Genomic DNA, 288,358 nt, shown 5'->3' with positions numbered 1-288,358 from the left:
TCACAGACAGGCCAATAAACCAGCAAATAAATGAGAACGTTAAAAGACTTTCAATGAATGTTTGATAAAAAATGAAATATAATTATCTCACAGACACAAAAAAGAGCTAAGCTTCTGCATTAAAGTGAGTTATTTGTTGTCAAACAAGTGATGCAAACACAGCGTTGTTTGTCAAACGTGGGATTGACAATCAATCAACTATGTTTACATCACTTGTGAAGAAGAGACAATGGGACGATGTCATCAGACCATTTCACAAGATAAGATGGTCTTTTCAAGAAAAACTGGTCTCATGTCTAGACTCTAACCACATTCTCACAGCTACCTGCCAACAAATACCAGCTACACCTGCCAACAAATCCACATAAGAATCATGAATGAACGAGTTCCACTTATGATTCTGTCTACCTTACTTCTTTTTTTTCACATCTGGCTTTTTTTTTTTGCACCGATAAGGACCTGGCTGGGAGCCATTGTGGGCTCTAAATTAACCGTCACTCCCATTGGCTAAGCTGAAGTCCAGACTCCACATTCACATTTTCACATGATTCAAAGCATTATTACAAGGCCAACGGTACTGTTATCACTGAGGCATTTCTTTGAAATCCTCCCAAGTAGTTTATTCTCATCTAGGGCATGATTGCTTATTAGTATTATGCGGAAGGTTAAAGCAAAGTCCTTTATTTCACAGCAACAGTTATGTAAGGGTCTTGAAGTATCATTCAATGATAACAAATAGCCACCCTTGGGCATGAAAAAGAACTAGTTTATTACTGTTATTTAGAACCAGCCTCATTTGGAACATTGAACAGGTTCTGTGTGTGTACATAGATGTGTGCGTGTGTGCGTGCATGGTGGGTTTGTGTAAACAGAATATACTATTCCCTTCAGTTTTCTTGTTCATCCACTCACTGCTATTGTATGCTATTGACTCACCTGCCAGTGAGGAGCCCCCACCGGGAGCACGTAGAGCCTCCGTTCTTCTCCTCCCGCCCAACACTACCCGCTGACAGGTGCCTCCCCAGCCCGTAGGATTAAGACAACTATCAAACCTCCCTGCCCTCCCCCAAACACGGGCCAATTGTGCTCGTATAAACGCTTGACAAAGCCGGATGCACCGCAGTGGATTCGAACCCCCAGACTATGTGGTGGTGGGCAGCTACGACATTAAATCTCATTGTGCAGTTGTTTTTTCCAAGTTCAAGTCATGTTATGCCCCTGCATTCGCCCCCCAACCAAACCCTCCACTTGCGTATTATTTGTTGCTGACCCAAGTATTCACATACGTTTCGCAAGGTTTTAATGACGTGTGCCGATATATCGTCCCGCGATATATCGCGATACGTTTTAGTGACGATATGTATCGTTTTGGGGGAAAAGAATATCGTAAAAATATATATATAAAATATATATATATATATATATTTTTTACAATAATAATAATCAGGCATGCAAACAGCCCCGAGGTGAAAAGGGTGACAACATGTTGTTTTTTTTCGGGTCTGGTGTCACACTATTGCCCTATTTGGATTCAAAACGGCTATTGTAGCTGAAAAGCCAAAAGTTTGCATGTCTGAATAATGTAAAAACAGAATTATTTGTTTGCATTTGCTTTTTCCCCCCCCCATATATTTTCATAATAAAAAAAGTGCGTATTGTATCATATCGAAATCGTATCGAAGTTGTGAGCCCAATATCGTATCGTATCGTTTCGTAAAATGTGTGTATCGGCACAGCCCTGAAGTAAATGTAAACATAATGCTAAATCAAAAAATAAAGCCATTAAAGGAAAATTCTCTTTGTTTACGAATGATAACTGTGAACAGACAATGACATACATTAATGGAGGTGGAGGTATGGTCCTTTAACCACTTCATTCCTACCAGCGTGATCTAATATGAGAGTGACGACACTAGCGTTGACTCCCATCGTAAGAATGGATGCTGACCTCAATGAGGAAGTTCCAATGTTTGGAACTATAGCCCATAGCGGCCCGCTTTGCGAATAGATCAAAGCACCTCGTAACTCTCTCTCTCTATGGGTCTGATTCCTACACATGGTTACCTGGAGTCCCCCAGGGCTCTATACTAGGCCCCCTCGTGTTTTCACTCAGCATTAAAAATCTTTGCAGAAAGTCTGCAAGCTTGTAGATCTTACAGATCAGCTGTTTTCGCCATATGTTGGCCCCACTGAATAGGGACGCTACGGTTCTGAAGACAAAGACTCATTATGTGGCTTCTGAGAGCAGACCTCAGGCACAGTAAAAATGCAGAGCAAAAGAGCAGTTTCTCTATTTGTTCTGTCAAATTCAGAGGGCCTTTGCCAAGTGTTAAAGCATACAGTATTTGTTTACACATACATGTGTGCCTTGAGGCCCTCACACGGCGTCTGAACACTGTCGAATGGGGCTCTATGCAGTATGCACAATGCCTTTAGTTTAAATGAAGTCATAACAAGTCCGTTCACCATATTGTATGCCTGATGTCATGTTATACGTGATGTCTTCGAGGAAACAATGCCAGTGTATTGTACTCAATGCCTTTAAATTAAGTCATAAGAAGTCTGTTCACCATATTGTATGCCTGATGTCATGTTATACGTGATGTCTTCGAGGAAACAATGCCAGTGTATTGTACTCAATCAATGACAAACTACTCCACACAGAATTCCATTCAATGGCTGAAAACAGCTCTAAAGAAACCTGCCTTTTTCAATATGTCAATGTCAACTCTTGCTGCTGCTAAATTAAATTCTTCCATCTCCTAAAATCTGGTTTTCAACAGTCACCTAAAAGTGCCTTAAACTGTGTAAAACTCAATCAGCACGGCAAAGGAACAGATCAAATGTCAATTGTGGAATAATAATAATAATAATAATAATAATAATAATAATAATAATAATAGTATGTTTAAAATGTTTGCCAACGTGATTAAAATACTTTACTACTTTATTTTTAGGGTATATATTAGAATGTACCTCTGCTTTGGGAAATGAAAAAAAAAAAACATTAATTTTGTTATAATAAAGTGTGGTTGGTTGTCACATGTATAATCCCAAGGCACACTTGGACTTTTGGGGACCACTGGCCCAGTTCATATCCACAATCGCTGGATCAATTAAAAACAACAAAACTGGAGGTAAACAGGTCTGCATTAGGGGTTGTAGAGCAGCCAGAGCTGTAGACTTGAGACTTATGGGCCATTCACAACAAGCACTCCAACTATATAACTATATAACGATAACAATAACAATAACAATAACTACATCGTTCACCATTGCCTTTCTTATAGTTATAGGACTCTGCTATCCACCTGAATTACTTAGAATAGAAAACGTTATCTTCATAGCTACAGTTACAGTGCTCGGTGTGAACGTCCCTATTTAGACAGATCGAAGTTGTGAAAACCAGGACTTGAGACTCGACTTGGACTTGAACCGAAAGACTTATAAAAACAACTCTGGACAGTGCTACATCACTGATGGCACAGTGACAGGCTGAGCATGTGTCTACAAAGTCACGTGACCTGACAGATGACAGAGATGTCAAGCATGACACTGAGCAGACCCCCGCCATGATAAAGAGAGGTGCCACGGCAAACTTCAGACGTGCAGGTTAAGGAAGGATAATATTACTTAGTGCACCACCACCGCACACATTATGGCTGTGGCCGCTGTCATTAACTGTAGGGGAAAAACACTGGAGAGACCAAGTCTGGCCCTGGCCAGCTGTCACATAGCCTCCTACGCCAGTCCTCTGTGTTTTGTCCCGGTGTAATAACAAGCCATGCATACAGTAGGCCCTTAATGTGATTTATCATTGATATTAATAAGACATGGTGGCTCTCAAACATGCATGGGAGCAGCAGCACCCCAGGGCAGGGCAGCATCCTAAAGAACCGGTGGACATTTATGTGTTTAGTCGGTGACATGACATCAATTTTATGCATAGCGTTTTAATGATGAACAAACAGTAATGACCCTTGCACATCACTTTTAAAAGGTTAATTGTACAACAGTTTTTAGGATTTCTGTTCATTTTCATTCATTTGGTGTATGGTTATGATTCAACTGCTCTTTCAAGGGGAAAACCCATTGGTACCTGTAGAAGACTTTAAAGGTAGGGTGATATTATTTGAGAAATTAGAAGATTTTTTGTAAAAAAAAAAAAACATTGTTAAAAGGTTAAAGCACTATATTGTGATAGTAATCATTGCTATAGAGTGTTTGTCTTTAATAAACAGAAAATACATTTTCAGGTAGGTGACAAAATGTCAGCCAATCAGGAGAGAGTACCCATTTATCACCTTCATTTTTATAGTGTTCCAATCCCAATTGTGTCTGCTCATTTCTTTGTGTCATCACTTCCAATTTTACTTGTTTAATCTATATCCAGACTAAGTTCTCTATCCTGATTGGATCAAATTGGATTGCATGCATTTTCTGTTTAATAAAGAGCTGGAGAGACATGGAGACTCCTGTTACTGCACAGACAGTCTCTATAGCAATGACGAGTAACCAGAATATAGAGCTATTTAACACTTATTTTAACCAAAGACAATCACTTACCCAATCTTTAATGTTATAATATTTGTTTTCATTTTGTTGTTAAATTTAAGTTTTTAAAGTTATTTTTATAGGTCTAAATAAAACAGTTTTGTGTTGACCAAAGTGGCATAGAAAATAACACGTTTGAGCAAACACACATGTATGCACAAATATGTTTTTCAAGACTACTTCTAAAGACATTTAGACAATTTAGTGTCATTTGTTTTGGAGGTAATTCAACTTAGGGAACAATCGCACTTTCCTTATACAAATAAGCCTATACTTGACCTGTGAGAAATGTCTTCAGAAGTTCAGATATAGCAACCTAATGTTCCCTATACAGAATCGGTGACTTAATTCAATGTAGGCTACATAGGCCTATATATATGAAGATTAATTATAGCAAGGCACTTCCATAGCAGTTTCAATTTCATTTGTCAATCAAAACAAAAATACACATGTTAACACAATTTGAAATGATTTCAAACCTCATAAAAGTGTCATGCTCAACAAATAGGCCTACAGGTTATGACCTGACCAGTTCACAATGCACACCGTATTTTGAGATAAATTGTCTACTATTATCTTTACGTTTATCCTATAATGTGGGACTTATGCATGTTATCTCATTTCAAGAAATACGACATTTTATTTATTTCATGCATTCATGTGTGGACAGCCTCCAAGAAACTATATATAGGCAATCAAACTTCATAATAGTCAGACTCTTGGCGAGTAGAAACAATGCAATCCCTAGAATAAATAATAAATCAAGTGAAGGCTATAATCATCACACTCCAAGAAACTATATAGCTATACTGCTATAGGCAATCAAACTTCATAATAATCAGACTCTTGGCGAGTACAGGAAGGCTGATAACATCCCTGGAATACATAATAAATCAAGTGAATTAAATTGGGCTATCATCATCACAATATAATAAATAACGTATCCGCGTCTATAATGCCAGATATTCTTACCGTAAAAGGCATTCCTGGTGATCTGACCTCCCATGGTTTGATGCAAGGTGAATAGACAGGGAACTGCACTGTCTGCGTCTCTACATAATATCGGCTCGGTCACGTTTTGGCTCTTTGCGCTCATAGAGGTCCCGACACCTTCTTCTCAGTAGCGGCAGGTTGTGTGTGTGTATGTGTAGGCTACTGTACGTGTGTCTGTGTGTGTGTATACAAGCTCACTCATCGACACAGGGCTGCCTGCCTGGATCCAGCTCTTCTCCACACACACGCTGCAAGATCACATTGAAATTAGCATAAGAGGCGGGGCTTCACCGGACAATTATTAAAGCTGATTTCCAAGAATTTTCTCTTACCTGCGAGAGTCACAGCTTTTTTTAGACAGGCGCGTCGAGAGTCGAGACTCTGACTCGGGCTATGTTTTCTTTTAATTCAGAACGTAAACTTTTTTGTTTTTCCAGGCAACTCAATTTCAAACTCTAAAAGGTCTCAGTTCTTAAACTTTATCTCGAAATTAAAGATTTTTTTTTTGTTTCAAATCTGACTTTCCCACAGTGTATAGGCTATTTGACTGCTTGTTTGAAGATGAATGCTGATCCATTTTGACAGTCTGTGGAGCCCCCACTGATCACCAGAGACACCGCGGGGCTTAGAATGATAAGAGAATTGGAAGACTAGAGAACAAGAATAGTAATGTTAGCGGTAAAACTAGAAAAAGTGCTCCTCGGAACACAGGTCTGCCAGCCAGGTCAGGTAGGCCTACGTTATTGTGGGCCAGCAATGTTCAGAATTCGCCAATCAGGATGGAATATGAAAAATCTGATGGATCTGTCTTGATCACTTTACTATAGAGATAATGCGTACCGATTTGCGTGATGTTTGGACAACATTTGTGTGAGTAATATAACAAAATATACAAAGCAAAAATCGGACTCATGGTGGCGCTATAATAGGGCAATGTTAAAAGAGTGGCATTTGTTCCACAACGTAGTGCAAATTTGCATGCAAAGTTTCAACGCAATCGGATGCCTCATTCATGATTTGCAGCATTTTGTTCAAAACGGACCAATCCTGCAAACTTTGGATGCCAATCTTAGCCAATCAGGATGGAATATGAAAAATCGGACAGATCCGTGTTGATCATATGACTATAGAGATACCGTGTACCGATTTGTGTGATGTATGGATAAAATATGTAGGAAGAATATTAAAAAAAAATGTTTTGCAAAAATTGGCCTCCTGGTGGCGCTGTAACAAGCTGATCTGAAACATTTGAGGCAGAGGTTCTGCTCTGGCACCCAGGGAGTGTGTGTGCACAGTTTCGCTGCCATTGGACCAATGGTGCCGGAGATTAGCTGCTCGCAGACACACAGACGGACAGACGGACGGATGGACAGGGTGCGAAACAGTCTCTCCCACGCCTTCGGCCTAGCGGAGATAATAATAGACTACAACTTATTGTAGGATAATAAGTTAACAGTTTAGGCTTCAATGACGTTTACTCTTTCCACAATAGTTAGGCTACAAAGTCAAAGAACAAAATCATCTCATCTTCCAATTGGCGGGTCTATGTCTAAACCATAGGCCGTTTTTCAGGCCAAGGACCCCTTATCTGAGAGAGAGATGAAGCAGGGACCCCCACTACATACTGTAGGCCTATTGTATAAAATGTTGTTGTAGATTAAACATTTTCATGAATTTCATAGATAGATTCATAGACTTGTTTGACAGCACTATCATCTGTGTTGTGGAAATGTATGTTTTTTTGTTGACAGCAATATCGTCTGTGGTGGATTCATGTTAATGTGTATTTTCAGACATTTCACCACTTAAAGCTTCAATAGTCAATACTAAGTAAACTTGACCGTTGGCTCTGTACTACACCAAACCTCTGAAAATAGCGATCTACAAGCTCACGAGGCCTCGCAGCACGAGCCGTTGTGTGCTTGTAGATCTGCTATTTTCGGCTAATGTTCCCCTTAGAATAGGGATGCTATAGGGCTCAATTTGTTAATGTAAGAACAAATATTTGGTGGCCCCCCTGTAGTAACTCTGAGGACCCCCTAGGGGTCCCGGCCCCCTGTTGAAGACCCCTATGTCTAAACATTTGATCAAATGAGAAGCAACTTGTTATGGCTGCTCTAGTGTCTGGTTCCAGAGGAGCCAACTTGGCATCACTGCTAGCCTCTGATCCCCATGTGGGCATCTCTCTCAGAATCTGCCTCATCACCTCAGTGTTTACACAACGCTCATTGGCAGCCAGTGCTATGAGATATTGTTCTGACTTGGCAGCATATGCAGTATTCTCATGCTGTGTATATAAATTAACGCTGGTAAACTTGTCTAGACTGACCAAAAAATCTGAAAGCAATCCCCAGAGAGGGAAAAGTCGCTAAGAGCAAACGACATGCATAAGAAATCCAGATGGTTAATTAAAGAAATGGCCAAACCGGCATTTCGGCTCAGCAAACTGGAAATGGTTAAGAAGAAAATAATATAAACGTGAATAGACCACTTTGAAAGTTACTTGCAAGGACCCCTGTGGCTTATACATTCTTAGGTTTGTCATGCCACCTGATCCCATGGCCTGTCAAATCTGATCAGCTAATGAAAGTGATGTGCAATGTGTGATAAAAGAAGATGGCTTGTGTTACAAAATGGTCTCAAAACAACTATCACATTGTATTGAACTTGACTGCTCAAAATTGATTACGAGACAGACTCAATGATCACATTGCTGTTTCATTCAACCTATATTTGTCTAAAATATGCAATTGTCATGCCATTGTGCACTACCATTTTGTGGGGGACGTGATAGCACACATTCTGCACATTACTCACAGCTTGTCCAGAAAACAATGCAGTGCAATGAAAGGTATGCAAAATTTACAAATCTCTCAATTTAAGCATTAAATGAAAATCCCACCATAAATCATAGCATGATTAATTGTCAAAGCTATTCCGAACCTTTAACAGTGATAGAATAGCTATAAGTCACAAACAGTAGGCCTACATATTACTGAATTTGTTATATTTTTGTTTGCCAACTATATAGCTAGATGTTTCCTCTCTCCTGCATGGGTTGGATATTTACTGTACCATGTAGGCCTGACAGAAGTGACTGACACATCCTCCCACGGTAGATTATTTGTAGACGGATGCCTGGCAGGCAGCAGCTGTGTGGTGGTGTATCTGCTAGCGCGGGGCCTCCTGCGGACATCTCGACAGCCTTGTTTGAGTCTGCTGTGTGCACATTTTTGCTCCTCTGGAGGATCTGTGTCGAGCAAAAACACCATTCAACTGAGATTTGGACCCTCGCCCCACGGCCATGTGCAAAACATTACAAAGCAATACACAAGAGCATCATATGATCCTAGACCGGGGCTGGTGGCGGGAGGGGGCAGTGAAATATCAGCCCAGTCTACCAGGCAAATTAGGAGGTGATAAATGACTGTAGGGAAATCAGTGCGACACACAACCTGGTAGTAATACCACTAAGATAATAGTGCCAACAGAGACCGTCTCAAGCTCTAATAAGAATGCAGTACCAGGGGAAAGTTTCCTGATCATGGGATGTTCCTCAGGCACAGCGCAGATCTGAGATTGTACACTTGACAAATCGTTCACACCAATGCCTGTGATTAATCTGTGGTCCTATTATTGTATTCTCCCCACAGAATTTCACTTCATTTCACAGAACAAGTGGGTTTCTGCAGAATTTGTATCACATGGATCCAATTTGTTCTCCGTCTTTGATTCCCAGTTGTCCGAGTGCCTCTGATATTTTGGCGCTATGGATTATGTGTATAACCCAAGGACCCATAATAGCTTTATTAGCTCAGTTTAGACTTTATCTTGCCTGGCATTCAGTGGTGTGGACTCGTCCAGAGAATGTGGGGACTGGAGGATCATTGCTGGAATGATGATATGCTTAATGAACTGAGAGACTATAGTGACTCACTGGGATGCACATGTCTCTCCACATCCCATCCCAACTGTGGCTATATTGAAGAGGAGTGGTTGGCTTGACTGTTTTGCAGAGGACCTAAAACTGCTGCTGCATGGGAACTCATTTTTAACAATAGTTTATTTATCTATGAGTGTATCGCTTCATAACCAAGATAATGGCAGCCTGAAAGGGCAGTAGGTTTCCTGCTTTATGCTCGCTGACCAGGCTGGAGAGATGAACTGCACATAGCAAACATGGCTTAATTCTGCCTTCTGGCCCAGGAGAAATGCACTCCATGAAGGGTATCTGGGAACCAGGACTACAGGATATACAGTACTGTATGTAGGTTGCAGTGTCAAATTGAAAGTGACTGCATTTGATAGTCAACTCTTGTTTCAGTGATGTTGGTTACTAGGCACTGTAAGTCTGTGTAAAGGTCAGTGCAGAGATGAATGCAAAACGGAAGAGTAGAACACTTTACAGGAAAGGCAGAAACTACCTTTCAGGCCAGTAGCCATAGCATTTCTAAAAACATAATATTTTTTTAAATGTATGTATAACAACTACAGCTCCTAAAATACACGGTGCAGTTCATTTCAAACAATCACCTATTGGTGTTCATAGTATTCAGTGAATCACAATTACTCTTATCATTTACCAAGAGTACATCTGTTATCTATAATATACTATAGTAATGTTATTGGCCTTATGGCATTTTGCTATTATGTCACAGCTGGGTCCCCCCACCCCAAGTATGACATAAGCAGCAGCCATGTGAATTTGAACAATTGATCTACTGTATGGCTCTGCCATGTCCAGCCATGTGAGATGCTTGCTTCTGACTGGCTGTCAGCACCTCAGAGACCACTAGATTATTTACAGCAGGTCTGCTGTACATTCTAACTTGTTACCAGTCTGGCCATTCTGTCCCCTCCTCAAAATACAAACACTTGTTTGGCTGTTATTTGATACCGTTGTGGCACTTAAACTTAACTGAACTACAGTATGAGTGTTGAAACCTGTGGTTGACAACATATGTTTATATGGTGGTTATATACACTTTGAGACTTTAGTATTTATATCCATTCCAGAACAAAACCTCTATGTTGTCATATTCATGGGGCCGATTCTTAGATATTATTATGAATCTCACATATCACACTTAATGGTAGTTTGTGGAAGTGGAATTTTAGGTGCACAGTGCACACACAGTAGAGGTGATTTCCTGTTCTTGATGCACGCTTATGAAATAAATAAATAAAGTTAAATGCATCTCTGGACAGGAGATTTCAGGGGCACGTCTGCTGGTCTAGGAAATGGATGTGTTGAGATCATGTAGTAGTGAGTATAATGTGTTTATGGCCTTGCAAAATCTCCCAAGGAACACCAGGGACACAAGAAAACCCTTTTAATGCTTTGCTAAGTTTGTTCTTGGAAGAGTCCAGTGCTTAGGCTGGCCCATACCCATAGTCATGAAAACTCATGAAAAAGTCATTGAAACACACACACAGTCAATAATACAGTAATTATATACAGTATTATAATTTACTACAAACAGCATTGCAATGTAAATTCCCAAAGGCAATACATAAAGATAATGCCAGGACAGAGTTGTATAATTTGTTATGATGCATAATAGGGTAAGCATACATGCATAAAGCTGGGGTAAGATTATCTAAATAAGGTATTGTTTCAAGGAAACATTGTGAATGTACATAATCTACTGTAGGCTATCTCATGCTTACACCACTGGATGTACGACAGCAAAGCAGTTTAATACAGTACAAATATGGCATCCATTCCACAGATGTTCCAATCTGCTCTAATGTCGGATTTATCAATATCAACATATCCATGACACGTTGTGAGCTTGTAGATCAGCCATTCTCGGCATGACGCCGTCGTGTGACAAAGTATTAATCAGGCTTAAGAATGTTGCAGTGAAACCCACCAGATGGATTTAACACATCGCGCATCTTCTATCAAACAGCAGCCACATCCTCTCAGCTCCACAGGAAGTGAATGAACATGAATGGACTGAACGCCAGAAAACTGTCCTCTCTAATAAGCCCAACAAAAGGCATGTTTCTATTTCTACTAAAACCTTGGCCAAACTCACCACATGTGGCAGCTGCATTATCTTAGGGGCTAACATTAGCCAGTGTGTTCGTTTTTTGTGGTCATTTTTATAACGGTGCATTTTGTCTTTGCGCTGCAAATTTGAGGGTGATGGAATGTCATTTTCCGCAAGGGTTGACATCCAGACACAAAGAGACACTTCCGTGAAAAGGATATTTTTTTCTTTTGGTGCATTTTTCGACTCAGCATGGAATCCCTTATACACATGAACCCCACTGTGTAGAAGGAACAGGAATATGTGGGAGAGTAGCGCTCCTGTTTACAATCTTTCTGTTCTTGTTAGCGCTGTGTTATAAACTGTTTAAAGCAAGGGGAATATAGACCCTGTAAAGTATTGCTGAACTAGAGACTAACTGCAAACCCGTCAGAATGTTAACTGAAGCTCAGAGTAAACGAACCATGAAGGACGAGTGTTTACAATGAAATATGACATTTACAGTCAATAAATATTTAAGGTGGTCCTGGCAGCCCTTAGGCTAATGCATAATTAAAGCACTCTATGTAAACGTATAATGTTATAGCATGGATAAAGCACATAAAACAAACCTAAGTGACCATTTTGTTCAATAGAGGTAGCAAATGAATTACTGAGTCCTCCTTAATAATACTAAGTTATGCATTATTTCAATAGTCCATGTGATGTTAGAAATTATCTAGAGCTTATTGTGCATCTAAAAGTGCCTATACATCATTGCAGTATGATGGCATCCTACTGGCTCTCATTGTTTTGTTTAATTGAAGATATATTTTATCTGACTGACTTTTAAAATCAGGTCTGAGCAAAACTGCTAAACACCAATTCACTTGTTCAATTCAATTCAAATGCTCAAGTTTGGAGTTTAGGTGCTCTGGATTGGGTTTTGTTAAGGCCTGGTATGGAGCATGAAAGCAGCATTGTTGACCCCGATGGCTAAACTTCTTGTTCCCAATTTCAACATAATGTTTCTCTCATGTAGAATATTTAGACTTGGGTTTCATATAATGTGCTGCCCACATAATGAACTGTACCACCGTAGGCCATAGACACATCAATATTTTAATGATTGGCTGACCATGCTGTTCCGACTCTGATAAAGCTAAAAGTATTATACATTTTCAAGTTCAGTTCGCAAAACAACCACTCATCTATATGCAGTCTGCATCTGAATATGTTCAGAAATAAGGTGTAGATGGAGAAAGATGCACCCTGACTCTACACTTTGATGTACAAAAGGAACGGAACACCCAAAATGGACAAAGTGGTAGGGTCCTTACACTGTGTTCACAGAGACTTTTATGCAGTTTTTGACATCTCATCTATCTGATAAAAAGAATAGTTTATGAATCAATTAATCAATTAGGACATACACATAGTATTTGATAGGTACAGGTAGATACAGTACATTATTAAATTGCCAGTGACTAACTTCTATGAGGACCTTTGGATTCAATTCAAACCTTTTTAAAATGCCAGAAATAACAAAGCTTATCAAGTTGTACAGAAGTCAAGTCATCATCGGTGAGGTGTAAACAAGACTACGAGTCTAAAAACTCGCCAGCAGCCCCTAGCGTCTGTGCTGCTCCTTACATCGAAATGGAAAATGGGGGGTCATGCTATAGGATCACCAAAATCAATAGGTTTCATCCTGCTGTCTGCCTAATCGATTTTTTTGTGAAAAGTCAATGTTTTGGCCTGAGTGTGGCACTAGAGGATAGGTTGGATGATGGGGTTACTAAAATAGTTAGGGTTCATCTTCCAGGAAGCGTGAATGCACTCATGGCAACCTGCCGTTTGGATTTTGAGATAACTTGTGTGTCAGTGGAAAGGTTGGCCTATGGGTGGAGCGAGAGTAAAGGCCATTGGGTCACTAAAATCTGTAGGGACCATCCTTGCTGATCAGATGTATGGCACTTTTCCAAGTTTCATGCAATCTGCCCATACAGTAAGCACACTTGAGGTAGTATAAGGAACATTATGTAATATCCACATAACCGTAAGTCATAACAATGCCACTTTTGAGCACTCTCATTTGGTCCCGTACTAAGCCTATAAAGGATAAACAGGATGTACATTGAGTACAAAATCATTCTCCTCTATAATATGTATGGTTTGAAACAAATGGAAGGAGTTTGGATATTCTGCACGTCAAAAACATAATTAGACAGTATTGCTACTCATTCTGTTATACATCGATACAACAAGTACTCTGTGTAAACACACCGGGTAAATAACTGCTTTTTTGTAAGTGCAGTCATTACTATCTTCTTTTACAGGCAGATTTTATGCATGCTAGTCTAGTCCTCAGGTGACATGCACAGAGGACGCAATTACGACATTGCAATCTTTCCATTCCTACATAAATCACGAGCTGGGAAGACATAGCAAGGAGAGAGAGAGGCTTGAAACGACTAGAGCAAGTAATGCAACCTGTCATGCTCTGACATCACAGGAAAAAGAGGTGGCCAATAAAATAAAATACACTTTCTAAAACTTTTTGGAGACTCTTACTGGAGCTGATCCGTTGACAATACATTGGAAGCTGGCTTGAGGGACTTGTTTGTTTGTCCTGGTTGAGGATATACACTAAAAGGGTTTAGTTTAGAGTTGTGGGCCAGAAAACAAAATAAGTCAATGCAGTAAAATCACTCCCTAGTCCCTAGTAACTGTGAAATTGCTGTGGAAAATTGTTCTTCCTTTCTCCCAAGTGTTTGCGGATGAGAGTGCATGTCTGATGTTAATTTCCTTGCCTTTGGCAACTCATGTTTGTGTTCACGAAACATTGAGGAATGCATATGATATAGTCGATTTGCATTTATAATTGGTTCACACATGGTTGCAAAGCAAATAATAATCTTTTCCTGTGTATGGAACTCTTTATACTTTTAATTACTTTTTTTAGCTACACAAAACCCTCACTGGACAGCTGAATAGCCAGTCCTGCATTTATAAATGAATTAAGGAAGAGAAACAACTATCAATTGTAACCTCATTTAGAATTTGTGAAGTCGAATAGTTTTTTTCCCTACCATTTGAGCACGGCACTGGCCATACAACTCATAAAGCATTTATCATCGAGTTGTTTTACTATTTGTTTTGGAACCCACAATTACTAATTTATCATTAGTTAGAATTTCAGTCTTGCTTTATTCCCCTACACTTATAATTTGCTAACTGCCCTGGGCATTGTGATTAATTATCTCAAAGCAAAGAGATAATTGCTTCTAATGAAAAAGCCATAACTTTAATTGTCTGAAACATATTAATGTTTTCTCTTTTGCTTTGACCATGAAACAATATTGAACGCATCCGTATTCGATTGCATTCGGTAGGCTATGCTTATAGAAAGATGACAATGGAAATAATAGCAATGCAAATATTTTCTTTATTAAACAACTTAAACATATATTTTTCTAAAACAAACCTCTTCAGCGAAAATAGGCTACAAACTCACAACGCGTCACGTTGCGAGGCGTCATGAGCTTGTAGATCAGTATTTTCACCTGATGTTTGTCCCAGAATTAGGGACGCTAGGATTCAAGTGGTTGAGATGACGGATGTACTTTATATATAAGTATTCCTTATGCATTGAATATTTCAGACTGTTGTTAATTATGTTTGACGTTTCTCGATGGTCAGGATGAGACAAAGCTCTTATTTTCAAAGTCAGCGTATAATAAGATGAAGCATACGTTTCACTCAATGGTATTGATTTCTCTGTGTCCGTAAGAGATGCTTTGTCATTGAAGGTGCCCCGCAATGAAATTACCCTGGCAACAAGGTGAAGGCCATGCTATGGTGCCTTGACAGCTGCACACTGCAAAATACAAATGAGTTTACATTGCTTAAATAACTCTTTGCTTCCTTCTCCTTTCACAACCCCCCCATGTTCCTGTTCTCTCTCTCTCTCTCTGTGATATCTTCCTCATGCACGCATACACGCACTCACGCACGCACGCGCACGCGCACGCGCACGCGCACGCGCACACGCACACGCACACGCACACGCACACGCACACGCACACTCACTTACATCCCCCAGTCTCTACTCTTTGGCTCACTCTGTCTCACCTTCTAACATCCTCAACCAACTACTAGAACTACCAAGGAGCCTTTTTCTGAAGCAGCTGGCGCACATATTATGCTCTTAAATGGCTTCACTTTGTTCCTTCTAATTCTACGATATAAGTCTCCTGTTTGTTTTAGTCTAATTTTCCACTGTTATGATTATTATGGTATAACGTCTATGTGCATGCCAGCGTTCAGACTGTCGAGTCCAGATTTCCACTCCGGTTCCTCCTGTTGCTCCAGCGCTCTCCAAACAGATGTTCCATCAAACCTCTCCATGCTTGGCTGGGCAATGGACGTCCAGAGTTATTTGCTGTCACTCCACAGTCCTCCGGTGCAAAGAAGTTCAACATATTAACTGTCATTCACCAAAGCCGTGGGCGCTCTCATGAGTATAAACGCATGGTTGTATGTCGTCGCTGCGTTGGGTGGAAACCTTGTATGTGCAAAACTGTTACTTTTAAGGGAATGTAAAAAAGAACCTGCGTTCCAATGGATCCAATGTTGTTATTATTTAGTCACAAGGTCTTGATAATACTTTTCATTGGTTCAATATTTAGTCTATAAAGCCCACAGACAGATGGCAGATCTACAAGCTCACGATGCGTTGTGACCTTGTAGATCAGCTATGAGCTACTTTTGTGTGACACTGTAGTACGACGAAGTAGGGCATTAATTTACCCCCTAAAGAACCATAAAGTTGAAATATGGAGATACGTGTTTGTGTGTGTGTGTGTGTGTGTGTGTGTGTGTGTGTGTGTGTGTGTGTGTGTGTGTGTGTGTGTGTGTGTGTGTGTGTGCGCGCGCCCTTACACACGTGGATGTGCGTGCACCTGCAACTGCATGTTTACTTGCATGTCCCATGACGCAACTCTCTTTTGGGAAGTGTGCTGCACATTCTCTGAGGTCCAGGCTGTCAGTGAATGTAAGATGCTTATTCACACTTGGTCGCAGTCCACAACGACAGCCTTACATAACGTTAACCACATTATCCATGCATTCCCTCAACCTTGTTTTCACCTCCTCTAGGTTCTGCAATACAAGCGTGATGCTTGCTATCATCAACAAGCATCACAGCGGAAAACATTGTGGTTTTACCTTGACCCCTAGCATCCCTATTCTGGGGGGGAACATTCACCCAAAATAGCATGCTCACAACACGTCACAACGCGACATGTTTTGAGCTTGCAGATCGGCTATTTTCTCGGTGAAGACATGTTGGTGTGTAGGCTGGGGGACAGACCAAGTACATTGCCAACTCAGGTCAAGTTTACGGAGTATAAAGGGTATAAGTGGATAACGATGGATGGTGATCCGTTGGTCTATCTGGACACCACGTCTGTCCCAAACAAGAGATCTTGAACACTATACTGACTGGAAACACATGGAATTTATTGTGCACCTTCATGCTCCCTGAAGGATGGTGACTCCACAGCCGTTTCTCTAACACTACCCTCAAGCTAAAATGTCAACTTTTCAGACAAGATATCTGATATTGTAATAGATTGCAGCATCATCCTTACTGATTTTGGTGACCTTTCCTTTTTAGCCTCCAGGGGCTTTAAACAAGGCTTTTAAATGTACTATTCTTGGAAAACTCAGGGGGGTAGAGAGAGGGGATGACATGGGACCCAGGACAGTTAACTCATTGCCTATATTCTGTGTGTGTGTGTGTGTGTGTGTGTGTGTGTGTGTGTGTGTGCGTGCGTGCGTGCGTGCGTGCGTGCGTGCGTGCGTGCGTGCGTGCGTGCGTGCGTGCGTGCGTGCGTGCGTGCGTGCGTGCGTGCGTGCGTGCGAACACATGTGCATGCGTGTGTGTATACGTACAGTGTGTATGTATATATAGGCCTAAATACATAGTACTGTATATACATACTGAAAATGAATTGAATGACTGACAACAGGAAGTGATGCCCATAATTCACACAAGGCCTCATGGGACACTGGAAACTCGTGGATATATACTGTATATATTCTGTACTGTATATAGACAGACAAACAGACAAACAGACAGATACTGTACATAGAATACATCTATGACATATAATTTAATTTGATTTAATTCTCTTTTTTCTTCTACATTTCTTTTGAAATGTGTCTATAAGGAAGGACAAGATCCATGCATCTTTCAAAGATAGTTCTTAGACGGCACAGAAATGAGACATGGTCAGCCTGACTTTACTGATGAGGCTCACCTTTGATGTTACAGGCTGTCTTATGTGTCGACATGTTGGCCCTGACATGACCTGCTCACGGGGGTTGGACAAATGTTAATCATCTGCTTTCCTGGCAAGGTTGTGATCCCCTGGGTTGGAGGTTGTGTGGGGCGAGCGTATACCGTATACTATCCTCATTTCACCTGCTGAGTGTTGTCCAAGACACATCAACACTCCTCTTTCTCTGAAGCTGTTGGTCTGTGCAATTCTGTCTGAGAAAGGAGACAGTGACAGCGGCAGAATGACATTTATTATTTGGATTTCATTTGTGTTCATGGTTACTGTATAAGTACTTGAAAAGTTTTGGGGAAAGTTCCACTCTATACAAATGCCGGATTTTGAAAGGGCAAAATTAATCTGTGCAATTTTGACTGGGATCCAATTTTGCCACTCATAAATGCACAGAAAACCCTGCAAAACACATCAGATTATGAATGTGCATGGCATTTTGAAGTGTGGGAATTGGAAGAATATGCAAATTGGGAATTGCCAATGCAAAGGAAGGAGGCATTTCTCAGTGCCTCCCATGACTTTGTCCATATTCACTACAGACGTTAGCACATCTGTCTTCACTCACGCTGCAAAACTGACATCATCTCCCTACACACACACACACACACACACACACACACACACACACACACACACACACACACACACACACACACACACACACACACACACACACACACACACCGCACGCACGCACGCACACACGCACGCACACACACACACACACACACACACACAAGCGCGTGTCACACACGCACACGCACACGCACACGCACACGCACACGCACACGCACACGCACACGCACACGCACACGCACACGCACACGCACACGCACACGCACACGCACACGCACACGCACACGCACACGCATACACACAAACACACACACACATACAGAGAACACATAGTGCCTCCTCTAGACAGTTCACTTTTTCGGGAGGGGGGGGGGGCGGGTAAATAAATCAAAATCAACAACAGACATCTGTTTGAAGCGTCTGACAGAAACCAGGACGCAGCCCTGAAGCTGCCACACTGTCTAATGAAGGTCAATGGAAAATAGAAATTAAAACACAAGTAAAATCCTAACTCTGAGAGTGCACAAATCAAATGTTACATTTTGTGCACTCTCAGAGTTGCAGATGGATAAATTAACACTGAGGATTTTTTTTTTTTACTGTGCAGTCGTTCGTTGTTCTTTCAGGCACTCACACATCACACAAATAGCCGTGAGACGTAATCACCAAGGATACAGTTGAGGAGAGCGTTGAAGGAAGGTGCCATACTTGGTTGTCAAGGAAACTAGAATGAATCAGTCTGATGGCCTTGGGTGGAATGTTCACTGTGAAGAACCTCTGACCAAATCCACACAAGAAAGTCCTCAGTGTTCATTTAACCACTTGAACCCCAGAATCCATATTCTGTGGGGGGGGGGGCATTAGCCAAAAACAGCAAATCTTTCTTTTCTTTCTTTTTCCTTTGTTTAGTGAGGGAAGCCCATTGAGAGCAAGCTCTCTTTTTCAAGGACGCCCTGATAACAGCATATAAAACACATACATAATGAAGAACAATAACAAACATTTGAATCACATTTCAACGTCACAGATGCAATAAATATAGTGTTACATGAAACAGGCGCAGTCACTATGTAGTCACAGTGTGTCCTCAAGAAGCACCCTAAATGTCTCTATTGAGACCAACCAGTTTCAGAGAGTCCTGAAGTTTGTTCCATTTGTTGTGTGGAGCATAATAAATGAAAGCAGTCTTTCCTTGTTCACTGCTCTTACGTGGACTGGTATTATCTAATGTGTGTTTGTGAACGTGTTGAATGTTCAGTAACCTTTGGTTCTAAAAGCGAGGATAGGTACAAAGGAAGCTTACCACACAAGGCCTTATAAATAAATAAAACACAATGCTGCTCTCTACAAACTGCGAGAGATGACCGAGCCACTTTATCATCTAAAATACAGTGATGGGTGTGATTATCATCGGCAGTAATAAAACGTAGGGCACTAGTGGTAGACTGCTTCAAGAGGCTTCAGTGTGGAGAGTGAAGCATGCATGTATACATCACATCACCATAGTCAAAAACAGACATTATTACAGATTGAACAATAGTCTTTCTACTGGCAAAAGAAAAACAGGACCTGTTTCTGTGTAGAGGACACCAATCTGTCCTCTGAATTTTTTGTTTAGGTTAAATCTACTAGTCTGCTGTTTCCACAAGGCTATTTTTGGCAAAGAGAATTGTTGTAGACATAAAAAACAACTCAGGTCCAGTTTACTAAGTTTAGAACAGGGGTCTTCAACAGGGGGTCCGGGGCCCCTAGGGGGTCCTCTACGAGGAGAGGGTCCACCAAATCTTTGTGTGCTAGGATTTTTTTTTTTTACATTAACCACTTGAACCCCTACATCTCTTTTCTGAGGTTTCGTGTAGAGGGGAAAAAGAGTGGACCAAGTACAAAGCCAAAGTTTACTAAGAATTGAGTAAATGGTTAAATGTCTGAAAATACTCATTGGCATGAATCCAATGATGATAGTGCTGTTGCCTGTCGAACAAGTCTATGAATCTATCTATGAAATCTATGAAGAATTTTCATCTGCAACACAATTTTATACAATATGTAGTGGGGGGGCACACGCACGCACGCACGCACGCACGCACGCACGCACGCCGGCACTCACACACACACACACACACACACACACACACACACACACACACACACACACACACACACACACACACACACACACACACACACACACACACACACACACAGTGGACGTAGTGTCGCCAAAGATCAAAGAAGATCAAAGTCGCTGTCCTTCAATACTTCAGTCCCACAACAACGCTTTCTTTTCCTGCTCTGTTTCCAGAGTAAGAGCTGTCAAGTCTGGAGTTGGAACAAAGAAATAATGTCCACTGAATAATGGAAAACCTGCAACACAGTCTCTCTGACAGAGAAAAGAGAACATGACAGAATAGTGTTAACGGAGTCAAATCAAATGACATGGCATTACAATGCCATGATTCTTTAGTTTAATTAAATTTGAATTTTTAATCCATGCGTCATAGCCTACTTATTTACAATAACCTGTAAATAATTCCCTAGGATTTGTGCTGCTGCAGATTAAATATGGATTTCATTATGCCATTGCCTTTCACTTTAATAATTACTAAAAGTTTGCTTCTCTCCGCCGAGGGCAGTCAAATAACTCTAGGCTGTGTTGCACCTGCCAATACTCTTGACGGTTTTCCCCAATCAAAATTACAACAATCTAATAGCAATTAGTTTCTGTCTTTTGAGAAATTCATGCGAATTGATGCAGCAAATAACAGCCTTTTCAACTAATCCCAAGCATTGAAGTGTGGACTTATAACTATCATAATCATATGATATCAGTATTCATAACTATAAGGGCCCCATGGGTAATATGATGGGAAAGGAATTGATCTGACTTGAATATATATAGGCCTAATCTTGTGTTTAGTATTTGACCATGAGTCAATGCAAACATCTCACTGCTATACTCTGAGGAACACATGAGCTTCTTGAATTTGATTGAGTCGAGTCCCATACGTACAGCAGCAAAACATTATGAGAGTTATACTGTAGGCCAGTGCTTCATCCGTTCTCAACATGTGGGTGATTTTTTTTTTGGGGGGGGGGTCCCCAGATGACAGTGAAGTGACAATTTAAGGACTTTTAAGACCTTTTGAATACCTCAAAAAGAAAGATAAGAAAAATACCATTATTGCATCAAAAGTAACTGGTAAAACATTGGCCAAATGGTCAAATAATATAAGAAAGATGCAAATATTGTGAAAATAGCCGATCTACAAGCTCACAAGGCCTTGTTGTGAGCTTGTAGATCGGCTATTTTCACAATATTTATCTGTGGTTATCTGAGTCAAACTAAATGTAATGCCTCAACTCCTACAATTCTAAATGCTTGTCAGAGTGGGGGGTCCCCAGTTCAAATATGTTTATTTTGGGGTTTCCCCAGATCATTATTTTGGGGGGTCCCCAGTTCAAATAGGATTATTTTGGGGGGTCGTGGCCTGTAAAGATTGAGAACCACTGCTGTAGGCTATAATTATAATCACTTTGTGGTTTGCTTCCAATGATCTAGCCCCCCCTAGTGTGAAATTGAATTATGAAGATCCACATCGATCTCTTCAAAGGGCTTTCTCTTTCAACTTTCATGTTTCAGCACAAATATTCAAACATTACTCTAACTTTACTATGACAGCTGTACTTTGCTGGCATTGAAGCATCATGTTTCCCCAGTGGGAGTAGTCATAGAGACAGATGGTACATTTCTAATGATCAGTGTGGAAAGTAACTGTGTACATTTACTCAAGTACTACTGTACTTAAGTAAATGTTTTTAGGTATTATTATACTTTACTTGAGTATTTCCGATTTCCAATACTTTTACTTGTACTCCACTACATCTCAGAGACAAATTTTGTACTTTTACTACAATTATTTGAAAACTTAACTTTGTAGATTTGGATTATTATTACAAAACATACATAAACCACTTCAGCCCTATACATTTCGGCCATTTGAAAATAGCCGATCTACAAGCTCACAACGCTTCATGCATTGTGAGCTTATAGATCCGCTATTTTCAACAGATGTTTATACATTTGAAAACTTGAAATGGGACATTCTGCATAATGAGTACTTTAACTTTTGGTACTTTAAGTCCATTTTGATGCCAATACGTTTGTACTTTCATCAAGTATTTTGAATTCCGGACTTTCATCTTCTATATTATTTCTATTTTGCAATATTGATACTTACTTAAGTAAAACATGTGAGCACTTTTTCCACCACTGCTAATCATTGAGCATTGCTGTTGTATTGAACATGTCTCCATTTGCCTTTCAGAGCAACCTGTTTCACCCATAGGTTTCACCACTGACAAAGTAGTGAACAATTTTGGACCACTAGGGGGCACTGTGAAACAACACAGCCATTCACATGGGAGTCCTAGGCCTATGGGGGACAGCAACGCTTGGTGCAGTTAATCTGAATTAATTTCAAAACAAATAGGTCTTTTGGATAAGTTTTCCCTCTCATGCTGCTGTAACCTTCTATTCCCATCGTACTCACTTGCCTTGCTGACACACACTCTCTCACACACACACACACACACACACACACACACACACACACACACACACACACACACACACACACACACACACACACACACACACACACACAGAGAGAGAGAGAGAGAGAGAGAGAGAGAGAGAGAGAGAATATAGGCAATGAGTTAACTGTACTGGGTTCTAATCCGGCTCCTGACCTGTGTTCCATGTCATCCCCTCTCTCTACCCCCCTGAGTTTTCCTAGAATAGTACATTTAAAAGCCTTGTTTAAAGCCCCTGGAGGCTGTGCTGCTCCTTACACTGACCGGAACAGTAGCTCTAAAGGAAAGGTCACCAAAAACAGCAAGGATGATGCTGCAATCTGCCTATTACAATATATATAATATATAATATATATATTATAATGCTTATACATGTACTGTATATGTATGTATGTACATACATACATGTATACATACAGTACTACATACACACACATATATAAATACATATTAATGGTATGTACCGCACACACACACACACACACGCACGCACGCACGCACGCACGCACGCACGCACGCACGCACGCACGCACGCACGCACGCACGCACGCACACACACACACACACACACACACACACACACACACACACACACACACACACACACACACACACGCACACATGTACATATTTATTTATTTATTTACTTGTTTATTATTTTATTTATTACGAACCAATGGTTATGTTGTCTGGGATATGCTAATCTTCCATCCATGCACCGACAACTCCCTGGGTGCAGATCACTTATTAAAAGCATATTTGGGAGGGTTTATGCAAATTCTGATAAATCAAAGCAAGCTTCCCTCAGCTGGTTCCCCCTTTGCACACAATGTGGATTTCAGATTCCAGACAGATATTTTTCCTGATATTGTGCAACTTATACTGCACTCACATCTGACCTAATGTCATGTTCGTCTTTTATTAACGGCAAACCTGAATATTTTTTCTTCTTTTTCGGTGTTGTTTCAGACAAACAGTCTGCTTGTCTGCAAAATGTGAAGTTTCATTTCCCTCTTGTGTGGATTGACAGATTTGTTAGAGGGAAAAGATGGATAATATCCGCTGTGGCCAAAGGCTGCGGTGAAGTAGTCTGACACAGACACTGATTAAGCCTCTTGAGATCCTGAAGGGATTGCGGGTCTTAGCTGAGATATATAGGAGAAAAAAAAGAGAAAAAAAAGGGAAACACAAAGAAAGAACTGAACAGGCAATAGAACAAGATTGCAAATTGGATGAGATGAGATGCAAGTGCCCCGTGGGTGTGCTGGTTTGTGTGGTGGGTGATCAGGTCTGTTCGAGTGTCAGTTATGTTTCCCTAACCTCTCACCATTAGATATATGGGCCAGAGGTGGTAAAGCTGGTCTTGGATCATCCAGGGGAAAACAGCCACTAATGATCTGCTAGATTGTTTTGGGGAGGCTGCTCCACTCTGTGCCTTGGATGGTGTCTTGAAAAAGGAGTGCTTTGACTATGGGAGCCACCTTCGTAAACAGTTAATAGTAGACTCTGTGCATTCTTATGCAGGACTTAATTAGACCTCTTGACACATAGCCCTATGTTTATATCATTGTTATGCAAACATGTCTGACTTCTTAAATCACCCTTGCCCTCTAGCTCACCTCTTGCTGTGCCAATTTAGAGCACAAAGGTGAGTGCCCTGTGTTCCATATTTATATTTTGACAGCAAATGAAGTGAAAAGAGCAGAGGTCATTACCGCTATGCCAGAAAAAAAACAAAACATGCAGACTCTGCAGTCTTGTGTTTTGTGCTAAATATCATGCTGTCTACTTGAATTTTACTGAAACCAGAAGAAAATGTTTGCGTCAAAACAACAGCGAATACATACTGAGGGCAAAATAATTCCCAATGGTATTGATTTAACAACAGGTCATTCCTATCTGCCAACTATATTGATGAAATGGGCTTTCAAACAAAGTTCTCTGTGCCAGTAACATACAGCTACGCATGCATATTGAATGTCTGCTTAGATAGACTTGACATGGGAGCTCGTTAAATATATTTCTCTCCTCCCTTTTTTATTATGTATGAACCTCTATGTTGAACATAACTTGAGGCACTGCATCTGCGGGTTGCTATTGTAATAAAATAAAAAAATAGTTTGTGTAATTGGGAATTGGGACTTGATGGTTGTGGTGAGTCACCGTGACCTTGTATAACTACACCATATCACCATATAACAGTAAAACATGCTCCCTGTGGTACTAACACTAAAAAGGGAGCCTTAAAATAGATTGCAATGAATATACAATGGATTTGACAGTGGGATCTAATGTGTTCCACTATATCAAGATTTCAAACTGAAATCTATATCCATCTCTTTAGATGTATTCTGGTCGAGCAGCTTTATACTGCAAGCTATATACTGCAGGCTACTTTGTTGCACTAGTGACATGCCTTCAAGCAAGAGCAGTTTTTGTCTAGACATATTCATTTCGACAGTTGCGTCCCCCCATTTCTGTGTGGCTTGGTTCACTATAAGGTCTGGACTTTAAGGGAATCACTTGAGCTCATTTCAGCATTTAACCCGAGCTAAAACCCCATCAATGCAATAGCGGCAGCTGCGGATGAGACCTTAATCCAAACAGACGCTGAGAATGAATTCATGAAGGCTGACAGGCTTCCAGCAGCATCCATCCCATTGCAAACCAAGAGTGGCTTAAGCTCCCTAATGTGAATGCAGAAAGGTTTTCCAATTGGAAATGTCTAATTGCACTGTTAATCAATTACAGGGAATGACAAGTTCATTTTTACGGCTACTCAGTGTGCCTGCTATGTTGATTTCCTGTAACCTGTATTCATACCGGATCACTTGAGCTTTGTCGAAGTATATGGAAGTGCCCTTCAAGAAAGTGAGGTATATAGTATAGTTAAATGAATGATTTCATTGCAATTATCCGTTTGCATAAATAAGCCTTGTGACATCTAGGCTCAAAGGTAGGGCAGACAACAGCCAAGGTTCTTTGCTCAAAGTTCTAAATTTCCAAGTACCAACATACTGCTTTCCATGCCTTAGTTGTAACCATAGTCAGCCACAGGGAAATAAGAAGTCAGCAACTTGTCAAGAAAATGTTTTGTGTGTGTGTGTGTGTGTGTGTGTGTGTGTGTGTGTGTGTGTGTGTGTGTGTGTGTGTGTGTGTGTGTGTGTGTGTGTGTGTGTGTGTGTGTGTGTGTGTGTGTGTGTGTGTGTGTGTGTGTGTGTGTGTGTGTGTGTGTGTGTGTGTGTGTGTGTGATACTACAAGGCAATTAACATCCTATAACGTTCTGTAGAATGTATAAAAATGCTGAGCAGGTCCAGTTGACCTTGATTTTGGATCAAGACAAGAAAGAAAGTGACAGTGACTATAAAACAGGGTTCATTATTAGGGCACAGATGGCAGGAGCTTCAATCACAAAGATAGCTGAAATGGCTTGTTTCAATAAGAACAGTGACTAAAGTGACACCTACATTTCGATCTATGGGAAACCCATCAGTAAATAGGGTCAAGAATTGTGTCGGAAAGCATACATTCATGACAAAAGCTTTGTGTGTGTGTGTGTGTGTGTGCGTGCGTGCATGTGTGTGTGTGTGTGTGTGTGTGTGTGTGTGTGTGTGTGTGTGTGTGTGTCTGTGTGTGTGTGTGTGTGTGTGTGTGTGTGTGTGCGTGCGTGCGTGCGTGCGTGCGTGCGTGCGTGCGTGCGTGCGTGCGTGCGTGCGTGCGTGCGTGCGTGCGTGCGTGCGTGCGTGCGTGCGTGCGTGCGTGTGTGTGTGTGTGTGTGCGTGTGTGTGTGTGCACGTGCGAGTGTGCACGTGCGAGTGCAGGTGTGTCACACCTAGTTCTGAGTCTGAATAGTTTGATTCAGGCTATGTGTCACTACTTTAATCAGCCATCACCCACCAGTCCTACTCAACGAATACAGGCCTATATCATTGTACAAATGGATGAAACATTAAAAGTAAAAACCTGAATAAATGAGTGGAGAAACATTATGAATGCAGATGGTTCCATGATACTGAACTGCATGATACTACTAGAAAATAACATCATTATCACGCTCTGTTGCATGTATAAGAATGCTGATCAGGTCCAGTTGTCCATGAATTTGGATCAAGAAAAAAAAAGTGACAGTGACTATGAAATAGGGTTCATTATTGGTGCACAGATGGCAGGAGCTTCAATCACAAAGACAGCTGAAATGGCGAGTTTCATTAGGAAGTGTGACTAAAGTGACATCTGCATTTCAATCTATAGGAAAGCCATCAGTAAGTATATAGATTAAAGAATTGTGTTAGAAAGCGTACATTCTGTGACTGCGATTATTGCGATAAAAACACAAGAGCTGAGCAACACTTCCTCAGGTGACTGAGAAGGTCAATGCGGGATGTGATCAGACTGTGTCAGCAACAACAGTCCGTCGACAACTAGATTTGCACAGTGCATAAACTCCTCATTACAAAGACGAATGCACATTTTAGAGTTCAGTGGTGCAAAAACCATGAGCAATGGTCTACAGAAATGTGGGGGGAAAATTATAAGGTCAGAGGATTCATCCTTCACCATATTCTCAACAATGGGCAAGAGCATGTGTAGTGTACACCAAGAGAACGGTACAGGCATGACCCCTGAGGATGGGGTCTGGTGGCTCTGTTAAGCTATGGGGGGCATTCTCCTGGCATGGTTTTCCAATTTTCCCCTTAGACGGCTTTGAGGGAAGGGTCACTGCGAATCAATACAAAGTTATTCTGAGTGATCATCTTTATGATGAAACATTTCTATCCTGATGGGAGTGATCTTTTACAGGATGACAATGCCCCCGTCCAAAGGGCCACTGAGAGGGGTCACTGAATAGTTTGACGAGTATGAAAATGATGTGAATCATATGCTATGGCCTATGCAGTCACCAGATCTCAACCCAATTGAACACTTATTGGAGAATTTGTACTTACAGTAAGCTTTTCACTCACGCCAGCAGTAACAACAAACAACATACAGTAGTGGCCCGGCAGTCATTCATTTCCAACTGGGCTACGCTGAGCAACATAGCGGTGAGCTGCCTGGCAACAAAATGGGGACCGCTAAGACATCCCATTATTCCAACCATTAGGTTAGCGTGAGGTTATGGTTAGGGTTAGTTATAATGGGGCCAGCCGGACCAATATGGGCTGGCGGAATAATGACATTTAAAAATTGCAGAGACCAAAAAAGGTTAAGAAAAGTTTGAATGCATACATGTATACAGAGAGTCAAGCGATGGCTAATTAGAAGGCAATGTCTTCCTCAACTTTTGCTGTGAAACGTTTTCTTAATCTTTAGTTCCTGAATTAGCATTTTAGCTCCCATTGCCAACATGGAGGAATAACTGAGTGCAGCTGTTGCTGGCTTTCCTGTCCTTTATGATTCATCCCTGTCCAGGGACGTTAATCTAAAAATTATGCATGGAAGCAGATCTCCGAGATTGTCAGGATAATTGGTTGCTAAGCAGTAGTCAATGATGCTAGCTAAAGTTCCTGATCAACAGTATAATTATGTGAATGATTAAATATTCAAGAATTGTTGTTACATCTCATATAGGCAGTCTGGCAGACAGGCACATGAGAGTAAACCTTTTTGGTTTCGTCTCCTTAGCATTGTAGCAACCGTTATTATGATTTAAAGAATAACAAAAGAAAGTAGTGAGATACAGTACAAATAACTAAATATATACAGTAATCATAGCACAGTCTGCCTTTAAAGTGCTGTGTACATGGGTTCTACTTCTAAAAAGTATAAGTATAATACAATATGTATACGGTATGTTTACATGACTGTATCATATTATATAAATTGTCAGGTGTATTTGTGTGATGTGTTTAAATTATAGCCTTTAGTGTCTATTGTTTATAAGCCTAGTTGTCTGGTGGAAGTAGTTGTTTTGGAGCCGGCTGTTTTGGTATTTCCAGCTGCCAAATGGCAGGCCATTCGAAGCCATTTGGATACCTGTAACATCCCCTCATTTGTGTTAGCACCATTGCTTTGTAGCACTTCATTTGTAAATACACCCAACAAAACCAAACTGAACTGAGCTTCAAGGACGGCGCTACCGAGTGATGACGCCCTTACAGAGAGATGACCAGGCTGTCCAGACGGCAGACGCTACATGAATTATGAGCTGATCCACATTGGATTATGTGTAGAAGGGAGATCACACTCACATGCTAATAGTTATTTATACATACACAAAATGTTATTCAGAACAAAATGTTTATTTTGTCATATAAGCACACAACAGAACATGGGTGACAAATTAAAAGAATAAACATGACATGACATAAAGTGACTTAGTAAGGTGTTGGGCCACTATACAAGCTTCCAGAACAGCTTCACTGCACCTTGCCATAGATTGTATGTCTCTGGAATTCTAGTGGAAGGGATGGAACATCATTCTAACTAAGTATTTTCCCTTATTTGGTGTTTTGATGATGGATCGCTGTCTAACATATTGGACGGAAGGTGTTAAGTTCGGTTGAGATCTGGTGAAAGCCATAGCAGCATATGATTCACACACTCTGGGGATGTGGGGGCATTGCCATCCTGGAAGAGACCACTCCAAACAGGATAGAAATGTTTCGTCATAGGATAAAGGTAAATCACCCAGAAGAAGTATTGATTTGTGCTGACCCTTCCCTCTAAGGGGATAAGTGGATGCCTCTGACAGCATAACGGATTTCAACTGAAGGGGTCATGCATTCAGGCCGGTACTGGACCATTCTCTTGTTGTACGCTGCACTTTCCCACATGTGGAGAATATGGTGAAGGTTGACTAATATGACCATATCCCTTTTTTTTGCACCACTGAACTCTTAAATCTAAATGTGTCTTTGTAATGAGGGGTTTATGCACTGTAACCCAACTATAACGGCCTGATCATGCCCTGCATTGACATTCTCAGTCAGCTGAGGATGAGTTGCTGTTCTGTTTTTCCTTACATAAAGCACTAATGAATGGGCATCACGGTCGTTGAATGTGTGCATTGAACCACAATTTCCAACCCTAAGCTCTGATGTCTTTTCCATAGATCGAAATCCAAATCTCACTTTTTAGTCACTGTTTCAAATGAAATCTAGCCAGATGAGCTGTCTGTGTGACTGAGGCTCATGCCATCTGTGCCTCAATAATAAACCCTCTTTCATAGTCACTTAGATCCTTTCCTCTTGCTATCTTGTTCCAAAATTTAGGTAATGCCATGCAGCATGAAAAGGAGGTTTTCCCTTTACTTTGTCACCTGTCTGTATACAGTATATACTTTACATATGTGGCATAGGGCCCTTGTAATGCAATAGCCTACAATAACTGCAGTCTTGCATGTTGAATGTTTGTTTGCGCTCCTGTTGATATAGTAGTTACCTCGAATCAGCCCAGCATTAATAGTGAACGCAGTTCAATAATGTCTTAGTCTGGATGAAAGCAGCCCCCCATAAAAACCATCAGAGGGCAATCGATGTGCTTCCATCCCCTGGACGGAAATTGCACTCATGCGGCTCAGAGTCTATGAAGGTCCCCCATTGAAAGCCAAATCATTAATATGAAACTTGGAGAGAGGGGGGGGGGGTGGATCAAAATGTCATTGTGCTCTACAATCTGTGTGCAAAAAAAAGGAGTGTTGCATTTTTGTCCCTTTCTTTAATGTAACCAGAATAGTCTACCATAGGCTCGTTTCCTGAAACATGACGGAACTATAGCTTGGATCTGTGAAGCCGCAATATTTGTTGTGCACTGCAAACATGGATTACATTTTCAAAGAACTTATAACATATTTCATGAGTTGAATGTGCACGCACACGTTTGATTTGATTTATATAGCACACAACTTTTAAAACAATACAAAAACAGTACACAAAAACTAGAAAAAGTGCTCCTCGGAGCACAGGTCTCCGCCAGGTCAGGTAGGTTATTGTGGGCCAACAATGTTCGGAATTCGCCAATCAGGATGGAATATGAAAAATCGGACAGAACCATCTTGATCACTTGACTATAGAGATAATGGGTACCGATTTGCATGATGATTGGACAACATTTGTAGGAGTAAAAAAAAAAAAAAGTGTTGAAAAAATCGGCCTCCTGGTGGCGCTATAATAGGGCAATGTTAAAGGGTGGCATTTATTCTTCAACATAGTGCGAATGTGCGTGCAAAGTGTCACCTCAATCGGACGCTGCGTTCATGATTTGTGGCATTTTGTTCAAAACAGGCCACTTCTGCAAACTTTAGATGTCAATGTTAGCCAATCAGGATGAAATATGAAAAATCAAACAGTTCCTTCTTGATCACATGACTATAGAGATCATGTGTACCGATTTGTGTGAGATTTGGATAAAATCTGAAGGCTTAATATCCAAAAAAGTGTTTTACATGAGTGGGCCTCCTGGTGGCGCTATAAAAGGCAAATGTGAAAAATGCAGGGCAGACATTTTTCCTTGGCCTCTAGGGAGTGTGCGTGCAAAGTTTCATGCAGATCGGTGCAGTTATAGTTAAAAACACAAATCAGCCTTTTATAGCGCCACCATGAGGCTGATTTGAAATATGTCAAGTGCCATTTGTTCCTCGGCGTAGTGGGAATGTGTTTGTGAAATTTCACGGAAATCGCAAGCTGCGTTCATGATTTGAGGCATTTTGTTCAAAACGGACCAATCCTGCAAATTTTGGAAGCCAACCTTAGCCAATGAGGATGGAATATGGGAAATCGGACAGATCCGTGTTGATCACATGACTATAGAGATACTGTGTACCGATTTGCATGACGTTTGGTTAAAAACTGTAGGAGTAATGGGACAAAATGGGTTTTGCACAAATCGGCCTCCTGGTGGCGCTATGACAGGCCCATGTGAAAAATGTGGGGCAGAGGTTCTGAATTGGCATCCAGGGAGTGGGTGTGCACAGTTTGGCAGCGACCGGGCCAACGGTGCCTGAGATTAGCTGGTAACACACAGACAGGACACACGGACGGACGGACACACGGACACACGGACGGACGGACGGACAGGGGCGAAAACATACTCTCTCGCCATGCCTTTCGGCCTGGCGGAGACAATAAGAGGGAGGAGTGGCAGGAGGAGGCAGGAAGCCCAAAGGGCTTATACGAGGCCTCTACCTATGTATAACACAATAATAATAAGACATGATTTGCAAACAACAATTAGCCAACAAAGTTGGCACGCATGATTATATAGAATTACATTTGACATGATTGCATCAAAAATAAAACAAATTGCCAACATAGTTGAAATACATGATTATACCTGATTATCAATGACATGATTACTGATGATAATAATTAGCCAACGTAGTTGACTAATTATTATTAGTCAACTATGTCTAGGGAGACCTCTGCAACTTTGTAAGCCTCACCCCAATCTGGGAACCCATCGGCAAAAAAAAGTGGGAAAGGTTTTGTCTGATTTTTTGGTGCCAAAATAATGTATATGTACATTATCAAATATCATGAATGCATACGATCATTTGACCACCTGGCACCTGGCATTCATGTAAAATCATGATAAACTAGAAAAAGTGCTCCTCGGAGCACAGGTCTCCGCCGGGTCAGGTAGGTTATTGTGGCCTCCTGGTGGCGCTATAATAGGCCAATGTTTAAAGGGTGGCATTTGTTCCTCAACATAGTGTGAATGTGCGTGCAAAGTTTGCAATCGGACGGTGCGTTCATGATTTGCGGAATTTTGTTCAAAACAAGCCACTACTGCAAACTTTAGATGTCAATCTTAGCCAATGAGGATGGAATATGAAAAATCAAACACATCCGTCTTACTATGGAGATCATGTGTACCGATTTGCGTGAAATTTGGATAAAATCGGAAGGAGTAATATAAAGAAATGTGTTTTACATAAGTCGGCCTCCTGGTGGCGCTATAAAAGGCAGATGGGAAAAATGCAGGGCAAAGGTTTTTCCTTGACCTCTAGGGAGTGCGCATACAAAGTTTTACACAGATCGGTGCAGTTATATGTAAAAACATGAATCGGCCTGTTATAGCGCCACCATGAGGCTGATTTGAAAATTTTCAAGTGGCATTTCTTCCTCGGCATAGTGGAAATATGCGTGCAAAATTTCACCAAAATTGCATGCGATGTTCATGATTTGAGGAATTTTGTTGAAAATGGAGCACTCCTGCAAACTTTGGAAGCCATTTTTAGCCAATCAGGATGGAATATGAAAAATCTGAAAGACAAGTTTTGTTTAATGACTATAGAGATACTGTATACCGATTTGCGAGATTTTTGGACAAAATCTGTAGGAGTACTGTCAAAAAATATGTTTTGCACAAATCGGCCTCCTGGTGGCGCTATAAAAGGCCCATGTGAAAAATTTGGGGCAGAAGTTCGGAATTGGCATCCAGGGAGTGTGTGTGCACAGTTTCGCTGCGATCAAGCCAACGGTGGCGGAGATTAGCTGGTGACAGACGGACGGACACACGGACGGACACACGGACACACGGACGGACGGACGGACGGACGGACGGACGGAGGGTAAAACATACTCTCTCGCCATGCCTTTCGGCCTGGCGGAGACAACTATATACCTGCAAACCCTCTCTTCCTTCCTCCTCTCTCTGCATATACAATGCTTATCAAAATGCTATAGATTTAAATCACTGAAACTCACTCAGTGCATGGGTTTCTGTCTAGAGGATACTGTTTCAAAAGCAGAGCAATCAATGCGGTTGTAGTTCACACAAAAGGTAGTAGAAGGTGCTCTTTGAAGGGGCTGACTGGAACTAACAAATAACAAAGGTCCAAGGCAACTGTTCTTGTACAAAACAGATAAAAAAGAATTTCCCTCCAGGGATCAATGAAGGTTTATCTATATTATCTTATTGACTGATTGATGTTTCAGCTACAGACTGGCCTTCTTCAGGGCATGAGTTGTCAAAGTCAACAAAATAAGAAGGCTCTAGAGAACAAGGGTGGGCAAGAAAACTATCAAATAACTGAAAAGCTCCGTCACTCATCACAGGTGAGGATCACCAGGCCAATTAGTGATATAAAAAACTTGATCAGTCCATAAATAACAGTACAGGGGACAAACCAATTCAGGGAACTTCCACAGCAAGAAAACCAAACAAAATCAGTTAAATCAATATTATAAAACTGTCACAATGAGGTTTGGGAAGTGTAGGACTTAAATGCAGGCATACGCCTGCATAATGAATATGCAAGAGGTTTTATTCTCAAAAACCCACACTGGGAAGTCAGGAGTAACACAAGGAACTTCAGAATCACAAACAGAAGATACAAACTTGATGAACACAAGGGGACTGACAACTCACAAAGGAACTGAACACACAGGGGCATACAAATAGACATGGACTAACTAGACACAGGTAAACTCAACTGACAATCAACACTAGTAACTAAGAAACCAGGAACACAAGAAAACACAGCAGGGATACAGAACAAGACACGGATCGTGACAAAAACTAAATAAGAAATGTCAAAATAACAATCATACAAAGAAAAATTAAAGCACATCCTCCGTCTCTTGGTGCTGAGCCAAACTGTAAGAAGAGAATCATGAAAACAAAGCGCGGGTTCGCAACTTTTTCAAGTACCAACATTTGTTGCAAATAAAAAACTTTCAAAAGTGAGTTGCGAGCCCCCGCTTTGTTTTCAAAATAACAATCATATACATGTGATGTAAAAACACAGAAGGGCATAGATCAACAAATAATAATAGCAAGTTACTGAGGGATTTGTAATTATTTTGTACAAAATAGTACTGTAAGTAGCCTTGGACTTCAGTTTTCTCTGATTTGACACTGTGTTTAAAAGACTTTTATTTGCATTCCATTTATTGCCAAATTATGTCTTTCTTGAAAGGCTATTTTAAAACCTTATATTGTTATAAAAATTATTCAAATTTGAAAAGACAACTTTGTCTGACTCAAGTGCTGAAGGAAAATGCATGTGAGTAAAATAATGAAATGCAGACATGATCTAATTGGCATAATTACACATAATGACAGTTGATGTAATTATACTGTTGTACTTTTTCATCATTATGTGTCATGATTGACATATCCCATTATCTAAACTATAGTTAATGTTTAATCTGTGGTACACAAAATCCCTACACATACTGTATCTAATTGTTAGAATATTTTAACAGTTATACTGATCCAATTACATCTCTTATTATCCTTTCTAAAATGTCATATTTGCATTATGCTATCATCATTCTGCACAGCAAATTGGGAATGAATGTGTCACAATAGTGACATCCACCAATTCAATTCAAGTTGTATTCTGCCCACTCAATTTTATTTGAGAAGAACTTCAAAAAGGATAGTTGGGCTTTGTTGTGTATTTAGGTATGACTTCATTGAGTATGTAATTTTGTTCCTATTTTTAAATTAATTGGCTGAGACAACAATATGGACAGCTACATTGCACATGCTGTATGCATACACATACAAGTCTCTCTCTTTCTCTCTCTCTCTCTCTCTCTCTGTCTCTCTGTCTCTCTCTCTCTCTCTCTCTCTCTCTCTCTCTCTCTCTCTCTCTCTCTCTCTCTCTCTCTCTCTCTCTCTCTCTCTCTCTCCAGTGGCGCGGGAAGGGGGGGCTATGGGGGCTGCAGCCCCCCTGGTGATGGGAGCAGCCCCCCTGGTGATGGGAAGAAAAAAAAAAAAAAGAAAAAAAAAGTTTTATTTTATTTTATTTTTTATAATATATATATATTTTATGGATCATAGCAGTCTGTTACGGTCATGGATGAACTTCAACCTGGTGTTTACACTGTCTTTCTGCCTTTTTGTGTGGGGAAAAACACAGAAAACCCCCAAAAAATCGCAAAAAAATCGCGGGCGCGAGGAGCCCCCCCCGACGCACAGCCCCCCTAGGTATTAAGGACTTCCCGCGCGCCTGTCTCTCTCTCTCTCTCTCTCTATCTCTCTCTCTCACACACACTCTCTCTCTCTTCACTCACACAAATGCAATAGTTGTTGAGATGAATCAGTGTTGACATGTTCTCCTCTCTAGAACTGAGTGAATGGAAATTCTGTAGTGTCGGTGCAGGGTACAGGTGACACCCTGCCTCGGTCACTAGGCGGGAGATGACCGTGGACGCCACTGCAAGGCACATAGGAACAGACAGGAGGTCTGACGGGGCTGCATCAAACAGCAGGATCTTTAAAGGCTCAGACACCAGACACAAATTGACTGGGGTGCAGTGGGAGAGTGCTCTTCCCCGGTCAGATAACTTTCACAGTTCATAGAGAGGAGGGTGGGATGGGGGGCATCTCTGGAACGACGCCAGGGTCATTAAATCCGGGCTTCTTTTGTATTCTGCAGTCACATCTGTTCGAGATCGGTTGCCGCGGTCCTGACAACATGGGAGCTGGAAACACCTTCAAACCTCCAACCACACACACACACACACACACACACACACACACACACACACACACACACACACACACACACACACACACACACACACACACACACACACACACACACACACACACACACACACACACACACACACACACACACACACACAATCCCAATTCCCTCCAATGTTGGGTGAGATGGAAGAAGATGCTATTAAAAGACCCTTGGATGATATCGTTATGCTCCCGGCTGCTGACTGAACAGCAGTATCTATTAGCATCCCTGAGTGGTCCACCTTCCTGTAGTGGTAGATTTGCTGGCACACAGAGGGATGCATTTCACATGAAATGGCGTGCAGCTACTGTATATCCTCCAACCACAACATAACCAAACTACTATGATGAACTAGACAGTTTTCCATGCACGATTATCATCGCAAATGCTAATGTTTCATAATCAGCCACCTTCAATGGTGGCAGCTTGATGCAGTGTCATTGAACACACACCTCTAAATACTTCAAAATAGCGTTGTTTACATATGTACCCACAAATTGCCAATCTTGTCGCTTGAAATGGAAATTGGAGGCACTCGCAGCCTGGAATCTTAAACACGCATTAGCGAGACGCAGATCTGGCGGCCACTCCAGTGCCACAAAGTGTTCCTAATGCCTTGAGAGACAGTAAATAAAGAGCCTAATGTGTTCTACTGCACACAGTTGAATAGGACTTGTCAAGAGAACATAATCTCCACTTCCGATGATGCTGTGTGTATGTGGTAATGCCATGGCTTGTTTGTTTTGTGTTCAAGGGACTGCTTTGAAAGGGAAATTATAGCGATATTTTCTTGTCAGATGTAATGACTTCCCATTAGGCCATCTCAAAAGTCTACTGCGGAGCAGTATTGTGCATCCAGATGAGCTGGACTGAAATTGGCTTCAGATGCTCAAAGTAATGGCATTACAGTAATGCTGTTCATGATCAAAGAATAATGTAAGAGGATGCAAGATGCTTTAGTTTCAGCATTATGCAGAAACAGTGACTTAAACATGCAGAAACATTTGTATGAACTGCGGAACTTAATGATGTACTGAGTTATCTTATCTTTCTTGGAAAATAAATCAATTAAATTAACATGGGTGGATGGATGGATGGCTTTTATTTTTGTCATTGAACAATAATGGACAACAACAATTTTAATGCTGAATTAATTAGACGTAGGGCCACTACAATGATTGTTGTATGAGAGTGTTGCACAATAGTAGCGAAAATCTACTAGCTTACAACGCGTAGCTATGTCATGCATTGTGAGCTTGTTGATTTGCTATTTTCACTGCTTTTGAGAAGTCTTGAAATATTTTGAAATGTTTAGAAAATCTTCGCCTTTGATATGCCCAAAATGGGAATGCCAGGTTGAAAGTGGTTAAAAGTAGGGCAAGTGATATTTTTTGGTTTAATTTATTTTTTTTGTTAAAAGGTTAAACATTATTCTGATAGCAATCATTGCTATATAGTGTTTGATCAGTAACAGGGGGTCTCCCTGTCAGTTGTGTAGTGCTACTTTTAGAAGTGGGGGAGCGCCACAATAACGCACATGCACGCCAACCTGCACACATGCACTCGCGGGCATGCACACGCGGGCACGCGGGCACGCAAGCACACACTATAAAAACATGCAGATGTAATATGAAAACATTGTGACAGCTTACCTTGACCAATATGAAAACATTACATTGCATACATTATGAATAGCATTAAAATGTAAATTACATATGAATGACAAAAATATACATGTGAGCCTATACATGGCAACAAGTGCATGGCAAAGTGTGTATTTTTTCTCCCAGCAAAAGCCTACATTTGCATAGGAAGTGAATAGTTTCTAGTAGTTACAACTACACCTTATATAATTGATCTGAGTTTGAAGCTTGCTCCAGTCTAATTTCCCACTGTACAATCACCATGCAGTACTCAAGATGAACGTCGGATCAGTTTTCTAGTCATAATAGACTTTACAATACAGCAGGATATTATTGCATGTCTTCCATACACAGTCATATGAACACTCAATGCATTTTCGTAGAGTGATTATCTCGGCAGCATTCTAATTGTTAGAGTGTGATCCCTTACCCAACTCACCTGTCAATTTGTGTGTGCCACAGCCATTAGCCAACAATGCTTTTTGCTGCTGCTATGAATGTCATCCCATCACACTAAGAATGTTGTCCGGGTGAATATCATGGAAAAGTGGAGATATTTGACCAAATACACATTTTCTGCGAGAACTTTTAGTTAAAACAGCTGACCCAAAGTCGCACAATCAATTATGGATGAATAGCCTATCCTGCACAAGGAGCACTGAAAACCCTTGATGAAAATGTGTGGCGGTGGCTGTGTATGTAGCTAATAAATGCAGTGTATGGAATTAAGCTGCAACTCTACTGACAAACAGTAAAACAGAATGTACAGTAGCTTGTTTATTCTGCTGGTTTTAGTTTACAGGCTACTAAAACTGCAGAATGAATTAACTGCTGAATGGGGTTTGACCATGCAGAGCAAATTTCATTTACTTTCACTAGGCTATCAGACCGCTGACAAGATCGTCAGATGAGGGGATTCCTCTTACAACTGTGTAAAGCATTACCCTTACTTTGGGCTGTTCATTTTGCTGTCAACAAGACTTTTTTCATTACTAAAATACAGGCACAGAGTGTTGTTGTGCACAGAGCCTGACCCATCTCCAGGAGACCGTAGTTTAGATCCTGTAGTCCGAAGGGACAGTCAGCTGAGTGTGTTCATTATGCCTGAGTTTTATTGGTTGTTGTTGGTTGTCAGGGCGATATCACGACCAATCGATTCAGGCTCTGCCTGACCACGACTTTGGGCTTGATTCTTAAGTGTAGTTGCTTATTTTGGCTTGCTTCCTAATGTATTTTAAACCACTGGTTCCCACATTTCCTTCATGTCAAGGACCCCCAGATTAATATGTATTTGTTCATGGACCCCTATCTGAAAATATTTTGTGCCAGGGACCCCCATACAAGATTTTTGTTGTTAAAATGTTTCAAAAATATTTTTAAAATCTCACTTTTGCCCCCAATATTTTTCGAAAATAGTACAAGCTCACAACATGTGACATGTCGCAATGTGACGCGTTGTTAGCTTGTAGATCTGCTATTTTCAAATGTATGCTGATGTAAAGAGGTAAAACTTTTTGGGGGCTTGTTTTCATAGAACTGGCCGCTTGTTTCTCTTGCAAAATCTGGCAACACACTGATTACCTACATTACACCTGTAGCCTATAGGCAAGGTATATCTTCCCTATAGGGAGGAAGTGGACAGATATTGAATGAAGCAGCAGAAAAGGGCAATGGCGCCGCCCGGAGAAGGGCCAAGAACAGTGGTGTCCCCAGGATTTACATTTAGGGCAGGCGAGAATCCCATTTTTTGTTGTTTAACCCTGTCTTCTACCCTGAGCCAGCCTAGGCTGGCAAAATGGGTGGGTGAAAGGTGGGTCATGGGCCCAAGACCGAGGAGTAGCCGAATCAGTTTGTTTTGGGAGGTTTGAAGCTTAGTCTTCAGTGACACTGAGGTGTTTGAGTACCAAGAGGTGCAAGCATAGTCAAAAAGGGGCTGAATCAGGGCCCCTGATAGGGTTCTGAGTGCCTGAGGGTTGACAAAAGAGGAAACTCTGCCCATAAATCTGGTTCTCTGGTTTACTCTTTTGACTACCTTTGTGGCCATGCTTTCACCTGTCAGGTATTTGTCAAGAATACAACCCAAATAGGTAATCTCTTCTTTGCTAGAGATAACTGTGTCATCGACTTTGACCTTGAAATCATTTACATTCATCTGTCTGAGGGAATGTGTGGTCCCAAAGAGAATGGATTCAGTTTTCCCAAGGTGTAGTGACAGTTTGTTATCGGTAAGCCAAGTACGGATTTTGGAGAGTTCGGAGCTGAGAGCTTCCTCAACTTGCAATTTGTCCTCTCCCGAGATCAGGAGTGCTGAGTCATCAGCAAACAGGAACAATTTGCAGTTACAGGCAGCATTCATGTCGTTAATGTATAGAAGAAACAGTAACGGCCCTAGAATGCTGCCTGAGGAACACCGCAGCTCACCGGGAGGGATGAGGACATGGTTCCGTTGATGTCAACCAATTGTTCTCTCCCCTCCAAGTAAGATCTCATCCAGTTTAGAGATGTGCTATCAAAGCCAATCGCCCTCAGCTTGTCAAGTAGAATTGAATGGTTTACAGTGTCGAACGCCTTTTGGAGGTCCAGCATGACCATGCCGCAGTACTTGCCCGAATCCACCTCACGTTTGATGTAGTCGGTCAGATACAGTAGGCATGTGTCAGTGGAGTGGGAGGTTCTGAAGCGCGATTGGAATTCAAACAACAATTTACGCTCGCTAAGATAATTGTTGATTTGTTCTTGAATTAATCGCTCTACAACCTTTGAGATGGAGCAAAGGATGGAAACAGGCCTGTAGTTGCCAGGTTCAAGTTTGCTTCCTTTTTTATGCAGAGGGATTACTCTTGCCAATTTGAATTCTTGAGGGACGTGACACTGGCTGATGGATAGGTTTGTAATGTGCGCTACTATGGGGGCAATAGAGACAGCTGCGTCTCTGAGGAATCTGGTGGGGATATTGTCAAGGCCTGTGGCCTTGTTTGGCTGGAGGGTGAAAAGCTTTTTTTGCACCTCTTCAACATTTACCGGTTTGAATGAGAAGGAGTCTTTCTTTGCCCCTAGATTGTCATAGTAAGCTTGGATGTGGTCAGAGCCGTACAGACCTGCATGCTGAGGAAGTTTGCTTACCAATTGGGTTGCAACGGTGGTAAAAAAGCTGTTAAAACAGTTTGCTACCACTTGCTGGTCGGTAATGAGTATGCCACTTGAGTTCAAATTTTGTCTGCTCATTTCTTTGTGTCATCACTTCCAGTGTGTGAGTTCTTTCTCCTGATTGGATAAAATTGGTATCCTGACCTGAAAATGCATTTTCTATTCACCTGTTTCCTAGGCTGTGTGTTTTCCACTTCCTGTCGATTTGATCCAATGAAATCCAATGAAACTGGTCAGATGACCAATGATATCCAATGAAATCGACAGTAAGTGGAAAACACAGCCTAGGAAACAGTGAATAGAGCTGGAGAGACAGGGAGACCCCTGTTACTGAACAAACACTATTCACCTGTTTCCTACATTACATTACATTACAGTCATTTAGCAGACGCTTTTATCCAAAGCGACTTACAATAAGTGCATTCAACATAGGTAGGGAACAAAAACTACTAATCACCAGAAGTCTTAAGTGCATTTTCTGCAAAAACAAGCAACCAAGAGTATTCCTAGCGCTAAGGTAAAAGTGCAATATATCAGCTACCTATTTCCTTAAACAGATGAGACAAAATAGCTAAATCAAATGAGCAGGAGCTAAAACAAATAATTGTATCGACTACACAAGATCCAATAAAACAACACAACAATAAAACAAGCGTTCGTACAACTAGTTAACAACAAGTAGGCCAGGCAAAGAGGAAGGGTAGTGTTTCCTGCTGTGTGTTTTCCACTTCCTGTCGGATTTCATTGGATATCATTAGTCATCTGACCAGTTTCATTGGATTTCATTGGATCAAATCGACAGGAAGTGGAAAACACATAGGAAGTGGAAAGCCTAGGAAACAGGTGAATAGGGCATAGCAGTGGCAGCCATTTTGTGGTGCCACAAAAGCCCATTAATTTTTCCTATAGAGATTTCAAATTATTATACCATATTTAATAAACACCCTTTTTTTTGTTGCTGTTTTGATATTTTTTTTAAAGAACATTTCATTTTGAGAATTAAATGTTATATGGCCATGATTCACCAGAAGCCTGGATGGCTTGGTTCCAGGCTTGAAATAAAATAATTAATATAAATATTTTCGGGCTTTCGATCTGTGGCACCACAAAATGGCCACCACTGCTATGCTATGCTATGCCCTATAGCCCTTGCCCTATGTAGACTATGGGAATATAGACTAGGCTATTTAACACTTTTAACAAAGGAAAATCACTACCCTACCTTTGAGTCTGACTGTTTTTTTTTTTTTTATATATAACCATTTCATTTAACCAGTGAAAAGTACTAAGTGCTTGTGACTAAATAATCCATTGATTGGATCCATTTCTTGAAAAGTAACAGTTTTAGAAATACAAGGTTGGTTTCCACCGGACAGTGACAATTCTCTTCCAGAAGAAGCCACTCAAGTTTGGTGGCTTCAGTGTGTCTACTTTGGATCAAAGCAAGGAAATCAATTAAATTAATTGGTGAGGTAATTATGAAATATGTATGAGAAACATTTTGCATCAAATGTGATGAAAGTCTGTCATTGTCTGCTGGTTCGCGCCTTGACATTTTAATTGGTGATTTGCAGCTCTTATTCTGCACCAAAAATGCGCTCACAGAAGGGAAAGTTTCTAGGACATGTTATGAAGAATGTTCGTCTAGCCGGAGTCACACACACACACACACACACACGCACACACACTCACACACGGATGCACACACACGGACGCACACACAGAAGCACACACACGCACGCACGCACACACACGCACACACACACACACACACACACACACACACACACACACACACACACACACACACACACACACACACACACACACACACACACACACACACACACACACACACACACACACACACACATGCACACGAATGCATGCACAGGCCCACATATACACACTTGCGCGCACACACAGACACAAACACAATGGACTCATTGAAATAGAGTAGCATGACTGAGGCCTGCGTGGGCACAGTGACAGGGTTGATTAAACATTAAGGAAGAGATATAATGCCATTTTACCATTGTGAGTTATTCCACCTCTTTTGCACTATCATTTCATCTTTGCCCTTGAACTCAAAACACATCGCCGAGTGACAAGATAGAAAGAATGATGATAATGAATTATGCATATCTGAGGAAGTTTAATTCATCTTTATCCAACTTGGAGAAGTTGGTAGCGTTTGAGGACCCCTGAGTGGTATTTGTCATGGCGCTGACAGGCAACGCAGCAGTTGGTTCTTAAAAAATGGAGCCGAGCGCGCTGCAAAATGCTGAGCGTTAATCTCACTCTGGGAGTGCATAACATGGACCTGCAAGGTCCATTTGTACACTCTGCAGAGGTAAATTAACACTCAGGACTTTGCAGTGTGCTTTAGTCGACTGGAACGGCTACACACGGCATCTGTGACCATGATCCTGGTCTTGGGCGGCCATGAGACGACGCACGAAAGCAAGAAATGATTTGTCCCCCCCTCCCCACTCTGAGTTGATGTGGTGTGGATCTCCCATGAGGGAAGGCGATATTCGCTCTGAGCTCTCCCTGGAAGAATCTGTAATGCTGCTCTGTGGGAACAGTGCTATTTGCCTCATCTGACGAAAGAAAGGAAGGAAGGAAGAAAGAAAGAAAGAAAGAAAGAATGAATGAATGAATGAAAGAAAGAATAAATAAGTAATGAAATAAATAAATAACCTGGGTATATATTACAGCTTTGACACCATGTCAAACACCATGATAGGAATAGCAAGCATTATGCAACCTCTGAATTTAGCTTCACTCTTAGGGGCATCTCCAATCCGTTGTACTAAAAAGGCAGAGTGATAACATAGATGAAATGTCGCCAGAGATATTACATCCATGAAGAAGCTTATACTGCGCCTCCTTTACAGTATTGATGTCGTGTCTTGCTGATTGCTGTTATATATCTCACGCTGCTCTGATTCACCGCTCACGCCATATTTGGTAAATAAGGTCATATTCGCCTTATTCTACCCATATCAATAATGTATGAAGCGCAAGCTTCAAATCCATTTGAACAATCGTAAAAATTGTCACCTAACACGCTGATATATTCATAGCTTTATTCTCACCTACAGACTTAGCACTTTCATTTTGGCCATGATATTGCTGTCTAGATATGTGTAATTTTCTCCCTAGGCCCTCGAATTTTCGGGCGATCTTATCATCAGCTGGGGGCCGGGGCCCTTTGATGTTATGAACCCTGAGTGTGGTATGAAATGTTTCATATTCCCTACAGAGGCGTCATGGGTGGTTCTTTCATATGTCTGTTATAGAAGATTCACAGACCTCTGCTTAGCTTATTAGATGCATGTGAGATGTAACCTAAATTCATGTGCTGACCATAAACAAAGTGTTTTCGGTGGTGCTGGATTCTAAGCCACATCCACTGCTCATCACTCAGTAATTATGCATAACCTTCTGCGTCCATTGCCTAGGCCTGCTCACAGAACTCCCCAACTGCACATCATTAGTACGCTAACTTTCTGAGATAGGAAATTACCATTCTGTTGCAGTAGGTTTAGCTTTGGAACAATAGATTGGTTTATGCTTGGCTCATTTTCTCATGAAAGTCCTAGAAGTTTTACATTAGTATTCCATATCCGTTTGAACGAGTTTGATCTAATGGTCAGTGCTGGGAAAGAGAATCTCCTTCTTTGTAAAACCAAATGTCATCTGGTCTATGACAAACATAGAGCTTCATCCTTCAAACCATAATATGCTGACCACTTTCAGAGGGAGAGGACGTTTTACTACCGCAATTATTCCAGTACCTGGGCCAATGTTCAAAATTCCAAGTTTCCATAACCATTAGGGCAAATGCTCTGTGGGTCTTTGATGTCTAGAATACTATCCAAGCCATAAAGTTGGGGATCATTTAATAGCGAAGCGAATAGTTTGCCCCTTCCCAACCTTGGGAGTGATTATTCACATAAGCATAAAACTGCAGTGCATGACAATGCTGCGCGCACAGCTATTTTAATTTAGTGGTGCAAAGGGAGCTCCTATTGAACCAGGCCGTGTTTGATGAAGGTGCTATCACCCTCAATGAGAGGAATAATTATCACAACAACACATTCATAAGCCCTCTATTAGATTAAGGCCCGTTTTAATAGACTCCCAGCAAGAGTGGGAGTGGTAGCTTAATGTAATTGGTTACAAGACGACACGCCGAGGGAAGCAGTGAGAAAAATGAACCAGATTTATAGGCATAGAGCTTCACTTTCTCTCTTTTTTCCGTCTCCCACTGAAGCTTTGCTTGACCATTCTAATCTCCTATGTCTTGTGATCTCACAAGTATGTCATATAAATGGCTTGCGCATTCTGTTGACGTTTCCCATCCATAAAACATGGGGTATACAAGTTATGCTTATGAATGCATTAAAACAGCGAGAGAGAGAGAGAGACGAGAGAGAGAGAGAGAGAGAGAGAGAGAGAGAGAGAGAGAGAGAGAGAGAGAGAGAGAGAGAGAGAGAGAGAGAGAGAAAGAGAGAGAGAGAGAGAGAGAGAGAGAGAGAGAGAGAGAGAGAGATAGAGAGAGATAGAGAAGTAGACAGACAGACAGACAGACAGACAGACAGACAGACAGACAGACAGACAGACAGACAGACAGATTGAGAGAGAGAGAAAGCAGGAGAGGGATTGATACACACACAGAGAGAGAGAGAGAGAGAGAGAGAGAGAGAGAGAGAGAGAGAGAGAGAGAGAGAGAGAGAGAGAGAGAGAGAGAGAGAGAGATGGCTTGCCAGTGCTGTGAGGCATATACTCAGTACAAAGTAGTGGTAGAAAATATCTAAGGCAAGAAGAGAGAGATATGAAACTCAATGTGTGACTCTGTTATTCTGATGGCTCAGCAGTGGGGGGTTGAGAGCTCCAAAAACTCTTTAAAAGAGACCAATTTGGCAGCAGCCGTACAATATAAAAAATGTGGTGCCTGACTGGCATGAGAGGAGGTGTGTGGGCAAAGCTCAGCGCATCATCAAGGACTGCACTTTAATCCCATGTACAACAAGCTGATATTTATCATTCTGGCACTTTGAATAATGTCCATAATATCATGTAGTATACAGTATCTGCTGCTATGCACACGCTTATGTCTAACCTCAGGTACTTACTGCACCGGATGATACAGTACTACATGTAGATATGTAAATAAATTGTTGTTTTTTATTGATCTCTCTCTCTTCCCCTTGCTCCCCCTACCCCCCCTCTTCTTCTTCCCTTTCTCTCTTTTATAGAAATAACAAAAAGGATGGAGCTTGCACAAAGGAAGTTTAATTGCACCCACTTTTACCACACTTGTAAACCTGTGATGTGTCTGTGTGTGTGTGTGAGCGTGCATGCGTGCGTGCGTGCGTGCGTGTGTGCGTGCGTGCGTGCGTATGTACAAAAAACTGCATACATACTATTATGAAGGCCACTTCCAAACAACCCCAAATTGAAATTGCCTGTTGAGGGCCTCTGTAGAGCACACCTCCAAAACCCATAGGAGGTGTCACAGATCCAAAACGTTGCATCATAAAATGTATTCCCCCAGCGTCCTCACATGCTGAAACCCACGACTACAGCCCTGGCTAGGCAACACAGCCTGGCAGAGATATGCGCTTGGCAAAGCACCCTTTTCTATAATGGTATAAATTCACTCCTAGAACCTCTTTCCCATTTTGTTGACTTTTTATTAAGCCATATATTAAACCTTTAACTTCCTTTATTATGTCTCTTTTCTTCATTATCAGATTTGCTTAATGACACTATTCTGGCCTGTTTTGATATAGAGAGTTTATATACCAATATTCCACATTAAGCTGGAATTAACTAGCCTGGCTCCAGACCATAGACCCCGCCCACTCACTGAGTAGACTGCCTCAAGCTTCAGTCTGATAATCAGGCTAGGAATTATTAACTGCTCTGTCATTTTCTGATCATGAACCTAATGTGACTGTATTTTTGGGGAGATCCTACAGAGTTATGTTTCCCCTCATTGGATCACTACAATGTGGGTATCACTCCGTGGCGGAGGGATACATTTGAGGTTAACTGATTCACTACCACACGCACCTGTGCGTGTGTGGGGGTGGGGCCTCCCCTATATAGGCCCTCCACCCCCACTCACCCTTGCTTTTTCTTTTTTTTGGCAGAACATTCAGGTTCAAGGTAGGTAAATGAGCAGAGAAGGTACGTAACCTCTATTTAGCTCAATTATTTCCTATCCAAGTGTTCTCAGTGGCTATAGCCTGGAGCTGCAACCAGTGTAGCCCTCCTCACGAGTACTCTTGGTTTTTATACCATTTATTTTGTGTACCATTTATGCTGGTTACTAAATGTTTGTAGCTTTTTTTTGTGCTTTCTCTTTTCTTTTTTTGCAGGAATCGTAGTTGGGATTCTGTTTTATATTTCGAGGTTTGTACGTATTTTCAGTCAGTGTTACCATAACCTGGTGCTGACTGCTATTCGCCCTTAACTGACAGCTATCTCCATAACCTGGAAGCCTTGTCAGTCTTTTGTTTGCTGACTACTGTTTAAAGTGTGTACTGTCTCCAGCTACAAGAGTGTACAGCTTGTTGCCGTTGGTGTGACACAGGTGTAAGACCCTGTGTCATTGGGTCTCTCCCCTGGTAATCCCCTTACCGGGTGCAGTGCATAAGGAGAGGTGACCGTGCCACAGCGTGCCAGGGTCCACTACAGGATGTCAGCCCGTTGTGTCCAGTGCAGAGGGGACATTCCCCCTTGGGATGCGCATGCATCCTGCATGCTCTGCCTGGGGCTGGCCCATGCAGAGGAGACGGTGAGGCGCCCTAATGGCTGCCTGTTCTGCTTAGTTTTTTCTGAGCGTTTCTAATTCAGTGATGCTCCTCTTTGCCTGGTCTGCAGAGCTTGCTACCTCAGGTCACAGGGGAGGGAGGACCTCTCAGTCAGGAGGTGGAGATGGTTTCTGGCCTAATCTGCCAGATCCAGAGAGACATGGGAAAGCCTTGGCCCAGATCGCGACTGCTAGGCGCCACCTTTGGCTGGCACAGACCTCTATGCAGAGCACGTTTGCGGACCTTCCCCTGACCCTGGTGTTACCTTTGGGCCTGGGGTCGATGACATCTTGACAGACAGACAGGGCTAGGAAGGATTGGGAGACCCTGAAACATTTCATGCCTCCGCCTTGGGTTCATGCCCCTCCTTTCAGGGCAGGCCGACAGGACCGAGGTGGCCCTTCACCGTCCAGGAGGACAGTAGTCTCACATAGCCAGACTCTCAACAGCTCCACCGACTCTCCGCCTGAGGAGAGTCTGGTGACATTCTACCGGTATTTGGGCTAGAAGTGGGTGGTAACAAGTCGACCCTAACCCATAAACACAACCGCTACAATCGCTAGAAAGGGAGAATCTCCATATACCAGTTCCCCTGATCCCTGCAGTGCTGGACAGTGTGAATCTGGCAGGGCACAGGTTGATACTAATTTCCCCGTTTTTGGCGAGGTGTCCATGGTCTTCTGTCGTCTCTCCTCGCAGGGACTCCATGGTAGTTGCCCAACCTGAGGAACCAACCTGCTCTCGCAGGACCCTGTGGCACCCCATACCACAGCAGCTCAACCTATGGGCTTGGCCCAAACAGACGCTTTCCAATGCCTACCGCCACCGACGTCGGTGCGGTGGAGAACCCCTTTAAGTGATTTGTTCGGTTAAAACTAAACGTTTTTTGGTAGAAGATTAAAGCACTGTATTCTGATAGTAATCATTGCTATAGAGTGTTTAATTGTTCATTAACTGGGGTCTCCTTGTAGTAGTGTCAGCCTACTGTAGTGAATAAACAAGAAATACATTTTCAGGTGGGTGGCAAAATTTAAGCTAATCAGGAGAGAGTACCCATTTATCAACTTTTTCTAAAGATGCGTCTCAGCCTGAACGCTCCAACCTGCTCTAACCACCCAAGTCACATATCAAACTGTCAAAAATGTCACTTTCAGCACGACCCAAGCGCCACTGATGTCATTACAGAGCGCGATAATTGATTTTGATTCCACGAGGGCGCAAGGGGTAATCGTAATGAAAACAATACAATAGTGCAGCACCAGGTTTACAAAAGAAATGGCGAGCAGCATTCAGTGGACATACAGAAAAAGTCAATGCCTCCTAGCACTTTGGGGGGATGCCTCAGTACAAGGGAAACTTGTAGGAATGTACAGGAACAAGGCAATATATGAAGACATATCTCACGGCATGGCAGAAAATGGGTTCATAAGGTCCTATCTGCAGTGTCAGAGGAAAATAAATCATTTGAAGAACATAAAGAGTTAAAAGTCATGACGTCATGACGCCTACGTCGTTACCACGGTAACCAAAGCAGATATGTTGAAGCAGGGCGGCTTTGGGTTGACGTTGTTTAAATCAGTCTGAACACACAGATCTGTGAGAGCTCCGATCTGATCACTTGTAGTGTGACTGTGAACAGTCGGGCCTAAAGATCGGATTTGAGAAATACATCGGATTTGACTGGATTTGGCTGCCAGTCTAAACGGGGCCTGAGTGTCATCACTTCCCATTTCACTCACACAGCAATCAGCAGTCACTGACTAGTCCCAGCACTCAGCAATCACTAACTAGTTAGCAATCAGCAATCACTGACCAGTCACACCTTAGCGTCAGCCTGCTGTAGTGAAGTGAATGGCATGGCTTACACACAGGAGCTGCTGCAGATCTGTACGGACACAATTTCTTTCATTCTGAATTTACCAACTTTGATGCATTATTGTATGCTCAGTTAAAGGAGAATACCGGACAAATTAAGTGTTGTCTTTGATGTCTCGTTACTCACCGACCGACGTGAAAAGTGGCGTTCTTTTTTTCCATAGATTCCCGTGTCGTCATTTTTTAAACCCCCTCCGTTGTCAGAATGGGAGCGCGTGGGTCAGGGAGATTCGTCTATTATAACCGAGGCAAAGTAGTTTTTCTCTCTACTCCTAGTCATTGTGGAGTCACATGATAGTCAAACGTGCGTTGAAATTTTCTGCGAGGCCACCGTCAATGGCGAACGAGTTAACACTGGATGCTTGTTTCCAGAATCTGGCAACACGAGTTGCCAGGTTCTGGAAAGAAACAAGCATTGTGTTGCTGTCTTTTTAGATTTTCACCTCCTTGCTGATTGCTGGTGTTGTCAATTCATAACACTGATCAGATTGCTGAATTGGTGTGTGAAACATGATTATTATTATTTAAAACTAACATTTTAAACAAAGTAAACATTTCAAAGTGTAATGTTAAGTGGTTTTGTTGTTAAGCTGTTTTGATGGATTGATTGAATGCTTTAACAGTTTACAAAAAGTACAGATGTACAGTTATACAATAATGCTAAAAGGATAACACAAAAAGCCCTGAGGACTTGTTTCCATTGGTTGTCATTTTACATGTACATATTCATATTGGCCTTTGTTATGCCCGTTGGGCACCGGCCTACTCGGGGGGTGCTGTGTCATTGTTCCAACGGCGCATTATTCCATGTGGTCCGACTTGCCCCATTACTATCCCTAACCCTAACCCTAACCGCACTCACGCGGAAGCCACGTAGTCGGAGTAATGAGATGTCGGACTTATAGATGGGTTTCCTGTTTGTAAACATGAGAGGATGATGCGCGCGCAGTGGAGGGTTGAGCAGTAGAGGGCGCTATTACCCGCAGCAGCTCTAGTCAAATGTACATTCATAAAAGAAATGGTCTTCTTTAATGAAAGTAGATTAAATGATGCAGTTTGTAATATCTTCTTTACTCAATAAAAATGAATTGTCGGAAGTTGGATCTGTTTGTATATAATAGCAGCATTATGCCTATTATGCCTAAAATAGCAGCATTATGCCTATCTAAATCCCGAAAATAACAACAGAGTGAATGGCGCTTCCGGTTCGTTCTACCACCCGCATGCGCAGATTGCGCACTCTGCTCTGTGATGACGTCGCGTGGAAACCCATCTATGGGCAGTCCCAATGCAAGTTGTTAATGCCTGCCCCACACAGTTATGCAATACCTGTTGTACCCGTAGTCAGAGTACCCGTGTGTCCCCTTTATGCCCATAAATGGAGATCTCTGTATCTTTCTGTCTGTGTCCCTTTTACGCCAGATGGAGAGTTTCTTAAGTGTTGTTGTCATAGCAAGATTTATAGACAGTCAAATGTGTATTTATTCTACTTATATTCAACCTTGTAGAACATAGTCTAAACGCAAATCTCACACACCACAGTGCTAGTTTGACTTGACTGCAGCTGTCTATCCAACAGCTGGCTCCCCCCATGGATTGGACTCCTACACTAAGTCAGCAGAATCCGTCCTTATACATACATGGACGTCTTTAACTTAACCAGTCAGCATAATCTTTCTTGTGGAGTTTTTTTTTAATCTTTAGGACTATATATCACCATTTAGGTTAGGATAAAATCTGTGTATAAGAGGCTTCTGCCTGACGGGCTGTAAGCCAGGCAAGGAGGTCTGAGGGCTATGCTACTGTAAATGCTGTTTCTCTGCTCGAATATTTTTCAATAAATTGTCAACACTTCACCCTGACTGGATGTCAATATTTTCCATAATATTGTCATCATCACACCTAACTTCTGAGTGCAGTAGCTAGTCCAGAGTTATATTCTTATATCCAGTAAGCATATGCTACATGTCACTTCACACTCATGTTCTAAAGGTCTTGTACCGAAAGCTTAACAATTAAACCATTTTATAACAATTTGATATATTTGTGATTTCCTTCTTCTTTTGCACCCATCATAGATTATGACAAAAAACATGTGATACCCCCACCTGCTACGTACCCACCTACAGTAGTCATTTCAAGAGCTGAAGAACTACATATCTAGTTAATACAGGTCAGGAAATGTCCCCATAAGACGTCATGTTTTCCTTTGTCAATTTATCTAGAGCAATACAAGTCCCTGAACCATTGTATGATATCTGGGTTCTTCCAAAAGAGATGTGTTTAGCGTAGTGAAGACAACATGTAATCATGACAACATGTAATCATTCTCTCCTTGTTCTTATTAATGTTTAGCCCCTCAGGGAACAGACCAAGGATGCACAGCTGTGGACATACAGTACTGGTAGTTTATCAGACATTTCTGATAGTAGATCATACATAATTTCAAACGTTAATGATTCTCTGGCAATCCGTCTTGCTGCTCACTTATGTCTGAGGTGATCCTTGTCCTGTGAGTGATACCTGTGGTCAGATGGTTAAAACATCAACCACAGATGTCTCACTCATGTTTGTGGTTTGTGTTTTACGGATTACTTCAAGGAGTAAAAGAGGTCACTCTCTCTGGTAGTGGTGCCTTACAACAGGGGGCCTGCTGGCTTGTTTCTTTTTTTTTGTTGCATTCATATATATGCAATGCACAAATGCTAGATGAATATTTCAGCTTTGTTACCCAGAGCATGATAGTATCAGCGGAACAAGAGCGTCATCTATTTTAGAGCGAGAGAGAGAGAATGAGAGGGAGAGATACAATTATGCCATGTCTCACAGCAAACACAAAATCATTTTTAATTGGCCTGTTTTGAGTATTTTTTTAATTTGTAGCTAATAATGGTGTCTCATAGAAGCTCCTGTCTGTACATATTGCCACATCAAGGCTTGGAAAAACTGTTTTTTATTGTATTTTTTAAGATTAGGAACTGGAAGCTGTAATCTACCTGTTGCATGTTTTCCCCAGTGACTTAAATTCATCATCGTATTGCACTAGATGAAGCAACAGAAAAACAAAGAACAACAAAAGATGTGCACTGCCTCCTCACATTCTTTTAAAGCATTGAAAACAGGGTTGTCTTGAGTTCTTCTATTTGGTATTGTCAGATTTGTCCAAAGGCGTTACCTTAAATTGAAAGAGCTGTCAATAGTGACATGAAAAAGTAGGTGATGATGCTAGATCATAGAGGAACACTATCTGGTTGAAAGTGGCTAGAACATTCAGAGGTCATGTTATACGATTTCAAGTCTGGTGCCAATAGCAGAATTGAGCAATTATACCTGTCACAAGTTATTCAAAATGGGATTACTTTCCCCTCTCTCAACATCACAAAGCCAATCTAGACTGCTGAATGACAGCCTTTAAAATGCTCTGGAAAGAGGGAGAAGAAACAAACGATGGTAACTGAAACTGGAATAGAAGTGTCACAGTAGGAAGACGGATTCCTCTGCTCTCAGTGGAGAGCTGTCATAACAGTCCTCAGCAGCTGTTCTGGGAGCAGCTAGAAGTCGCTGGAAATGTGTCACATAATACACCTCGTTCTCCTCCACACAGGCCCAGGCAGGAGCCCTGGATAACTGTGTCACATTTCCATCTCATTGTGGTGTATGACACCCAGCAGTGAGGCAGAGCAGCTCAGAGGAGCCGGGGCACAGGAGGATCCTTTAATACAGTCTCGGAGGAGAGGCTTAAGCCTCTGACTTACCAGGGAAGGAGAGCACAGCGTGGACCGGAATGTGCCATTGCAAGCCATGCCGTTGCCCTTTCCCGTCATTTATAGTACCTCCCATCAAACTACATTTGCTTACATTTGTTGTGAGGGAATTACTGCTGTAGTGGCAATGAACAGCAAATATGCACAGCCAAAACCACCCCTTTTCTAAAAACTATTGCATTAACGGTATAGGTAGTCAAGATGTCAGGACATTAAAAGTTGTGTCATCTGAGATAAACTCAGCCTCCGGCTTTTACAGGAGACCATTTAAGCTTTAAAAATAATGAGTGCCTACCACACACCGCAGCCATGTTAATTTCAGGTATTAAAAATGCTACACTATAAATTATTAGCTCAGACAGCATCACAAAGGAAATGTCAGTACTCAGGTGAAGTGCTAAATTTAAAATATTCCTTCATTTATTAATGGTTCTTCTTATCTTAGCATTTGAGATATGTTTTAGATGCCACATGGCTATGCTCAATGCATGCATTTTTTAAATAGGTCTCTAAATCGAGTTGCCTTTGATGCTCAAGGCTGACAAGGTGTTGGCAAATGGCATTGTGCCACGTTCATTCAAATGCATCCTACAACAGCAATAAATCAGCTATACACGTCAACTACACTGTTCAGAGTATTTCTGTTCCGATACCTGCAAATACAGTTCCTCGCAACAGTGGAAACCGAGAATTGAGTGTTAGTGTCTACGCTACGGTTGACTTCCCCTTCTGCACAAACATTTCTATTCAAAAGATTACCTTCATTCTCTTCATTGTTGGGAAATCAATTTTTACACAATGGGACCAATACAGACACGCATTGCACACACAGGGCCACAAGCAATGTGCGGAGATGGTCGAGTGATTTTCTGCCAGGGAGCATTTACAGTTCGGTGCCTTGCTCAAGGGATGCCAAGGAGGTGAACTGGCACCTCAGTCTCCAGCTGCCAGTCCAAACTCCATACTGTGGTCCGTACTGGACTTGATCTGGCCACCCCCCGGTCCCTACGGACTGAGCTACTGCCACCCCACATGCTGCCACTATAGATTTATATATCCATTTGTGGCATCTCTCACCTCTCCATCTGTCACTCTACAGGTTAGCTCTCCTGACTCTTACCATTCTTGAACTAATGATCAACTGCCAGGTTATGCAATGTGCTGTGATTTTCTGGTAGAAGCGAATTACTTCTGTAATTTTTTTTCTGTATTCTATTATGAGATTTGATGTATACCTGCATGAGAGTTTAGTGTTTCACACAAAGAATACAACTCTGGAGGGGCGTAAATGCTGTAGAATGCAACAGGATCACCTAAGACCATTTTGTTGAATACGAATGCTATGAATGACAGCTGATGTCATACTGTAGGTGATACTGTCAATTCCTATGACAGTGTTGCCTCGTAACCACTGTGTTAGGTATACTCCTATATTGGCCTTAAGGCTGGAGCTACTCGTGGCTGCCCTCTGCTCTTAATCATGGATTAGATGCAGAAGATAAATTCCAGGTCTAAACAAATTACTTGCAAAAGAAACAAAAACAAAACAATATTGCTTTTGAAAATGTTTTAAACAGACTGGGTGGTCCCTGCAAATTCTTTGAGACACACATTCGAGTATTTGACCAATAAGCACCTTGCTTGTACCTTAAGGGAAGGAATCGCATGACGTTGATTCCCTTCCCCTACTCATACTAGGACACAGTGCAGGATTAACGGAAGGGCTTTAGGTGCTGAAGCGCAGGGCACTAACCTTGGGGGGGGCAACAAACGCCGGGGAGAAAGTGAAAGAAGACTGAACTATCGCCGAAAAGCGCTGAAATTTAGAAGCGCCGGCTGCTGAAGGAGCGCTAAAACGGTGAAACGCGCCGGTGAAGCGTAAATTTTCCGCGCCGCACCGGTCAAAGTGGTCCCGGGGGGCACCGAAACGGGTCGTAGCACCGGGCACCACGAAGGGTTAATCCGGCCCTGCTAGGACATGACGTATGTGTAGGCAGAAGAATTCCCCCATGCTGTCCCTGTCACTGCAAACCCCTATGTTTTGGTCTTGGGGAGAGACTAGACAACCAATAGAATGTGGATAACAGGATGTTGGCCGTTAGGTCCGCCCTCAGCCCTCCACTTCCGGTCCACGTGTCTTTTTTTACATTCCTAACATTCCTAATCCTAACTATACAATACACGTTGTAACAGGAGCTCCCGACAGATTCAGCTGCGGAGCTCTGAATCTGTATTGAGAGATTACCTCCGAATAAGCACATGAAGTCGCCACCTGACCGTGAGGAGTTTCACCTGTGGGTGAAGTTTTGGGGCCCTTGAGGCCTTTTGGGGCCTTTTGTATATATATTTTTTGTTATTGCGAACGCGGAAGGAGGCGCGGCGAAGTGGAGCTTACTATGTAACCATGCTCGGGTTGTGAGTGTGTGTGTGTGTGTGTGTGTGTGTGTGTGTGTGTGTCTGTGTCTGCCGCGCTCTCATTGGCTCGCGCCCCCATGTGACTCGAAACTCCATGCTGAAATGCCAGCAGCTGCACTGCCTGTATACAGCGTGTGTTCACGCTCTCATTGGCTCGCGCCCCCATGTGACTCGAAACTCTGTGCTGAAATGCCAGCAGCTGCACTGCCTGTATACAGCCGGCAGAGTGCGGCACAGTGCACTACTACAGTGTGGTTGAAATATGGCAGCCACAGTCAATCTGCGTTCGCCTCCAGCGTTCGCGCGTCTTACTTGTTCTTATAACTTCACACCAGAAATGTATACATTAGCCTACATGTCTTATGCTAGTGGGAGCAAGATGTTCCACAATGACGTGGCCCAGTTGTTAAGTAACTGACTAGAATGCCCAATGCTAATATCGTTGCCTCGTCAATATTAAGTGAAAATGGTGTTTCCCTGATGTTCTCTATTGTCTAAGTCTTCATTGTGAATGTGAATACCAGTCCATGATTCAGTTTGTAATAGTGAACAGGACATTGAGAGGACGCATATAGACTGAACACCTTTCGTTTAGCTTAGTTTTACTGTATTTAACTTCATCCTCTTACAGTATGCTATACATACCACTGTATTTCCTTCTTTTTCTTCATCCTCTTTCTTTCTCTTGCTTTTCTCACACCCATGAGGATAATTCCGCTGCTTTGTCATGTCATGGATTTGCATTGTCTTCATCCGTTGCAATCGTTACAGTTGGAAGGGAATCAATCATCACCATGTCACCACATCTCTTTTTAACACACACACGGACCAGGGGGGGCCCATAGGGAGATTTCCTCCTGAGATGTCATTGTAAAGGGTTGTTGTGGTCACTGTGCGTTTGCCACACTTTGATACATTGCTGTGGGGTAAAGTTTGTTGGCCTTCGGGGGGCCCCTAGTGGCGGGGGCCCCAGGCAACGGCCTGGTTCCAGGTTCACCTGCTGGGAATGAGTAGCCTATTCGTTGGAATGCCCAGCCAACCTGAAAGCACTGTGGAGGAATCAAACTACAATATTCATGATGGTGGGCACCACCCAGATGCCGGCAGGGGCTTGTGTTCTTTGTCATTTGCAATACCAACTCCTACAGCTTGAGTGGGGCGTCTGTTCAGTCAGGTAGAAGAACTGGGAGGCATAATGTGTTCCTCGATATGCATTACACTCTCCTGGTGTAACTCCTCATATCACTGTCAGGTGAAAAGAAGCAGCTGGTGACTCCATGTGTGTCGGAGGAGACATGTGGCTGTTTGCACCCTCTCCAGGACAACAAGTGGGGATTAGCAGCAACAGAGACCAAGTTCAAGTTCATTGTTCAAGGGGATTTGGCATAACTACTAATTATGCAATTCTTCTGCCTATCTTAAGAAAAACAATATCACACGTGTACATTGTGACGATAACTGAAATAAAATTAAATACAATTAAATTATGGCCTTTAAGCACATGTCAGCCACACTTCATATCATATCTATATCCACAAGATCCCCATTACAGGTCCCAGACTGCTGGGTAGATTTTTACATATATTTATATACACACACACACACACACACACACACACACACACACACACACACACACACACACACACACACACACACACACACACACACACACACACACACACACACACACACACACACACACACACACACACACACACACACACACAAATAAAAATAGGATCAAAATGTTTATCTGCAATAAACAGTGAGAGCTGAAATGTGCACACCAGTAATCTTTCTTCCTCACAAACATGCACTCACGCACGGACGCACACGCAAAATAAAAATAGGATGGAAATGTTGATCTGCATTAAACAGTGGGAGCTAACAACAGTGTGTGGACTCTATTTTTATTTTTATGCTGATCTTCTGTTTGTCTGCACCTGATCATCAAAGCGGATGTGCATGCTCTACGTTCTTTACTGTGTGTGTGTGTGTGTGTGTGTGTGTGTGTGTGTGTGTGTGTGTGTGTGTGTGTGTGTGTGTGTGTGTGTGTGTGTGTGTGTGTGTGTGTGTGTGTGTGTGTGTGTGTGTGTGTGTGTGTGTGTGTGTGTGTGTGTGTGTGTGTGTGTGAGACACACGCACACATTACAGTATGTATTCTCATTTCATAGCACTGCATATGTGTTCCTTGCATTTTTTTTATGCAATGTACTTGGTAACCTGCTAACGGCAGCATGAAAGCATATTAAAGGAAATGTGTTATTATATATGGGCTTATGGGCATTTATGTAGTCCTAATGACTTTTCATTCACCTCATTTTGTGGAGAGAAGGTGTATGTGACCATAGTATATATTCATGCTGTAGACATTGTGTATATAACATAGTTGCTGTGACAGATTGAAACCTAAGTCATTTTTTCACATCACACTGTGCCAGGAGCTCTAGATTTTTGATTAAGTGCTGCAATCAAACTTGAGCCTGCTCTCTCTGAACCATTTCCCCTAAAGTGACTCAGTTTTCAAGCTGTCTTTCACTTCAAAGAGACATGACCGGTAGGGAATGAGGGGAGATTGTTTGAGAGACAATGGGAGTGGGAGAAAAAAAAACATGGGGTGTGAGGTAGCATAGCAATTGCTTGGTCTTAGGCCCAAAAACTGGGGGATAAGGTGAACACATAACCTTTGGCCTAGTTCGAAAGCTTTCATTTAAGAAAAAAGCTCAGAAAAGTTGCAGACGGCTTAAATAATATTGATTTTTTCTTCTTAGTGTGGACAGCCTTAAGGAAGGCTCCTGACAATTTTAGTTAGTTACTCGTAACCATGCAGTAAATGAGGAACAAAACCCATAACAGGGAAGACATTCCCCCCCAAGCTATTCTCTTGTCACCATAAAATATGACACAATAGTAAACTGATATAACCATTACTTGTTTATGATGTTGAGGGTAGGGAGGTGGGAGCTGGTGGGCTTTTTTATTAATTCTCTCCTTATCATTCCAAACACGTACTGGTGCTTTTTATAATTTGCCCTGCTCTACTGTTATAAATCAGTCCCCACGTCACACACCACCAATGCAAACAATGAAAGAGGCCATTGGTGATTTCGGTTAAGCAACATGGTGTTGGTTGATCCATGCCTCATGATGTGTACAGACAAATTATATATGAATGGCACAAATCAAAAAAACGAGCAATTCCCTAAATATAATTTATGATAGTTCAATCAATTGTTGGGAAGATAAGCAACTTCCCATAAAGCAGAGAGCCAGACTGAATATGATCATCATTTGATGCCATCCACGACATCGTGCTGTTCTGGACAAACCAGACCATGCTTGTGGACAGAATTAGTTTTCATATACGAGGAATCTGCCTCGATGAGTTTGGTGCATTCTGGTGCCATTAGAAATTATGGACAGTTTCCAAATTGTGTCCCTCATCCACACCCACTCCGGCACAACCACTACTCACCCACCCACCCCTTAGCTGTAATACCAACATGGGCAATTTCAAATAAGCTCTTGGCCATGCATTAGGCCTGTAGTGAGGGACACAGATGGAGTCTCTAACAACCATTTACAAATCCAGTGTTATAGACCCATCTGTTTTGAATACATATACTCTATCTGATTATAAAGCACAAAAGGTCAATTCGGTTCATTTCAAAACACAGAGAACATGTGTTATATACCTCCTTTTACCTTTAAAACAAAACAAGAGTGGTTGTAGAACATTAAAATCAAACATTGACTGAAGAAATGACTGCAAGGCATTAAATAAGATCACTTATGAGTGAACAAATAAATGTACTCTTCATTTATCACATTCAATCTTGAGAGCTGCGAAACTGAAATACTGTATAGGGTATATTATGGCTGTCAAATTAATGATTGATGATGATGCTGTTGTATTGTAACATCTTTGCACCTCTATCCTATTACTTGTGATGTGCTGCTGACTAGTGTTTAGGTCCAAATGTCGCCTGACTTTTCTTGCAACAAAGTCTCTGATAATGTCCTTGGAGTCCAGTCTTTGGACTAGTTTTCTCGCAATGGAGGGGATGGCGAGTCCAGTGAGTCTTTCCTGGCTCATGGTGAAGTGCATCTAGTTTTTAATGAGTTTCATTTTGCTGAATGTGCGCTCACCTCCAGCCAGTAGTCTTCTCTCTCTCTCTTTCTCAGTGGACCTGCTCTGTGTGGGATACTTGTAGCCTGGTAAACCCTCCCTCCGGAAATCTCAATTCCATTTGATTCCAAATGGAATTGAGATTTCCGGAGGGAGGGTTTACCAGGCTAGGATACTTGTGTCTTGCTCAGTTTCTGATGCTGAGAATGATATCATGGAGGACAGTCTGAACATTTTCTTGCTGACTTTAGGTCTAACAATTTGCTAATTGCAAGCATTAGTAATACCAGCAGGTTGCAATATAAAATAATAATACCCGCAGGTTGCAATATAAAAGGGCAGTGAAGCAGTGTTTTGCCTTTTTTTAATAATTAAAACAGCAACAATATACGTTGGCAGATATATAAGCTCACAGCGTGTCACTTTGTGCCGCGCTGCGAGCTTGTACATCTGCTATATTTTGAACATTTTTGAAAAATCTTTGAATAATTTTGAATTACAAAAAAGTGTGAGAACTACTGATTTAGAAGGATTTTGTAGAATTGGCCTCAGGTCTTAATGGGTTAAAGAGTGAACGTGTCAATGTTACATAAAGATTAACCACTTAACCCAATATATCTAGCTGAATGGGGTCCTCCAGGGCTCTATACTGCTGTACAGTAGTTGAATGTTCAGCCCAAAATAGGGACACTAGCATTCATGTTGTTAATCTAGTTAAAATGTAATTTGCTTGGCTCCCTAGCTCCTCACCTTTGCGACATTAGGTTTCACCTGGTGTTTCTTCACACTTTTTCTGGACAGTCATTTGGCCACTGCCTCTATGCTCCTTTGATTTTCTTGCCTGTATGACCCTGTCTTTTCTTTTTTTGAGCCCCTGATTTTTGGCGAGGCATTTTGGCTGCTGTTCACTTTACATTGGCAGAACATTACGTGTTCTGACTGGCCTGTAGACTGAAAAAAGAAACTAGAAAGGTGTTCTCAGTGGAGCACACGTCCTGGACTGTAGAGTATAGAGAGTATACCCCTATAATTATTCTTACATTGTCTGACACATATTACAATGTCTGACACCGAGTCAATGGGTTCCCATCCAGGTCACTTTAGGGGTGATGTGTCGCACCTGCTGTGATGATGTGGGGGTGGCACACAGCGGGGGTGACAGACATTACATCATTATCAAGGAAGGTTTTGAAAGGAAGAGTCGTGCAGTCCGCCCTCTAGATAGTCGTGCAGTCCGCCCTCTAGGTTTACCACTCATGGGTGGCAAACCTCGCACCGGAAGTTTGATGAAATACATTGCAGTGGATGGAGCCGGCTGGACCAGCTCATGAACAAACGTCGATTGCGACCTTTGTTGTATAATCGGTTCAGGAATATAAAAGAAGACATATCACAGGTTGTTTTCTAATCACTTACTTTTCGATGTGCAAAGCACATCATTTTATTGAGGCATCTAAACAGGTATCGTTTCTGTCTCTGAGGTATCGCGAGAGTTGGCTGCCAGACAGGAAATGGTGGACAGTCTCGCGATACTTTGGCCGTTCAGAAACACACTTTGTACTCTTTAGATACCTCTATAAAATTATACAGTGTACACATCGAAAAGCTACAGTGTACACATCGAAAAGCAACACAGCAGAAAACTAGACAAAGTGCTCCTCGGAGCACAGGTCTCCGCCAGGTCAGGTAGGCTATTGTGGCCTCCTGGTGGCGCTATAATAGGTCAATGTGAAAAGGGTGCCATTTGTTCTTAGGCCTTGCACGACAATTGGACCCTGACTGCATTCATGATTTGAGGCATTTTGTTAAAAACATTTGTTTTACTAAATTAGACCTGCTGGTGGCGCTATAACAGGCCAATGTTAAAAGGGTGGCATTTGTTCCTCAACATAGTGTGAATGTGCGTGCAAAGTTTGACCGCTATCGGACAGTGCGTTCATGATTTGCGGAATTTTGTAAGCCAAAAATGCAAACTTTAGATGTCAATCTTAGCCAATCAAGATAGAATATGAAAAATCAAACACATCCGTCTTGATCACATGACTATAGAGATCATGTGACCGATTTGCGTGAAATTTGGACAAAATCTGTAGGAGTGCTGTCAAAAAATATGTTTTGCACAAATCGGCCTCCTGGTGGCGCTATAAAAGGGCCATGAGAAATATTTGGGGCAGAGGTTCTGAATTGGCATCCAGGGAGTGTTTGTGCACAGTTTTGCTGCGATCAAGCCAACGGTGCCGGAGATTAGCTGGTCACAGACGGACGGACGGACACACACACGGACACACGGACGGACGGACGAACGGACAGGGTAAAAAACATACTCTCTCGCCATGCCTTTCGGCCTGGCGGAGACAACAATGTGTGATATGTCTTCTTTTATTTTCCTGAGACGATTATTTTATATAGGTCTCAATCGTTCAGAAATGGTGTTTGTTCATAAGCTGTCATAGACTCCAATGTTATTTCACCAACTTCCGGTGTGAGTCTGCCACCCAGTGCGACAAATCTGCCAGCTGGAATTGCAGGATAGAGAAAATGACGTCGGCGACTCTTCCTTTTAAAACAAATTCCTTGATCATTATTAGGAAGTAATCCGGTGTGCATTTTCACATGACCTGAGGAAGATCCACAACGGATCGAAAAGTTGTCAGCTAATAAAGAAGTACCTTTTACCTGCTTTGGTGTGTGGGCTCTACCTTTTTGAACTGAAGCCTCTTTAGCCTAGCACCCACCAGTCGATGTGCGTTACCTAAGTTCCCTTACAAAATGTCTAACACATTAACATGACACATTAACATCTCTCTCTATCCCCCCCTACATGCTACCATCCACCCGCCAAACTTTGTTGGGCCGGTGGATGGTAGCATGTAGGGGTTAGGAGGTGATAACTACAAAATGACGTAAATCTGGGTGGTCTGGTCTCATAACTTTAGGTGGTCACCTAGTCACCTGGTCAGTGTTTGTTCGGCCATCAAGACAGTGTGATTGGCTGGGTGGTTGTGATAAAAAAAAAATTCTTCCATATTCAGACCAAGGTGTTAGTAGACCAGAGCTCAATCAGAGAGAGAGGGAAACCTGAACGCGATGATCGACGCGTCGCAAAGCGATCTGTTGCATTTGCCAGACAGTGTAGGAGGTGCAGAGTTGTAATCAACAAATCTAGAGAACACTCAAACAGATCGCCAATAGTGGATGACATAGATAATCTGGGGAGGAAACAAGATGCAGTTAATACTGTACATCTGGCACTTGTCCTACTGTATGTGGAGTATTTCTCAGTGTTTAGCCCAGTTCGTAATAAGCCCAATTCATATTTGCCAAATAAATTATGCAGACGGACGTACAAAAACTGACTGCTGCGCCGACCTTGCCGGATGTGGGTGTGCTTTGGGTCCGCTACATGTCCACGCGGACGCAAAACGGACCCTGAGCAGATGCCTGCCAAGGAGATCACAGCAGTAATTTCTTTGCGTCGATGCGTCTGTATGGCTTGTCCTTGGCAAACATTATCTATAAGATTGGGTTGTATCTACTCTGAGTATGCTTCACATACAGTACACTGTGAAAACTATGAAAGGCGAAAGTCCATCGCTCCCAAGTTTTAAACACTACGTAAGCACCTAACAAAATGGTTCAATGATGTTTGGCGATGAACCACCTGGCAGTATGTGTAATAATCTAAATGAGTTGACTAATCAGTCAGTATTTTATAAAGGAGAAACCGATATGGATATTAGTCCCCCAAGATACCTGGTACACACCAGGTAGGCAAAGACTATGCACGTCTTTTTTCGTCTCTGGATATTGTCAGTATGCCCATCAGTTGCATGCATGCATGTCTCAGGTCAAACAGGGCCCTGAGAGTATAAAAGCGCTGCAAGGGGGTCGCTTCTTCTATGGTCAATGGCTATGTGGCATAGCGTTAATCCTGTAGATCATGTGGTAACTGGCGGCCACGTCAAGTACATTTTCACAATGCAGATTCCAGAGTTCCATTCCAGTTAGCCACCGGCTAACAAGGTACAAAAAACACTATCACTGGATTATGTTCTAAATAAAACACTCAGGCCCAGATTGATGTACTTCAAAGCCGCAGCACAAATTGCCCCACACCTTTGAACTTTTTCAGTGTGTTCAGTAATGCTGAAAATTGATTAATTAAACAACAGAATACCAAGACATTTTGGACTGATGCAATGCAAGTCCAACTAAGAGAAATTCGATTTAAGTGACTATTGTTCATAAAATAAATGAATCTTTGTCCTGTCAGCACAAGGATTTGCTGCATTGTATTTCAGACAGCTTGAAAATTCATTTTTTTTCTGTTTCTGGAAATACCTGTTTAGGTGTTGAATGTCATCGTTGGATGTATCTTTTTGAGCGCTAAAACAGTGCATTCACCTGGGACAGGCATGACCGTGTGGGCTGTGATATTTAAGATGTGGCTCTATCTATCTATCTAGATGACAGATAGTGTAGGCTAGAGTTGCAAGGAGCTGGACTATTGCCGGTGTTGTGTGGGAGCTTCAAGGTCGTCTTTGATGTCTTAAGAGTAAATATTGTGTAACTGCATAGGGCTATATTTTGGCACAGGGCAGGCACTTTGATGTGAGGTGCGCAGCGGACGGGCGAAATTGACAATTTCCCAAGGTGCAGTAGTGTGTTTTTCCTTGAGTTTGATATTTTGGGGGCCTCACCATGCACCGATATGGGAGGAGAGGTGCAGTAGGGGGTGTCACTGCAATTTTGGAGAGGATCACAATTTGCGCCGTCAAGCGCCCACCTGCTTAGACAAAATCAACTGGTAGCTATATAGCATGGCGCGTGGTCGTCTGTGCTATTTTCATCATTTTAGTTGCCAGAGACACACCGAGATAGACATATCCAAACTCACACAAACCCACTTTAGCAAAGATAAGATATATAAAATATGATATAAGATATATATAAGATAGAATTGTATTATCCCAGTGGAAAAACTTGCTTGGGCACACAGTGCATTAGTGCATTACACAAAAACAATGACATGACATCTTTACACCATTACAGTACATTATGACAGACATGCCATCACATGGTGATTTTCGTTCAGAGCACTAATTGTTAAGGGGATGAATTTGGGGTTTTTGAATTTATTTAGTCTGCATCTGGGTACCCTATACCGCCTGCCAGATGGAAGGTGTTGATATTCATTATACAGTATGTGTGAGGGGCCTGGTATGATTTTCTGGGTCTGTCTGATCATGGACTATTCAAAAATGTTTTGTAGGGAGGGCTGTTGTCTTACTCATATTACCTAAAGACTGTGTGGTCCATCTAGGAGATCTTTTTTACTCACAACTGGACCAGAGGATTGCTGAACTACGCTATGCAAGCCAAATCTTATTATACTCTTAATTACTGTACGGTATAAGAGCATCCTCAATTTCTGTTCAACTAACACTCTGATGGCACTATTAAGATGATCGATGGGGCGTTCTGGGCACAGAACGCAGAGTGCAATTGCGTTGGGGGTGCTTCTCTGCCAATTTGGCTAGTTAGATGGTGCTTATCTGGGCGCTAAGGTGGCGCACGGCGCAAAGAGGTTGTATTTAGATTCTGAATTAGTCATGGGTGTGTTTTAGGCATTATATTAAATAAACCAATCACAGTGTCGGCTCCCATTACCTTTTTAAGGTGCACTTGAACCATGGCGCATTGGCATTTAAATGATGGTGTGAGGGGACACAAACAATCTGCTGAGGAAAAGTGGGTGTGCAACCATCAAGCAGCACTTATAATGTGATATCGCCTAATGATTTCAGGAGACAGGGAAACTGGCATGCAATGTCTCCTGATTTAAATTAATGTCCAAGACACATCTGTGATATCTTGACATATCAACTTAATAATCAGCTCATTCTTTCTTTAAATAAAGAACATTGCTAATGCTTTTTATTTAAACCATCTATTTAAAGCATGATGACAGAGACACTGTCGTCCTGTGCGTCTTGCCCCGGAGCTCTAAAATGGATATTGAGGGCTGTCCATTGCGCAGAGACAGATAAAGAATGGCAGGAGGCTATGGATTCATAACATTCTTATGTGAGGAGAGGTACACTGTATTTGAAAATATTCATCAGCTGAAATAAACAGGTTATTGAAATAAACTGCATGGAAAAAAAATAGTTTATATGCCGTTTCAGCGCAAAAAAAAACAATTTACGTTTTGTATCATATATGGCAAATTGGCTGATGACTTCAATGGACAAGACTTGCACTATTAATGGATAATATGCCCCAGTTCATTCATTTGTTGTTCAACCTCTAATGCTGAGCCTCCAGAAATGTCACCTGAATTGTTGAAAGTGAGTGTTGTGTTGAAACCGGATGGACTTTGATTGCAATCAGTGTGCGAGCATTGTGAACCCACCTAGGCTCATCTTAATCTCAATAATGCGCTCTCTAAATAGTAAGGAAATATCTGCATCGTATAACATCACATAAAGTTTGTCAATGTTTTATCATAAAACAAACATAACAGTAAAACACATTCTTCAGCTTTCCACTTTCTCTCGTGTACCTCCAAGTACCCCTTAACGCTGCTCTAGAGGCTTACACATGTTCTGCATGAGTGGTCCAGCTCAGGTTGCAATACATTTGAATTTGTAAATACTTGTATGTGTCATGGATCACCACTTGTATGTGGTCTCCAAAGCCAGTCAAACATAATTTTTTCCCCTTTTTCTTGGTTTTGACATTCAAAATCAGGAAATAGTTGTCACACCACTGCACAAAATGCTGAATGTCACAGATTGGCTACTTCCTTTATTCAGCCTTTCTAGATATTACCACCTGTTTATGCTAGTAGAGGAGCCTCTGAATTAGTCAAAATATATACAATTTTCTTCTTGGTATTGCATGACATAATCACAGGATATTCAAGTTGTTTTGATTATGCTACTGTAGGTACAGTAATGCATAAGGTCTGGGACCTGACATGCATGTGTATCATCTCTTCGAAGAGTACAGTAGAGCTTTGTACATATTTGGTGGGGCTTTATTATGCAATCTTACTTTGCACAGTGTGTTGTTTACATGCTATGTTTACCAACATGCTGAGCATGTTTGCACTGTAGTATTTAATGTTGGATCTACTTATCCACATAAACCTTATCATTCTGGACGTGTCATAACAGGCAAACATTCAGCTATTTTCAGCAAAGAGATTTGGTGTAGACTGGGAAAAAAGGACTCTTGGGGGTCCCCAGTCAAATTTGTATATAGGGTTAAAGTGGTTAATGTCTAGTGTGTACAGTATCCCTTTGTCATTCCATTGTATGCATTCAGATGATCCTATTAGGACCAGGAGAGCAGTCTGTGGCCTGTGGGTTTTCTTTGCCTGGGGAACAGCTTGGTTCTCAGAACATCACCCTTAGTGGCAATATAATCAATATCGATGGGAGCATGATCCTGTATGCAGACTCTATTTTCCGGTTTTAACATGTTCTTCCGTTCAGCACTTGGCATTTTATTGTTTGGATCTGTGTGCTTTTGGACACTTTTGGGCACTATTTCCTTTATTCATCAGGCCAAGGATGGCTGAACCGTCTGCAAATTGGACAATGCAGTTTTTATGTGCACTGCTCGGTGCTCACACATTCATTTGTATACAGGGAGAATAGGACAGCTTGCCTTAGAGAACCTTGGGGAGCGCCTGTATACTGATGTTCTGTGTGCCTGAGGAGATCTTGTTGATTGCACTTGTAATTGTACTTGTGTCAAAAATGAATGATACCATCTAATGATGTAGAAGTTGACTGATATCTCTTTTATCTTGCTGATCAAAAGGTATGGCTGTAGGGGTGCCCGGTGGCTCAGCCAGTTAGTGCACAGACCATAGAGTATTCTCCTTGTGAGTGTGAGGACCGGGGTTTGAATACGACTCCAATCTTGTCTGGCATGTATGTCTCTTCTCTCTCTCTCTCTCTCTGCACTTGGTTTCCTGTCTCTCTACACTGGCCATCTGTTCAAGCATAGACAAAATCAATAAAGGCGTAGGAATATGCACAATATACAGGATATTATACTTGTCTGTTTCACTTTGACATGAATTCTCACTTTGAAATGAATTCAAATAAAAAATCTCTGCCAGGAGATTCATGTTTTCATTTCATTTCATTTTTTTTTTCAGGGGTGACATTTTCGTAGGGAAGGGATTGACAGATGTCCTGTATTAGCTGATCTTAAGAGTGGCTGATCTAAAGTGTGAGGGAAGCGGTATAGCGGTGGATCATGTCCTGAAGGTATTGCCTTGCCGTTGATTGCCTTGTATAGTCCATCACCAGTGTTTTGTATTGGATGCAGGTAGCAACTGGAAGCGAGTGAAAGGAACGCAGAAGGGTGGACATGTGAAAAATTGTGGAGAAAATCCAACTGCCAGAACGTACACGGACCCGTGTGGCATTCTGGATCAGTTGAAGTGCTTTAAGTGAGTATGCTGGCAGTCCAGTAAGGAGGGAGTTGCATTAGACGAGCCTGGAGATCACTGAGGCTTGGATAATGAGCTGGACAGACTCGTTGGTGAGCAAGCGTGTGATCCTCCAGCTGTTGTTAAAGTTTTCAGTTTTGCCGACTGTTATAGAGGTTAATGGCTGTCCCGACTCCTGACCATAAACTCACGCAGTGCTAAATTGACAATCTAAACGTATGCTTCAATGTTAAAACCGCGGAGCATGTGAGCTGATGTTGGTGAAAATCTGGAGTCATTTATCAAAAGTGAATGTCTTACTGCATTCAGAAATAAATGGAGATGGTCTTGGTATAGTAAAAACAGTGAAAAGTGAGAACTGAGAAGATAGATAAATAGACTCTGTAGTAACACTGTACAATACTGTACGGACAATTGTTCATTATTTATTGTGGGTTTTTAATTTTTGGTGATGTTTTACTCTCTCACTCTGTATCTGTACCTTAACTGCTGTGCCCCCTCTGGCGACTGAATTGTCCCCATGGGATCAAGACAGAACCCAATCAATCTCACCCTGCATACAGCTCTCCTGGTGTGACAACCACTTAAATGGAAGCACATGAATCTATAGTCAGTTGTGTGTGCAATCATAAAGTGCGTATATTATGTTTGTAGCAATCTGGGAACCCAGGTCCAACTGAAAATGAAAAACAGCGACCTCTGCTGTTTGTTCTATGTCTGTTGGCTCTGGGCGGAAGAAAACGTAACACCAGTGCGCAAGGAAACCGGGGTTTAGGTCTGCCTTCAGCTTTCACTTCCGGTGGGTGCCACTATGTTTTCATTCCCACTAACAATATTTCTACACGGAACACTAACACCACTTCTCCCAGAGAACATGGATCGTTTTGGTTATAAGCCCACTTGTTTCTATGATGAAAGAGTAAGTTAAAATGTGACTATCTTTCCGTGGTTTTGTCTGCTCCGCGGACGCTATTGTTAAATTAGTTTGGGTTTGTTTCGAGGGGGAAAGATCGACGGACATGTGAATCCCGCCCACTACATTTGATTGGGTAAAGCGCGGCCTGCTTCCTGATCTGAATGCGCACACGTTATGACGAACCTCCCCGACAGATTCCAACGCAGTGCAGAATCTGTTCTTGAGAGATTATGTTTGTAGTGGAACATGACCTGACTTTACTATCACTCAACCACTCGTTAATAACGAGGACAAGAATGCACCTTTAAGATGATATCATCAAATGTAAAGAAGAGAGGAACCTTCAAATTAAAACAGAAGAAAGGTCAAATGTTCTCCCTTACTAATATGTTTGAATGTTGGCTGTCAAAAAACAATGGGGTCTATAAACTAGCACTCTTGTACATGTTCTGTTCTCACTTGCAACTTGCACACACATCGCAGATTGGGACTTGGCCTGACAATAATGTTCAGACCTGAGATCTTTGTACAGTAGTTGTTGCTTTAATCCCTGTGTACAGTGCAAACCTACAGGATTGAGAGATCGCTGCAATGATTGCCTTGAAGGACAGCTGAATGTCCAGCACCACTGCCAGGTTCTTGGCAGCTGGAACAGGAGCCACTAGGGTATTGTCAATGGAAACGGAAAGATATTGTAAAGAAAGAGAGAAGCTGAGTCTTGTCTGCACTGAGCTTGAGGTGGTGAGAAGGCATCCTCTGTGAGATGTCAGTCATGCAGCGATGCGCTCTTCAACCTGTGTGGCAGAGGGAGGAAAGGAGAACAACAGTTGAGTCATAATTCAATGAGCTTTACAGGCCCTGTAAAGTACAGACCCTTGGGGACCCCGGTCAAGAGGGTGCAGTGCGGGATGAAAGCAAACCTTTGAGTGCCATCCCAGTGATCCCCAGGTCAGAAAGGGAGTCCGGTAGAAGCTGATGATTGAGTGTGTGTGTGTGTGTGTGTGTGTGCGTGTGTGTGCGTGTGTGTGCGTGTGTGTGTGTGTGTGTGTGTGTGTGTGTGTGTGTGTGTGTGTGTGTGTGTGTGTGTGTGTGTGTGTGTGTGTGTGTGTGTGTCTGTGTGTGTGTGTGTCAACGTGCGTGCGTGCGTGCGTGTCAACATGCGTGTGCGTACGCGTGTGCGTGCGTGTGTGTGTGTGTGTGTGTGTGTGTGTGTGCACTTGTGCACGCTGCCTCCCACTCCTCACACACACACACACACACACACACACACACACACACACACACACACACACACACACATACACACATACACATACAGTACACATACACATACACATACACATACACATACACATACACATACACATACACATACACATACACATACACACACACACACACACACACACACACACAGAGAGAGTTATTTGGGACTTTTTAAAACCATGCTGTTACTTTTTGGGACAGGTATTTATTATTTTGTTACTGTGGTTTGACTTTAGTTATTTATTTTGAGTTAACTTGCAGTTTGTTCTGCAAAATGTGCCCAAGTCTAAATTGAGCGTACCCATGCAAACACAGGTGCATAAGCAATCACACACATGCACACATGCATGTGCATAAACCCTCACACACAGACATGCACGTACGCACATGCGCACACCCGCACACACACACACACACACACACACACACACACACACACACACACACACACACATATATAGATAACATGCTGTGCAGTACAAACACTCAACACCTGCTTTTTGTTATGTGGAGCACACGTTGTTTGTGTGTGTGTCTTTTGTTGCAAAATTGGTTTTGGAGCAGTGAGAGCAGAGAGCACAGCTTATTGTTTAATAAACAATTGCACAGTATTTCTTTTTGCCTGCCTATCTGTTTGACTGACAGATTTATTCATCACTGAGTGAGATAGCATTGACTTGGAATGAAGTTTGTTCAATGTTGAAAAAATCTAATAAAAAATGTAAACCTTCAAACTACTTTTGCCATGTTACTGTAGCTTAGTTTGCTACATTTCTCTGAGGGGTAGCTTTGTTGTAGTGAGTCTCTAGGACCCTATCTCCTATGTTCTGGGGGTGGGTATGGATGGCTTGGGTATGGGGGGTGTTGGTTGGGGGGAATAGCGGTGGCAATCTGCCCATTACATTTTGAAATATCCTGTGTGCAAGTGCAAATTTTGGCGAAATTTGGTGGTCACCAAAATCATTAGGGTGTCACGGTCCTTGGACTTAGTGTTTATTAGTTTTGGACTTTTACTTATGTATTCCTGTTCTGTTTGGTCTTCTAGTTCTGTGTAGTTTGTTGCCTGTTTTCATTAGCTATTCTGTACCTCTCTTGTCTAACCAGTCCTGTGATTTGCCAGTGTTTCCACCTGTGTCCTCTTCATTGTCAGTTGTGTTCACCTGTGTCTAGTTAGTCCCAGGCTAGTTATTGCCCTTGAGTTTTCTGTTGCGTGCTCGGTTGTAAATGTATGTCAGTGTTTATTCCTAGCTCCTAGTGTTGGAATTTCCTATTATTATATCTTTGCTTCTAGTTCTGTATTCCTAGTCTCCTTGTGTATTCCTGTGTCTGTTTGTTCCTGGTTCTGTTCTTTGGTTAATAAATCCCTTGTATTCGATCTGCTCTGCCTGTGCCTGGTTGTTCTGCACCTGAGTTCTACACCTCCCTGTCTCGAACAGTAACAGTGGGTTCATCCTGTATGGCAGTTGTTCTCAAACTTTTCAGGCCGTGACCCCCCAAGATAATCATAGTTGAACTGGGGACACCCCCTGATGGCCACTGCTCTATGGCGCACTGAAAGTTCACAGCAAATTCCAAGGCAATGCAAACAGTAGTTTGGGAGTAAAGTGGTAGATGGACAGATCATGGACCGACTGTCCAAAATAGCAGGCCAAAAACTATATAGAGTGCAAAGGTAACTAGAAAAGTGCACTCCTCGGAGCACAGGTCTCTGCCAGGCCTGCTCGCTTACCCAGGGGAAGCTGCGTGGGGGTACAACAGACGGTGAACCTGTTCACATTTGTGGCATCCCCTGTGGGCAGAAGTGAAAGCGTTTTTGGAGGTGCGCTCTACAGAGGCCCTTGGGTTCAGGATTTATGAAATTATTTGCTAAACAGGCCCCTCCCACAAACTTGAGAAGCCAATCATAGCCAATTGGAATGGAATCTGAAAAATCTGACAGGTATATCACATTACTCCAGAGATCATGTGTATTGTGAATTGATGTGTGTGAGTTTTGGACAAAATGTGTAGTAGTAGTTGCAAAATGGGTGTTTTGAAGGAGGTCATGGGCAGTTGCCTCATAGTTGATTGGCCAAAAGGTGAAGCGCCCTGTTATAGTACCACTATGAGGCAGATTTTAAGAATGTGGGGTGGAGGTTCTTCCTTGGCCTACTAGGAATGAGCGTGCAAAGTTTCATTGAATCTAAACTTGCCCTTTACCAGTGTGGGGTGATTTGGTCTGTTATTTACAGTAGCTGCTGGTGTGGTGACCTCTCGTAGTCTCTTGCAGACTAGCCTGAGGCTACGAGCTCAATCCATGGTCTTGAAGGGCGGACCCAAACACAGCCGCCTGGATTTGTGCGTGGCTTCCGATTGCTTCACCAATCTATGTCCCCGCCTCCCCTCCCCTCCCCCCCTCGGCCTGTGCAGGGAGCACGCTGACGTCACCTAATTTAGAGCGACGCCCCTCTGCACTCTGATTGGTTAGGAGATAACAAGGTCCAAGACCATCGTTCCTGCATCGCTCCCCCAGGCTTTTTTTCTTTTGTAACAAAAAAAAAAGCCTGGGTTTCCGAGGCTACTTGCAGACTGACAAGGAGCCGTTGGCAGAGAATTGTTGTTCCAGCCTCTTAGAGAACTGTTGTTTGGCCTGGTTTAGTCATAGAATCATTTTTCACGAGTTTTATTTTTAGATGAACCTCATCTTACAGCCACTCATGTACTTCAAGTGGAACATATATCTTAGGTTAGCCTACAGTTGCCCTTTCCATTTTTTGGGACAGACTCTTGTTTATAGTTTCCTGCAATTGAGGACAGTAAGAGATATTCAGCAACTCATGAACCCTTGCGTACTTTTTCTGCGCCAATTCCCCGAAAATAGCAGATCTACAAGCTTGCAATGTGTCGCATTTGTTACGAGCTCGTAGATCAGCTATTTTCGATTTAGAGATTTGGTGTAGAGGGAACTAGTGGACCTAGTATAGAGCCCTGGGGGACTCTGGTCAACTAAGAATAAAGGGTTTAAGTGGTTTAAAGGTTCTATGACATTCATTTTCACTTTTTTTTTTTCCAATGTTTTATTTGGGGTTTTATGACCTCAATTACACCCAAAAAACCTGAACTTAGAACATTCAGTGGATTTTCTGTGGTCTGGGGTTTTCTGAATAATTAGGCTGAAAAGTAATCTGAGCTTGGCCCTTCGACAGTGAGGTCACTGTCGAATAATCCCGCCCACTCTCCTCCTCGCCCCTCCCCTCCCCTATCCTTTCCTTTGGGGGGGGCGGAGCAGAGGCGATGATTGACAGGCAAAATCCCTCACCAGCGACACCCGCAGGCAAAGATTTATTTTTTCATTGCAGTTGAAAAGGCTTTAGAAATGTGAGAGAAAAACACCTGCCATGGATCACTGGAATGGAATTTTCACTTAAAACTTTTTGTACACTTTTGAAGGACCAGGACAAAGACTTTGAATGTGGTGTAAAAGTGAATGTCATTAAACCTTTAAGACACAGCTCTGGTAGATAGTGTCTTCTAAGCGGGTTAAACGGTTTCCCTTTAACAGCAGATGGTATTTGATCTCCAATAGCAGTAAACAAAATGTGTTCATTAGAGATGAGTAGGTCTGCTTTATAATTCTATCATTACATCCCCAAGTCACAATAAATTCCTTATGTGGGGTGGCACAAGGTTCTGAATGGGTATGGGTAAATGTGTATGTATTTCCTCTGGGGATACTGATACTGATTCATAATAACGATGTGCATCTGCATAACAGCTGCAGGAAATCAAGTAAATTGTATTGATATTTTTGACAGGTTTGCCCATCTGGTAACCAGGCATTTTCCACTCATTTAGGTTCAGGGAAGTCTACAGAGTAGAGATCAAGGACATTAAAGTGAAAATGGCGAGTCAGAGTCTCACAAATAAAAAGAACAGTGTTGTCTGTGTGCGGGCTAGTTCATCACACTGCAAAACTGCTTCTCTCAACCTCATTTTAAAGCAGTTTTATTTTTATGTAGACTATGAAGAAGGTTTTAAAAAATCCATAATTGTTTTTCCACCTGCAATAAAAGAACCCCCTCCTACTTTTAAACAGTGTGACTATGGTAGCAACAGGGAGGAGTGCACCTTTCTGTTCATCTGCTGCGCGAGAATAGGAGCTGTCTGGGTGATGGCCATTATGGTTCCAACTACTGCCTGAGCATTCGCTCCGCCGGGATCACTGAAGTGTTGGAACTAACAAGCTCGGGATGCAGACGGTGGATGCACAAATGGGATTTTTGTCCTGAAAGCGTCTGGGTATGCTCCCCTGTCTTCAGCGAGGCGGGACAGACCGAGGAGAGGCAGTTGGGACTGAATTGTCTAAGTTATGCGCCGGCAGAATTGAGACGATTAGATCTGATAATCTGGCTAATGATCTACTCTGGGGTATAGAATTGAATGAGCGCTCCATGTGTGCGGGCCCTCCTTTATATTCTCTTTCACAAGGGCTCACTCACAAGTAGCAAAGAGAAGACCGTAATGTGCCAGAAGACATGCAATCGTTTAGGATTAAGCACAATCATGGATGCGCACACATACTTTATGGAAGCACACAGGCACATGCCACAGCCACTTCTCTGTTCAAACACGCATTTACTGTATACATGCAAGGGAAATGCATTCACACATACAGTACACACGCACACAGAGACACTCTCTCTCACACGCGCACACACACACGCACACACACACACACACACACACACACACACACACACACACTCACTCTCACACTCACGCACACAGTCAATGCTCCCACGGCCTCAAGGTCCGAGCTCAGCACGGATTAAAAGATGTGTCATTGATGGACGAGGCCCCTAGCTCCTCCCTCTAAGGCATATCATAGTGGGCTTGGGAGCAACCTACTTCATTTCACTAGCATAATGGGTAAACAGAGTGTGATCAGTCCAATTACCCTCTCGTCGCAGAGGCGTTCTGGCGGGATTGGCCCGCGGAGATGGATAGAGAGAGCTGTCAATGTGGGAGAGAGTCACAACAGTAGCGGCACCTGCTGCCTGGAGCCCTCAGTTGTATGAATCTCAATTTGTTTGTACAGCCGTGCAGGAAAACAGTAGCCAAGAAGTGCGCCCTCTGAGGGTGGGTGCCACCGGCTGCCCCCCTCCGACTGCTGCTCTGTGCTGTCTGTGGATGTAGTGGTGTGGTTTTCATCAAAGAAACCAGCCAATGCTGGGTCCTAGCCCTAATGTTATCCACCCACTGTATTGTTTTCCGCTTGGTTCGCGGCGTGCTTGACTTTCAAGGACTTTGAAAGTTTTTTTATTTTATATTTTTTGACATCTAAGTAATATTTCACACTTGACTGTTGCAGGATTTTTTCCCTTCCTCCTCATAAATAACTAACTGCAAAGGTTGCTTCACATGTTCTTGCAAGTTCTTTGTGGTTACCTCTGAAAGACTCACAGATCCTGAATAGATGTACGTAACCTTGACAGAGTGAAGTTATTGCTTCCAGTTAATCTACCTCACATCTGCCCTCACATTAAATAGACTTAATTGGATAGGCTCTTTTATTTGTCCTGTTCTTGTGATCCAAAGACATGCTAATCAGCCCTTAAGAAAATCGAAATCTACCTTACTCAGTGTCCTCCTGGACTGTGGCTATAGCTGATGAAATATAAACATGCATTTGGCTCTCTATCATTGAGTATGATGACATACTCCCCCCCCTTCAATTCTGAGAAAAATAAATATTGCTGTCTTTTGAAAGATTGAGATAAATTCACAGTGAGAACTAACAGAGAAAGTAAAAATTACCTATCAGGATTCAGTTGAGTCCGATAATTGAATGTAATACCTTTCAAATAGCATATTGATTGAAAGAAGACTCTATTTTTCAAACACAGGGAGTTAAAAAATAAATCTCTTTGTTGTTTATTTTTTTTACAGCGCAAATTAATGAAAGATGCTGTAGCCTACAGAATGATGCACATTGTAATGAGATGAAAACACGTTTGACAGAGGTATACATTGTGCCGTGGGGCGTGGGAGCATGAGGCATCAGGTAGATGACAGGGAACATGACTTCAAAGAAATATTTCTTATCTTGGGTCTTTTTACATAAAAATGGCACTTCACGTCTTGCTTTTAGTTGACTGAGTCCACCAATGATAATGGTGTGACTGAATATTAACACTTGTTCCATGTGATTTGACAGAGAGAGAGAAAGAGAGAGAGAGAGAGAGAGAGAGAGAGAGAGAGAGAGAGAGAGAGAGAGAGAGAGAGAGAGAGAGAGAGAGATGTTATCACGATCATGTCATGATTTATTATCTGGCAGTCCTCAGGTGAATTCATTGAAATATACTGCATCTCTTTTTACCTCTAATATAATCTCTGTTGGCCCCACCTGTCCAATCAAACACAGTACAGTAGAGGAATTTGGACTAGAATGCTGAAGGACAATACATTGACCATGGATGTAAAGTGCTGTTTTTCTCTCTCTATGGCTCTATCCATCTGTCTGTCTGCCTGTCATTCTTTCTCTCCCCTCTATCACTCACTCTATCACACACACACACACACACACACACACACACACACACACACACACACACACACACAGGAACTCCCCTTTTCAGTACACTGTAGGAATCTGGGGCTGCTGTAAAGAGTGCTGAAGGATATCACCTGGAAGTCCTTTATCCTCCCTCCTCTGTCTGTCTGCCTCTCTCTCTCTCTCTCTCTCTATCTCTCTCTCTCTCTCTAATATGCATAAAACAAACACATGTCAAGTACAGAACAGATATAGGTAGGCAACATTAATCTACTCACTGATTCATCATCATCTGTTTGGTAGATGGGCCTATGTATTGCAGTACTTCTTGTCTTAATTAATGTAGCCTATATCGGTCAACCATGAGCCTAAAATCATCATTGTTCAACAGCTCCGAATTACTTCTGTGGCAATATCTCCCCGGGAATCAACGTCCTGGAGGGGTCTACTCCTTGGGCTAACATTGGCTGGCATAAAGTTTTACATGAATAATTATTGGAAAATTTAAAAGAAAAAGCAAACACCCACTGGGTCTGTTCAACCTTGAGGTTGGCAAAATCATGCGTTTTGAGTGTTTATACATGCAGCGTTTGGAGATCCCTGCTTGTCCTCCACAACACCGGCTCTGACAATTCCTGCAGTCAGTCGGGCGCGTTTGCATGATGCGCAGCGCCTCCCCAACTAGTGCCCTCACTTTGACAAAGTCCTGGACGAGAGCGGGTCTGCTGAAGTGCATGGTTCTATTGGTCCGAATGGAAAAATCTATCTCAGATGTCCAATGTCCCCGCGCAGTTGAATTGGTTTATATACAGATTATCACATTTTTTTCCCTTCTAATTTAAAGTAGCCTATAGCTACCGAGATCAGTTTGGGTGAAAACAATGTTCGGTTTGTGGTCATTGCGCTGTCTGTCGCTTTTGGCTGTCGCCTTTGACCCTTTTCGTCCCAAGTCAGAGGCACACGCGGAGATAATAAGTTCTCCGAAAACGATCAACAGACTTCATCACCGCGCGGAGGTAATGCTGCCTTTGGGGGGACGCACGGCGCTCCTACAACCAACGGGGGTCAGAGAAGTGGCAACAAAGCCCTACAACAAAACACATTTCACCAATGGTTACGATGAGATGGAATCGATCATCTCCGGACTCGTGGAGGGAAACTACGCTAGAGAAATACGAAAAGACTTAGAAAGGAGACTTGGGAAGAAGGAGGTACACGCTGGGACGCACCACGCGAGCGCTGAAAAGCTACCGGACAGTTCCGAGCGTTTCGTGGCATCCCGTGGAAAGTACGACACGTTGTCCGAGGACAGCCGTGTGGCGTTTTTACCAGAGGACACGATTCGCGACGGGAGACGGAGAAAAACTCGCAGCGTGGCTACAACCGTCGCCGAAATGTTGGATAGGAGTACGGCTGGGGAGACGCTGGCCGGAGAGAGGGCTTTGGAGACGGCGCAAGGTGTTTACAACCCGAGAGCCGAGTATCGACGCGTCGGAGAGGAAAGCAGCAGGGGTCCGTCCAACAACCCGAGGCAGAACGAGCCGCAGCTGGACACCTCGACCTTTGCGCTGTCCGGAGACTCCGCGCACAACCAGGCCATGGTCCATTGGTCTGGACACAACAGCAGTGTGAGTTTCACATGTTCACAAAAAAAAAACACACTGTCACAAATGACACTAATCTGTCACAAAATGTGCAAGAATAATGCAGACTTTTTTTGATTAAGAGTGTAAATCAGTAAAACGGTTAATAATATCTGTAAAATATAAGACCGTATAAAATAAGTCCGTCTGGGTGGGGTGGTTTATTGGCTTAATAATCAGCCTACATCATTACGCACAGCTGTCGCCCATTGAACGCCATTCCCGTGAAGGAACACAGTTTTGTCACTAATTCAAATCTAAAAAATGCACAATATTTATTCACAAAAACCCATCATATAATTTTATAACCGCATTTTATTTATTTATAGGCTATATTGTTTTTTTGTGAAGAAGTCACGTATTGCGCGCCGTTTCGTGCCGACTTACAGTTTGACTGTGTGTGATATTATTGTCTCTACAGTCTCTGCCCAATAGTTTGCCCCAAACAATAATTACAATGAAGAATCTGTCACAGCCCACAACTTTTAATTGATAGTTAGCTTGCCACAGCAGGTCGATCCACTCGACACTGAGTTATGGAGAGGTGGAAGCATTTTGAACATACCATTAGGCCATAATCAAAACACATTAATTATTTATGAAATAATCAAGTTCTTGTATTCACAGGAAGGTGCAGCTGCTGCAATTAAACGGGATTGCGCCCAAAGTGACACGATCTGACACTGATGAGACACACTGACTGTGACCTTTTGGCAAATGAAGTATGACTTTGCCTTTGACATTTGGCTCACAAACTTAGTGGGTCTAATTGCTCGGTTGAATAAGCGTCGCGATAGCTTTGTCGTCAGTAGTATAACGTAGCTTTTTAAGGCTCCTTAATTTTCACTAGCACAAATTGGATTCGATATCAACTGTGGACTTGCACAGTCAGGGAGTAACCACTGAGTGTCCTGGGGTTATAACTACACTCACTCACCCACTCTCTCTCTCTCTCTCTCTCTCTCTCTCTCTCTCTCTCTCTCTCTCTTTCTCACACACTCTTTCTCTCTCTGGCTCACTCTCATATTCCCTATTTCTCTCACATGAAGATATTGCAAAGCATACATACAGGAGGCAGAACATTAGGCTATTATAAATAACAAATCTATCTATCTGTGTTTATGTGTGCTATTGTCTATATAGTGGTGTTATTGTTTCTCAAAGTTTCCATTGAAATGCATCAAAGTTTCATCTATTATAAATGAACCTGTGAAGTATTACAGTGTCACATTACATACCTTTTTTCCCCCACATCAATAAGTTTCACACCCTGTAATGCATAATTTACATTTGAAGTTTACTCAGCCAGCTTTCTAGATTTGTGGGACCCAAAACAAAATTATGGAAGTGATTTGAAGGCCTACAGTTCATGTAAGATTTAGAGCTGATACTAAATTATAATTATTGTCATATCACTGACACAAAACCCAATGTTATAGATGTAACACTGCTTGAAAATGATAAAATGGCTGCGTGAACACATACTGTACACCTCACTCCCAAAGGCAGAAAGCTTAAGAGGGAGACTTCACTGGTAATTTCATCCAAGAAGTAAAACTGATAGAATAAACTAGAACTGATAGTAGTATCATTATGTCAGTAACTGTATTTGATATTAAACATTTGATTGAGCCTATGTGGTATCTCACATCAGGGGATATTTGTTTATATTAACAATAGATGGACTCTCATAGGTCAAATCTGCATGTAGTATATTTGTTCCAAATGTCCAATGATGGCAGGTGTCTTGACAATATGATCATAATACAGATTTGAACATGTTTTTGGCCATTATGTTGTGGTTGGACATTAAAATGTTCCATTGACTGGTACAAGGAGCTCATTAAATTGATCCATCAAGCATACAACAGCAAGACATGCATTTTCGGCTAATAATTCACTATCTGTCAGATCAATATCTGTGTGTTCAGTTTGTAACATGGTTGTTGAGCTGAGATGTGGCTGTGCAGATGAATGATATTTTCAAACTGCATCTATGGGCATGTGGAACACAGACCCCCCCCCTCAACACACACACACACACACACACACACACACACACACACACACACACACACACACACACACACACACACACACACACACACACACACACACACACACACACAGAGGACAAAAGCCTGTGGCAGATGATTTGGTTTGGTGGCGCTTGGTGTGATGCATTTGTCAGCAGTCAGTGATGTTATAGACGCTGGGTGTGATGAACAACTTGCACATACTTGGTTTTGCTTCTCGGTGACAGACGACCGGTCTAGGATGTTAGGGCACTTAATGAGTGTCCTGATTGACGATAACCACCCATTCATAGCTCTTTAGCTGTAAGAGATGTCTGTTGTTGTGCCTTGCTGAACCAGTGTCCATAATTATGCTGGGGGTGAGTCTCTGGTCAATCTCAGTGGTCAGGTATCTGAAATTGGACTCTTGCTCCTGGTCATCTGAAGGGGGAGTGGGGATGGGGGAGCGTTAGATGAGGCCAGCTGCTCCTGTTTCCTTCGATATAAATCTCTTGGGTTTTTGTCATGTTTAAGTCGGAGGTGCTTAGAGACAGCCCAGCCTGTCAGTTCTCTGTTACGTTGTGTTGTTTGTTGCCAGAGATGAAGAATCAGACGAGCCACCTGGGTCATGTCATAGACGTACTTAATCAGAACGAGGCAGTTATTATTATGGAACATAATCTCATCTGAATAAATAGAGAATATGCCAGCGCCGCCGGAGATGGCTCGGCCCTGGGGGATGCCTGCGTTTATAATCGCTTCATTACGCAGACAGCCATTCAGTTGCGCATGCCACGACCGGTTGCAGGGAAACTCCTTGAGCCATAAAATGAGAGTGCTGGGGTGGGCTCGCAATTCACAGAGCTGTTTGTGGTTGTTAAAAATGAATGAAAAGTTCAGGAATCAGAGTCCTGGAAAGGGCCCTGTCTGGTTTCATTGAGATATTGAAGTTAAAGTAACAATGCTTTTTATTTGGCTTATTTTCCTCATCACGCCTCCGCTTTAAATGACCCACAGACCATTCTGAAGTAGTATTACCTTTAAGTTATAATCCAGGGCAAGATTCCTGAAAATCCGCTTAAAACATATATAATACTTCATTTTATGACGAATAGCAAAAATAGTTGATCTACAAGCGCGTAAGATGTGTTGTGAGCTTGTAGATCTGCTCATTTTGCTTATAACTATTCAAACAGTGTAAATGTTTGAATTTCTTTTATAATTTTGGAAAATGTTCTCAAAATAAGGACACAGGGTTTAATGTGGTTGAATGAAAACTCATGTGATGGTCAGATTATGTATGTACTCATATACACAGTAAACTCCTGAGTATTACAGTAGTTTAACTCTGAGCATTTAATTGAATACTTTCTGTCAACCTGAGTAGACATCATGGCCTCTGCCTGTCAACATTGTATTCAGTTCATAGTAAAGTAGATTTATTTAAAGTCATGCTTTACAAGTTCACAATTTCAATGCAAATTATCCATTGGCACACTCTGATCCAAATGTTTCCTCGCAAAGAGCATGCTGCCGGTCGCTTGGCATTATTTCGCTGCTGGTCCCCGAATTATAAATAAGCCTAGTACCCATGATTGGGCTGATGATTCTGCCCGTAAATTGTGAAGAGCGGCTAGCTAATCTAGCTACACTGAGAGGCTTTTCTTCATTGATTTGTGTGTATGAGCAGTGGCTGTCACAATGCTCCCAGGATGTACTGTGCACGTACGTACAAGTACATGCGGCACACACGCAAACGCGCGCGCGCAAACACACACACACACACACACACACACACACCCGTGCGCACATATCGTCACTTTCGGGTGGAAACCTGGTATGCCCAAAACCGTTACTTTACAGAAGATTTTGAAAATTCATTGGATCCATTCCCATGGATCCAATGTCGTTACTTAGTTAATACTTTATATTGGTTCAATATTTATAAAACCCACAGACAGACGTAACTACTGTCACTTTCATTCGATTTTTTTGGGTCAAAGGTAGCAGATCTACAAGCTCGGAACTCGGGCGCGACATGTTTTGGACTGGTAGATTGGCCATCTTTGCTACTTTTATGTCACACTGTAGTATGAAGAAGTAGGGCATTAATTTATGAATAAACATTTAAATATGGAGATTTTCCGCCCGACAGCAACGATATACAGTATATACTCTAAAAGTGAAGGCCGACTAAACATGGGTTGGGTGTTAGCACTAGTCATTGCAAATAATAAACGTCTAGATCTTTTTTATCTCGAGGCGTTTGTGTCCCCTGCTAGCTGGGGGCCCCAGGGCACCAACCCCATAAGCCTGTTCATTAATCCGATGCAGCTCCAGCCTTTAGGGCTGCACCCTTCTGTGCTGTGATTCTAGGATGCTGATCGACACACTGCAGGATTCTACAAGAAGCCAGAGCCAGTAGCTGGTTCTCTCGAGTTGCACCCTGCGTGTAAGCAATAATTCAGAGAAAATTCCACTTCTTACTTCTCAAAAGGACATGCCTATGTGCCATTTTTCATGAATCATTTGTGTTCAGGGACCATTTGCATCACATCACCAGGGGCTCTCGGCACTTCTTCAGCACTCAGCTGTAGTTTTGCCTCACAAAGTGCATTTTAAGTATGGAAAATGCTTCTCATTGGTCGGTTCAAGCACACTCATGTCCTTGATTTCTTATCTCCGCTGCACACAGCACACACACAGAGGCACACGGACGCATGCTAGTACGCATGTGCTCGCACACAAGTGATGCGCATATTTAATAAGTGCTTGCATTGCATGTGAATACACGTGCACGCGCACTACGTGTGCCCACACACATACACACACTTTTATGTTGTGGATTTAATCAAAGTGATAAAGCAGGCACAGAATACAATTTGACAGGTTTGCATGTGATTAATTAGTTTAATAACTGTCACAGCATGGTAATGTGGACAGATCCTATAGCTGGGTTTGGGTCATGAAATTTATGCATTTTATTGCGGTAATCATCAAGTCACAATTAACATGTAAATGTGAAGATGTCTCCCAGTGTCAAGCTTTATGTGTCCCGTTGCCCCTTACAAATGCGGTTGCATTCTTTTTGTAAAGAAGCTACTAAGTAATTACAGCAAAATGCCATGGAGTGCTAGAGAATTTTAAGTCTTCAGTATTATCTGTCCCTCCCATCAGGATCAATATCTAAACAAATGAGCACATTAAGCGTCAGGGTGAAAAGCAGGAGAGGCAGGCGACATTATGCTATGACACACTCTGGGTGTTGAGACAGCACACTGCCTGGAGCGACACAGGGGCTTTAGGTACTATCATGTTTAAAGATAACCGTGGCTGCTCAGGTGGCAGTCAAGTTGGTGTGTGTGTGTGTGCGTGTGCGTGTGCGTGTGCGTGTGCGTGTGCGTGTGCGTGTGCGGGTGGGCGTGGGTGTGTGTGTGTGTGTGTGTGCGTGTGCGTGCATGCGTGTGCATGCCTTGCAGTGGTGAAATAAGTACCCAGATGCTTTACTTAAATAAAAATAAAATTAAAGGGCCTAAATTCAAATATTTACTTGAATAAAAGTGCACAAGTATTGGCTTAAAAATGTACTAATTACGCTAAGCCCTAGTTTAGTGCTGCATTAAGCTCTCTTATGTTTTTTATTAATAATCTAAATCTGCAAAGTAACAAGTAATAAGTAATTCAAATAATTGTAGGGGAGTAAAATCTATGCTATTTGCCTCTGAGATGTAGTGGTATGAAATATCAAAAACTGAGTACAGTACCTCAAAATTGTACTTACAGTAGGTACTGTACTTGAGTACAAGTGTGTGTGTGCGTGCGTGCGTGCGTGCGTGCGTGCGTGCGTGCATGTGTGTGTGTGTGTGTTGGGGAGTTTTACTGCAAACGTACTGTAAATTTTAGACTGCATTTTGCATTATATATATTACATCTTCCCTCCCAGGGACTGCAGATGGAAATTAGCCATCAACTATGTGGTCCAAAGATTCTCCTCTCTTCTGAGAATCTTTTACATGGTTCCTGATTAAATAAACATTAAACATTAAATTCTAATAATAGCTTAACTTGAAAAAAAACTATATAATAGGAAAAGAGATTATTAAAAAGAAAAAAGCAACGCACACCAACAAGTCTTTGTGAGGTGCAGACAATCAGGTGAAATATGGAAAACAGGAATACAAGTTTCAGATGCAATTAAAATTTGTATTGTATATATTATATATATATTTTCATATTTTGTCCGTAGCCTTTGTGAATGTCTATAACAGAGTGCATGCAAGGTCACACATTTATGTCAACCAAAAGATTACACATAAAACAAAATTAGAGCAATTGGGTACTGTTTCTTTTTTCCCCTTTTTGTGTAGCCTTGTAGGCTTACTAATGACCTGTTGATGTATATTGACTTGTACAAACTGCATTGGCCCTGTCTATCAGGCACTGCAGTCAAATTAAAAACACATTTAACAAGGTCAAAAGGTTAGCAGCAGTATAATGAAGTTAAATTATTTATAACAGCGTTAAAATTATAATAAAACTAGAAAAGTGCACTCCTGCGCACAGATCTCCGTCAGACCGGGTTGCCTAACCAGGGCTGTGTCAGTCGCAGGTTGTCAGGATATGAGGAAGCAGCGGGGGGGAAGTAGTTTGTACCGCAGATGGTTTGTAGCGCCTATGGGCAGAAATGTAAGCGGTTTTGGAAGTGTGCTCTATAGAGGCCGCGCAACATGCAATTCAAATGGGATGATTGGATGTTGCATTGAACTTAATATGCTGTTTTCATAAGAAATAGAATACATTTACGATTTTGTGACTCTAATTACAGGCAAACAATATGGGAAAGTATTTGTGCCTAATTTGGTCATTTTGGTGGTGGGGGGGTGGGGGTTGGTCCACGTGTCTGCAGCGAACAGCGGTTTGTAGCATTTGTGGTTCTCCCTATGGGTGGAAGTGAAATTACTTTTGGCTCTGCGTTGTTTACAGAGTGATTCAAATTCGGGGCCGATCGGATCAGTTACCAATTTGTGGCATTTTTTGCAAAAGAGCCCGCAAACTTTGGAAGCCAATCGTAGATTCGTAGCCTGATACTACATCTTGATCACATGACTCCACAGATAATCTGTATCGATTTGTGTAAAATGCTAAATGATGGAAAACCTAGTCAGGCAGAAATGGGTGAGGTCTATATGGGAAGTTGCGTAATGTTCCAAGGAATCTAGAAAAAAGGGAAAAAAAGGTTCAAGAGTTTTAGGACAAAACGTGAAGTGGCCTGTTAATGTGCAACCATGAGGCGGATTTAAAAAAAAAAATCCCTTCACTTCCAATTCCATGTACCAGCTCTCATACATATTTTGGTTTTGGGGTATTTGACACTGAAGTGTACTGTGCACATACTGTACATGAAATTTGTCCTCTGCCATGAACCCATCCTAACCATTAGGAGCACAGTCAGTGCCATTAATATGGCTCGGGGAGCAGTAAGAGATAAGTGTCATGCTCAGGGACACTTTGACACATAGACTGGGCGGATTGGTGGGCAAACCGACAAACCTCTTATCAGACGGCTCTTTACTCACTCAGCTACAGCCGCCCATAATAAATTTCCCTTCCATGCACATATGCATTCTGGAAAATAACATGAACCGTGAGTAAACTTTGTCAGTCAATGTACTGTACTGTAAATGAAAATATATCCAACTAAACTGTTTGATAACCCATTAAGACCTGAGGCCGATTCTACACATGTCTTCTAAATCCTAACAGTTTTCTGAAAAACGTATGTTCCTATATCAGTGGTTCTCGAACTCAAGGACCCCCATCTCAAAATGTTTTGTTCCAGGGACCCCCCAGAAGCAAAGATTTGAGTAATTCTTTTTCGCTTTAAACAATATATATATTCCAAGATTTGCACAAATTCTCACGATTTTTCAAACATAGCAGATCTACAAGCTTATTGCACGGCACAAAGTGACGCACTATGAGCTTGTATATCTGCTATTTTTTAATAGCCAAAGTATAAAATATGGTTAAAGAGGTTCAAAATCTAAAATGACAGATGCTTTCCCGGTTTTAATGGGATAAACATAGTGCATGGTTTTGTTTTCAAAAATTTGATAATATAAACTAGAAATTGATTAAATGGCTAAACAGGAATGACAGTATGACACTAACACTATTACAGGAAATCTAGACTTGCTGCCAATTTAAATGTTGCATAGGACTGTCCTGGTGGGATGTCAGCTCCTCGTACCTCTTGTGTACTAGCATCAACACTTTTTTCAATTGCAACATATTTTTTTTATCACACAACACGGCCGTGACGCAAACTATAAGTTAAGCCTTATGTGGAGCAAGCACCTGGCATTTTATTCACACACCCATTCACACATCGACGGCAGAGGTAACCATGCAAGGAAACACCCTCATCGGGGGCAATTAAAGATTCCGTGTCTTGCTCCAGGATACTTCAACATGAAGCCAAGAAGAGACATAGATCGAACCTCAATAGGCCACTACACCACCTGAGCCAAAAAAATCCACTTGAGGGATTTTATGTTAGTTTTTAATGGATAATGATGTCGTGATGATTATGCTCATGGCGAAAAAGATTCATGGATGAGGTTAGTATAGAGTTAGTATCCACATTCAGGTTAATTCCCTTCACCCTAGCTGGTGAACTGGTTTGCAATGTGAAACTTTGGTAGAATCAAGTCACTGTAATTCCCAACATGTCAAATACAGCTGCTTGGTCAATGCCCCAGGAGTCCCTGACTGACGCCGTGAATGACCTCTATAAAGCATATTTTTTACTGTATGTGCACGCACGGTACTCCATTACACTTCTATATTAGACAGCAAAGACATAACAAGTCAACCATTCACATTCACGTGAATTGGAGGAGGATGAAGCTGACGACGCTGCCTCTTTATGTTCAGCCGTATCAGTCACTACGGCCCGTCCCATCCAGCCATGACCATGAGTCACCGTTAAAGGAGTAGTTCACCCAAAAAACTACTTATTTTCTATCATTTACACACCTCATGAAGCCTTGAATTCATGGAGATTTCTTTGCTTTTGTCACATTCCTAAGCCAATTTGATGACCGGTTGAGTTTCTGGTAGGAGACTCAAAGAGTCTCCTTTTGACCGATGACCCGTGACAAAGGATCCGACAAAGGATTTAAAGTCGACTCATTCCAATTACAGGGCCTCCAAAGAGTCCTGGATTGCTATGTGTTCAACAGGGATTTGTCATACAGACTGAACATTTGATTTCCTCTGTGTGTGTGTGTGTGTGTGTGTGTGTGTGTGTGTGTGTGTGTGTGTGTGTGTGTGTGTGTGTGTGTGTGTGTGTGTGTGTGTGTGTGTGTGTGTGTGTGTGTGTGTGTGTGTGTGTGGGGGGGGGGGGGGGGTGTGTGTGGGGGGGGGTGTGTGTGTGTGATGGAAGTAGAAATACTTATAAAAGTGAAAATAAAAAGGTTTTAATACACAAATAAAAGTCCGGTATTAAATATGTACTTGAGTAAAAGTAGAAAAGTATTCGCATTAAAATATACTTAAGTACCGAAAGTAAAAGTTGTCATTTTGCAGACTGTCCTATTTCATAAGTTTGTAGATCTGCTGTGAAAATAGCAGATCTACAAGCTCACAATGCGTCGCAAGGCGACGTGTTGTAACTAAACTAAACCAATTAACTTGTAACTAAAGCTAAACTAAATAAATGTAGTAAAAAGTATAATATTTTGCCTCTGAGATGTAGTGGAGTAGAAGTAATAGTATTGAAAATTGGAAAGTAAACATTCCTCAAAAGTGTACTTTACACCACTGGTAAGACCTCACCTGAGACCCCTGTCTCTCTGCCCTGTCTTCATTATGCTGCTGTCCTACTACTCCTAAAAATATATATAAAGGTCCTGAACATATATCCCATTTTAACCCATTTAAACCGGGAACGCATCTGTGTAACCACATTATTTTGTGCTTTGGCTATTCAAAAATAGCAGATATACAAGCTCATAGCGCGGCACCGAGTGCCGCACTGTGAGCTTGTAGATCTGCTTTTTTTGAAAAATCATGAAAATGTGAGCAAATCTTTGAATATATATATTTAAAGCAAAAATGTTTACTCAAATCTTTGCTTCTGGGGATTCTACAAATCCTAAACAGTCTATCCTAATCCTAAAGTCTTCTAAAGCATAACAGTTTGAAAAAACCTATGTTGCTATTAATCAGTGGTTCTCACACTGTTTCATGTCAAGGACCACCCAAACTTATATGTATTTGGCCGCAGACCCCCATCTCAAAATATGTTGTTCCAGGGACCCCCCAGAAGCCGTTAAAAAAAAGTCGCTTTAAAAATATATATATTCAAAGATTTGCACAAATGTTAACGATTTTCAAAAATATCTGCTATTCAAAAATAGCAGATCTACAAGCTCATTTTATATCTTCTATTTTTTAATAGCCAAAGTATAAAATAATGGTTACAGTGGTTACACGGATGCGTTCCCGGTCTTAATGGGTTAAAACCAAAAGCATAAACCTCCGATGTTTATAAGACATCACACCCTGCAGCTGCACCTGCCTCTCTTGTCTCTGCTCAGCTGCTTGTACCTGCATTCTCCTGATAAAACCATGTATGATAATTGGAGCCAAGTAGACTATAGCTAAGCTATTGTTTTGTTTTACTTTTGTTTTGTGGACAACGTAAAAAAATGCTTACTTTCACTAGTTGTTTTGAAATTGCATTCACACTTCTACCGTAGCGTTTGCAAAATTATTGGATGGTTGACCAAGTCTGAACATGCTTGTTCAGAGGGAACAATCTAACAACTTGACCCGAGTCGGAGATCAATAGCTAGAGGTTAATTAATCTAAGCTGGGAAAACATTAGCCCTGAGTTAACACGAAACTAATTAACTCGTTCTATCCTCTTATAATAATATGATGTTAAGATCGTTTGCTCATGCTCACTCATCATAGTAAAATGAAAAATCCCATTTTCTCTAGTAAGAGACGACCCTGAATTAAATGATTCATTAACCCATTTCAACTGGGAACGCACCTGTTTGTCATTTTTAGATTTTTTTGGGCTATACAAAAATAGCAGATATACGTGCTGCGCTACAAGCTTGAAGCTATTTATTTTTTGAAAAATCGTGAAAAGTCTTTGAATATATATTTACACTTTTAACTCAAATCATTGCTTCTGGGGGGGAGGGGGGGTCCGCGGGCAAATACATATAATTTTGGGTGGTCCTTGACATGAAAAAGTGTGAGACCTACTGATTATAGCAACATGAGTAAATAAAATATTAAAAACTGTTTGTAGAATCCCCAGAAGCAAAGATTTGAGTAAACAAAAAATCACAATAAAAAAATTGCAGAGCTTGTAGATCTGCTATTTTTGAATAGAAGTATAAAATAATGGGTAAAATGATTTACACAGATGCGTTCCCGGTTTGAACGGGTTAAAGCAAGAATAAGATGAGCAAGTGCGGATTGAGGTGAGGAACCTGGGGAAGGATGAGACTCAGAGTGGGGGTGTAGTCTCAAGAGCTGGCAGCTCTGCTCTGGAGCTGTCGGGTCGTCGTGGCTCCTTTTCTGAACACTTACCCCCCCGTGGGTTCCTAGAGTGCGAGAGGATAGTGGTAGAGAGCGAGAGGACTGAGAAGAAAAGAGAGGGTCGGGGGAGTGTTGTGATATTGGATATTGGTGTGTTATTAGGAACAGGGAGTGCCTGTGATACCCAGTGGCCAGAGTGGTGATAATACGAATTCTTCATGGTATGGCACTGGTCAAAGAAATTTAGACGGGAGTCAAGAAGTCCTTCTCTGTGGCAGTTTATTGTACGGATCGATCCGGGGAGTTCTCCACAGAACACATTGAGAATACAGGGGTTTATATATGCTTTCCTCACACAACATTGGTCAGTCACACACGCAAGATGCTTTGTATTCATCTGGGGTCAACATGTGGTATCAATTACAGGCCGACCTTTACCGAACCTATAGAATAGATCATGAACATTCTATGCAATTAACTCGACAATGAATATCCTAAACTAGACATGGTAGATCTTAAACATATATATAAAGTTTGCATACTAACAAGTGGCAACAACGGAAGACCAAAAATGTTTGGACTTCATCATTACATCACTCATGTAGCCATGAATGAGTTCCCAGAAGTCCCCTGGTGGTTCATTTCAATAAATGCATCAATTTACAATATTTATGAAGCACACCGACATGTGTATGTAGTTACATCACTATATCCTAAATAGAAATATAACATTTACTAATATTTGAGTGTGAACAGCTAATGTTACCTGCCTCGTTGACATATTTTAAGCCAAGGTTACATTTGTTACCTTAGTAACAGCTGTTGCAGCTGTTTATTTGTTTAAATTGTGTATGTGTGGCGGAGATGAGATAACAGAAATAATAACAGAAATATGTCATTTTCAAACACTGCATTTGCACTTTTTGAAAAACACTACACCATTGGGAAGCTTAATGTTTGTTTTATTAAAATTAAGGAACAGATTTAAGGCTTTTGAGACTTGGGGTAGAGGGTGAGGGTGCTGTCTCATTGCAGGGAGTCTTGCAGGCTCCATTGAATCCCCCTGTGGCTCTTATGACGTGAGAGAGTGAGAAAAAGACAGGAGAAAGGGTTAGGCACACACTTGGATGGGAAATTGCTTTGGGAAATGAGGTGTGGTCATTGTGCCCCAATTTAAGTTATGGAACTTAATATGTATTATTATCAACAACTACTTTTACTGCTGATATTTTATTTAACAAAGTGTGACAAGTGGCATGGGAATTTGTATTAAGTTGTCTAACGTTCTTGGTGTTTTATTATTTAATGAGTGTATACAGTACATACTGTATTCATAGCCAGTATAAAGTGGTCTTTGTACCCGAATACTGTGCATTTCAACCACTATGGGATATGTGGGCTGTTGTTTGTGGGAAATAAAGTCTCTCAGCAGGCATAGTTTGAGGCAGACCAGTTTGTCTAAAACAAAAAGGGCAAGACTTTGCTAGACTAGAGCTATTCCCACCAGATATAATTATATTATATCATTAAGTATGAACTCTTAATAATTACAGTAATATTTCTTATTTTGAAGTGATATAATATTTCAAGAATATATCAGTGCCATGTTCTTACATAATTGTAATTAGAGCAATGTGGAGTATGTCTGAGTGTGACCTTTTATGTTTTATTGTTATTATTTTACATTGCATGTTGGTTCCCTGTAACTTATGGTTAACATCAGTGTTGTGCTGGTGTTGTCCTAATGACCAATAACCTCAGTGAAGTTAAAATGCTGATTATGTTTAGAACAGTGCATCATTTAGTTACTACAGTTCCTTATTCACTCAGAGGGGATAAAATGCCAAGATGCTTAAGTAACTATACTCAAGTAGCCTACTGTACTTAAGTACAATTTTTAGGTATTTTTTACTTTACTGGAGTACTTCCAATCTTCTACTCCACTACATATCAGAGGCAAATATTGTACTTTTTCTCTACTACAATTATTACTTACTTACTTACTTTAAACACTAGTTACTTTGTAGATTTGATTATTATTACAAATCATACAGTAACCACCCTACATACATTTTGGCCATTTGAAAATAGCCGTTCTGCTATTTTCAAAATAAATTTAAACATTAGATTTTTTTTTAAATGGGACATTCTGCATAATCTACTTCAAGTACATTTTGATACCAATACTTTTGTACTTTTACTCAAGTAAATGTTTAATTCCGGACTTTTACTTAACAGAGTATTTCTACATTGCAGTATTGGTACTTTTACTTAAGTAAAAAAAAAAGTACTTTTTCCACCACTGCCTGCGGGAACGCACCCAACAGCCCCCCGTGTCCCGCCTGGCAGCACAGCGTCGGATGCACTGGTACGGCCACGTCAAAAAACTCCCTCATGAACACCCTACACATGCTATCCTCCACTTTGACCCAAAAGCCGTCGGCTGGAAACGCTCCCGCTGTGCCCCCCGCACTCGATGGATCGATGTCATTACTAGGGACCTACACCAAATGGGCCTGTCGCTGGTGGAAGCCGAGCCCCTATAACACTGGACCGACCCAAATGGAGAAGATTGGTGAAGCTGATTGGCTCTATGCATTGGTGTTGCCCCCGCCACCGAGCAAGAGACCTGATGATGATGATGATGATGATGATATTCACGCAGATGCTGACTGTTAAATGATCAGCAGCAGATTTACGGTGGTTCATCCACGCACTGGCATGTTGCACCTTAATCCCATGTACAACGCATTGACTTTTGTCTTTTTTAGTGTGTTTTTTCTAGCACCTTAACTAACGTCGATAAGTATATCATGCACAGTATACATCTGCTGCTATGCTCACCCACCTTTATATCTTATCTCAGGTACCATATGTAAATATGTTGATAACTTGATAAGTTGATTTCCTTTCCCCCTTGCCCCCCCCCCCCCCTTCTTCTTCCCGATACGATGGGAACTATGCACGAAAAAAAAATGCACCCACTGTTTTACTCCTGTAAACCTGTGATGTGACAATAAAGCTGAGTCTGATTCTGTACTGAAATGTTACCTAAAGAGTTAACCGACCAGACTGAAAATGTTTTAAACTCCGAGTACATTGTGTACTAACCTTTTCAACACAGACCTCTACAGTACATCGCCTACATTGTCTAACAGACCAAATAAACTGGCACCATTGTGTTGGATGTTGTCCCACTCATGTACGTACGTGTACTGTGTGTGTACGCACGCATGTGTTTGCGTGTTTGTGCCTGCGTGTGTGTGTGTGTGTGTGTGTGTGACATCAGTTCTCCATTGTGAACATTAATCTAATTTACCTTATGCTTTCTATGCATCAAATAACAGTAAGTTAACCATGCTCTGCAGTGATGGTTGATGTACAATTTAACGTCTAGATGTAGCCTAATCGTTACCATAGGAATCTATTGCCAACAGTTACTGTAGGCTACATCTAGATTTAAAATTCTACAACCAGGTGTAGTAAACACAAAATAATAATGAACTAGAAAAAGTGCTCCTCGGAGCACAGGTCTCCGCCAGGTCAGGTAGGTTATTGTGGCCTCCTGGTGGCGCTATAATAGGCCAATGTAAAAAGGATGCCATTTATTCTTAGGTCGTTCACGGCAATTGGACACTGCATTCATGATTTGAGGCATTTTGTTCCAAAAAAGTTTTTTGCTAAAAGGGTGGCATTTCTTCCTTGGCCTAGTGGGAATGTGTTTGTGAAATTTCACGGAAATCGCAAGCTGCGTTTTGTTCAAAATGGACCAATCCTGCAAATTTTGGAAGCCAACCTTAGCCAATGAGGATGGAATATGGGAAATCGGACAGATCCGTGTTGATCACATGACTATAGAGATACTGTGTACCGATTTGCATGACGTTTGGATAAAATCTGTAGGAGTAATGTAAAAAAATGGGTTTTGCACAAATCGGCCTCCAGGTGGCGCTATAACAGGACCATGTGAAAAAGGCAAGAGGTTCTGAATTGGCATCCAGGGAGTGTGTGTGCACAGTTTCGCAGCGACCGGGCCAACAGTGCCAGAGATTAGCTGCTAACACACAGAGAGGACGGACGGACGGACGGACGGACGGACGGACGGACGGACGGACGGACGGAGGGTAAAACATACTCTCTCGCCATGCCTTTCGGCCTGGCGGAGACAATAACAATACCACCTATTGATTACATGTGTAGGCAAATGAAGAGCAAACCTAACAGTAGGAGGCTGGTATGATGTTAATATTGCATGAATGAAATAATTTCCTACAATATAACATGCATCATATCATATCTCTCCATGTTAAAAACAGTTCCATTTTTAACAAATGGAAAAAAAAATCCTACACCCTTATAGCAGGTCCAGTTATTAATCAGCACCCAGCTAATGTGTTAGCATATCTGTTAATGTTACCTAAATAAATCTACTAATTTGGTGAGGGATGGTCCACTAACATGCCTCATTTGTTCATTTGATTAATATGTGCTGATAAAATCAGTTTTTTATACGTCTTACCGTTTTAAAAATGCATCACGCACAGTCTGATCTGCTCCAGCTCTTATTGCACTGCTAGTGTTTGATGCTATCTTCCAGGGACTAAAAACAGTCCCTATGATCCGGAAATTACCATGAAAAAATTGGTCTATTGGAGTGAAGGGAGTTGTTGCCACTCTGTCTTTTTACACTATGGTAGAGGGTGGTCGAATTAGTTATCAACTTCATTTCACTAGTAAGAGAAGTTAGAACACAGCTCTACTGATTTTTAAAACATTTATTAAAGGAAGAATACAATTTGTGAGTACTTCTGTTGTTTTAGTTGTTCTTATCTGTGTTTTATTCCACTGATTGAATTTTTATTTGGCTAGGTTTCACTTGTAGAAGAATCTCATACAGACTACCACAGCTCATACATGCATATTGGCAGTCCAAGTGTGGAGGGCCAAGCAATGACCCATTGGTTTTTGGTACCCTATTCCAAACCCCTGTATGTTAATACCTGTTAACTCTCTTTTTTGCAGTTTTTTTTATTCTTAGTTGTATCTATTCTCTTTCTTTCTGTATCTGTCCTCTGTTTCTACAGTAACTGCACTACTACCATGACATGAATTTCTCTTGTGGAATAAAGATATCTAAAGTGCTGCGTAACTAAGATATTGGATGGTAAAAACAAGCATTTCAGTGCCAATTAAATATAAAGCATTAATTGCTATATCCGCCAGGTGGAGATTATGTTTTTTATGTCCGTCTGTGTGCGTGTCTGTGTATCCGCCTGTGAATCTTGGACCAGCTAATCTCAGCAACCGCTTGACCGATCGGCGTGAAACTGCACGCACACTCCACACTTATTATTATATTTCCCCCCCGCAGCAGCCTCGTGCCCTGGCGGGTGCACCCCGCGACTGACGCAGCCCTGTCTAGGCCTGGTGGAGATCTGCGTTCAGAGGAGCACACTTGTCTAGTTTACCACTTTTTGTGCACTAGCAGCTGGGGCTGTGGTTCGCTAGAGGAGATATTTACTTCAATGCCGCCGAAGTAGCTTTGAAAATATCACAAATAAGAATCAGACAGACCATGTCAAATTTTGTTTTCTACTAATGGGACTTAATGTTGTTAGCAACAAAGAGAAGTCACATCTGCTACATAGCATAGATATATGCACTCATGCTCTGTGTGTGTGTTTATGCTGTCTCTAGCTGGCACTGTAGCAAACACAGGTAACCTTTGTTTACCCAATCCCTCAACTGAAACAATATGAAGCCATTCTACAGTCATTTCTTTACATTTCTTGGGACTCTAAATGGACTGAATTGATTGCTGAAACCTCTTAAGCCTGAAGAATCACTGGTATATGACCTGGGTTTAGTAGTCCAGAGGATAAGCAAACAGACAAAGAGCAGACTAATGGGGAAAGAGCCGTTCAGTGGAGTTTGCTTGATGAAAAACAGCATCTCCCTGATTCCCGGGAGTATCTTTTCACTCAGAAAAGCACCAACAATCAATTCAGACCAGAGATGAAATGAGGATAGAGCATCCAGAGAAAATCCTCAAAAAACAAGGTTGCCTCTTCTTGCTAAGTGCTCCACTTTGAAGAAATCATCACTAACCCACAATCAAGATATGTTTTTCTCTCCATGCCCACTTGAAATGCAGTTTTATTTTGCCCTCACTGACAAGCCTTAAAGTAATGTATGCAAATTTTGCAGCTCGAATTTCCTTTTCTCTGCAGGTGTTTCCTTCAAAATTATTTCTAATAGATGCATGATGAATATATTTCTCATTAATATTAGCAAAGCAAAATGTCTCAAATTGGAGTCCTGTCTTTAGGGTGTAGTTTGTACTTAGTAGTCTCTTAAGTTTTAAGATAGTTTTGTATTGCCGTCATTTTGGGGGCGAGAATGTTGCGTTTTCAACCACATTTGGCTTCAAGGACAAAAGAAAAATTATGTTCACTGTAGCATGCTCGGTTGGTGAGGGTTTTCCCCGTTTATTGCTGAATAAATAAATTGATATCTGTGCTGTATAACAGACGTGGAATGGGTTGGCTAGGATGGTTGGAATTTATATATATTTAATTGACTGGGCCCATGAAAACTCAGCGTTTAGTCAAAAGTACACAGTAAAATCCAGATTGTTAATTTAACACTGAGAGTGTACAAATGGACACATTATTTTTTTCATTAACACTCCGGATTGTGTTGTCAACCATTGCTTTGTTGCCCTTGGCTTCTGTCTTAATTTCCTTAATGAATTTGGGAATGTAACAAGTTTAACAACAAATCAGATGTCCCCAGGGTTGGCTCTGATTGGTCAGTACAGTCAGTGTAATGCTACAACACACAGTCCCAGCTGGCACCATTTCCCTGCCACCTGCCAGCTTCTGGTGTTTGATAATAGCCTAGAATGCATTAAGACCACACACACACACACACACACACACACACACACACACACACACACACACACACACACACACACACACACACACACGCTACAAACACCGAATTGGCATTGTTTGGTCCTTCTGTCTAAACCCAGAGCTTCTTTCCAATCTCCCATCTCCTTTACCAAATGTGCGATATGCAGGATGCCCATACACTACTGTATGTGGGCAGTGTTACACTGTGTTGCAGGTACAGAAAGAAATGACATCAAGAGTAGAAGGCTTAGGGCCCATTAGTCTCTCCATTTGTTCTCACATGATGAGTTGGCAACGCAATACAGGTACTCTTCTCTCTTGCGGTCTCCCACGTACACCGAGTTGCCGCGTGTCAGGGGTCCAATTAAATGAAGGGCGATGTCTGGACCTAGAGGAGATGATGTTTCACTGAGCCATTTGATGGATTCAAACCCCTCTCTTTTGCCTTGGTTTATTGAATCACACAAAAACTGACCTTCGGACGATGCTGCCCTACAGCTAACAGAAGTACAGTATGTGGCAAGCTGTTGGCATATCAGTAAATGTTTAAATTTATGGAATCATTTAGTCATTGTCGTGTCGAGGTGCTGGAAGTTCAAGCCCTACGCACACACAAAAAAATGTCTCATCAGTTTGATATTCCAGTGAGGGTATCGTAAAGGCAGGGGGGTTCTCTCCCAAGGGGTGGCTTACTCTACATCCAGTTTTATTCTCAGCAATTTATCAAATCTAATGCGTATTCATGAGAATGCAAATGTGTATCATTTTTACACTGAACTTCTCAGAGGATGCCAAAGGTAACTGGTACTATACTCAGACATGCAAAAGTGTCACTTTTCAGCTACAGTCACCTTTTTGAACCCAAATAGGGCAATTGTGTGACACCTGACCCGAAAGAAAACAACATGTTGTCACCTTTTTCACCTCTGGGCTGTTTGCATGCCTGTATACTGTAGGCACGTGTCAATACGTCTCTGAGTAAATATTTCATGAGCCGTCAGCCGTGCCGTTACAAAGAACCCTTAGATCATTCACTGATATCAACTTGGGGGTCCCTTGGAAATTAATTTAGATCCTGCAGTAATCCCTGCCGGGTAGGTTCAAAAACAGAGGCAGATTTACATGAAAGTGGCTGTATTGTATTAGTTTGGTGCATTTCTAGAGCGAGTCCCTACGAGCAGAAAACAAATAAAATATGAATCAGGAGGTGTGCTTTGTAATCAGTTTAGAACTCCCAACCCCCTCCTACCCAATTAGAGAAAGATAATATTTGAGGGGTGCTGTTAATGATGCTTCGCTCGGGTGAGCAGTAGGGCATATTGTTTTAATGCAAACTGAGACTATGGGAATGTTATGGGGGTTCATGGTGTGGTCGTGCACAGAAAATAGCAGATCTACAAGCGCATGACAAAATGGCAGCGGAACGCATCTTGAGTTTGTAAATCCGGAATTTTAAGTGTTCATGGTGTGCAACTAAGTATAAATCCAAACCGAGGGCTCTGTGAAAACTCCTTTCTCCCTCAGCAGTGTGGTGGTGTGATGCCTTGCACAAAGCATTTTACAGCGTTTACCTTTTTAAAAGAAATGCACTGGGTGGTTTGGAGTCAGAAGTGGATCAGCCGAAAAAAAACTTTCACACAGACACCTTTGTGTCTGTGTGTTTGTGTTCAGGCGCGCACGTCTCTCTGTCTGTCTGTCTTTCTGTTGGTTTGCTTGTTCATGTGTGTGAAGAACATGTGCATGCATGCGTGAAAAGCCTGTGTGATTGAAAGTCATGTAGGTGGTGTGTGTGGTTGAGATGTATACGTCCAGCTGATCAAATGAAAGTATATGGCTGTTGCCATGGAGGCTGTCTATTCAACCGTCCAAACACCCCAAATCTCTGCATGCTGGGGAAAACAACACCTCACTGTGATATGCCTTTTATGTGTTCCTTCCTATCTATTTGCATGCTGGATAATAATAAACAATTTATGGGGATTCACAATGAAAATGACTGAATGAATAAATACATACATACATAAATAAATATATAAATAAAATAAGCACAACTGAGCAATTGGAAAGTCAGTTAAAAGATGAATGAAAAAAAAGAGGACAGAAAAAGAATAAAGACACGAATAGAATGTTTGGATAAAGGGATGAGTGAACTCTTGAATGGGTGAGAGCCAATCTAAAAAATATATATTTCTTGACTTTCCTGAGGCAAAGCTCTCTTTCCTCGCATCAATAAAACATAAACATGAATAAATGCACTGCTTTTGGCCTTCCAGGGTCCTTACTTAATTTCATGTACACAAGTGAGTGATGATATGCATGGGAAATTGTATTTACCTAGAGGGCTCAAAATAATTCCTGCTGCCATTCTTGTTTGTTTGTTTTCGGTATTTACATAAATGTGATACTGCATCAAATAAAGTATTTCAGAATTTAGTATGGGTCTCATGCAACTTCAATAACAAAGCTCTATAACTGTAAGCCATATACCCAGCGATACATCAGCTACTTACCCTCTTAGTTTGGGCATTTGCATGTAGAGCAGTTTCACCAAATGGATCCATAAGGGTCCATTTGGTTCCATTTGTACACTCTCAGAGTTAAATTAACACCCAGTGTAGCTCTCAATATTGTTGGAGAAACATGGTTACACATTTTCTCCAGGGATGGAGTCCTGGTGTATCCACATAGGGACCAATCATCCAAAAAGACAGCTGCATTGCTGGTCTTGTGGTCTCTGAAGTAGATGGTCACTGACCCAAGCCAGCATCGTTAATGAGCCAATTGCAAGACACAACAGAGTCAACACTCAGAGAGGGCATGAACTGAGAACTACTGAGCTACCAGAGGCGTCGCCAAAAAGAGGACTAAAAATTATGTTATGACTTTAACTGAATGGGTATTTTGCCTACAATTGAGATTGCTTTCAGACCTGACAGATAGAAAAGCAGTCGCATCTCTCAGTGACGACGCAGTATTTTCACCAACGCTGAATTAGAAGTTATATGCCGATCGACTGTTGTTTATTAATTATTTTGAACATGCGTTGGGCTTAATGTCCGTTCCCTACCGGTCACCAAGCTCAGAATGTATAGCTATGAAATGTGTACACTTTTTTGTGTTGTCCTTTCAGCAAAAGTAGATTAATCACTTAATAGTGTTAAATTGCGAATACAGTAATAACAAAAATAGCCTCTACATTCAAAAACACAATTTCAAAGCTATAAAGACGAGCAACACAAATTCCAACCCCATAGGCCGAAAGTTCAATTTAGCCTACATTGGTGTGCCTGAAAAGTATGATGCTGATCGGTCCAGTGGTTTGCAAGATTAGCTCTGCCTGTGTGCACGCACGCACGCACGCACGCACGCACGCACGCACGCACGCACGCACGCACGCACGCACGCACGCACGCACGCACGCACGCGAGCACGCACGCGCACACGGACAGTGGTGAAAACATAATCTCCTGGCAGAGATAATGCGTTGTAGATTTAATTTACCACACAGTATTATAAGGTCCACTACCAATGTACAGACTCATTGTCATGAACAAAAGGGAATTGAGACTAATCATCAATGGTTTTGCAGAGTATTTCCCTTCTGTCTGTTTTTCAAAGTAGGCAATTAGGTCTAACATCACAGTCATTTAACTAAGTCTATACTCCAAATTGATTCAGACGCTGGTGTTGGTCCTTGCAGACATGGCGCATTTAGTTATGCAAATGGTTATCTTTCTGTGTGATGGGTTAATTAACCTGTAATACAAGATAGTCCGAGCCATGCACAGTAGTCGTTTGATGGCTAAATAGTGGGTCAATTGGGTTTTTAGCATTTTCGAAGTGGGCTTAGGGGCGTGCCATTGTTCCTTCAATTCTCTCGTGTTTTTCTGGGGTTTAATGACTCGTTCCATGGGTCCCAGAAGGTTAATGTGTTTAAACCCACTGTAATTGAGCTTTTGACCTACCGTTCACAAGCTTTATTTTATTTTTATTCATATCACGCCATTTTATGCCATGCTGTTCTACACTTGATAGTCATCTGCCACTTCTGCTTACCCCACCACCACCCCCACTCCCCCCCCTCCCCCCCACTCCACCAACCCCTTGCACTACCTTGAGTTGCAAACATACCCCCAGGAGGTTGTTTATAATGCCATTGGAGTGGCACTAATGTGTGCCATTTCATACCGCCCTCTGTGACTGGCCAGTCTTTTGTGCGGCATTTACCAAAAAGCTCTCAGACCTTGATCTGGAAGTAGAATAGTAGTTGTTGCAGTGGATGACGTAGATCACTGAATAGTGTGCTGTCATTACAAATAGAATATAAATAGGGAGATGTAATTCAGTGGCCCCACTTTTAGAAAAATAAGAATATTCTATAATGTATACTATAGATTGTATTTGTATTTGATAACATACCCATTTGTTATTTTCCCGGGATGATAGGACCGAAAGGGTGAAACGGTAGCTGTAGCTGTTCAGTCAGTGCGAGCTAAAGCCGTACTCTCCTTAGGGGTTATACGCCGGCTGTCCAATACATCCAAAATGTAGCTAAAGTGCCACCATGCGCCGAACTGCTGGCAGTTACATATGGGCAAAACTCAGTCACAAAACATGGTTGCTGTGAACCATGTGGTAAAATTCACATCTGTCGAACCATTGGATTTGATCTTCGTGCTAAACAATCTAAACACAGAGCGACAGTGACCTTCGACCATTCACATGATAAGGCTGTATAATGGTGAGGTTGGCACCCAGCAGCACCTGCTGGGTGCCAACCTCTCACCATCATACAGCCACGTTGTCCCCACTTGGCGTGTTCATCACAGACGACCTGGGGGGGTGTTGTCTGGAGTGGAGATTTGTTTGGACCAGTGGTTGTCCAAATTCAAATGTCTTTGTGTCTGTCTGTCTGTCTGTCTGTCTGTCTGTCTGCCTGTCTGTGTCTCTTTTATGCCCATGTATGGAGATCCCTGATGTCATCAACTTATAGACTGGCCTCCAAGCACTATATGATAATGGTTCTTCACTAAGTACTCTGACAACATCCACAATGCATAACCGATAGGCATGCGTTCCCAATGGGCATTGGCTTAGTAAATGCTCAATGACAGTATTTGGAGAAGAAATTGGGAGAAATCTCAGAATATAGAATAAAATAAGAATGTTCATTTATACACACATAGCTGCATCACAGACAATAAACTAGAGGAACTGGTTTGTCAGTACAGAGGGGGGGGGGGGTTGTATTTAATTTTGATGTTCACTGAACAATATTCAGATGTCTCTGTCATGTAACTGTAGGTATCATTCCACATGAGCTATAGACAGTCCTCGACAGCCCTTGTGGCTGATTCAGATCACTGCCAGCAGCAGACTGGCATCTCTTGACACCATAAGGATCACTTGTCACACTTGTCACCGGGTTGTCCCGTGTAGGTAATATTTATTGGCACGGTAATGCACCAATCACCCCGTACTCATTCCACATGGTTACACCTGGGCAGGCAATGTATGCTGATGAGGCACTCGATTTCTGAGAGGACTGTTAATGGAGTCCTTGGCATTGCATATGATTAAAGATGTCTCTTGTCGTTATGCCGTTTAGGTGATACTGATCTTGACCAAGTTGTATGACTTTAACCTGGGTGCCGTGACCGAGAGCTCTCTGTGGAGGTAAGGGGTTAACTCAATATTGGTATGTTTGTTTAGCCATCTCCATCCAGACAGAACAAAGTTAAGCTATGTGTGGAATTGTGTAAAAAATCCAAAAGCGGAGCCCCAGATACAGGAAAATAATATATTCATAGGCAATGCAGTATACAGTAAGTATGATTTATAGCACTCTCGCTTGCTTGGATGTGAACAACCAAGTTATACTGGGAAGCAATATGAAATATGTTTTAATAAAGGTAGTTCAGTTTTAGTTCACATGGAAATACCCTGCTCTCTGGCTCTTTACTATTCCAAGGATAGAGGGAGGGAAAAAGGAGAACTTCATTGTGGACAAGGCCTATAGGGACACATTTTGAAAGGTTACATTTAAAGTAATAATCTAATGGTTAATGCAAGCCTTCTTTTGTCCTGTTATAGGTTTTGTCTTTTTTCTTTGACCAATAAATTTGCCTGCGTTAGTTTTGATTTAATAGTTTCTCTAGCCATTTGTTTCAGAAGCAATTGAAGTGCAATTGCCGCTGTACTGTATAGCCGTAGCAATTCCAATCGCCATTGTTTTTTCCAGTTACGGTACACTGTCAGATCATAAATAAGAATGGAATTCGTTAAGGATTACACCACAGAGCGCCCAATCCAGACTTGCATGTCTCTTTTCTTTTTTTTCCGTCCCCTTTCCCAAAGCCCACAGGAAACTCATTTAATTTTGAAATACACCTGACAAAGAGACCATCAGTTCATGGAGCATATAGCCTCAAATTAATTTCTGTTTCACTAGAGGCACTGCCAAGATTTACACCCGACTTGACACGTTTAGAAATCCCATATTGTGTACAGGAGGTATTCCATCATCAAGGTGTCTGCTTAACAATGGCGCCACACGTAAATTAGAGTGTTCCTCAGGGGGTGCACGAAGGCTCTTAGTATGGATATTAGAAAAGGACAGTGTTTTGATATCGTGAAAAGATTTCTGTGATAACACAATAAATGATTTATGAGCATAGCCCCAAGCAACTGTCGATGGCAAAATACAACAAGTGAAGATCAACGGGTGTTTTACAGAGACTTTCTAACAAGCATCAAGTTCCTCCATGTTACAAAATGATGAGTGCCTTTTCAGCTAAGGTAACTTCACACTACAATAACTTCATTTAAGAGGCTGTCTTCCACAGCCAGCTGCAATTTGGGAGAGATATATCAACTGAGAAGAATACTTGAGCGCAGCACAAACACAAACGCGTGTAGGGGGTAAGCCTTTGAAAAACAATGTCAACAGCAAATGGAATGATGCAGCTTAATGCACACGCAATGATAGCAGACACTGGGTATCTATCCAATTATGCAGTGAAATTACATTTGGAGGCACTCAGGTAGAACTGCGAGAAAGGATTGGCTCCCTTTGGCATGGGATAATGTAAACATAAAGAATGGAGACACACACATCTCCCCCTTGTCATGCAATACAGGGGGCGGGAAGGGGACAGACAATGCTTGGAAGCGCGGGTATCCTTTCATGTTCTTCATTTGTTTATTCCTGCTGGATAATTCAGTATGCTGTAGCAGCAGGCATAAATGCCCCCATTTTCTTCCAACAAAGGCTGTTTAGTTAATGAGGTCTGGGGCTCAGGCCTCATTTATTTCCCTCACTTCCGCCACAAGATATAACATGATTCACACTCAACTTACACATGTAGCCATTATGCAAGTCACCTTCTTTTATCCTCCTTGTTTTTCACTGCCAGTTTGCTGTAATTGGTAAATGCAGGCTCAGTCAGTCTTCCTTGATGAGGAGGCATGGGAAAGACAAAATCTCTTCTCATGGGGGTAGGAGGTTTGTGGGAAGTTTAGAGACAGACTTCAATGGTCACTGTAGGGCAAATTTGGACAGCCAGGAGGAGAATGTGTCTTCCTACTATTTCTTCTGAATAGTAAACAAGAAGGTAACCTCAGAATGAATAGTTTGTCTTCCCCAATAAACTTGTTTTGTAAATACTTGTTGAATGACACTTGAAGATCTATCCTTTAGCAAGATAAAAGCAATGTCTCCATTTTTACTCTACAGACATGCAGGCCTTTACTTTTTTCTGTCTTCGTAGATCAGTGGATTATGGAAGTACTTATACCAAACTCAATGATAAAGTTGGGTCAAGGACTGTGTTAAGTTACCTCTACGTCTGCCCAACCAACAAGAGGAAGGTCAGTATGTTCTCCAACCCTTTATTTATTTTTATTTTATTTGATATCTGATCTTTGAATAGGCTTGACATTAAAATGCTGCTGTTGTTCTCACTGGCTATGAAGTATTTATGTGTGCTGCAAAATGACAGCATCCCTATTCTTCAAAGTGTTGAAGAGCGCTTCCTATTCTCTCTCCGTCTCTCTCTCTCTGTGTCTCTGTCTATCTCACTTTCTCTCTAATACTGAGCCTCTCCTGTATCTGTACTTTAGATAATGATGCTGAGCGACCCAGAGGTAGAGAGCGCTGTTCTCATCAGTTCAGATGAAGGGGCAAGCTTTGAGAAGCATCCCATTAACTTCTATATCCAGAGCCTTCTCTTCCACCCAGCGCAGGAAAACTGGATCCTGGCTTACAGCCATGACAACAAGGTAGCAGGACTCCTTGAGTGAATCTACAATGGATCTTTACTGTTGAAAGAAACAAAGTGATGAAATATTGCTTTGAAAATGCTTTGTTTTTGTTGTTTTTTCATCAGTTCGGTATCACTGACATTTGGTTTCGTTTTATGTTGCAGTTGTATAGTTCAATGGACTTTGGGAGAAAATGGCTGCTTGTTCACGACAATGTGATGCCAGGGCGATTTTACTGGTATGATTATGGATTCTATTTTTGTGTTTTGTGCTGTGATTGATTTAATGGCTGTAATTATAGTGTCCATATGGCCTTACGATTACGTATGGCCTTAAAAGAATCCTATGATCGCTTTTCAAAAAATGATCTTACCAAGACGATCAAACCGAAATGTATGTGGCCTATTACTGTATGCCTGTCTCATTCTCCCTTTTCTATAGCACAAATATGACATGCAATTTTTGTTGTCAATGTCATCTGGTAATCTCGGGTCCATGGGCACGGGATGGTGAATATTGATGTGACGCAGTTTATCCCTGCTTGTCATGGTTTGTGTCAAGCCCAAGTGCCTTTTGAGCTGGAAAAGAAACAACATTGTTGGGAGGACATCCACTCATTTGATAAAGGACATTTGATAAATAAGGACAGCATAGCAGGAATGGTGCTCAAATTATGTACTTGCCCTTGAAAACCAATGCTTTGTATACTGTGAATATTATATATATTTATATATATTTAAAAAAAGATCATGGCACTTTATCACATACCCCCGGCCTTTATTTGCCCTGGGTTAGCAGATTGAAAAAAATAACCGAGAAGGTAATGATCCGTATCAGCCCTTGGCCTGATATGGCAATTGACGAATCAGTGCAAGCTAAACTGTCACTGCAGGAGCTCAACGTGTGAAACATGGAAGAAACAAAGCTGCCAAACGCGGTTGCTGCCCGTGCTTTTTTAGAATTCACACCCGAGGAGAATATATCCTGGTGCAAAGGAACCAAAACACAGAGTGGAAAAGAACAAGTGACCACCTATGGTTCACAGAATGGCTAATGGCAAGGGCGAGGCCCACCTGCTGTTTTCTCCCCACACTGCAGACAATCCCAATGACATTACCATTTTATTTGCCTGCGCTGTTCATTGTTGACAGTAGTATAAGCACTCAAGCCCTATTTCATTCTTCATTGCACGACAGAGCTGTGCTGTAGAAATAGCTGATCTAAAATCAGTCAAGAAACAAGCCTATAATGATATGACCAAAATATACATGCCAGGTTGAAGGTGTTTAATCTATTTATTCAATTAAAGTTTTGATCACATGCTATTTTATCAATGTCTCTGTCAGTACTAGTAAATAGGCTGTAGGTATGTGATAAAGAAATGTTTGCCCTCTGTATCCAACCTCAGGCAATGATAAATGCCTGTGTGACAATACATAACTATTCTACTGCTGGATGTTAATGGAATTTGTTGAGGGAGTTGGCCAGAAACTTCTGTTTTCATTTGTTTTGTAATTGCACGACCTTAACCCCCCGCATCTGTCTTTGCACTCTCACCAATTAGCTAACATTCAGGAAATGAAGAAGGTGCTGATGTGCTGACATGCCTCTCTCTCGTTCCTACTCACTGAGTTCTTCCACATCTTCTTCATCTCCTCCTCCTCTTCTACCTCTTCTCTCAAGGGCGGTAATGGGACTGGACAGAGAATCAGACGTGGTTCACATCGAGACACGCATCTCCAAAGGCCGTGAGTGCTTCACTCCAGTTCAGCCCCACAAGACCCCTTGGCTCTCATTTAGAACGAGGTCACTGGTGAAGAGGAGACCTGTTCTGCAGTTCAGATTGGTCCCAGAAGTCTTGTAAAGCAGAGTAGGAGTCTCTTCGACAAAAAAGGGAGAGATACAGTGGGTTGATCGATGTTTCTTTTCCTTAATCTCTCCCCTGCGTCCCATAGAAGAACCCCCACTCTCACTTCAAAACAGCAGACTAAATTCAGTCAAACCAATTACAGGGTTCTATACCAGCTCAGGAAAAAAACGGAACTCCTTTTGAAATGTGGTCAACTCTTTTGGGATGTACATGTAATGTGCAGAATTAGGCCATTGACATTTAATTTTGGCCAGTGACATTTAATTGGACAATCATCAATACTGTTACCTGCTTCACATTCTCTATCTGTGGCATATACTGTAAGTTAGCAGCTAAAGTACTGTTTTAAAGTACAGCAATTTATTGATGACTGTGTTCCAGGTGCCCGGTATGTAAAGTGCCGAGCTCAAAGATGTTCAGAGGGCAACAGACAATACCTCTTCCCTGGACATGTGGATACCAACTCCCTGGTTGTGCAGGATGAATATGTTTTCACACAGGTATGTACACACATATGTTCATGCTTTTCTCTCAAATATATAAACCCATAATATCATCATATCAGACTGGTGTGCTTTGTTTCACATTTTTGTTTGTGGTAATTTCTGATTCTAGTTGATGTTTTTCTATCAAAGCCTACATGATGGCTTGGTCCAGCACACCTGTTCCCCACTCGGGTAGTGTGGGTTTTGATTACCTTTTATCCCATTCATATCACGGCACGCTCAGTACTGCTGCCTCGGTACACAGGTCAGACTCCTTGTCTGAAAGATGTGTTTGTCAGCCGGTAGCAGACTCCTGTTAGTGGCAGTCAGTGTCATTATTGCAGATTTAATTTCAGGTGCCCTCTGCCATCATTGATTTCCATCTACAGCAAGGATTTTGCTGTCTGTATGCTCAGTCATGATCCACTCACTCAGCTCTTGAAGGGTGATAAAACAAATACTGAAGCCTTGATTAGAATGAAAGCTAAACAAAAAACAAGTGGAATGTTTTCTGAAGCTCACGGTTTGACATAAGTCATACGGATGCAGCACTCCACTATGAGTAAATGCCACAATATTTGCGGTGCATTTTCCATGCGTTTACCCATGCATGTGTTCTGGTGATGATGCCACAGCAACTCTTCTAATGTAGTACCATGTCTCTGTTCTCATGCACTTGATGTGTAGACTACATTGGAACAGCACCGTTCTAAGAATGAAAATACAAGGGGGAAACCACCGCACTGTGATTTAAAAATGGTGATTCAATAATATGTCTGAATTGAATTTATTTGAAATGAGATTGACCCTGGAGGCAGGGAGGAAGATGCCGATGAAAATAACTGAACACAGCTGGCATGTCTGTGGGGAGCAAACCACAGATGACTTTCTTGTGACTTTCATTGCTTGGGGCAGTTGGATTTAACTTGACAAAGAATAATGAGGTTATCGATTGGGCTACAACGAAATAAGCAGTCTTCAACACCTCCAAAGTCTCTTGGGAGAGAGGGAACAGCCAAGTGCAACATCCTCAGAAATGTGGCCAGGGAAAATGCAGCTCATTGATTTTCGATAGATTATTCCATTAGAGCTCTAATGTAGTGTGTTGTGGGACAAACACCATCCCTCTAGTTGATTAGAAAATAAGCAATCAAGTAGCTTCGCTATAGCTGTGAGTGGAGGGTAAAGTGGTAGTGCATTAAGATCTTCAAGTGGCACCAAAGATAAAGACAACAGTCATCAGTGTCTTTTACCTTTGGGCTAATGATGTATTTAAAAAAAATTGTTTTGTTTTCCTTGTACAGTATCTTGTTCTGCTTTCTACTGTACTGCTCCTTGAAGTATCTCTAAGACTATTATTACATTTAGGACAATAGCAATTCCTTTAATCAACTTTAACTTTAACTTTGTTATTCAATTTGACAGCTGACATAGTTCAGCATGTGTACAACTTGCCTCTCCAGCATGGGTGCAAGCTACTGAAATAATATATCTAACCACGATATTGTCTAGGTGAAATTGTACAATACAATATACAGTAAGTAGGCAGTGATATTACAGTAAACATTCTGGACTATTATGCAAAAGGAAAATATTGCTGATACTGTATTTGTAAAAATAGCAAAAACGACAGTCTTGTAGTAGGAATTTTGGGTTATTTAGAACAACAAAATCAAATTGGCAAGGTCTAAAACTTTCATATAAACCTATACACACTGCACCAAAAATAAAAATCCAAGCACTGCATTTCATCTTTGCTAAATGTATCAGTAAGTTTAACGCCTGATTTATTCTTTGCCGTACGCCGGTGTAGTGCACCTAGCCGATGTACAAGCTCCCAATGCATTACGGGTGCGAGATGTTGTGAGATTTATTGAACATTATGTTTATTTATTCTTATTTATTTTATAAACACTGTATGCTATGTGTGGATTGTCTATATTAGATAGTCTCGCCCAGTCCAAAACATGTTAATTTGATGACCGGCGGACCCAAATGAGACTCTTTGAGTCTCCTACCAGATACATTAGCGTCTTTCCGCCGGTCATCAAATTATTGGCTTAGGAATGCGACAAAAACTAAAGAATCTCCATGAATTCAATGCTTCATGGGGTGTGTAATTGATAGAAAATAAGTCATTTTTTGGGTGAACTACTCCTTTAAGACCTGCAGCCGATTCTACAAATGTCTTTTGTAGAATCGAAAACTACAAACAGTTTTCTGAAAACGTATCTTTCTATGTCAGTGGTTCTCAAACTTTTGAGAACCACAAAATCAGCCAAAAAGGATCCCCAAAATTCTATGTATTTGGCCGTGGACCCCCATCTCAAAATATTTTGCTCCAGGGACCCCCAGAAGCAAAGATTTGAGTTAAAAATGTTTGCTTAAAAATATATATTTTTTGCACAGATTTGCACACATTTTGATGATTTTTCAAAAATAGCAGATCTGCAAGCTCGCAGCGCGGCACGAGTGACACGCTGTGAGCTTGTATATCTGCTATTTTTGAATAGCCAAAGTATAAAATGTGTCTAAAATTATAAATGACACAGATGCTTTCCCAGTCTTAATGTTGTCCAGTTTAATTAAAATATAACACTTCAACACATTTGCTTTGTAAATGATGGACTTATACTTTCCTTGAGCTCAAATGAAGCTTCTCTGACTTCATTACTTAGGTGACCACGGCGGGACGAACCACCTACTACGTGTCCTACATGAGAGAATCATTCAAAGGGATGAAATTGCCTAAATATTGTCTGCCCAAGGTAAGTGCTAAGGTCAAATAAAGACTCTTGCTATTATACAGTATAATACAGTTAAAACACAAAATGCAAGAATGAGAATGTATTGCGAAGAAGGTCGATGCGGTTGGTGACAGGTGCGTAAGTAAAAAAAAAATCATAATATTCAGAAGAGGATCCCTGATGGTGATATCAAAGAAAAGGACCCGGACACTGTCAGGAACTTGCAAAAGAAATTAGCTCTTTATTCAACGTTTCGGTCGTTAGACCTTCATTAGGACAGACAATCTCAAGACAATTGTCTGTCCTGATGAAGGTCTAACGACCGAAACGTCAAATAAAGAGCTAAAAGTTCCTGACAGTGTGCGGGTCCTTTTCTTTGATATCACCATCAGATATCCCCTTCTGAAGAATGAGAATGTAAAAATCGATCTCTAAGGGTAAATTATTTTCAGTGTGTAGGCCGAGTGGTTCTAAAACAAGGACCCCAAATGTATACTTTAATATATTTTATTATATATATAGCATGTCTACAAGCTCACAATGCGTCACAAAGCCTGTAGCCGAAAATAGAAAATTGGGTTTAAGTGTTTATACTCTTCCTCGTTTTGCTGGGGACCCCCTGGAACCTCCTCAATGACCTCTGAGAAGGTCCCCCATGCCCCGCTTTGTGAAGCCACTGCTCTGTTATGTAGAAATGCCACTGTTGTTGCTATTCATACAGTACTTGTTGCCATCTCTCTCTCTCTCTCTCTCTCTCTCTCTCTCTCTCTCTCTCTCTCTCTCTCTCTCTCTCTCTCTCTCTCTCTCTCTCTCTCTCTCTTTGTTCCATGTCTTTGTGTCTCTCTCTTTATTTGTACACCCTAACAGGACATGCATATTATCAGTACTGATGAGAAGCAGGTATTGGCGGCGGTCCAGGAGTGGAATCAGAACAACACGTACAGTCTTTATATCTCGGACTCCCCTGGGGTTTACTTTACCCTCTCGCTGGAGAATCTGAGAACCAGCAGAGGACCAGCAGGCAACCTACTGGTCGACTTTTATAAGGTGCCCTACACTGAAAATCATCATTTCACTCAGCGTAAAAAAATAAATAAAATTTACACAGAATTAAATTAACTACGTAGGATTTAGCTATGTGATGGCTTATGGACTTAGACAATGAACCTCGCTTTAAGAGCCAAGCCATTACAGCACAAAGCACACTTGACGTCTGACTAAAACGCTGCTTTCATTATAAGCGGTTGGCCAGTAATGGTCCTTACATCACATACTGTGTAACACTTGAAGCTTAAAATTTCAGTGCTGCTCTGATTTGCTGTTTAATCCTCCTATATTTCCAGATTGAGGGGATAAATGGCATGTATCTAGCCAACAAACTCGTGGATCATCAAATCAAGACATTTATCACGTACAACAAGGGACAAACCTGGGCCCTGTTGCCAGCCCCCACGACTGATGTGGCCGGAAATAGCCTTCACTGTGTTCTGGTGAGCCGGAGTCGTTGGGCTGGAATGAATGCTCTCGTACATGGGAAATGAAGCCTCTGACACATATCATTCATCAAATGATTCAGTCCCATCGGCCGCGCTTTGGAGATTCCTTGATTGAGAAACGCATTTGCACAAGGCCAGGTGCTTGCTGCATGGCTTTAGCATCCATTTGCCTCTTTACTTTTCATTAACGGCTGAGGAAATGCCCGAGGCTGTTTGAGTCTTATTTGAGAGTTGGTGCGTTAGTGTACGGCCTGCAGCGTTGTCACGTTTAGTTTCAGGGGATCAGACAATCCATTAACCTCTGGGATTTCAATTTATTATCTGTAGTACTGAAGGCACCTGCATAATGAATGTTAGATTATGCAGAATTCCAGTAAATGGCCTATGTTGTTATGTGTCAGATACAGTATCGTGGCTGTTTACTTGATCCACAGTGTGTTCTTTAAGAAACTGCTGGCATACAGGCAATATGCGCAGTAATTGATGTGGCTCTGTTAATATTAGGCTACTAGGTTTTGTCAGGGTAGTACAAACGGCCACTATGCTGTAGTCCACTACCTCCCTCTTGGCAGTTTGAAAGCTCCTTATTGATGTTTTCCAAAGTACTTGATACCGAGAGATGAGTCACAATGATTTGAATCAATTTTGCCCGATTTATCAATGCATCTTCAGGGAATTTTAATTACATGCCTTGTTTGCTTTAGAATGAAGCAGTTCAAATGCCTTCCTTGTCCTCTCAGCCGTTTTCATTTTGCTGGCAGAGGAGATGAGGGAGGAAAGCATCTTTGATTTCTAAATGGTCTCTGAAATTGGTGGCAGTTTTCGCTCAAACGGGAAATGAGTTTGAAGGCAGAGCCAATTATAATTGCATCTGTTAAGATCGGTCTGACTCACTTTGTTTCAACTCGTGCTTGATTGGAATCTATTGTGTTGACAGCCATTTTGTTCACTACATCTACATCTGGAGATGTCAGAGAACCCCTACACCTCTGGACGCATCTCCAGCAAAAGCTCTGTACCAGGGATCATTGTGGCTACAGGTACCGAGAGGACAATGACTTTGTATAGATAATACTAATTGAGAGAATTAATGAGTGACAGTGATGAAGCACATGAATTTGATGACTTTGCGTCTCCAGAACCTTTCATGGTTACTCAGGCAATAGCGGTGATGCAAACACTGAAACACACTCACCTAAGTTACAAAGTGAATTTGACCTCTACACATGTGGTACATTTTGATTGACATGATTGGGATCATAAAGTCACAAAGTTATCCTCTAGAGGAGACACGCGCATTCGGGTAATGATTGGGAATCTGTGCATAAGGTACTGTAGGCGTATTATAGCTTTTCAGTTAGACAAAATCTCAAGAATAATTGCTAATGCACCAAAAATATATATGTACAAAATACACAAGTTGTTATTTTCGTACCCAGGAAATGTTGGAAGAGAACTGTCTTCCACCAACCTTGGGATGTTTATAACATCTGACGCAGGGAATAGCTGGAGACAGGTGAGACTTGGCTTCATTAACATTTAACAGCAGACGTGCATTCATATTGAATGCACGCTGTGCAGCAAATGTGTCTGATGTTTCCGGGTGTTTGTCTGCGTAGATTTTCGAGGAGGAGCACAGCATTTGGTTTCTTGACAACGGAGGTGCTTTGTTGGCGGTCTTACATGCTACAGCACCTCTACGACACTTATGGTACGTATACAGTCGCATCCCCGTAGCTGCTACCATAATTAGGTGTACAAAACATCGCAGTGAACTTGTAGTTGCAAATTGCCTGGAGACAATATATTTCTCTCCCATTTGCTAGTTTTGTGAGTTGTTTCTGCATACATTCACTCTTTATAGTACGTTTGAAATGCTGATGGAATACGTTTGCATGAACACCGTATCAGCACAACGGCCCCTCTCGCCACATCAAAACTGAATCACTTTCAGCGGAAAAGCGCCTGTTTCTGGATTGTTCTGGCGTTTTGGTATTTTTGAGTGCTTTTATGCAAATGAGCAAGCAGAGACGGTCGGAGAGTACTGTTGGATGAGACTCAGAAGGTTTCACAATACATCACTATCAAAAGTATTTAAGACTTTTACACTCTCGTGGTTAAATTGGCACTCAGGATTCTCCAGTGTTATTCATGTTTTGTGATGAAAAGAGTCTGATTAAGGTACTTAACTTTTCAACGATGGTATTGTTTTGCCGTCTTTGCTTAACTTAAAGCTGCACTCTGTCATTGCATTTCCTAACTGAGATTTGAACCTGGGGCCGCCAAGCAATACTGACATTTTTACCACTGCCCTTCAGGCAGTACCACTTGTCAACCAGTAGTGGCCACAGGATCTACTCATTAAGGGCAGGTGAACAAATACAACCACCGCAGTTGTGTTAGTCATATTGTATTAACATACTCTACCATACAGATTGGACAATTGGTCATGTGTGCTGTGTGTTGTATTCACACAAATGTTACATAGTATAGCTTTATAGCTTGTTGACCGGATTCCCAAGGGCTCTATACTAGGTCCCATCCTGCTTTCACTCTACACTACATATTTTGCCAAAAGATTGCCGATCTACAAGATCGTAGAGTTCTCTCCAGAATAAGGATGTTGGTTCAAGTGGTTAAGGATGCTCATTAACTAGTGTGTTACAAAACTTTAGCTATATTTTACAAGGGATAGGGTACCAACTGTATCTACCTACACACACACATTTAACATCTTTATTTGCATTCACATTTAACAAGAAATTCTTGAACACAAACAACAGTAGATGCACAGGCTTGGGAAACTCAACAACAAGTGTTTCAGGATACAGATCACGGGTACAGGAAGCATCGCCAATTATCACAGACACTGAACAGAATTTAGCCAATGCCTTAGCTCTTGGCATGGGCATTCCTGCAATCTGCAGGCCTCTCACGACTGATTTATGGACATTACTGAGGCTTCCAGATATGAACACAAGCAGTTTCATTTGTAACCAAGCTTTATAATAGCATCCTTAAGACGTTGGTACTTAAGCACCGCACCTTGGTAAGTAATGCCTCTTCCACACACGCACGCACGCACGCACGCACGCACGCACGCACGCACGCACGCACGCACGCACGCACGCACGCACGCACGCACGCACGCACGCACGCACGCACGCACGCACGCACGCACGCACACACACACACACACACACACACACACACACTGATCTTGAACTAATTAATGAAGCCCTCCATGCTCTTTCATAAGCATTGACGGCTGTTTGTCTGTTGATGTGGTACAGGATCAGTCTAGATGAGGGTAAGAAGTGGGACCGCCACAGCTTCTCCCTGGCCCCTTTGTATGTGGACGGGGTTTTAATGGAGCCGGAGACAGAGAACCACATTATCACGTAAGTTACAGAAGGACCACACAGTCCAGGAGGAGTAGACAAACACAAACATAAAGCCAGAGAAGGGAGGTGTATTGTTCCTTAACAAAACAAATGTTTGTTTCCTTTCTGGCTCTGTTTGGTCCCATATGAATGAGATCAGCTCAAACTCCCCGTCAGGCTAATGCTTTTGTAAACATGAAGCAAACATTCTGAGTTACGGGGCCTACTCTTACACTGTCAGTTACAGCTTAATGCACCACATCCCTAGATTATTTCTCATAAATCTTGCATTTTGTATGATCTCTCCTCCAGTTTTTTTGGACACTTCAGCCATCGGTCAGAGTGGCAGCTCATCAAGATAGACTACAAGGGCATCTTCAATAGAAGATGCATGGACGGAGATTACCAGACATGGCACTTACACAACAAGGTAGCAGACATGTTGAGCCCTATTGATTTATTGTTATTGTGTGCACAGCAACTTATTCTTTCTGTCTTTCTTTTGTTCCTTTATGTTTGTCTCTTCCATCCTCCTTTCTTGTTGGGTTCCTTTCAAGGGCGAGCCATGTGTTATGGGTGAGAAGCAGATCTATATGAAGCGCAGACCAGGCAACCGTTGTATGCTAACCCAGGACTACTCACGGATATATTCTTCAGAGCCCTGCCTCTGCAGATCCTATGATTTTGAATGGTAATGGCACCTTCCCATTGCTTTCATACCAAGTAATGTCCCAGATTTCTACCAACCTTATGTTGCCCATATTCATAGCTATTATGTTTACTGTGTTGATAATGTGCATGTATTCACTTAATTAAATTTGGAAAATTCTAGATGCAAGTTTCCATAATGCAAATGTTCATGTTAGAATTCAATGAATACTTAATGATTTGGTTAATTCATTTAAAAATGCCTTTTATCCAATTGTCTCAAATAATGTTTCATCCTGCTTGTCACATGGGTCTTGCATGTGTCACTATCTTAAAAAAGTTTGTGTCTGTGAACCATTTTTCCTGACTTAAAAAAACTGCTGACGCTGAGATTCAAAGCACCTGTGATATCATTTTATGCGCTCCCTTGTATCGGCAGTGATTATGGGTACGAGCGCCAGGCGGATACAAAGTGCGCCTCTGCTTTTTGGTTTAACCCAGATGCAGCTGCTAAAAGCTGCAGCACCAGTCAAAGCTTCCTCAACAGCACCGGGTAAGTGGAACCCAAATCAACTGCACAGTAAAATCCTCAGTGATCATTTAACTCCAAAGAGTCTTCAAATGGAACCAAAATGGCCCTATGGTCCATTTGGTCCCATTTGTAAACTCTTTTACTCTGTGAACACACATCACGATATAATGTTGTCCCAGTTCCCAGAGAGGCAGGCACGGGTAAATTAATTTTCATGCAATAAGATGACTGTAGATGTTATAATCTAAGGCACATGAATAAAGTCATACATCATCAGTATTTTACATTTGGCCTCTGAGGTTTTGGAACAGTGAGGCTCACACTGTCGTTATGGGTGGTGTAGGTATCGGAAGGTGTTGTCCAACAACTGCAAAGAGGGAGGGAAGAATGTGTACTCCCCCAGGAGACAGGCTTGTCGCCCCAGACCGCCCCGAGGCCTACGCTTGTCAACGGGTCATGGAGAGCTCAGTGCCTTGGTTGGGAGCAATGTCACATTCCTGGTCTATCTGGACGATGTGAGTCATACAACAATGTGGCTTCATTATGGCCATTATTATTCATATTATTTCATAAAGGTGATACAGTATGCGTTATTGTTCAGGCGTAACTTGTTCTTGTGGCATAACAGATGACAAAATGTCCCCGAATTTGAAGCAGGGACACAAAGGCGCAGTTATGTGACTGACAGCCTTTCCTGTCTTTTTCCTCTCTAGCTCTGCATTGTTTTTTCCATTCTCTTCTCTCTATGAAGTTCCTTTTAGTTTTTCCCTCCTTTCAAGTGCTTGTGGAGTGATGTTGGCCACACCAAGCATGATAACTTTAACTATACATAATTTATATGTTTTTTTATTTTTTATCTAACAGTAACTCTTCTGTTCACATAATTATTGTTGTAGTTGGAGTTATCGTACTTGGTGTGGCTGGCCATTTATACTCTTTTATTTATCCCGAGCACTTTTTCTTGAGCAGATTGCTCTTCCTCCCACTTGGTCCAAGATCAGTGTCCCAGCTTAAGCCGTCCTGACAGATGCCATGCGTTCTCTCCCTGTCCGCAGGGAGACTCAACAAGGACCAATATCCAACTAGACTTCGGAGACGGCATCAAGATCACATACTCTAATCTGAGCCGGGCGGATCACGGAATCCAACATGTCTACAGAACCACAGGGATTTACAGAGTGACGGCTCTCGCTGAAAACAGCCAGGGATCTGACAGCAGCTCAATGTTTTTACATATTACCAGTATGTGAACGAGAAGCCTCATTACTCATTTCTCGTACAGTGCATGTAGATGGAAATGCCTCTCTTTTATGGGCAACCATGCTCTCACCTGTATGAAACATATTTTTCATAGGTGTAGATGTTTAATATAGATAGAAGAATATTACTGCTCATAAAAATGCATTTCAATCACCTCTGGCGACGCGATGCCGTGGTGTCACGCAATTGCATTTTCTGGGATCTCGAGGAGCTCATAATTCAAGACTCATAGCGTAAGCGACATAAAAGAATCTTGGAAAATCAAGGATAGTGAACGTCTCCTTGGGTAGAATTAAGTCCATCCTCTTTAACACAGCATTGCTTTTGAACTGTTGCCATGCTGTCATTGGATTTTAGTAAAATGCCAAACCACATACAATATTATGCAGCAGGCAGCTGAAAGACCTTGTGAGGCTCATATCTGTCTCTTAGGCGATCTGTGTGTCTTTTTGTGGTTAATGTGATTCTCCCCTGTTTGTTTGTGTGTGTGCGTGTGTGTGTGTGCGTGTGTGTGTGTGCGCTGCCTTTCTTGCCTTAGGTCCGGTGGAGCGTGTGTATCTCTCCGCTCCTATTGTAGTCACCAGGGGGAAGGAAGCTAATCTCACCGCAGTGGTTTGGCCCGGTCACTCCAGAACACTGACCTTTTTCTGGTGGTTTGAAAACAGCTCCGAGGTGAGATGCATCCACCTCCTCCTCCTCCTACTCTATGTTCCACACAAACTTTTTTTTGTATTATTATCTTTACTGCAACTCCTTTGCATTTCTCTCCCCATCGTGCCCTTGTGGTGTTCGGACTGAATTTTTTTTGATCGCCTGCAGTTTTCTATAGAAAAGGTCGCCCACAGTTTTCTGTGTTGTGATTATTATGTGTTTGCCACAATAACACCTTCCACTATACAGCATTTCCATGGCCACTCATGTACTCTATTTATTTGTGAAAGAGAACACATGCTTCTCCACTCTACTCTCAATGTTTTTCTCTTTTGAAAAACAGCCCATCATAACCTTGGAGGGAAGCATCTCTTACAAGTTTCAAAAGGAGGGAACAAACAAGGTCACAGTACAAGTTGCTTCTGGAAGCACCATAATACAGGATACTAAAGTCATAAGCATTAAAGGTGAGTGGGGAAATCAGTTTTCAAAGGGCCTTTAATTGGTACCATGAATGCAAAATGAATATAGATCAAATATCGGGGGAATGTACGATACAGTACCTCCTGGTCCCTATTGCAAATGCTGCCACGTTAATGTCAACTGTGGACTTATCTAATGAGCAAATACATCATGGTATGTGAACATGATTATCTTGAGGGGCAATTAATTTTCAAGTCTGTATGCATTATCATACACAGAGGAAACCCTTTAATCTACATATTAATCATAAGCTATATATATATAAATATAGCTATATATATATATATATATATATATATATATATGCAGCGGTGTAAAGTAACTAAGTACATGTACTCAAGTACTGTACTTAAGTACAATTTTGATGTATTTTTGCTTTTGTATTGTATATTTGATGTATATTGTACTTTTACTGCACTACAATTATTTGAAAACTTAAAGGGATACTTCACTTTCAAATAAAATAAACATTAAAACAAATTATTTAAAAAAAAATGAAAGAAGTTATGGCAAAATAAAGGCCCCCTCAAGCATTAGAGTGTCCTACTAATGTGTGAGGGGGCCTTTATTTTGCCATAACTTCTTTCATTTTTTTAAAATATTTTTTTTTAATGTTTATTTTATTTGAAAGTGAAGTATATATATATATATATATATTTAAGTTACTAGTTCCTTTGTAGATTTTGATTATTATTACAAAACCACTTCAGCCCTATATATATTTCGGCCATTTGAAAATAGCCGATCTACAAGCTCACAATGCGTCGCATCGCGATCTGCTATTTTCAAAAGATTTGTATACATTTTATACATTTGAAAACTTTGTGAAATGGGACATTCTACATAATGAGTAATTTCTACTTTGGTACTTTAAGTACATTTTGATACCAATACTTTTGCACTTTTACTCAAGTGTGTATGTGTGTGTGTGTGTGTGTGTGTGTGTATGTATATGCATATATATATATATATATATATATATATATATATATATATATGTATATGTATATGTATATGTATATGTATATGTATCTGTATGTATACACACACATATGTATGTAAGAGACATTTCTAAGGGGCATCACTTTTATCTTCTCCCTAGAATTCTTCAGGTCGCTGCTGTTGTCATTTTCTCCAGCCCTTGACGAGCATAACCCTGACATTCCAGAGTGGAGGGATGACGTGGGACGTGTGGTGCGAACAGCTCTGTCACAGGTACAGTCAGTATACCTCGCTCTGGGACTGCTCTTAACCCATTAAGACCGGGGACGTCATTTTCATTTTCAGATTTCTTTGGCTATTCAAAAATAGCAGACATACAAGCTCATAGCGCGGCACCGAATGCCTTGTAGATCTGAACAAAAGAAAAAAATCTTGACAATTTGTGGAAATCTTTGTATTTTTTTAAAGCGAACATTTGTAAAATATTTTGTTCCCGGTCTTAATGGGTTAACAGTCAGCACCGTGTGTCAGCCTCCCTCTTGTCTATTACTATTTCATACCGTGGTTCTCTCATGCGTGTGAGCACAATACAGAATGCTGTGTTCCACAAAGTTTAAATGCAAAAGAAACGATTTATTTTTATTTTTTATCTGCCCTAATGAAGAGAATAAGTAAACATGTTGGGACTGCAATTTATTGTCCTTTATCGATTCATCTGTTGATACATTTTCTGATTATTTGATTAATCTATGCGACTAATAAAATGATGGTAAAATAAGGTAATAAAGGTCAATATGCTCATCAGAAGTTGTCTGAACCCAAACGGACATCTTGAAATTGCTTATATATCCACAAAATGTTTAATCGTATAATATGCAACAAAGACAAGCATTCACATTGGTGAATTTGATAAATTGTCTGACGATCGAGAGATCGATAATATTATTAATTATTTCACCTCAAGCAGTATTATAATATACCTGCCTGTTCATGCTGTTGCTGCATAATTTGAATTTTCTGCCCCTAAAGTCTTCCTTACACAATACTTTTTTGGGGACAAATGTGTTTGAGATTAATCTGCTCCTGAATAGTTTATTAATAATCGGCCATACTTGATTAAATACAGGCCTGTTGTTCCTATAATGTGTTGTTGCAGGTGTCTGGCTTTCCAGAGGAGCAGCTGCTTGTGTCATTGTACCCTGGTCTCCCTACCGTTGCTGAGCTCTTCATTTTGCCCGACACACACACATCATCTGAACACGAGAAGAGGAGCGAGGAGGATCTGGAGAGGGTAAGAGTCACAGAACTATGGTGGTACTCAGTGCTTAAAGAATGCATGAACTGTGTGCTGGAAGGTTGCTTCAGAATATTTGACAAAGCAAGTGCTGTCATTGTTTGACTCAATATGACATGTTAATTTGTTTTTCAACAGATATCTGATATCTTTGTCAATGCGCTGAACCAAGGCTTGATCCAGTTTGATTTGAAAGCTGACATTCGCATTATCGTGTATATCACGCAGCAGACTTTGGGTAAGTCACCGTATTACTCACTATTCTCTCTTGGATAACTTTAGCTGCTCCATTATGAATCTTGTATCAAACAGCTACTAACAAAGTCTTACATGAGATTTATGGATTAATTTATTTCAGCGTAGTTCCTCACAGCTATATATATATATTTTTTTAGCTTTATCTTGTTCGAGGTGCATAAGATAACGCAGGCATCCGTTATGATCTGACGTTCTCGCCTGCACATACAGTGAAATAATAATGCATGAGATAGATAAGCGCATTACCTAGTGCTGATTTTAATCATAGTGTATGCCTCAACATTTGAATATCTTCCCCAGTACATCGGTTTTGTAACTGGCACGCCTAGGCTGTGAGGCATAAAGGTGTCTTTGAAATAATTCGATCGATAAGATGATTGACAAAGTAGGCATTTGGTATGCACCAAGGAAAATCGGCAGGGTCAGTGTGATATTAACATATCGCAAAAACGTGTCGATCAAGCCAGCGTGGCCTTACCCTTTTCATCCTCTGACTGATCTGTCTTCATTTGTGTCTGCATACAAAGGTCTGGGTGCCTTTAAAAGGATCTGGAAAGGTCATAGCGTTGACTTTAGGCTTCCTTGTAAAGGCGAGAAACATGGTTGGTGAGGAGCAACATATTGAATAATGCAACTCAGCACTTAAAAAGCCCTGACAAAGCATAAAAGGCTTGTGTTTAACATGCTAGGGAGAGGCTGGATATTGTCTGGGATTTCGGTTATCGTGATATCATGATATAGCTTAAATGTTGTATTTTCCTGGGGCTGTATTCACAAACATTAAGAGATTTTTTTTAAATGGGTGTGTCAGTCCTGAGTTTAAGAGTCATACATTTTAGGTGTAAGAGTAATTCATAAAACATTGTATCTGTAAAACCGGCTCCTACTGTACATGTTTTTGAAACTAGGGGTTCGGGCTGCTACGCGGCCCTCACATCCAGAATTCACACCTACGTCGCACCGCAGATCCGACTGATATGCCCATATGGAGATCTCTGTATCTGTCAGCCCTTGTCCCTTTTATGCCCATATATGGAGCTGACTGATTTGTTTGTGCCTCATGCCATGACGACACATTGGTTAGACAACACACTCCATATTTGGGCATAGCTGCAGTGGGAACTCCTTTATAAGGGTTAGGGTTAGGGTCAGAGGTACTGCCTTAAGCCAATTTTAATATAGGAAATAAAGAGAGAGAGAGCCCCACAAAGGTCATTTGTTAGCTTCAATTTTATAATAATAACAATTTTGTCTGTTCATTTTATTTATTTATTATTAATTACTTACTTGAGTACTCTCTCCTGAGAAACTTGGTTGCTTCCAATTGAGAGATACTGTAGATGTCTCTCTCTCTCTCTCTCTCTCTCTCTCTCTCTCTCTCTCTCTCTCTCTCTCTCTTTCACACATGCACATGCACATGCACAAGTACGCACATGGAGCAGGTCTTTATTCTTTTGCTATTGTGGTTTGAGTTGAGTTATTGAGTTCTGAGTTAAGTCTAAATTTAGCATACCCATTCAAACACAGGTGCCAACGCACACACGCACATACAGTATGCACGCACGCACTGTACGTAGTATGCACGAACGCATGTGCGCACACACAAACATAGATGAACATATATACACACTCTTGACTCTTTTTGTTTGTTTTCGTTGCCAAATTGGTTCTGGAGCAGTGAGAGCTCAGCTTATTGTTTAATAAACAATTGAACTAAAAGTTTTTCCTGCCTATCTGTTTGACTGACAGTTTTATGAATCTCTGCAATAGCACTGACTTGGAATGAAGTTAACTAGTAAACTACTTTTGCCATGTTGCTGTAGCTCAGCTTGGTATATTTCTCTTCACTACACTTCAGTAGTCATGCGGTAAGTACTGGGAGCTGATGGTAGGTGTTGCGCTCCACTTAGCAATCCATCTCCCAGGGGTTACTTATTTAATGTAGAGTAACTGGTAGCTTAGCTCACTACACTTTCTAAGTAGCTTGCCCATTTGATTTGATTTGTTTAATTGCTTTAAGCCAACATGCAGAAGGTTAAAAAGACAATCGAGGATAATGAAACACAGAAAAGTCATTGACTTATTTCCACACTGGTCCCCTTACACAAATCAACAAATACTGACATAAATACTGGAAGAGATGATGTACAACTAGTCTACAGTAATGTCCATGAACATTCAACTCAGTTGAAATCAGAAAGATGGAGAGAGATGATAAGATTCTTGAGCCTCGTTCAGACCACAGATTTGCGAAATAAATAAATACATATATTTTTTTATAGTCTTAAACGAGCCGAGTTGAAACGCAACCACTTGCAACACAATACCCCAAACTGGTTTGCAACATTATAAAATTGGACAGACCACATCAAAGCAACGAGCTGAGACCGATTGCCGTTTCCACAGCAACGGCTCTTGTCACATCAACCTACTTATTTGATAAGCAAAACTCCAGTCTTTCCTCCTGGATATATTTGGATATATGGTAGATATTCTGCTTTATTTACATCACTGTATATTGTAGAATGTAGACAACCAACGAGCAATTCCAGCACAGTCCCTCCGGGCTATGAGATATAAACAGCAGATGGACCCGTCCCTCCCGGGTATGGGAACAAAAACGGATCAAAAACAATAATGTTTGCATGAAACATCTAACAGTATTTCCCCATAAGATATCAATGTGTTTTGTGCTGTTGTATTGTTTTCCTAAGCTCTACATGTATTGTGTTGTGATGCCATTTGGGACATCAGCGATCTGACTTCTGAAAGGCATCCCTGCGTGATATGGGAACATACTATAACAGTTGCAAGAGCGATAGATAAACAGGCTTGGATCAGTGGAACTAACGTAGTATACTTTAAGTTCTTATTTATTGGTATCGCAATGAAAACTCATGTTTCAAGGTTTTAACATTCACTGCCAGGTACTATGCATCCTTTTTTTTAGCTTCTGTCAAGGTTTTTTTGATTTTTCTAACCTTTTTAAGTAGTCACAGAATATTTGTCTCCAGTATGATGGATCACCTGATGGTTGCTAATCACGGAGGGTTTCACTGTGCTTCCGTGAAGAAAAAATAAAATGTCATCGCGACCTCCCGTTCGCTTGTTATACGCCGTTGAAAATAGCACGTTTCGCCAAAAATACATAGTAAAACACAGTAGCCGAGATACAGAATATTTCCCAAATACTTTAACCAGGAAGTGAATGGAGCAGTAAATATTTGGATCGCGTTATCTCCTGGTTCTGTGTGAAAAACGAAATGTTTTATAATTAAATGAAAATATTTGTTATTAATTATATTTTTTTTACGTAGATTTACGTGATTGGCAGTGAACGGTTGTATTTGCATTAACGTAGATCTACGTGATTGGCAGAGAAAGAAATGCATTCCTTTTTTTTTACATGGCTTTTTTATATTAAAGGTATCATGACATTCATGTTTACACCACATTCAGAGTCTTTGTCCTGGTCCTTCAAACGTGTACAAAACGTTTTAACTGAAAATTCCACTCCAGTGATTCACTGTAGGTGTTTTTGTCTCACATTTCTAAAGCCTTTTCAACTGCAATGAAAAAAGAAATCTTTGCCTGCGGGTGTCGCTGGTGAGGGATTTTGCCTGTCAATCATCGCCTCTGCTCCGCCCCCCCAAAGGAAAGGATAGGGGAGGGGAGGGGCGAGGAGGAGAGTGGGCGGGATTAATTGACTGTGACCTCACTGTCGAAGGGCCAAGCTCAGATTACTTTTCAGCCTAATTATTCAGAAAACCCCAGACCACAGAAAATCCACTGAATGTTCAAAGTTCCGATTTTTTGGGTGTAATTGAGGTCATAAAACCCCCCAAAAAACATAACAAATAAAAAAAGTGAAAATGAATGTCATCGAACCTTTAATGTTATATTAGCAATAGTGAGTTGCTTAGTAATAGTTAATTAGTGTTTCGCCAATTATTTGCACTATCCTCATGGCCTACAGGTTGAGAATCGCTGTTCTAGACCAGTGGTTCCCAAACTGGGGGTGGGGACCCCAAGGGAGGTCCCCAAATAATTTTGGGGGGTCCCCGGATGATTAGCTTAATGTGCTACATTGTTTTCTCACTCAACAGTAAACATATGCCTGCCTCGCAGTGCGAGGCGTTGTGAGCTTGCAAATCTTCACAATATTTGGAACCGAGTCAAACTAAATGTAATGCCTACAATTCCAAGTGCTTGTCAGGGTGGGGGGTCCCCAGTTCAAATATGATTGTTTTGGGGGTTCGCAGCCTAAAAAGGGTTGAGAACCACTGTTCTAGACTGTTTTGCCTCGTCGAAAATCTTTGGTCTGAACTAGGCTTTAGGGGTCGTGTATCGCGTTTCAGTGCTCTTAGCATCCAGCATTTGTTGGTACTAGAGCGCCCTAGGCATCTCAAGCTGAAAATAGTTAAACTTTTGGAGAAAAGTCCTGCTCATCAATGTCATGTCGTCAGCATGCCTCTCTCTCTCTCTCTCTCTCTCTCTCTCTCTCTCTCTCTCTCTCTCTCTCTCTCCGTATGTCACATTTAGTATGTTAGTGTTAAGCAGGGGTGGTTTTAACTCAACGGCGTCTCTCTCCTGTAAACATGCATGAGCGCCATTCAGTAGGTGCATGTTCTCTCTGTGTGTGTGTGTGTGTGTGTGTGTGTGTGTGTGTGTGTGTGTGTGTGTGTGTGTGTGTGTGTGTGTGTGTGTGTGTGTGTGTGTGTGTGTGTGTGTGTGTGTGTGTGTGTGAGTGTGTCTCTCTCTGTGTGTCTGTGTCTGGTGTGCGTACAGGCAGATGGCCAGGTGCACATGCCATAGCTGCGCGGGGTATGTTGTCACGTTTAGTTTGTTGGTGTTCTCACTCTCTCTCCATCTCGCTCTCTATCTATGAATGTGCAATGCATCAATGTACTGTGCGAGCTGTGTGGAAGTGACAGACTTGGCAATCTTAATAAACTTCACCAGTGAGACCAACAATACTTCCCCACAAGTGGTGTTGGTGTAACTAAGAGATTAGATGGAAAATATTTATTTGATTAACCAAGCAATTGTTCACGGCCAGAGGGAGGAGTGAATTGTCATAGTGTAGATTCCATACGCAACACCCTGGATTCAAACCCCGGTCTCCCACATGGGAAGGGACATTAAAGCCAAACATCTTAACCCTTTAGGCTATGAGTCACTCTGCTACACATACACCGGCCTTGTTCTGTATTATTCAATATAGATCCTTTTAGAAGGGTTTAAAGTACATCTGAAGGGGATCTGGGTTATTGCAATTTTAATCAACCCTGTGAAGAGTTCTAATCGGTTCTCTTTCATGATGTAGAGACATTGGCGCAACAGCCTCTACAGACTGTGAGCATAATATGTGGAGTGTCTTTTAATTATTCTTTGTGTATTTTGTCATTTGGTATGTGATATGGACCTTGAGTCTGAAATAAAGATTGAATTGAATTTAAAATTCTCCTCATTTGATCTCAGCTGCTTTGTGAACAGGTTTTTAAGAGAAAACTCTTCACTAGGAGGTTATAGTGTCATGTTGGAGAATACTTTAGATATAATCTGATCAAATTTTCTGAACTCATTTGACTGTTCTAGAGGAGTGGAATAATGAATGATGAACTATGATAATCATATCCACATTACCAAACTTCAAGTGTAAATATATTTTAAGTAACAAAGAAGAGCATTCTACACACTGTTTTAAGCTTACAAGCAGGGGCCATAAAATTAAGAATGACATGCCCATTATTTTAAAGATGCACTCCTAAATCGGCCACTTAGGGGCTACTTTTAGCCTTAAGATGTTTCATGAGTACAGACCCGCAGGATTTTATTAAGCAGACATCACAATCCACGAAGGAATTCCGAGGAACGTTGTCTGTTTAATGAAGTGCTGGTTGTAAGCTCGAGACAGTGCAGAGCCTTTTCTTTGTTCCATAATGGTTTATTTCTTACACACCTGTTTCAAAAACCTTTTTAAACAAATGTGGAAAATCTATTCTTTTTCGTGGGTGTAAATATATTCAGTAAAAACATGTAGCAATATTTTATTATGTCAATATCGAATTTGATCAAAATGCAAGAGCTACATAATGTGGAGAAAGAAAGTGCTCGCATCTCCCAAGTGTTGAAGAATTGCAACGTTGTTAGTAGAATAACAAGGAGTCCGATCAGTGCATGTTGTGTCAGCCGTGTATACTGTTAAAACAGGTATGGTACTGTTGCTCATGAGGAACGCTTGTCTCTGTGATTCTGTAGCACCACTGGTGGCTTCGAACCCCATCCATAGTGGCTCAGCCATGCTGATGCTCCTTTCTGTGGTGTTTGTTGGTTTGGCTGCATTCTTCATCTACAAATTCAAAAGGTATGTTCACTGAGATCAAGCAAAAGGTATATTATTCGCTTAAGTTAAAGTAAGTGTAAGTGTATTCTTTGCGGTTAAAATGTATTCATCTTTATCTTTTGATAGTAATCGTTGCTATACTGTGTAGAGTGTTTGTTCAGTAACAAGGGTCTCCTCGTCTCTCCAGCTCTTTACTAAACAGAAAATATATTTTCAGGTGGGTTTCCAATTTCATTCAATCAGAAGAGAGTACCCATTTTTCAGCTTAAATTTTATAGTGTTCCAGTTCCAATTTTGTCTGCTCATTTCTTTCTGTCTGTATCCTGTATGAGTTCGAGCTCCTAATTGGTTAACATTTGGTATCCCAACCTGAAATGCATTTTCTTCTAATTGAAGAGCTGGAGAAACAGGGTGACCCCTGTTACTGAACAAACACTCTAGCAATGATTACTATCTGAATATAGAGCTATTTAACACTTATTAAAAAGAAAAAAAGACTTGCTGCACAAACTAGCAGTGAGTGATATTATTAAATAAAAATAAATAAATAAATGTACGCAAACCCTAGTGTCCCTATTCTGGGGGAAACATTCAGTGAAAATAGCAGATCTACAAGCTCACAACTTGTCACAATGCAAGATGTTGTGAGCTTGTAGATCGGCTATTTTCACCGAAGGAGAGGAACAAGGAGAGGAACAAATCTTACAATCCGTGATGTTGGTGAAAGCTTACAGTTGCATTTATAGCTCTCTGCTTGCTGTTAGGAAAATCCCTTGGATCCACGTTCAGGCTGAGGACAGCCATGAGAAGGAGCCGGAGATGATGGGCTCGGTGGGACAGAATGACAACATGTCCAAGCTGAAGCTCAGTGAATTCCCCTCCCCAAAAGATCTCATGGAAAAAGACCTGGAGGCCCGGAGCAGAGGTACGTTATCTCCACACAGTTAAATCCTACACTATAGGATTCGTAGTCTGCAAGGACTTGTTTAGTGTAGCTATTTCGAGACCTACAAGTTTGACAATTGAAAGCAACTTTACATGTGGCATTGTGGGGCCTCAGCCAGGGGAAGGTGCCACAGGGGAGAACGAGGGCTGCCTTGTTTTGAAACACAATGGCTTGTTATCTTAATTCCCCTGTTTATCAGAGGGCTCCACATATCGAACGATGGAGCTTTATGGTCTCCGCTGTATTTTTTATTTCTTCTTTCTTCTTCTTCTTCTTTATTTCTTTATCCTTTTCTATATCTTGCATAATATCAACATTAATGTAGCCTATGTGTGACTTTTACACAACTGGCTACCAAATAACAGCACCAAAATACAGTATAGCACATGCTAATTGGCTACGGCAGGTGTTGAAGAAAAAGAAAGCGCCTAGGAATATACGTTTAAAACATAGAAGGGAATAATTTTCCATGAACAGTGCGAGGCTAGCAGAGAATATATTCCATTTTCCAAAGGAGAGTGCAATCCAATTCTATGCATAGGCTACTCGAAATGTCTACCGCAAGCTGCAAATGAATTTATTTCAAATCAGGGCAGTCTTGATATGTTAATGCCGGGTGTAAAGGAGGCCTGTCACACTGCTGGGCTCTGATACCGAGGGGAAACATGCTCATTAATTTTACACCGCCATAAACACTGTTGTTGTGTGGCATTTGGTTTACACCTTACGGTTTTATCTGCATTTGCTCCGGTGTCAGAAGGCTAATGAGGTTAGTTATACATTATAATGGAATCATTTCAGTTGTGTTTGTGGTTGGAATGATGTGACATCTGAATTGAAGTTGGTGGGGACAGCGAGGTTGCTACATTTCCCCTTGTTATCAATGCAATTATTTTTTGTGTGTTTAGAAAAGCCTACAGAGCTGCTGCACTCGCACACTACCGAGATATTGCACTGGCATCTCACAAATGTGTCAGGTGGAAAAGTCGAGGTTTTGTGTGTGTGTGCGGCATTGTTTTCTAGAGCAGTGGTTCTCAACCTTTTCTGGATCAGGGTATACTGTCACGATCCGTGTCATGTCCCGTCTCCCTGTCAAGTATTGTGTCTTCCTTGTTTCTTAGTTTTAGTCAAGGTTTTACTTTACATTTGTGTGCCTACCTTTATTTAGAAGTGTCCTAGAGTTTCCTGTCTTTCCTATAGTAGATGTTGCCTGCCTTGTGGTCTCACAACAAGACATTTACCCACAATTACCCATTGTGTTCACCTGTGTTTAGTTATCCCTATTAGTGTTCTAGCTAGCCTGTCCCTGTGTTGATTGTCAGTTGTTTCACCTCATCTGTGTCCTGTCTCTGTGTCTATTTAAACTGTGCTGTGTATTCAGTTCTTTGCCAGTTCGTCATCGTACGTGGCAGTGAACTCAGTCGCATTGTTCCCATAGTTTGTTCTCCCAGTGTATACAGGTATTTAAAGTTTCCTTGTATAGAGTTAGTTCTGTTCCTGGTTTCCTCGTGTTGGTTTTCTAATGAAACCTCCTGCATTTGAACTGCTCTGCCTTGGCCTGTCTGTCACGTACTTGGGTCCTATACACCACCCGGCCTCGTATTGTGACCAAGCCCCCGGAGCCACGGTAGAACAGTGAAGCGGCCATCGCCTGGTGGTCAAATCTGAGATCGTGCTTGAAACCCTAATGCGCCTGCTTGGTGCTCAAGACTTCCACATTTGGGCACCCAAATTTGGTGCCAAAATGCGGAAGTAGAGGGCTCTTCCGGGTGCTTCAAGCGACCAGTGAGCAACTTTCATTGAAATGAATAGCTGGGGGCGGGGCAGTAGATATATTATAACTCTATGATTGTGAGTTGTGAAGCAACTGCAAGCACCTAACACAGGGCCCACTTGAAAATCTCAAAAGTCTTTGCGGCCCACCCATCTGACCACTTATCACAGCAGCCGACAGGCTACTGTGTTAAGTGGTCCAAGATTTATTTTTTTAATGATCAATCGTTTGATTGTGGTTCCGGCTTGGATCAATGGAACTGACATACAGATCCATCAAAATAAATAAATACGAATATTGTGGAAAAGTTCATTTTCTTCTGTAATATATAACTCAATATAATATGAGCTGTATGCCATAATCGTCAAGATTAAAACAAAAAAAGGTTTGAAATATTTTACTTTATGCGCAAATGAATCTAGAATAAATTAAAGTTAAACTTTTTTAATTACATTAAGGAAGATATTCCACAATATTATTATTTGTTTTAGAAGGATCTGAAGTATACAGGTTATCACAGGTATCACATTGAAAAGTCTTTTATATTTTCACATTATATTAATGCTATATTATCATTACAATTTCTGCGTTTGGCCAGTTATTTGGGCGCCCGCTCGCAATACCCTCACGGCTCACCACTTGGTCCCCGGCCCACAGGTTGAGAACCATTGTTCTAGAGGCGATGTTTTAGGCCCTGCAGGTGGACTGCGTTTGACAAAAAAGTAGCATTGCAGTGTTCCTGACATAGACGTGTGGCCCGCCGGCCTTTTTTCTGGTCACTCAGCACTTTGGCCATTCTTCATTTCCCAGCCTTGCCCACCTTATCCCGACCTTGCTGATCTGAAACAAATAAACTGCTTTTGGGTTTGCCTTCAAAACGTGTTTATTCACACAGGGCAGAGCTGTAGCCGTGCACAGTGGAAATCTTCAGAGTTTCATTTAACTGTGACTGTGAGAGTGTACAAGCGTAACCAAAGGGATCCGTAAGGGTCCATTTGGTTGCAGAGGTACGAATCGATAAATTAACACTTAAGGATTTCAACTGTGCAGCAGAAGTACACAGAGTTTCGGTGTGTAATATATATTGTCACTGTCGGGGTGGAAACCTGGTATGTCCAAAACGGTTACTTTTCAGGAAATTAAAAAAGAAGGAGGAAAAAAACTGTTCCAATGGATCCAGTTAATTAGGAGATTTCGACACAAGCTCTTGTTAATGATTTTCATTAGTCAAACCGGCAGACAGATGTAACGGGTGACTAATAGCATTGATTTATGGGGGGAAAATATGGAGATAGGAGGTTTCCGCCTGACAGTGATGATTATGCTAATTCAAAGGAGATGACTTTATTTAGTTTATCGCATTGTGTGTTTGCATGATCCTGCAGGAGGAATTGGAAGAAGTATGGAGAGAGTGATTACAAGGGAGTTTCCCAACTGTACTAATGTCTGAGACATGCACTGTGTTGCAGAGGACAGTAAGTACAGACTATGGTGTTCAAAATTGTGCTCAAATGGTTTGCTTTGCTGGCATTGTTTAATTAACGCTGATAGCTGCTATACCATTCAAAGTCATGTTTTTCATTTACTCACCTATGATAGACTAATGTGTATTTTAAAATACTTTGTAAAAAAAAAAAGAACTATAATGCTGGACTGACATGTAAATATACAGAATACATCCATAATCAGGAAACGTGATACCTGTGGATGCTTATTGGAAAGGATCATTGGATGCACAGTTGATGGAGATGTGTTAGAGATAGCGTGGCGATGGAACAATGCATTCAAATAAGAATGTTTTCTCAGATGCTGTTGTGAAATGTATACATGTATTAGGCAAAACGTTTAAGGCATATACAGTGAAATTGTGAGTGTTCATTTAACTCCGAGCGTAAAAATCCCCCTGTCAGAGATACATTAACACTCAGACTTTCACAGTGTGGGGTTCTAGATGACGACTTAAAGGTGGTAATAAGTGATGTATTTTAGTTAGAACAAGTTAAATAGCTCTAATATTCCCATAGTAATGATTGCTATAGTGTTTGTTCAGTAACAGGGGTCTCTCCCTGTCTCTCTAGCTCTTAAATACATTTTCAGGTTCGGGATACCAATTTCAACCAATCAGGAGAGAGAACTCATACAGCATATATAGGATCAAATTGAAAGTGACGAAACGAAACAGAAGGCTGACAAAATTGGAACTGGAACACTATTAAATGTAAGATGATAGTGTAAATGGGTTCTCTCTACTGATTGGGTGAAATTGGCAACCCAACCTGAAATGTTCTTCTTTTATAGTAAAGAGCTGGAGAGACAAGGAGACTCCTGTTACTGAACGAACAACTCTATAGCAATGATTACTATCAGAATATAGAGCTTTAACCTTTTAACAAAAACCTTTTAGTTTTAACCATAAAATAAATATCACTTGCAGCACCTTTAAGCCTAATTTTCCTCCATAGCATGCGATGTGTTGTGAGCTTCAAAATTTGTTCTTGTAGGCAAGCAACGCCATTGTGCCATGGAGTATGAATTAAGCATTAAGGATACTGAAATGTACTGTACATACGATAGAAGATGAAATATAAATCTGTACAGTCCACGTTATTTTAATGCAAGACCAATCCACTGAACAGTCCGAAAATATGTTATCCATAACATTTCACTATAATGTATAGTTGTATTATCCACTTGAACCACAGCATCCATATTCTGTGGGGGAACCAAAAATATCCGATCTACAAGCTCACACTATGTTGCACTGTGAGCTTGTAGATCGTCATTTTTTGGCATTTGGTATAGGTGGAAAAAAGCAGTCCAACTACAGTTGTAACTCAAGTCCGTTTTACTAAGACTAGAGGGTTTATAGTGGTTATGTCCACCTTTTGTAGAGCAGCATGCCACAAGTCACCATCAGTAGCCTAACAATCTTTCGGTAAGCGAATATTTATCATGGTGATTTTAAAGTTTATTCAGCAAATGAAATAAATAAACATTATGTCTTATAGTCTAGTTGTGCCGTTGGTAGAAATTGAGCATGATCTATCTATGACATTGTTAATTTTCTATTAGCTTTATGAAAGCTTTTGTTTGAATCACATTTCTTACTGTGGAAAAAAAAATGCCATTTTCAAATTGTTCCAAATAAATGTATTTTTTTATGGAAGTACATCTCTCTGTCATACACATGCCTACATTATGTACCTATGGGAATATGCATTATTCTCTTACTCTGTCGAGCAAGTTGTTGTCTGTCTTCACAGATTTAAACTTTATGAATTCACCTCTCTATAAAGCCTAATTTATACTTTGCCGTACGAAAGCATCACTGGCTGAAAATAACAGATTTTCAACATTAACGTATAGTTGAAAATATAGTTGAGATGGAAGAAAAAGCTATTTTCTGTGGGAGACACTGAGTTATGAAGAAGTATAAATTAGGCTTCGTCCATAACTGCAGCACAAGTGCTTTCTGAAACACACTAACCTTTTATCTGCCATGCAAGTATCACTCCTGACCTTGGCTATTACAGTAGCAGTGGCCCCTATAACAAATTGTTGCTGTCGGGTGGAAACCTTGTATGTCCAAGACCGTTCCTTTCCTTTGTGAGCTTGTTAGATGTGCTATTTTCACTACTTCTGTGCGACATGATGATTGATGAAGTAGGGCATTCATTTTAGAAAAAAACATAGTTCAAATATGGAGATATGAGGTTTCTGCCTGACGAAAATTATATTGGGAAATTGCTGATGTGCATGCTGCACATCAGCTTCTCACAGCAATTTCCCAACTTCAAACTTTTTTCTCAAACCAGATGAAAGTGTTTGCTACTTATCCACTTCATCGTGTTATACTTCATCTCATGACAATTTTGGACTGTTAGGGAACCTTTCACTAACAGAATGTTGACATACCCAAAATAAGGACAGCAGGTTTAAAGTGGTTCAACTTCAACATAATCTAAAGGCACTCACAGCTCAAAGCACAGCACTTACACGATATTATGTTACAACTGGACAGCGAACAAGCTCTCGCTCCTAAATTAGCATCATTCACCCAGTGATCAGAACATTACATTACTTTAAATGATTAACAGTCCACTACAACGGCCGTGCCCACACAAAGCATTTTTTAAATATTTGTTTTTGGGACACGGCCCCTAACACAACACACCATCAAGTCTGCAACAGGTTCTCTCTCTTGCCAATGCTGACAGGTTGGCTGGACAAAGCAAACCAATAGCTAAACGCAGCATACAATATGAAACACCTGTGTGATAGGCTATACTGACAAGAAATATTCCTATTAAAAAAGCCCTCTGATTAACATCAGAGGGATTTTTTAATCGGAACATTCCGCCAGGGGGCGTGGTTTTGATGTCAGTACTTCGGCTATGGATTGTCAAATACCACTAATGACAAGCAATAGCAAAGTGATACAGAAAACACACACGTGCACACGTAAAGCAGTAATGTTTTGGACATTGTTGAAATGGTGCATGTCCAATAGCCTATAACAACATCCAGTAAAAGGGAATATACCATTGAACCAGCAGAACCAAACTGTTTACATGTTGCTGTTCCATTTCAAAGCTTAATTTTCCTTCCCTTACACTTTACTTGTCACTCACTCATACAGGTACAAGCAGCGAAATGTTGGTGGGATATGTTCCGCAAAGACTAGGTAACACATCAATACAATATTAGAAGATAATAGTAAAAATAAAAATACTGAATGTAATGAAATAAAAATACAATTAATAAAAGTATAGATAGTATATAAAAAAGACTAACTTTAACCCCTTCCAAAACCATGTCTAACCTTAATCCCTCCAAAACCATGTCTATAACCTTAAACCTACCAAAACCATGATTAACCTTAAGCCCACCAAAACCATGCCTAAACTTCACCTCACCAAAACCATGCCTAACTATAAGCCCACCAAAACCATGCCTAAACATCACCCCACCAAAACCATGCCTAAATATCACCTCACCAAAACCAAGTCTAACCTTAAGCCCACCAAAACCATGTCTAACCTTAAGCCCACCAAGACCATGCCTAAACGTAACCCCACCAAAACCATGCCTAAATTTAACACCTCTTAAAACATTCTCATACCCCACTCATCAAATATGGCCGCTTGGTCAAGTGTCACAGCCAGGTGTCCCTTTCCGATGCCGTGAATGCCCTCTAATGTCTTATTTACATGCTAGCTAGAGGATACCAATGCACTTCTAGAACGCCCACAACAACTGAAATAGACACCTCAGGCATGTACTGACACATGAAGATGAAATGAGGACGATGTACTGTATACTCGCCATCGAAAACGAGCCAATGTTGCCATTAAAACACTGACAACAAGGGGGATGCGCTGTCAGAAGCGGGCTTGAGCCCTGTGAGGCATCCAAGTCCCCGAAAATCCTCACTGTCAGGTGAAAAGAAGCAGCTGGCGACTCCATGTGTATCAGAGGAGACATGTGGCTGTCAACACCCTCCTCAAGACCAAGGGATTGACAGTGACAGGGACTATATATGCATACATGGGGGGAAATTGGCAACAGCTAAATTGGGAAGAAAAAAAATTATAATATGAATGTGATTAAGAGGCATGGAAGGTCAGAAGAGACTGAAATGTGTAGTTGTTTCGTGTGAAACAAAACAAGGCAAACAGTCTGCCAGTACCCCTCAGGTTTGCCACAGCAAAATGGCCTTTTGTTTCTTTATTTTGCGTATTCTGGTCAGACCACTTTGACACGACGTCAATGGGGCATACCAATGTTCATCATTCTCTGGACTTCCCAGAGAGCCTTTCTCCCATACTCATTGTAAATTAACACTAGGACCTTCCAATAACTGTCCAGGGATTGCATGTGGTCCACAATCAAATCGAACAGTGACAATCGCTAATGGATGATTCGTTGCACACTAATGCCACACTCAATGAAAGAAAAAACATGCTCATCAATTTCACACTGCAGCTAACACAATATTGCTGTGGGCTATAATTGTTGTGGGACATTTTTCATTCAAGGTGTTACCCTGTCTATGAAAGCCTCCTCGAGTGCAAGTAAGTGTATGTGTGCGTGTGTGCGTGTGTGCGTGTGTGTGTGTGTGTATGCTGATTTCCTAGTAGGGAGGGGATAATTAATTTGTTGCACAGTGGGAGAGCTATGGAACTATTCCATTAGAATCACTCCAGGCTACTTTCCATTGTCCTCTCAGTGGGCCCTATGGCATTATGCAAATGGTTGCAAGCAAACTTCTGAGGTTATGCTAAGCAACACATGCTACAGATAAAGTAGGAAAGGCAATGGATTGGACAAATTGAAAACGTCCCTATCAATCAAAAGCCTTGCATTCTCATTTTTTCATCTCGTTTAGTCGACCAGCTCACTATTGTGTTCACTCTGCATTCAGTAGCTGGTCCTTCATCAAGTCTGATGATTTGCTAAGTCAAATGTCAATAACTGCTGAACTTTGGAACACCTTCCCAAGAGATAAAATGTAAAAATGCACGACTCGAAAATTAATGGTCTCATATGGCTTATGAAAAACAGCGGGCTCTACTTTAGAATCTAAAGTAGCCTAGATGGTTTGCTTAATTTGGCAACTTTTATTATCTGGTGCAAGATACAAACAAAAAAATATCAAGCCACAAAATAACAAGCCACAGAATAATCACATTATGCGTAATGAATGAGTTTTCCAGCCATTTGGCAAATATAAAAATGCCGTAGTTCACATTTTAAACATGTAATTTCTCCCAATAAACACCTGCCTCAAGTATTTTCAAGGAAAACATCATGCAAATACGTACACAGTCCAGTCCTATTAAAAATAAAAAAAAGTCCTATAAACAACAAGCACAGAATAAAAGCACATCTTCTGATAATCGGTCTTCAGAGACCATAACAGATTTCTGCCTGATGGAGGACGTTATGCTTGTTTATGCCTCCGTCTCGATCCCATTGAAGAAGCATGAGGAAGAAGCTTCCAGTCAATTTGTCTTACTCACGTCTGATGCTGACAACACTTAAAAAGGAAAGTTTGATGAACAATAACTTCAGCGCTTATCCCTAAGAGACAGTGGCTGACCAACCAAAGGCAGCCCTAGCTCTGTGCGTAGGTAGAGCCTTGTTGTCTGTGTGTCTCTCTCGCAGGAAAGGAGACAAGCAGATCGGTAGCCTTTTTGATGGTTTTCCTTGAAGGTAAACCTCGTTCAAACCAATGAGTAACCTCTTCTGAATCACTGTAACCTAAGCAGCAGACAGCTTACAAGACATTGCTATTGTCACAATAGATACAGGGCCCAGACTGAGAGTAACTCCACAACAGAAAGTAAAAGAGAATTTGTACACAACTTGAGAGGAAAGACATGCGTGTAGCAGGCTACAGGTGCATCTCTTTGTTGTTATGAATAAATGTCAGATACAGTTCAATGCCATGGGAGGTACTCTTGAGAAAGCTTCAAGGATTTTGCTGCGACCTTACCCTCAGGTCAGTTTGAGGAAGCCGTCATAAAACAGAACATAAGATTGGGATTCTTGTTTGTATTGTGTGGCAAAATATTAAATCCATTGTGCCATTATAGATTTTCCACTTTTACGTGTTTGCTGCGATAGAGCAAGTGTTTGCTGCATTGCAGCTTCTTATTCAAATAAGATTCAAATTGTGTTCTCCTTCCAGGTGCAACCATAAATACGAGACAACCTGTTTTGTTTCAAGAAGTCTACTCAATTTGGCTTTGCATCAGTCAAGGAAATAATCTGTATCAGTGCAACACTGATACAGATGCAAAATACACTGTATGTTTGATGAGGGTTCCTACCACAGTATAGTACTGCTTCTTCGAATCTGTATAATGGGTAGCCAATGCTAGCCATATACAGCCAAGAGACACCGTTGTGAAATGGGGTATAAATTATGTGTTAACTTGTACAATGTAACAGTACACAGAAAAATCTTGAGTGTTAATTTCCCTCTGACCCTTATGGACCACACTTTCAGAGTTAAATTAATACCCTGGATTATGCAGTGTGTTATTTAATGTAATGCCATCAAAGTTCCTCCAGTAAATCAGGTCTGGCATCTCCCTATATCACTTTAAACTACTGCTCTTATGTTTGTTTTGACGTAGTACATCAGATTTTACTTTACAATGGGGCAGGTTTTATGAAATACACAGATGTGGGACACAGGTAGAGTCCTCCTTGGTTTCCTATTACAAACTCGTGATAAGATTACCAGATTTTACAAACAGTAATGAATCTGGCTCATTGTCTCACACCAGATAAGGTGTGTACTGTGTACGTAGTTAAAATATCTCCCCATCACAAAAGTGAGGCCAGAGACCAGAAACGGAGTCATAGCTTGAAATTTTACCATAAATCTGTTTTGTTCTGCTGTTTTTATCTCTTGGAGAAGACATATTGCTGTGACCAGCTAAGACAAATAACCTCTCCAGCTCCCTCATTTTCGGGATTGTACAATATTTACATGAATAGATCAATGTCCTTGCAAAAATACATGTATTTCAAGTCAAAAAATTGTCCCCCTTTTCGAGGCGCAAGTATAAATCTGTACACTCTCCTCGGAGGCTTTGGGCTGCACAGTGTGAACTGGTCCATCCATGCATGGGCAGGAAAACACTCGAGACCATTCACTGAGACCACGGTTTCATAGCTTGCTGGAAGTAACTGCCAAAGAAGATGTATTGCTTTCGAGTCGGCCATAGACTCTCAACATTAAAACACATGGGGCGCTTCATCAGAGAGCTTGATGTCTGTGTGAGATGGCAGGTAGCCTGGCGAGGGAGAAGAGAGAGAACAGACAGTGGGGGAATTTTATGTAGCGACATTTGCATACGGGCGTATTTTCACATGCAAACACATCTATCTTGAATGGTAGCAGGCAGCTATATTGTTTAGCTGTGTGGGTAAAAGTATAAATCAATCAATATTTCCTTTGATGAAAATGCTTTCAACGCTACCTTCCTGAAGCACTAATTAATTTATCGGCACCAAAGAACTGCTCCTGATACTCTCTGCACATTACCTCACGCTGGTGAATTGTTGAGTTATCTGTGATTTCTAAAAGCATGTACCGTTAAAAAAGAAGGTCAGCAACTAAAAACTAAAGTATATTGGCAAAACATATCAATACAATGATATACTTGGGGCACAATATAATTCAACAACAAAAAACACTGAAACTTTTCCAAAAAAATATTGAATGCTGTGTGAGAACTGATCGGGGTATTGCCTGTATTATCCTCTGCCGTACGACAGCGTCCGGGACGAAAATAGCAGATCTACGAGCTCACAGCGCACTGCATCGTGATTCGTCGTGAGATATTTTTTATTAGGGACACCATCGTACGACTAAGTATAAATCAGGCTTTAAAAAAAATCTGGAAATAAAAGAGAGACTCCTTGTACCTATACTTTGTGAGTCCAACTTGATGTTCACATGTTCTTGCGAGGTCACAACAGCTCCCCCAGGGCTTGGGATGGCTATAGAGGTCACTGCTGGGATGACCTCTTGTTCTTTTTCTGGCTGCTCTGTTGTGTATGTATTGATGCCAGGAATCTTCCTGCACAGTGGAGAGGAAAAAAAACAAACCTAAAATGCTTGGAGCTGAGAAGGCAGGGTGATGGAGGAGAGTGAAGAAAACAACTCAGTTTCACTAAGGCCATTCACTAAGCATGAAAAGTGTAACATTCTATTTTTAAATGGTGTGGACAGCAGAGCATTGCTGGAAAGCCACTGCGTTTTGTATTCCATAGGGCAGTGCTCTCTCACTTTTGACATGGTGCACCAGATCAGTTTTTCATTCTTCATTCCATTTCTACTTTTGACATACAATCTTTCATTTGCAATTTCAGATGCCGCTTCATTGGTGTTGTTCTACAGCTCATGGTGTTTTTTCTGCTCCCGTTTACGTAAAATAATCCAGTCTCCCAAGTGTCATGTTTGACTTCCAGTAAGTGAAAAATAACATTTTGTCCATTTGTAATGCGTTATTGTTGTCGAGTGACACTTTGTTGCCAAAGCATAAAATCACCACTAAAGCCCTGTTTTATATTTAATAGTACAACAGTGTTGCACAAAAAAACGAAATGTTAAAATAGCCCATCTATAAGCTCTCAATATGTCGATGCGTTGTGAGGATGTAGATTTGCTATTTTCACTTGTGTGTGTGTGTGTGTGTGTGTGTGTGTGTGTGTGTGTGTGTGTGTGTGTGTGTGTGTGTGTGTGAAAATGTGTGAACAGAATTAATTTTTTTAATCTTTAGAAAATCTTAACAATGTAGGGAGCCAGGTTGAAAGTGCTTAAGATGATTCAAAGATGCTGACTACTGTCCGACTAGAGCGTTTTCCTTTGCCAGAGGGTTGTAGAGGATGATGTTTATACCACGTGAACCCCCTCCCCAATGCTGTATAATATATGTTGTCTCAGGACTTATCTCTTCAACCTTTCCTGCCATTCTGCAGTGTGCGACTCCACCCTGAACGACTGTGTTTAGCATTTCCTAAAGGTCAACCCTCACATTGTCAGATAGATGAATATTGATAACTGCAGGACTCTGGCACTCATTCTAGGTCTCCGGGAGAATTGATTAGACTGTCATTCGAAGTAATATTCTGCAGATTGAGACAGAGGAGAATTGTCTTATTCCTCGGGCTATTATTGTGTCGCTGATGTCCATAACTCAGAATTATATCGACTCTGAAACCGTTTCGGAAAGTTTTAGGAGCTGAGAACCGAGGTGCTTACTCCGAGGATAATGGGACTGACTGACTATAACTTGGGCCATTATGCAAGGGAATCTATATTATCGTTCTGATATTTACTCCAACGAGAGGAGAGCCTGAAACTCCTGACTGCTTTCAACTTCATTTGACTTTGCTGTTAAGTGTCACTGTATGTTACATTCAGGATACTGTACCTTTTAAACTTGTATATTACAAAGATGGCCAAGCCCATCAGTGCGACTGAGACTAGCATGATGACTGCAGCACTATTGTGGCGGCCATCACTGCTGTCCACAAGAGGGGCTTTGACAAATAAAGAGACAGAATGCAAATGCTGGTCAAATGTAGGAGAGAACACATATTTTCAAGTCAATCAATCTGAAGATTTGTCATGTATTAGAGATGGCATGCCACAATATAACTGTAATATAAGCTGTTTCCCCCTGGCAACAACAGCGAACAAAGGGAAGGTTTTGGAAAAGGTCATAACGTTACCTACATTAATTTCCTGAGTGAAAAGATTACAAATCTTCGCTGTCGGGCAGAAACCTTTAATCTCCATATTTCATATTTTGTTACACTTCATTGTTACGCAGTGTCGTGCAAAAGGAGTGAAAATAGCCAATAAACAAGCTTATAACGCATCACACTGTGACGCATTGTGACTAAATAACTGCTTTGAAACACAGGTACTTTTTTTTCATTCCCTGACATGTAATGGTTTAGGACATACAAGGTTACCACCCAACAGCGACGATACAGTGTTGAACATAACTCATCTTATGCAAATCGACCCAATACCAGGGGTTTCACTATTTCATGCCCCTTCACTTTTTTAAAAACATTGTATGGGAAGGTAAAGGTTTATGGCTGAAGCGGTGGACTCACCTGGAGACAAACGAGCTGCGTAGACATTCACCTTTACCCCTGGTCTGACTGTGAACCAAATAAGGTCTTGGTTGAGGGCACTTAACAAGACCTGGGAAAGCTTGAGGGGTGGGAGGAGGGGGAAAGACAAGCGTCTCTGTTAGCAGCAGTGGCAGCGCCATTACACGGTCATCAATATTTTAACCTCAAGTCATTTCATCCAGCGGTGTGAATTATGAATCATAATTTTTACTTGCCGCTAAAGAGGAGCAAGCGTTGATACGACATGGAGAACTAAACCATAAGTCAACTTTAGCTGCATGGAACGTCATCTATACCTGGCCTGACCTGGTCTGGCGTGGCCTAAGACAACAATGGAGTTCCTTTGTGAAAGGGGCTCTGCTTAGGGCTGGTGAGATCAGTGACATGTTTACATCTTTTACCATTTCCATTGACCACACAGACTCTTTGTACAGGTACGTGCAGTATGTGTTTGTATATATAATTAATCTACCCATTAAGTGATTTAAAAGCTCAGTGACTCGGGAAAATGGAAATCAAGGCATGTTCCACGTAATATGAAAAATCCGGTTTAAGTGTTTTTTCCCTCTCTAAAATGCCCTGAGTTCCCCTGCTCTTCACACCTAAATGAAGCAGTCATTTAACAGGAGACCAAAACGCCTTCCCAGAGCCCATTTGAGTCCTTAGCCATGCACCGGTAATTCCATCTCGCTCTTTCTAAAATCTTTCCACTGGTTAAAATTAGACTGCTCGACACAGTATGAATAATTACTTTTTATTCTAGTGGCATATCAGGGTCAGTAAATCTATTACACATTTTAATAAGCTGCTCCAGACATCACATCACATGCACACGCCAACACAAACACACGCACGCGCACACGCATGCACACATACGCGTCCGCGCGGTTACACTCGCCACACATATGCAATGCACACTAACTCGTTCGTTGAAGAAGAACAACAGTGAATTGAAGATTTATTACCCTATTGTCTGTAAGGCTGCCAGGTAATCAGACAGGCTTTGGATAAATACATCCCTTTTAATTCCCAATACAGGCTGCATGCCCCACCGTTTGTCTCCTTTCTCGAAAGCGCCAATTATATGATGCATCAATGTAATTAAATACCTATTAACTTAGTTCAAGTCAAACTCTGAGCCAAAGGAATTGAGTTTACTGCTAATACATGGAGCCTCTATCTGTTATGATGCACAAACGAGCCTTGTGCCTGCACAGAAGTTCGACAACAGCTCCGGTTTATTGTTTCACATACATATTTCATAGCTTTCTAAGGCAACAAAAGCAATAAACAGCACAGCAGAATATCTATGAGTCAAAGCCCCATGTTGCAAAAATCTAAGTGCGCTATAATGACCATAAAGCATGATGATTTGAAATGTTTATGGGCCCCATATAAATGAGTAAAAATTCATACAAGTCTCACAAAGATGACAGTGAAGGTGTGAGGTATACAGAGATTTAAGAATGAAAGTAATTGTTACTGATGTGAGGGATGCTGCAATACAGTATCTAGTTGTATGTGGATGGGAAAAGATTGCCCCCTAGTGCTCAAGTTGTATGCTACGTTGCTAGTGGAGAAATTAATGTAATGTAGTGCACGTGTATCTCTAATAAAAGAACATTAATTCTCTTCTCTACGCATGTGTGATTAAAGCATTGAAGAGGGAAAAAAACTCATTATTAAAATAGAATCATGAAACCACTGACATAATGAATATTATCAAGGGAACAGTGTTTTCTTGTTATGTGGCTAAATAAACAAATCTAAACGATTTACGTTACCATTGCATGATTACACCATTGCAGTGCTGTGGATGCAATTATAATTTCTGGAGCTATAATGAGAAAAGCATTCTAATAGGTAACATTTACTCACTTCATTCCACCACCTTGTATTATGGCTGGTGGATGGTCATGTGGATAGATATGCATGTTTTTTATAGTTAACTAAAAATAACAAAATAACAAAAAACTAAAACAACCAATACAAAAACAAGATACTGTGTTGTGTGTGTTTACAAAAAAAACTAAACTTAAACAAAATAAAAATATTGAGAACATTTCCTAGATTCTTCTTGTCAATATTTCATACATAAGCCTAGTATTTTTGCGTGGATATGAAATCTATCATGTATGCTATGCCAGTTTTAACTGTGAATTGTGTGTGTGTGTGTGTGTGTGTGTGTGTGTGTGTGTGTGTGTGTGTGTGTGTGTGTGTGTGTGTGTGTGTGTGTGTGAAATACTTTTTCAGACATTTTTGAATCTCGTCCCTGACAAATACCTCATATTACAATAAAAGCTAGAACTAAAAGTAATAAAAACAAAACAAATACTAATCTAGAAAATCTACTTTAAATCAAATTAAAACTAAACTTAAATTGAAGTCAAACTAAATAAAAATAAAAAATAAACTGAATGTATTTAACCTTGGAAGAGTTCAGTTCAGTCTTTAGTTTTGGGATGCCGTTCATGATTATGCACCATGCCTACTACTGTGTGTTCCTAAAATGGGAACATAGTAAACAATGTCCCCTTGTCCTCTGTGTCTCTTCATCACTTTGGAACTCTACATAGTCTACAAAGGATAATGAAAAGGCACTGCAGGGTTTTGTTTTTCTATAAGTCAAAGACAAAGGCACCTTCCCAGGAAAGCAGCAAAGTGAGAAGGCATCCACATTTACACATCTGTAAATTCATAGTACTTACTTTAAAATACAGCTGATGAAATAGAAAATCTTATGAGTGCTGTGACATTGTCTATTGTACAGTACTTATATCCAATTTTGGCAAATATGCAAAACAGTGCACGGTAAACTCTTCAGTGGTAATTTATCCACGTAACTTGAGAGTCTACAAACTCTCAGATTTACCACTTAAGCCCTATATATAGTACTTTGTCATACCGAATGGAGAAAAAAGCCTACAAGCCTACAGTATAAAACAGGGACACCAGGTTTAATGTGGTTAAATTGACACTCAGGATTTTACAGTACATTTAGAGAGACTGGTGGTTCGTTAAATAGACGTTGTGACAGTACCTGATCTAAGTGTGCCCACTTGCCATCTGGTGATTGGTCCTTTGATCTCTTCTCAGGAACAATGAAAAACTCTGCAGCCGTGGGTAAACCAGGAAGTACTGAGACCAACAGCTGGTCTTCACTGATTCCTGTGACCTTTAGAAAAAACCACACACACACAAAACAAAATCCTAGTTTTAGTACCTTAAAAGGATAGTTCACCCAAAAAACTATTTCTTTCCTATCGATTAGTCACCCCATGGAGACTTTTTTTCCCCGGTAGGAGTCTCCTTTGTATCTCCTACCGGAACCGCTGCCTGCCTACCTACCTGCCTACGCGTATGTGTGCTGGTCATCAAATTATTTCCTTAGGAATGCTACAAAAACAAAAACATATCCATGAAATCAAGTCTCCATGGGGTGACTAATCGATAGGAAAAAAAAGTCATTTTGGGGGTGAACTATCCCTTTAATTCACACTGTTTTGATTTATATGGTCTAGCCGTAGTGAAGACCAGTGAAGAAGACAATGCTTTTCTTGTTTTGTTTGCTAAAGGTCAGAAATCACTGCATTTATGTGACCTTTAGAAAAAACATGGTTGAACTTGTCACAATAAAATGCTCAGTGTAAACATTGGCTTTTAAGGGTACATTTTTATAGCCTGGAAACGAGAGCGAATTTCATACTATACCAGGCTACAATTGTGACACCAACAGAGTTAATTGAACATATATTTTTTTACTGTGTAGTATCTTAATTCATACTTTTTTTTTTGGTATTGTATGGTCTAGCCCTCAAATGGGATTGGGTGGCGCTAACTATATGAAAGTCTTCACTATTCTGCTTCAGATGTCATCTATGTACAGTAAGTACCAGTCACTGTCAGGATAACATACAGATCTAGTTAAACATGCAAGTTCAATTTGACAGTCTATGGTAAAGGGAAGAGCTTTTAAGTGCATTTGCGCCGTAACCAGAGGTCTGCTGTCAACTTCCTGGTGTAAACCATGGTAATATATGACAAGACAGAAGGTCAGAGTGAATGTTTCATACTGAGGGCCACTGCGGGATATATATAACTCGGTATCCAGGCCTTTTGCATAACCTGCTGCTTTTTTGACATCGATGGAGCTTCTGAGACAGGAAAACTGGAGGCACTTTGGCACTTTACCACAAAATTCACTCTGTACTATGTACATGACATGAGGATTTGATGTTTCCTCAAGGCTGAAGCCTTGCGGCTTACAGCGGCTTGATGGGCAAATGGCAACCATTGTGTGTGGGTGTGCTTTTATTGGCCTTCAGTGTTTGACGAAGTTTAACGCATGTGCAGTAGTAACACTAATGATATTTTTTCTGTTTGTGCTTTCTAGATCAGAGCTTAGAGGTGTGTATTTTGTCCCTTAGACATTTGATTTTTTTTGGTACATTTAAGCACTTTGACCCTGGAGTCCCTATTTTGGATATTTCATTATAGAGCAAATTTTCTAAATCTTTCACAAAAACAACAAAAAAATGTAATCATCCACATCTACATGGGAAAGGCGTGGCTGCAATATGGATCTCAGAGTTCATGTGGACAGCCTGTTACGTCAGTGATCAGTCGTCTAAGACTTATACGACATATTTCCTTGTGGATGGACGGTAGTGGTTGTCACAAACATGCCCATATATGGAAAGATGGGCGTCACAAACACGTGTCACAAAGGCGACCGGCTTCTGTCACTGCTCACGCCATCTGGTAATACAGGGGTTTTGGGAGTTATTTAATGCGGTCCACTCATGTGAGAGGCTTCAGAGAGCTCATGTTCCGCGTGTGTCACAGAAGAGGGCGTCGCCAAGTTAGTACGATCCGGTGGGAAAGGCCTGTTCGCGTCACAAAGACGTTTGGTGCACAGTGGACGGTGCGCGTCACTGACGTAACATGCCGTAATATGGACTATGGAGAGGTGGGCGTAACCTGGTGTGAATCTCTGACAGATATGCCCAAATATAGGTATATTTGGAGATCCGGTGGTGGAGATCCGGGTTTACCAGAACCCCCGATCAGACGATATGCCACATATATTATATATAGACATATATTGCCAAATATGGGCAATGGACATACAGTATAATGATGACATCATGGTTCTCCATATATGGGCATATGACAAGGGAGCTGAGAAAAACCCTGACAAACAGAATTACACAGCAAGTGGCACTGTGTATAACCCAGGCCATACTGTACTACCATAGATAAAGTAAAGAGTATAGCAGTAGTAGTAAAGATAAAGAAACAAGGAAAAGAAAGTTTGCTAGTCAGAAGATACTTTTTCACCGCAGGCTAGCTTAAAATAGTCCTTACTGAGCAGAACTGAATAAGGACTGAATGTCCAATTCAACTAATCTCTGAGCAGAACATCACGCTCATTAGAGCCCAACCCACGCCACATATCTGGGTCTGAAGCCGATCCAGATTTTAGAGAGTCCTAAACCACCGATTACCGAACATATTGACCGATAGTTTGTCAAAATTGCAAATTGTATTCTTAAGCTTTGTGAGCTTGTAGATCTGCTATTTTTGACCAAAATAGGGACTCCAGGTTGAAAGTCTCCTGAATGATTCCGTACCGATGTACAGTATCATACCACTGTCGTCCAAAAAGTTAAATAAGGCTCATTGTGGCAGCTATCAGTTACAACTGACCTGAACCATGGAACTCTTGACAACTCGGCCGATGTCCTGTCTCCACTCAGCCACCCCGGGGTTCAGCTCATCCAGATTAGAGGAGAACGCCAAAATGTGTGACTGGAAATATTCTGCAGTGAAATAGAGACAGAAATGCAATTGACCGAATACGTACAACTTCACCTCTGGGTAAACTGCCATTTAGATATCCGTAATCGCCTCCATAAAGGTCTTTGTGTACCGGTGGCGTGACAATTAAATAATAAGAATATCTCCGGTGAGTATTTATCATCAATCAAAACTAGACAAATGTGCTCCTCGGAGGCGCACAGGTCTCCACCAGGCCGGGATTTCCTAACCAGGGCCGGCAAACTTTGGTCATAGCCAACTCAAGCACATCTTGAATCTTTATCACATGACCCCAGAGATAATGTGTACCAATTTGTGTGAGTTTTGGACACAATTTGTAGGAGTAGTAGCAAAAAGTGTGTTTTGAAGAAAACACAAATCTGGCACTATAAATTGCGTAATTATCCACGGAATCCAGGGGAAAAAGATATGTTGATGTTGTAGCGCCACCATGAGGATATTTTAAACATTTGGGATGGAGGTTCTTCCTTGGCTTTAGTGGGAATGTGTGTGCAAAGTTTCCCAGCAATCGGGCACTGCGTTCATGATGTGTGGCATTTTGTGCACCACCCCCACAAACTTTGGAAGCCAATCATAGCCAATTGGAATGGAATATGAGAAATGTGACATGGCGGAAGACTTGAAATGTGCATGGCTTATTTGGGGAATTTGCGTGATGATCCAAGGAATCCAAGGGGAAATCATTTTGATTGTATGACCTACGGTTCAAGAGTTATACTGTAGGTCTAAATGTCAATCGGCCCGTTATAGCGCCACCATGAAGCCGTTTTGAAAAATGAAGGGTGGCATTTCTTCCTTGGCCTATTGGGAAATAGTGGGAATGTTTTTCCTTGGCCTTCTAGGGAGTGTGCGTGTTGGGCGGGAGGAGTAGGACGAAGGCACTACGTTCTCCCGGTGGGGGCTCTTCGACTGGCAGGTGAGTCAGTGGATACAACAGCAGTGACAACACAGAAATGTGTGTGGGGAGGAATCAATTGGCATAACGAGAAAAAGGTGGTAAAACATTATTGGCTACTCTAGATTTAAATAAATAAATACATTTAAAAAGGAATGAAGCCCAGCTATCCAAGTGGTAGGCAGTTTGACACCAGCCTATATTTAGGCCTGACCTCGACTAAGTCGACTAGTCGACTGGTTAGTCGCGGGGGGTCCGAGTAAACTGCGTGTCTCTTAGTCGAATCTAGTCGAAAAGAAAAAAACGTTTTTTTAAGGGCCAAAAATGTTTTTAATTGTTTTTTGGCCAAGTCTACACCTGCAACCACACGTAACTTCCACTTTTTCTTCTTATTCCTCGTCTTTGTATTGGTATTGTTTGTGTTGGAGCGCCTCAGTGCGGCTGCAGAGTTCATGTGCAACCTCTTCCAGAGAGAGATAGAGACACTAGAAACTCTGCTGGAGACACAAAACAAACTGTGTAGACTTGGCCCTTTGAAATAAAATGTATTTTGGCCCGAAAAAATAAAACTAAATAAAAAAAGTTTTTTATTTTATCTATTTTTTTATATTAGTCGACTGCCAGTCGACCATTGGCAATTAGTCGCCAATTAGATTCGACTAAACACATCCTTAGTCGGGGACAGGCCTAGCCTATATTAGATCACCACTGTTGGGATTGTGTTGTACATAGAAACATGGCCTCACCATAGACAATTACAGTCCCTTTGTCCTGAAGGACGGTGCTGCCGAGTGATGCCTGAACAGTGACTGTGTGAACTCCCTCTGTGTGGAAAGTGAAGGACACCCCTCCCTCCAAAGACACCATGGGCTGACGGAGAGATAGAGAAACAATGAAAAAATGGATTCATAAATATAGCTCATGAACATGGAATGCCATCCTGCGACTATAAAGTTGGTACAGTTACAGTAGCAGCAAAGCTGTATTTGTACTTGGTTGTGCGCCAGGTGTCACGCACCGGAAATAGCAGATCTACAAACTCACAACACGTCGCACTGCGCCGTGTTCGGAGCTTGGGAGCTTGGTGCGCGGCACAGGGTGCAACTAAGTATATCAAGCCATTAAGTAGTGAGAAAAAGTAAGGCTGACCTCAGTTCTGTTATCAAACCACCAGTAATAGGTGACTGTCCCTGCATTGCTGGGATGCAGCACTGTGGTGAGGTTAACTGCTTTGTTCTTGACGACCACCGAGGGAGACAAGAGCTGGACCTGCTCCAGTCCACCTTCAGTAGCAAAACACAAAACGGCATGAACGCGTTCAGGCAGAAAAATAATGTATTTTTTAGGAAATTGAGTCGTATATAGCCATTCAATCTTGCTCATTCATGCGGCTCATTGAAATACCACTAACAATAGGTTCATCTCTCCTATTCTGCAATTAACATTACAATAGTGCTATGATAATCATGTCATAATCATTAGATTATGACATTATGACATTAGAAGTATGCATAATATGACTACTTATATACTAGCTCACACTGGTGATTGGTGAATCCTGACTCACAGGTGACGTGGAGGTAGAACACCACCCGGTCGGACCCCATGCTGTTCCGTGCTGTAGCAGACACTTGGTAGATTCCCACCCTACTGTAGACATGCTCAATTCCGTCCTCAATAGAGCTTATGTTAGCGTAGGATATGCCCGTTCCATCACCAAAGTCCACTGTTATACTTGTCGATGAGCCGAGACCCTACAAGAACAGAATTATAACACATTATTACACTGTTGTTGTAGCTTGTTTCAGAGTGCAAAAAATGCCAAAAGAGAGCGTGTGGTGTGGGGTGGGGGGGGGGGGGGCTCATTTATCTCCACAGCAATTAAGCTGGTGAATGTACACCTGAAGATAATATCTTCAGGAAAAAACATATCTGATTTGTTGCTGTTTCCTCTGACACTGCTACGCAATATGGCCTTTGTTACAACCACGCTCAGAGGCAGCAATAAAGCTTAATTTATACTCGCACGGCGGTGTCGTTTTCTGACAAGAACGTATCGTCGTGCTTTGAAGATCTGTTCTTGTCATCAAGTGACATGTGTACGGAGTATAAGGGAGACAGCAACTGAAAAGACACACCTCAAGAAACCAGCAGGTGGAGTCAGAGAGCATGTCACAACTCCTGGCACCTTCATTGTTCTGACTAAAATGCCTAATTGACTTCTGCCTAATGATGGTTCCACTGAAAATGGGCCTGCTGTTTGGATTTGATCGACTCCACTTTGTGGTTTTATTTATCATGTTTTGTGCTGTGCAGGTTTGAATGGTGTGTGTTGAATGTTCTGCTTTGTTGTAATTTGTGTTATGTTTTACTGTAATCACTATTTGAAAATCGAATTGGCCTTGCAGGATGAAAATGTTTTGAGTTGCTTTTGATTAGCATTATAATGCAGTCACATTCCATGGTTTAATGCATGATTATTTTTCAAATATTTGAAATGGTATTTTCAACATGGAATTCTCAAAGTTTGAAACACCATACAGGTAACAACTATTTTTTTTAAAGAAACGTAGCACAAAATGAATACACGTGCATTCGTACAAAAATAATGCATGCAAGTTATAAAGCGTACTGGTCCTTAACCAATTGAACCCTAGCATCTTTGTTCTTGGGTAAACATTCAGCTAATATATTTAGTGTAGAGCAAAAACAGGAGGGAATCCTACCTGGGTATAGGGTTTAAGTGGTTTTTCAGTATTTAACCTTTTTTCCCACTCATTTTCAGCTAAAAAGCATTTAGAGTTTGACAAATACATGCCAACGCAGGTCATCAGTTACTACTTTTGATTGACCACTGGTGAGGTCAGCAAGAAAAAGGAATTAGAGAACATTATATGCATCAAGCTGTACTACCTGACATATAAAAGTAGTGATTAGAGTTTAGAGTGTATGCCATTAGTGTTAATCACTATGTAAATGCTTTTACTGTAAGTGCACCGTGTGCTTAGTGAATAGAATGCTGTAGCCTGCATATCATTCTCACACAGCAGATGTGACTGAGAACTCATTATTTAGTGTTGGCTATTGCATCCCTGTACAACTTCACACTATGGCTAAGTTTCACAGTAGCGAATATACGCAGTGTGATATTAGTCTGACAACATGGAGATATGTCTATCTTATCACAACCACAATCACAATACAGTATTATATTTTAAAAAAACTATTTCAGCCATTATAAAGTATTGTTTAGCATTTTGAGCAAGCCTTGTCCCAGGCTATAAACTGAAACTAGACAACTGGGCACTCAGTGACATCAACATGCCTATGGATGGTTGGCTCAACAAAGTGGCCATGACTTGACACTGAAAGAAAAGATACAGTAAACATTGCGGTTGTGTTCGGTCAGTGGGTTTAAAGTGGAAATGGAGAAATCTGGGGGAAATTCCTTGTGGCTAAACGACTGTATAAGTGAACAGCTGCGCACATACCTGGGCATTACTGTATATTCTGCCCTCTGTGAGTTTTGTGTAATTTATGTGACAAATCTCATCCGTTATCATTGCTTTATGCAATCACAAATGATCCATGTGAATTTCGAAAAGTTTTAGAACTATTACTTCTGTAAAATATAACGTATTTAATTATATTATTAATATTTGTACCAGGCCATGTGTGTATTTGGGTGTGAAACAAAGGCATTAATCAGAGGGATTACATGTACCAGCACTCAGTCCTTCAGGCACGTTGTATTTATTTGGCACGGGCAGTACGCAGAACAACAAACACATTTCGGCACACCGCCTTCTTCAGCATTGAAGAAGGCTTTGTGTTTGCTGTTCTGGGAGCTGCCTGTGCCAATCAAGTACAAAGTGCCTGAAGGACATTTCCGTGAGTCCTGGTAATCCTCTGATTGATTGTAAAGAACTTTTCTAGACTGTGCACCCGGTACAGGAATTACCAGAAGGAACTTGAGTAGTGCATTGTCTTTAACTCACAAAGGATGTAATGCCATGCGCTAATCATCAAAACGATTAGCAGACATCCAAGAGTACAGGCAATGCATGTCTTCATCTAGTCCATGCATCTGAGACACAAGCAAAGATCATTCAAAAATGTTGCTTTGGTGTAGCCCACCAATTATAGTTAGCTTTTCTTCACTTTAAAATCAACAACTCTTCTTCCTTTGTTGAAATGTTAAAAATGTATGTATTTTGTTCGAGGGGGGAGGATGACCTTGTACCACATTCTTGTAGCAGAATCATGGACCTTGTACCACATTTTCTCCCTTGCAAGAAAGCCTGAGAATTTGGTTAAGCACTTAAACCCATCCATATTCTGGGGGAAAGATTTGCCAAAAATAGCAGATCTACAAGCTCACAAGACATCACGTAGCAACACGTTGTGAGCTTGCATTTCGGCTATTTCTGGCAAAGAGATGTGTAGATGGAAAAAAGTACAGAGCCAACTCGTTTACTAAGTCTAGAGGGTTTAAATGGTGAAAGGGTAACAGAGATGATCAACACATGGACGTCAGGCAGACACAGGCGGTATGAAAATGTTTATGGCCACATGCTTCGGTTATGAACAGGGTGGCAATGTAGATTAATCGGGCAGCCGCCCAGTCGGTCGGCTCAACCACTTTGACCCGTTTGGATGTAAGTAGCAGCGTAGCCTCTAGGAACTGCTAGTGGGGCTTTTAGACTTGTTTTACTTATTCATGTTTGGCCAATTACGGATTACGGCTATGGAACACCAGCATATCTCTTAAGCATTCATGCTTAACACAAAACACTCAAAGGGGACTGAACATAGCTTTCACTACACAGTCTACTAGAGTTAATTTGTCCTAACTCTGAGAGTGAACAAATGGTTCCATTTGTGCACTCTCAGAGTTAAATAAACAGTGATTTTACGTGAAGTTCTACTATGTACACAATACACGTTACTATTATTTTGAGGTAAGAGCAGCACCTCTTCCAAGAAAATCAGGAAAGAGACATTCTTCCCCAGAGTGGCTACCATGGTTCCCTCGCTGGTAAGAAGCTGGAGCCCCCGGGGGGCCTGACTGGGACACCTCTGTCGCCTGGGGCTGTACCTCCACAGGGTCCCCGCTGTGCAGTTGTTGGACAAAGCCCTGCGATATCTGTGACACGCACCGTTGAAGGAACACACAAAGAGAATACCCAGGTAAAGCACTGCGCACTTATGTAAAATACAGATCAGTGCAGAGTCAGACACAAGCGGCCCGACACACTCACACCCGGACACTGCACAATCTCAATCTTAATCTTGCCATACATTTACTGTATGTGAAAATGCACGCGCATACGTACTATACATCCCCACAGAGAGCCACCGAGAAGCACACACACACCAACACAAGCACATACTGGAGACACTTTCATGCATGGTCTCTCTCTCTCACACACACACACACACACACACACACACACACACACACACACACACACACACACACACACAGGAGACACTTTCATGCATGGTCTCTCTCTCACACACACACACACACACACACACACACACACACACACACACACACACACACACACACACACACACACACACACACACACACACACACACACACACACACACACACACACACAGTCACACAGAGGAAATAAAAAATACAACCAATTAATTTGTAGTCACACCTCCTCAAACCTTTTTGGGGGCCAGGAATCGTTACTGGCTAATGTATAATTCTGACTGTTCCTGTACAGAATGACTGGAATCGAAAGACTGAGCTCACAGAGCTGTTTGGTATTCAAGCGCTGCCTACTTCTATTTCTACTTGTTTCCTCTGTCAACACAGATGCATTTGGTATACCCAGTGGTGTTGAGGAAACTGTCTCCAGTGACGCAGTCTCTGGATGCGGTCGATGGAACGAACCAGAAAGCTGGGGAACAGCTCCCATCAGGCTGCCTCTGGAACCCATAGTCACTGTTTGGCATAAAAAAAAACACACACAATGCTGTGTCATAAAGAGCAGTCACCATTTAATATAGGAAATCAAATATTTTTTTTATCAACTTTCTGTCGCTTTAATTTTCTTCAGAATTTAGTCATTGACAAATCCCCCCCCCCCCCTCCTCTTTCTGTGTGTGCTGGAGACCCTGTCGCTGCCAATCCACACTGTTGGCACTGTTGGTTTGGGGAGGGTGTAGAAAACCACGTACTAGCTCCTCAGATACACATAGAACAGCTGCCACTTTGTTTCACCTGACAGCAAGGAGTCTCACTGGAAGGGCACTATCTCCCTCAGTTCCCATCCCAGCTGAAAAAGGTACCCCGACCAACCAAAAGGTGTCTTCCAACCCGTGAACACTGCCGATAGGGTTCTTTGGAGCGCCCGGTCATGCCACAGGCACTGCTGTCAGGAAGCAAACCTAGGGCCTCTGCAGTGGCGACTGAGTGCATTAAACATATACATTAATAATAATAACCATATCTCCTGTGGTTAGAGGAAGATATTCCTACACAAGGCAACATGTACAGTATTACAACCCACACCATTGGAGATTTGGACGATTGGGGCATAGCAGATGTTGTACCTATTCATGTTAATTACATTTATACCTAGACAGAGTATGTGAGTCGCTGTCATATTATTTTCATCATGGAACATCTCACAGCTGGAGTTGACATTTTTTAGGCACTTGAGAAAAAGAGCATTGAGATTATTTGATGAGTATTTGATGAGTAGCCTACAGGCCAATGCAGGTCGCTGATCAGTGCTTTTGACTGACCACTGGCGAAGTCAACAATAGAACAATTTAAGAAAAGAAAATAACTACTAAAAAGAAAAGCAACTACCAAGCAACTACCAAGTGGCTGACAAACTTACAACTGCTGCAAATTTCACCATTTATCAGAAGCACGTCCAGGGAATAAATTAACACAACTCTGCTGGCCCAAAAATACCATGTAAGTAAGGCAAAGTAGAACACCCACAAAGCTGAACCTATGCCAGTCCTCAGTCACCTCTGGGGGACAGTACAAGAGGTGCTTTGACATAGAGTCTAAAAACCCCGCTAGAAGCCCGACTAGAATCCCTATAGAGGCTGTGCAACCATCCACTGGGATTCATGAAGCTCCACAGAAAACCTCATGGCAACAGCAGTTTTCGAGATATGTTGTTTGGGGACGAAAGTGTTGGCTAGATGGACAGACTGACTGATTGACACAGTCATCCTTAGAGCCCTGCCACTAGTGGGTATAAAAATAATTCTGTCTCTCAGGATATGTTGCACAATATCAACCGCAAACTTCTAGGGGAAAAGATCCAACTCACAACCAATTCAACATCCCCAGCTAAATATTAAAAGCCAGCACTGTCCCTGGAAATGCACTCATGGTCATTTCTCTGATTGTGATGACAGGAAAAACATACTCTGTAATTTCATTTCATTTCCATTTACTATTGAAATACACATGGCTTCGTCCAGGTGTACAGTATCTTATTCAACCATACAGTATGAGAAAAAATAGCAATTCTCCTTTAATAACAAAAAAGTAATTCTGTTCAATATTCATAAATAAGACCCCTTGATTGATAAAATAAGGTTACTTCTACATAATGGATCTTATTTCTTTCAGAAAATGATATAAAGTGCTATGGAAGGGAACTTTTCCCGGTGTCTTCCTGTGTCCCAGTTTTACTGCATAAATTCAGTCTATGGAGATCAATAACATTAGATGTAATAAAGTGAACACTGTAGCCTGCAGAGGAATAGACTCACCACTCAAAGTCTGCCTCTGTGCACGGGCAGGGTTCTGACATGTGTGAGATGTGCTGATCTCTGCTTTTGACACATCGGACGTCAGCTTTCAGATTTTGGAAGATTCTCTTCACCCCCATGATACAAACTTCACCCTACAAAACAGAGGGCGAAAAACTTCACCAAACTTCACCCTGTCATAAATGATGCATCATTAGAGTAATAAAGATTTCAGTTGTCTGTTTTCGTTTTCTTTTGCAAGGATATCAAAGAGACCACGATACTTTATGTGCATCATTTTTATCACATATCCAGGCTTTATTTGCCCTGGATCTGGAGAGGGTGTGATATAATTATGGTGATAAGCCTGACCTATCAGCACAAGCTAAAGAGCCACACTGGACACTTAACTGTCACCATGAGGCAACTCAATATGTCAAGCATGGATGAAACCTGGCTGTCAAACTGATGTGATTTAGATTTGACCAAAATGATGTAATATGTCTGAGGACTGAGACACTGGAGTTCATCTGGGACCAAAACAAAACAAAAACAAAACACAAAAACAGCAACCTCTCACCGACGACAGTTTTGCATTGTCAGTAATGCTAAGCTATTTATTAAATTAAAGTGTTGATCAAATGTTATTTTCTCGTTGTTATTGTGAATAAATAAGGCCATGGGTATGTCATAAACAAACCATCACCCAGCATTTATTTTCCTTTGAACATCTTTAGAGGCAGAAGTTCTAAGACTGAATGGTGCATTATTTTAAGGATATCTCTGTATGAAAATAGTAACTCTCTATGAAAATAATGATAGGTCTCAAACAGAAGCACAACATTATCAACAGTGAAATGCTACGTTATTATGCTGTTCTTACTTCATTGTTTAGCTGCCATGTCTGGTAATCTTTGGGAGTACACCTTCGACTGAAAATAGAACCGAAGTCGATTTTGACAAGCTGCCACTCAGAGCGATGACTGAAGTGGCCGAATATTCTGTAGAGACACAAGGAAAGAAAGAAAATGTTGATTACTTGACTCACAAGGCTTCTTTAATTTTATCCTGTAAAAGTGCATGAATGTCGCCCTTTGTCCACTATTATTTAGTTATTTTCCCTTGTTTTAGTTTGCGTGAAAAACGTATTGAAGGTGTTGATTTACAGTAAATGCTTGCTGGAAGGTGCGGAGTAGCATGTGTCTGTGTCTACTGTAAGTTGGCGACAGTAAATAATTAAGCAAGTGTTGCGCTGAATTCTGTGACTGGAGCTCTTACGCCGGTTCAGAGGGATGGCATTGCGGACTCCCCATTGGCTTTAAAGGACAGCTAATGAGAAGCCAATGAGGAGATGGTAAAAACCTGCAGCACATTGCTGTTCTACATTTCATACATAATAAATGAAACGATGCTGCGGTCATGTCTACATTTCTCAGCGGTGTGATATAAATAACTTTTGACTTGGTTGTTTCTTACGTCATTATGAGGGTGTCCTCGCCGGGTTCCCCTAACACCCCATCCACGTAGAGGGGGGAGGAGGTGAAGCTGTATCTGTTCCAACTTCTGCCTTCATCAAAACTCAGCCTGATGGGAGAAGAGTGGGCAGAAATCCCAGAGGAGACCAGTCACAAATCAAACAAAAGCAAAATCTGACTTTTCGAGTTGCAAGGTGTCTATTCTGTTTACTTTGCCTACTTCATCCAATTCAGGGTAACAGAGTTGGTGGGTGGGAGCGGTGGAGTGTGTGTGTGTGGGGGGCTGAACGTAGGAGGAAACACTGGACAGGTGCCAATCCATCACGTGGCCACCCTAGGCAGTCAATCACTCACATTCGAACCTATGGGAAATGTACTGTAGGTTCATCCAATTCACCAGCTTTCAACGTGAAAATGTTTTGCACCGGTTTGCAATGTTTCTGTAGCTGAACGATACGTCTCCTCCCTACGGTGCACAACGTTTTGCAACAGCCTGTTACAGTATGTTTGCTCCTGTTTGGTGAGTGCGCCGCGGTGTAACCAGAAGAAACAGTGATGTACCTGAATGACTGTAAATATTTGGGAAATGATTAATTTACCTTTACAAAACATTACTTCCATAGACACTCACTATCCCATTTTTCTGACAAACACTTCCAAAACCCCCCCCCCCCCCCCGTTTTGTTAACGGGGGGGGGGGGGGGGTGGCAGCCTGAAGAAAAAGGCACTGTTTTAACCCAGCAACCCTATGTAAATTACGCCACTGCTGAAAAGCATCACAGCCCAAACATAACGTAACTGATAATTGGGCCGCACGACCCGGAAATGACCGTAATAATCCTAAAACGGAAGCAAAAATATACTGGCCCAGTGGCCCACGGGGCATATGCCCGGTATGCCAAATGGCCAGTCCGCCCCTGTTCCGTAGGATTATAATGTTAATTCAGTAGCATTCTAGGGTAATGTACCAGTAGTTAACTGAAAGTAGTACTACCAATAAATGACTCTACAGTCATTTATTGTCCCCGCCAGGCCGTGTCAGTCCGTCCATCAGTCCGTCTGTGAGCAGCTAATCTCCGGCACCGTTGGCCCGATCAGCGCTAAACTGTGCACGCATACTCCTTGGAAGTAAAAACCTCTGCCCCAAAATCGGCCTGTTTTTATATTACTCCTACTGATTTTGTCCAAACATCACGCAAATCGGTACACATTACCTCTATAGTAATGTGATCAAGACGGATCTGTCATATTCTATCCTGATTGGTTAAGATTGGCTTCTAAAGTTTGCAAGACTGGCCCGTTTAGAATAAAATGCCTCAAATCATGAACGCAGCGTACAATTGCCGTGAACCTTTGCACGCACATTCCCACTAGGCCAAGGAAGAAATGCAATTTTTCAAATCGGCCTCATGGTGGAGCTATAACAGGCAGGTTTCTGTGAGCTGCTAATTTCCAGCACCGTTGGATTTATCGGTCTTTAACTTTGCAGTTGCATTGTGTCCCGGGTTTGATTCTCGTAATAAAGGCAAAACGCCTGAAACTAATCTTCTTAAAAAGGTAGTTTATTCAGTAGGATTATAGTCTAATACAGTATTAATTCAGTAGCATTCAAATGTAGTTTATTCAGTAGGATTCTAATGTAGCTTATATAACCTGGTTCACTGCCATAGTGACAACTGGTACCAACGTGTTCGAACAGGGCGTTTAACGCATCGTAGTTTTAAAATATAAAGTTTGGTATTGGAGCAGGCTGAAGCACTCTGAATTACATGGGTGGGGTGAGTGATTTTAGATTTGTCACACCTGGCATGAGCCAAACTAATTAGACTCTGGGCTGGGCCCAAAAATGTAAGGAACACAAGTGAGCAGGTACACACAACTCACAGTCATCGATCACATATAATGTTGTCGAAGTAAAAAATAAAGGTGGTTTTGAGCCAGAGGAAGGGAAAGAGTGAGAGATAGAGAAGAAGACACGATGATCAAGAACTTCCCACAAAATCCTGTGGAGCTCAAGGCACTTTACAACGAGTACTACGTCCATTTCAAAGAAACCGAGACCCCTGCCAAGGAGATGGAAAAGAGTCATGGGGGGCACCTCTACAAACTACTGGAGGTATGGATAGAGTTTAGTTGTAAGTTCTACCAGGTCAAGCTTCCTCAGGGACTGCATTGATCTAATAAATTAATACACACAGGATAAATCTGCCAATGCACACACTCAGGGAGTCTCTTTCATGAAGGTTTGTTCGATCGAATCTTGTTTTTAACACATGGCACCAAAGGGGCCTGCCATCTAGAACAGGGCTGGTCTGTATGAACGTGTGTGTGTGTGTGTGTGTGTGTGTGTGTGTGTGTGTGTGTGTGTGTGTGTGTGTGTGTGTGTGTGTGTGTGTGTGTACTGTGTGTATGTGTGTCCCAAGGAAAGTAGATGAAAGTAGACAGTGAACTACACAGCTAAGCCAGTGTTGCCAAGTCTGCTCATTATAAGCGACTTTGGGCTTGATTTTCTGTAAAGTCGCTTGTACTGTAAATATTGGTGGTTGCGTTGTTTTGGCCTTGTTACCAAAGTGTAGCTGCTTATTTGGGCTTGCTTCCAAATGTTGTGTAAATCAGTGGTTCTCAAACATTTTCATGTCAAGGACCCCCAAATTGTGTAAATGTGTATTTAGATTAAATACAAATGAAGGCAAAATGAGTTTGTGAGTGCTCATGTGGCTTAGTCGCTTCTTATGGGCTTGTTTTCGTAGACCGCTTGTTTCTCTTACAAAATCTGGCACCACTGCACACAAAGCTCACGTCAGCATCTTAGCTCATTGCTGACATGTAGCCATTATTCAAGAGACACGTTACAATGGTTCTCAAACTTTTTCAAGTCAAGGACCCCCATCTGAAAATGTTTTGTGCCAGGGACCCCCAGAGAAGAGAACATTTAAGTTGTTTTTATGTATTTTCTCTTGTGCAGCACTTTGGAAACCTTGTGTTTGTCAAATGTGCTATATAAATAAAGTGGATTGGATGTTTGTTTGTTTGTACATGCTCGCAGTAAGCTTGTAGATCTGCTATTTTTGCCAACAGATAAGTGGATAAAGTGGTTAAAATGATTGTGATGCTACTTTAGCTGGAGACCCCCTGGCTGGAACCCCCCAAGGACCCCTGGGGCCCCCTGGAACCCACTATGAGAACCAATGACATAATATGTACTTTAGCCCAACAGTATGTAAAAGGAAGACAGAAGAAATGTTTTCAAATAACATTTTAAGATGTAGGCTAAAGCTTGTTGTGGTATTTGGTTTGAGCATGCTAACCATGTGGATTGTTGTATAGTGTCCCTATTCGATTCAAATAAGCTATAGAAAGTGAAATTGAAAAACAGGTTCATTTTTTTAAAATATATTTATAATATATTATGATGATATAAGTATTGTGGTGATTTCCTTGAGTTGGAGGATTATTATTTTTTGTTGTGAGATATCTGTCGGGAAAGGAGCTTTTGTTGTGGTTTTATTTGTCAAGCTTGGGAGAGAAGACAGAGCACTCTGTATAATTCTGAGCTGTAATGGAATGTATAATGTGAATATATATGTTCTAAGTTTAAAATGGTGTCTTATAAACCCATGAGGGTTGGACACTTTGTGTGCAGGACACGAACATTAAAATAATCAATCAAATCAAATCAAATCAATCAATAGGCTGGGTGAGGCTGTGATTGTTCAACTATTGGTAATCCAATACTTGATCTCTGAATTTGGCTGTCTTTATATTAACGTGTGACTTTGATCAGAGGAGATAAAAGATAAAAGTAGTTTTTCAGTAGATTCCTCCCAGTCTAGATGACATTTTGCAGGACCAACTTAAAATGTGTTATGGACCATATACTTGTTGTCCACGAACCAGTGACTGAACACCATAATACCAGACGGTAGGCCTACAGTTACATGACATGAAGCTGTCAACAGCCTGCAAGTCTCCTACAAAATCACAGCTTATATAAATGTTCAATTTGTCACTTGTTTGTTGATTGCCCTTCTGTTTCCGTTTTGTTTGTCTTAGCCCTATGGCACACTTGAACTATTTATTACAGATATTCTTTTGGAAACCTGTAATTTCATGCTACAGCGAATTGTTCTTGCACACAAAGTGTGCTTAATTAGGAATGTTTCCACAAACACAGTGGCATACATTATTTTATTCATATGTATTAACAGCACCATCGTAGAGCGGTGCGCACCATATGCGCACTGACAGGTTGTTGGATGCTTGGACATTGGAGTTGGAAAGCTCCTTTATATACCAAAGCAAGAAATGCAAATAAAATTCTGTATAGTATTCCTGTTTAGTCCTAGACCTGAAATCAGTAGCCATTATAATGTTACCCATCATGATTTGTGTGTTGTGATTAAATACTAAAAATCATGCAGAAGCTTGACAATGGAGATTATTTGGAGATCTGCCTGGAATTTAAATGGGTAGTGTCATGCTGTGTGCTTCGTGAAATGTAAATATTTTTGGCCAATGAGCACACTAACTAACTAGAAAAAGTGGTCCTCGGAGCACAGGTCTCCGCCAGGTCAGGTACGTTATTGTGGCCTCCTGGTGGCGCTATAACAGGCCCATGTGAAAAATTTGGCATCGAGGGAGTGTGTGTGCACAGTTTCGCAGCGAGCGGGCCAACGGTGCCGGAGATTAGCTGGTAACACACGGACAGGACACACACACGGACGGACGGACGGACGGACGGACAGGGGGTAAAACATACTCTCTCGCCAGGCCGAAAGACAACAAAGAGCATTTTGTAAGCGGTATCTTCGCAGGGCGCACACAAACAGAGCGGTAATGAACTCGGGGACCACCTGGCAGTGAAGCGACAGTGCTTATAAACATTCAGCTTACTGTACCACCTGTTTTGAAATATTCATTAACATATCTTGAGGGGAGACCTACCAGATGTGCCTAATTGGCAGAGGCGTGTGTCGGATGGCGACCAGAGCTCCTCCCTGGTTCAAGAATAAAACACTGTACTCTTCCTCAAACACCTACAGACAGGAAAAGAACTAAAATGAACACTAAGGATTTTACGGTTAAATGTACAGTATGTACAATTGTACATGTATGTGTTGTACTGTATGATGAGAGTACATGCACACTAAATAAGTAAAAAGTACACAAATCGATACAGCCACGTTCCCAAAAGCAAATGCCTCCCCAAGTCAGTCAATGCTGTTATGCATCATTCATCAAAAGTTTGCTCATCTAGCAGATTTATGGACTCATAAGCCAATGAGAAAAATCAATACGCTCCCTTGGATATAGTTTTACAGGTTACAAACGCACAGTTCTTGCAGTCAGCATAATGTACCTCTCTCCACGTGTTCCCAGCATCAGAAGTGATGAAAATGCTGACATTATTGTTGGTCAATTCAGGCCCAACCACACCTGAATACAGAGGGAATACATATATGTATTTACTCAAACACGTACTCGTCCATGTATGCATTCCGCAAAAACAATATCTCTTTCAAGTTAATGATTTAATCTGACAAAACAAAACCAACAAAAACAAAGTAACAGGACAAGTGCAATGGAAATCACAGAGGCTATGTTTCAAATGATAAAAGACCATTCCCACATCAGCAGAGTAGAGACTAAAATGAGCACTATGAAGAGCAGCTGTGTGACTTCTGGAAATGAAGTGGAGACAGACCAGGAGGCCCTGAGTGGTAGACGCTAATGAGTAAACAAAGATGTGGTTGCACTGATCAAACAACCACCTTACCTGATGCTACAATAATTCCAGGCGCAGAGTCTTTGCTGATGATGTTTCCCGAGGTGTAAGGATTTTCAGACACATGGAGATGCAGGTGCAGTGAACAGTATGGCTGAGAAACAGTAAAAGCCTCATTTATATTCCGTGGAACAGCGGTGTCGCTTGCCTAAAAGAACTGATCTACTGCACAAGCTAACGCAACGTATATCTGCTCTTTTAGGGAGTGACACTGTCGTGCGATGGGGTATATAAATTAAGCTTAACATGGAAAACATACGGTTATCAGTCATAATACATGCATCACCTACTGTATATGAAAGGTTTGATTCACATTGTATTTTGGAAATTGTAAGTATTTGTTTTAATTTGCAAAGTACCATGGGCCATACTCACAGAACATCTTAAGGCGAGTAGGAGCTCCTAACTGGCCGATTTAGGAGGAAATATTTTAAATCGTGGCCGTGTCAGTTCAATTAAAACATTAGATTTGTTTTTATTAACGATTCACCATTTCCTAAATCTGTGAAACGTTAGGGAGAACGTAGGTGAACTTAGGTGCTGCTGCGACCTCCCCCTAATAAATCCAATTCATATTTCAAATGATATATTATATTGTTCAGCAATGACATGCATAATGAGATTTATGTGTAAATAAATTTATATTCATTTTGTATGAATGCAAAAACAATGGATAAAACATTGTTGCCTTGTATAGTTGAAATTAAATATGCCTCATGCCCTGTTAACTGTGGCAGAATTTTGTGTTTGTAGCTTAAGTTCTTTCAGCAACAGCAAAAAATACACAATCATTTTTCACATTCCTTGCTGATTCTGACAGAAGTAGCGAGGGCTGCCTTCGTGGGGATGTTAATGCTTAACCAAAAACTCTGCTTAATGAGGCTTAAAGTATCTAAACAAAAACATTTATTATAAGAAATTGTTATTTTATGCTTGTCAAACATCATTCCCATAAATTAGGCTTAGTGTACAGTACCAAACTGGTAGAACTCCCAAATGTTAATTATAACAATGAGCAAAATCATAAGAAAACTATTTAAAGAAAAATTATGCATTTTGTGCACTCTAAGCACTATTATTCCCACTTAACAAACTGATTAATGAGTTATGGTAGTTTCATTGCAGTTCCAATAGCCTTAATGTTTTGTGTGTACTGTACGTATATGTAAACAAACATTTCTGGAAGCTTCACCATCAAAAGACCTATGTTACTGATGCTATGTGGCTGTTCTTCAAACCCCCCCCCCCCACCTCATTGCAGCGGGAATGAATGGGTTCTTTAGGGTGACTAATACTATGCAGGGGAACAGCTATGGCTCCCTGTGTAGTCACCCCCCTAGAACCAGACATAACAGCCATTTAAATTATATAGCCAATTTCAAGCCTATCATTTCATGTAACAATAAAGTGACCCTTATTACTTATTATGAATTCCTTGGCACTGTCTAATGTTTTGGTGAGGGGGTGTTATTTATGGGTATGGGTATGTGTGTGTGAACTGTGTTGCATTGTGTTTTATTCAATTAGATAAAATAAAAGGAAAGAGATGACAAAATGAATTTCATTGTGATCACAAACTGCTGAAATAAATGTTGTGATGAAATACACAACCAACTTACATTACAGTGGCTATTACTGAGCTTACCAATGAGTGTAATTTATTTTTAAAAAATAGCGAAAATTCCAATATACAATTGCAACGCGTTGTGGGCCCCACAAAAATTAAGATCATTGTCAAAATATGGATAACGAGGTATTTGGTCAAATATATCGTGATATTTGATTTTGTCCATAACGCCCAGCCCTAGGTCAGGGTTGCCAGATCTGCATATTATAATTTCCCCCCAAGATTTTATTTGAAAATAGCCGATCTACAAGCTCACGACGCGTTGTAAGCTTGTAGATCGGCTATTTTCAAATAGCTGATGTATATGTTAAAGTGCTCATGTGGCCCATTGTCGCTTCTTTTGGGCTGGTTTTCCTAGACCTGGTTGCTTGTTTCCCTCACAGAATCTGGCAACACTGCCCTAGGTGTGTAGCCTCGCGTTGCCAGACAATATCACACGACACACTGCCTAGGGCTAAAGTGCAATGCAATTTCGCAAAGGCAGATTCGGCTGGAACCAGGCTACTAGGTGTGTAGACTGACAAAAGGCATCCAATCAACCAGTGCAGTCCTCTTGTCAGGATCCGCCGTACCTGTTCACAATCAGCCATGTTTCCCCGGAGATCTGTCATGGGAGCCTGTAACAGCCGCCAGTCTCTCCCCTTGTTGTAGGTGATGTACGTTTTCACTTGGTTCTCGACAACTTTATTCGATAGGAACACACCTTTAATCCCAGCTACCTACGAATGTGATAGACAGAGAGGAGGAGAGGGGAGAAATAACAAAGTCGAGAGAGAGAGAGAGAACCATAAATTATTCAAACTTAAGTAAAGCTGAAGGCCTTGTTCTGAGAAAGAGCGATGTGTGTGTACACGCTTGCTTCACTGACAGGGAGCACTATTTTGAACCATCTGCAGGATTACATGGAATCAAAACAACATATGGCACAGCCCTGAGACATTTCTTTGTATTTGTATGAGCAGGGAGACGGAGGCAGTCAGTCACACACAGCTATTACTTCAGCTCTCGATGCTTTTCTGTCTAAAGAGCACAAATGTTTGTCAAAGTGGGAGTGACCTTTTAATATCATCAGCTGGTTGTCCAGTGAAGCAGAATATTTGGGGGCATAAAGTCTGTACAGATGGAGGTCAGTGAGCAGTATGAGTAATCACTGCTGATGGCAATCTGAGCTGAATTGTAATACTGCTAGTTGAGGATGAGGCTAATCTAGAATGAAATATGCATTTGCATTAACCGCTTTCTGAGCTTAATAATGTTAGCTCATATAGCATGTCTGTCAACATGCATATACTGTAGTATATTTCAGAAGCCAGTTAGGGCTGTTTTTGACCTGCCATGCAAAACTGGCAAGTTGGGCTATACTTCTATACTGTACTGGCAGTACAGTACAGACTACAGAGTGTAGCTCTGTGGGATTGCCTTCACGAGGGAGACTGTTAACTTATTTAATTGAGGGGACTCTAACATAACAGAAGGGCAAAAGAGAAAAGAGCAGCTCAGACTTGGATGTGACGCAGCCAGCCACTCAGATGCTACGGGGTAAAGTAGACCATCTGTTCCTTTTAAGGTCAGGGCAAGTTCTCACCAACCTACACATAGAGCCGACAAAACAGAGAGCTCAGAATACATTAGCTCTGGTCGCCCTGTTCCTCTTTCCATGACATACTTTTATTTTCATTGAACCTTTATTTAACCGGGCAAGTCACTTAAGAACAAATTCTTATTTACAATGGCCTGGGGAGGGATGGGAATTGAGAAGTGGTTCCCATTTACAACATTGTCAGGTTCCTGAGAATCATTTACTATAGCTCCTGGACTAACGATTAACTTAGGAGCGAGTGCTGTATCCCTTCAAGCTGGTACAAGTGCATGCGTTAACCTCAGGTAAAAATCATCAAAAATCATCAGAACTAATGTCAGTGCCATGCAGACGCGTTGCTAGGTCTCTACTAGGTTGGGGGCTTAGCCCCCCAGGCAACGGCCACATGCACGCGTGCGCAGCGACTTTTTTAGCGGATTTGGGTACTTTTTTCCCCGTTTTTTGTTACTTTATTTCGGTTTTAGGGTTAGGGGTAGGGTTAGGTTAGGGTTATAGATATATGATTTGAAAAAATATACATATATTTTTTTTATTTTTTTATTTTTTTATTGGTGGCTTTGGATAAAACATTGGTGGCTATAGCCACCGAAGCCCCCGCGTAACGACGCCCCTGGTGCCATGCAGGCTAGCAGATGACATCCCTTGACAAACCTGAATGAAAAACTGATGTTTTGCAAAACATTATAAATAACCCTTGTTTCATCCATTTTATATCATGTTCGTCAGACTGAGGCTGCAGCTAGTAGCACTTACAGTATTTATGTGGTAAGTGCTCTTACTCAGTGTTGCCATGTCCGCTTATTATAAGGGACTTTGGGCTTATTTTTCTGTAAAGTGGCTTGGAAATACTGGTAGTTGCGGGTTGCGTTTTTTTGGGCTTGCTTCCAATTTTTTGGTATTATTATTTAAACCAGTGGTTCTCAAATATTATGTCTTTTGTCCCTAAACCCTAATTTGAAATTAGCAGACTTACAGCGTTGTGAGCTTATAGATCGGCTATTTTCAAACAGCAGACGTATAGTATATGTATATATAGTACTGTATATAGGTTTAAAGTGCTCATGTGGCCTATTATAGTCGTTTCTTTTGGGCTTGTTTTCCTAGACTTGGTTGCTTATTTCTCTCACAAAATCTGGCAACACTGCTCTTACTTGGTGAGTCACTGGGGCGCACCTGGAATGGGGATTATTTATGACATATCGCCTCTATGGTTTTATCTCTTGGTACAATCCATTCACTTGCTTGTCCCTCTCCTCATTATAAAAAAATGGTTCATTGGTCCATTACTGTGAAACACTGGTTGGATGACCAAACCGTCTGTCTTCTACAGTATGTGTTACTTTCTGTACTTGAGCACTGAACACTGTAAGCATCATGGTTTATAATAGCCATTAAAAATTACTTTCTTATTTTATGAACATTTTCAATAATCATAATAATTAATTGCTTAACTGTTGAGCCATACTCAAGGAAAACCAAACTCTGCCCTTAAAAGTAGCTACATAAACAATGTCCAGTAATTATGTTTATCAGCTAATTCAGTTTGAAAACATTAATAACTCAAGGCAATATGCTTATATTTAGCTTAATTTGAATAGTCTCCTGTTTGTGCACCACTGTTCTATGCATCACAGTGGTTCTCAACCTTTTCAGGCTGTGCCCCCCCAAAATAATCATATTTGAACTGGGTACCCCCCACCCTGATAAGCACTCGCAAAGTAGGAGTTGAGGCATAAAATTTAGTTTGGTTCCACAGATAAATATTGTGAAAATGCCTCGTGAGCTTGTAGATCGGCTATAAAAAGACAAACTTATATTATTTGACAATTTGGTCAATGTTTGACCAGTTTTATAGCATAGTTTGTTGATTACTTTGGAAAAAAATTATGAATATTTGATATTTACTCGCGACCCATAAAAATGGGTCCCCGACCCATTGTTTGGCAAACACTGCATGGTTCATAATAGGCATAAAATAAGCTACCTCATAGAGTTCTATCATGACGTTGCCCTCGGGTCCTCCACTGCTCACAACGTCCTCCAGTGTCAGGGTGTAGAACTGCCCCCTGGACTCTGACATGTACAGGTTATATGAATCGTTGTGGTGCCAGTCCTGAACAGCGGTTACCACCTGGTTATCATCTGTGCTGATTATCTGCAGGTCCTGGATGAAAGAAGACATGATGCTAATTGTACAAAAATATTGGTTGACTGAAAGGTTTTTGGTCATATGCAGTATATGATATATTGTACATGTAATTAGCATTTGATTGGTACACTTTTGACAATATCTTTAACCGCTTACACACTATTGTACTTAATGTAGTTGACCATGGACCCCTATTCTAGGCCCCCTCCTTTTTTCACCAATCTACAAGCTCACAAAGCGTTGTGTTGTGATGCGTTGTGAGCTTGATCTGCTATTTTCGCCGAATGTTCGACCCAGAATGGGGACGCTAGGGTTCAAGTGGTTAAAACTAGTCCATCCTATGAGACCGCAACCGCGACAACAGAGCCCATAGGCTGCGGGGACCACGACTACAGAATCTCATAGCCTGTGACACAAAAGTCGGCTTCCTTCCAGAGTTTTTAGAATGACAATATTGTTAAATGTCTTAACAAAACATTTCTAAAGTGGATATGATGCAATTTTGCATCAACTGGATGATGAAAATTAGATGGCAGTTTGTGATAAGCACCTGTCATCATCAACCTTTGAGGTGTGCATCGGCCTTCTTCACAAAAGTTTGTGATAAGCTAAAACTGATTAGAGCACTGGCAGGACAATCATTGATATTTAAAGTATTCCCATACATATCGGACGACGATTAATTGCGGAAATACACGTATTGGTCTTTGACAAACATTAGAGCTAAACAGGTACTTTAGTATTAAGATGATAATGATGAGGGAACATACGCTTAAAACATTAATCAGCCAAATGTAATATAATTAATGGCCTGGAAAATTCCTGAGTCAGGGAAAGTGTCATCTACAGTTCATCAGCAACAGGAGACCAAAACCAAGACATAGCAGACAAATATTGGGCCCTATTTAGACGATCTACTCTAGTCTAAAAGTCAGGGCAAATGCATCAGGGGTGCCTCCACGCCAATTATCATGGTTAGATTGCACGTTATCTGGTCACAAAGCCTGGCACATGGCGCTGTGTTAGTATTAAGCCTCTGAATTAGTCATGGCTGTGTTTTGAGCATTATATTAAATAAACCAATCAGAGTGTCTTCTCCCATTCCCTTGAAGACAAAGCTATAGGCGCATTGCTATTTAGATGACGGCTTGGAGGTGACGCAAACCGTTTTCTGCCGTGGAAAAGTGTAAGTGTGGGACCATCTAAGTAGTATTATGTGATACACATCCATGATATCTTTACATATCAACTTAATCACTCGCTCATTCTCAGTTACGTTTTAAATTTAAACCACCAATTAAAGTCCCGTGCAAGTCGGAGCTCTATGGACGACTGTTAACTGCTGTCCATTAATCAGAGACAGATAAAAGACAGCCAGGAGGCAATGGTTTCACAACATTCTTTCAGGATGAGAGGTACAGGATGAGAGCCTTACAGGAAGATGTTCTTTCATTATGTGTAGGCTACTACTAATTGAAATTAATGCATCTATTTTCATTCCACTTTCTCTCTCCTCACCACTCGTCTCCGGGCAAAGAAAACAGGCACTTACCCCATGCAATATATTGATAATCTAGGCCAGATCATTAATCATTCTCAATGCGGAGCGGAGTCCCTTATGAATGTCATCTACCATGTTGATATGAATGTTATTGTGTTGAAATCGGATTGGATTTTGATTGCAATCAGCCTTGAATTCATGGAGATTTTGGGGTTGATTTTGGGGTAAATTCTTGGGTTGAGCCAATAATTTCATGACCGGGTCATCGGTCAGTAGCAGACTCTTTGACACTCCGCCGGTCATCAAATTATTGGCTCAGGAATGAATTCAAGGCTTCATGGGGTGCTTAATTGATAGACAAACTACTCCTTTAATCCCAATAATTCACTCCAGACCACACCTTATTTTAAGACGAACATGCCCATGGGCGCTAAATGGGCGCAAGATCATTTGGTATTTAGAATACGTGGGTGCTAGGTGTAAAATGACAACTGCATTGGTTGAAAATAGCATTGATAATTGTGCTGCGCCCACTTTGTGCCAGGCGTAGGACAGGGCCCATAGGTTAGTAGTTGATCTTTCTATTCCTGCCCTTTATTCCACTGCAAATGTGTTAAACAATCAATGTGACGTTTCAGCCTTCCTACCTTTGGCAATGTGTACTTGGGAAGCTTCATCGGGTAGAATGTGTTTCTTTTATAGGACACATAGTGGACAGATTGACCACCCATTGGCGCCTAGAAAAGCAATACAGCATGATTTGAAATTCACCAGGTTTGATCTGAATGTCTATTACAATCCTAACAGTTTTCATTGTTTTCATCGATTTCTAGCAGTATATGTACAGCATCAAATATTTTAAAATGTCAAAGCCTTAGGAAGCGTCTAAGATGTACCACTAATGAGGATGGAGTGCATTAAAGCACTGAATGGTAGCAGGGATATGTAGCACTGAGAGTTGAGCTTGATACCATCACGTTCCAACGTAATGGCCACTTTTAGTTAATGAAAAACAGGACTCTACATTAAGATGCGATTCAGCGCGGTGGTTTTACAGCTTTTAATTGTCTTTTAATGGAGCCAGATCTTTGCAATAAAATACCCACCTGGATGAAAACGTACTCGTCCTGAACCACCAGGGAATCGGGAATGATAAATCCTGGGAAGGGCTTGCCCTTGTTTGCATCGGAGCAGTTCTGCAGTTTACACGTTATGTATTGTGATCCTGTAGTTAAGCATGAAATTAGTGTTAAGAATGTAACAAGGGCGAAACAACAAAACAAACAACCTTCGGCAGTCCCCAATTAACCCATTAAGACCGGGAACGCATCTGTGTGTCAAATAGCAGATATACAAGCTCACAGTGCGGCACCGAGTGCCGCGCTATGAGCTTGTAGATCTGTTATTTATTTTTTTATCTTGAAAATGTGTGCAAATCTTTGAATATATATATATATATTTTTTTTAAACTCAAATCTTTGCTTCTGGGGGGTCCCTGGAACAACATATTTTGAGATGGGGGTCCGCGGCCAAATACATATCATTTTGGGGGTCCTTGACATGAAAAAAGTTTGAGGACCACTGATATTAAAGCAACATACATTTTGTTTTTAAACTGTTAGTATTTAGAAGACATTTGTAGAATCCCCAGAAGCAAAGATTTGAGTTAAAATATTCGCTTTAAAAAACATATATTCAAAGATTTGCAAAAATGTTCACGATAAAAAAAAATAAAAAGCCGATCTACAAGCTCATAGCGCGGCACTTGTGTATCTGCTATTTTTGAATAGCCAAAATAAATCTAAATATGACACAGATGCGTTCCCGGTCTTAATGGGTTAAGGTTTAGCATTTCTTATGCTGATGCAGACAAAACTTGGAAGGCCAATTTCTGTTGTCACTAATAGATAAAGTAGAGAGCTGTCCCACTGTGTTAGCCTGAGCCAAATGAGGTGGCCTCCCCAGAGACAGGGCATTAACACCGGAGGCCTTATGGAAGTGCCCCTCTCTACACTGTGGCCAAGAAAAGAGCCAAGTTGGAGCCTAGTCCCTTGGAAAAATGAATTAGCTTAATCGTATGAAGAGAGTCTCAATGCTGCCAATTCAGATGGGGGGGAAGAGAGTTACAGTAAGTGCACTGAAAGATCTGTTACCCTGTGCATCCTTTGGAACTAGACTTCAGGAATTACAATGAAGGTTGGCACAAGCACAGAAGGTAATTCGATTTGGTGTCTCTTCTTATTTCAATAGGAAATATGATGAATTACAGTTTGAACCGACACAATCTAAAGCATATAGGACGTTAAAGAGAAGGCATAGGGAACTTTATATGATTTGTAAAAAAAAATCACTATATTTCCACAGGTGCTGCAATTACATCTTATTGAAAAACATTATTTGCAGTATTACTGGAATTTCTAGTCACTTTCTCCATTTGAAATAGTATTGCTATTGGCAATATCTCCACCATTGTTGTTTTACAGTACCATATTTTGTGAAGCCTGTTCAGCACATAGACAAAAAAACAAGTGGTCTGACCAAGGTGACTTTAATTATGTGAATACTCACGTCCATCAAAAACACGCGTCTCCAAGTGTATCATTCCTGGCTCTTTGTCTAAACCCAGTTTGGACCTGTAATAACATAATAAACATCTTGTTTAGTGTAAATGGACATGTTACAGTATCGGTACATTATGTATTTAACCCTTGCATTGTGTTAGAAAACTGCATCCACTTGTGGTGTTAGCGGGTCAAATTTGACCCGTGATTTAAATCAGCCCAAAATACTCAAAAAAATAGTATTTTCTCCCACCTCATAGCTGACTTGTAATGCATTCATATCCATGTAAACACTTTTTAAAATATTATGTTGGGTTAGGACTAGGGTTTCATCTTTCAGTATATCTCGTTTTCTATTATAAAAATGTTAAAATTCACTCATTAAATTTCCTATAATGAAGGCAATGGATAATGATGTTATCTAGCTATAATAGAATAATTAATAATAATAATTAGAACACACTTAAAAAAAAAATGTTAAAATTATTAAAAATAGTGACACTAGTGGTGTTAGGGTCCGAAATGACCCGTATACCATAGAAGGTAAAAAGTCATTTATTTTTCATAAACTCAAACTTTATTTTACTCCTGATAGCAAATGCTAATTGAGGACAAGTCTCTCTCACTCTCAAACATGTAAACATTGAATTTTGACAATTTGGGGGGGAATTGAGCCACACTTCTTTGCCGGGTCATTTCGGACCCTAACACCACAAGTGTCACTTTTTTTTTTTGAGACCATCAGAATTAATTAAAATGATGATAAATATTTTTGTTGCGTTAAAATGGCTATTTCTGAGGATATCATGAAGCCTCGTTCCAATAAAGAAATGTAAAGGGTACTTTTTACCTATTCAAACTTGAAAACGGGTCAAAAAAGACCCTAACACAATGGAAGGGTTAAACATATTATTTACATACCAAACGTGTGTCACAATTTCTGGCTTCATGTCGCCCAACTGATGCAACATGCGATATAAAGATGTGACAGTCTTGTCATCTTATTTTTCTTGTTACTTGTATAGAATATTTTGTAAAAGTGTCTTAGTACTGATGTTAGTCAGTGCAATGCACCTATCTCACCAGAACAAATTTCTCATACTTAACAAATCATTCTGATTCTGGTAATAGTCAAATTTTATGCAGATGAGACATTTAGCGGGGTGTTCCAATTCCTGCTTGACAAATTCCCCAAACTCATCGATAAAATGTTACAGAACCATAGCAAAAAGAAAGGTGACATTTCAGAAATGTAAAGAGAGCTAGAGGCAAGTGCTGTCAGTTCAATGTTTGAAAGAGAGCTGATTTACATTTTAAAATGAACCTAAGAAAGCTTGTCTCATGAGTCATGATTAATAATACTACTGTACGAACTCTCCCACAAACACCGGCCTGCCAGCTATACCTGACCTGAGCTATAATTTACTGGGAAGGTGTACAGGACCCAATGTACGTATATGGTTGATAGAGATTCTGCAGTTAAGTGCAAGTGACCACTTGTTGCATTAATAGCTGCTACTGTGGCAGAAGATGGGTTTCTTCTCATTTTCCATAACATGACAGCATCTGAACTATAATGAAAAAAATAAAACGAGCCTTGATCCTGCTTCCCTCAGCACTCTGTAATTGCCTCTCACCTTCATCTCTTTTAATGGTCTTTCTGTCAAATACTTCATTCCATTCTATCAGTGAATAGCGGGCATTGCTCTTATGAATAGGTCCTCAATGTTACATGGTGTGTAGGAAGCGTACACAGTAAAAGCCTCAGTGTTCATTTAACTCTTGAGAGTTTGTTCAATTTATAGTACACCTTCAGAGTTAAAGTAACATCCAGGATTTTACAGTGTACCCGGACATGCCAGACTGTCGCCAACACGTTTTGTAAATCTTTTTTTGACAGTATCCACAGTAAGTTCACAGTGTACGGTGAAAGCACATGTGAAGACTGTGACAGCCTTCTTCCCTTGTGTTGAGGGCCATTTTCTAGCATGTTCTTTGATCCACCTATTACAGAGGACAAGGTCAGTGCATCTCTCTATGAAATGTCGATTATGACTGAGCCCCCCGAAATCCTCCAATTTATGTTCGATAGAAACGTCATCCCAGACGGGGCTCAGGATTTTAACGTTATAAAACACAGAACATGAGCATTAGCTGTACTCAAACTAAAATGATTTTACTGTGAGCAGACTGAATATCTGTATATTGTAAAATTCTATACTGTAGGTCAAGCCTAACTTTGCTCTGTTACCAATATAATAAGTAAAAACTCCATTAACTGTATTTAAAGTTAGTGGCAGTATGCTGGTGAAATTGGAGGAAATAGCCACCACTAAAGGAAGCTATACTTTTCTTCTCAGCCCCCAAAGGAAATGAGCACTAATAGATCCCTTCATCCCTTTGAGGATTAAAATATCAGATGCTTTCAACAAGAGGCCAATAATATTTTATTGGGCTGAGAAACTGCCTCCTCTGCGCCTTTCTTTGGCTCTTGTGATTTCTCTAAAAGCCACTTTGTCATCACTTACCCAAGTGCACACGTTTGTGAAATCAGTCAAAAAGAAGTCAAACCAGATTTTCCGTAAAGGTGAAATGCAATGTAATTACTTGGCCTATAATTAAGCTTAATGTGATTGTGACATCATCCTAATAGGCTTGGACACAAACCTGGATAGATCGATAATAGACAGATCGATAGACATATAAATAGAGACATGGGTGACTGTAGAAATGCTTGTGTCCGTATGGCAGATTTGTTAATATGTACAAATCTTGATTGTGAGACACCGTTAGAAATGCTGGGTCAGTGTTAACCAGTTACATTAAATGGATTCAGGGCATTGCATATTATCAGGCGACAAGAAATGTTGCTGCAATATCAGGCAATGTCCTGGTAAATATTACTTCATCTTTCCCCAACATCACTATGCAATATCTAGCCGATTGTAAGCATGCGCTGCATGTTGTGCAGGCACAGCATACAGTATGCAAATATGCATAGAGAAGGAATCTCACCACTTTCATTGTACTGTATAGGATGATACTGTAATATAAACATACATATACATAAATGTTTTTATTTGTTAATGCATAATTCTCCACAACTACTTTTCTATTCACTTTACCTCTAGAAGATGGGGAATAGTAGGTAATATTGCAGCATTTCTGTCCCAGTAAGATTGACAGTATCGTTCCAAAGGAGTGACTGTTGATCTTACCAGTAGAATCTGTTGGGGACAACACTGTCATGCACAAGCTGCCATCTCCTCCCAAATTCAACAGAGACATAGAGCTGAAAAAAGAAGAACACATCACCCCAACCCGTTCAAACAAATCATTTGTCATAAAATAACCTGGGAAAATGTCCTGTTCCTCATTTCATATCCAACAATATGCTCAAGCAGCTGTCACTTAGACAGTGGTGCCGTATTAATTAGGATAATCTCATGGGTGTGTTTTTTCTTTTAGATTGGGGAGAACTTTTTCATTGCAATTTAGGAAGCAGATCATTGAAAACACTTTGGGTACAGGTGCTTAAAATAATGTACATAATTACATAATACAAAGTAAACAGTACTGGAACATTGAACATGGGCTCTGCAATCTCTGCTACAAGAAAGGGAAAGCGAGATAAATATAGAGAGAGACAGCGAGGGAGATATAAAGGGGAGGGGGCGGGCAGGTTGGCACTTTTCACAGATAGGGCACCTTGGCTTCATTTTCCATGGGTACCTCTCTCCTCCCGACTGTAACTCAGCAGGAATCCTTCCTAATTGCCAATATTAAAATGCCTCACTTAACTGTCGGTGAAACGTTTTTGCATAATGCTATTAGTCTGCAAAAGTCTGCCTTTTACTGCACAGTTGGACTTAGTACTGTAGAGATATGTCATCTTCCCACCTTTAATCTAGCAACCATGTATCTTTAAACTCAGCTTTATGGGAATTACTGACATAACTTTGGCTCATCCTTGTACAGTTAAAAATACACGGCAGTACATCAGAAAATATTTGATATCTGTTGCTAATTTATATATTTTTATGGCGTGGCACTGAAGGGGCAGTTGTCTAGAAGAGGGTCTGTGTTTGTCTCTCTGTGTGTGTGTGTCTGCCTGTCTGTCAGCGGCTAATCTGACAAACCACTGGACCGATCAGCGCTGAATTTATTGTGCACGCTACATGTATAATACATAAATGGTAGATGGTGCATTTATAGAGCACCTGTAGCAAAGCAAATGACATTCACACACACCGGACGGAGTCAAGCAACCACGCAAGGCACCAACCTCTCTATTGCTGCTGTCAATAAAGGCTCAAAGAAATAATAAATGCAAAAGAAAAACCAAGTGAACGATCATAAAAGAGAATAACAGATGTCACTTCTCTCCTTTTTTTTCCAACCTCATTGATAACTCTCAGTTGAAAGTGTTGTCTTCACCCCATGCACCATTTATCTCACTTTTCAGCCCCTAGACTGTTTTTCTCTCTCGTCTTCCAAAAGCAGGCAGGGGAGGCATAGTTTGATGTCTCTGGTGTTGAGTAGACCAGACAGCAAAGTTCTCACTGAGAATAATGAAGTGTGTGTGTGTGTGTGTGTGTGTGTGTGTGTGTGTGTGTGTGTGTGTGTGTGTGTGTGTGTGTGTGTGTGTGTGTGTGTGTGTGTGTGTGTGTGTGTGTGTGTGTGTGTGTGTGTGTGTGCAAACACATCTACATGTGAGAGTGCGTACACACATGAGCAGACATCAGCATGTGTGAGGTTGTGTATTGTTTGATGCCGCCTTACTGCTTCCCTCGTTAACTGTCTCCTGTTTCTTCTGGGATACAATCATTCAAACTAGGACACGCTGTATTTAGATCCTGCAACCAGACCTTATGGCTTGTTTAAGGGAACAGGTGATTAGCCATCTCTACTGTGCCAACTGCAGCCCTGGCTGTAGTGACAGATGTCTCTGCTAGTGAAGACCACATCCTGATAATGAGACAAAATGAGGAGAGTGAAGCCTTTCAAGGGGGCGCCGGCCACACACACTTTACCTAGCTTACGTAAGATCTAAGCAAGATATTTGTTTTGATCACACCCCGCCATCAGGCTTGCCACAGAGCCAGTGCATGCAACTCAAAAAAAGGCTCAAACGAGGGCCATTAGACAATGTTGAGCAGAACAGTTCACATCAAATAAGTCAAAAGGCGTTTTTCGCAGCCATTAGCATCCATCCATTTGTTTTTGTGTCACACTTCCATCGTTCAGTATTCACTCAACGCTGCTTGATTGGCACATCATTACCTTCTGGTCGTGGCTGTAAGCCAGAATCCAGTCCTCCTGCTCAGGGTGGAAGAGGAGGCTGAGGATGTCGAAGGCTAAACTGTGTTTCTGATATGATGCTCCCTCGTCCTGGCTAATAAGCAGACTGCTCTCCACCTCCGGGTCGGTCAGCAACATGATCTGAGATGAGACACGATGGCAGGACGGGGGAATTAAGCCTCATTCACTCTTTGTCGTACACCAAAAATAGGCACCTTCATACAACCAAGCATAAATTGGGCATTAGCAGGTTGCCTTGATGGCATCCAATCCCCAGGGCTTATGTATGCTTGTGTAATTTAGTGCCAGAGATAAAGACACGGTCTGTAGAATGCTTTCGTGAGAAGATTATAACAACTTTGTAACTGTGCAATAAAGGTTGATGAGAACGAAAAAGTGAAATGTTATCGCTCCATATTTTTATGTTTAACAACACATACAGTATGCAACCCATATCTGTGTAGTAAATCATGGGTCTGTTTAAGCTAAGCCATATCTTGCATCTTTATCAGTGTGAATTTGAAAGCAACGGATGCATGTTTTTCACAATATCTTAAACTGGAAGGTATGTTTGAGGTGAGTACATACGATAGCAGCTTACCTTCCTTTTGTTGTTCGGACTCACATATAAGTAGCTCAGTATCGTTTTTAGCCCAACCTTTTCATTGAGTTTTTCATATGTGGTCCCATAGTCTGTTGACCTAAAATTAAATTAAATGAGTTAAGGAGGGTGTTGAAGAACAGAATATTGCATACTAGTTAGTACACTGATAGCATCATTAAGCCTCTCAGGCAAGCAGAAAATTGCAACAGCAAAAGTCATGAGGCAATTTCCTAGATGAATGGAGATGCTTTTAATTACTTGAATAAACAAAATATCCAATATGACATGCTTGACGAGGGAACCATAAGAAACTGTACACAAGTGTTAGTATTATAGTATGTTTTTATTGTTCGTTATCAACAAATCAGATTTATCTGACTTACTTCCTTGATGATGCGTAACAACCAGGCATGAAATTGGGTAGTCTACATATTTGGACAGACTTTATATTTCAAGAAGCAAATATTTGTAGATTCCCATTAAATGTTTTAAGAATGTGTTTTTGAGACATCTGTTGTTTTCTATCTTGTTTGTCAAAGAGGGAAAGTAATCATTTGGGAGTCATGCAGGCAGTGTGAAAAGTAATGATCTAAGCCATAATATAGAGTTTGTCTCACTGTATCTGTCTCCCTTTATGGGTGATAACCCATAAAGTGTAAATCATGCGAACAAGGGGGGACTTGTGGATGATGGAAGTCATTCTTACCTCCATAAAGAACTCTCAGTCACTCGGCCAACATTGAAGTCAAAGAATTTTGTCAGCATGAGGATCACCTGCAAAATAAATCAAACACATTAATGGCTTAGGAGACGTGCATCGCCATTTGAGAAATACTCCGGCATCAAATTGCTACCCACTAAACATGATGCATGTCGAACAATAGGAAAAGACACAAACATCTAAGATCGATTCTGTTACCACCCCAGGAGACAGAGCTTTAACAAATCCCAAACCAAAACACTGAGTAAGTCAGAGTCAGACCACTTCTCTTTTTGTTTGTTCACCTGAGCATGACATGTAATTCTTCTCCTAAGGTAAAGAAGCTTAAAGCATGTAGTACGTCAAACCCTGTGGGTTTGTCCCATAGCAAAAGACAACGACTGCTGCTCTATAAATAAATGAATAAATAAGTAAACAATGCATCAATCATTCATGCCAGGAACGGCAAGGCTGGCCTCGTAAAATATCACAGACATCTGTTTTGAAGAGGGTCGTAAAATATGCCTTAGTTATATGGGGCTTACACAGGCCTTTACTAATACAAATGAAAAGCCATAAATTTCAAGCCATGTAAATTGGTCCAGCTGTTAATGAATGGCTGGGCCACCCATCACCCCCTTCATCTTAGTTTCTTCTTTCTTCTTCTTTTTTTTATTTTTTTTTTTTACCAGAAACGCTTTTTCACAGCATGTGAGCCAAATCAAAGCCCATGTACGCAACTTAATTATTGATCCATGGATTCATGTTTACGTATCTTGAACATACTGTATCATTTCCTCTAGACGACAATATGGATAGAGAAAAACTGCCATAGTTACCTTCAATACCTTGTATTATTTATTGTTTTAGAATGATGTAAGTCCCAGAAAACAGCGAGTCACTGCATTTTATGCAATTTTAAAGGTCTCTCACACCTTCCAAGAGACAGAAGAGGGTTTTTCACCTTGCGCCCTTCGCCCTTTACGCCAGGAGTTGTTTGAGTAATGTCCCACACCATGCGGTCATAAAAACTGAAGATGATACTACTCTCCTGGGAGTGCTTACAGGGAGCCTGAAACCTGCTGCACTGAAGCATCTGAATATTTTGATGGCTGTTGATAAACTAAGCAACTGCTAATGACCATTCACTCAGATGGTAAACTGTACAAATACCCAGGCACTGACATCAAACACAAAATAACAAACTGGTGACTCTTTTTTCCAGTGGAGAGAGACTTGCAATATAAACTGAAGTGACAACAACAAAAAAGCAAAGTTCTATCCTACATTTTCTTAATCTAAAACCTGCTTAGCTTCTGTTGTGCTGCTGAATGGTATTCATTGTTTATTTATTATTAATAAGCAGAACTGATAGATATTGTAGCCAATCAGGATCCGCTGATCCAATCCAATTGGTAGACACGCTGACGCTAGACAGTAAAATCCTCAGTGTTCATTTATCCATTTGTGGTCCAAGTGCAGAGCCAACTTAGGTCCAGTTTACAGGGTTTAAGCGGTAATAGCTCACAGGTTGTTTGTCACAGTACATATTACAGCCAAACTGCAACGTGCTGTTTTTTTTCCTTTCTTTTCTTTTTTATGATGATGCATTTTATAAAGAAAAAACACTGTTATTAAAAAGAGGACGGTAATAGCTTTAATTTTGGTCTACTTTTGAGTTTCTAGTTGAAGATATGCAGTAGCTATAGCATAACCTTTTTGTCAAAAGGTCTGATGGATGGTTGTCACACTGCCCTGGCTGGGGGTCTCAATGTGACAAGGTCACAGCATGACAGAGGACCCCATTGTATGTGAAATGGCTGTTTCAGTGATATACAAGCAGAGCTGTATATCACTGACAACGTGTAGCAAAGCGACATGTCAGTCATCGTGTTCAGGTTTTGGTACCCAGCATTGGCTGGGTTATTGGTTGATATAGGCTCTTCCCCCCTCTCTCCCTCCCTTTTGGTGAGGAGATTTGGTGTAGAGGGAAAAAAGAGGGGACCAAGTACAGGGCCAAGTCATTAGTTTACTAGAGTTTTTAAATGGTAAAAAAAACTATTTGTATCAGATGGCGGGCTCAGGTCATAATAGAAATATATTACAAATGGAATCGTAAAGGCTGCTGATTCACTTCGAAATTTATTTGAAATATAAAATATAATTTCAGTTTTATTTAAATTAGTTATACTGAACCCCCAAAGATCCCCATAAGGACAACCAACCACACCCCTTGTGACAAACAACCTTGTGATGGGGTTGATTTTCACAATGTGAAATGACTATGATGATATAATAGCTCACTGCTGAAATGCGTTTTGCGAATGAAAGCAATAATCATTGCTTTCAATGATCACATGTCCTTAAAGTCATACTTACTTAAGTAAGTTTCAGAAGTTATTTTTGATGTCCTCTTTAACTCTTTGACTGCCAGAGTATTTTCATAAAGTACTCCCCCATTGCCAGCAATTTTCGTGTTTTTTTTATTTTTATATTTTGAAAATTTTCATGAAAATAATTGATCAGACTGTTTTTTAAAGACGCCGCACAAATCCGCCACCAGAGAGCAGCACATGATAGCTTGATCAGCTCCTGGTGTCACTGTTTACCTTCTTGAGCGATTAGACAGGGAAAACCATGAAAACGGATGTGACGTCCTCCCAGATTGTTTTGATCGTCAAAATTACGTTGTGATACACGACGGCGATGACTGATCGTCACCCAGACCATAGATTATAGAAGAGAATCTGTCCGTTTGTCCGTCATACCGTGTGAAAAACCGTTTGTTTACCTATTTTGGACGAAATGACCGGGGGAAAATAATCAAAAACCGGAAACGGAACCCAGGACATGAAACCGGATGCAGATATGGGTGAAGTAAGTGGAACTCGAGAATAACATTGAATTTTAAGCAGCATAGCGCGATCAGAGATTAAACAATGAACGCAAATCCAACGCGTCAAACGCGTCAATGGCGTGGGTGGATTAAGTAGTTATTGACGCGTTTTCGAGTCAATGTATAGAGTTAACTGGCATATATTTTTGACAATAACCATTCCACATCCACATTCCACGTGAGTGTCTGATGTAGGCTCTGGCAATTTATTTATTTAGTACTTGTATTTTACAGTTAATATACATTTCTGATGACTTGTTGCATTCCAAAATATCCTGCTAGGTGCTAGGACCCTGCAGCATTACCTTTTTAGTGGTACTTCCGTATAGACAAATGCTGTAATGACAACAGAGCTACAAGGGTTGTCGCCAAAAGAAAACCTGCCTACTAAGATAATTGGTACACGCCACGGTATAGAGCACCGAAGTCTAGGATAAAGGATAATTCCTTTTAACAGGTCGTTCATGAAAGTCCTTGCGGTCTTGTTTCCAATGAGAACCTGTGAGCAATTGGGGTTAAGAGTCTTGCTCAGGGACAAATTTCATATCATCGGCACATATGCTGGGATAGCCTGGAATCGAACCTGGGGCAACCAGGGCCAGCTGGTTCCCTAGGCGGGCTCACTAACCACTCAGCTATGGCCGCCCCCTCTCCCCCGCCCCGTCTGACGTAATGTACGCATCCTACCTGTGTCACGGTTCCCCCACCCCATCCTGAATTCCAATAGACGTGTTTAATATTGTGTTATATAAGAACTGTGTTCCAAAAATAAACAAATGAGCCCGGCGGTTTGACTCATATGGGTATGCAGCATCAACTGACGGTGAGAAAACGCTAATGTTACCGCCGCCGAATTAATTAAAGTTTCGTCAGAAACAGACTGTATCAAATATGAGTGACTGACTATTGTAAAGGATACAGAGCCACCTTCCTGGCCGGGACAATTTGTTTATTTTTGGACCACAATTCTTATGTGAGACGATTCTAAGATGACCCAATGTTATTTTCCATAGAGAAAATCTTCTGTGACCTAGGGGATGAGTGATGTCAGGACTTCGGTACTCTATGACTTAAAGCTTTAATGTTAAGTGTGACAACCAATCGCAGATTCCCTCTAATTTATGCCCTCTCATTTGACAGCATTGCGCGCCGAAAGGGTTGGAGTGATGCACTGATTGGTCAGCTGCCGTATCACCCACGAGCGAACTCGGTGTTGAAGGAACTCGCCATGTCAAACATGGACGAATCCCTGCCATTAAACATGGTTACTGAGGATGATGTGGTCAAGTTCATGGCTGAGGAGACACTGGAGTTTATCCAGGCTAAGCAACTCACAGAGTAGAAAAGCTGCATGACGGGGCCTGCAGCACCTGCAGTGTTTTCAATAGCTATCGCTGAACGGCCATAGCTGAATGGTTAGTCAGCCCGACTTCTGTGGTCCTAGGTACAATTCCAGCTCTCAGCAATGTGTCGAAGTGTCCCTGAGCAAGACACTTAACCCCTAACTGCTCCCCCCTTTGCACTCCTCAATGGTCAGCACTCAGCTGGGTGAATCTGAAAAAAGCCCTCCTTCTCCACTCAGTTGGGGGAACGGTTTTGTTTTCTGGGGCAGCTCATCGTTGACAGTAGAGCTTCTTCTATCACACATTACCCAAACTTTATTTATACAATGAGAAATGTATATTTACAACTAGAAAAAGTGCTCCTCGGAGCACAGGTCTCCGCCAGGTCAGATATTGTATGCCAGCAATGTTCGGAATTCGCCGCTGCAAACTTTCGATGTGAATCTTAGCCAATCAGGATGGAATATGAAAAATCTAACAGATCCATCTCGATCACATGACTATAGAGATCATGTGTACCGACTTAAGTGTAATTTGGATAAAAGAGTAATATATAAAAAAAATGTTTTACATAAGTCGGCCTCCTGGTGGCGCTATAAAAGGCAGATGTGAAAAATGAGGCTGTTTGAACATTTTGAAGTGGCATTTCTTCCTCGGCCTAGTGGGAATGTGCGTGCATAATTTCACGGTTATTGCACGCAGTGTTCATAATTTGAGCCATTTTGTTCAAAACGGAGAACTCCTGCAAACTTTAGAAGCCAATCTTAGGCAATCAGGATGGAATCTGAATGACCCGTTTCGTTTAATGACTATTGAGATACTGTGTACCGATTTGTGTGATGTTTGGACAAAATCTGTAGAAGTACTGTCAAATAATGTGTTTAGCAAAAAGCGGCTTCCTGGTGGTGCTATAACAGGCCGAGGCTCTGCTCTGGTATCCAGGGAGTGTGTGTGCACAGTTTCGCTGCCATCAAGCCAACGGCGCCGGAGATTAGCTGATCGCAGACAGAAGGCGCGACGGACACACACACACACACGGACGGACGGACAGGGTGCAAAACATAGTCTCGGCCATGCCTTACGGCCTGGCGGAGACAATAAATAGATTAACATTACTGTCAAAAAGCAGCTGCCCCAGCAAATGAACAGTCCCACAGTGATTTTACAACATTATGGGAAGTGATTTCAGAACAAGGAATGTGGTGCTGGTGTTTGTACGCACTATGCAGCTTCTGTGAAGCCTTGACGGTGTCTGTTTGCCCCTCTGTGTTTTGGTTCCTTTCCACCCAGATAAACTCACGTGTCTTCTCAGATGAGAATTCTACCAAACCACCCAGCAGAAACTGTGTTTGGCAGCCAAGTTGATAGCACTGAACTTCAGGACAGGATCTTGTCACAGACGAGATATATTTTATTATTTTTATTTATTGATAGCTTATATTTTAGTTGATTAGCTGACTAAGTAAACTTTGACCTGCACATTTTGTGCTGAATTGTATGGAATCCATTAACAGGGCACAAGATCAGAAATAATCCATGTAGCTTGTTAAACCAGTGGTGACATTGTCCACGTTGGGCGGCAGAGATTTATGCACTTTCAATAAAGTAGCCTTTACAGCTTCCAAAAGTCACAGCCTGCTGGACATTGTCATACACAATAAAACAACCCGTTGCAGTCTGAAAAATAGTAACAAATTACTTCCTACCTCCTGTCTAGCAATTAACGTTATGCATTTTCTTGGGAAGCATCCAGTATTAGAGTCAGATATAATTTGCATCCAGTCAAGTGCCAGCTGTAAAACATTTTTTGCGTTCTGGTAGAAGCTATGCGTATGAGGTGAAGCTCTGCGGTAGTTGGTAGTAAATAGTTAATGCAGCTATGCTGTGGTACAATATTCATTTTGCAGTTAACCTGTGCAAAATGGTGTCCATCACATTTGCAATTGATTGGGACAAGGCAATTTACTCTATTTATTCAGTAGTGCTATAGGTATTATTTTTATATCTTCCCATCTGAATCTAGGCAAAGTACTGTTTCTGAAGTATCATGTCAGATAACATGTAGACCACGTTTCACCAAGCTAGCGCCAATATGTCCAAAAGGGATTGTCTGACACACATGTATAAGCAAATTGATTCTCAAGCCCTAAATCCTAAAATGATTTGGAATGAATCTGACCATTATTGAAAAATGAAAAGGGCTTTAATGGGGACTTAAAGGGCTTAGGTTGAAGAGATTAATGGTGTGAAATGAAGGTGTTGTATCAGGAAAGAGAAGGGGTGAGGGCGGAGGAGTCTGGTATGGTGCGGTGGGAACCGATGGAGAACACGTGAAAGAGACAAATTAAAGGCAAGACAGAGTAACCGAGGGAGAATACGTGAAAGAGTCAAATGAAAGGTAAGACAGAGTACACATTGCCTGCCCCCTAATCCAGCCTTATCAGCTGTTGGAATTAAGTTACATCGTCAATAAAACTGTCATCATATTTAGTGAGCACACTTAAACAGATGGATGACTCCATAAAAACAATTGTAACTGAAGTTACCGATTAGAATTTCAATATCAAGATCAACGAGATACTTATCTTTAACAAAAACATTATTTGGTTTAGGGTAGTTATACACTGCTAAAAACAACAACAACAAAACACAGGTCTTACAATCAGTTCATATTTTTTAAAGATGTTAATTATTTCTTTATTACCCCATTTATGGGCAGCAAAATGTTTTATTGGTAAAGAAGATAGCATTTACAGTCTGATTCTAACAGGGAGAGGAATACTCATAGTAAAACCTGCTTTCATTATAAAAATCATCAAGTTTATTTCGTCAAAAGAAAAGAAACTCATTCCAAAATATTCTCATTGATGTCGGAAATATCTGAAGACCCCCATGGGTCCAGTGAAGCGTGAGGCATGAACTCTCGCTTGTAAAGAATCACCACATGAAACTGCATCGCTAATCGTCTTTATAGAAACAAGAGAAAGAACTGTCCTTTCCTGTTCAATTGTTGATTGCCTTTGAGATGGAGATACTGTCTCTGTGAGGATGACCATTATGTGGAAGCACATAAAGGACTACCCGGAATACATCAATAATATCACAGTTATATGTGTATTGTACAGAGGCTTTTGTCTGCCACATCAATTTATATCACTTCATTAACAAAGGCAATGTCTCCCAGTAGACCAGATGTTGCCCTGGGTCGGGATTGTTTGAAGTCAGAATGACTGGCTCTCCGATGGATAACAGGTCAACTCAGTCATTAAATATGCAGCGACTTTACACTATCACAAAAGAGAAATCACTAATGTCCTGATCTCACTCCCCCGGCCTCTCTACAGAGCTAAATCATGCATTTTTGGAAATGAAGAAACCTTGTCTATTTAGAAATTCTACTCCAGTAACTGTATGAATGTGAACCCCCCTGGTAATTGCAGGTATTACAAATATACTAAATGTGCAAATCAATGCCTATAAGAAGCTTAATTGTTCCTAATTTGATTCATAAGAACTTTACTCTTGTCCAGCATGAGATTATAATTAATTTATCAGCAACATTGTGCGGCTTTGGGACAATTTATTTCTGAGCCCTGAACAGGCAATGCTCTGCATTTCAAATAGACAGCAAAGAGAAAGTCTGCTCTCCGGCAACACCTATCAAGCAGAACAGACACTGCCTGAGTTATTGACGTCCTCTCTGCAGAGATCCCAGTCCAATGTGGATGTGGCTTAGCTTGAGAAGTCATCTGAAACACAGCGTCCTGCTTCTTTGCACTTAGCTTTTTCATCATTTAGTCCTTCAGTAAAAGTGAAGCTTAGCCTAGAACTCCAGCTAGGCTTTGGTGGCCTGCTGAGTCTGGATGCCTCCATTTTTTGGAGGGTGGCTGGGTGTGGTCTGAACAATGTACGCAAGATTAGATTAGACATCAAATGGACATCAAATCCCCCCCCCCCCCAGCCAAAACGTATGCACAGAAGCTGCCTTGATGCTTTAATTTCACAGTGCTCCATTTGAAAATGTAGGGGGGGTTCTGCGTGAGATAAAGCATCAGAATTGTTTGTTGACGAAATGAAAACAGCAAATTAATTACATCTCCCCTGATGGATAATTGGAGAAATATTTTGGGAGCTCAACACTCGCCAATGATGCTTAACCACTTAAATGCTATATACTTTGTTGTACATCAGATGGTGAAAATAAACAAGCTCACAGCACATCACGCTGCGGCCCGTTGTGAGCTTGCAGATCGGCTGTTTTAGCTGAATGTTCGCCTATTTTCACAATGTTTGCCTATTTATGCCAAATGTTTGCCTATTATGACATGCTCGGAATAGGGATGCTAGGGTTCATGTGGTTAATACGTTACGATGAAGAAGGAAAGAAATCGCTGCACACACACAGCGTTTTTAAGTCTCTGTGTCCTCAATAAAGTACTGGCATCGGCAGCTACGAGTGTGCGTCGACTTTTTTATTCATCAGTGTTTCTACCGTTGGCCGGAACCTCACAAGGACTGTGTGTGTTGCACCCCTGCGGTATCTGTGTAATAGGTTATGATGGCCATTCTAGGAAATGAAGTTCAGCACCTGCCTTTAAATGGTATGTGGATGTGCACCTCTTTTGATCCTCGTTCTGAGGAAACAAAGCATTATTATAAAATACAGAGGAGTCCAAAAACACGAGTCAAGGTCAGGTGGTGCTGCTATTCAATTGGAAGTAATTGTCAGGGGATGTGCCCTAGGGTTTGAGAGAATATATTATATGGGACAACTCCAAGCTCAAAATGAGAATACATTTGTCTCTATGATGAGCTAGAATGTTTTACCAGCCTGAAGCAGACAGCTCATTTTTAGTAAAGAAAGGTGAATGACTCAGGAAGGGGTTTATTTGTGCCTTTCACAATATAATTGTTACATTGGTTATGTGAGCCACTAGAGATTAAAGTGTTAATCTTTGTGTTCTGAAACACCAAAATGTGCTGCCAACTCGCCTATCAAAGTAAAAAAATAAATAACTTAAAACATTTGCTTTGCAATACTGTATTGCACAGCAATATAATATAATGGTATAATGACAGATATCATGGAGTTTTAAAAACATTATGTTTCGGGACAGAAAATTGAGAGCTTGGAAAGACATTTCAGGGATGAATCGTAGTATTACAATGTTGCACACCAAGACATGACCTTTCTTGAACTCATAAACTCTTATCTTAGGGGTAGATATATTCTACCTTCAATGTCACTGAGCTGGCAGAGTGTTAACTCTCAGGGTTAAAGTAACACGTAGGATTTTATTGTGTGTAGGAATATAAATGAAAAAGGTGTGCGTTCAAGTAGTGCATATCTCTCATCTATACATACTGTGAGAGTGTCCGCCCTGAGATTGAGAGGTCGAGGTTCGATCCCCAGGCCGGGTCATACCAAAGACTAAAAATAGGACCCAATGCACTCAGTATCAAGGGTTGGATCGGGGGTAAGTCCCTGCCAGGCTGGCTGCCACATACAAAAACGTACATCAAGCCACCTCATGCTACAGAAAGCCACATGGCTCTGCAAGGCTTACTTATGTCACAAAAAGAGGGGCGTTTTGAGGAGAGAGAGAGAGAGAGTAGGCAGAGAGAGAGAGATATCTCAACTGATTGTAGGCAGAGAGAGAGAGATATCTCAACTGATTGTAGGCAGAGAGATAGATGAAAGGCCCTAAGGGTAATGCAGCATTCATTAATAGACCGCCATAATATGAATATTTCAAATAATGCAACAAATGATCAAGTTGTAATTTACTCAAATGAAATTGCAAGCTCTCATTTTAAACTTAAGCCCACTTGCCACAATACAGAAAGGCCACAACACACAAGAAACACAAGAAAATAGTTTTTGTCATGTATGTGGGCTTGAAAGAGAGGAGAGATGGGGAGATGGGGATATGGAGAGATAGTGAACGACAGGAATCGACACAGTTTGTATAGGCTATACTAGAGGAAGGAAGAAAAGAGAAGAAACCAAACGCACAAACTGCAGATTCCAGATATTTCTCAGCATCCTCACAATTAATCTCTCACCACTGCCAGCACTAAACAGTCTGATATTTACTTCAGTAAGCCTATGAGAAATGAATTCACATACTTTAAATCAGGGGTGTGCAACAAACTCATTTCGGATTGAGGGCCACGTTGGTCGAAAGGTGACTTGATGAGGGCTGCGACCAGTTGCGGACAGCATGCACGCTCATGCACGTTCACTTAAGTTACACTGACTGGCCTGCTGTCTCAGTCATTGCCATAATAGCTATAGTATATCACTTTACAAATTTTGTTTTATTATTTTTTATTATTATTAAAAAGAATAGCTGCTTTAATTATTGATATTACAGTTGCATGCTACGAGACATTTGGTATCAGAGGTGAATCATAAAATATATATGTTTTTACTTTTCTGAAAACCATGTTGGGAGCCGCATTTGATTGATTGATTGATTGATTGATTACTTTATTAGCCGTTTGCAAAAAAAAAAGCACACGAAAGTACAGTTCAATACAAGGTTTGCTAAGAGGATATTAAACCCAAGAAAGCCTATGGCTTTTTTCTCCATTGGGGTCATTTTAACCCACAAAACGTGAGTTTGACACCCCTGCTTTAAATAATATTGTATCAACAAGTCAAGTACCAAAAACAAATCCGTTTTCTGCATGTGTGGTGCGTGCCGTGCGTAATAATGGAACACGCGAGTAAATAACTTACACTGCTGTTCTGTCCAGACCAGTGCACCACTGCCTGGTTATGAGCCGAGTCTCCGGCCAGGGGGAACGTAGAGCTGGTCAGGTGGAACTCCTGCTGGTCCTCCTCGCCGCTCCATGGGAACCCGGACCACGTTCCAAGGCTCTCCGCCGTCGGCGCGCTGCGCCTCCGTCTCCGGCACCGGGTCCTTAAGCCAGATCCAACGGTATTTGTGATCACCTCACCTTGTGCCACGTTTTCTTCGTCAAGCGTATAACTTTTCTCGTCGTTTTTTGTGCCATCCTCGGTCAAATTCTTGTCACCCGAGGGATCAGCGACCGTTGCGCGTGGATCATCACCACCTCCTCCACGATGCGACTCTTGAGAAGAAGAAAGTTTCTCTTCGGCGCCGATCGGTGCGTCTTTCTCAACACAAACGGAGTTATTTTCCCGAGAACTTTCCTCGCTGCCGGTAAATTCCGCGACGTTGTCGTCTTGGTCTCCGCTCGTGGATTTCAGACCCATTAGCCTTTCGGCAAATCCGACGAACTCCTCGGTCGGTAACTCCTCGCCATAATAATAATCAGCCACATCCAGCGCCGAGAGTTCCCGTGGAAAGTGTTTGACTGTTGTAGGAATCTTGCATGATGGGATGATGCACCTTATCTCCGCTTTTGTTATTATGCCCAGTATGGAAGTTAAGGAGAAGAGCCAGATCCACTTAGCAATCAGATTAGAAAGGCAACAAACGAGGCTCGTCTCCATTCTACGTTAAATTCCGCTTTCAAATGTCCCCAAAACATATCATTTTTACTCTTTAGGATTCGCCTATAATATCGCCCGGTAAAGTGGAGTGTGTAATGCACTGTGGGGTGATGATGGACAAGTGTTCCCAAGTACTGATGCAAGCGATGCACTAGAGCACTGTTTCCCAAACAGTGGGTCGGGACCCATATGTGGGTCGCGGACCAATTTTTATGGGTCACGAGTAAATACCCCTTTATTTTTTGTTTCCTACATTTTGATTTTAATTATAGTTATTTTAATAGATTTTCCAAAAAAATGCAATTTTTTTTAATATATATTAATAAGAATACATTAATTAGAGGGGAAAATACTTTTAAGAAGTAGTGAAATGTGTTGTGTTGTGTTGTGTTGCTGTTGAGCTTGTAGATAGGCTATTTTCTTGTAGATTGGCTATTTTCACTAGTTTGGGTCCCGGGGAGACAATTTCTCTTTTGGGTCTTGAGCTAAAAGGTTTGGGAGCTCAGCTAGTGCACTAGAGGAGGGGCTGGAGGTTGGATGCTGCACTAAGAAGAGTGAGGGGCAATTCCCCCTCGTCTTTAGCCTATCTCAGCCGAGATGGGGAAAATAATGACTGCACTCGATTAGTTTTACATTTAAATTATGTTTATGTACATTGTCGATTTAAACATAGATCATTAATCAATTAGACCCCATGGACACCCAAGGGTTTCTGAGGTAAGATTGAAAAATAGATTCAGCTTCTTCCCATAAAAAGCAACTTTTTTACCAGCTCAATACGAGATTAAACAAGAAATCTCCCATTTGAATTAACTACTTCATCACTTTTCCACAATTATCATTGCCAGAAATAAAACACCCAATATTATGAATATCGTAGATAAAAGTTAATTAGTTAGTTTTTGGAGATATAATCATGAAATTCTATAGAAATTCTTGATAGCAGCCCTTGCAGGCTAGCACACAGGCCTAAAGAATCAAGAATTATATTTGCCTACATTGTCCATTAGGAGTCATTATGCAGAGAATGAATGGAGCTCAGCTACAAATTGTCTTAGAAATTCCTTGATTTCTCATGTAGAAAACACTACTGAACTTTGGTCCCCTATTAAGTAGGCTACTGTTGTCTTCTTGAGTTAGTATTGCAGTGTTTATGTCAGACAAACATCACAGACAAATAATCATTGGAATGAGAGCAGAAATATTACGAACAAATGTAGTGAATACAATAGAATAATGAACGTGTGTCAATGCAGAGCCCTTTGAATATATTCTTCACATTTAATTTAAATATGTTGGGCTTTGATCCAGCAAGCTAATGTAGACCATTAAGAGAGCTAGAGCCAATTGTAACTATTTGATTAGATTCTGTTTCTGCTGGCTAACATTTAGTCAATAGGATGAGGATGCTGTTGACTGGTGACTGATGGCAAAGAGTATCTCTATATTGAGCTGTTCCCCTGTTGCTCTGAGCTGGGACGTGCTCCTGTTCGACACACAGGGTCAACAGCACAGAGACGTCTTTCATTGGCCGCCATTAGTGATGCAGCGTCGTGCGAGAGCTGTCTCAATCTGTTTCAGTTAGCCCCCACCAGACAAGAGCAAACCAGTCTATAATGCAGATTGATGGCTGATTGAGAATTTAAATCATGGAGGACTTGAGTTAAAAAGCTCAACTTTGAACTAGGAGGTGAGCTAAAAGCGTAGCCTCATCAGAGAAAGGCGTGGGGGCTCTTAATGAAAATGCTGACAGTGTTTGATGTATTAATGTTTTATGTCACATGTATTTTGAATTAGTACGTGTATTCATGTTTGTATGCATATGCAACTAAAGGACACAGTCCTTTTTTGAGTTATGAAGTCTTCTGAAATACACATTAGCCTACACACCACAATTGATAGGCTATAAAATACAATGTTGAACCTTCAATATTAAGATAAAGACCATAGAAATCATTTAGACCAAAGAAGTTAAAGTACAAGTATGATTTTGCATTAATTGCTCAGGAACAGGAGTTGAACTTATCTTAGTCTACATTTCACTTTGTAGAGATACACATGTAAACTATGTGTTAATATAATTCTGAGAGTGTTAAAAATGGACTCATAGTCCCACACTTTATCACATTTTGAGAACACCATGGCAACTGAGAGGAATCATTGTCTTTCTCAAAACAGAAATTCTGCTTTGCCAGTTGTCACACCGACTGAATATGAACTGTTTTTCTCCATGTCCTAGAGCCCAAGACACAATGACGGGAAACCTGCAAGTAGGCAGTGTGAAAGGTAAGAGAGATCTGACTCAGTGAATTGTTCCATTTCTTTTAGTTGAACGGAAACAACCAATCACAAGAAGAACAACACAATTTACAATTTAGGCATTTAGCAGACACTTGTATCCAGAGCGACATGCCCTTGATTGCCTTGTAGGCCATCACCAGTGTTTTGTACTGGGTGTGGGCAGCAACCGGAAGCCAGTGAAGAGAACACAAAAAGGATAGAGATTAAAGATATTAGGGAGGTTGAAGACCAGGTGTGCCACACCATTCTGGATAATTTGGAGGGGCTTGAGTGAGAACGCCAGGAGACCAGCAAGTAGGGAGTTGCAATAGTCAAGCCTATCTGAGGCCCGGATAAGAAGCTGGGCATACTCCTTGGTGAGGAAGGGTCTGATCCTTCGTATGTTGTTAACTGTAGACCTACAGGATCAAGTGATCGCTGCAAGGTGTGCCTTGAAGGACAGGGGGCCCTCATTTATCAATGGAATGTACAAACCAGCTTAAATTTGAGCCCAGGAATCAGCTTACACCCACGTCCACGTGATATTTATCAAGCTGGTGTACCCTGCCAATCACAGCATAAAATCTGTCCGCTGTTGATAAATGTGGCGGAGACTCGTCACACCTGTTTTTCGACATGAAGACGTCCAATAAGAAAATATAACACAAATAAAACAAAAATACGACCGCATTCGTAACAGCGGTGATAGTGGAGACGCACACTCTGCTGTTTTGCAAAATAAAGGAGTCCTAGCGTCCTCCCGTGGTCCTTGACTGACACCAAGTTTATGAGAGATAGATAGCCTGAGGCTGTCATCATATGAACGTTTATGGAGTGACTGATTAATGCGTAAACATTAATGGATGAAGGCTGGTGTGTGGTGCGCTGGTTACCTCCGATCTCCCGCTGCGGCCTCACGGTCAAAATCCACAATGAAGCTCACTTGCACTGGGCACAGAGGCATTTGAGCGTTGGGTTTATCCTTAAACGAGGTTGCACATAACTCCAGAAAGACGTAGCGTAGCCTACTGTAAGCTACAGTACCCAAGTTGGGGGACTTCACTCTCCAATGTCTCCATGTCATGAATAAAAAATATTCCAGCGCAGCGCTCCCAAAATCCTCTCGCATGTACTGTATGCGCTCATGTCTTAACACAGAGCCAGTAAAGCACCGTTTAAACTTCTGAATGATTAAGCATCTAACTTGTAACATTGTAAATATGTTATGTTTTTTAATTGCGTGATTTTAATTGCTTGTACACTTGGAAATATCCTACCAATTTCATATGACACATCGATGTATCCATCCATCCATCTTCAACCGCTTATCCGGAGTCGGGTCGCGGGGGCAACAGTTCCAGCAGAGAGCTCCAGACCTTCCTCTCCTGAGCAACATTAGCAACTTCCTCCTGGGGGATTCCGAGGCGTTCCCAGGCCAGTGTGGAGATGTAATCTGCCCATCTGGTCCTTGGTCTGCCCCGGGGTCTCCTCCCAGTGGGACGTGCAGCGAGGACCTCCCTAGGGAGACGCTCGGGAGGCATCCGTACTAGATGCCCGAACCACCTAAGCTGGCTCCTTTCCAAGCGAAGGAGCAGCGACTCTACTCCGAGTCTCTCCCGGGTGACCGAACTTCTCACCCTATCTCTAAGGGAGATGCCAGCCACCCGTCTGAGAAAACTCATTTCGGCCACTTGTACCCGCGACCTTGTTCTTTCGGTCATGACCCACACTTCATGACCATAGGTTAGAGTAGGAAGGAAGATTGCTCGGAAGACCGAGAGCTTTGCCTTCTGGCTCAGCTCTCTTTTCGTCACCACAGTGCGGTACAGCGACTGCAATACCGCTCCTGCTGCTCCGATTCTCCGGCTGATCTCCTGCTCCGTCCTCCCCTCACTCGTGAACAAGACCCCGAGATACTTAAACTCCTTCACCTGGGGCAAAGCCTCATTCCCTACCCGGACTGCACAATCCACCGGTTTCCTGCTGAGAACCATGGCCTCAGATTTGGAGATGCTGATTTTCATCCCAGCCGACGCACACTCGACTGCGAACCGATCCAGTGAGAGCTGAAGGTCCCGGACCGATGGTGCCATCAGGACCACATCATCCGCAAAAAGCAGTGACGCAACCCTTAGCTCACCGATCCGTATACCCTCTCCGCCACGACTTCGCCTCGAGATCCTGTCCATGAATATCACAAACAGGATAGGTGACAAGGCGCAGCCCTGTCTGAGACCAACCCCCACTGGAAAAGAATCCGACTTACTGCCGAGCACACGGACACAGCTCTCGCTTTGGGCGTACAGAGATTGGATGGCCCTCAACAAGGTCCCCCTCACCCCATATTCCCGCAGCACCTCCCACAGAAACTCCCGGGGGACCCGGTCATACGCCTTCTCCAAATCCACAAAACACATGTAGACCGGATATGCATACTCCCAGGCCCTCTCCAGGATCCCTGCCAGAGTAAAGAGTTGGTCAGTTGTTCCACGACCAGGACGGAAACCACATTGCTCCTCTTGAATCTGAGGTTCGACTATCGGCCGGACCCTCCTTTCCAGTACCTTGGCGTAAACTTTCCCAGGGAGGCTGAGTAATGTGATACCTCTGTAATTGGCACACAACCTCTGGTCACCCTTTTTGAAAAGTGGGACCACCACCCCAGTCTGCCACTCCCTCGGTACTGTCCCAGACTTCCACGCGATGTTGAAAAGACGTATCAACCAAGACAGCCCCTCAACACCCAGAGCCTTCAGCATTTCTGGACGAATCTCATCAACCCCCGGAGCTTTGCCACTGTGGAGTTGTTTAACTACCTCAGTGACTTCCTTCCGGGAGATTGACGCCGATCCCCCATCATCCTCAGGCTCTGCTCCTGTCAGGGAGGGTGGGTCTGATGTCATTGGGTTTAGGAGTTCCTCAAAGTGTTCCTTCCACCTCCCTAAGACTTCCTCACTTGAAGTCAGCAGAGCCCCATCCTTGCTGTATACAGCTTGGATGGTTCCCCGCTTTCCCCTCCTGAGGTGCCGTATGGTCGTCCAGAACAACTTTGGTGCCGCCCGAAAGTCCTTCTCCATGGATTCCCCGAACTCCTCCCACACCCGCTGCTTAGCCTCCGTCACAGCTGTGGCTGCCGCCCTTCGGGCCTGTCGGTACCTTGCAACTGCCTCCGGAGTCCCCTGGGATATCATACCCCGATAGGCCTCCTTCTTCAGTCGGATGGCTTCCCTGACCACCGCTGTCCACCAGGGTGTTCGAGGGTTACCGCCCCTTGAGGCACCTAAGACCTTCTGACCACAGCTCACAGCCGCAGCTTTAGCAATAGAGGCTTTGAACATTGCCCATTCCTGTTCAATGCCCCCAACCTCCACAGGGATGCCAGAGAAGTCCCGCCGGAGGTGGGAGTTAAATTCCTTCCGAACAGAGGTCTCCTCCAAACGTTCCCAGTTCACCCGCACTACACGCTTGGGTTTGCCAGGTCTGTCCAGAGGCTTCCCCCGCCATCTGAACCAACTCACCACCAGATGGTGATCAGTTGACAGTTCCGCCCCTCTCTTCACCCGAGTGTCCAGAACATAAGGCCTCAGATCAGCTGATACGATTACAAAATCGATCATTGATCTTTGGCCTAGGGTACTCTGGTACCAAGTACACTTATGAGCATCCTTATGTTTGAACATGGTGTTTGTTATTGTCAGTCCATGACTAGCACAGAAGTCCAATAACAAGCCACCACTCAGGTTCAGATCAGGGAGACCGTTCCTCCCAATCACGCCAGTCCAAGTATCCCCGTCATTGCCCACGTGTGCGTTTAAGTCCCCCAGCAAGACTATGGAATCCCCCACCGGAGCCCCATGCAGGACCCCATGCAGGGTATCCAAAAAGGCTGAATACTCTGAACTCTTGTTTGGCGCGTACGCACAGACAACAGTCAGAGTTTTCCCCCCATCAACCCTTAGGCGGAGGGAGGCGACTCTCTTGTCCACCGGGGTGAACCCCAACGTGATGGCACTCAACCGGGGGCTTGTGAGTATCCCCACACCCGCCTGAGACCTCACACCCTGAGCAACTCCAGAATAAAACAAGGTCCACCCCTTGTCCAGGAGTTTGGTTCCAGAGTCCTTGCTATGTGTGGAGGCAAGCCCCACCAGGTCTAACCGGTAGCGCTCTGCCTCCCGCACCAGCTCAGGCTCCTTCCCCACCAGCGTAGTTACGTTCCACGTCCCAAAAGTCAGCCTCTGCTGCCCCTGATTGGTCCGTCTGGAACCTCTGCTGTCACTGCCACCCATCTGACAGTGCACCCGACCCCACTGGTTCCGATCGCGGGTGGTGGGCCCACGTGGCGGCGAAGATCTGCCCACGTTCCTTCTTCGGGCTGTGCCCGGCCGGGCTCCGTGGTTAGCCCGGCCACCAGGCGCTCGCTGACGAGCCCTTCCTCCGGGCCTGGCTCCAGAGGAGGGCCCCGGGCTTCCTCCGGGCCGGGTCGCATCACTTCGTCTTGAATTGTCCATGAAGTGTTTGGTGAACCATTCTTAGTCTGGCCCCTCCCCCGAGACCACTTTGCCATGGGAGACCCTACCAGGAGCACTAGGCTCCCGACAACACAGCTCCCAGGTTCATTGGGGCACACAAACCTCTCCACCACGGTAAGGTGATGGTTCCTTGGAGAGGCTACATCGATGTATGCCTTTACAATATATATATTTTTCACATGTATGATTTATGTATTATTTATTAGGCAAATCCTTTTGTAGCTATACATTTTGGAGTGCAAACATATGTTTAGATGCCTGTCAGATGGTCAGACAATGCTGCTCTGCATGTCTACTATGGAACAAACTGGTGTAGATAAATCCTACACGCCTTCAGACCAGACGTAAGATCTGAGCAGGCCGTACGCTCAAGTCAAAGTCACGATAGATTGATAAATCCCGACAATTGCTGTGATCTCGGCGTACGGACGTTTTTTGGTCTACACCACTTTGATAAATGAGGCCTCAGGGTGTTGTCAATGGAAATGGAATGATCTGACAGGAGGCCGGACTTTCCAGGGAAGATAAGCTCAGTCTATTTTGTGTTGAGCTTGAGATGGTGGGAATACATCCACTGTGAGATGTCAGCCAGACATGCAGCAATGCGCTCTTCAACCTGTGTGGCAGAGGGAGGGAAGGAGAAAAACAGTTGAGTGTCATCAGCAATACAATACTATTGTCCTGTCTGAAACCACAACTCCTCCACATTGTTATCAGAATCTCTTGAATTTGGTTGTGTTCTTGATGGAAAATAAAACGCATATATATTGTATATCACGACTCGTGCACATGAAACTCAAAAGGGAAGATGTAGGGAGTACAGGAGGCAGTCAGGACATTAGTTATGCACAGTGCATTCCCTCACCTTTCTGCTCTAGCTGAACAGCCAACATCTGCCGTTTACTGCTGCACCATCCATGGATTTGGAAGGAGCCGAATCACTGATATTACGTACAGTAGCCTCAACAACACCATACACAACCACATACATTTTCCATATGAAATTTGTGTTTAGTTCTGTTTTTCTCACAGTAGGCTATATTATATGCCTACTAGTGGAAAAGCCCTTGGTTGCAGATTGATTAATATGTCTATACCCAGACAATCAACATTAGTTGATTGGCTTGAGGTACTGTAGCTAAAAAACTCATTTTTGGGACAGACATCTGAGACATCTGCTGTACTTCAATTAGCACCGAACACTGCTCTGAGGCACCAAAAGGAGATATCACCTTTTCAAATCAACATTTCATTTACGTCACTGAGAGATAGTGAAAATGAAATGAAACACAGACAGGGGTTTAAGTGATTTGACCTCTATGAAACGCCTCAGGCTATATCCATTTGATGGTTCAAATGTCTTTGTCTTTTCTTTTTTAACAGTGGAGGGTGATGCAAGCTTTGCAGTTTGCAGTGATTTGCCACATTTTCAGTTTGGAAAATTGGTGAGATGTGTTCTAAGGTGTGGATTGTACTACAGCACATTTCACACCATAGTTGTGTGTAGTATATCTCACGTATATCTCACATGGTCATGTGAGAAACAGATTTGTACAGATACAAATCAGCATAACTTGTTTGTTTTATCCAAAGACAGAATACAGAGGACACACATTTCACATACTGTATGTACAAATGTACAGTGACCAAAAAATACCCCCAAACGTGGGGTTTTATACAGTAGCCTCTGTTGTTAAAACTGTGCGAGTAAGATGAGCAAATTTCCCCTATATGTTATTTCCCCCCCATAAATGCCCCCCACTGCCATGCCCAAACATCTGCAATGCATCACAGTGACATTGGCACCCGAATGCCCAAATATGGACGTCATCTAGAAGGTGTGACATCACGCTTACATCACAGAGTTGCGTTGAACGAGATCTCTCGATACATGGGCATTCAGCTCTCATGAGTGTCCGCAAATCTCTCTCTTGAAGCTTTTCAGAACCAAACCGAGCATTCACACATCCTCAGCTCAAAGAGAGCTGTGCAGAACGCCATCGGCTAAAGATAACCCCTACAGCTGTCCCTGACGTCACACACAGCTGCATTTCGCATCACAGATATAGCAACAATCTGAACAGATCCTTGTACTGCGTTACAACGAAAATACAGTTTGTACATGGTGTCAGGCCACTTCATGGCCTGACACCATGAAGTGATTGCTGACACATTTATGGTCCAAAGTGGTTGTCCCACTCTATTATGGATCTCCGACTTCATGTGGCTAGCCTGTGACATAGGTCGTCTATGACGTATCTATTATGCATTGCTTCAGATTTGGACAAGGTTTCAGCCCGATCCAAACCCCATTGGCTTCCATTATTATAAAATACAATAATATAATTCAAGTATTTCCAAAAATAAAAGTAAAAAGTACTAAATATGCATATATACACACAAACCCCATAATTGTTGTTGTAAACAACAGCAATAGACTTGAAGTGAAATAGATTCCCTTAAAACAGACAAGTAGACATTTTGAGTATAGGTGGTGTTGGAATGCATGCCCCACCTGGTTATGCAACAGCCGTTGTACCCATGTCACAGTATCCGTTGTACCCGTCTGTCTGTCTGTGTCCCTTTCATGCCCATATATGGAGATTTCTGTTGATTGATTGAATACTTTATTAACAGTCTGCAAAAAGTACAGAGGTACAGTTATACAATAATGCTAAAAGGATAACACAAAAAGCCCTGAAGGCTTGTTTCCATTGTGCTGTATCTGTCTCTCTGTGTGTCTCTCTTTTATGCCCATATATGGGGGAATTGTGGTTTTATATATTTTGGGAGATCCGCTGATCTGACCGGCTTCCCACTGGGACCTTCCCTCTGGTCCTCGGTGATGCGCGCTCCGAGTTTTATATAAGTATTATATGGGCATAGCGGTCGGATTGGTGGTTCTGGACAACCGGATCTCCATATATGCCTATGGGTGTATCAGTTGGATTGGTGGTTCTGGACAACCGCCTATCCGACTGACTAGAGGCTGGGCATGGCACTCCCTCGGATCATCGGTGACGCACGCGCGAGTTTGAAGTCGGACGGACGGACAGTTCTTGAGACACGCGAACTACAGACACATACGGACAGAGATTTCACGCATTTATAATAGGAGTATAATAATAATAACAATGATATTATTATACCCAACTTAATTCTGACAAATATCTATGGCATGCTGACCTGACCAGTGGACTAATATGTGTCTTCATTCCATTGTGAAACGTCTGTAGTGGAGTGGCCATGAAATATTTTTAGGGATATTGTGCATATTGTGTGATAAAATGCCCTACATATTGCACATTCATAGGAGAAATCACGAGGACTGTCTTAAGCTATAGGGCCATTATAGATTTTCTTTGCAGTTTCAATCCTGCCATGGGGCGGAAAAGTATTGACTCTGTGCAACCATAACTAAACTGTGAAATAGACCCTGTGATAGCTTCCAATTCTTGTAGGAATAGAAGAAAAGAAACTGAGCTAATAGCACCATGAATGTGCCTTTTTTGTTACTGTACAGCATTTGCATAAAAAGTGTCTACTGTGGACTTCTTCTCTTTGTAATTGGGTTGTTTGGTATCAAATTGGGTCTTTTTAAGGCTGCTTCACTTTTCTTCTCTTTATGTGGACATAAATAAAGTACTGTGGGTATTATTATGCTAGTCAGTAGATGGAAGTGCTAACTGATTGATTAAAGGAACTGTTTTATGTCCAAATGAGTGACATACTAGTGTATTATTGTTAGTGACTACTCAAATTAAGCAACACAGTTGACAGATTATATTATTTTAACACTCTGGGTCACTTTGCTGGATATTTGCAGAGAAGTTACAGAGAAAGGTAGAGAAATTCTCTTATTTTTCAAAAACTGGTTTGGACATAAAGATTTTAACAGGCCCCCAAATTGTTCTGAGGGAACTGGTACACAGGCCTAATCATCAAGACCCCGCAATGTGATAAAGCTGGCACCGAATGGGCCATCTGTCTAGAACAGTGTTGGTCTGTATGCATGTCACCCAAGTATGTCCCAGCAAAAGTGGACCCAATCACAGCAAACTACACAGCTCAGCTAATGCTACACCAATCACAGCTCAGCGACATTAACCACACAAAGCTCATGTTGGCATCATTGGTGATGTGCAGGCATTGTTCAATATTATATCCATATAGCCATTTTGCAATTTCTTCAAAACACAGTTTTTGCTACTCCTCCTACAGATTTTGTCCAAAACTCAAACAAATTGTTACACATTTTCCCTGGATAACTGTAGTTTCCAGAAGGTGGAATACCTTTTCTGGTTAATTTTACAGGAGCCCCCCATAACTGGGGGGCTCCTGTATTCAGAGTGAGAGAAGTAGACGTGTGTTTTCCCACTCTGACCACCTGGGGCCTGGCAGTCAGGAAGTCCACCCAATCACACACTGTAGGGCTCAGATCCAGGTCTGCCATTTTACTGACAAGCCATGCATAACTGGATCAAACCACAGCACTTTCTCATTGTTTGTATTCAGTATCAATATCAGCAATATCAGTTTAGAAATGGACTTGTAACTTCGTACGGTACATTTTTACTCTCTCAAAGTTAAATGAACACTCCGGATTTTACTGAGCAAGGAAATGGAGCAGAAAGAAACGGTGTCACAAAAATCACCGGATACCTCAAGGTGAATCATGGAACTGATGTTCTACATTACTGGTCCCATTCAGTCCACTGACTTGATGACTTTCACAAACTTAACTAAAACGTATGGCTGTCAGCGTAGACAAATATTACAGGCATCAGTCATGCCACTGTTCATAATTGCTACTTTTTGTTTTTATGGTGTGTCTCGAATCCTGAGTTGCTCGCTCTCCAGTGTGCCACATTACTAATTAATTATTATGATTTGGACACGTTTCTAAGCAAGTTGTAAATTTAATGACTTCTTCAGCTTCATTACATGAGCTACTTATAAAAAACTTCTCATAAAATGAGCTCATGAAAACTTAAGCTTACTAGTGTTAACCAGCCAGCTTGTTAATGTTCCACGTTCCAGTCCCACATTTAATTATCCACATACGTTTGAGAGATATTCACATGAGATAGAGTTGAAGTTTTTCTTAATTTTTTCTTTTACATAATTCATAACCTATCAGGTCTGTCTCACTTGAATGTCTCATGATTGGTTATGTGGAAAATGTGCATAAAAATATGTGCAGAGGGCCTGAGGGCATGAGAAGAATAATTTAATTGCTATTATAAACCATGGTGCTTACAGTGTCACTAGAATGTCTACCAGCATTTCTGTTCAGGTTAAGATCTGTCCATCCAGCAACTTATCTGTAGAACTCTTTGATCAACATGATCCTCATAAATACAGACCCATATTTTTATTATATTAATTAACCCCATATTAATTAACATTTTCAAAAATGATATACCCTGCGATGGCAGAGGCTGCTACAGCGTCTGAGATGATTGTGTTTCATCATGACATTGAAATGTAATCTTCTAAAATAGCATAACGTTGTTGTATGTGTTATTTATGTGGCATTCTTCTCTATTTGTTGCCAGACCCAAGGGGTCGGCCTACATGAGGCTTTGTCGGTCGGTCGGTCTGTCCCTCTTTTCCTGTCCTGTCCCTCTTTTCCTCTGCACACACGTCATGCGAAGTCCGGCCATTCAGATTTCAACCACTAGGGGTCTGGCAGTACCAGGTCTCCTGGTTCCCTTGTTTATTTAACCTAATGCCTTCCAGTTATATCTAGTGCTTTTGCATGTCACTTGAGGGTGTTTTGTCTTGTTAGAGTAACACATTACAAATAATCCTGTAACCACATTTTTGGGCGGTGTAGCCGCCCCTATAAGTGGGGTTGGGACACCTCATTAGTATTAGTTTCCTGCACTGTGATTGGCCCACTTGGCCCACTTTCCTGTACTGTGATTGGCTGACTCTATTGGCTGACTCTATTCAGCACTGTGATTGGCTAGCGAGACACATGATGACATTAATAACCTATAAATAGGATTATGCACTTCCAAAAATCTTTTTTTTTGGAAGTGAGCTTCCATCACTATGATGACCACTGTGATGACCACACCGCCCACTTCACACTGGGTGTGATTTTTGGTCGGTGAAACCGCCCCTATATGTGAGGTTTGGACCCCCCCACCCATTGCACCCCCCCAACCCTGTGCTGTGATTGGCCACCAGTGTACCCCCCTAACCCTGCACCGTGATTGGCCAATCACAGTCTATTCAGGATTGTGATTGGCTAGTGAAACATGACACATGTGCATAGCCCTATAAATAGGACTATGCAAAAAAAACACATTTATGTTTTTTTTTAAGTGAACTTCCATCACTGTGATGACCACTGTGACCACACCGCCCACTTCACACTGGGTGTGATTTCTAATATAGTAATAACTAATATGTAACGTATAACGGGAATATCATCGTTACTGAAAATAATGCATTTCTTGACTTAGTAACTTACTTGACTCAGTATAATGTTACCCAATTTGTAAAAGTAACGTGGCAAAGTTTCAATCCGTTGCTGGTTATTAGTGCTGCCTTCTTAACATGATACACCATATAATACAGCTAGATAGACTGGAAAACTGGGTTGGACTTTATGGCACATTCTTTATGGTTAAAAATGAATTGCTTACCACATTTAAGTAGAATTCAAATTGTGCATAGCTCTTTAGTGATTGTGGATCCATAGATTTGATGATGTAAGTGAATTGAACAAATCAGTTACTGGATGTGCCAAAATAAAAAACTGAGATAATTGTCTTTGTTGCCAAGGACAAAAGGCTGAATCTTAGTGCTTACTTTGACTCTGAAGGCGAGCCAGAAATCTTGGTGTAATTATGGATTCATAATTAAACATTTAACAGCCACATCAAGTCAATAATGAAGTCAATTATCATCTTAAAAATATAGCTAGAATTAGAGGATTCATGTCCAAACAAGATGTATCCATGCTGACTGTAATGGTCTTTTCTCAGACAGCTACTACTAGTGTTCTAACAAGAACTAAGAACGTTGAGCACATTACACCAAGTTAGTTATTATGCCACACATAAAATCCAGGCTAAAAGAAAATGATGTTAAGATTCTGCCTACACCTGTTTCTCTTTGATTCAATCATAATGGTGAATTGTAAGGTGTGTATTGTTGTTTCTGATGGAGTAAAGTGTTTTTTAGGCAGAACAGACACTTATATGAATAAAGTAATAATATGTCAGGTGTAGGATCCCCTTTTGTGTGTGGGTTTAAATCCCTCATGTTGTCCGAGTATAAAACCCTCTTTCACAATACGATACTTCTACGTATCTGATAGTGTGAGACCAAATAAAACCACAAACACACCATTACCTAATTTTGCCGTAACTTTGCCTATCTTAGTTTTTGGGCGGTGAAACCGCCCCTATAAGTGAGGTTTGGAAATTTGTACAATTATCCTGCGCTGTGATTGGCCAAAAATTTACCCCGCCTAACCCTGCACCGTGATTGGCCAATCACAATCTATTCAGGACTGTGATTGGCCAGTGTCACATGACACATGTGCATAGCCCTATATAAGAAACCATAACTTAAGAAAAAACATATATTGGTTTTTCTTAAGTTATGGTTTCGTCCATCATAAAGAGTGTTTCAATAAATGTATTTATCTTTTGTATATGATTGGTTGACTCCATTCAGTATTGTGATTAGCTAGCAAGACACCGCCCACTTCACACAGGGTGTGATTTTTTATTTATATTATTCATTTTAGTATTCTTTTAAATGCCTTTAGTGTCTTGTAAGGCCTTTTTATGCCATATGTAAAAGATCTTTGTGTTTTAAGCCTTTGTGTATGAACTATAAACTTGCCTTGCATTACAGTATTTTGTTACTCATGGAAGTTAAAGGGATATTTCACTTTCAAAAAAACTTTTGGTCATTTTATCGTCTACTCAGGCTTTTGTGAGCCCCCCAGACAGTTTTTAAGTTGCTTGATTCAGTATTTAGATATTTAATATTCATTTGATCAGACATGCCCCCTTCCTATACAAACCCATTATAACTTCAAACTCCATTTTAACCATGATAGATTCATCAAAAACACCCGTCCTTGGTTCTTGTGAATCATACCGCCCCCCTAATATGCGAGGGGCCCGTGTTTTTTCTATTACTTTTTTCATTTTTTTTTTTTTTTTTTTTTTTGAAAAAATAAATAATAATAATACAATAAAGAAAATAAAAAATAAAATGAAAAAAAATATCGGAAAAACACGGCCCCCTCACGGAGGGCAGGGTGAGTCACCAGAACCAAGGACGGGTGTTTTCGATGAATCTAACATGGTTAAATGGAGTTTGAAGTTACAATGGGTTTGTATAGGAAGGGGGCGTGTCTGATCAAATGAATACCAAATATCTAAATATTGAATAAAGCATCTTAAAAACTGTCTGGGGGGCTCACATAGGCCTGAGTAGACGATGGGTGCGTTCGGATATTGCGCACCGGAGCGCACTCGCCTATTAGTTTGTATTGGCCAGTGCGCTCAGTGCTGTATTTCCGAACGCACCCATTAAAATGACCAAAAGTTTTTTTGAAAGTGAAATATTTACATTTTTTTTCCTCTTACACAAATCCAGTATTTTCTTCTTTTTGTCTGCTGTTTGCATCGTGATAACTTTTTTATTAAATCGATTTCAATTGTTACCAGTTTGAATCGATTTTAATCGATTTACGATAAATCGTTACATGCCTATTAATAAGTAATAACTGACTTACATACTTTTAGATTTAAAGTTGTTTTGGAGAGTAAGAGCAAGATATCTAGTAAATGATACCTAAATATAGGAAATAACAAAATATAGACACTTACGTCTATATTTATTTTAATTTAAAATATAGTAATTAATATATAATCAATTAACATACTTTGGTAATATTGCAATCATTTGAAATAATTCCTAAGCCAGCAGTTCCTTTTGTATCAATAACCCTGCAGTAGATGATGCACATTGAGAAAGGCTATATGACCCTCCTTTGATATCCTACCTACTTTGACCTCATCGTATATACAGATTACATACGCATGCACAAGAGCACAAGCAGAAATCAAAGTTGTGCTAAATTAAAAGGGACAGTGCTTGCTGCTGAAATGTAATGTAATGCTGTAAAGTCTCTGAACCAAGCTCAATTCATCATAGTGAAAAAAAGTTTGAATATCAGACAGGTGCACATTATCCTCATATAAAGTTTCTGCTAGGTGAGAGAGAGCAGATTTTGTTCCATCACTGATTTCAGTGTGGTAAGAGGTGTTCTTAGTGAGTGTGAGAGCATGAGAGTGAACCTGAAAATGTGTTTCATGCCATAAGTGTGTGACTTACTTGGCAATTGGCAGTTTTTCTACTGTCTTCCAGCACCTCCAGCAAGCACAATGACGTCATGATGACGTTATGATGACGCCCGGTCATCACCCCGGTGACGTTCAGGACTAGGCCAGATCACAGCCCATATGGGGATGATCTTTACGTCATTTACAGGACGTCATCACCGGGACATCATATGGACATTTGGACAGCAATTTTGGGTGATGAGAAATGTGTTTAGATGACGTCCTGGAAGTGACGTTTTTGTGGTCAGGATTAATTTTGGTTGAAATCAGGTGATATTCTGGGCCAGATCTGACTTGTCTTGGTTTGACTTGATCTAGCCCCAATCGAGACGTCACTGATTGGTCCGGGTCCTGACTGTGCTTGCTGGGTACTGCAAATGTCTCTGCTGCACGACTTGTGTTTTGTTGTGTTGTAGTACTGTATGCCAAAGTAAAAAAAACTCCACTGTAAGGAATTTGGGAGGTGCAAGGGCCAAATTACATTATACACTTTTCTCTGCATAATGCACCACATGTATCCAACCTCCTTCCTACCCACACATCCATGCATCTATCCTTCCATCTAATGATACTGTCATGGAGATTCTTTGTTCGCTATGGCTGATTGAACTCTTACACCCTCATTCAGATTTTTAATAGCATCATATAACGTCATGTTCCTCCTGGCAAAGTTGTAGTGTTCCAGTCTTTTTTTCCCTAAAGAGTCTAGATGAAATAAAGACGAAGGTCATTTTTGTTGTTTAGCACACAGACAGAAACTTCAAGTCATAGGTCAGTAGCTCCATATGCAAGTGAGTAAGCTCTAATGAGGGCAGCTCCGTCTCTCCTGATTTATGCAAAGGCCACGGCAGACTTAAAAACACTGAACTTTGCACAATTACAAGGAGGGAGGAGTAGGGAACTCCCACACAGTGCACATAAGTAATTCACAAGCAAAATGTTTCATCTTGTGCAAGACCCCACTCATTTTCAGGAATGTCACACTTGTGCCCTGTGAAGGGGTAGGAGAGAGACATCCTTCTAGACATCAATTATTAACCAGAGCTTATATCACAACCTTGTAGATCAAAACAGTGTGCGTGAACGATACCAGGGGGCATCTCAGATGTTTAGCACTGCCAGGGAGACACAAATCTAAGACGGAAAGGTTAGATGTTTGAAATCTGACACGAGCGTGAAGCCTTTGTAATTTCCCTAACAGGTACACGATATGGCAGAAGAGCACTGTAGGGTATGTTGAGTCTATCTTTGTACTTCTCTATCAGAAGCGGAGGATTCTGCACTACCACAAATAGGGTTCCTGTGAAAATGAATATTTTATGATATTGCTAGCAGGCTATGATTGGAAGCATAGGGGTGGATTTGCATTCCAAACTGCCTCTTGTGCAGAAATTTCATCATTATCAACCTTGCATAACAATCTTAATGCACAGGGGCTGGAGTTTGTTACCGTCTCCCCAGAGGTTTAAAACCATGAGGCAGGAAAAAATATTTACCCTGGGTTAAAGCCTACCATTCTCTGACTCATTAGAGACATATTTAGCAATAGGAATACTAGACTTATACGTATGCCCCCAATCAGTCTTCTTTTGGTGGTGATACAACTTTTCAACCCCCTTGTGGGTAATTTTAATGACGATGAGATGCAGCACGGTATATATCCAGTGAATGAAAAATCTATTTTTAGATCTCTGAATGCACCAAGTGAACTTCCTCTGATGTCTTGGCAGCTGCCCATAGGCAGTGAAGCATTCCAGAGTGAAGGTGGAGGTCCTATGCTGCTGTAAGCAGAGCTGAAACACCAAAAGGCTTAGCGAGTTGAATAATGCAGAGTTATTGCTCAGTAAGACGTCTGGACACCTGCCTCAGGGGGGCTGCATCGCTCTCCGTGACCTTGTTACCTATCCTTTTATATTTGGTTGAGTAGCTTTGACCAGACCACTGGGGAGCAAATTGCCTCCCAAAACATTTGGAAAACTTGCAATGTTAAAAAACAAACCATTCCGTCCTTGTGCTCTGATGCATTTAATACAGCTACTTCATCCTCGCCATAACATTTTAATTATTGCAGCGTGACATTATTAAAAGTGATTTTAAACAGGGTCTCGTGTCATATTTTTAGCCCCGCTAGCGGCAAAGCTCTAAGGACGGCAATGTCGGTCGGTTGTCGTTCCATCTGTTAGTCCGTCTGTCTATCTGTCCGTCCGTCTGTCTGTCTGTCGGTCCGTCTGTCAGTCCGTCTGTCAGTCTGTCAGTCTGTCAAACACTTTGGTCCCCAAAAATATATCTCATAAAGTGCTTGCTGGATTGCTATGGAATTTGTTTTGTACCTTCATGTTGTGGTTCGAGTGTCTTCCCTGAGACTGGGAGGTTGTGGTTCAGTCCCCAGTCGAGTCATACCAAAGACTATAAAAATGGTACTCAGTACCTCCCTACTTGGCACTAAGCATCAAGGGTTGAATTTGGGTAAGTCTCTGTGACATACTAGGATCATATCCAGGGGGTTTAGGCTACTTTTACATCAAGATGCCTCACGCTATGGAAACGGACCTATGGGCCATGTGGCTCAGGAACAGTTCCCAAACCTAATTACGTACTTCATGTTCCCTGGAGGAAGAACCCTTTTGATTTTGGTCACCCCGTGATAGTTCCTCTAGCGCCACCCTTAGGCCACATTATCCAGTTGCAAACAAAATATCTCAGTATCTTATTGAGGGGATTACAATGAAACTTGCTTTGCACATTCATGCTCCCATGTGGAACTCTAACCATTTGAGCGACACCATGACCTTATTTCTACCGCCACCCTCATGTCAAAATGAGTAGAATTTGCACTCAAGATTTCTCATAAACTAAGACTGCAGGATCAACCCTAAGGACCTGCACAGCCTCTAGACTTTTAGTCTTGTTTATCTATGTCTCAAGACACAGAAATTCGAACCTGTTTGTAACGGTGAATACTGAACATGCAGTAATGCAGTCTGTTCCATCTTCATAAAGGCACCTGCACTGTCACTTTGCACTATGACACAAACAAATGGCCGCCACCTGTGGTACCATGAGCTTGTTTGCATTTTGTATTGGTTTCTTTGGTTTGGCGCCAGTAAAAGCATAAAAAGCCTTGGCCCCCAGCTATGATGGAGCCCCTGATTGAAACGCTAGGCAGAGCGGAGGCTCGCTCTGCGTGCTGTCTTTATAGAAAGCTCATTAGTTGGAGAGACCTGTGTGCATTGTTCCAAGTCTGCAGAGTCAGCTGGGGAGCCACTCATCACTCCACACATTACAGACTCCTGCACATCTGGTCTGGCTACTTCAGGGTGACCTGCGCACACACACACACACACACATGCACGCACACACACGTGCACGCACACGTGCACGCACACGTGCACGCACACACACAGCCCCACACACACACAGCCCCACACACACACACACACACACACACACACACACACACACACACACACACACACACACACACACACACACACACACACACACACACACACACACACACACACACACACACGCAAACACTTTCTGACAAATGCCCATACACAAGCACATGCATATACTGTAGATCGATATGCACCTTAAACCATATGGTAGCCATTGACATTTCTATAATGCATTATGGGAATGCATCAGGCTTTCTTTCTCCTGCATCAAAAAAGTCTTAACACGTGAAAAGATATCTCTCATGCACACGCGCGCACGCACGCACGCACACACACAGCCACACACACACCCACACACACACATATACACACACACACACACACACATACACACACACACACACACACACACACACACACACACACACACACACACACACACACACACACACACACACACACACACACACACACACACACACACACACACACACACACACACACACACACACACTTTCTGACAAATGCATAGATGCAAACCTGCCCATACACAAGCACATGCATATACTGTAGATCGATATGCACCTTAAACCCATGCATGATTACACATGCATATTGTAGCCATTGAAATTCCAATAATGCATTATGGCAATGCATCAGGCTTTCTTTCTCCTGCATCAAAAAAGTCTTAACACATGAAAAAAATATCTTGCACGCAAGCGCGCGCGCACACACACACACACACACACACACACACACACACACACACACACACACACACACACACACACACACACACACACACACACACACACACACACACACAGCCATACACACACACACAGACAGCCACAGACAGCCACACACACACACAATCTGGCTGGTATCCACTGTGATTTACTGCCCATTTTACACCCAGCTCAGGTGGCCATCCCCAGTGCTGTCCCTGCACTGCAGCGCAGGGACATAAGCACTGTGCTGTCAGTCTTCACTTATGAAGGTTTTCACTTAATGGTTTGAAGGTCTGAAAAGCACTAGGCTGGACCACTTTCATATTGGCCAGTATCTTTACTACTATTCCCAGCTCTAAATTATACAGGGAGTTAGTCTGCACTGCAGCAAGTGTAACTGCAGCTCTGTGTGCTGCTTGCATTTACAGTGATTTGCATTCAGATACTGTAAGCCGTTCCAGACACCATCACCATGAAACAGGCAAGTTACAGTCATGAATGGCAAAAGAGTAGACAGAAAATGAGGCCACGAGTTTCCTACGCTGATATGAGAGTCTGTTCCTCTGATGAGAACATGTGAGTGCGCCTGCTGATGACAGACATGCTTTGTCTGTCTATTATTTCCAAGATATAGCAGTCTGGGTGGAAAAAGGTTGGTTTCAACCAGGAACAATGGCATTGGGGGCCATTATTGACTCTCTTTTCCAGTATAAAAGGAAAATACTCACATTACCCAGGGCTGCTTGTTCAAAAGACAAGATTAATCAATGTAGTCCGTTGGAGCAGCTTTCACCTAATGGCTCCCATAGAACACTGTCCTTTCGGATTAAAGCCTCCATTAGAAATCAATATTTTTGAGTCTTTTCTCTTCCGATGCCACTGGCAAAATCGGATACAGGCTGCCCACAGCATGGGCCCTCGGGGGAGGGGGGATGAGTTGACTTTCATTTTGGACCCTTTTCAATCAGATCTGATGCCCTGTTGCTTCTGCAGTAAGACAAGTATTTGCTACTGTTTTATGAGTGAAATAAGAAAGAAATTCCACTAGCGACCTACGGCGAGAAGCCTTGTGTGATGATGATGATCTTACTGAGGCTGACACTTTGATTTTACGTGTAAAAAGAATGCACCGCAAAAATGTGTTTTCAAGTTGGAGTGCCATGTCCACATCCAAAATACGAACCTGAGATCTAGCTACATGCCACTATTTATTACATCACAAAACTGATGTGTTTTGGCTCAAATAGCCTTCTTCACAGCATCTGCTGAAGAACCATCACACATCACTTTTGTGATATAGTAAATAGTGATGATATGTCGGTCCCTGCTTCATCTTTTGGATGTGTTTCCACATTGTTTCTAGTACTTTGTCATGTTTGGGAACATTGCTCTTTCCCATCGATTAAATAGAACCACAATTCTGGGAATAAAGCAGTGCCAATCTCACATCACATCACGTCTCTCAGCTTGCCCATTGTAAACCGTCATTTTGCCTCGTGCTGAGTCTTACAAATGGCAGGTGTGACTTGTGACTGGTTTGCATTATCTGGCTGCAAGAGGCAGCCAGATAATGGGTGGGGTTTAACCTGCTCACACAGATGTGGTTTAAGCAGGGCCGTAGGAAAGGGGGGGGACGGGGGGGGATTCGTCCCCCGTGGGCCGCGGAGCGGCCTCGTGTGGGCCGCGAACCTAGCCTGGCTCCACCCCCTGAATCGTTTGCATCGCATTCAGGGTCTGGTGACGCTGTCGAAGGCGGGTGTTGCTCGGTTGAAAATCTGTACGGCGAATCGGGATCGGGATAATCCAGTATGAACCAATCGCGTTAGTTCATAGTGGAGTCCCACTTTGGCCACTCCCCCATCTCAGAAATCGGCTGCATTGAGAGGGCTTTCAGACTGAATAATGGAGTGAAACGAAATGAAAATTCAGGCTGAGTGTCAGGCTACCGCGAACCGGTATTTGGGCACAAAGACACCCGAACCGACCCGAACCGATTTCTTTTTCTGGCTTACTATCGAACTTAAAAATATCTTTGGTAGTACAGTATTTGAATGTAACACATGTAAATTGTATTCCTGGGCTGTCACAACACCTTTCAGACATTTGCTAATTGGAAGGGATCTGCTTGTTCTGGGATGAGAGGGGGGGGGGGGTGAAGAAGAAGATAGAGTGGGAGACTTCAACATCGCAGCCCCGACTGTCAGAACAACGCTGCTGATCCTTAGAGATTTGCCTGTGAAAAGCATGCGCAGACGTTTGCAAACTTCTCAGTCTAGTTGTATCGCCGCTGTGAGAGTAGAGAAAGTTGTCATGCCCATCAGAAATGTATTCTCAAACCTTGTGTAGGTTGAAATTATTTTGTATGGGAAGTCGTATGCTGATGTCAAGCTACTGTCTACTGATCTATTCACGGAGGCCTCTTTGTTTACTGGTGGTAGGGTGACACATACTCTGACTGTATGACCTATCATTTTAGAGCTACACAGCAGCACATGATTTGCTGTGAAGCATCAAAATAGAAATGTCACAAATGAGGCACGAACAGCTCACATAAGAGACAATCAGAAGTTCCATAGGATTTGCAACACGTTTGATGTGACAGCAGTGGAAATATTGCCAATATCAAAGGTAAAACCTTTGAGGCGAACTCTCTTTAATGATGAATGTCAGTGGAATCACATGGTTATGACGATTTCAGGGTCTCCCAGGCATGAAAGTTAAAACTGCAGCGAAACCTGCTGGTGAGCTAAAATGAAGATTAGTCCTCACTTGAGATGCAATTGCTCCTCAGTACAAATCCTAAATGCAAAAGATAAGCGGGCAAATGTATTTCCATTTGATGTATAATTCAGATAAAAACTTTTAGTTAATCTTGATATGTCTTGGCAAGAATCTATTAGCTAAGATTAGGCTGCGCTGACTGTAGTTGGTATCAATAAAATACCTACTAAAATTTTAAATTTTGATGATACCTTAAAACCACTTAAACGCTCTATTACTTAATAAACTAATTCTGGTAACCAATTAGTTGACCCGGGTCTGCTCTGTACTTGGTCTACTCTTTTCCCCTCTAGGAAATAAGGTTCATATTATGGTTATAAACATTACAAGATTTTAGATTTATTTAGCAGAAAATTGTGTCTGTGAGAGAAGTCACAAAAGCTGGCACATAAAAGAATTGGGGGTGATTTTCAATGGTTGACAGAGGAGCAAGTCAGAAATGGTTAGAGGAGATGGGCCAACATTTTCCCTCTATGTTCTATAAATGGATATTGAAGGTCCAGAAAGGGTTACCCTAAAACTGTGCCATAAAATATAATCTTTCTGGAATATGATGTGAATGTTTTCCAGCTTTCAGTGTGAAATGAAATGATCAAAGACGTGTCTTAACTCTCCATACTGAAAGAAGTTAAAAGTTTTATGAGCACCATCCAACCCTTTTTTTGACGCATGACGGAGGAAGCCTAGGCTTCTGACACACTTTTCAGACTTTATACATTAAATATGACCCTCACATGTGTGTGCTAAAACAATAAAAATAATAGTATTTAAAAAGGCAAAGTAATTTTCAAATGATGCGACTTGGTTGTAAAAATAAATCCACCAAAAGTGAAGTTTCCTATGGTTTCTTTCTCATTATTTTGGTAAATTCAATGCCTAATGGTGCTTTAATTGAGTCATGAAGCAGTCAAAATTGATTCCTGTGTTTGTTAAATTATACTCCCATGGTTGATAAAGGCATTCATTGCCAGTGGGTATGCCAATAATTCAGCTCATAAAAATTCCAGTCATGGGCATCATAGTGCTAAAAGAACAAGCTAATGCAGGGAACATCAAATGCCTTATTTACATTCAAATGGTGGAAAATATAAAGTCTGACTTTAAAATAACAAAATAATTACTGTATGTGTGTGAATTCTGGATTGACAGGCTTCAGCATCTGTCAGACAGCATCTCTGATTATGATAGATTCATTTAAAAACCATAAGCCAGGGTTTAGTTTGAGGCCGGGACTCTATGTGGGATGTGAAAACACATACACAGTACAACTGTAACAATGTCTAGTTCAAAAATATATCCAGCTTTCAGAGTGCACTGGGACTCCAAGCATAAACACCACACACACAATGTCCATCTTAGCCTCTTCTCCCTCCTGGGTCCCAAGCTGTGGAATGACCTCCTCCCCCTCAGTCAGGACTGCACACTCACTCCCCATCACTCCTCATCTGAAAACTCACCTCTTTCATCTACAATACCTCACTGCCTAGCACTCCTCAGTCCTTGTATCCCTTCTTGTTGCCTATTTTAATAGATGCTATACAATGCGGATGGTTACTTGTTTATGTTATTTTATAACATATGTAAACGGATAATTAAACTCGAAAAAGTGCTCCTCGGAGCACAGGTCTTTGCCAGGTCAGGTAGGTTATTGTGGCCTCCTGGTGGCGCTATAAAGGCCAATGTGAAAAGGGTGCCTTTTATTCTTAGGCCTTTCACGGCAATCGGACACTGCATTCATGATTTGAGGCATTTTGTGCCAAAAATGTGTTTTGCTAAATTAGACCTGATGGTGGCGCTATAACAGGCCAATGTGAAAAGGGTGCCATTTCTTCCTCAGCCTAGTGGGAATGTGCGTGTGAAATTTTACGAAATCGCAAGCTGCGTGCATAGTTTGAGGCATTGTTCAAAACGGACCAATCCTGCAAACTTTGGAAGCCAACCTTAGCCAATCAGGATGGAATATGGGAAATCGGACAGATCTGTGTTGATCACATGACTATAGAGATACTGTGTACCGATTTGCATGACGTTTGGATAAAATCTGTAGGATTAGTATCAAAAAATCACACCCAGTGTGATGTGAAGTGAGCGGTGCTATTTATGAGTAATTAATTTCATCATGCATCTCGGTAGCCAATCACAGCACGTCCTGCGAAGTGACGTGCTTAAATTTTTTATTAATTTCATCATGCGTCTCGCTAGTCTGCGAAGTTTGAAGTAAACTTCATCATGTGTCTCGCTAGCCAAACACAGCACGTCCTGCAGAGCTTAGCCTATGGGCGTGTTTTCCACAGCATGGCGTCACAGCGAAAGAATTTTTTTCACGACGGAAAGAAAACCTAAACCCTCTTATCGGAGCGGTTACACCGCTCAAAAATGGGTTTTGCACAAATCAGCCTCCTGGTGGCGCTATAACAGGCCCATGTGAACAAGACCAGGAGACCTGGTTCTGCCAGACCCAGACTTCACATGACGTGTCAGCCTGTGTCTATGCCCATGTATGGACGAAAGGGGGACAGACTTTTATGGCTGGGGCCTAAGGACAAAGTGACCAAAACCTGTTTTTTGCCCATGAATGGAGAAAACAGGTACAAAACATGCCCATGTATGGACGAAAGGGGGACAGACATTTATGGCTGGGGCCTAAGGACAAAGTGACCAAAACCAGTTGTTTGCCCATGTATGGAGAAAACAGGTACAAAACATGCCCATGTATGCAGAAGGAGCGAGTGCATTCTCCGGCAGCGGCAACAGCCGCGGAACTGCCGGTGGAGGAGCGGCAGCTCCCGGCAGTGACAGCCGGCGGTGGAGCGGCAGCTGCCGGCGGCAGCTGCCGGCGGAGCAGCGGAACTGCCGCGGAAACTGCCGGTGGAGGAGCGGCAGCAGCGGAACTGCCGGTGGAGGAGCGGCAGTCAACTTCTTTTTTCCGCCGATAAAGTATAGTTTTGGACCATGACGGAGGCGCGCCGAATCAGCAGACCTTGAGGCCAAGGAGTCGCGCCCGAGCGCCTCCAGGCGCGAGTGCCCGCGACGACCGGCCGATGGTCTGCTATTCGACTAAGCGCCGTCCGAGTTATGTACCGATAGGCACAGAATCGTAAATAATATTGGTGGGGACTGCGTTACACAAACGCAGCACACTCCCAAAGCTGGCGCCGCCGGCAGCTCCGCGGAGCTGCCGAGGCAGCAGCCGCTGCCGGAAAATGCACTCGCTGTCCCTCCATGTATGGACGAAAGGGGGACAGACTTTTATGGCTGGGGCCTAAGGACAACGTGACCATGCCCATGTATGGAGAAAACAGGTACAAACCACCCCCTGGGTCCGGCAAACATTTGGGGCAGAGGTTCTGAATTGGCATCCAGGGAGTGTGTGTGCACAGTTTCGCTGCAAGCAAGCCAACGGTGCCGGAGATTAGCTGTTCACAGACGGACACACGGACGGACGGACACACACGGACGGACGGACAGGGGGTAAAACATACTCTCTCGCCATGCCTTTCGGCCTGGCGGAGACAATAAGTAAAAGTAGACATTTAATACCTTCAAATGTGCATCCTTTGTAGCGTTTTTCTAGGCATGCATACAAGTCTGTCTGTGTGCAATCTACAATACCTCACTGCACTCCTCATTCCTTGTATCCCTTCTTGTTGCCCATTTTAATAGATGCTATACTACTATGCAGATGTATATTGGTTACTTGTTTATGTTATGTTAAACATGTGTAAACAGATAATTAAATCAGTAACAGTAGATATAAATAAAAAATCACACCCTGTGTGAAGTGGGCGGTGTCTTGCTAGCTAATCACAATACTGAATGGAGTCAACCAATCATGTACAAAAGATAAATACATTTATTGAAACACTCTTTATGATGGACGAAACCATAACTTGAAAAAAACCAAATTTTGGTTTTTTTCAAGTTATGGTTTCTTATATAGGGCTATGCACATGTGTCATGTGACACTGGCCAATCACAGTCCTGAATAGACTGTGATTGGCCAATCACAGCGCAGGATAATTGTACAAATTTCCTGGGCCCAGATCACAGCGCAGGAAAATGTACATTTTTCCAAATCTCACTTATAGGGGCGGTTTCACCGCCCAAAAATCACACCCTGTGTGAAGTGGGCGGTGTCTTGCTAGCTAATCACAATACTGAATGGAGTCAACCAATCATGTACAAAAAATAAATACATTTATTGAAACACTCTTTATGATGGACGAAACCATAACTTAAAAAAAACCAATTTATGTTTTTTTTTAAGTTATGGTTTCTTATATAGGGCTATGCACATGTGTCATGTAACACTGGCCAATCACAGTCCTGAATAGATTGTGATTGGCCAATCACGGTGCAGGGTTAGGCGGGGTAAATTTTTGGCCAATCACAGCGCAGGATAATTGTACAAATTTCCAAACCTCACTTATAGGGGCGGTTTCACCGCCCAAAAAGATGAAGTAGGGGGACTACTCTATAAAGCAAAAAAAAAATAATTTAATACCTTCAAATGTGCATCCTTTATACGTTACTGCATCAGATAGTGTGTTTTATAGGGGTGTGCCTCCTGGCATAGACTTTGCGCTCAACCTTCTAGTTGTTTTTCTTTGCACTCTACTTATGGGACCGTTTACCCAGTTGTTTGTTGACTAGGATTCATGTCATTTACTCCGATCTTGCACTTGCAAGTCGCTCTCGATAAGTATCTGCAAAATGCATAAATTGTAAATTGTACTGTCAAAGCGATGCAGGCTTCCTGTCCATTGCTCTCATACAGTAAGCTGGACTGGCTCACAAGACCTGTTCTGAATGGGTTGCCAACTTTGGCAACCCGTCAGAGGTTTGAGTGAAGTTTTTAATGGCATGGACCGTGTCTATTGCGGATGTGCCACAATTCATTATATCTGCCAGGCCAGAAGCCAGGGCGGACGTATTGTTTTCAGGCCTGTGTCTGTACGTGCTGACAGTACGCCAGGGAACTCGATCCAAGAATATTTTTGCATTGTCGGCAACTATGTTATTTTTGTTAATTCATAATCTCAGACCCACCGTCCCTTGAGGCTATGACATACGTGTCCGCAAGTCTATGGATTGAAACTAGACATTGGGCACAAGCAAGCTGTCTGTCCGGCATATGAACAATATACTACAAATTGCTCCTGTTGGCTGCAGTGAGGGCACCATTCTAGTGTATTACGAATGATTCTGCACCGAATTATAAGGAATATTAAATGGACTTGGCATGGATTATTTACCTTAATGTGTGAACACATCTGAACGGCCAACACCGGACAATATCCCGTCCTGATTCCCCGGACAATATCCTGTCCTGTCCCGGACATTTTCCAGTGTTCATGAGAAAGTGGCTTCTAATTCAATACATGATTTCTATTCTCTTGAGCAGTAAAACACCTTTGTTTTAAATCAGTAGTCGTCATTAGTCACGTTGTTGTGACCAAGTTTGCGTTATCTGATCATTAATGTACCGGTATTTGTTTTGAAAGTCACATTTCTGTGCGCAGAAATCTTCAAAAATACATAATTACAAAGATATATCACTAAAAACACCAGCGACAAATGTATTCAGGCTTTCTCTTCCACACCCGCCCCATCATTGCTAAAAACAAGAACATACATTGTTTGCGACTGTCGACAAGCTAACAAATCCTCCTGTGTCTGTAGCCTCTGAACATTTGTCCACCAGAGCTTGCAATGAATTTGCCTACTTCTTCACTGACTAAATAAAAAATTAGACAAACAGTTGGTGCCTCCATATCGGTATAGGCTATGTGTGTCCACGTCAAACTAACTCAAATACCATGACACAATTCAATCTGATCAACCACGAAAACTTGGAAGACATCATACAGCATCTGAAATCCTCCTCCTGTTGCTTTAATATTCTGCCAACAGGCCTTATAAAAAAAAATCTAACTGCATGGCCTCAGATCTTATACAGTACACATTTCCAACACATCTCTTCAATCAGGTTGCTTCCCACAGACCCTGAAGACAACATCAAGCCACTCTTAAAAATTAATAACTTAGACATGTCACTATTAAACAAACCTCCTGTGTCTAAGTAAAATAATTGAAAAGGCTGTATTTCAACAACTGAACAACTTCTTAACACTTAACACTCTTCCAGTCAGGTTTTTGACCGCACCACAGCACTCAAAGTTTTCAATGACATCCACTTAAATACAGACAGTGGCAAAATTTCAGTCTTGAGTATTACTAGATCTCAGTGTTGCATTTGACACGCAGCATAATATATTACTAGACAGACTGAAAAACTGGGTGGGACTTTCTGGCACAGTTTAAACTGGTTTGAATCATATTTAGAGAACAGAGACTATTTTGTATCTATCGCTAATTACACATCTGTGCGGACAAAAATCACATGCAGAGTTCCGCTAAGATCCATTCTAGGGCCTCTACTGTTCAATATTAACACGCTCCCACTAGCTCAGAATATGGAAAACAACTAAATAAGCTACCAAATCAGACACAAATCTACATAACCGTATCACCAGAGGACTATGGTCCAATACAAACATTGAGTAAATGCATTGAACAAATCAACAATTGGATGTGCCATAATGTTCTTCAATTAAACAAAGACAAAATTGAAGTAATAGTTTTTGGAGCCAAGGAAGACAGATCAAAAGTCAGCGCCCAACTCCAAACGGTAATGTTAAAAACCTCTAGCCAAGTCAAAAACCTCATGGACTCTGACCTGAATTTAAACAGCCACATTAACACAATCACAAAGTCAGCCTGCTATCACCTAAAAAATATAGCACTTTGTCTCAGCAGGATAGCAAAACGTGTCCATGCATTGATCTTCAGTAGACTTGACTATCTGTAACGGTGTCTTTATACGTCTTCCTAAAAAATGCAGTTGATTCAGAATGCTGCTGCTTGAGTCCTTACTAATACCAAGAAAGTGGAGCATATCACTCCAGTTCTTTAATCCTTGCACTGGCTCCCTGTGTGTCAAATAATTGATTTCAAAATATTACTCTTGGTCTATAAGGCTTTGAATGGTTTAGGGCCAAAATACATTTCTGATCTTGTGCGATATCATGAACCATCCAGATCTCTCAGGTCATCTGGGAACGGTATGCTTTCTGTCCCTAAAACGAAAAATAAACATGGGGAAGCAGCATTTAGTTTTTATGCACCACATATCTGGAACAAACTCCCAGAAAACTGCAGGTCTGCTGCTTTATGCATCCTTATGTCATTGTCTAATTGTGTTTCCTTTGCTTGATGTTCTGTGTAAAGCACATGAAATGTGCTATAGGCTACAAATACAATTGCCTTGCTTAGCTTGCCGTGCCTTACATCACACTATTTTAATTAGCATTACATCTGTTGGTATCATGGGAATTGTCTGACCCGACACATGCTAAAAGGGGTTGGGAACCCTTCACTTAAGCCGTGCCACATGTACAGCTGATAAGATAGCCACTGTACATGGCAGCTCTGCGTACCGTGGGGGCTACTGTATATGTCTTATGCCACAGAGGAGCATGGAGGAATATTCTGGTCATTAAAACAGGCTGTGAATGAAAAAAAAAAAATCAATGATTACGACGATGGATTATATTTTATGCAGACCCTGCAGTCTGAAACCAGGGACATCTCAGTCAGCACCAGTATGATGAACTCATTAGGATGATTGACGGCGGCCTTTGGGGAGCTGCAGTTCAAATCTCAGGACAGCGGGCTAACATGAATGAAAGTCAAAGACACTCAAATTATATGACCCTAACTCTTTCATTTAGCCATGTACCTCTATGATAAGGATAATGACAAACTATTGTACCTCATACAGTACCAAACCTAATGCAAGGCAGCATTTCAGAAGCCAAAAGGGGTTTTCAGTTTATCTCTCAAATTCACGGTATTGAATTATGGGGAAAGTTCCCCTAGGTTATCAGTAGAGTCTCACTTGCGTTTTACTTCCTTTCACTTTTTCGATGTGTGCCGGGGAAAAAAGTGGAGAGTGGACTGCGTGAAAGAAGTCAATATTAACTGCAGTGTAACAACTTCCAGGCACTGGATTTACCTCAAAGCAAAACGGGCACACAGGTGCTGAAATGCCTTCTACCTTTACCGTTATATGAAACACAGACAGCTGATCATTGTCTACGAATGTGAATGTGACTAAAACTTGGTTGAGATATTTGAGAAAGTTGAATTGACTTGAAACTTTTGTCGTTATGCCATTGCCCCCATACTCACATGCTAACCCCTACTGTTTGGTCTGGTCACGTGTCTCCTTCTGATACGCATGGAGTCGCCAGCAGCTCCTTTTCCCCCGACAGTTACACCGGGAGGGCATAACGTGTGTAGGAGGAACACACTATCCCTCCCTCCTCTCCCTGCTGATCATGTGCCCCCAACCAACCTGTAGGAGTCACTAATAAATGACAGAGAACGCATTTCACTGCCAGCCTCTCAAAAACTAACACAGTCAATTGTGTTCATTGGAGCACCCGCCCAAGCCAGAGGCACTGCAGAGGGATCGAACTCCAGTTTCAGCAGTTGTGGGCAGGAACTTTAGCCTTGTGCCACCGGGACACCCCAACACCCTGGACAATTTAACTGTGACAACAATTGCCTGTTGAATAATGGATACCACTCGAAAAATTCACTTTGCATGACTTCACTCTTGACTGGACAATCCTTTCAATGTCCAAAAATCATTACAGCTATTTTCTAGTTTCCCCCAAGGGCATGGTCCCGAAAGATGTGCCGGAGAGATGTGTGTCCTTTTATTCTGTACACCTTTCTCTGATACTATCTCTACTTTCCTCAATGCATGGTCATGGTCAATATAGGAAATATACAAACAAAGAAAAGAAAGGAAGCCAAAAAGCCATTTGGCACTCTCTTTCCTCTCTCTTGTTCAGAACCCATGGGTTGAGCATGCCTTTTCTGAGCCTGTACATGAATTCCTGGATGAAGTGTCACCTCAAGAGGGACTTTGTTATGACTTCAATTAGCTTTGGCTCTCAAACAAACCTATGAGGTATGCCACACAAACCCCAACCCATGCATGTCAAGTCAAGCATACTGTATATACGGCCAAACAAAACAAAATAATGTGGTGGTAGGTGCCTGGGCCAAACACATAACGGTCCTTCAGAAAGGATACAACTAAACTCACCAGACACATGATGCAAAACCTGGACTACCGGTATCCCCTGAAATGAAAAAGACAGACAAAAAATAGATCTCCTTAAAGGAGAGAGACAAACCAAGAGATGCCTGCTACTAGCCTGGAGAGTCCAAGCCCTACTGTGCCAGTAGACATTCTTATGGGCTGACACAGTTGCAGTCAGGTTGAAAATCATAATGGACACCTTGAATGTAAGGGTAGAAGGAGACATAGACACCTATATGTCCCAGCGTGACAGAACGGTTTCTGGGTTGACATATTCAGGAGAAGCTCATTCTGGTTTTAGGGCTGATCCACAGAGTCAATAATTCAATGGAACTTTGTAGGATTGGTATTGTATTTTTAAACTGTCATGCCTGGTAAGTTTTCTATTTTTTCCCCAATGGCTGCCCTGTCCTTGACAAGCAGTGGAGTGGATGTCGTACTGTAACATTTTGCCTTAATTGTGAGTCCCTGAGTAAGTGGTAGTCTGATCAAGAGTGACACAGTACAGACAGGATCAAATTGAGGTCAGACAAACCTGTTATATTCATGACCCCCTTCACTAAATGTAATAGATGCGAATGACTTTGCCACAGTGGCTTTATGCGTCCTTGTGGTTTACAGTGGATGCCCTCATAAACTATTGAATGACAGCTATATGACATAGGGTGATGCTCTGATCAATATTGTAATTTGGACATGTGCTGATGCCGCAGCTGTGTGACTGGAAAGAGTACTAAGATAGAATAAGAAGATAATCTGTTGTTAATTAACATTTATAAATGCAGTTTATAGAAGCTTGCCTCAAGTAGGGGGAATTGTTGTTTTTGTTTTGTTTTTACAATTATTGTAAACGGCACAATACAAAAAAATGATGATAATAATATTAATTTAACTTTATAGAGCGCCGACCGACACATTAGGCAATTCTAATGTAGGAGATGTTATGTGCCGATGACAGCATCAACAGGAGGATACTACAGGCAGTTGTTTAATGTTAACGTGTCTTTATTCAGTAGACATGAAATTAAATAACGTTTGTTGAACTGAATCTCCTTAACAGCCTCTCCTTTCATTCATCGTGAAATGTGTGTGTAAAGTCCTTCATAAATGCCAATTACATCAGTTGGACTTTCCACGGACGCATTAAAGTTATTGCATGTTGCAAATGTGAGTCCATGTTGCAATCAACACTGTTTGCATAGTACCAAGAGGACAGGAGAATTGTTGCATTCATTTTTTAACCTGCGAACCAGAGCAAACTCTGTCACATTAATGTGGAACCGGAAGCCCAGCAATATTTTTTAAGTCTATAATTAAATGTAATTGGATATCATCAGAGAACAACAAATGTATAGCTACCAAAACAATGTACGGTTACTTAACTCCCCCCTCCCCTGAGAGCACAGCGGTTCACTGATGCTTCTAAAAGTTGACTAAAATAAAAAATTTTAACAAAGCATTTTCTTAATTTGGGCCTTTTTTTTTGGGCGGTGAAACCGCCCCTATAAGTGAGATTTGGAAAAATGTACATTTTCCTGCGCTGTGATCTGGGCCCAGGAAATTTGTACAATTATCCTGCGCTGTGATTGGCCAATCACAATCTATTCAGGACTGTGATTGGCCAGTGTCACATGACACATGTGCATAGCCCTATATAAGCAACCATAACTTGAAAAAAACCATAAATTGGTTTTTTTCAAGTTATGGTTTTGTCCATCATAAAGAGTGTTTCAATAAATGTATTTATTTTTACTTTGTATATGATTGATCGACTCCATTGGTTGACTCCTTTCAGTATTGTAGTTAGCTAGGAATACACCGCCCACTTCACACAGGGTGTGATTTTTTTGTCTATGCCCTGATTTTACCCAGTTTTTAATTTGACACTTTAGCCTAGGAGGGTTCCATGTAATTGTTTGGTTGCCTGTTTATGCCATGTTTTTAAACTCAGTAGCACTTTGAGGTTTGCAAAAAATTTAAAGTGCGTTATAAATTATTTGTTATTTAATTAATTAAATGAGGGTCCTCTGACAACTCTCTAAAACAGGTGTCCCATTCTACAAATGCCTTCTAAATCAGTAGTTATCAAACTTTTTTGTGCCAAGGACCCCCAAAATTATATGTATTTGGCCGCGGACCCCCATCTGAAAATGTTTTGAGCCCACAGCGTGGCACGAAGTGGCAGGCTGTGAGCTTATAGATCTGCTATTTTTGAGAACCACTGTTCTAAATCCTAAAATGACACTGATGCTTTCCCAGTTAATGGGTTAACCCATTAAGACCTGAGGCAGATTCTACAAATGCCTTCTAAAGCAGTGGTTCTCAAACTTTCAAGATTTTTTCAAAATGTTCGAAAATTCAAGATGTAGAAGCTGCGAGCTTCTATTTTTGAATAGCCAACGCAAAAACCTAAAATGACACAGATGCAGATGTTTTAAAAAAAAATATTTTATAAAACTCCACTTACTAGTAATTAGTAACATTAGAAGTTTTATTGCTGTACATTTAATGGAAATATATGAATGTATTGTTATCCAGTGAAATTAGTGATTTAGCAGAGGAACCGAACACTTTTGCAAGGTGCTGTATGCATGTCACATTCTCACTGCGGCTGAGCCCCCCCTAAAGGTCTGATCTTAAATGGGACTTACTGAACGTCACATGTACGAACACTGTGTAGGAAAGTAGTGTTCAAGGAGGTATTTTCTATTCTCTTCCCTATGATCCAATGCTCATTCAAAATTGGAACAGCAACAGTAGCATAGCAGTATAGCAACAGTTGAGCTATACTCCCTGAGTGGAATTTTAATGAATTAGGATCATTAGAAATGTGGAGAGCACAACAGGACCGCTGTTTGTGGTTATTTCAGTTCCTGGACAAGGCACAGAAGCATCAAACCAATATTTAAAGACCTTTAAAGTCAATGAAAACGGAGGGAAATTATGCTGTTTCTAAGGAAACAGAGAAAACACATTCCTCTTAATTAGCCCACAAGCAACTTCCCTCACTGTTGGCCAGGGAGGGTGAGGCTACCATGTGCCTCCTCCTCCTGTACACTCCTTTTCACCTGACCGCGTGAGGAGTTTCACCAGGTGGTTGCGGATGTTGTTCATGCCATCTCCCCCAGATCCCCTCCCGACCGAACCCTGTCATGAACCCTGACAAACCAGCAGGCGTTGCGAGTACAGCGAAAAAAGAGACACGATCCCTTGCCGGCTTCCCAATGAACACCGACTGTGTTCATTGGAGAGCTCGACCAAGGCACCATTGCCAGGGATTGAACCCCTGATCTCTCCGGTGATGGGTGAGAGTTTAACGTCAACGCGCACCACGCACCGGGCACCTCAACCTCGATAAGATCCATGTACCCATCCTTTTGATGTTTTCACTGAAAGATGACATTTCCCCAATTCCCTAGTGATTATTACATAAGTACCGCCTAATATGATTGCCTTTTAGAACCTATACGGTTCTTATGTTGACCCTCGATCTGAAAGACCCAGGGGGGAAATACATATACCTGATTAGCTTTCCTATTCTCAAAAGCAAAAGCTTTGAAGTTCTTTTTCATAATTATCGGTACAAATGGAATTGAACCATTACATCTGGGCTTTAGCCAGGTCTAAGGAGCCACAGGACAAGAGTGTATTGATGAAAAGAGGAGGGAATCATGCATTTCATGTTAATTAGGCTTTGCCTCATCTTCTTCACTCCCACCACATGATTCTTTAGCAGAAGTAATACTTGCCTTAGAGAGCCATTCCGGGGGCACATTATTTGGTGAGATGCTGCCTCGTACAGCTATCCATTCCTTTGTTCGTGGAGTAATTACGGTCTGGAGACACCTCGGGTCATATTGCAGCTCTTCAAACTAGCTGGCGCTGACAATCTGTGGTGCAGTATGTGGGGGTAATATACTGTATGTAAGTGAGTGTGTGTGTGTGTATGTGTGTGTATGTGTGTGTGTCTGTGTGTGCACGTGTGCGTGCGTGCTTGTGTGTGTGTGCATCCTTGTGCACTTGCACACACACACACACACACACACACACACACACACACACACACACACACACACACACACACACACACACACACACACACACACACACACACACACACACACACACACACACACTATATATATGAATGTCTACATGTGTATGTACAGTATGTGTGCGTGTGAGTGTGCACGTGCACCAGGGAGGTAAGCACTCCTGCTGATCGAGGGTATTTTGAGGGGAGCTCCTGAGGTGTAGCGGGGTGATGATGAAACGAAGAGCTTTTACGCAGTTCAAAGTCGAGCTATGTCGGCGTGCTGGAGGTGGTGAAAGTGCCTCACGTCGTCCTGAGTGAGGCTGTCCAAGCCCGGCCGCGTTGGTATTGTCTGGAAATGGACAGGGGCCTAATTGCTTAAAAAAGGATTGTCTATTTCGGTCTTTGTTCCTTGTACTGCAGAAAGATAATGTACCTCTATAACAGCCATTAGTCTTTCCTCAGTCATTTCAGCATTCACTCCTGCGGCAATTGAATATTAATGCTAGAGCTGTCTAGTATAAGAAAATTATTGACGCGTAGTTCTTGTTGAGCACAGAATAAACGTAATTACACAGACAAAAGGACAGAATGAAACTGTCATATTATCATTATGCTATTAGGAGAAAATCAACAGAGGAAGATACAAAAAAACAACAATATATAATTAAGGACACAAACATCCCATTTGGTCCCATTACAAGCAACAGTAAGTAGCGTTGTGCTTCAGGCACACTCTCTTCGCACAAGCGCATCACAATGAGGTCTGACAGCATTCTGTCCCTCTTCCAACGTACGCAGACATCCAGTCAAACACTTCCGAAGAGTGCACGAATGGAACCAAATGGGCCCGCCCGGGTCCATTTGGTTCCATTTGTACACTCTTCGGCGTTAAATGGACACTGAGAGGTTTTTTAGTGTGCAAGCTTGGCTTTGTGTATCACTTGTTCCTCTTCCACTCCCTTGCCAAAGTCTGCCTGCTGCAGAATCCTCCCATGCCAGATAAGAGAGATGTAATGTACAGTTGCCCTTGAATTATCCTTACCCTCAGGTTTACCCATCCTTCCCTCAGAGTCTGATAGCATTGCTCATTAGAAGATTCACCACAAAAAAAAAATCTTCTGTATGTACAGTACATGTTATGTGACTGCATTGGCATTCCAGTTGAGAGATGTCTTGGCTCACCCTCCCACGACCCTTTAAACGGACAGTTCACCCCCAAAAATACTTTTTTTTCTATTGATTAGTCACCCTATGGAGACTTCATTCATGGATATTGTTGTTTAGTTTTTGTCGCATTCCTAAGCCAATAATTTGATGACCAGCAGCGGTTCCGGTAGGAGACACCAAGAGTCTCTTTTGTGTCTCCTACCGGAACCGCTGCCTACCGGAACCGCTGGTCATCAAATGATTGGCTTAGGAATGCGACAAAAAAAAGAATATCCATGAATTCAATTTTTGGGTGAACTATCTCTTTAACTAATTAAGACTACTTTGTCAATTGGACAAATAGCAGAAATCTGAAAATCTTGCCGATCTACAAACTCGCAATGCAGTAGATCATCTATTTGTGCTCGTTTTTCTTTTCTTTTTTTATGTGTAGAAGTGTTTGACAAATTTAGATATTTTTTGCATATAATGACATGCCCAAAATAGGGATGCCACGGTTGAAAGTGGTTGACGTAATTGGCTTGTTAAAAACCCATTTGCATCATACTGTAAATATCCCATCAAACAATAACATATTGTGTTCCCAAAGTTAACGCCCACAGAATCGAGAGAGAGAGAGGAGAGAGAGAGAGAGAGAGAGAGAGAGAGAGGAGAGAGAGAGAGAGAGAGAGAGAGAGAGAGAGAGAGAGAGAGAGAGAGAGGAGAGAGAGAGAGAGAGAGGAGAGAGGAGAGAGAGAGAGAGAGAGGGAGAGAGAGAGAGAGAGAGAGAGAGAGAGAGAGAGAGAGAAGAGAGAGAGAGAGAGAGAGAGAGAGAGAGGAGAGAGAGAGAGCGAGCAAAGGACATGCCTTTGCTGTCAGTAATCTTCACTAGATGGCAGTGTGGTGTAATAATAACAGTGTTCTTATACATGTACATACATATGTACATGTTTCACACACACAGCAATTCAATTATTCATGAGGCTGGTTATCTCCATCGGCCATCTGTAAATATAAACAATATTGACATAATAATAATATTATGCCATAATTACCTAAATTATTGTTGATGACAACAGGCTAGGCAGTAGGCATGGTCCAGTTTCACCCATCGGATGTTTATTTTGATAGCAGGACTTCAATGGAGTAAGACATCTGACCTCACCGGGTGAGCTCTTTGACTTGGGGAGGCGAGGGGGGGGGCATCCTGAGGGCGGGGTTCAGTTATTGGAATAAGCTTAGGAAATGAATGTTTTATCAGCCTTTAAAAAAACAAAACAACAACAGCAGCAGCATGGTGGGTGGGAAAGAAAGGGACCTAAATTTAACTCATCATGCTGCTGCCAACACAAATAAAAACACCATTGGAAAGTTTCCTTCTCAGTTTCCATTCCCAAGTCTCACTCACATACTGTACTACTATATCCTATTTACCAGGCCACTAAAATTGGGAATAATAACTAAACACAGGCTTTCACACAAAGCGATCGGCTAGCAAATATTATATTGCCTACTGACAAACAATCCCTGCACGATCATGATACGTTTAACTTCTGTGATAAAGCTGATTCGACCGAAAGCCCACCAATGATTGACATGTATATAGCGTTGCCAGGAGTGGTAAACCTGCTTGTATTTGCATTGTCCCAAACAACCTCCGTCCAGGCCTGTACCCCGTCCTCATCACCATTCTTTCAAGTTTGTCTTAATTGTCTTCACTTCTGCACACAGTAAACAGAGCTACATTTCTTTGTGCAACAACCACATGCCGTCGATATCTCGATCACCCTGATCGTTCTTTCCAGTTGCAACAACCATGACTCTTTATTCCTGGATGATGATGCATGCAGGCAACGCGGTGAAGAGGACGAGCACTGCTCTCCTACTCATACGAGAGAGTGTGGGAGGAGGTGAAAGGGGGAGAAACATTCTCTGCGTGCTAGTAGAATTCTCTCCTGCATTGGTAGAAAACATTCTCTCCTGCACCGTAGAAAACATTCTCTCCTGCACGGTAGAATTCAGAGCGTGCATGGGACTGCACTCACAGAGCCGCAGTCAAAAAAGGAAAAGGAAAGGATATTTTTATTCTTAAACCTTGCAATCCATAACTTCCATGTCATAACCGGGGTTTGAACCCAGGTCCTCCCGCATGAGAAAACAAACTTCTGCTACTCTGCAAGTAAGGCATCCCTGCTTGGACAGGGGAGATATTACGTTATGAGCTTCAGTACTAGTTGTCAACCAGTAGGTGCCTTACCTGACATCATGGTATAGTTTCTCAATGGAAGAGTAAGGAGATCACCCCAACCACTGCATAGGTGCTTAGTTATATTGTATTAACATACTCTAGTCTAACATACAGATTGATTTAAATACATTTGCATTCAGTAAAATAAGTTCCGGATTGTAGGTTTAATGGTTTTCATCACTGTGTGTGGTGTTTGCCACACTATGGCCAAACATTCCCACCCACAAGCCATCGTTAACTTTTATCAGTACAGAAATCTGCTCACTTAAGGTAGAATGTTCACTGGTGTGTGAAATAGGGGGGAATATGAAGGATCATATCACATAAGATACGGGACATTGTGTGTGTGTGTGTGTGTGTGTGTGTGTGTGTGTGTGTGTGTGTGTGTGTGTGTGTGTGCATGTGTGTGCGTGTGCCCCTCCCATTTTTGGTGTGCAGTCCAGTCGTCCAGTACCATGCAGGAGACTGCTCTCCATAGCTGACAAGTTTTCTGCAAGCTGTGAGAATAGGCAGCCCCTGTCACACAGGCAGAGGAGCCGAGGGAGTGTGGGAGAAGAGAAGAAAAAGCAGCAGTTCCCTCTCTTCTGTGGAGCCAGATGACCCTATCTGATGGGATAATGTAAACAAATCAGCTGACAAAGCTAGAACCGTGGGAGAGTGACCTGTAAAGTGAAGATTTGTCCTCACATTAAGGAGGTAAATTCAACTAACACTTTGAGTTTCACTGTGTTTTTGGTTGTTTACTGTGTCCACTGATATATACTTCACTATGATACAGTTTTTTCTAGAAGTTTTGTGCGACGATCAAAGTTATCCTGTGGTTTGTGCAATTTCAAGTACTGGCTGTCAAACTTTCAAACCTAAAGATTGTTTTGCATACAGTGAGGGCAGATAACAAGTTGTCCGTACGGTATACCAGAGTGTTGTTGTTTTTTAACTAGAAGATTTTTTTTATGCATTATTGTGCTGTAATAAATGCTTGCAGTTGCTGACACACACAACTCTGCAGTGGATGGTATTGTATGCTTTGAGGTTCAAGTAACATGCTGCGTATGCAGATTTGAGTGTTGAGTGTCTCCATTTTTACAGTGTTGTCAAGTTTTTGCTGATATTTACAGTATAGCTTAATAAGTTGACTGGCCTGTCTGTGACTGCATCGCCCGCTCCATGCAGCTGCAGGAGCCCTCAAGCAGCTGCTCTCAATTAACGTCACCCTCTGGAAACATTAACGTTGCACAGAACAAGCATTTGTTGACTTTAGATGTGCAGTTTGGGGCAGCACAAGATTTCATAATCCTTATATCCTGTGACATAAGTTATAGACACCCTTAACCACTTTAACCCTGGCGTCCCAATTCTGGGCATGCCATTATAGGCGAAAATAAGATCTTTTTGGTTTGTTGACTGACCCACAATTTTCGAAATTATTTTGAATTGTTTTGTAGTTAAGTGGTTAAAACTGAGAATGTATGGGACATATGAGACATGACCTGAACCCATGTAATGACTTTTCCTGTTCCACTTTACAATGTTGTTTTTAAGTTTTATCATGTCATCACCTACACTGATTTCATATTTCATATCAGCATAATAATAAATAATAATAATACCAATAAAACCAACTTTATTAAGAAAAAACAAAAAGAATAAAAGATAAGTGCTAGATTAACATTTATTAAAGGTTAAGCATGGGTTGGGGGGACATCTTAACTCGACCTCAGCTGGGAAAGGCTATCCTGAAGAGTGTTCCACTCATCTTACCTTCCACTAAATAACATCGTAAACGTTTTTCTTCTAATATATTTCTGTTGATGGTAATGTCAGTCATGATGACCATAAACATCTACTTTAATTTAAAAGGGTACACAGTACAACCCTGAGTGTTATTTTCACTTAGTGAGTGTACAAGTAGAACCAAATAGACCTTTTAACCACTTAAACCCTAAATACTTAGTTGACCGGGGTCCCCCAGGGCTCTATGCTAGGTCTGCTCGTATTTTCCTCTACACCGAAAATAGACGATCTACAAGCTCACAAGCTTGTGAGCTTGTAGATGCTATTTTTTGCTGAATGTTCGCCCAAGAATAGGGACGCTGTAGGGTTCACGTGGCTACAGTATAAACTTTGTTTGTTTTTACCCCCAACCATCTTCTGACACTCAGCAATCATTCAGAAGCTATGATGCTTCTCATTAGGTAGAACAACCAGAGATTAGATATAAAGATGTCTTACTGACTGTCTATCAAGCTTCACTACACACTCAGGTCCTGAGTGTTAATTTAACTGTGTGTAAACACGACGTTGTGTCCAATTAGCTTTACTGCTTTGCGTCTCTTGCTCCCTTTACAGCCTAAAAGTTTTGAATGAGAAAGTGTAACTTCTCACACTTTTCAGCTTGATATTCCCCTTGGTCTAGATTTGAATAGGATATGAGCAGCCAGACCCCTATACCTCAGCCCAGAGTTAATGTGGGCCGCACCCAAGACAGAATTCCAACATGGAGGCCATCCAAAGACAGCTATGGTGGAGTCTGCAGCCAGCTCCTCCATTTAGATAAACAACGCTTGGTCCCTCTGTTGCCAGACTACACAGGAAAATAATCAATGTTAATTTAACTCAGTGAGAGTGTAAAAACTGACCCAAATGGACCCGTAAGAGTTAAATCAACATTGAGGCTTTTCCTGTGAACGCCAATGGTGTGTGAATGTGTGTGCATTACGTTCATACACATGCTTATGTTTGCATCCAAACACGAGCACGTTTGTAATAGCATGCGTGCGTGCGTGCGTGCGTGCGTAAGTGCGTGCGTGGTGTGTGTGTGTGTGCTGCAGTGGTATTACATCCTATAGTGGAGAAGGCAGCGTTCCAAGTGTAACAATGTTGATTGTTTCAGGTTCCAAATCGTTTCAGGCACCATTTTTAGCAGAATGTGGATTGATATAGACGAATATGGTGAATATACTGAAACAATGCCCATGTTTTACAGCAAAACCAAATGTTGTGGTAAAAGATCTGTATCTGTGTGATGGGGTTTTGCCTTATAAATTTTGATGTTTAATATATTTTAATTGTCTCAAAGATTAGCCATCCTTACATATTTGACAGTCAGATTAATCTTCTAAAATGTCAAAATGGCCAGAAATGAGAAAGGATGTAAACCTCACATATACAATGCTGTATAATAAGGCATTAATTCCGTCAGGATTACACCACCTTAATGTTAATGCCAAATGACTGGAAGAGGTGACATTCAAAGCCTGCAGAAGCATACAACATATTGGGGTAGTTTATGTCTTCGGGTAAAGAAATCTTGCATTGCAGCAGAGTAAAAAAAAGAAATGTCAATTTTGACAATGTGAAGTGAGGTGAAGAGGCTTGAGGTTGGCTTTGTACAACACTGTTGTGGCAGCCTCTGGTTATATTCTCATCAAAGATGCTGTTGAGGCACTTTTTCACTTTACAGTACTGACTAGAGATAATGGCGAGATGATGAAATTTTAAGTATTGTACTACAACTAACTTTTAACCACATGAACCCTATCGTCCCTATTCTTGGCATGTCATAATAGGGGAGCATCCGTTGAAAATAGCCCAACAGTTTGCAAAAATATAGGAAGACATCTTGTGAAAATAGCCAAATGTTTGGCGAGATGGCTACAGTGTCTCTCAACAGTTGGTATCATTTAGTCTGGTTTGGGGTCAAGGGTCATCGAGTTGATGATAAATGGTTCTAGCTATCTCTAGGGCTAAAGGATAATTGCCAGAAATGGATATCTGGGGAGGGGGCAGAAACGAAAATGTTATGTCAATATTTCATAGACCCTCGCTAGGGGGCAGGAAGAAAGTTGTGCATTTCAATCATTAAGTGGTCATTAAGGAAATCCACAAATGACTTTGGGGAAAACTGGTTGGTCCTGTGATGGACCTATATGAACTTTCAACCTTGTGCTCAGACGACGAGGAAGCATAATCAGTCAGAAAGGCAACGTGACTCATGTTTTTCACCATACTGTGCTCAGAAAAGCATTTTATGGGATATTGGGCTGGGTGGTAGCCTACCACACGCTGTCACTGCACACAGTCTCTCCTTTCTGTTTTGTCACTGTCTCTCTCCCTCTGTGTCTGTCCTCCCTCTCTTCCTGTCTTTTCTGGCTAAAAATGCAGTGTTGCGTCATATGAACAGATACACAGTTCCCCCTCATCATTTCACTGTTTTAGCAGCTGTAGGACATGTTATGAGTCCATCTGTCTGAGCAATAGACCTTAAAATAACAACCATGAAATGTAATGGCATACAATGAACCCAAATTCTAATCAACCAAAGATTGGATGGGTTGTAAAGAAATGTTATTTGATTGGAACTGCTTGTGGTGCTTCATAGTCCAAGGTTACTGCGAATCAGTGATTAGATGATGTACTGTATGATGTGAGACTTAAATAAAAGGTCAAAACCATCAAAGGAATTGATTGTGGTTTTACCCGAGGCTATTCATAAAATACACTTGGTGCATAAAGTATAATGACACTCCATGGTAATAGAACCTACTGTATGGTAATTAACACAGGATGCTGACACAGAATTTATATGAGTTGTAAATGTGTTTACATCGATCTCAGTGTGTGTTGATGCTCTGTTATATTTTAACTGCCATTTGTCCTGCAGTCATTCCAATGATATTTAGTGGTTTTGTCTTGGAAAAATCCGATGTGGTCTTTGGAGTGTTCAGAATAATTGTGTATCATTTGGTCCAATTGAGTGGACATCTTATGAGGGTGAATGAAGTTTTTGAAAGTGCTGTTGGTATCCTCTTAGTTTATAAAAAGTCATTACATAAATATTTAGGGTATATCTTCGATGTATTTGACATCAGTAGTAACAACACGAGAAAACGTTCTGTTATTGCATATTTGTCTGTGAATGTCATTTTTTATTTGTTTACATATAAGGCAGTGAGTTTGTAAGATATTTCCAGTGAAGGCAGTGGTGTGGGTGCAGGGTGTGACAAGACAAAAGAGGTTCATTTGTCCGTGAATATCAATAACCTCAACAATGATCTTTATGAACGGGGCTTCTACTAATAATGCCTGACATTTGGTCAATGTTTCCCAGATAGACCGCAGGGCTTGAAAAGTTCAGATAGAATGTTGAGAGGCTGAGTGGGAGGAGGAAGGTGTGTGTGTGTGTGTGTGTGTGTGTGTGTGTGTGTGTGTGTGTGTGTGTGTGTGTGTGTGTGTGTGTGTGTGTGTGTGTGTGTGTGTGTGTGTGTGTGTGTGTGTGTGTGTGTGTGTGTGTGTGTGTGTGTGTGTGTGTGTGTGTGTGTGTGTGTGTGTGTGTGTTGGGGGGGGGGGGTGATTGTGTGTGTGTGAGCATGCATTGATATATCTTTAGTGCATTTGGACGCATACGTTTTGAATGTGGTTTCTATGGGAAGTCTGCCAGAGTAGGCAAGCAGGGTTGCAGGGTAACTGTGGGGAGTTGAAGGGTCACGCAGCTATGGAGTGAGAACGTTCTGCTTTTCATTACATCAACCCCATATGTCCTCGTATCTGAACCGCCTCCCAGACTCCACTGCGTTTCCTGGAATTGTTATGTCAGTCAGTGATCCAATCCCTCTCTCTCACTCCCCCAAAATGTAGACATTTGTGTATGTGTGTGTGTGTGTGCATGCGTGTGTGCTTGGGTATGTGTGACATATGCGTGTATGTTGAAAGGGCAAAGCGTTGGGATGGTGTGAATGCTAGAGATTCCATTGGTGCATTTAGTGTGTGGAAGTGATTTAAATATCACTAAAAGCTGCCAGAGACAGACAGTGGGGGGTGGGTGGGGGCTGGGTGGGTGGGAGGGAGGGAGGTGGGGGAGCAGGGGGGACCTACTGAGCATCCCGGCTTTTAACAAAGTAAATCTCTGAGGGCTGGCTGAAAGTTTGTTTAAATTTGTGCAGCTTTGTGTTTTGTAAAGCCATGGTCTCATCTCCTGTTTACAGAGACTGAGGCGATTCAAATCACTTGAAACAAAAACAATTTGCAAGAGTTTCTGAAATAACCCAGCGTGGCTTTCCATTAGTTTGTTGCTCTTGAATAACATCATTATCTGAATGGACAGTAATAATGCCCTTCTAAAGCCAGAACAGTATAATTAAGGCGGGGCTCTAACAAATTAAATTAGTGGCTAAGTGTTTTTATTGGCACATCAGACTCGGTTGAATTTGTGAACTTTGAAACTCACTTTGTCAAAGTTGATGCTGTGATGATGGTTTAGGCAGAAATCTTGGAATCCATTTTCTGCAAGGAGACATCTGTGTTGTCTTGTAGTTTTAGCTAAACTACACAGCTTTGATGTCATTGACCTCCACCCAGTAAGACAAAAATCGGTGTTATAATTTATCGGATTACTGCCTACACCTCCGGAAGGTAACCGTTTTCCAAAGAACACTTTTATTCTTTAGTTTTTCACATTTTGGAAAACATTACCAATTTCTCAAACATTTTCATGTCAAAGACCCCCAAATTCATATGTAAGCTATTGGGCCATGCATCATGAACCGCTATTTTGAAGATATTTTTGTTAGATTAGATTTAGTACAGTCATAAATCTACAGCTATCTACTGTAGTGTAGGTAGTGAGATAACAGTGAAGAGAGTGAAACCTATTAGGCTATCTAAATTCTAAATAGTCATTCAGCACTGGGATAACTTTTCCCAGGGGAATAATAGTGAAATGAAACCTCATTTTGCTGAAGACCTCTGGCCTGGAACCCTCTCAATGAGGGTCCTCTGACCCCACTTTTTCAGAACCACTGGTCTAGTAGGCCATTGGTTCTCAAGGTGGGGTCGTCCAGGGGTTTGAGGGGGGTCCCCAGCAAAATGTGTTACCGTGGCTATTTAAAAATAGCAGATATACAAGCTCACATCGTGTCACTTAGTTCTGCGCTGCGAGCTTGTACATCTGCTATTTTTGAAAAATCTTGAAAGTGTTTGAAAAAATTAGGAACGTTTTTCTGGGGTCCCTGGCACAAAACATTTTTAGACGGGGGTCCGCGGCCAAATATATATATGAATTTGGGGGGTCCTTGATATGAAAAGGTTTGAGAACCACTGTAGTAGGCTACTATTTTGAACCAGTGGTGGAAAGTAAAAACATTTACTCAACTATTTGGTATTTGTTCTTTACTTGAGTATTTCCAACTTACAATACTTTTACTTCTACTCCACTACATCTCGGATCCAAATATTGTACTTTTACTCCACTACAATTATTTGAACACTTTAGTTACTAGTTACTTTGTAGATTTTTATTATTATTAAAAAACAATACATTAACCTTCAGCCCTACATCAAATTCAGCCATTTGAAAATAGCAGATACAAGCTCACACTGTGTGGCGACGCATTGTGAGCTTGTAGATCTGCTATTTCAAAACTTGAAATGGAACATTCTGCATAATGAGTGCTTTTACTTTTGGTACTTTCAGTATACCAATACTTTTGTACTTTTACTCAAGTACATTTTGAATCCCGGACTATTGATACTTTTACTTAAGTAAAGAATGCGAGTACTTTTCCCACCAGACCACTGCTTCAAACATCTTTATGACTTCAGTGAGTCCCACCAGACCAGTGGGTGCTGGGTCCCACCAAACCAACCCATTCCCAACCTCTCCATGAGGCCTGGCTGCCTGGTGGTGGGTGGATAATAAGTGAAGTCACATGGTCACTTTTCCCTTTCCAACACAAACACACCCACACACACACTCTCCTCCATGCGGCGGCCGCTCTTTTCACTCTTGACTGTTTCACTCTCTCTCACACACACATTATTCACACACAGCCAGACAGTAGGCTAGGCTCCGTCTGTCTGTGTGCTGTTGTTTGGATACTACTGGGGATAGCCTGCTATTTAGATAGCCTACTTCTTTCTTTTTTTAGATAGACTACTCTTTGGGGGATACGCACGCAAGTTTGCGCGCTGCAAGATTCCACAATGTACCCGAAGTACAGAGTTTAAACGTAGTCGTAACGTTCACTGTACTATCAAAAGAACAACCATCTGGACGGGATATAACTCGGGAAGTGAACGCTTTGGTTGAGGTAAATCATTTCCCAAATTCCCACATATAGCCTACTTTACGTATCAGCCTATTATTTGTGTTGTTGTTGTTGTTTATTTTGTTTTGGGAGCTGGTCTAAGCTGCATTTAATAGTTCTCAACAGTTTAAAAGTTGCACGGTTAGTGCTATTTGTACAACGTTTTGGCGAATCATCATCACGCCTCGGTAGATAACGTTGAAACTTCACACAGCTGTGTTTGATTTGTAAACTGTACTGGTACTTCAGGGCTAATTCACAGTGAATGTGTGTGTTAATACACACAAGACAGACACACCTAAACCCCTTTCGCTTTTAAATGCAACCTACCTTTTGCCTAGAAAGAGTATTTAATACAGGTTGTGCGTCATGTAAGCAAGACAGTATGTTATGTAGGGCTAATGATTAAGGCCTGCATCGACGAATTCGAATACACATGGACCCCAATGGAAACGAGCCATAGTGCTTTCTTGAGTTTAATCCTTTTAGCATCCTTTTGTATAATATTGTACCTCTGTGCTTTCCCCCCCAAACTGTAAGTAAAGTATTCAATCAAACATTCAATCAATCAAACAAAGCCTAAACGTTGGCAGAAACAGTGGTCTGTCCACCCAACTATTCCCCCCACCCCACCCCCCAGGTAACGTCTCAATGCCAAAGGCGCTAACTGCTGTGCTGCTTTACATGAGTTAATTTGCATGTCTTACATGTCTGCCATTTGAGGTTAATGCTGCTGGTTTCAGTCCCCACTTTGCACTCTCTACTAGTAGGCCTATCCAGCTGGATAGATGGATACACATCTTAGTGACAGACAGATTGCATACATGCTTTCACTCCTAATCTTTTGATGACTGCATTGTGTGTGTGTGTGTGTGTGTGTGTGTGTGTGTGTGTGTGTGAATTAATTCAAATGTTCGTGTCTTGTCATAAGACAAGATTATAAGACACCAAAAACATAAACAATATCACATTCACTTCCTAGAAACAGAAACTGCACAAGTAAACATTTCCACACACACATAGAAATACATGTTATTAATATGCGTGTAATATGTAATATTTGTGTAATATGCGTGAGTTACATCATTCAACATTAACACATTATGTCGCTCTGTGGACAAAATGCCCACACATAAGCAAATTGTTTTCCTCCTACATAAACTACAGCAATGTCATGAGTGTTATCCTCTTCATCCATTGTTCCATCCCCTGTTATTACATGACTCATCATTGTGCATCATTGGCGACTCGAGTGTGTTCATCATCACAGATGTTGCTTGGGCAATCTAATGACAAACTGAGCTTAGAGACCCGTGTCTGCATCCTTCACAGATTCCATAACAACAGTGAAAGAGGTCACGTGGGGACGGGGACTTTTTGAACGATGAGTCTGGTGGAGGTGAGACAGACGGCAGGGTCCATGACCCTATCCCTGTCCAGCATTGACTCCAAGGAGCGCTACTTTGACCGCGTGGACGAGAGCGACCCCGAGTACCTCCGCACCAGGAACATGTCCCCCGAGATGAGGCAGGACTTCAACATGATGGGGCAGAAGAAGCGAGTGACCCAGATACTTCAGAGTCCAGTAAGTCTGTCCCCTCTTACATACTTAAGCTTTCAGTGTCTCAATGCAATGGACTTAACTTTCACAGCTGGAATGGTCTATGTTAGTGATGGGTCGTTCATGATCGATTCGTTCATAAGAACTAGTTATTTGCTCTGAATGTGAACGAACCCGTTCACTTCCTGAAACTGTTACGTTCACGATTTCGTTCATGCTCGCCCTCCCCCTTCCCTTAGTACACAGGACGGGAGGGCGGGCTGTTCCCGCAACAGACAGACAGCTGTGCGGTTGTGTGTTTTTCACTAGACAATAGCGCTACTGAACGAATCATTTGAAAGAATCATGTGAACGGATCATTGCTGTGAACGAAATCGTTCGTTCACTGAAAATAACGTTTTTTTCCCACCACTAGTCTATGTTGCAGCACCCAAACTCTCTTCATATATATATATATATATATATATATATATATATATATATATATAGATCGATAAAGAGAGATTAGCTGCCATAAACGATTAGTTGCTGTGGTCAAACTTGTCCAGACTAATTAAAGGAGCCCAGGTGTTGTGTATTTTCATTCAACCGCAGCCAAACTGGCTGCTACTGTCTGTGGGCGGGGAGCTAAATCTTCCTCCATGTTTAAACACTAACTTGTTAGACTTCTCTTGTAAAGGTAAATCTGTAATGTAAACAGCAATGAAGTTGCACTCGCACAACCTTTGCCACGTTAATATTTATTTCTGCATAAGCCTAGTTCACCTTCACTTTGCATATGTACACTACACACATATGCTAGCTAAAGCGTATAGCGCCAGAAGGACATAAGCCATAAGGGACAGAGAATCGTGAATCGAGCAATGCAGTTTGCTAAAAATGTGTTCCAAGGAGATGCAGTACACACATACCGGTGCCCATGAAGTGCATGGAAATAAGATGAGCCCACGCTCGTCTGTGATTGCATAACAGACCTCAACAAGTGGAACTCGGCTCATCACCATGGGAACCGTGCTGAGATGAAGCGGAATGCTGGAGCTCAGCCACTGTGGCACACAGGAGAATAGTGCTGTTTCAGTGGGAACGATACCCAAGATTCATTGGCCACTCTGCCAGCATAAATTGATAGCCAAGCTTAATAAAAAAAAGCCCCCGCCCCCCCCCCCCCCCCCAGTCAAATCTTTTCACACATACAAAGAGGTTTTTAATGGTCCCACTCCCTTGTGATTTGTGTACACTTTTAATAAGGAAGGTTTGAAAAGCACACTGTGCTGTCTATCATCAGATGCTGAAGAGTTTAAAGGAGGAGTTCACCCAAAAAAAATACTTATTTTCTATCAATTACACACCCCATGAAGCCTTGATTTCATGGATTTATTTTGTTTTTGTGGCATTCCTAAGACAATAATTTGATGACCGTGTGTATTTCCGGTAGGAGACACAAATAATCTACTTTGTGTCTCCTACCGGATACATTAGCCGGTAGGAGACAGGAATCAAATTATTAGCTTAGGAATGCGACAAAAACAAAAATAATCCATGGATTCAAGGCTTCATAGGGTGTGCAATTGATAGAAAATAAATCATTTTTTGGGTGAACTCCTCCTTTAAAGTAAATTGGGTCAAGGTTAGGTTGTATACACATGAGCCAACATGGGTGTTCTTTTTCTCTTCCCCTCTCCTCTCCTCTCCTCTCTTCTTCACTTCTCTTGTCTTCTCATCATCTCTTCTCCTGAGTCTTATTAATAGAAAAACTGAATGATTCAAATGCTGGTCATTTGTACCAGATTATGGGTGGTTGTCATTCTTGCAGTAAAATCAAGGCCTTAATAGTCTAGAGACACCTGGTGATTCCACCCAGCGGAATAGAAAACCAGCAGTGTTCTGCGTCCCTTGGACCGCAGTTGTTGCGAGTAGGAAAGCCTAAATACAGTAGGACGACTTTTGGCTGTAGTCAAACCTCACAGAAGAGGTCGGGGGCCGAATAAAAATAATAATATATATAGCGGTTGGTCATTGCCTGTAGTCGGTGGATTTTGAGCCCATCATTGGCAATTGAGACATAATTGTGGCATTTTAGAATGAAGATCGACTGGTCTCTCGGATCAATTATAGATACAGTAATAATAATATAACAACTATTCCAGAAAGGGCCAATTGCGATAACAGTTGTGTTGAGAAATAGAATAAGATCTAGCATGTTTCAGTTCATGTCCCAATTTGTTCCGGTGATAATATAATGCAAATGAGGAGGTGACCCATTGGTGCAGTGTTGGCGCTCAGTCAGAGAATTTAACTTACATTTTTTTTAAGGATCACTGCTGACCCATACTGCACTGATCCCCCACTGTTGTCAGCCAGCAGTCGGCCTGGTCTATTTCAGGCTTTACCTTTCTCCCAGGTTTCAGGGACCCAGAGTACTGCTAGTTTTCTATTCTGGCAGAATAGAAAACTAGCAGTACCTTGAGAAATAATGCTAAGTAGTCTCTCAAGTGTTGTCTGTCGTCCATCAAGTCACTGTGTCGGAAGGGATTGGCAGGCGAAGTACAGATGGATGTCCAGTGTGTTTTGGATGGAGGATGTTTCTCTTCTGTTCCTGTTCTCTTCAATCAATTCAATCTGTGTTCAATTTATTTTCCAGGTGTTTAAAGATGAGCTGGAAGGCCTGATCCAGGATCAGGTGACCAAGGGCAACAACCCCACAGGCCTACAGGTTCTGCGGCAGATAGCTGACCTAATCATGGCGAGCACTTTGGGAGGGACTGGCCCCTTAACATCCCCCATTAGTGAGTGGCACTGTGTGTGTGTGTGTGTGTGTGTGTGTGTGTGTGTGTGTGTGTGTGTGTGTGTGTGTGTGTGTGTGTGTGCGCACATGTCTGTGCGCCTGATTATCATTCCATGTATATGTCTTCTCTCTGTCTGGGTGCATTAGGCAGCTTGACTATCTTCATTGTCAAAAGCTGAATTCTCACACTCTTGTGACTGAAATGACGGGGAAGGGAAAAAAAACATGTTGACAGCATTCTTTATCCTGACTGTTTCTATTAAGTACCCCAAATGCCCACCCTGAATAATGAACTACAGCTGTCTGCAGTGTCAATTATTATGTTGCCCTCCATGCTTGAACAGAGGTCACCGCGCACTTCAGCCTGGGGATACAAAATATCATTTTTCAAAAAAGTTGGAACGTCAAAACTGTTAGTGTTTGAGAAATGTAAACATGGCCGCCATGCCATATGGCTTTGAAGTAATTAAGGCTGACCTGCTCCTTTGTAAAAGGAAAAAGGAAAAAACAGTCTTAACCCATTAAGACCGGGAAAGCCTCTTCTGTGTCATTTTTAGATTTCTTTGGGCTGTATATAAATATATATATATTCAAAGATTTTCAAGATTTTTCAAAAATAGCAGATCTATATCAGAGCTTGTATATCTGCTATTTTTGAATAGCCCAAAGTATAAATTAATGGTTAAAGTGGTTACACTGATGCGTTCCCGGTCTTAAAGGGTTAAAGTGGCCATAAAACACAGGACTCTGTTTGGTTGAATGCCCTTATACAGTATGCTCTCAAAATATCCTGCAGTGTCTTGTAAAAGGTTTTGAGAGCGGACACTTTTACGATTCAGCAGTGGTTATTCAAGGCCCCTAAGATGTGATTTTGTATGCAGGCTATTTTTTAAAGCAAACATTTTGAGCAAGATGTTGATTAAAGAAACATATAAGCATAACATAGATGAAAGAAGAAAGAAGATTTAAAGGAGGAGGTGTAAACATACAACATAATGTACCAGGTGTGAGCTTAACTTTCCTCTTCTACCCCTGATTTGAACCCAGTTCAAAGTGCTGACATTTTTTACCATTGAGCTAATAGACTGCTTGCTCAGGGGATAAATTAAATCTTGACCATCATGTCAAAATTTGCATCAGATCCTGTGTCTAGGTCATACAAGACCTATCTAAATGTCTCAATAGAAGAGCAGGGAGATAAAATACAACCACCCCAATTGTATAAGTTATATTGTATTAACATACTCTACCATACAGATTGGACAAAATTAATTTTTATTCATATAAAAAAAGTGACATAGTGCCGCTTTAAAGGAGTAGTTCACCCCAAAAATTACTTATTTTCTATCAATTACACTGTCACCCCATGAAGCCATTGAATTAATTCCGATTTTTTTGTTGTTGTCGCATTCCAATAATTTGTGCCAATAATTTGATGACCGGCGGAGTCTCAAAGAGTCTGACTCAGTAGGAGACTCAAAGAGTCTCCTTCTGAGTCTCCTATTGACCGATGGATGACATGGTCATCAAATTATTGGCTCAGGAATGCGACGAAAACTAAAATATCTTCATGAATTCAAGGCTTCATGGGGTGTGTAATTGATAGAAAATAAGTAACCTTTTGGGTTGAACTACTCCTTTAAGCAAAATAGATATTCACTTGTATTAATGTATCACACATGATGCCACATGACTTGTTTTCACAACTCTCTTTTTGCTTTGTATGGTTTGATGCAGGCTTAGGGATGGTAACCCCAGTCAATGACCTGTATGGCTTTGAGTCTCCGTCCTTCACCAAAGGGGAGAAACAGAACCGCTGCAAGCTGGCCAGCCTCTACAGACTTGTTGATCTCTTTACTTGGGCTCGATTCACAAGTTCATACATAACAGTAAGTTTCAAAGCAATGTTATATTAAATATTTTGTAACCTTCTTATCTTTTATTTAAGTGTAGAATGTCTCATGCTGATATTGTTCAAAGTGAACTACTCTCTTCTCAAGCCAGTGAGCCAAGACTTGAATGAATTGGTGAGGTGAAAAAATAAAAATCAATCTGAAGAGGCAAGCAGTGGAGGCAGTATTATTGAAGAGATGATTTTATGAGCCTATATTTGTTGTTTTATTTTATGATGTAGTTATTCTAGCTTAACGCTGAACAAGAAATTTAGATATGTCCACAGAAGATTCTCCTTGAAATCTTCTCACTTTTACAATCTACAACAAGGTTTCATAGCAGAGCGGTTGCACATCCTACATCTTAATGACATCAAGTCTTGGTTCTCTGGTTTCTGGCTTTTGAAAGGAGTTGTTAAAGTTACGTAACTATTGATCGTCCTGTGTGTGTGTGTGTGTGTGTGTATGTGTTTCTTTTACATACTCTACAGTGCAGTACTTCTTTGAGTTGGTTCATATTTTTGTCTGTGTGTGTTTTTACTTAAACCATATTGCCTTTCAGTTTCCAGTTTAGCATTATATTAAGTATACATCAGAACAAGGCTAAAACAAAAGGTGACAAAAACATAAATGTAATCATCAAGTTTATGATTACATTTTTGTTTTTGTCACCTTTTTGTTTTTGCCTTGTTCCGATTTAGATTCTAAACACATCAGTCGTATTCTTGAGTATCTTGTGAACATGTACAGTACCTAGGAAATGTAGGAAAATATTATGATTCGTAATTCGTAAGTGATGAAAGCACTTTTTTAAATGAGGAACGGTTTAGAATTAAACTATAACCTGCTACGGATGTAACTTCCACCAAGCATTATTATGGAGAGCCACCAGGCATTCTGCTCTATGTAAAACCAAAGAATACATAATTATTATGTCTGATTATATTGTACACATTTCCTGCCACAGTGATTGTTCTGATTATCTATTTATTTTTGTGCATTATTGCCACATTTGTATTATTATTACATGTGAGACACATCTAAATGTATTACAACTACATTTTGTTTTCTAATATGTAAATATATACATAATAAAGAACTAGAGAATGAGAGTAAATCATAAACAAATGTGTTAGTATGCACAAAACATTCCAAGGGATGACACTCTGTGGAAAAGATAAATGCACAAGTTAATTCAGCAGCACGATCTGTTCAGCAGCACGATCTTCTAATGTATGACACTTTAATCACATGCCGTAGATAATTAAACATGCAGGTGTAAAATGTTGCCTTTTCACACTTTTGCCCAATTTGATAAAAATCTTTTCCCATCAGGTGCGGGTCAGCAAAGAGCAGGATCATGTTCTTATTAGTCCTCAAGGTCTGTCTTTTGCCGAAGTTTCAGCAGCAAATTTGGTGAGTACAATGTCAACATGTGCGGTGCATTTGTTTATAACACACAATAATTCCAAATATGCATAAGCTGTTATTCTTTTGTAGGCAGGCACACTGTAAAATCCCGAGTGTTAATTTATCCAGAGTTACAAATGGATTCATTAAAGACGGGGTGCCGTGATTTTCAGTGATCCCCCCCCCCCCCCCCCCTAAAACATAATCATCAGGTATTATGGTTATACTAGGAGGAAGATTTTTTTCAAAAAAGTGTACAGAAATTGTTAAAATTATGTTTTATGTGGACACGCCTCCAGTTCATTAAGTATACCTGGTTCTCACCTTAGCACCTCCTCCACCACCTTAGCACCACCCACCTGTCCTAGTCCCTCCTCCTCCTCATGCCCACACCTGTTGTGTTATGATAATGAGGGGGAGGGTATGTTTTTACTATGTCACTAAAGCGCTGTTTCTCTATTGGCACGTTTGACCCTCAAGGTTTCAGCCTCCAGGTAGAAACTCAAAATAGTCAGAGAAGACATAAAACACCATAAAAACACCACCAGGGGGCTTAATGAAGTTCTATCAACCTCATAGACACATGAAAAACAGAAAAAGTGCAAAACCATGGCACCAGCTCTTTAACTCTGAGGAATTTACTGTGCAGGAAGAATGAATAGCCAGTGATACAGATGTCCCTTGGTGTGTGCTAAATGAATTACACAGTCCAAGTTGCATCCCGATAGGGTGGGAGTCAGTTATGAATCTGATCATTCCATCGTCATCAACATGGTAGGGGAAATGTGTCGGCATTGGACGCCAAAGGTACCCGACCAAGAGGCAAAATATAATGACTCTGAGCAGGGCATGAGAATGCGTTGAAACAAAACTGCTCATTGCGTTCACCAAAAGGGTCTGGGAGAAAATGCGTTAGTTTAACACATTCTTATCTTGTTCCCACCATTTATTTACCTGGTTTTAAATGTATTATTCTTTCTTTCTTTCTTCTTGTAGTTACTAATTTTGGACTGTGAGCACTGAACAGCAAAGGCATCGCAATAAACCCCATGAGATAAATAGATTAAAAAAAGAAGCGCCACGTTTTTTATCACGAAATGAAATCTATTTTACTGCTAATTGTTTTGACTCCCATCACAACCCTTATTGTATTGCTTTTCTGTGGTTCCTAGGTCAAAGTGAACATGATTGGGGATGTAGTGGACCAGGGAACTACAGATCTGGGGATCGACTATTTTGGCTTCAGTCCCCATGCTGCCATTTACTCCATGCGGCCTGATGTGAGGTGTATCATACATATACATACTTCTGCTACAGCTGCCGTAAGTATGCTCCAAGCTTGTATAATAAATTAGCATTATATGAGTGTAATCTTTCTCGGGACATAATAAGCTGCAGCTAAATGCATATTTGGCTTCGGGGGAAATGAGTTTAATAAAACCATCCCTCTTGCATGCCTACTTATTTTGGATGCAGACACCTTTTAATGTGCATTACCAATCCCTTTGAGGTTGCCCAGTAAATTGCATGGCACATGATTCACATCGCACAGTAAACTTTTATTTGATCCCCGATGGCAAAAATGTGCCTTTTAGTTGTCGACACAACAGTCACACAGTTGCTTTTATCCTGTATCAACAGGTGTCCTCCATGAAGTGTGGCATCCTGCCCATTTCCCAGGAGGCTTTGCTTCTAGGCGACATCGCCTACTTTGGTTACCATGGCTGCCTGGATGATCAAGGGGAGAAGGTGGAGTTCCAGAAAGCCCTGGGCCCTACTGCCAAGGTAAAATCAAACCACCAGCTTATGTTGACGACAACAAGCGCATAGGAGAATGCAGAATGGCTGCTCATCTTTGATGCTGTACATGTGGAGAAGTGGTTGAGTGCTTTAGTTGTTTGCGACTGGACTGAAATGACCTGACGAGCTACTCCTCTTTGTTTGCTATCAGATTGTTGTTTTTCCATCCTATGTTTTGTGCCTGTTTGTCAATAAATGATTTATTCAAATGTTAGTTTATTCAAACTCCAGCATCTAACCGCTTGTATGGAATTAGGAATTCTTGGTGTGGATATTGATACATACATTTTAAACCATATTGTTATTACTAGTGGTCCTAATGTATTTTTTAAGCATGTCTTCATATATTTTGTAGGTTCTGGTCTTGAGAAATCATGGATTGCTTGCTCTGGGGGAAACCATTGAAGAGGCTTTCCATTATGTGTACCACTCACAACAGGCGTGTGAAATCCAGGTATATAAAATCTAGATTGCACAGTTACTGACTGCTAATGGCATAGCGAATGCTTTGAACTGTTTTACAGTGTGGCCACTTTGGAACATTTGATCTGTGTGTTCTGATTTTAACGACATGAATATCATAGTGATAGTACTGTATGTTTCTTTTCGTCTTTCTTTTTTTTTCTAATTTTTTTTCTCCACAATTGTTCCCTGATTTTTGGAATTGACTCAAATTTTGTTTGGTCTCCCTCCAACCAAAGATTTTTGCATTGCCTACACGAGAAGAAATGTTGGCAATGTGTTTAACATCTGTTTCAACAAAGTTAAATCAAACATGTGATTGAGACCATTGTTCACAACCAGCGCCAGGTGGAACCCTGTGGTGTTTGTGGACAGTTACTGAAACGCTGTTTGCGTGAGGCAGAATTTTCATCTCCTCCTTCTTGGCTGTATTTGCATGCTGAAGATATTGTCTTTACACCAACATTTTACACATTTGACAATTCGGTAACGCGTACCGACAATTCCCCTGGCCATACTGAAAAGAGTTACTCTAGAACAGTGGTTCTCAACCTGTGCCCAAATGATTTTTGAGGGTCCCCAGTAGATGATTAGCTTAATGTGCAACATTATTTTCTCACTCAACAGTAAACAAACCAACATAGTGTATACAGGGTATCTGCACATTTCTAAAGTGACTATTTAAGGACTTTAAAGACCTTTTAAGACCTTTTTTAACACCTCTGAATTAAGATTTTCATTGCATCAAAAGTGACTAACAAACTATACTATGAAGAATTGGCCAATATTGGCCAAATGGTCAAACATTACTTAAGAAAAGGGCAAAACTTTTGAAAATAGTTGATCTACAAGCTTACGACGGCGTTGTAAGCTTGTAGATCAGCTATTTTCACAATATTTATCTGTGGAACCGAGTCAAACAAAATGTAATGCCTCAACTCCTGCTGTACAATTCCAAGTGCTTGTCAGGGTGGGGGCTTGTCAGTTGAAATATGATTATTTTGGGGGGTCCCCAGTTCAAAGATGATTATTTTGGGGGGTCGCAGCCTGAAAAGATTGAGAACCACTGCTCTTGAAGAAAGGAAGTTCTTGTTCAGTTGAGAGACTGCAGATTTCTCATTTGCGAGAGCTATTTAAAGTGAAGACGTGTGCCAAGCCTGCATTGTTAAAAACTTCCTGATTGATATTTAACATTACTCATGCTCAGTTTGCCATCAGACTATTTTTGGCCGGCAACTCCAAACCAGAAAAGTAAACACTATATCTTTGAAAATAATTTATTAAATTCATGACTTCCTGTAGGTGAGCGCTCTGAGGTGTTCTGGTGGAGTGGACAACCTTGTGGTCTTGGACAGGGACACGTTCAAGCCCCTGACCCAGGGCGTGGCCGCCGCGGGGGTGGTGATTGACGGTGAGGTCAGATGGAAAGTGGGCGAGGCGAAGTTCGAGTCCCTCATGAGGATGCTCGACAACCTGGTGAGTGAACCCTGACCCCCTGCCCTTTACCCATGATGCTTTGAGTTTCCTCTCTCGGTGCACTTCCTGGGGAAGTGTCTGATTACAAGACTCTGACTGACGGAACACACAATGAAACTAGACATGTACAGTATTTCAACCATGCAATTACTCATATAATTGGATGTTCTTGTTTAACAACGGATTCTGTCTATGTGAAGTGATTGCGCTCAATACTGCGTCAAATTGAGTTGAAGAGCCTTTTGGCCTTTTGGATAGCGTGGTTCACTGTCATCCGGTGATATATTTGGTGTGATTATAGCTCTATAACCTTACTGCTAATAACGTCTGTCTAACAAATTCTCTCGGTACATAAGATGTCAGACCAGGCATGTCTGATGTTTTGTCATGTCTTTGAGTGGGTCACGACTCACTATGGCTAACAACCGGGTTCGAGGAGGCTGCAGCTGTGTTCGCTTGTTCAGCTCTCTGTGATCATAGTGAACCCACCCCCGCTGTCATGGCTTCCAGATGGGAAGGCATGCTGTGGGGAGTTAAGAGGACACAGACCACACAGCCACACAGAGACCATGGAGTGGACTTAACAGACAGACAGTAAAATCCTCAGTGTTAATTCAACTCTGAGAGTGTACACGGTTACATTTGTACACTCTGGATAAATGAACACTGAGGATTTTACTGTGCACTGTGGGGATTGACTTCACTGAGAGTCTGCTTGAGTCTTTCTTTCTTTGATGTTTCCTCAACAACAGGCTCCCTCAATCCCCCATGGTTAAATTATACTGATAAGTCTTATCTTCTCCTTTTGCAACTGGACATGTCTCTAATAAGTGTCATTCATGTGAACCCTGCGAAAGGTTCAGAGACATGGGTTTAGAGCACCCTGGGTGGTCTGTGTTTAAGATATATAACTAGTTGATATAGTGTGTTCCATATTTTTTCCATTGTGCGATGGAATATTATGTAAAACTGCAACAGTTTTCTGCCTCTGGCAAAGGATTATCTTTTAACCTAGGGCAATGTATTCTGTCTCTGTGAACTTTTAGGGCTACAGAACAGGCTACACTCACAGGAACCCCATTGTACGGGAAAAACCTCGGTCTAAGAATGATGTTGAGATCCCTGCCACGGTATCTGCAGTACCATTGGAGGACGATGAGCTCGGCCTGCGTAGTCCATTGAAGTTCATGGCGCAGAAACAACAGAGGGAGAGGACCCGTTGGCTAAACTCGCCCAACAGCTACCTGAAGGTCAATGTGCCGGAACGCTCATTCAGTGGAGAGTGCAGCCCTAGGACCAAGACTATGGTGAGTAAATGCTGTTGGATTCTATATGGAATTGCAGACAAACACTCTGCCTCTGAGCTTTGGCTTCACAAAAGTATTTTTCAGTAGCTAAGAGAGGAAGCTGCAATTTCTCTGTATCAGCCTGCCCTCTTGTGGAAGCTATAATAAATGCATATTTTAGACACTGCATTGGTCAAAACCCTGATCTTTTTCCTTTTCTTCTTTTTTTTAGTGGATGAAATCTTCAGAGCCAGGCAACAGTATGAATCCAATAAGAATCGAGGACCCAAATCAGTTCGTCCCACTAAACACAAATCCCACAGATGTTTTGGATAAGAGGAACAGGGTGAGTTGGAAGATCATGTGTGTTTTCATACCATAAAGACACAAAACCTACCACATGTTCTAAATACACCCAAACATGTCCATTCACATTGTCTTTATGTGCTCATCTTCAGCAGTTATGGAAAGGATATAACTACTCCATTGTAGTGTCTTGGGTATTATGCAATACTTATTTCAGCTCTGTGAAAACATGCTTTTTAATTTATATCCCAAATATAAACCTCTTGTTGACCACCTCAAAACATATTGGTCTAACATCCCATAGACAGAACATTTTGTTCTGTATAAATAATTGCGGATGAATTGCTGTTGAACCAAAAAAATTATATTGATCATGATCTAAAGAGCATCCCTCTAGCATGGCAACAGGCTTCAGTCAAGAACAGATTCAGTCAAGCGTAAAACTCTGGACACTGACCTAATGCCATTAGTACTACTTTGTATTAGTCTCAGTGTATTATGGTAATATGGGAGATATGAATGCGAAATAATATGATATGAACCACTTAAATAGTGAAACGGACCTGAGGAGTTGCAGCTGTACTTGGTACGCTCTTTTTTTCACTGTACACCAAATATATTAGCCGAAAATAGCCGATCTACAAGCTCACAATGCGTTGAGAGCTTGTCGATCGGCTATTTTCAACAAATGTTCCACCTAGAATATGGATGCTGGGGTTCAAGTGGACCACACCGGCGTCAATACATATCATTGTCTATTCACTGCTTCGCACATAAACATAGACAATTTGGCTTTATTTCTTCAGAGTTATAAAATCATTACTAAATAAGCTTAATTTAATTTAATAAAATCAATATTTTTTTCCTGAGACAAATTTCAGCTAGATTTTAGATCAATCTGCGCTTTGAAATGCATTAAACAACAATAATGTAACTTTGACACAATAATAATTGCTCAGCGATATTTAGTGTGTTGGATCACTGCTCTCAAGCCAGTTTCAAGTCTCTGCAAGTTGATTTTCATACCGTACTGAAATGGATGGAAAATCAAACAAACTACCTTATGTTTTTGAAAATGCTTGGCATTATAGTCAATTATAATGGTTGGCAGTATAGTCAATTATACTGTGAAATGTTGTCAGTGGGCTAAACATGCAAGACCACCTACAGTATATGAAAGAAAAACTATTTTGAACGGTTTTCTGTAGATAAGAGAACTGAACAGATGTGACCAGATGACCCCTGGGCCAAAGTCTCAGTTACTGGCAGGCATCGTTGTGGACACCATTCCAGGACCAGTGAGTATATCTACCATCTCAAAATAGCATATTACCGATGCCCCAAAACTCATTGTCTATAAATAATATTGGCCATTTGCTACATTGGCTCATTGTGGAATAGTGTCCTTGGTCAATCTGTGTGACCACATTTCTTCAGGTCAGCCCAATATATAAATATGTTTTTAATGTCTTATCAGGAATTCATCATTGAGGATGAAGAGCACACGCGTTCTCTTCCCCCAAATCCATTCAGTGGGCATACAGAGAAGGTGATGGAGGAATACAAGAACGTAATAGAACGAAGACAGCAAGGCCTTGAAGGTACTTATTTCTCCGTTACACAAATTAAAACTATACTTCCATATCATGGGATGCTGTCATAAAATTCAATTTTGGACCATTTATTTTGAAAAGTCTGAAAACCCTACTTAATCATAATCCTACTTGGGCTTTCAAGAGCTCAGACGTGGCATCAGCCTGTGTAGATTATGAGAGTAGCATAGTTGTCAAGCTAATCCTAGAGGTCAGCAGAGGTCAAAGAAGAAATTGAGATGTATAGATGTAGCTGTTTTCTAAGGCTCAAGGAGATCTGTGACATCAGCACTAGCAAAGGAACTGTTTGCATGCCAAGCGAACACTTAACAGGAATTTAGAGCCCTAATTGCAGAATTTCGCTAGTTCCCTGTGTACCCAATAAAACTTTTTTTTTTGTGTTTTTCAGCTGTTTGATATTTTTCCAATGTAAATCTGTAGTAATATACATTGATTTGAGAGGCACCATAGAACATATTTGACAAACATGTGCATGAGTACTAAGTTCAAATTCTTAAACTCATCCTGAGGCGGTATTTGGCTAAAAGTAACGTACCATTATCTCTGCTGACACGGCCACTTTACTTGAATAAAACTATTCCTTCTTGTTCCATCTGCCATTCCACCATTCGGAGAACTCGCCAGTGAGTGCCCTCTGGTGAGCTGCTGGTTGGAATGTATTCATCTGGCACTTCCAGAGCCAAATGCTGAAATGAGTATGGTCTAAGGACCCCTGCCTCAAAATACCAATACAAACTGGCACCCCATCCAGCCCATGACTGATGATTTGTTGAAAAGGGAAAAACTAAATATTTATATTTCAATGAAAATATAAACATTCATCTGTCTGTGTGCGGCAGCCACCCTCTCCTTGCCGCTACAGTGCCGGCAAGGCTGCCGAACATCGAACCGCCCGCTGTGTGTAAGCACCTCTCACAAGGGACCCACTTAGGTCATCACACCCCAGAACGCCCGCGTTGCACTGATGACCGTGAGGCAGAGAGAATCAGGGACATTGCAGGGGATTAGTCAACTAATGAAAAAAAGACAGTGAAGTGATTTATTGCCTTATCTATTGCAGTTGATGAGAGCAATGACGTGATCAAACTTGAAAATTGTATTAGAGCCTAAGGTCTCAACGATTGCCAATTTGAAGTGATATTTTGTCCGATAATAATGGAGATGGCCTGCCTTGGCACACTAAAGTCAAACATCACTTTCAATTAGGCCACATGCAGAAATTGGACGATTCATGAATGAGAAAGGGAAGCCAGTGGCAGAGTGGCATTTTTTTGTGGATATAACAGAACACTTACATTTGCTTAATATTAACATGCAGGGTCACAAGAATGTTGTTACAGATATTGCTTGAATTGCGCTACTTCTGACTTTTGCCCAGTTGAGTAGTTTACTATGCCACTTACTGGTGAGTGTTGGTATGCATGTCGGAAGCTGTGTGCAGTCATGCATGTTGTAACCATGTGCCCCCCAGCGATTTCATGTACTGTATGTGTGTTTGTTCAGAAGGGGATCTCTGATAATGACATCAAAGAAAAGGACCCACACACTGTCTGGAACTTACAAAAGAATGTTGCTCTTTATTCTACGTTTCGGTCGTTAGACCTGTCCCATAGTTTGAGAACCGCTGCTATAGAGTGTTTGTTCAGTAACATAACATGTACGTACGTATGTATGTATCCAACCCAGCCTGTAATTTATTAGGAAAATCACATTGAGGTTCGAGACCTCTTACGGCCAGCAGTATAAACAAAACGATGACAGAAATTTGCAACAGACACATAACATTTAAGATAAAATGCAAATAAAAACAACTAACAGAATAAATATTAAAACTAAATGTTCCATATTTGCCTGTAAATCATTCCACGACCTACGACCTTGATAAAACAGACTCATCTTGCCTGTCTCAGTTCAACCAGGTATGGTACAATGAAACCATTTATGCGAACGTAAATTATGATTGCTCAGGGAAAATGCCAACATATCATTAATGTACACACAGGCAGCTTACATAGGATAGCCTTATAAATGAAAATGTACCAGTGTTGCATTCTTCACAATGCAAGGGATGGCCATTTAACCAAGCTATACAGAACACAGTTATGGGCCTTGTAGTCAGAATTGGTAATAAAACGAAAAGCCTTCTGGGATCGAGCTTATTCAATGTGGATGAAAAGACAAATCTATAAAGTAACAGGGGTTTTTGCGTCTCTCCAGCTCTTTAGTAAGTAGGTCAGGATACCAATTTTATCCACTCAGGAGAGAGAATTTGTTCAGGTTCTCTCTCAATTGGATGAAATTGTCTCTCTCAATTGGATGAAATTGGCAACGCACCTGAAAATGTGTTCTCCGATTACGAAAGAGCTGTAGAAACAGGGAGACCCCTGTTACTGAACAAACACTCTACTCTACAGCAATGATTACTATTAGAATATAAAACTTTAACCTTTTAACAATAAACTTTGTTTTAACCAAAAAATATCATTTACCATTTAACACAATGTTTGAGTACATTTGTAGACCATCAGGCTTTTTGATGATAATCACATTATCACTCCCAACATAAAGAGCACATGTGCATTGTAGGTTGGACACTTGTACACACCTGACATTGTGTATGTAATGCAAATTAAATAGTATATACACATTCACATCTAGTCCTGTACCTGAAATCAGTAGCCCAATAATGCTAAACCATCATTATGTTTTGTGTAATGTGACAGAATACTACAACATCATTCTTATTTTTTGGTGTTGAGAGCATGCACAAATTAGTTTGACACTCCTGAGCTATATGACACCCCTGGACTAGATGCTAATCTTTCTGTATTTGTGAAAGTTTACTGAGGTTGCATGCAAGCCAAGGTCACTCTGCTGTATTGTAAAGAGGTTCTTCATATACGACACCTAGTGGTACTAATTAGAAGTGCAAAGTTGTTGGTACTTGTCCTCTTAAGTCATTTGATAGTGATACTATCGCCTGGAGCTTTCTTAGTGCGTGTATATATCCGTGTAGCATGTTGTTCTAGCCAGTTAAGGAATGTTCCTGTATGTTGGGGTGGAACGTAAGAACAGAAATGTTAAAATATTGGTTCTCTACAGAACCTCAGAACAAACCGAATAAAAAGATGTTCATGCTCTGGTGTCCAGTCAGAGCAGCGTATCACACTTGGGTTCCCTCCTTATAAGGCGCCAGAGACTCAAGCAATGCAAAATTCAAAGTCACAATGCTCAGCATAATGTGATAAACCTCATTCCACACATGCACACAGACTTTAATAGAGGACTAAATGCTAAAATAAAACCTCTTGCAGATACAGATGACGCCACTGATGCAGATGAGATGACCACGTTTGATGGCTCCACTATTTCACTCTCCCTCTCCCCAATTATGAGTCCAGCTAAAGGTAATTAGTTTGCCATTAGCTATTTCGTGTATTTGGAATGATTTGGAATAAATATATAATTAATAAATGTATATTATAATATATTCGTTTTATATTCTGTGTGATTGCAGTTCCTACATTGTGAAATCCAGCGTGTTCATTTAACTGAAATTGGACCCATACGGGTACATTTTTATACACATTTTTGTACCCACCCCTGTGTTAACTGATTCGGATTCATCTGTTGACAGACCTAATACTCAATGGGAAAGACCACTTGGCAGAGACTGACGAGGATCTAAGCATTGCTGTATCCAAGCTGAGCGTGAGCACTACAGAAACGGTTGAAATCTCCATAACAACCTCAGAAAAGTCGGGGGACGCTCAGACCCCAGAAAGCCAAACCAAGTCCCCCAAGAAGAAGAAGAAGAAGTTCCGCACTCCATCATTCCTGAAAATGAACAAGAAGAAAGAGAAGGAAAAGGAGAAATTGGAAGCCTAAGTGGATAAACTGAAAACCGTGACCTTTGATTGGAAACGTACAAATTGCCTCCCTCCCTCATGGGGATACTCAATAGATTCCCAGCTTTTTGAAGGGAAGTTAAATAACTGACTGAAATGACTGAATATAATTTAGTTTAAAAACAGAAACCTCAGAGAATAGCTTTGTTTTTTCTCCATTACTGGACTCTGTAATTTTGGGAGCAAATACTTGTTTCAGGGGAAATGTCTTATAATAAGGTTTTCCTTAGATATGCAGATCAGCAGACATAATATGGAGGTCTGCCCTCAGAGGATTTTTTTTATCTGAGGGCACAAAACATGAAATGAATGGTGAACATACTGTAAGACAGGCATATCAATAGTATTTACTACCCATAGTTTCAGTGAATTAACCACTTAAACCCTCAGTATAGGATATAGAGGGTACTAAGTATAGAGTATACTCTATACTTGGTAACGGAATACTTGGTGAACTGGGGTCGGCTCTGTACTTGGTCTTGTCTTTTTCCCTCTTCACCAAACCTTTTCAGCGAATGTTCCCCCCAGAATAGGGATGCTATGTTCTAATGAAAAGGGTGCCATAGGACACTGCAAAGGGTTTTGAACCTTATCAGTCTTTCAGTTTAGGGTGTGTTTTGTACATGTGTTTTTAGAGTATTCAAGTTCTTTGAATGTATATTGAACAGACAGAAATTTTAAGAACATTAGAATTGTTGTCTGGTGGACATGTTGACGTTATCTGAAGTCAAGCCTTAGGAATTATGATTTTTCGTCATACTTAAATAATAATAAAACTTTCTTTTGAGTATATGCGAGTTTATGATATTTAACACAATATAGTGTTTCATAGTTAAGTAAATGATTTTAATTGTGCTACAGGTAAATACAGAAATATTTTGATATTAAGCATGTCAATAATGCTATTCCCAATACCCGCTGTTGTGATAGAATAGAAATAACTGTGACTAAATCTTATTTTAGACCTCATGATACGCCGAAAATAACAGATTTTCAACTGGCAAACATTTTACAGTTGAAAATGTCTTGTTTTCAGCAACAAACAGTTGTACAATGAAGAATAATTTAGCCATAACTAGGAAAGAAATAAACAAAGTGGTGGCCTCTGGCACATTTTATGTGTTAAAAAAGACTGAGTTTGTGTAAGTTGTGAGTTTAATAATATTGAAAGCCACATGTTGTGCATATGACAATGAAAAGTATCATCGCTGAGTTGTGTAAATTGAATGTTGAGATTGAGATTTTAACTGATGGTCTAAAAACAGCAAAGGGATTACAATATTATTTGCAAAGCAATTGTTTGGAGACCCCAATTGAGATTCAGATCAAGTATTTTTAGAGGACCATATATATATATACTGTATGTTATATGTTAACATCCCAGTCAACAATGTGAATAATTTGCTTTGACCCAAAGGGAGAGAATTCTTTGCCTTTTGTATATAGTATGTTTTTGTGAAGTTGTTTGTAACGCTATACCAAAATGAAGGTCATTACGTTTTTTTTATGTGACAACACAACCTAATACAAATTTTTCACATTCCTTATTTTGCTTTTGTGATGCTGTTTAATCTGAGCTCATTATTTACAGTCATACCATGTCGTGAATATACACTATCATGTTTACAGACTGTTGTACTAATGTATTTTTGTACATGACTGACCTGCTTCTATCACCTCTTGCTTTTTGTATTGCCTGGGCAGTCGTGTAGCATAATGGTGCTTTGCCTTATAGTCGTCTTGCCAAATGTCATTCCTATGAAATCACATTCCATCTGTGGTAATAAACACTGAAATGTGTTTTTAATTGATTTTTATTCTGTAATTTCCTTATGCAAGTTTCGAATACAAGTAAAATGGTGTACACAAAAACGGTGTACATTGAGAACATTTCACCTGCTATATACTGTATTTCAAGTAGACTGGCCATTTTGGTTGGATAAAATCCACCTAACATCTGATCAGTGATCCTAACTGCCTGTCATTGGAGAACAAAGAACACCCAGGGTATGAATTAAAACTTTCCACAGAACTAATAACAGCCTGGAGAGACAAAATAGCAGTGGCCTTGTAAAACAATGCTCTCTGTTTAGTGATAATTGTCTGTGAAGCTGTATAATCAGTCTTCTGCCATCACATGAATGGGTGTTGTCATGGTAATCCACAGAGGAGGCCTATGGAGACAAAGAGGGTATTTGGTGTCTCCAACAGGTGTTCATGTCATGTTAAGGGAGTGAGAGATCCATACCTTCCCAGACCGCAGACCCCATCCCCCTTCCTATGAGGTGACATAAGATGGCGAACGCAAAGCCAAAGATAACAATGCATATCACAGGTGATGGAAACTCATAATATATTCTCTATATTAATTATTCAGAAACCAAGTTAATTTGAAATCTTAATTTAAGTGACAAGAGGGTGAACATTCCCTGGCTGTAGCCCTTGTAGAACAAAAACAGCATCCGTTCTAATGTTTTTTCTGTTCTGATACATCATGTCAGATTGACATACTGTACTTCCGTTATTGTCTGAACAATCCTTTACGATGTGCGGATGACGAAGCTTAGTGTGAGCTCCTCCGTCTCTGTCAGTGTTAATGAGAGGAGGGCCGTAGAGGCTTGCTTAAGGAACAGGTGACACTCTCAGGCCTGCTGCAGTGTCCTGCTGTGACCTCGGGACAAAATGCACTCATTGTGTGAAAACAATGGGACACGGCTACACGATGCCTAATCTAATCAGACCTCGAAGGACCACCAGCACGTTGAAGACAGCCAGATAGATACATTGCATTTTCAGATGTTACTTCCGTAAGAAGAAAAAAAACTCTTTGCTTTCTGTTCAATAATGCATGCCATGCCTTTTACTGCTGAGGGAGAGTTGAGGGCTGTTTGGCACATGGTTCACATACATACAGACACATACACACACATGCATAGACACACAAGCACTGGCAAATGCACAACCGTGTGACTTTGCGTCCTCTGTGTGACAGCCGAGCCACCGGTGTAATCCTCAGGCTTTTCAGATTACTCCAGTTGGGGTCACATTCTACACCATCCCACAGTGGGTCAGCTTTCCGTGCAGTCAGTGCCAGCATGCTGCATACACAGTCTACAAATGAGCCTTTCAGCAGAGACCACAAGCCTGTTTCTGCTCAAATGCTGTCATTTATAAAACCCCATTTACCTGTCTGTCTGTCCCTGTTTACCTGAACACATGTTAAAATGCAAAATTAAAAAACGATTTAGAACCTGTGCGTGTGAGAGAGAAAGAGAGAGCACAATTTTACACGAGTGCATCACTAAACTAGAACCATCTGTGTGTGTGTGTGTGTGTGTGTGTGTGTGTGCGTGTGTGTGTGTGTGTGTGTGTGTGCGTGTGTGTGTGTGTGTGTGTGTGTGTGTGTGTGTGTGTGTGTGTGTGTGTGTGTGTGTGTGTGTGTGTCAGGCCTTGCCAGGCAGCTGAAATAGACTCCATGGGAGGGTGTTCTCTCTCACAGGCGTCCGTTACAGGGCTGGCCACACATCTGCAGCGGGCCGGCCATCTGCACCCATTGTCTCAGCGGCACAACACACAACACACACAGCCCCACATGCATGGCTGCACCTTTAGAGGCAGACTCTCCACCCTATACGCTCTCCTCCCCTTTCTGTAGGGTGGAGAGAGGAAGGGTGGGGGGTTTGACTTCTTAATCAGTCAAAGACATAATGGTCAGGGTCAGGCCAACTAGGAGTGAATTCAATTTCAAGGTTAGTTCTGCTATGGTGCTGTTCACCTATAGAACAGTAGTTCTCAACCTTTTCTGGATCAGGGCCCTCTTGAAAATCTCAAAAGAGTTTGCGGCCCACTCATCTGAACACTTGACATCGGCTGCCATGTTAGGTGTTCATGCAATATCCTCCCTGGCCCACAGGTTGAGAATCACTGACCTATAGAGGTTAGCTTTTGATGGTGGAATGATGTGTGGTACTTTCACAGCATCACACACACACACACACACACACACACACACACACACACACTCACACACACACACGTTCCCTAACCTGATGCGTTGGGCCTGAAAACACGGCAGCTCATTGATGTCAACACTAATCCAAGCACAATTTGCTGTCGTGGAAATCTGTGCTGTCTCTATGTAGATTTGGCATATTCTTGCAGTGGTAGCTACAGTACACTGAGGGTGGGACAAGAGACTACGACTACGAAATATAGCTTACACTTGTGCAGAGAACAATGGATTTATTGTGGGCAAATAATCTCAAATTGTTTCTCTGGTCATTTGGATTAATTACATTATACCTATGGGGAAATCTTTTACATTCATGACTTCTGGGGGTGTAATCAATCACCTCAAAGTCCCACATGGCATTCTCCTTAGACACATTACTTGATTGAATCCTGACAATGCACTTTGTCAGGGACTGACAACGAGAGTGCACATACATAGACACACAATGCATTTACTCTATAGTTGAGAGGAAACCTGGCGTTTGTCCTTGACATGGAGGTTGCACTATTGATAATTCCTGATGAATGTCTTGTGTTTTCATGCAGCCCACAAATGTCAAGACACACAGTAGCATGTTTAAATGTGAGTCTGTCTCACTAGAAATACTGTGAAACATTTGATTTTTTGCGAATATAAATGTAGGGAAATCGGAGGAGGAAGTTCAAGAAAGAAGTTGGGGGGTGGGGGGGGGGGGGGGGGTACCAGGGGGTCACCAGCTAAATTAGTTCATATAGCATCACAATCATTTTAACCACTTTAACCATATTTTATACTTTGGCTATTCAAAAATAGCAGATAAGATACACAAGCTTGGTGCCACGATATGAGCTTGTAGATCTGCTATTTTTTGAAAAAATAGCAGTGAAAATGTGTGCAAATCTTTGAATGTATAAAAAAAAAATTAAAGCTATTTTTTTAACTCAAATCTTTGCTTCTGGAGGTCCCTTGGAACAAAACATTTCCAGATTGGGGGGTCCACACTCCACAGCCAAATAAATATCAATGGGGGTCCTTGACATGAAAAAGTTTGATAACCACTGGTGTAACCTGCCCTATATTGCACACAGTTCTGTCATTTTATGACTCTCCTCCTGCAATAGGCTATCGATAATGAGGATTTATTATGGCAGAGTTGACAATGAATGCAATGTGCATGCGTTAGTGGGAGGGATTATCCACCAAGTAGGGCAAGAGGCTGAAGCAAGGACTGCAATTCCATCCAGGATCCAGCCTCGTTCATTTCACTCATCCTCATCCGCTCACTGCGAGGAGATCCCTTTCAGTGTCGCTTATTTATTTGTCAATCATAGGGGTCTAACAATCTTTGGTCAAAAAATGGTGAAATACATGCGACAGCACCACCGAGAGCTGCAATCCGGAGAGGTCCTCTCGGAATCGGACGCGTCTATCGTGGATCCACAGGATTTTAATAATGACATGTCTGATGAATATTCCTTCAATGAATGTTCCGCAATGGACCAGATCGGCACTTTTATGAGAAACGTGCAAGTGTTGCTCGATGCGGCGAGTTACATTGAGAATGTGGAAAAGAACAACGGAAGTAAGTGAACCAGTTGGGAATAATGAACACGTAATGCCTGCAGAGCAGACATTCAGACAACAATGGAAGTGAAGGCGACCACAGACGCGCATAGGAGAGATGAATTGGCCTGCTGTATATTGCATCTGTTGGGGGAAATATTAATATAACACATCCAACCTCGTTTTAAGCCTTACAAAAAAAAAAGAACATTTGAGTGAAAGAAAGGCATACGATGCCTACAACTTGTGTTGCATATATGCTGCAATTTTATGGAGACACATCATTTGTCTTTTAAAGGCATTGGCCATTGTGTCTAACAACACAATAATAAGATAATCTACTGTCTTTTAAATGAACACGTATAGCCTATGAGAGGGCTGATATAAGTTTGCCCATTCTATGACTAAAGGCCTGCTAAATCCCACATTGCACGGGATAATGCGTGTCTAAATGTAGGCTATTTTCGAGGCTCAAAGTTTCTCTTTTAACTGTAATTTCGTGCTGTAGTTTTACTCTTCTATCAAGTAAAAGGTGTGCAGTTCCTAACTGGTGATGTGTGTTGGAAGAATATTGCATTGCGTATCGCTGCTACATAAATGGAAAGTTTAACATGTAGAATTTTCTTCCCCAATTGAAAAATATGTCAATTCAAAGCCCAGCTATCATTTTCAGAGGCAGCCTGCTAGTGTTGCCAGATTGTGCGAGATAAACAAGCAAACCAGGTCGAGGGGAAAAAAAGCCCACAACAGGCAACTTAGGCCACATGAGCATTTTAAACCTATATGCATCGGCTATTTGAAAATAGCCGATCTACAAGCTCACAGAGCTCACAGAGCTTGTAGATCTGCTATTTTCAAAAACTCTTGCAATAACATGTGGAATATTTTTTGACACAAATTCCCCCCTTTGGCACAAAACATTTTCATGAAAATATTTGAGATCCACTGGTTTAAGCATATGGAAGCATATATATATATATATATATATATATATATATATATATATATATATATATATATATATATATATATATATATAAGCAAGTACACTTTAGAAACAAGCCCAAAAGAACGCAACTTACCAATATTTTACAAGCAACTTTACAGAAAAATAAGCCCAAAGTCGCTTATAATAAGCAGACATGGCAACACTGGCAGCCTGCGCTTCCTTGTATCTGTACATGGTTTCCACATGGAACACATTGGAGCGTTTTGATTGGACCGGAATCATTGCTCCAGCTGTAGAGTCACTGCAAACTGTCCAATCACACGTGGGTTCATGTCTCACGTCGCATGTTACTGGGTCGGACTCATGGGGTCGGACAGTGGCATTATGGGATTTGTAGTTAGCCTATAATCCAACCGAATTCTTAAACCCCATTATGGGTAACCGGAGTCCCTCAGGGCTGAATACTAACCGGAGTCCCTCAGGGCTGAATACTAGTGTAGTTTATGTTTTCTGTTATCGTGGGGGAAGCTTTTGCTGAAAATAAACCGACAAGCTTGTCGATCTGCTATTTTCAGCGAAAGCTTTCCCCACAATACGGATGCTGGGGTTCAAGTGGTTCATTTGACTTGATTTATTTATTTTATCAAATGGCCTAATTTGTTGTCATATTTATCAATTGGGCATAAACTGACATTGATTATTTGAAAGATGGCTCAAGTAATGAGATGCTGATATAATAGGCTACATCCTGGAATATCTGATAATTATGTACATTTTTTAGAAGTGATCTGCATTAAAAGCTGTAGACAGCCCAGGTTTTAAATTATGATGTGAGTGTGAACCTGGGTCAAAATGTATTCCAAATATCTCATGGGAAACAAATATATGATGGTTAACCCTAACAGTTATTTATATTATATAATTTCTCAAACTGAGCTATGTAATTAATCTTTCCGTTTCTTTTTTTTCGTCAACAGAATGTGAACATGGGTATGCTTCAACCTACCCGGCAAGTGAGATCACACATCAGAAACAACGAAAATTCAAGAACAAGAAATTGGATAATATTCACAATAGGTAGGTCATACAAATATCTGAGTGTTATCTTCATATATTAACTTTCTATAACGAATATAAGGATACTGCCCTTGCATCATTTGCAGTTTGTTTTGTGTATCACATTACAAAATCAGTCAAGGATTGATAGATTGATAGATAATTATCATTGATCAATCAATGATAATGATGATGATTATTTCTATTACATGGTCATGCTATTATTGAACCAAGTGTGGTATGTTTTATTTTGTGCTACTGTGAATAGAATAAATAATTGTATTTTATATCTATATTTTTTCAGGTCAGCACACAATGAACTTGAAAAGAATAGGTGAGTTGAAGAGAGAGAGAGTTGTTCAACTTTATTTTTTTAGGAAAAAACGAGCAGTATTAAAAAAACAAGAATAAAAGGTTAAATGAGATACAAGAATAAAAGGTTCATTGAGGACATGCTGAGACGTTCTGTCTTGTACTGCTCAAACGCCTTCAGATCAATAACTCTGTCAGACTTCAATCAATCTTTTCAATGTGTAATGCTGAATATACCAGGTTTATAAATGACTGTAATCTAATAATAGGGGTGAACAGAAGTTGCACAGAAAGGGGGAAATCCTTAAAACTGGTTTAGCAGTGCAGTTCCCAGGGTCTTAGCTGCCAGCTGTCTCAAAATAGAGAATCAAGTTTATAATCCAAAAACAATCCCTGTTATGTGTTCCTTTTGCATGTCCTGTTGCTATATGTGTCCTTTTCACATAGTTTTGTATTTACCTCTCACGGAGTCAACGTCCTAATAGGTCGTTGTGCCGCTGAGGAAGACCTATTAGGTTGAAACGCGTCCGTTGTCTCTGTCCGTGAGAGGTAAATAAAAAACTGTGAAAAGGACATTCATTGTGTGCTGGCTATTTCCTCACTTTCATGACGTTGTTTAGCCGTGCACCTTAAGACTTTTATTTTATCTGGAGTGTCTTCAAAGCCTTCTGCTTTGCAGTCGTTTCTCTCTGGTTCCATATGTGAAATATGTTGACCATACCATTTTGAAGTTTAATGAACAACAGCACCGTAAGGCATTTCAATATCATCACATGGACTTCAAACAAGGGCTTTATTATCCACCTACTGCACAGGATAGAGGTGTCCGTTTTGCAAGGCAAATGAGAGGGAGGTGTAATTCAGCCTCTGTAGCAGCACTGTTCCTGGAGGACATTATGTATGACATTTATGCAGTCAGCAAACGGGAACCTTCTGTTTCCAGACACCAGCGCTCCTTCCTGGGAGCTTCTCAACTACACATCTAAAAGCAGCTTGTTTATATTGCTGCAGGGCCAAGCTGGGCATTTTCTCTGAAAAAAGACGTCAGGGCACATTTCTCCTAAGAATAACTGGTCACTTAATCTCCAAAGAGCCGACATTGTGTGTGGAAGAGTTGAGGTGTGGGCTATCAGAGATGAAAGCTTGAAATCCTGAGCCCAGGGAAATGAAAGAATACTTCATGCTCAAAAATGTTTTCATATTACAAAATGGCAGCCAGTGTAGAGAGAGGTGATGACGTCACAACTTGACCTACATTTTATTCCATTATTTGAAAGGAAAGAGGTTTTCTTTTCAATGCCATTACAAGCGTTCTTTCAGACCACAGACACAGAGACCTTGGTGGATCAAATTGGGACAGTCTGGCTGATCTCAGCAGCTTTGAAAACTGTGGCCAGACAGATCCATAAGTAATTGCTGGAGGAGCATTGGTCAGCTCATGTAGCTAACACACAGAATGGACAGAAAGATACATAACTAAAGCTAGCATGCATTAATCTTATACTTAAAAAAAAACTAAAAGGAGATAAATAAAATATTGACCACAATGGACAAAACAACAAAAAAAGGAGATGAATTTAGTCATTTCAAAAACTCAACTCAGTCATTTAGTCTACAGTCATTGCATACAGTGGGAGGCATCTTGCAAATAAGTGATTGTTTCTTTCCTCCCATAGAAGAGCACATCTCCGCCTGTGTTTGGAGAGGTTGAAGTCCCTCATACCTCTGGGAGCTGACTGCAATCGACACACTACACTGGGACTGCTCAAGAAGGCCAAAGGGCAGATCAAGGTGGGGTAGTCAAAATCAGTCGCAGGGTCAGGGGCGCAGGAGTGTCATAGGAGCAAATGGAAGCCTGTATAAATTAGATTCTGAGCACATTACCACAACTTGATCCAGGAACGAGAAGACTTACTGCAAATCACTCATCTTTCTTCTCCTGATTGCTCACTTGTTACTAAAGAGCCAAGTTGCACTAAAAACACCTTTCTTGAGTTAGTAAATGATGTATGATGCTAGCAATTCATTCTTGTCCCTGTCTCGAGTCCCCCAGTTTATTAGCGCTCTCTTTTAGAATTCTGTGACGCTGCACTGTACTCCATGTCTGTGGAGTACCATCTTGGTAGACACACACTTGATAGACGCACGCACGCACTTGATAGACTCTAACTATCAATAATTTAGCTGGGGATCCCCTCTACTATGTTCAGAGAAGATATTTATTGAAGCGGGGGGAACAGGAGCCAAGTTTAGACACCTGGGGGACTCAGATCAACTAAGTATATAGTGTTTAAGTGGTTACGTCATATTCCTTGGTAGAAAAGTGAGGCCTGTTTATTCAAAGCGTATGAAAAAGGTAGTGCACGCACATCCGTGGCCCAGGTGCTAGACAAACAAAGTATCATGAAAAAAAGAATAGAGTCTGCACACTGGTAAAGTTGCAAAAAGCTCCACTTGGTAATTTATTGCTCGTCAACGTTTCGGCCTGTTCAGACCTTCATCAGGACATTTGCAACTTTACCAGTGTGCAGACTCCATTCTTTTTTTCCCTGTTTATTCAAAGCAACATGACATGCTCTTGATTCTATTTCTCCTCCCTCAGAGGGCCGATGTTGCATAATGGCATTCAGAACAGACCTGTTACCAACTGAGGTGTCACAGTCAACTTAAAGTCAAGCTCTTAACAATCACAGACACATCACAGTGTCATAAGATGCCCATTTTTCCTGTCATACAAACCTAGGAAAGGAGCATAGAAGCGTCAACAAGTAAAGGCTGGCAGCTGCTCGCTAAAAGCTCTATAATATAATCCATGTAAAAGTGTAAATAAATAAAAACAAATTAAATGCTTTCACAAAACCAGGGGCTATTACATTGCTATTAAACTACTTAAACCTAAACTAGAATATTTAAGTGATTGGACAGTGCAGAATTTTGGGAAGCTGACATTACAGCACATCTTAGTGTAACAGCTAATAGACATTTCCATAGTACATGAAAATAAAGTAGTTTCCACAGTGTAACTTCAGTTCTTCAACGACTAAGGATATTAGTCTTGTAATTTGAGTGGCCATATCCACAGTTGCCCTTGTTTTGCCACCAACAGTAAATCCTACTCCACAATTGGCCAGCATTCATGGAATTACTTTGCTACTACAGCTATGTGGATGCGTTTATATTTATAGCACAGTCAAATGCAGATGGATTCCTATTTAATTATTGAAGCTTAAAGTGCACCTGTTTAAAGTAACTTCTTTTGGGGGTAGGGGGTGGGCACACCATACACAAAATGGCTTTCCAGGAACAATGGCCTACATAAGACTTTCAATACATGGAGGGTCACACTAATTAAAATTCCAAATTCCAATTCTCAAATTGACAAGACGACAAGCGTTGCGGCTATCCAGCCTTCATCAGACACTGATGAAGTTTTAAGAATTGACTTAAAAGAAGACACTATTTCCATTTTCTATGCAATGAGACAATAACTTTAAAAATCTCTCTCTGTTGTCAGAAACTTGAAGAGATGGACCGGAGGGGTCAGCACCAGCTGGAGATCCTGGAGAGGGAGCAGAGGCACCTGCAGAGGCAGCTATCCAACCTGCAGACCCCTGGAGAGAGGATCCGCACGGACAGTCTGGGCTCCCGTGTGGATTCGGATCGCTCAGAGTCTGACAGAGGTAGGGGAAACTCATATAATCAAAGAGCAAGCTTAGAGAAACCTAGTTTCAAATGTTGGTGGCAAGAATTGTGTCTGTGTCTTTCTTAAAGGATCTACACCATGAATTAAAAAAAATAATTTGATATTTAATATCATATGGTGTATGTCCCTCAAACCTTTTTCAAAAGGTTTGAGCCTAAATCATCACTCAGATATACTCATCCCAAGTCAATTGTCTCTGGCTTATACAGCACTTTCAGCTGCAATACCAAAACGTCCTCTTGGGCAGGGGGGGGCTACTGAGCAATTCTGTCTGGCCAGCATCAATGCAATGGCAATGCAAGTGACATCACTGGCATTGCCATTCTGAAATGGCCTGTTCAGACACGCCCATTCTGAAAATCTCTGAAATGAGAATGAATGACTGAATGTTAAACAAAAATATTTTTTGGGGTACAAGAGACACTGGGGAGCCCAAAAAATACTAAAAACCCCCCAAAAAATGAAATTCATGGTAGACCCTTTAATGCCTCCAGTGTGTACAAATTTAAAGGGCAACTTCACCAATATTTAGCGCGAATCCTCGCATTCAGTTGTGAGGAGAAGGGGAAAATCTGTATCCAACGAGTCCTGTATGTCGAGAGCTCACTCTTGGCATCGGAAAATGCCTACATGAAACTTGTTGAAACACGTTGTTTGATGTGGCCTGGCATTTAAGTATAATTTAGAATTGAGCTATGAAAGTATGGCTTTATGATAACAATATGTGGTTACGTTACAACAGTATAGATTATGTAGGATACTTTATTGGGATTATAACGAATATATATTTTGTGTTGTACTTTGTGTGTTGAACAGAAGAAGAGATCGAAGTGGATGTGGAAAGCACTGAGTTCTCCCATGGAGAATTGGACAATGTTAGCACCAGTGGTGGTAGCGACCTGGATGACCACAGCAGTCGGCAGAGCTCGGCCAGTGATGAGGGCTACTCCACCTGCAGTCTAAAACTGGCCTTCTCTGCTTAAAACACCAGCCTATCCTCTCAACTTCAGCTGCGGTCGTTACATGGCTTTACACCTTTAAAGAACCAGCCTACAGCTCCATTTGTCCTCGCAGTTTAAGCTAATCTGCTCATGTCCTCAATGATGAACCAGCCTGAATCCCATCTCTGTCGGAAGTGTGGAACTTCTGCTCTTCACCCAAGAACCAGCCTTAATCTCAACTCAGTCCAAACATTTTAAATGGTCTTCTACCAAGAACCTGTCGTGATTTAAATGGACATTTTCCACTAAATACCGAGGCCCAAGTTTAACCTGCTCTTGCAGTATAGAAATATTCAAATTTCCACGTTAAATTATAACCTTGTTTCCCCCAGAACCAGCTTGAATCAACAGTGCCTGCTGCCAGTTCTCTATTCTAAACCTCTAGGAGACCTGTGGTCACACCAGTGTCCAACACAGAATGGGCAACTGTACCTGCATCCCAAGTTAATCTTCTGAAACCAGCGGTGGGGGGGACCCTTCTTAAAACCAGCTAGATGTTCTCCAGTGAAAAGGTTGCTCCATTTGCCTTGTAAAAACTACCCCTTTTCTTTGAAAACCCCAAGAGAGATTCAATCGGAAACGGCACTTCTTGTCAGTCAACAAGCTAGTGGCAAGGGCTACTTTGTCTGCATTCCAAGATGATATATTGCACATTTAGACGTCTGCTTTAAGACCCCCACAGCCATCCCAGAGCCATGTGGCATCCCTCTTCCATGACTGGAATACAGTCTTATCCAAACAGGCGGTTCAGTCCGCTAACTTGATTCTAATTTATTTTTCATATGATTAGCATATGTGTAGTATTTATTTTTGTTATATTTAATTGTACTGTTGTTAAGTCGTGGTCATGCTTAAGTGAGAGAGAGAGAGAGAAAAAAAAAGACTGAAAACTGCTATTGAATTTTATTTTCTTATTTTGTTAGCAATAATTTTGTTACCAGCATTCCTGGACAAAATATTCCCCCTTTTGAGGTTTATGCTGTGCTACAAGATAGGCTTGATATATTACTTTTGTTTAAATAGTCACTCACACCCCATTTAAAGTGTAAGCAAATACAATGAAACAACTTTAATACAATTTAAATCATTTTAAAAGTAATAAGCTGTCCAAGCACAAGGCGTAAGCAATAACAGTTTTGTCAACTCCTCAGTGTTGGTTGGTTTTGCTGCAAAAATTGTGTCCGTCCAACACTAAGGTGAAATTGCTAGTTTTCTATATATCAACAATTATTAGTAATCAGCAGTACAGAAAATGATTGTAATGGTAGAAACAAAGCTATGGTGCATGTGTATTGAATGTAGCCTTCCTAATTATGTTGTAATGTGCTTTGGATTGACAATATGTCTTTAAAATATGTCTGTAGCATGAACAACATGGACACAGTTTAAAGAATAGTAATTTTGGTTTAGAGTCCACCATTTAGTCTTTTTCTATTGTTGAAAAGCATTCTACGGTAAAGAATAATAATACTTTTTAATCATTTTGAGACTACCCACTATTAAATATCAATTTGACTGCACTGCAAAAAAAAACGCTCTACACAAAGAAACCAAATACGACAGCCGATTTATCTAAATTGTTTTCTGGTACCAGTTCTAAATACATCATTAACCACCAAATGTGTCTTAACATGGCCAAATTGACTATTGCACAAAGTTCCTAGTCTTTTCTTCAACATCTGTTTGTGAAACTCTAAAAATGCACTATGACAAAGACTTGTCAAGGAAGTATGTCTAAGCACAGTCCAGAATTATAAAGCTGCATTGTGCGATACACGGCCCGTACCGCTAAACAAGCCAGTATGTTTCAAAACAAGGCAGCTCTCCCCCTCCCCCCTTTGCACCTCCCCCGGCTCCCCTTCCTCATGTAACTTTGTTTTGATAAGTGCTCTGTAAACAAAGTTTATTCATATATTATCCCAACTCTCCAAAAACAGACTACAAACAGTTAAAGTGAGACAAATCCACTTCCAGCAGGCTATTACCGAATCGTTGTAATGGCCACTCAGCCCCAAGTACAGCAAGAAGTCATACTGTGCTGGAAAAACAGAATTTGACCCATTAAAGCCGGGAAAGCATCTGTGTCAATTTAAGATTGTATCTATATATCGTCTCTGTCGGGTGGAAACCTCATATGTCCAAAACTGTTGCTTTTCAGGATTCAAATTCAAAAGCATCAAAAGTAGCAGATCTACACGCTCAAAACGCGCCGCTTCGTGCCGCGTTTCGAGCTTGTGGATCTGCTATTTTTGATGCTTTTGTGTGACGCTACAGTATGATCAAGTAAGGCATTCATTTACGAAAAAACACAAAAAGTTTGAACATGGAGATAAGAGTTTATTTCCCGACAGCAACGATATTATAGCAACATAGGTTTTTCTGAAAACTGGTCTTAATGGGTTAAAGATTGACGGAGGTGCAAGGTGTTTCTACAAATCTCAAAAGGAGCTCGGGAAGGGGAGCCCAAAATCTTAGGAAGAGCATAGTCAGGCCGGAATTGACAACATGCTTTAACCAGCGTATGCACATATCGGTCGGTGGTGCTTTGACTCAATGTGAAACCTTCATACTGCGCATTGTTCTCGGGCCTTGTGACCATTGAAAATATCGTACAATGCAGCTTCAATTAGCAATCAAGGTTGACTTTTGCAAAACATGCTGCTGGTTCCCTGCTAATACTTTGATTCCTGATTATTGTGTCCCTGGGATCTTAAAATAAAGCTCTGCCATACTGACTGTTGTTATCATCTCTGCCAGGGGAGATAATTTTCTCTCCCTGGTCCATGTGTGTCTGTCTGTCCACAGCTAATCTTGCAAATGCCAAGATTTCTTGCACACTGCCCAGCAATGGAATCCATTCTCAACTATTTTTCAAATCGATCAGCGGACAACTATGTTGTTTTTTTGTGAATTAATAACCTCAGGCCTACCGTGCCTGCAGGCTATATGGGATACACATCCGCAAAGCTATGGAGCGGAACTAGCCAGTTGGCTGCAAGCTGCCTGTCCGGCTTATGAGAGCTACACTATGCCAGTTCACTCCTGTCCCTACGGCTGTAGCCGTGCAACTGTTGCATCGTAGTTGATATTCTATGCACGATAGATAGATAGATAGATAGATAGATTTATAGATAGATATATAGATAATTTAACTAATTGATTTAATCTATAATTAAAAGATTATTGATTTTAATAAAGCAATTTTCAAAAGTAGTGAAAATATCAGATCTACAAGCTCACATCATTACACATGAGCTTGTACATTGGCAATTTTTGTGTAAGTATATAATGAGGTAGTTATCAAATAATAAATGTATTGTAGTAGTCAAAGTAGTGTAACTAGTAGGCTATATCATTGCTGTCAGGCAGAAATCTCTAGCCTATATTTAAACATGTTATGTATTTTTTCCTCGTAATTAATACCCTGCTTGGTCATACTACAGTGTCACAGAAAAGTACAAAAAAAGAAGCAAAAATAGCCGATCTACAAGCTCACAGCGTGTTGTGATGCGACGCGTTGTGAGCTTGTAGAGCTGCTATAATAAATAATAATACAAATACAAATATTAAAAGTGAAAGTAGTTAAGTGTGTCAGTGGGTTTCATAAATATTCAACCAATGAAAAGTATTAACCACTTTAACCCCAGCATCCATAGTCTGGGGGGAACATTGGCCAAAAAATAGCTACAAGCTCTGCTTTGTGAGCTTACAGTAGATAAGCTATTTTTGGCAATGAAATTTGGTGTAGACAGAAAAAACTATAAAGAAAAAGTACAGAAATAACTCGGGTCCAGTTTACAAAGTCTAGAGGGCTCAAGTGGCTAACAAGAGCTTGTGACTAAATAATAACTATGTAAGTAAGAGATATGAGGTTTCCACCTCACACAGTGATGACTGTGGTTGTCAAAGTGGTGTAACCACCATTCAAGGAGCCATTTTGTATATTGTGCAAGAAGGCCACGTGACAGCAAATGATATCAACAGAGAAGGACCCCTAATGAGAAGCACTGCTGCGTGCTGCTAGTGTTAGTATCTCTCTTTAAAATGTTCATAATTTGTCAGGCTGTATTAGAGCTTATAAGTGGTATGCGCCCTTAACCTCTAGGCCATTGGCGCCTCTCACTCTACTATTTGGTTTTTACACTCTGCAACTAAATCCTATGAGCTTAAGTGTTTAGTTATCATATTCATAACACCTTTCATGATGTGTCTGTAGCATAAGAGATATGTCTTTCATTTGTAAACCGAAGGTTTGTGGTTCAAGACCACCATTTGGCAAATTTTCACTCTCCATCTAAATTCTAAATTCTAAAAGGTTAAGTATTTCGTTCTCACTAGTGCCTTTCGTCTATCTATCTATCTATCTATCTATCTATCTATCTATCTATCTATCTATCTATCTATCTATCTATCTATCTATCTATCTATCTATCTATCTATCTATCTATCTATCTATCTATCTATCTATCTCTCTATCTATATTTACATTAAACCAGGTCGAGAGTTCAAATCCTCAGCCTTGCATGTTTTGTCTAAATTCTAATACTTTACTGAAGAGCATGTGATGAAGGACTTCATTATATTTGGGTATTATGTTTATTGAGTCATTGTTCATTTGAGTTCATTCAATCAGCTAAGGACTGCCAGCTGATTAGGGCCAGGTGTTTGGTGCCCAGATGTCCCTAGTGCCCACCTATCCTGTTACCACTGTAAGTAGTACCCGATGACAACGGGTACTGCACTATTTAGACTACAGGTACATGTCTCTCACAATATTCCCAAATATGGAGATGTCTGATATCATAGCTCTGACATCATAGATGTCTGACATCATAGACTGGCCTCCAAGTACTCTGATAATGGACTGAACTAACTACAGCTACAACAACGATGATGGCGTCAAGCAAGTTGGAGAGGCTCCTGGCCTGGTTTTTACGTCGGTTGGCAGCTGCCCTATTGGCCATCTTCCACCTCCTCTCACCATGTCGAGCGGCTCCGGCGGCCAGGCTACCCCCCATCACCAACCCTCTGCTAAAGACCCCAGCTGTCCGCCTGGCTAGGATGATTCGTCGGAGAGAGGTGAGCAGTGTGGAGGTGGTGCGCGCTTACATCGACCGCATTCAAGTAATTAACCCACTTATCAACGCCATGGTCAAGGATCGGTTCTGCCAGGCGTTGCAGGAAGCAGCGCAGGCAGACAGGTTGATAGAGGAGGAAACAGGAGGAGGCGAGGATGTGCTGGGGGACGGGTTGCCATTTCTGGGCGTCCCCTTCACAGTCAAAGAGGCCTTCTGTCTGCAGGGCATGCCTAACTCCACAGGGCTGGTGTCGAGGAGCCAGGTAGTGTCAGGGTCTGACGCTCCCACTGTGGCCCTGATGAAGAGAGCTGGGGCCATACCCCTGGGGGTTACCAACTGCAGTGAACTGTGCATGTGGCTGGAATCTCACAACCATCTGTACGGGATCACCAAGAACCCCTACTGCCTGGACAGAATACCAGGGGGAAGCTCAGGAGGGGAGGGCAGTATTTTGGGCGGTGCAGGCTCATTGATTGGCGTGGGTGCAGATGTGGGGGGCAGTATCCGTTTGCCAGCCTTCTTCAATGGCATCTTCGGACACAAACCCACCTCGGGTATAGTGTCCAATGATGGGCAGCACCCTCCACCATCAGGCCTCCTCCAGTCAGACTTCCTGTGTACAGGCCCCATGTGTCGCTATGCCCAGGACCTACTGCCCATGCTAGAAGTAATGGCTGGACCCAATGCAGACAGGTTGTGTCTGAATTCGGAGGTGGACGTGAAAAAAATTCGTTTTTTCTCTGTTCCTCATGATGGCGGTTCCCCTCTGGTGTCTCCTGTGGACAAACAGCTGATACAGGCTCAGAGCAGGGTGGTAGAGTGTCTTGAGTCTAAGCTAGGGGTCAGAGTTGAGAATCTGATGATCCCTCAGCTCAAGTATTCTTTCCAGATCTGGGCAGCCATGATGTCAGCACCTGGCAAGGACGGTAAGAGGCCCACACCCTTTGCTGAGCTTATGTCAGACCAGGGCAAGAAGGTTTGGCCATTATGGGAGGCGGTCAAGTGGACCCTGGGCCTTTCGCCTCACACCATGGCCGCCATAGTCTTGGCCACATTTGAGATGTTCCAGCGATCTGAGCCCACTCCGTTCCTGCTACAGCAGAAAGATGCTCTGCAACGCTACCTGGATGATCTGTTGGGTGATGATGGTGTTTTATTCTACCCTCCACACCCACACCTGGCACCCAGACATCACACACCACTGTTCACGCCGTTCAACTTCTCATACACGAGTATTTTCAACATCTTAGGTCTTCCGGTGACTCAGGTTCCGTTAGGGCTGAGTGTGGAGGGTCTACCCCTGGGTATGCAGGTGGTAGCCGGGAAGAACCAGGACAGACTTGGCCTCGCGGTAGCAGTGTACCTGGAGAAGGCCTTCGGAGGATGGAGAGAGCTCGACCAGATCAACGCATAGAATTACACACGCACAAAAGCACACACACAAGCCGTCTATAAGGGAATTAATGGCAGCTGAATAGGGCGATAAGTCAAGGGGCATTTGCAGTGAAGAGGTTACCGATGTTTGTCAGACGGTTCAAGTTACTGGAGTTCGCTGACCTCGGGTTAACCACTGAACGGGTGGTGAAGGAGGCACAACAACGCCTCGAATTTCTTACGTGACTGAGTAAGTTCGGTATTGGCCCCAAGGTCCTGAGGGCCTTCTACAGAGGAACCACCGAACTACTAAAAGGAAGAAGGGTCAAAGGCAGTCTGTGTGTTGAACAAAGCCATAGAGTAGACTCTGGCAAAGGTAACGTTACAACTTTTGCATGCACACAGCTGTTAACAATAGCTGTTTATAACCTTGCACACTGCCCTTTTAGACCTGAGGTCGATTCTAAAAATGCCTTCTAAATCCTAACAGTTTTCTGAAAAACTTCACATCTTTTTAAACAAAATAACAAATACATTAAAAAAAAATATTATACTAATAATAATGTTGCTATTTTATAGCAACATCTAAAATGTGACACAGATGCTGTCCTGGATTGAAAGGTATAGAGACATATAGGTTACAACAAGTCTAAGCACCTTAAAGTAATACTAGGTAACGTTTTCAACAAAACTAAAGTTAAATTGTATATCTTTTGTCAGTGGCAAAAGTTTCACAACACCCACTCCATGAATTTCACCCCCGGAAGCCTTTTATTTATATATTTTCTATTGAACGGTGAAGGGGGGGACTTTCCCGGGAAAATGACGTTCCTGGCCAACGTCATGACGTCGTGGCCGACGTCCCCAGGAACTACCGCAACGGTTTCCTGTTTGGCCAGGAACTACCGCGGTAATAGCAAAAACGAACCTCACGCTGATGTTAAGAGAATGTAGGATTAGAAGATCGAAAAAGAACAGAAAAAGAAAGCACAGCTCATGGTAACTAATGCGTCACTGGCTAAGAGAAACGATCCGTAGATAGTATAAAACAATTAAAAGATCGCTTTTTGAAACGCTTCCGGCTTCCGGTGAAAACGAATGGAATTCTGGGTAATCGAGGATTACGGAAATTGTATGCAGTGACGGTAGTGACCAGCAGAGGTTGCTAAAAATCGTTATTTGGGATTCTGCATTGTACAACTTTAAGCACAAGGACAACAGTCAAATTGTTTTATTATTACTTTTTTTGTTTACTGTCCTTGTTGTATATGTTTACTATTATTGTTGCTACAATGTTGTGAGGAACCACGAACCACGACATATGTATTTACTCGTATGTACCAGTACACAAGACATAACATGAATTTAGCTCATTAAATACCGTAATCATCTCTAGGGGTTTGAATCAGGGAATTGAGCTGCCCTGAGGGACATTATAGCACAACGATAATATATGATAAGACAACAAAGACGACTTAAAGGTCATTGAAATTCATTTTCAACTTCACCCAGCTGACACTGCTCAGATGGCCATTATGAGCAGGGGGTGAATCAGGGGTTAGTTTAGTCCCTTCTGCTGTGCAAGAGAAATGTTGAGCTGCATATTTAACCCCTTATATAGCCTCTAGTCTTAGTGAAACTGACCTTTTTGATTGATTGAATACGTTTATTAGTCAGAAATGTAAAACAGCATGTGGTACAGTCAGACAGTAAGGCTAGAAGGATAACACAAACAAATCCTGGGGACTTGAGTTACAACTGTACTAGACAGGAGGGGGGGATAAAAATATTATACAGTAAAAGAAAAACATGTCAAGGAGAGAAAATGTTTTTAAAAATAATATCTACTACACATGAGTGGTGTAAAGTAACTACATTTACTTAAGTACTGTATTTAAGTAAAGTTTTGAGGTATTTGTACTTTATTTGAGTATTTCCAATTTCCAATACTTTTACTTCTACTCCACTACATCTCAGAGGCAAATATTATACTTTTACTCCACTACAATTATTTGAAAACTTTAGTTACTAGTTACTTTTCAGATATAAATTATGATGTTATGAAAGACATATTAACCACTTCTGCTATTTTCAAAAAAAATTGTACTTTTACTTTTGGTACTTTAAGTACATTTGGATGCCAATACTTTTGTACTTTTACTCAAGTACATTTTTCATTCTGGACTTTTACTTGTAACAAAGTATTTCTATATTGCAGTATTGGTACTTTTACTTAAGTAGAGTACTTTTTCCACCACTGCACATGATGGCATAGACCCAATAGCACCCAGCTGGACCAGCAGGTACAGTATGATGACAGCACGACACGTTGTTGTCAACTTGTAGAGCTATTTTTGGCAAAGAGGTTTGGTGTAGAGAGACGTCTTGATATTAGACTGTTTAGACTGAGGAAAGGTTCTTGGTTTACCTACGATCCTAGATTACTATTTCTATGCATTTTGATGTATTACCTCATGTTTACGTTGCTTACTGTGAGTCGCTCTGGATTAAGAGCGTCTGCTAAATGCCTAAACTGTGAATTGTAGAGAAATAGGAGCAGAATCACGTACAGAGCCAAAGGTCAAGTTTTCCTTAAAGTATTAAGGAGACTCTTATTTTTTTCCTACCGGTCATTTCCAACCGGTCATTTGCTGCCGGTCATCAAATTATTGGCTTAGGAATGCGACAAAAACAAAAAACATATCCATGAATTCAAGTCTCCATGGAGTGACCAATCTTATAAAAAAATGATTTTTTTGGGGGGGTGAACTATCCCTTTAACATGAATCATATTGATAGAAAACATGATACTGTCATACTGACTGAACTCAAGGGAGGCAAACAGACCCTCAAAGCTCCTGCACTGTGCAGTTAGGGGGAATAAAATGGACCATTGCAACGTCAATGGTCCTTCTAATTCAAATTTGATCCCACAGGGCACATTCAGTTTTACCCAGCTGATTGCTACCCACAGAGGAGCTCAGTGTCTTTCTCATGGACACATTCACATTGCCAAGCTCAGGATTTTAACCCAGGACTTTCTGTTTCCTAGGCAGGCTCTCTACCCATTCAACTATGGCCACTCCTTTGAACAACACAGTGGTTTTCAAACTCCTTCATATCAAGGACTCCCAAATTGATATGTATCCCCAAAAGAAAGATCTGAATAGTACTTCAATAGTATTCAATAGTATGCCATATGTAGAGAGAATCTTAACACAATTAACGATTGTACTTGGATGGATTCATCACAATAAAGCCAGAGGTTGTTTTCATTGTGCTCCATAAACTTTCAAACATCTAGAGATTCTAGACAAGCAACAGCACAAAATACAAAAACAGAACTCTGTATTTAGTTTGTATTGTTGTTTGTTGTCACTTAAAGCTGAACAAAAACTGATCTGGAGGAGCAGGCAGCATGGTAGCTCGGCTCACTGTGTTGAACATTGTCTACATGATCCAAAAGTCGTGGGTTCAAATCTTCCTGCTCCTTTACTCTGAAGCATGTTTTGAAGACTTAACATCCAGGAACTACACTTAAAAACTCTATATGAAACATGTGTAAATGCGTGGAGGTGCCGTAGCTCTGCAGGGGGTTGTTGGCTGGACTGGTGAGCCGTGGTCATGGGTTCGACTCCGGCTCGGGGTGCTGCATTTTCTCGGCCGTTACAATACGTTCCCTCACTTCAATAAATCAAAGATATGATTGCTATCAACTAACTAATAATTATGTCAACAAGGCAGGGATGTTAGCTGGTATTATCATTGAGGGTTCAAGGCCTGAAGTCAAGAGCTCTTCCGACAGAGCTAACCAAGCACACTGACCTTCGTACATTGACATTACATGAACGTGATGGGTCATTCTACCAAATTAATTAAAGGCATTTGGCTCATGCACTTTACAAGTGGGCTTATTGTCAGCAACAGCCAAGAACACAGGAGTCTATCCCTATTACAGCACTAGACCCCATCTCAAGCATACATGTCCACAGTAAGGTGGAATTTTTCAATTGTGAATCAAGTTTATAGGTTAAAGTATGAAGGAACAGCGAGGTGCCAAAGTTTTCGGATGTACGTTTTAAAAGTTAAATATCTCAAAAACTACAAAACATTTCAAAGTAAAAAGTTCAAGCATTTGTGTCCACAGTATGATGAATTATGAAAAGTGTGAATGGAGTTTCTAGGTGAAAGTGTTTTTTTGAGGTGCCAAAATCTGCCATCGACCTCCATTATAAATTTCTGAACTTTTAAAGGAGTATATTTCTAAAACTATAAAACATTTCAAATATTCATGTTCAGGCAAACATGTTCACAGTAAGATGAACATTTTAACGTTTAAATGGGGTTTCAATAATTTGTAGTTTTTGAAATATTTAACTAATAAATACTCCTTTACAAGTTCAGAAAATGGAGGTGATGGCAGAGTTTGGCACCTCAAAAAAACACTTTCACCTAGAAAGACACTTTTTATAATTCATCTTACTGTGGACACAAATACTTGAACTTTTTACTTTGAAATGTTTGTAGTTTTTGAGATATTTAACTTTTAAAACGTACATCTGAAAACTTTGGCACCTCGCTGTTCCTTCATACTTTAACCTATACACTTGATTCACAATTGAAAAATTCCACCTTACTGTGGACATGCATGCTTAAGATTTTTACTTTGAAATAATGTGTAGTTTTTGAAATATTTAACTTTAAGCGCACAATGCATTGTCAATGGCATTGGCCATTTCAACGCGAAAAAAGTTATTAGACCCGTCGGAGTCAGATTGCTCAGATGCTGAGGTTCTTGAGCTGAGATTCGAACCAAGCACACTGACCTTTGTATATCTTTGATTTATTGAAGTGAGGGAATGTATTCTACTATTTCTTGATACATTTTCAGTAATCCCATTAGCTCTTTTTGCGATGAGGTCTGACTTTTTAATGGTTACAGGGGGACGTCGTGTTTTGCAATGCAGCTGATTGAGGTCCTGACCAGGGCGTTGTATGGACATCGTATGGACGTCCATTGTAATCTCAAGAACAGATTAAAAAACAACAGAAGGCGCCGTTTCCCCTTCTTTTTTTTCATGAGTTCTCAGATTGCCGTATTTGTGCAATGTTGAATTATGGATTTTTTATTGAAAATTCAAGTGTTTATATGGCTTTTCCCAACCTGTAGCCTAAGTAACACATGAAGACTTCTGTCTGCTGTAGGCCTATCTGTGATGCCAAAAATAAGGTAATACAATCCAGCCCTGAAAAAATGCAATCAACGCCAACACAACAGTTATACAACAAATTATAAAGAACACTTACTACACATTATTATGTAATCATACACCACTGTGATTAAATAGGACAGCCATAGGTGAATGGGTAGAGTGACTGTCTGGTGAGCAGAAGATCACAAGTTCACGACCTGACTGCGGCAGTGTTTCTAAGTGTCTCTGTCTCTGAGTCAGTCACAACTGCTCCTCTGTGGGCAGACATCAGCTGGGTAAAGCTGAAAGCTCCATTTCCCCTACAATATCAATTGGGTGTTATTGTTCTATTAGGGTGCGTTCGGAAATTGCGCACCGGAGCGTACTCGCCTATTAGTTTGTATTGGCCAGTGCGCTCATTGCTGTATTTCCGAACGCACTAAGTGTAGGGTAAAAGTATCACATTCTTAGTTAATTATTAGGCCTACATTCTCAATTCCATCTTCCATGCTAGCATGGCATGTGAGTCAGGAGTACAAACCATGGCTCAAATGATGAATCAAGGGTTTATAAACAGAAAGTTTAAGGACCAAAACTCCAGAAGGAAAGAAATCACTCTCCGTCTAAATTCTCAAAGGTGGGTGAAGTATTACATTCTCAGTTAATCATTACATTCTCAATTGCATGTTGAATGCTAGCATGGCACATGAGTCAGGAGTACAAACCATGGCTCAAATGATAAATCAGGGGTTCATAATCTGAATATTCTGGGTTCAAAAATCCCGAAGAACATTTTTCACTTTCCATCTAAATTGTGAAAAATGAGTTAAGTATTACATTCCCGTTCACATCTCCTATGTCAGTGTGGCTCAATAGACAAATCAGGGGTTTATAAGCCATAGTTTCTGGGTTCAAAGCTTACAACGAGCATTTTTCACTTTCCATCTAAATTGTGAAAGGTGTGTTAACTATTACATTCCCAATTACTTATTCCATGCTAGCATGGCTCAAATGATAACTCAGGGGTTTCAAATCCGAGAGTTCTCAGTTCGAAACTCCCAAAGAGCATTTTTCACTTTCCATCTAAATTGTGAAAGGTGAGTTAACTATTACATTCCCGATTACATTGCCTATGCCAGCGTGGCTCAATAGAAGAATCAGGGGTTTATAATCCAAAGGTTCTGGGCTCAAAACTCCCAAAGAGCATTTTTCACTTTCCATCTAAATTGTAAAAGGTGAGTTAAGTATTACATTCCCAATTGCATCTTCTATGCCAGCGTGGCTCAATAGATGAATCAGCGGTTTATAAACCAAAGGTTCTGGGTTCAAAGCTCAACTAATACAAAAGACCACTCCAACAACTAATACAAAATATCTCAAACAACCAAAACAACAATCAATACAAATCTTCAAAGTGCCTCAATAAAAAAACATAAAACAGTGGTCAAAAAAATAACAAATAAGTCAGCTATACTACTAATAATGTCAATAAAATACAACACAAATTACTTTAGTTAGTATGTAAATGCATTAAGCTCCTCCCACTGGAGGTGGGCTTTACCCATGCTCCTCCCCCTCCTACCGGAGCTAAAGGAGGGCGGCGGGCTGATTCCACGCTCCTCGCCTTAAAAATAGCAAAGATAGAGATTTACCAGGACCAAGATTCAAACCCCCAACCTTCCACCTGCAAGGCCTCTCCTTTTCTCTTGCACCACCAGGCTTTTCACACTAATTAAAAACTCGAGGTAATATTTGAAGTTTAAGGGAGAGGTGGCAGGTCAAAAGTTGAAAGTCTACAGCAAACACCTCTCCCCCTGACAGAATGACTGAATCTACTAGATTCACTGATGATCAGGGTTCATTATGACAAAACTTTTTTGAGTTTTAGGTTATTGTTAAAACCATCTGTTGAAAAAAAAACATGCAACAGATGGTTGGAGAGCAAACAGAGAGGGATGTTTAATGTTATCAAAACACATTCGTTATTGTCATATCTTAAAGTCATTTATCAATTTCAGAAGACCAAAACTAGCAGTTTTAATCAAGAGTGTGAACCTGGCTCAGAGTTCAAACAAAATAAGAGCAATACACTTAAACACAGAATGGATTATGAATATAAAGACAAAGGCTAATTAACTAATTGTTTATGAGTGAGTTCATCTGCAGAATCCGTAGTGGATGTGTGTATAGCAGTGGTTTTCAAAGTGGGGTCCAGGGGACCCTCATGGTTTCTTGAGGGGGTTCTGAATGTCCCCTTACATTTCTGTAACTCCCGAGTGTACAAAATGGAACCAAATGGACCCCTAATGGTCCATTTGTACACTCTCAGAGATATGGGGGTCATTGAAATTAAAATGTCTTAGAAGTAAGGAGTTGGATGATGGATGCAAACCAAAAGACAAACAAGCCAAAATGTGAGAGGGGAGAATGAGAGACTCCAAAAGTAATGAAGACTGCTGTCACTATGCGAGTCAGGAGGGAGTGCAGGACAGAAAGACCAAGGCAGACTAGTTCAGATACAAGGAGTGTTCTTGTTTTTATTATGACAAAAACCAGGGAACACAAGGAGCACAAGAAGGACTAGGAGGGCACTTGCAAGTTTCACTTGTAAAAGCACAAGAAGAAAGCCTACACCGAATCAAGGAGACTAGATCAAACACTAAGATACTCACAGACAACTACATACAACAAACAGACTGGCAGTGAAGGCCAAACAGAAACACATTGAAGACACAGGTGATTATCTATGGACAATCAACACACGATTGGCTAGGGCTAAACAAGACACAGGTGAACAACATTTGCAAATGACATGGTGAGACAAGACAGGTAGCAGCAAACAGGAAACACTCAGACATCACTACAAAACAAAAGGTACACAAGTGTAAATTAACACTTCTTCTATATCTTCTTAACTAAGAAGATATATTTCTAAAATATGTAAAGAAATACAACTGTATTGTAAAACACCAAGTATAACTAAGAAACAAGGAACACAACAAGAAAACACAACAGTTATTGTTAAAAAAAAACATCTGTTGGAACATGTTTCTCTGCACCCAGATTTACTCTTTCATTGAGAGCAAACAGAGGGATGTTTAATGTCATCAAAATACAAATCCGTTATTGTCATATCTTATAGTCATTAAATAGAGTTGCATCTTCCATATCAGTGTGGCTCAGGAGATATAGGCTACCAGGGATTTATAAGCTGAAGGTTTAGAGTTTGAAACTCCTTAATATAATTTTTCACTCTCAATCTAAAATCGAAGAGGTTGGTTAAGTATTGCATTCTTACGTGAGTTTTCCATGTTCGTGTGGCTCGAGGTATTATTCAGGGTTTTATAAATAAAAGGTTCAGGGATAAAACCTCATGAAGAATATTATCATCACTCTATCTAAATTCTAAAAGTGGGGTTAAATATTACATTCTCGGTTGCATCTTCAATGCCAGTGTGGCTCAAACGTTAATCAGTGGTTTATAAACAGAAAGTTTAAGACTTAATGGTGCACAGTCAGCACAACATCTTTGTGTCTGTTGAGGTACGGTGTGGGGACCGGGGAAAGGGACATTAGGTGCAGCTACACTGTTGAACCAGCAGGTGGCTTAGAACTCTACAATATACAGTACAGTACATATAATAAGTACAGTAATATAAAACACAAGCATATCGATGTTGTACTCCACATTTACTCTGTTGCACCTCGTAGCCTGAGTTAACTTGTCTTAGTTACTAAGTATAAAGTAAGCTTGACTCCATTTTAACCATGTATTTTGTGGGACCAGGAGAATCCTCACTTCTCCTAATCTATTCTAATATACCTGTGCTGCATCATATTTTACACAGGGTTATGTCACAGGGATGTCAGGCCCATTCCACCCAACATTTCAGGTCAATAAACAGGTGAATAAAGCAGCAGGGCAGGGCTCAGGAACACAGCATTTGTTTGTATTTACCTGGTGGTTGGTGCATATTTTGACACTATGAAACCGATGAATTGAATACTTGACTGAAATGGTGTGAATCTTAAGCTCCATCCAGAAGTAACTGCATGTGGAAAAGGCATGATGCATGGACATAAGATTGTACACTTTTCTCCCCTTTTTCTTGTTCCTTTCCTCTTATTTCAATGTAATTATTTTCCTGAACATAATTTTGTGTTATTTGTGTCTATTATGTACCCCATTTATTTTATACGTGTATATGTAGAATTGTAGTTGTGTTTGGATGGTGGGTGGTTGGGAAGCAGTAGGGTGGTGTGGAAGGGGGTTGTGGGTGAAAATATAAAAGCAGACAGCAAGTGAGTTTTGTTTTTGTAACTTGAATGCAATGCCATGTGTACATGTCTCTTACTCTTTGAATAAACCTTCCTTTACCAAAAAGAAAATATATATATATGGATATTGCAATTGTGTGCAATCTCCTGCTTTACAGTGTGAAAGATCAGTTGATTTATAATTCCAGAGTTCAAGCATTTTGTGTTATGGCTAGTATGCTGCTACAACCTGCTCTACATAGGCTACAAACGTGGCACAATGTCCTCCAATGCCCAACATACATTCCAAACTGATCACAATCACTCCATCAAGGATGGCTGCTGCTATAAACTGCAATAGCTGAATTGTCTACCACTCTGATTTATAAAGACTAGAGGTCACATCTAGGCCCGATCAAAATAAGAGATGCTGCGGCCAAAAAGAAGGAAAGCTGCTGTGGCTAACATTTTAAGATGTAGTAGGAAATTTAGTTTTACATTAATTGTACAATATGTAAGTACATTGAAGGCGGGGAAAGAAGCCTAAATAATAGCCGGAGCTCTGATCAACAGTCTGTGGCAAGTTTCGGGGCAAATGGAGTGATCGTGTGTTGACCAACCCCTGACAGATTTTGGAGGTCATTTCAATTCAAGTAGTAGGATAGGATAGGATGGGATGGGATGTAGTAATAGCATTATACTGAATAACCATGTGAAGTACTGACATCACAGTCTGACCTCCAAAACACAATAGAATTACTCTGATAAAGGGCATTGCACCACTGCACTCTTCACATCGCATGAAATCAATAGAAAATTAATAGAATCCATCAACTTGACATTTGTCAACACATCCAAATGTGTCTGCAGCACTGTAGCATAACTGGGCCATGCCTCCTGGCGGAGATTTGTGATCCACTGAACGTGCCTTTCTAGTTTGTCATCAACTTCTAATGCCCATGCTTTCATTTAGGATGGTTGGTCAAACTTATGTTTAGGAAGTAAAGGTCAAATAGAGTATGCCCACCATTAATGAATGACATTTTATTCAGAAAATGTAAACGTTCCATTCCATGCAACTTTGTTTTATATTGACTGTACAGCATTTACTTATATTCATCCTGAATTAAAACATTACAATATCGTAAATCAGATACTATATCATTGTATTTTAGGGTCAGAAAAGCAGACCTTATCCCTGATATTGATTGGAAATAGTGCTGTGCATTGATGCACAACTGTTGGCAGTAGTTTGAGTTATGAAGCTGTGCTGCCACCTATAGGAACAAATAAATTGAGGCAGAACAAAAATAATCTCCAAAACAAACCCAAAACAATGTTTATTTCACTGGTAAATATACAAAAAGGAAAAGTAAATATAGCACTGTGAGATTTGCTTTAAAATTCT

The 288,358-nt window shown here is 41.3% G+C and overlaps 6 protein-coding genes and 1 pseudogene across 9 annotated transcripts in view; 4 read left to right on the top strand and 3 right to left on the bottom strand.

The window, feature by feature from the left end:
- The window catches only part of LOC308099872 (E3 ubiquitin-protein ligase NEURL1-like), a 33,344-nt gene extending 27,616 nt beyond the window's left edge, over positions 1-5,728 (bottom strand). The window contains exon 1 of the mRNA XM_080448715.1: positions 5,527-5,728. Coding sequence (XP_080304841.1) covers positions 5,527-5,650 — 124 coding nt within the window. The 5' untranslated portion in view covers positions 5,651-5,728. The remainder of the gene's footprint in view (positions 1-5,526) is intronic.
- A 72,872-nt stretch (positions 5,729-78,600) lies between these two features.
- On the top strand, positions 78,601-132,482 carry LOC308100602 (VPS10 domain-containing receptor SorCS3-like; the record flags this gene model as incomplete). The annotated part of the gene is made up of 27 exons (XM_080449669.1): positions 78,601-79,104; positions 103,227-103,294; positions 105,388-105,487; positions 105,740-105,898; positions 106,045-106,118; positions 107,564-107,628; positions 108,132-108,250; positions 110,914-111,003; positions 111,850-112,029; positions 112,326-112,472; positions 113,416-113,518; positions 113,918-113,994; positions 114,098-114,189; positions 115,772-115,879; positions 116,174-116,291; positions 116,419-116,552; positions 116,949-117,062; positions 117,385-117,556; positions 118,097-118,283; positions 118,840-118,973; positions 119,296-119,419; positions 120,538-120,650; positions 121,534-121,668; positions 121,810-121,909; positions 128,191-128,296; positions 129,040-129,200; positions 132,381-132,482. The coding sequence occupies 27 exons, from the start codon at positions 78,601-78,603 to the stop codon at positions 132,443-132,445; spliced, it is 3,549 nt and encodes a 1,182-aa protein (XP_080305795.1). The 3' UTR covers positions 132,446-132,482.
- A 6,872-nt stretch (positions 132,483-139,354) lies between these two features.
- Positions 139,355-192,175, bottom strand: LOC308100601 (VPS10 domain-containing receptor SorCS1-like; annotated as a pseudogene). The gene is made up of 27 exons (XR_013934986.1): positions 191,435-192,175; positions 180,457-180,524; positions 179,748-179,847; positions 179,129-179,287; positions 177,064-177,137; positions 173,853-173,917; positions 172,391-172,509; positions 171,932-172,021; positions 169,619-169,798; positions 166,607-166,753; positions 164,399-164,501; positions 163,982-164,058; positions 163,567-163,658; positions 158,624-158,731; positions 158,031-158,148; positions 157,169-157,302; positions 155,256-155,369; positions 154,376-154,547; positions 150,969-151,155; positions 150,551-150,684; positions 150,148-150,271; positions 148,368-148,487; positions 145,706-145,833; positions 142,645-142,744; positions 141,951-142,059; positions 140,440-140,594; positions 139,355-139,805 (listed from the first exon to the last, which is right to left on the bottom strand). The product of XR_013934986.1 is annotated as a VPS10 domain-containing receptor SorCS1-like (transcript).
- A 40,214-nt stretch (positions 192,176-232,389) lies between these two features.
- Positions 232,390-260,291, top strand: add3b (adducin 3 (gamma) b). 2 transcript variants are annotated; one of them, XM_080449502.1, is made up of 15 exons: positions 232,390-232,587; positions 241,308-241,560; positions 244,178-244,322; positions 246,059-246,210; positions 247,549-247,629; positions 248,796-248,945; positions 249,265-249,408; positions 249,779-249,877; positions 251,188-251,361; positions 252,408-252,668; positions 252,880-252,993; positions 254,162-254,251; positions 254,431-254,554; positions 257,881-257,973; positions 258,204-260,291. In XM_080449502.1, exons 2-15 carry the CDS (start codon positions 241,360-241,362, stop codon positions 258,452-258,454), a joined length of 2,079 nt encoding a protein of 692 aa, XP_080305628.1. In that variant the 5' UTR covers positions 232,390-232,587; positions 241,308-241,359; the 3' UTR covers positions 258,455-260,291. The 2 variants fall into 2 exon arrangements, with proteins under 2 accessions (XP_080305628.1, XP_080305629.1); XM_080449503.1 differs by lacking the exon at positions 232,390-232,587 and adding an exon at positions 239,738-239,978.
- Positions 260,292-263,738: 3,447 nt separating this feature from the next.
- Positions 263,739-273,784, top strand: LOC308099892 (max-interacting protein 1-like). Of its 2 annotated transcripts, none has more exons than XM_080448743.1 (6): positions 263,739-264,047; positions 265,955-266,054; positions 266,338-266,367; positions 268,022-268,136; positions 269,860-270,025; positions 270,868-273,784. In XM_080448743.1, exons 1-6 carry the CDS (start codon positions 263,822-263,824, stop codon positions 271,029-271,031), a joined length of 801 nt encoding a protein of 266 aa, XP_080304869.1. In that variant the 5' UTR covers positions 263,739-263,821; the 3' UTR covers positions 271,032-273,784. The 2 variants fall into 2 exon arrangements, with proteins under 2 accessions (XP_080304869.1, XP_080304868.1); XM_080448742.1 differs by having other exon boundaries at positions 270,865-273,784.
- A 2,158-nt stretch (positions 273,785-275,942) lies between these two features.
- LOC308100600 (fatty-acid amide hydrolase 2-A-like) lies at positions 275,943-277,541 on the top strand (the record flags this gene model as incomplete). The annotated part of the gene is made up of 1 exon (XM_080449668.1): positions 275,943-277,541. One exon carries the CDS (start codon positions 275,943-275,945, stop codon positions 277,539-277,541), a length of 1,599 nt encoding a protein of 532 aa, XP_080305794.1.
- Positions 277,542-288,261: 10,720 nt separating this feature from the next.
- smndc1 (survival motor neuron domain containing 1) overlaps positions 288,262-288,358 on the bottom strand; it is a 7,031-nt gene continuing 6,934 nt past the window's right edge. Inside the window, exon 6 of the mRNA XM_080448745.1 lies at positions 288,262-288,358. This exon is cut by the window's right edge and continues 539 nt beyond it. The gene's annotated coding sequence lies outside the window, so the exon portion shown is untranslated.

Source organism: Gymnoscopelus braueri, assembly GCF_963280865.1.
Source record: "Gymnoscopelus braueri genome assembly, chromosome: 14".
Lineage (NCBI taxonomy): Eukaryota > Metazoa > Chordata > Actinopteri > Myctophiformes > Myctophidae > Gymnoscopelus > Gymnoscopelus braueri.
The sequence above is the reverse complement of the archived record's forward strand: the minus strand, read 5'-3'. Positions and strand labels throughout refer to the sequence as shown.

Excerpts from the sequence above, each read along its gene's own strand:
- LOC308099892 (XM_080448742.1), top strand. The coding sequence starts at position 263,822 with ATGGTGAAATACATGCGACAGCACCACCGAGAGCTGCAATCCGGAGAG. Across the intron at positions 266,055-266,337 it reads TTGGATAATATTCACAATAG|GTCAGCACACAATGAACTTG; the intron begins GTAGGTCATACA and ends ATATTTTTTCAG. Across the intron at positions 270,026-270,864 it reads TCGCTCAGAGTCTGACAGAG|AAGAAGAGATCGAAGTGGAT; the intron begins GTAGGGGAAACT and ends TGTGTTGAACAG.
- add3b (XM_080449502.1), top strand. The coding sequence starts at position 241,360 with ATGAGTCTGGTGGAGGTGAGACAGACGGCAGGGTCCATGACCCTATCC. Across the intron at positions 244,323-246,058 it reads CCCCTTAACATCCCCCATTA|GCTTAGGGATGGTAACCCCA; the intron begins GTGAGTGGCACT and ends GGTTTGATGCAG. Across the intron at positions 257,974-258,203 it reads AATTATGAGTCCAGCTAAAG|ACCTAATACTCAATGGGAAA; the intron begins GTAATTAGTTTG and ends ATCTGTTGACAG.